At 37.4% G+C, this 288358-nt stretch overlaps 2 protein-coding genes across 3 annotated transcripts; one reads left to right on the top strand and one right to left on the bottom strand.

Moving 5' to 3' along the window:
• The first annotated feature begins 35057 nt into the window (after positions 1 to 35057).
• NRK (Nik related kinase) lies at positions 35058 to 178498 on the top strand. 2 transcript variants are annotated; one of them, XM_057537526.1, is made up of 28 exons: positions 35058 to 35362; positions 42340 to 42405; positions 97336 to 97392; positions 98715 to 98786; positions 107269 to 107394; positions 110481 to 110591; positions 112091 to 112181; positions 114822 to 114952; positions 116947 to 117001; positions 121162 to 121240; positions 122312 to 122487; positions 130022 to 130085; positions 130499 to 131666; positions 133780 to 133887; positions 146054 to 146121; positions 148252 to 148346; positions 150796 to 150893; positions 151958 to 152322; positions 153864 to 154200; positions 156855 to 157041; positions 157487 to 157642; positions 159805 to 159948; positions 161853 to 162011; positions 165589 to 165689; positions 167760 to 167909; positions 170706 to 170841; positions 173552 to 173691; positions 175411 to 178498. In XM_057537526.1, the coding sequence occupies exons 1-28, from the start codon at positions 35306 to 35308 to the stop codon at positions 175504 to 175506; spliced, it is 4593 nt and encodes a 1530-aa protein (XP_057393509.1). In that variant the 5' UTR covers positions 35058 to 35305; the 3' UTR covers positions 175507 to 178498. The 2 variants fall into 2 exon arrangements, with proteins under 2 accessions (XP_057393509.1, XP_057393510.1); XM_057537527.1 differs by having other exon boundaries at positions 152084 to 152322.
• A 44675-nt stretch (positions 178499 to 223173) lies between these two features.
• SERPINA7 (serpin family A member 7) lies at positions 223174 to 228396 on the bottom strand. The gene is made up of 5 exons (XM_007183004.2): positions 228360 to 228396; positions 226190 to 226825; positions 224848 to 225121; positions 223997 to 224144; positions 223174 to 223450 (listed from the first exon to the last, which is right to left on the bottom strand). Exons 2-5 carry the CDS (start codon positions 226806 to 226808, stop codon positions 223253 to 223255), a joined length of 1239 nt encoding a protein of 412 aa, XP_007183066.1. The 5' UTR covers positions 226809 to 226825; positions 228360 to 228396; the 3' UTR covers positions 223174 to 223252.
• Between the last annotated feature and the right edge of the window lie 59962 nt (positions 228397 to 288358).

Here is a 288358-nt window from a genome sequence, read left to right on the forward strand (position 1 = left end):
GTTGGTCTTACGGCAAAATGAGGCAGAAAACATATATAGCAGGTAGCATTCTCAGCTAAATGTCACCTTTTCAATGAGGCTTTAATTTTACTACCTTATATAAGGACAGTCCCGTTATTATTCTCCTATCCTTTTTATTATTTTCCTAGCAATTGTTAAAAGACAGGTTTTTTGTCTATTTCACACATAATAGGTACCCCATAAATATTCCTTAAATGAATGAATCCTACTTATTTCCAAGAAAGTCTAATCAGGGCCTAGAGATATGGCAGATAGTTTCCCTATTTTGCACACTGAAATAATAATCTTCCATCACTCCCCACTTACTTTTGTTTCCCTTTGGACATCTTTTCTAGGGTGACAGACACTTCTGACCCACCACCACTAGTAAGACATAGGCTATGAACTTATTTAAAGGTAGTGGAGGGAGGTTTTGTATTGAGCTATTCACATACACACTCTGCCCATCTTATGATGAAAGCCATAAGTTACACTGTAGAATTGACAATGGTTAGTGTTGGGTTCTACAGTTCTGGAACACAGCAAAAACTAAAATGCCCACATGAAAACTATACCCACAAGTTTGATCTTGTTAACCTTTTTTTCCTCACATTTATTCAGATAACAGAGCATACAAATAATAAAGCCAAGCCTACAGACACCAAGAATTAACTTTGCAATTCCCCTCGCCAGACAGTAACTCTGGCCCAAATGATGATCTTTAAGGTATAGAATAGGGAGTTCCCTGGCGGTCCAGTGGGTAGGACTCGGCACTTTCACTGCCACTGCCCCAGGTTCAATCCCTGGTCAGGGAACTATGATCCCGCAAGCTGCACGGCGCAGCCAAACAAAAAAAAAGGTATAGAATAACTTGGGGGATTCTCCATCCCATCAGTCACCAGAAGTTGTGGAAGAGGAGGCAATATCATTCTAAAGTAGTTTTCTGGCCTACCAGCAAATCCTCTGACAAATAAAAAGCCTTGAAAACGTCTCCTGTTTTTCTTCCTCCCAAAGCTTTAGAATATCTCTGACCTGCCAGCATTTTGGGGACCAGTAAATCCTTTTGAAGAGACTAAACCTTATGCTGTATCTCAACAAAGTCATCAAAGCCCATGATCTGAGTGGTGTGGGAATTTTCCAGCTAACCTGGGACGCTTAATAATTCAGTCATTTAACAAGTGAGCACCTACTATGTGACAGGCACTGTGCTAGGCACTGGTGAGCAAGACATTTGCTGTCATTGATCTCATTATCTCTTGGTATTGAGGGATAAAGTGCAAAAGAGTAATGTTTAAAGGAATGAGGAAAGAAAAAAAGGCATTTCTTGGAATGGACTGCAATGTCTAAGAGCTTTTTAGTAATGCTGTCTATGTTGAAATCACTGACAATGGTATAATCCTTCAATCACTCTTAATACTTAAAAAGTTACATATTTGTTATTTTTATCAGAGTCATTAATTGCTGTGTAGAAGATGCCCCTAAGCTGTTGGAGGATGAATATGTTATAGAACAAATGTTGGCACAGTGGGCAAACATTTAGCATGGTATGTAAAATAAAGAAGAGCCAGTTTTTAAAAAATAAAAAAATCCAATAAATACAGGATTGTTCAGTGAATGCTAGAATATTTGAATAGATCCTTAGAAGAGGATTACTTTGTACCAGATAAAATCAGTACATATATGGTACTGAATAGACAAACATCTCCAAAAAGGCTTAGATGTGGGCATGAGTGACTGACCCATATTGAGCTATTAAGAGAAAGTTAATGTCTGAAGAAGTCTTTCAATTTATGTGCTTGATAAGCTCTGCAACCTTTGAGATGCCATAGATTAGGGATCAGCAAACTATGGCCCCACAAGACAAATCTGAACCACCACCTGTTTTTGGATGACCCATGATCTAAGAATGTTTTTTACATTTTTAAATGGTTGAAAGAAAAAGGAAAACGGTATTTCATGACAAGTGAAAATTATGTGGCATTCAAATTTCAGTATTTGTAAATAAAGATTCAGTGGAACACAGCCATTCTCATTTGTTTATGTATTATCTATGGCTGCTTTCATGCAACAATGGTGGAGTGAATTAGTTGCAGAGACTGTATTGTCTGCAAAGCCAGAAATATTTACTATATGACCATTTATAGAAAAAGTTTGCTGACCTGCCATGGACCATAGTAGCTCTAAAGTTTCACAGAATTGGCTTTAAATTCTCACTCTGCCTTGAGCAAATTACTTCAGTGAGCCTCAATTGTCTTATGCAAAAGTGGAGCTATTAATGTCATCCTCATAGAACTCATATGACATGATTAATGTAAAACATTAGCACAGTGATTTTCATGATTTAAGCATTCAATAAATTGAAGGTATTATAAATAATTTTCTCTGGGTCTGAGACAAAATGCTGGGCTGTATGGGTCATGAAAGAGCCCTAGGTGGCAGTTCTGATGTTCTTACTGAGATATCTAACCAAGAAGCTCTAGGCTGCAATCTGGAAAACCAATATTTGCTATTCTTTTTCTTACCCCAAATAAAGCATCGGAACCTTCTTTTTAGGAAGTTGCTAATCTGCTAGATAATCTCCATAAAAGCATACTACTACAATGATAACTTAATTCCTCAGTGAAATGATGATTATTATGCTAGTCTGGCAAGGAGGTGTGCAAAAATACTGACTCTAAATTTTAGTTGGCACATTGGCAGTGTTAGTTGAACGTCTTCTCGTCTACCAGATAGGCCAGACACCAAAGAACGAGTTAAGAATTCTGCAGTTAGATAAAATGAAATGAATGATAGGCCTCAATGTAATAATACTTTCTGCTATATTTAAACACTTTCCCCCACCACTATCACCCCCAGCCACAAACCCATACCCCTGAAAGAAAAAAAATCAGTAGATTCAAGACCCTGTTCTGTATGTAAGGTGTTTGGAAATCACCACTCTAGCAAACAAGTAAAAAGCTGAACAGAGTGAAAAAAATCAACAACCATAAGAGAGGGGAGGACACAGGTCAAACCACTGTCCCCAAAATTGGAGAGACAGACAGGGGAATACAGAGATTTGCAGCTTATAAGAATGGCAACTCATGAGCAGAAACTGCTGTGGGAACCAATGCCTGGGTAGAAAAACCTGAACTGTAAATGAGGAATTGCTGGAGGCTCAGTGTGGACAAGTATGAGAGTTAAAACTCCAGGGGGACCCAGTCAGAGGGGCCCCAATGATATTGTGAAACTTACCTCCAGGAGTTGAATAGGTTCTCACAGTAAATACTGGAGAAAAATCCTCTTGTGCTTCCAGCAGGGGAAAAGGTAAAGGAACCATTCTGAAATATCACTACATCAGAGTACTCGGTTCTTCTTAATGCCCACCCTCATGGGAAACTTGTTAACCAGAACCTAACCTTCCAGGGTATAATCAGAGCTAAACTGACCTGGGTGAAGTGAAATATCCAACTCCAGCCCACTCTAACCATTCTATCCCAACTAAGAGGGAAGGAAAAAAAACAAGCAAGAGAAGAAAACTCACATGAAAATATTAATAGACAGAAAAAACACTGTATCTAAAAAGTCATCATAATTGACAAAATCCAACACCTGTTTGTGATAAAAACTCTCAGAAAGTAGAAATAAATGGGAATTTTTTCAGCTTGATAAAGAATAGCTACAACAAACCCCTACAGCTAACATACTTCATAATGAGAAACTAGAAGCTTTTCCACTAAGATCAGGAACAAGGCAAGGATGTCCTCTCTTACCACTCTGTTGGGCTGCAAGCCTTGTAGTCGCCCAGCCTTGAGACTGAGGAAAGAACCCAGAGACAGCAACAGAGACATCAGTGGCTTACTGGACAGGGCATTTTACACGTCCAAAACAAACGTCCTGGAGTAACTCCCCACCACAGATGGCAGACGGTAGGCAGGACCTGACAGCCACCTTCGCTACTCAGGGGAGAAGGAGGCTACCATTTACGGGGAGGAATTGATGTAAGGTTGGCTCATCAGTTACCAGGGAAATCAGCAGCTGGGGCAAGGGGCAAGTATTCAATACCTAGGCATTACTAATTAAGCCCTATAATTAGGAAGATTAGATAGTTATGTGAGAGAAGCAGGTACTGGTCGAGCACGGGGATGTACAGAGAGCAAGAGAACAGCCATCTTGAGTGGCCTGATCATACACTCAACCCCTACACACTCTGCATGACCCTTACAGTCTTGGTCTGTCCTTCTTCCACGATATCCCTAGGGTCAGGTATGTAGAAGTGCACTGCAGCCAAATACCACAAGTGCAATAAAGACGGCAACTAAAGAGTATCAAGAGTCCTGGAGGTAGGCAAACTTTGGAGCCAGGTGCTTGTTTGGTCAGTTTTTCATCGAAGTCCAGAGGAGGACAACAATGGCATCTCACTGCAGACCCAGCAATCAAACTCATTTCACAGTGAGGCCACCATTTTTGCCCAGTCCATGAAGAGATTCCCTCCACTGAGACTAGGGACGAAAGTGAGATGTTTAACAGGCACAATACAGAGAATACCATGATCATTAAACAAAATACAAGCAGTAACAGCATTCTGAGATAATACCACCCCTGCCTTTGGTCTTTGTCCTGGCCTGCAGTACCATACTACCGGTCCACCCTCAGTCTCCACAGCTGGTTAATAGAGTGGTGCCTTCTCCAGTAGGGGATCTGGATAAATTACTTTAGTAGTCTTAGGTGGGGCCGGGTAGAACACAGGTGAAATCTGTAAGTCCCTTTCTAATCATCCTATTCCCCATGGGGTGGCAAACCCAAACCACCAGGGACTTACCTGCCAGTCCTAGGGCCATTTTATAATGTGTTCCCCTGGGGGTAGATCCTGTAGCAAGGGCAAAAGTAAGTTATTGTCCTGATCAATAGCTAGCAAAGGTCCTTCGGTGGTCAACAGTTGAAATTGATGGTGTTGACTAGTTGCTTCTGGGTTAACATAGCATAGGCACTGGGATGATTGCTCCTGGGATGTTCAGTTATAGTTCATAGGGCTTGAGTTAGCCTCTGGTCCACATGTTGAGAGTGGGTTTCCAGTCTCAACTGCTGTTTAAGTAGCCCATTCATCCCTCCAGTTAGCACGGCAGCAATGGAGTCATAGGGCAGGTGGAAATACCAGTGTATGTCATTTTTATTGGCCCATTCCTGAACTGCATGGCTGGTAAAGTGGATTCCTTGGTCTCTATCGATGTCCATGGGGGTCCTCTATGTCATGCACAGCTGTTCTAGACCCCCAATAGCGTTTTTCTGCAGTGCTCAATGACTTGGGTAGGCCTTTTGTAATGTCTTCCACCTGTTGTAATGCACTGTAGGCTGCATATAGCTATTGTTCCACTACACTGTATTGTTGCTCTGCCCCCTTCCATAGCTGGGACTAGAAGCCGAAGGGTACTCTTTTATTATTTTGCCATTGCCACAGGCCCCAACCAAACCCCTCCGGGTAATTGGCCATGTCCAATTCACAAGTCTGTCCCTGAGTTAATATCCCTAAATCCTGTGTCTGTTATTGTTTATGGGTAGCGTGTTGGGAGTATGCTTGTATTTTGTAGGTAATCCAGGTCCTTGTGTTTTGTCTGTATTCACCAGCCATTCACACGCAGTCAGAGGAACTATGAGCACAGGGCTGCAACTTTTAAACTGGAAAGAGACCCTGAGGTCAACAGAATATCATCAGTATAATGGAAGAGAAAGACATCTCTCATGGTAGTCAGCTGTCACAGGGACCCACATGCTAGTGGACAGCCACCTCAGGATTTCCTCCACAACTTTCCATTCCCTGTCCTTAATTCCCAACATCTCAGTGTTCACAGGAGCTTCCTTGGCCTCCTGGCTGCCTTGTCAATTGTTAAGCTACACCCCGTGGGCCCGCAAGCCTTGTAGTTGCCCAACCTTGAGACTGAAGAAAGAGCCCAGAGACAGTGACAGAGATATCAAGGGTTTATTGCACAGGGGATCTTACATGTCTGAAACAAAGGTCCTGGAGTGACACCCCACCATGGCCAGCAGACGGCAAGCAGAACATGGTAGCCATCTTCACTACTAGGGTAAGAAGGAAGTTACCATTAATAGGAGAGAGTGATGTCAGGTTGACTCATCAATTAGCAGGGAAACCAGCAGCTGGGGCAGGGGGCAACTTCAAAGGCAGTTACTAATTAAGCCCTATAATTAAGAGGATTTGATAGTCATGTGAGAGAAGCACGGCTGGTCGAGCAAGGGGATGTACAGAGAGCAAGAGAACAGCCATCTTGAATGGCCTAACCATACACACTCCTTTTCAACATCGTCCTGGAAGTCCTAATTAATGCAATAAGACAAAAAAAGGAAATAAAAAGTATACAGATTGAGAAAGAAAAATTAAAACTGTATTTGTTTGCAGAAGACATGATTGCCTAAGTAGAAAATCTGAAAGAATCAACAGAGAAACTCCTGGAGCTAATAAACATTTATAGCTAGGATGGAGGACACAAGGTTAATATACGAAGTCAATCACTTTCCTATATACCAGCAATGAACAAGTGGAATTTGAAATTGAAAACACAATATCATTTACATTAGGACCCCCCAAAATGAAATACTGAGGTATAAATCTAAAAAAAAATGTGTAAGATCTACATGAGAAAAACTGCATAAATCTGATAAATGAAATCAAAGAACTAAATAAGTGGAGAGATGCTCCATGTTCATTGACAGGAAGAAAATACTGTCAAGATGTCAATTCTTCCCAACTTGATCTATAGATTCCATGCAATCCCAATCAAAATCCCAGCAAGTCATTTTGTGAATATTGACAAACTAACTCTAAAGTTTATATGGAGTGGCAAAAGACCCAGAATAACCAACACAACACTGAAGGAGAGAACAAAGTTGGAAGACTGACACTACCAGACTTCAAGACTTAATATAAAGCTACACTAATCAAGACAGTATGATATTAGTAAAACAACATACAAATAAATCAAGGAAACAGAACACAAAGCTAAAAAACAAAACTCACATAAATATAGTCAATGGATCTTTGACAAAGGAGCAAAGGCAATACATGGAGCAAAAATAGTATTTTCAACAAATGGTGTTAGAATAGTTGGACCTTGATATGTAAAAATAAATAAATAAAACAAAAAAGAATCTAGATACAGACCTTATACCTGTTATAAAAATTAATCAAAATAAGTCAGACCTAATTGTAAAATACCAAAACTACAAAACTCCTAGGAGATAACATAGGAGAATGCCTAGAAAAGCTTGGGTATGGAGGAACCAAGATGGCGGAATAGAAGGACGTGCTCTCACTCCCTCTGGTGAGAACACCAGAATCACAACTAGCTGCTGGACAAACATCGACAGGAAGACACTGGAACTCACCAAAAAAGATACCCCTCATCCAAAGACAAAGGAGAAGCCACAATGAGACAGTAGGAGGGGCAAAATCACAGTAAAATCAAATCCCGTAACTGCTTGGTGAGTGACTCACAGACTGGAGAACACTTATACCACAGAAGTCCACCCACTGCAGTGAAGTTTTTGAGCCCCACGTCCGGCTTCCCAACCTGGGGGTCCTGCAACAGGAGGAGGAATTCCTAGAGAATCAGACTTTGAAGCCTAGTGGGATTTGATTGCAGGACTTTGACAGGACTGGGCGAAACAGAGACTCCACTCTTGAAGGGCACACACAAAGTATCGGGACCCAGGGGAAGGAGGAGTGACCCCAGGGGAGACTGAACCAGACCTACCTGCTAGTGTTGGAGGGTCTCCTGCAGAGGCGGGGGGTGGCTGTGGCTCACCGTGGGGACAAGGACACTGGCAGCAGAAGTTCTGGGAAGTACTCCTTGGCGTGAGCCCTCCAGAGTCTGCCATTAGCCTCACCAAAGAGCCCAGGTAGGCTCCAGTGTTGGGTTGCCTCAGGCCAAACAACCAACAGGGAGGGAACCCAGCCCCACCCATCAACAGTCAAGCAAATTAAAGTTTTACTGAGTTCTGCCCACCAGAGCAACAGTCAGCTCTACCCATCACCAGTCCCTCCCATCAGGAAACTTACACAAGCCTCTTAGATAGCCTCATCCACCAGAGGGCAGACAGCAGAAGCAAGACGAATTACAATCCTGCAGCCTGTGGAAGAAAAACCACATTCACAGAAAGATACACAAGATGAAAAGGCAGAGAGCTATGTACCAGATGAAGGAACAAGATAAAACCCCAGAAAAACAACTAAATGAAGTGGAGATAAGCAACCTTCCAGAAAAAGAATTCAGAATAAAGATAGTGAAGATGATCAAGGACCTCGGAAAAAGAATGGAGGCAAAGATTGAGAAGATGCAAGAAATGTTTAACAAAGACCTAGAAGAATTAAAGAACAAACAAACAAAGATAAGCAATACAATAACTGAAATGAAAACCACACTAGAAGGAATCAATAGCAGAATAACTGAGGCAGAAGAACGGATAAGTGACCTGGAAGACACAATGGTGGAATTCACTGCTGTGGAACAGAATAAAGAAAAAAGAATAAAAAGAAATGAAGACAGCATAAGAGACCTCTGGGACAACATTAAACACAACAACATTCATATTATAGGGGTCCCAGAAGGAGAAGAGAGAGAGAAGGGACCAGAGAAAATATTTGAAGAGATTATAGTCGAAAACTTCCCTAACATGGGAAAGGAAATAGCCACCAAAGTCCAGGAAGCGCAGCAAGTCCCATACAGGATAAACCCAAGGAGAAACACGCTGAGACACATAGTACTCAAATTGACAAAAATTAAAGACAAAGAATAATTATTGAAAGCAGCAAGGGAAAAATGACAAATAACATACAAGGGAACTCCCATAAGGTTAACAGCTGATGTCTCAGCAGAAACTCTACAAGCCACAAGGGAGTGGCATGATATACTTAAAGTGATGAAAGGGAAGAACCTTCAGCCAAGATTACTCTACCCAGCAAGGATCTCATTCAGATTCGATGGAGAAATCAAAAGCTTTACAGACAAGCAAAAGCTAAGAGAATACAGCACCACCAAACCAGCTCTACAACAAATGCTAAAGGAAATTCTCTAAGTGTGAAACACAAGAGAAAAAAAGGACCTACAAAAACAAACCCAAAACAATTAAGAAAATGGTCATAGGAACATACATATCGATAATTAACTTAAACATTAATGGATTAAAGGCTCCAACGAAAAGACACAGGCTTGCTGAATGGATACAAAAACAAGACCCATATATATGCTGTCTACAAGAGACCCACTTCAGACCTAGGGACACATACAGACTGAAAGTGAGGGGATGGAAAAAGATATTCCATGCAAATGGAAATCAAAAGAAAGCTGGAGTAGCTATACTCATATCAGATAAAATAGACTTTAAAATAAAGAATGTTACAAGAGACAAGGAAGGACACTACATAATGATCAAGGGATCAATCCAAGAAGAAGATATAACAATTATAAATATATATGCACCCAACATAGGAGCACCTCACTACATAAGGCAACTGCTAACAGCTATAAAAGAGGATATCTACAGTAACACAAAAATAGTGGGGAACTTTAACACCTCAGTTACACCAATGGAAAGATCATCCAAAATGAAAATAAATAAGGAAACAGAAGCTTTAAATGACACAATAGACCAGATACATTTAGTTGATATTTATAGGACATTCCATCCAAAACCAGCAGATTACACTTTCTTCTAAAGTGCACATGGAACATTCTCCAGGATAGATCACATCTTCGGTCACAAATCAAGCCTCAGTAAATTTTAGAAAATTAAAATCATACCCAGCATCTTTTCTGAGCACAACACTATGAGATTACAAATGAATTACAGGGAGAAAAATGTAAAAAACACAAACACATGGAGGTTAAACAATATGTTACTAAATAACCAAGAGATCACTGAAGAAATCAAAGGGGAAATCAAAAAATACCTAGAGAAAAATGACAATGAAAACACGATGATCCAAAACCTATGGGATGCAGCAAAAGCAGTTCTAAGAGGGAAGTTTATAGCTATAGAAGCCTACCTCAAGAAACAGGAAAAATCTCAAGTAAACAATCTAACCTTACACCTAAAGGAACTAGAGAAAGAAGAACAAACGAAATGCAAAGTTAGCAGAAGGAAAGATATCATAAAGATCAGAGCAGAAATAAATGAAATAGAAACAAAGAAAACAATAGCAAAGATCAATAAAACTAAAAGCTGGTTCTTTGAGAAGACAAACAAAATTGATAAACCATTATCCAGACTCATCAAGAAAAAGAGTGAGAGGACTCAAATCGATAAAATTAGAAATGAAAAAGGAGAAGTTACAACAGACACGGCAGAAATACAAAGCATCCTAAGAGACTACTACAAGCAACTCTATGCCAATAAAATGGACAACCTGGAAGAAATGCACAAATCCTTAGAAAGGTATAACCTGCCAAGACTGAACCAGGAAGAAATAGAAAATATGAACAGACCAATCACAAGTAATGAAATTGAAACTGTGATTAAAAATCTTTCAACAAACAAAAGTCCAGGACCAGATGGCTTCACAGGTGAATTCTATCAAACATTTAGAGAAGAGCTAACACCCATCCTTCTCAAACTCTTCCAAAAAATTGTAGAGGAAGGAACACTCCCAAACTTATTCTATGAGGCCACCATCACCCTGATACCAAAACCAGACAAAGACAGCACAAAAAAAGAAAATTACAGACCAATATCACTGATGAATATAGATGCAAAAATCCTCAACAAAATACTAGCAAACAGAAACCAACAGCACATTAAGAGGATCATACACCATGATCAAGTGGGATTTATCCCAGGGATGCAAGGATTCTTCAATATACGCGTCAATCAATGTGATACAACATACTAACAAATTGAAGAATAAAAACCATATGATCATCTCAATAGATGCAGAAAAAGCTTGACAAAATTCAAGACCCATTTATGATAAAAACTCTCCAGAAAGTGGGCATAGAGGGAACCTACCTCAACATAATAAAGGCCATATACGAGAAACCCACAGCAAACATCATTCTCAATGGTGAAAACCTGAAAGCATTTCCTCTAAGATCAGGAAGAAGACAAGGATGTCCATTCTCACCCGTATTATTCAATATAGTTTTGGAGGTCCTAGTCATGGCAATCAGAGAAGAAAAAGAAATAAAAGGAATACAAATTGGAAAAGAAGAAGTAAAACTGTCACTGTTTGCAGATGACATGATACTATACATAGAGAATCCTAAAAATGCCACCAGAAAAATACTAGAGCTAATCAATGAATTTGGTAAAGTTGCAGGATACAAAATTAATGCCCAGAAATCTCTTGCATTCCTATACACTAATGATGAAAAATCTGAAAGAGAAATTAAGGAAACACCCCCATTTACCATTGCAACAAAAATAATAAAATACCTAGGAATAAACCTACCTAGGGAGACAAAAGACCTGTATGCAGAAAACTATAAGACACTGATGAAAGAAATTACAGATGACACAAACAGATGGAGAGATATACCATGTTCTTGGATTGGAAGAATCAATATTGTGAAAATGACTATACTACCCAAAGCAATCTACAGATTCAATGCAATCCCTATCAAATTACCAATGGCATATTTTACAGAACTAGAACAAAAAATCTTAAAATTTGTATGGAGACACAAAAGATGCTGAATAGCCAAAGCAGTCTTGAGGGAAAAAAACGGAGCTGGAGGAATCAGACTTCCTGACTTCAGACCATAATACAAAGCTACAGTAATCAAGACAATACGGTACTGGCACAAAAACAGAAACATAGATCAATGGAACAAGATAGAAAGCCCAGAGATAAACCCACGCACCTATGGCCAAGTAATCTATGACAAAGGAGGCAAAGATATACAATGGAGAAAAGACAGTCTCTTCAATAAGTGGTGCTGGGAAAACTGGACAGCTGCATATAAAAGAATGAAATCTGAACACTCCCTAACACCATACACAAAAATAAACTGAAAATGGATTCGAGACCTAAATATAAGACTGGACACTATAAAATTCTTGGAAGAAAACATAGGAAGAACATTCTTTGACATAAATCACAGCAAGATCTTTTTTGATCCACCTCCTAGAGTCATGGAAATAAAAACAAAAATAAACAAATGGGACCTAATGAAACTTCAAAGCTTTTGCACAGCAAAGGAAACCATAAACAAGATGAAAAGAAAACCCACAGAATGGGAGAAAATATTCGCAAATGAATCAACGGACAAAGGATTAATCTCCAAAATATATAAACAGCTCATGCAGCTCAATATTAAAGAAACAAACAACCCAATCCAAAAATGGGCAGAAGACCTAAATAGACATTTCTCCAAAGAAGAAATACAGATGGCCAAGAAGCATATGGAAAGCTGCTCAACATCACTAATCATTAGAGAAATGCAAATCAAAACTACAATGAGGTATCACCTCACACCCATTAGAATGGGCATCATCAGAAAATCTACAAACAACAAATGCTGGAGAGGGTGTGGAGAAGAGGGAACCCTCTTGCACTGTTGGTGGGAATGTAAATTGATACAGCCACTATGGAGAACAGTATGGAGGTTCCTTAAAAAACTAAAAATAGAATTACCATATGATTCAGCAATCCCACTATTGGGCATATACCAAGAGAAAACCATAATTGAAAAATACACATGCACCCCAATGTTCATTGCAGCACTATTTACAATAGCCAGGTCATGGAAGCAACCTAAATGCCCATCGACAGACGAATGGATAAAGAAGCTGTGGTACATGTATACAATGGAATATTACTCAGCCATGAAAAGGAATGAAATTGAGTCATTTGTAGAGACGTGGATGGACCTAGAGATTGTCATACAGAGTTAAGTAAGTCAGAAAGACAAAAACAAATATCGTATATTAACGCATGTATGTTGAACCTAGAAAAATGGTACAGATGAACCAGTTTGCAGGGCAGAAGTTGAGACACAGATGTAGAGAACAAATGTATGGACACCAAGGAGGAAAGCCACGGGGGGGTGGGGATGGTGGTGTGATGAATTGGGCGATTGGGATTGACAAGTATACACTGATGTGTATAAAATTGATGACTAATAAAAACCTGCTGTATAAAAAAATAAATAAAATAAAATTTAAAAATTAAAAAAAAACCCTTGTGTGTGCTGATGACTTTATAGATACAATACCAAAGGCACACCCTATGAAAGAAATAATTGATAGGCTGGACTTCGTTAAAATTAAGAACTTCTGCTCTGTGAAAGACAATGTCAAGAGAGTAAAACAAGGCATAGAATGGGAGAAAATATTTACAAAAGACACATCTGATAAAAGCCTGGTTATATAAATATACAAAGAACTCTTAAAACTCCACAACAAGGAATCAAATCCAATTTAAAAATTGTCCAAAAATTTTAATGGAACTCTCACCAACGAAGAGATACTGATGTCACGTAAGCTTATGAAAAGATGCTCCACATTATATGTCATCAGGGAAATGCATATTAAAACAATAATGAGATACCACCACACATTTATTAGAATAGCCAAAATACAGAACACTGGAAACACAATGCTGGCAAGGATATGGAGCAACAGAAACTCTCATTCATTACTGGAGAGAATGCAAAATGTTATAAACATTTTGGAAGATAGTTTGGTGGTTTCTTACATAACTGAACATACTCTTACCAAATAATTCAACAATCATTCTCCTTGGTATTTACCCAAGGGAATTAAAATCTTATATCCACACAAAAACTTGCCCACAGATGTTTATAGCAACTTTATTCATAATTGCTAAAATATGAAAGCAACTGAGATTTCCTTCAGTAAGTGAATGTGCAAATAAACTGTGGTACATCCAGACAATGGAACATTATGCAACACTAAAAAAATGAGATACCAAGCTGTGAAAAGACATAGAGGAAACTTAAGTGCATATTACTAAGTGAAAAAGCCAATCTCAAAAGACTATATACTGTATAATTCCAGCTATACGACTTTACCTTTACTAGAAAAGGTAAAATTTTATAGACAGCAAGATCAGTGGTTGCCAGCAGTTGGGGAGGGAGGAATAAATAGGCGGAGCACAGAGGATTTTTAGGACAGTGAAAATACTCTGTATGACACCATGATGATACATACAGGTCATTATACATTTGTCCAAATCCATAGAATGTACAACACCAAGAGTGAACCCTAATATTAAACTATCGACTTTGGTCATTATGATGTGTCAGTGTAGGTCCATCAATTGTAACAAATATCCCACTCTTATGGGAGATGTTGATAATGGGGGAGACTATGCATGTGTGGTAGCAGGGGTATCTGGAAAAACTCTGTACCTTCCCCTCAATTTTGCTGTGAACCTAAAACTGCTCAAAAAATATAAAGTCTTAATTTTAAAAAATCAAGGTCCCACAAAATAATTTAGGCACACAGAGTCGAATAGCATATACCTTTTATTTTATATGAGGTATATGTATATGCATTATATTTCCTTAAAAATCGGAATAATTATTGATATGCATGAACATTTGTAGGCTTATATTTTGTCATGAACCAAGCAGCATGGAAAAACAATTGTTATTTTAAAATACAAAGAAAACCTAGAGTCTGTCATACAGAGTGAAGTAAGTCAGAAAGAGAAAAACAAACACCGTATGCAAACACATATATCTGGAATCTAAAAAAAAAAAAAAAAAAAGTTCTGAAGAACCTAGTGGCAGGACAGGAATGGAGATGCAGACATAGAGAATGGACTTGAGGACACGGGGAGGGGGAAGGGTAAGCTGGGACGAAGTGAGAGAGTGGCATGGACATGTATACACGACCAAATGTAAAATAGATAGCTAGTGAGAAGAAGCTGCATAGCACAGGGAGATCAGCTCGGTGCTTTCTGACCACCTAGAGGGGTGGGATAGGGAGGATGGAAGCAAGACGCAAGAGGGAGGGGATATGGGGGTATATGTATATGTATAGCTGATTCACTTTGTTGTACAGCATAAACTAACAGAACATTGTAAACAATTATACTCCAATAAAGATGTTTAAATAAATTAATTAAATTAAATACAAAGAAAAAGAAAAAATATTGGAATCATCTATTGGAGCAAATGTGTAGAAATATGAGAACCCTTGTAAACTGCTGGTAAGAATGTGTTTACCACCAAACATTTGGAAAGCAATGTGACGATATTATTAAAAATTTAAAATGCACATAACCTTTGAGACAGAAATTTCAGTTCTGAAAATCTGTAATAGATAATACAAACAACAGTACATAAGGTATAACTATAAGGATATTTATTGAAGGATTATTTATAAGGGAATAAAATCTGGAAACTACTTGAAAGTCCACCAATAGGTTGAATAAATTGTGATAGATCTAACCTATGGAATACTATGTAGCTATTTAAAACAATGGGCTGAGTCTTTGCACATTGACCAGGGAGATATCCATGAAAATTGTTAAATGAAAAAAGCAGGTTTCAAGGTAATATACTTAGGAGGTCACAATTTTATTTAATATAGCTTTTGTTGGTCCAGATCAAGATGCGGTGGTAGGAAGATCGTGAGCTCATCTCCTCCCATGGATGCACCAAAACTACCACTACTTATAGAACAACTATCTCCAAGAATGACCTGAAGACAAGCAGAACAGATTTTCTACAACAAAGGATACAAACAAAAGGCCACATCAAGATAGGTAAGAGAGGCAGAGAGGTAGTCTAGTCAGAATCCACTCTCCTAGTGCAGCAACCCCCAAGCAGGAGGAATATCAAAACTACAAAGGTCTGCTCTAAGTAGCAAGGGCTCTGAGTGCTATGTCAGACTCCCCAGCCCAGAGGACTGCATTGGGAAGTTAAGTCCCCATATTGTGTGGCTTTGAAACCAGCCAGGTTTATGTCCAGAAGAGCCAGAGGGCTGTGGGAAACAGAGACTGTACTCTTGAAGGGTTCATGTACATATTCATTTACTCTAAGGCCCAATTGCAGAGGCAGCAGCTTACAGAGTCCCTGTGTCATATGAGAAAGAGATAAATTGACTAATTTCAGAGCATGTGATAGAAGGGAATCTGGTGGAACTTTCTCTGGGTATAGAAGCACCAATAGGTGCCATTTTTTAAAAAAATCTTCCACCTAGCTGGCCTGACAGTTATGGGTGCCATTTCTGTCACTCTCCACCAACCTAGCTAACACCATGACCCCACCCCACAGGCCTTTCCAAAGCAGCTCTTCCCTGCCCCACCAAGTGGGCCACCTTGGCCAGCACCAGTGCCCCTCCAAAAGTGCTCTCACTCCAGGGGGCCAGCCCCATACACCAGCATGCCAACAGCAGTCATAGCCAGTCCTCATAGTCAGCAGGGCCAGAGACAAGTCCCACCCATCAGGGTGTCCATAGCAGTCATGACCAACCCACAGAGCCAGCAATGCCGGGAGCCAGCCCCATACACCAGCATACCCACAGAAGTATCAGCCAAGCCTAACAGCCAGCCAGTCTGGGGACCATCCCTGCCCACCAGTGTACCCACAGCAACCACAGCCCAACCACAGCACACCTGGAAAAGCTGGCTTTGGTGACTGGAGAGATTGTACCACTGGGCCCCACAGGACATCTTCCATATAATGCCACTCTTTCAAGATAGGGAAACATAGTTGATATACCTAACACATAGAAACAAACACAGAGAGTTAGGTAAAATAAAGGAGACAAAGGAATACCTTCCAAACAAAAGAACAAGACAAAACCTCACTAAAGGAAAGGCAGATAAGCAGTTTACCAGGAAAAGAGTTCAAAGCAATAGTCAAAAACATGCCCACCAAACTCAGGAGAAGAATGGATGAACTCAGTGAGAACTTCAACAAAGAGATAGAAAATACAAAAAAAGAACCAAATGGATCTCAAGAATACAATAACTGAAATGAAAAATACAATAGAGGGAATCAACAGCAGATTAGAGTATGCAGAAGAATGGACCAGTGATCTGGAAGACAAGGTAGTGGAAATCACCCAATCAGAGCAGCAAAAAGAAAAAAGACTTAAAAATGAAGACAGTTTAAGGGACCTCTGGAACAAAATCAAGCATACTAACATTCACATGGTAAGGGTCCAGGAAGGAAAAGAGAGAGAGAAAACTACAGAAAACCTATCTGAAGAAATAACAGCTGAAAACTTCCCTAACCTGGTGAAGGAAACAGACATCTAAGTCCAGGAAGCACAGAGAGTCCTAAACAAGATAAACCCAAAGAGACCTACACCAAGAAAAATTATAATTAAAATGTCAAAAGTTAAATATAAAGATAGAATCTTAAAGCAGCAACAGAAAAACAACTAGTTACATATGAGGGAACCGATAGAAGACTACCAGCTGATTTTTCAGCAGAAACTTTAGAGGCCAGAAGGGACTGGGATGATATATTCAAAGTGCTGAAAGAAAAAAAAAACTTACAAACAAAAATACTCTACTCAGCAAAATTGTTCAGAAATGGGGAGATCAGGGGTTTCCCAGACAAGCAAAAGCTAAAGGAGTTCATTACAGGGACTTCTTTAAACAGAACATAACAGAAAAGAAAAGGCCATATTTAGAAACAAGAAAATCATGAAAGAAAAACTCTCACTGGTAAAGGCAAACATATAGTAAAAGTAGTGGGTCAATCACCTATAAAGCTAGTATGAATGTTAAAAGACAAAATTAGTAAAATCATCTATATCTAAAATAATTAAACAATACACAATATTAAAATATGTAAAGTATGATGTCAAAAACATAAAATGAGAAAAGGAGAGTAAAAATGTAGTGCTTTTAAAATATGCTAGAACATAAGCAACCATTAAATTAAAGTAGACTGCTATAGACATAGGTTTTTTTTTAACATCTTTATTGCAGTATAATTGCTCTACAATGGTGTGTTAGTTTCTGCTTTAAAACAAAGTGAATCAGCCATACATATACATATATCCCCATATCTCCTCCCTCTTGTGTCTCCCTCCCAACCTCCCTATCCCACCCCTCTGGTTGGACACAAAGCACTGAGCTGATCTCCCTGTGCTATGTGGCTGCTCTCCACTAGATATCGATTTTACGTTTGGTAGTGTATATATGTCCATGCCACTCACTCACTTCGTCCCAGCTTACCCTTCCCCCTCCCTGTGTCCTCAAGTCCATTCTCTACGTCTGCATCTTTATTCCTGTCCTGCCCCTAGGTTCTTCAGGACCATTTTTTTTTTAGATTCCATATATATGTGTTAGCATACAGTACTTGTTTTTCTCTTTCTGACTTACTTCACTCTGTATGACAGACTATAGGTCCATCCACCTCACTACAAATAACTCAATTTCATTTCTTATTATGGCTAATATTCCATTGTATATATGTGCCACATCTTCTTTATCAACTCATCTGTCGATGGACACTTAGGTTGCTTCCATGTCCTGGTTATTGTAAATAGTGCTGCAGTGAACATTGGGGTACATGTGTGCTTTTGAATTATGATTTTCTCAGGGTATATGCCCAGTAGTGGAATTGCTGGGTCATATGGAAGTTCTATTTTTAGTTTTTTAAGGAACCTCCATACTGTTCTCCATAGTGTCTGTATCAATTTACATTCCCACCAACAGTGCAAGAGGGTTCCCTTTACTCCACACCCTCTCCAGCATTTACAGTTTGTAGATTTTTTGATGATGGCCATTCTGACCAGTGTGAGGTGATACCTCATTGTAGTTTTGACTTGCATTTCTCTAATGATTAGTGATGTTGAGCATCCTTTCATGTGTTTGTTGGCAATCTGTATATCTTCTTTGGATAAATGTCTATTTAGGTCTTCTGCCCATTTTTGGATTGGGTTGTTTGTTTTGTTGATATTGAGCTGCATGAGCTGCTTGTAAATTTTGGAGATTAACCCTTTGTCAGTTGCTTCATATGCAAATATTTTCTCCAATTCTGAGGGTTTTCTTTTCATCTTGTTTATGGTTTCCTTTGCTGTGCAAAAGCGTTTAAGTTTCATTAGGTCCCATTTGTTTATTTTTGTTTTTATTTCCATTTCTCTAGGAGGTAGGTCAAAAAGGATCTTGCTGTGATTTATGTCATAGAGTGTTCGGCCTCTATTTTCCTTTAAGAGTTTTAAAGTGTCTGGCCTTAATTTAGGTCTTTAAGCTATTTTGAGTTTATTTTTGTGCATGGTGTTAGGGAGTGTTCTAATTTCATACTTTTACATGTTCCTGTCCAGTTTTCCCAGCACCACTTATTGAAGAGACTGTCTTTTCTCCATTGTATATCCTTGCCTCCTTTATCAAAAATAAGGTGACCATATGTGTGTCGGTTTATCTCTGGGTTTTCTATCTTGTTCCATTGATCTATATTTCTGTTTCTGTGACAGTACCATACTGTATTGATTACTGTAGCTTTGTAGTATAGTCTGAAGTCTGGGGGCCTGATTCCTCCAGCTCCGTTTTTCTTTCTCAAGGTTGCTTTGGGTATTCAGGGCATTTTCTGTTTCCATAGAAATTGTGAAATTTTTTGTTCTAGTTCTGTGAAAAATGCCAGTGGTAGTTTGATAGGGATTGTATTGAATCTGTAGATTGCTTTGGGTAGTATAGTCATTTTCACAAGGTTAATTCTTCCAATTCAAGAACATGGCATATCTCTCCATCTGTTTGTATCATCTTTAATTTCTTTCATCAGTGTTGTATAGTTTTTTGCATACAGGTCTTTTGTCTCCTTAGGTAGGTTTATTCCTAGGTGTTTTGTTCTTTTTGTTGCAATGGTAAATGGGAGTGTTTCCTTAATTTCTCTTTCAGATTTTTCATCATTAGTGTATAGGAATGCAAGAGATTTCTGTGCATTAATTCTGTATCCTGCAACTATACCAAATTCATTGATTAGCTCTAGTAGTTTTCTGGTAGCATCTTTAGGATTCTCTATGTATACTATCATGTCTTTTTCAAACAGTGACAGTTTTACTTCTTCTTTTCCAATTTGTATTCCTTTTATTTCTTTTTCTTCTCTGATTGCCATGGCTAGGACTTCCAAAACTATGTTGAATAATAATGGTGAGAGTGGACATCCTTGTCTTCTTCCTGATCTTAGAGGAAATGGTTCAGTTTTTCTCCACTGAGAACAATGTTGGCTGTGAGTTTGTCATTTATTATGTTGAGGAAAGTTCCCTCTATTCCTACTTTCTGGAGGGTTTTTATCATAAATGGGTGTTTAATTTTGTCAACAGCTTTTTCTGCATCTATTGAGATGATCATATGGTTTCTCTCCTTCAGTATGTTAATATGGTGCATCATATTGATTGATTTGCATATATTGAAAAATCCTTGCATTCCTGGGATAAACCCCACTTGATCATAGTGTATGATCCTTTTAATGTGCTGTTGGATTCTGTTTGCTAGTACTTTGTTGAGGATTTTTGCATCTATGTTCATCAGTGATGTTGGCCTGTAGTTTTCTTACTTTATGACATCTTTGTCTGGTTTTGGTATCAGGGTGATGGTGGCCTCATAGAATGAGTTTGGGAGTGTTCCTCCCTCTGCTATATTTTGGAAGAGTTTGAGAAGGACAGGTGCTAGCTCTTCTCTAAATGATTGATAGAATTCACCTGTGAAGCCATCTGGTCCTGGACTTTTGTTTATTGGAAGATTTTTAATCACAGTCTCAATTTTAGTGCTTGTGATTGGTCTGTTTATATTTTCTATTTCTTCCTGGTTCAGTCTTGGAAGGTTGTGCTTTTCTAAGAATTTTTCCATGTCTTACATAGAACCTTTTATACATGAACCTCATGGTAACCACAAATCAAAAACCTATAACAGATACACAAGAAACAAAAAGAAAGGAATACAAACAAAACACTAAAGAAAGTCATCAAATCACAGGGGGAAAATGAGAGAAGAAAGAAACAGAGAAGAACTACAAAAACAAAAAGAAATATAAAAACCACCAAGAAACAGTTAACAAGATGGCAATAAGTACATAGCTATCAATGATTACTTTAAATGTAAATGAACTAAATTTTCCAATTAAAAGACATAGGGTGGCTGAATGGATAAAAAACAAGATCCATATATATGCTGCCAACAAGTGGCTCACTTTAAGAGCTAAAGACACACACAAACTGAAAATGAGGGGATGGAGAAAGATATTCCATGCAAATGGAAACCAAAAATAGCTGGGGTAGCAATATGTATATAAGACAAAATAATCTTTAAAACAAAGACTGCAACAAGAGACAAAGCCATTATATAACGACAAAGGTATCAATCCCAAAGGAGGATATAACACTTGTAAATATCTATGCACCCAACATAGAAGCACTGAAATACATAAAGCAAATACATAAAGAGAGAAATTGACAGTGATACAATAATATTAGGGTATTTTAACACCCTACTTAAAAAAATCAGTGGATAAATCATCCAGACCAAAAAATAAAAATTAATAAGGAAACATTGGTCTTAAATTATACATTAGAGCAGATAAACTTAGTAGATATATATAACACATTCCACCCAAAAATAGAAGAATACACATTTTTTTCAAGTGTACATGGAACATTCTCCAAGATAGATCACATGTGAGGTCACAAAACGTCTCAAATTTAAAAAGATTGAAATCATATCAAGCATTTTTTTCCAACCACAGTGGTGTAAGACTAGGAATTAATTACAAGAGAAAACTGCAAAAAACACAAACACCTGGAGTCTAAACAGCATGCTACTAAATGACCAATGTGTCACTGAAGAAATCAAAGAGGAAATCAATAAATACCTATAGACAAATGAAAATGGAAACACAATGTTCCAAAAGCTATGGGACACAGCAAAAGCAGTTCTAAGAGGGAAGTTTACAGTGATACAGGCCTACCTCAGGAAAAATCTCAAATAATCTAAGTTTACATTTAAAGGAACTAGGAAAAGAAGAACAAACAAAGCCCAAAGTTAGTAGAAGGAAGGAAATGACAAAGATCATAGTGGAAATAAAATAGAGATTTTTTAAAAAAACAGCAATAGAAAAGATCAATGAAACTCATGGCTGCTTCTTTGAAAAGATAAACAAAATTGATAAAACTTTAGCTAGATTCATCAAGAGAAAAAGAGACAGGGTCCAAATAAATGAAATCAAAAATGAAAAAGGAGAAGTTCCAACATATACCACAGAAAAACCAAGTATCATAAGAGATAACTATGAACAACTATGCACCAAAAAATTAGACAACCAAGAATAAATGGATAAAGTCCTATAAACATAAAATCTTCCAAGACTGAATCAGGAAGAAGTAGAAAATATGAACAGACTGATTACTAGTAATGCAATTGAATCAGTAATAAAAAAACTCCCAACAAACAAAAGTCCAGGGCATCACAGGTGAATTCTATTAAATATTTAAAGAGTTAATACCTATCCTCAAATTATTTCAAAAAAATAAATGGGAAGAAATGTTTCCAAATTTATTTTATGAGGCTAGCATTACCCTGAAACAAAGGCCAGATAAAGCCATTACAAAGAAGAAAATTACAGGCCAATATTCCTGATGAACATAGATGCAAAAGTCCTCAACAAATTATTAACAAGCCAAATTCAACAATGCATTAAAAGGATCTTACACCATGTTCAAGTGGGATTTATTCCAGTGATACAAGGATGTTTCAATATCCGTAAATCAGCGAACATGATACACTATGTTAACAATGTATAAAAATAATATGATCATCTCAATAGATGCAGAAAAAGCATTTGACGAAATTCAACATCCATTTATGTTAAAAACTTTCAACAAAATGGGTATAGAGGGAACATCCCTCAGCATAGTAAAAGCCATATATGACCAATCCACAGCTAACATAATATTCAACAATGACAAGCTGAAAATTTTTCCTCTAAAATCAGCAACAAGTCAAGGATTCACACTTTTGCCACTTTTATTCAACATAGTATTGGAAGTCCTAGCCACAGTAATCAGACCAAAAAAGAGATATAAAGCCATCCAAATTGGAAAGGAAGAAGTAAAACTGTCACTACTTGCACACAACATGACACTATATAAGAAAACTCTAAAGACTCCACCAAAAACTGTTATATCCTATAAATAAATTGAGTAAAGTTGTAGTTACAAAGTCAATAAACAGAATCATTTGCATTTCTATACACTAATAGCAAACTATCAGAAAGAGAAAGTAAGAAAACAATCCTATTTACAATTGCATCAAAAAGAATAAAATACCTAGGAATAAATTAATCTAGGAAGTGAAAGACCTGTACTCTGGAAACTATAAGGCATTGATGAAAGAAATAGAAGATAACAAACAAATGGAAATATACACTGTGCTCATGGATTTTAAGAATTAATATTGTTAAAACGTTCATACTATGCAAAGCAATCTACAGATTCAATGCAATCACTATCAAAATCCCAATGGCATTTTTTACAGAACTGGAACAATCTTAAAATTTGTATGGAACCACAAAAACAACCCCGAATAGCCAATGCAATCTTAAGAAGAAGAACAAAGCTGGAGGTTTTATGTTCCCTGATTTCAAACTTTACTACAAAGGTATAGTGATCAAAACTGTATGGTACTGACACCAAAACAAAAACAAATACACAGATCACTGGAACAGAAAAGAGAGCCCAGAAACAAACCTATGCTTACAAGGTCAATTAATTTACGACAAAGGGGCTATGAATATACAGTGGGGAAAAGACAGTCTCTTCAATAAATGGTGCTGGGAGAACTAGACAGCTACATGCAAAAGAATGAAAGTGGATCACTTTTTTGGGGGACCACTTTTTTATTCCCTAAACAAACAAACAAACACCACCCCAAAATGGATTAAAGATGTAAATATAATACCTGAAACTATAAAACTCCTTGAATAAAGCATAGGAAATATGCTCTTTGACATCCATCTTAGCAATAAATTTTTGGATCTGTTTCCTCAGGCAAGGGGAACAAAAGCAAAACTAAACAAATGAGATTATATAAAACTAAAAAGCTTTTGCACAGCAAAGTAAACAATCAACAAAATTTAAAGGCAACCTATGGAATGGGAGGAAACATTTGCAAATAACATATCTGATAAGGTGATAATATCAAAACATATAACAAGCTCATACAACTCAATGTCAAAATAAAAAGCAGTCTGATTAAAAATGGGCAGAAGATCTATATTTTTCCAAAGAAAACATACAGATGGCTAACACATACATGAAAAGATGCTGAACATCACAAATCATCAGGGAAATGCAAACCAAAACCACCATGAGATATCACCTCACACCTGTCAGAATGGCTACTATCAAAAAGGCTAGAACTAACATGTGTTGGTGAGGATGGGGGAACCCATGTGCACTGTTGGTAGGAATGAAAATTGGTGCAACCACTATGGAAAAGAGCATGAAGGTTCCTCATAAAATTAAAAATAGAACTACCATATGATCCAGAAATTCCACTTCTGGGCATTTATCAGAAGAAAATGAAAATGCTAATTAGAATATATATATATATATACCCTTATGTTCATTCCAGCATTATTTACAATAACCAAGATGTGGAAGCAACCTAAGTGTCTATCAACAGATGAATGGATAAAGAAGATGTGATATGTGTATGTATATGTATGTATATATATACATATATATGTGTGTGTGTATATATACATAATGGAATATCATTCAGCCATAAAGAAGAATGAAATTGTGCCGTTTGCAACAACACGGATAGACTAAGGGGGTGTTATGCTAAATCAAATAAGTCAGTCAGAGAAAGAAAAATACCATATTACTTCACTTATATGTGGAATCTAAAAAACAAAACAAATTAACAAACAAAACAGAAACAGACCCATAGAAACAGAAGAAAAACTGATGGTCTTTAGAGAGGAGGAGTTTGAGGGGTTGGATGAAATAGATGAAAAGGATTAAGAAGTACAAACTTCCAGTTATAAAATAAATAAGTCACTGGGATGTAATGTACAGCATAGAGAATAGTCAATAATATTGTAATAACTTTGTGTGGTGACAGTTACTATACATTGTGGTGATCAATTCGTATTGTATATAAATGTCTAATCACTATGTCATACACCTGAAACTAAAATAATATTTCAAGTCAGCTATACTTCAATAAAAAAGTTAAAAAGAAAAAAATAATGTAAAAGAATAGCCTTTGTTATGGGTTTGTTTAGGTTTGTAAGAGAATGGAGAATTGTGTGGTAAACAGTAAATACTGTTAACTCACGGAAAGTGAGACTGCAAAGGTGAAGATGAGACTATTATGCTTTACTTTATATACTTTTATTTCATAGTTTTACTGTTATGCTTTTATTACAATAAAGTTTTATTAGTTTCATAATTTTAATGAAATATGCTTTTTCTCTGGATTTAATTTTCCCTGACTACTATGAAGTAGAGCAAGTTTTTATATATTTATTCATTACTTGTATTTCTTCTTCTGTGAATTGCCTATTCATAGCTTTTGCCCATTTTTCCATTGGGGATATTTTTTTCTCTATCAATTTTTAATAGCTCCTTGCCTATTAGTGAGATTAAGAATTTGTTGGTCATATATATTGCAAATATTTTTCCAGGTCCATTGAATTATTTTAGTTTTTATGTGTTCAAAGCTAACAGTCAGGCTTCCCTGGTGGTGCAGTGGTTGAGAATCTGCCTGCTAATGCAGGGCACATGGGTTCGAGCCCTGGTCTGGGAAGATCCCACATGCCGCGGAGCAACTAGGCCCGTGAGCCACAGCTACTGAGCCTGCGCATCTGGAGCCTGTGCTCCGCAACAAGAGAGGCTGCGATAGTGAGAGGCCCGCGCACTGCAATGAAGAGTGGCCCCCGCTCGCCGCAACTAGAGAAAGCCCTCGCACAGAAACGAAGACCCAACACAGCCAAAAATAAATAAATAAATAAATAAATAAATAAATAAATAAATAAATAAATAAATAAATAAAAAGCTAACAGTCTTTTCCTGAAGCTCTTAAAACAGTAAGTTAGATCTATATGCTTTGCTGTGTATAAAATATTAAGTGAAATAAAACAAGTTGCTGAGCGATATGTATAGTACAATCTTATCTTCTCATTTAAAAAATAGAGGAAAATATATTATGCTTGCATATTTTTATGAGAAAAGATAAAAGTATGGAAAGATGAAACCCAGACAATTAACACTGATTATCTCAATGATGTGAGATGGGAGAAGAAGCGATTATTAACTTTTTCTTTACACATCCATATATGACTTGACTTGTTACAGCAAGTATGTATGGTTATTATAAATGGAAAAATATTAAAGAATACTATCACTGTGCTTTCAGTATCCTCCTTGGATGAGAATGTATATCATGTAGGGCATGTACCACTCTCACAGATTCTTCTTGGAAGCACTATAAGAGGAATAATTGATTGGATTTGTTCCCTAAATTATGGTTGGGAGAGTAACATAGTCACACATTCCCAGAAGTAACACACTACCCCCCCCAACACACACACACATACACATACAAAAACCTGACCTTAAAGACCCTCTAACGTTTGAATACTGCAAAGAGAAAAACAGAAGAAATGGAAGTACATACTTGCAGATTGTGATTGAGAGTGCACTTTGTGTGGTAACGCCTAGGATCAGGAGGAGGCTAAAGGGAGAGGGAAGGAGGGGTGGCAATGTTTGCATTGCTTGGCACTTGCTCCACATATAAAAATAGCTAGTTATGTCTTTGAATTCTAACCAAGTGTAGCATTTGTTCTGTGACTTTATATAAAATGTAGTTTCATGGGTGTGACTTAAGGATAGTACATGTCCCTAAGTTGGAAACAGAATAGCAATGTCTTCTGAGTGAATAGCCAGAGACCACAATACATAGGGGAAAAGAACAGTAGTTGCAGTTTCTCAGAATTGGAAAGGATTTAGAGTTGCTTTAGTTCAATCTACCTTCTAATCCATGAGTTCTTTGTACAAATCCAGGGCAGATGATCCAGGGTAGTCTCCTCTTGAAATATTTCCAGTTAGAGAGAGTTCTTTCCTTCATAAAGCAGCTAATTCTTTATAGTGACAACTATTAGAATGTTCTTTATATTGCTATATGTTTTACCTTCTTGGAACATCTATCCATTGATCCTTCTTTATTATGACTTCCCATTAAAAATATGTGAAGATAGCTACTCCATCTCCCTAAGCCTTCTCCTCAAAAGGCTGTACATCACCAGTCCCTCAACATTTCCAAATGTCATAATTTCTAAATCATTCACCATTATTCACTTTCCCTAGTTTGGAGACTATTTAATTTGTTTAAATACAATATTCTGAAATAATCAGCCCTCTTCTGGTGTCTTTACCGGGGTACAATTAAGAAAATTGTCCTTGATTTGGTTATCTTACTGGTCTTTCTGGTATCACTGCAATACTAGATTAATGTTACCTTTTAAAGTTGTTTCTCCCCTTCTTGTTCTTATGGAATTGATTATTTGTTTTTCAAACCAAGATGCAAAAATTCACACTTACATCTGTAAAATGTCACCTGGTTGGTCTGGGCCAATATTTCTAGGTTCTTGCACAGTCCGATTCTCTACAGGATACCCCTGCTACTTTAATGCTCTAGTCCATGCCCAGAGGGAATGCAAAATGCCATAAGCAAAAACAACCAGAGGAACAAGACAGCCAAAAGCCAGCAGAACGGGCCTTCATTTGTGCTTATTCTTTGCTCCACTTCAGTTTGCCCCCTGCCTCCCTTTCCTAACCCCCTGCTCATTCATCATTCTAGCTTCCTGGCAGCTCCAGTCTCATCTCTAGTTTTATCTTCTCAGCTTGTCTGCTTCACTGCCTCCCAAACCTATGGCCAATTTATTGCTTGTCTTCTCTACCCTATTCTGACCTTGGGACCCTTTCCTTTGAATTAACCCTAAAGACTACCTTATGTCTCAGCCCAATCACTTCCTTAGCTCTACTTCCTTCTTGCTCGGCCTTGGAGTGGTCAACCTATATATTAATAATTGTTCACAGTTTGGGTTCATCAACAAAAGTTATATGCATGTCTTTCATGTTGTCACCTAAAACACTGATAAGTAAGTTGAAAACCAAGACAAGGACAGAAAATCTGTATCACATTCCTTTTAGAGTTTCTCTCCTTAGGATTCTATTTATTTTTCCACTAATTTTAACAAACCGTATTTCTTAAATCATAGAGAGCTGCACTGTCCAGTATAGTGGCCTCTAGCCATTGTATAATTTTAAATTATACACTGTATAAATTATGCACTGTATAAATAAATTTAAAGTTACCTCAATTAAAATTAAATAAAATTTAAAATTCAGTTCCTAAGTTGTAATAGTCACATTTCAAGTAATCAGCCACATGTTTCTAGAGGCTATCATACTTAATTAACAGTGCAGATATTGAACATTTTTACCACCACAGAAGTTCTACTGAACAGTGCTACTCCAGAATATATATTTCATTATGCTCAGCATACCCTTATATCAGTATCACAAATTCTCTTCAATTTGCTATTGATTCGTTAGTCAACTGTTTTGTTCATCTAATCATGCCCTTCTGTGCTTTTTCCATCCCACATTTGCCTATCTAGACTAAGAGGATATTATAAGATTCTTTACTGAAATAAAAATACATTGACTATAGTAGCATCCTGGTCTGCTTGGTGAGCAACTCATTTGACTAGTCATTTATTGCTTTGTAACAATTCATCCCAAAGTTAGTGGTGTAAAAATATCATCTTTTCTTATTTCTCATGTTTTCTATGGGTTAGGAATTTAGGAGTGGCTTAGTTCAGGGTCTGTCATGAAGTTGCAGTCAGATGTTACCTGTGAGTGCTATCATCTTAAGGCTTGAATGGGGCTGGGAAATTCACATCCAATGTAACTCATTACATAATTGGCAAGATGGTATTGGATGTTGTCCACAGGCCTCAGTTCTTCTCCATGTAGGTCTCACCACAGGGCTGCTTCAATGTCTTCAAACCCTGGCAAATGGCTTTCACCAGATCAAGCAATCTGAGACACCTAGGTAGAAGCTTCAATGTCTTTTATGACCTAGCTTTATAAGTCATACATTAGCACTTCATCCATATTCTATTGGCCACACAGGTCAGCCCTCATTAATTGTGGGAGGATGCCACACAAGGTCATGTCATGAATGACAAGATGCCTGGTTCACTGGGGGGTACCTTGAAGGTTGATGTCACATCATTCAAAATAAAATATGAGCTGGTTTGTCATGGTACCTTATTAATGTATCCCTGCTTGCTCCTGGGAAGTACCTCTTAGGAGCCATCTATATAATATTCTGTGAGAATTCCCTTAGAACCAACATCAAGGTTACTGGTCTATAGTCCCTGGAATCTATCTTTTTGTTCTGTTTTGAAAATTGGAATTTTGCCTGTTTTCAAATTTGCAGCACTTCTATTATATTCCGAAGATCACCACAATCACATATGCAGGGTTTTTTTTTAATTTTAAGTCTGTCATTTTTATGAGCTTAGAGATTTGCCCCTCAGCACAACAGCTGAGTACTCTCTATCAATTTTCTCTCTTCTCCAACACTATTGTGTAGTGTATCACAATATTTTTTTGTTGAAGTAATGTTCTCTCAGGACATTCTTGATTCTGTGTGTATTTGTGCGTGTATGTGTTGCTCTCTACAAGACAGAACCATGAACAAGAATCCTACTTCTTGAGATATAAATTTAAAAATAAGGGAACAAAAGAATAAGGAGAGAATGCCATGTGTGTGTGTTTTCCTAAAGTTTATTGTCATAGAGAATGGTGTACACCAAATTGTTAACAACTTGGGGGAGGGGGTTGTGGTGGTAGTATGTGATTGGATGGAGAAGGTAGAGACTGTTACCTTTTTCTGCATTCAACTTTGAGTTGTTTGACATTACAATGAGTTGATATTTTCTAATACAATAATATAAGACATTAAAAATATGCTCTCTATCATTATTACTTCCTCCCCCTGTGGCAGCGCTGTGACCTAGATTTAGGAAAGCATTGCCCATATATTTCCTTTCATCAGTCTATAGCACACTCTCATAACAATACCACTTCCATTTTCTCTTTCCTTTTAATCCTCAATCAAAAGGATATCCATCCTACTTATGTAATGCATTCCTTTCTACGTAAATGTTTAATTTCTTAAACTTCCATGCTATTTCTCTTTTCCTTCTTTTATTTTTCTCTCTTTTCAAAATACACACACTCTAGTTGTGGATTGCTAGTTGCAACTCACTTTTTTAAGTCTCAGTAATATTATGGAGATTAAACACACACACACACATACTTCAGCTTTACTATGTTCTTTATACATTATGCATTCAGGGCCAAATCCCAGTTCTGTTGGATCTGAAGCTTTTATAATTTTGGGAGCCCACTTCAAAACAGAATATAAAATTGCCAATGCAGAATTACTAGTACCACTCCCAGGCCCTTAGAAGTGCAAGTGAGTTATCTTGAAGCATAAGCTTCATTACCATCCTGGTAGATGTGTTCCTATATGTGTTTGTGCTAAGGGAGGGAGGCTGGCTAGCCTGAAGTTCCTGGGTTGGGAATTCCAGGACTAGGATGGTATGGCCTTCAAAGAGGGAAAAGAGTGAGAAAAAAGGAAGCCCCATGGCTATCTTCAGAAATTCATCTGACTTTTGGTTTTAATCTCCCTGTTTTAGGTCTCTTTATAAAACAATTGTCTTTTTTTAGAGTAGCATTCCAGTTTTCAATAGCGACAAGACCCATGTTCAGCCAGGATCAGATTTCCAGGGCCCCATTTTAGAAACAAGCATAGCTCAAATCATGCCGAGCTTAAGAGCATTCCATGACAAGTGACAGAAGCTTTGCAAACTATGGTCAGAAGGCACATTTCATGACCTTTAGCCTGAGAAACATCAGGTGGTTTTTTTTTGCTTTGTCCCCAGAAGATTGACACATAGGAAAAATCCAAAGAATCAGTGGCAAGAGTATTGGGGACTGCGGCAGAAATCCTACAGTTTCAAAGTTGTCTCCAAAAAGAAGAATGAAAACCATAAGAAGGTTCTTTAGCCCAATGGCTCCCAAAGGAGGTTCCTCCCTCAAAGAGGAATCCTGAGACTCTTAAAGATAGGCTGCCCCAGCCACTCACATGTATACTGGGAGATATTGGACCTTGAGTATTTACAATCACAAATGTGCAAAGTATCTTGTCAAGAAGATTGCTATGTAACCTAATTCTGCTATTCCCACTCAGGATCAGTAATGTAGGCGGCAAACTTGTCCTAACAGAAGTTTACAAGACACTCATTTTCATACCCAAGGTGTCAGAATGGAGGAAAAACAATAAATGGCAGACCATTTTGTGTGTTTAAATGCTTAACAGATGTGTAATAAAGCATTTTATGAGATTCATTTTTAGTGTCGATTAAGATATATATTGCCAGTTATAAATGTATAAATGAAAAAAGAAGAAAAAGCAGCCTAGAATCTTTTGAATCTGTATTTTTCATAACACACACATGCTCTTACAGTATAATTTCACCAGATTATGGCAATTAGCAATTTACATGAATAAACAAATATGCAATTCTTTGTATACAAAGATGAAAGCATCGCTGGCTGGCCAGAGGTGAGGTGCTATCAAGGGCCAAAGAGTAGAGAGATGCACACTGGCCCTCTGGAGGATCAAACCCATACCCTTGGCACCATGTCTGCAGTACTCTTACCAACTGAGCTAACTGGCTGTAACCTTGCCATTTAGCGTCTCAGGTCTGCTAAGCACGATTGCTCACAAACACAGCCTCCTTCAAGTCTCCACTGAATAAGGTTTATTTTCAGCCAAAAAACTCTCTAGAAGCAATAGGAATGGATTTTAATATTTTCTAAGCATTGAAAATTGCTGGGTTTTTCCTCTGGAAGTTTCTTAAGCTTGAAATCCATGATTTTTCCCTGTGAGGTGATCCACTTGGTAATCTCTGCGCAGGCAGGTCACAGGCTACTCTTGGGCTAGAGCTGGGTTCCATTACTTCTTATAAAGCCCTTGTTATTTCTGTTAGGAGGGCTTGCAGGCTGAAAGCGGGGAAAGGGGAACTGGATATTCAGGGGCCTAGCTAATGTCATCTGATCTCACTTACCCTGAAGCTTTTTTGAATTTGGCTCCTCTTCACACAGTCTCAAAATATGCACCGGCCCTTCAACAGTCATTGACAAGTGGGTTCTGGAGTCAGACTGCCTGAATTGGAAGCCAGGCTCCTCCAATTACTAGCTGTGAGGCTTTAGGAAAGTTACTTCATCTCTCTGTGCCTCAACTTCCTTGCCTATAAAACAGAGATAATTTAAAAGCTGGAAGAATTTTTGACAAAATTAAATGAGATAATTATATTCAAAACACTTTGTCCAGAACATATAGCAAGTACTCAATAAATTTTAGCTATTAAAAAAATAACAACAATCAAAAGTTACAAAGTGCACAGGGCCTTAAGATAACAGAATGGATTGGAGGAGAAAGGGATGGAATAAATATGGGACATAAAGTGTTGGCAAAGAAATTATTTCTGGGTAAAATACAATCTGACAAGTTCCTAGACTCTGGATTGACTAGGGTTATTTTCACGCAGTTTGAGGTCAGGAAATAAAGAGAGAAAAAAGAACACTTTGGAAGGGAGAAGGGGAAGTGATGGTTGTGGGGTGAGGGGAAAAGAAGTCCTGAAGTTGGAAAACAAGTGCCCTACTTCAGGGTTTGTCTCAGCCTCATGCTTGGGGGCCATCTATTTGCCTTCTGGTCGGCTAGCCGGGCTGACCTTCCCCAAGCTGGCCACAAAAATCCCCATAATGGCAGCTTACAAGGCAAAGTTTCCACGCTCTTCCATGACTCCTTTTTCCTTGAAAATAATAATAACTTTAAAAATGTGTAGGTTCTCTGTCAAGTTCTGATCAAACACCTAGCTTCCCCTCCCCCTACCAGGGGGGTTCCACCCGGCGATGCGGCTAATCCCCATGGAGTCAAGAAGCTGCTAGCCTCCCACGGAGCCTTGCAACTAGAGAGCCCAACGATCTAGCCTGGATTCTTTTGCCTGGTCTGGACTTGTCCCCTTAGACAGGCTAAAACACTCTCTGCCATCGGGGGCCACGGGGCATTTCCCCACACCCTACCGTCAGCAAACTGCATTGCTAAAAAAAAAAAAAAGTCTCAACACTTGTTCCCTTTAGCAAAGATTCTCTTCAGATTTCCTTTAAATGTTGTATTTCTTGACTCTCTTGATTTCTAAAAACTAGATATGTATTAAAAAGTGTAACTTTCTATTAATTAGCTCACCTGCCCAGCTGTAGTTATGAAATGTTATTTTCAGATTAATATTTAACAAGATCTAGAAGAGTTTTTCTGATCATTCAGGAATGCTTAAACTGTGTTTTAAAAAGGCAAGATTTTGTGCGGTGGAGTTGTCAAGATTTGAATTCTTGGAAAATAAAATTTGCTTGGTTTACATCATATTTGAATTAACACGAAAATTCGATCCAGAACATCCGAGCTTCTTTTTGGGGGGAGGCGGTAGTTGGTTTTCCCGCACCCGTTCACAGAGAATTTTCTTTATTTAGCGAGACCGGGTTCCTCAGACTGTGGCGATTACAGAACTCACTGAGGCTCGGAGGTTAAGGAATGTAAAGGGGTCAAACTCGGAAGTTGAAACAGACACGAAATAAAAAAAAATCCACCAATATATAAAGAAAATAATAACAAAGTTAGAAGCCTGGGTCAGAAATGGTGAGCTCCAGGTCTGTGGGAAGAATTATTCCTGTAAATCTTCCTAGTGGAGGTGGAAATTTTTTACTTAAAAAAGAAAGAAACCGGAAACAAACCCCCCACATCGCGTTCTGACTCCGGAGTGCGGGTGCGCGAATGCAGTCGATGAGCTCAAGGGAAAGTAAGCAGCCTTGGGACGTTTTCTAAAGTGTTCTTTGCAGTGCAAGAGCTTAGAATGCGGTTAATTGTACACACCGACTCCCTTTCCCATAAACTCTTCGAGAGGTGCCTTACCTCTCAAGGTTAAATCGCCTCTGTCAGATTCTTTTAAACCGTGTATCGGACCTCCTGCGCTTTGTGGGGAAACGGAGGCGAACAGCCTGGGCACCCGGAAATGTTCTGCAACAAAGGAGCGAATGAATGAAACCCGGCCCAAGAGCTGGAGACTGGGAAGGACGCAGGAACTTTCTCTGAGCTTTGCGGCGCACTGCAAACTTAGGACCCGGGGTAACCAGGGCTTCTGAGACTCAGTCTCTCTTAACTCCCAGCACCTGTGAACAGGTGCGGTTCCGACTGGGCAGCCCGGGCCTAGTACCAACCAGCCCGGGGCTAGAAGAGATGTAGACCCCCTCGAGGGGACTTCGCAGCGGCCCTGTCCACGCTGCGCTGCCCTAGGCTAGTGGCTTCGAAGACCAAGCTGTGGTAGCCCTGCGGCGCACTTGGTGTTTTCTCCCTGCCCCGCCCGCACAGGGGCTCGCCTAGGTCTGATCCCTAACCCAGTGGTAAGTCATTTCCTTATCTATCTTGATGGGTCTTTGCAATAAATGGAGCAATAAAATTAGAGGAGCAGAAAGAGAAAATAGACAACTAGAAAAGTCAGAAGTGTTTCGTGGAGAGGTGAGGGCGCGGGCTGTTTGGACTGCGGCAGAGCTGTGGGGCCCAGACTGGGAGCGGCGCGGAGCGGGACCGGTTTTCCGGGGCTGGCAGCTGCCTCGAAAAAGTTTCCTGTGGAACACTCGCCAGCGGGGGCGGGGGCGGCGGGCTCAGCGGTGGACGTGGGAGGGGGCGGGCGCCGGGGGCCGGCTCGCAAACCGTTATAGTCCTTCAGCACCTCTCTCGGCCAGTGGCCCCCTCGCCCGCCTCCCCGCCGCGGGGCTGCCCACCTGGCGACGTGACGCTGCACCAATCCCCTTCGAGCTGCTCCCGGGCCCCCTCCTTGCACCGCCCCCCTCCCCACCCTGAAAGAGGCGCACCCTGCCGGGACAGACGCTGCGCTCTCGCCCTCGGAGCACCCTTCTCACTCCTTGGTCTCCGGGACGGACGCTCAGACTCTTCTCTCGCCTTAGCCAGACTCGTTTTCCCGCCTCTCAAACTCCGGCTTCCCTCCACTCCTCGCTCTTTTCCCTCCACTTTCCCCTCCTCTTTCTCCCACGCCGCAAACCCTGGTCCCCGTTGCTTTCCCCGGCCCTTCCCCTTCCCTTCTCCTCCTTCGACTTCTGTCCGCTTTCACCTCAGACTCCCCGAGCGTGCCTAACTCAGTCGCCCGCTCCGGTTCCGCTCGAAGCCATGGCGGGACCTGGGGGTTGGAGGGACAAGGAGGTCACGGATCTGGGCCACTTGCCGGTGAGTAGAGGACGCCCGTCACCCCCGAAGTGCTCTCTTCTGCGAGTTCTGAGCATCGATGGAGGGGACAGACGTCCGAAAGCCTGGCTAGGCCAGGACTTCGATGAGACCGCGACTGCAGGAGGGGACCCCGGGAGTGGGCTTGCGGGAAAGGCGCCCCCTGGGCACCCGGGTTGCTCCAAACTCACGGAAAGGCAAAGGGCCGGGGGAAGAGGGATGGTGGGAAGAGGTGGCAGTAGGTTGGTGCGGGCTACAAACAGCGGGATCTTTTCTAAATGTGGCCCGTTTGGTCTGGCGGCGCTCGGGTACTTGTCCTAGCGGGGCCCAAGGAGAGGCCAAAGAGCGCAACGACGCGTGGCTTCCTGAAAGCACGCCTCTCTGTCACCCCGCCGCCCCGTCGTTTGCTTCTTCTTTTGCCAGAAGAGATGCCCACTCTCAGCGTGACCTTTCCTTCTAGGTGACAGCCAGAAAATTAAAGCGTTGAAGTCTCACTTTCTAATAGCACTTTCTAAAACCTTTTTACTCTGCCAGGGCACTGGTCCCGATTTAGTATTGCCGGAGCTAAAGAACTCGACGCCGCTTGGGGAAGAAGTGAATTCTGCACACCCCAATTTTTTTTAAAAAAATGTATTGCGCTCACTTGCTAACCAGATTTAGCTTTTTCTCATGGTTTTCGTTTGCGGATTCTCCTTTTCCCAAATGCCCAGCTTTCCTCCAGAGTTGTAATTGATTGGTGAGTTATTATCGCCGTCGTTATTAGTAGACTTATTATTTTAGTAGCACCGTTTATTTCATTGGCATCTGGTTTCTGGCAGATATTGGATCCCACCCAAATCCGTTTTTCAAGTTCCCTTTTTAGATTGGCATTTCACTCGCACCCTCTCTTGAATGCAAAGGGCCCCTGGACTCTCTAAAGGGAATAAGCATGCACCGTGCTGGAATGATCACCAGGCAACTGTAGTACAGGGCAGTGGCCTGCTTGCTTTGGGAAAAGCTAAATATTAACCTTGAGGTTATGGAACTATTCAAAGTAGCAGTGCCTTAATTTTATACATATTTACATTTAAATATTGTCTTCCTGATGATGGCAGACACCTGTCCCCCTCAAAAATGGGGCATTCCCCAAGCCTCACCTATATAATTTTACACTAAAACAATGTGGAGGAGGAGGTGATGCACATGGGTAACATTTTAGCAAATTGTTCTCAGCCTTTTTTTTAAAGGAGCCTCAATGTAAACGTGTTGAATTACAGATAATCAGCACTGTGGTTATTGATGCAGCTTCATAAAATAAAGTCACAGAATTTTTAAAAGTTAAATATTTTTCCACTCAGTGTATACATGAGATTTCTGGAATATGGAGGCCTCAATTGGTGGTTTCCTTTCTGAACAGCACTTTCATATTCTGACTAGATTTGCTCCCAAGTGTAAAACCAATGAATGAAATGTTACCCTCCTCCAACATTCTCTGTGTACGGTGGGGGAAAGAGAAAAAAAAAAAAAAACTAGGGCAAATATGGAAACCACACGTAGGCAAACTGAAATAAACTCTTTTTTAAATTGACTGAAGGGAGGAATGGGAAAGACCTCCTAGAAATGATAGAACAAGGAATTCCAAAAGCAAGGAGAAAAGGTTTGATTGCTGCACTGCAAAAAAAAAAAAAAAATGGGGGGAAATGGCCCAGACTAACTGACCCGGTCATGGCCCTGGACATGAGAACTTGGTGAGAGCCAAGAAGATAAGGGGAAAGGCTACAATCTTTACATTGCAGTTCACTGAAATAGTTTTCTGGGGGTTGGTGGGGGTGTGGAGGGGAGAAAGATGAGGTTAGTTTTTAATATAGGGATAGGAAGAAGACAAAATTTCAGGGCAATGATGTTTGGCCTCATTTTACAGACTTCATGAAAGTCTCGTAAAGTCCTCAACGTCTAACAATTTCTAAATTTCTATTACATAGGAGATATTTTACATCATGGAGAGCTTCACCATGTGAGCAAATTATGCATAAGTTTCCCCTCTTCCTGAACATCCATCAGGGTCTAAACCCTAAGAAATCAAGTGGAAGAAGAGCACCCCCCCTTTAGAATTTTTTTTTTTTTACATCAAATTTTTAGAGATTCAAAACATTCACTGTTGTTTTGGTCACTGAGGTATAGATTAGTGATTTTGGATTTCTTTGCATTTGACTTATTTCCTAAGTTGCTGAAGAAATAAGAGTAAATGAAAAGGTCAAGAGATATCTAAGTTATCTGTTTGGAAGTTTGCATTTTGATGCAAAGTAGAGATGATAAAGCAAGCAAAGAAACCTGCATATGGTGAGATCCCTTGTGATAATTATCCTCAATAGGATACATATGAGGTCAGAAAGTTGGCATCTGTCAACACCAAGTATACCAACTTGGCAACAGCCAGATAATGAGGGGGGATTCAGACTTTGGAGTTTCACATTGAGCACAAAAAGAATCTTGAAGAGTATAGAATGATTAAATACGAGTATAGTTTAAGATTGATATATTATGTCCGTTCTAGGGCTGGCCAGCTAAATGACCACAAGACAAGGACCTTTGAGAGAGGCCAAGCTGGATGTGCAAATTGTGATTTAAAGAAAGTAGTAGAAGGTTATTTGGCATTTTTGTTATTAGATAGATATCTTTTAAGACCTAAAATATTAAGCAATAGTGAAAGCTGGGGAAGCAGGGAGAGGGGAGAGAGAATTGTACTTTCTTTTTTGCATAACTCCCTAAAGTTAAAGACATAAAATAAAAGAGTAAACATAATAACCAGAGACTGACAGGTGGGTAAGCTACATTTTCTTTGTTAATTAATGGGTTACTGTCATTTTTCCATTTTTCCTGACTTACTATTTAATAAACATTTCCTATAGGTGACAAAACAGAAAAGAAAGTACAGAGATTCATGGTTTGTGCTTCCCTTTTGAAAAAGAGAACAGCAAAACCATATATATATATATACATATATATATATGTGTATATATATATATATAAAATCTGTGTGTGTTGCACATTGTCTGCCAGCAGCAATACCTGGGGAGATATATATATATATATGTAAGTTTTTTTCCCTACTATGCATATGTCACTCAATCCTTTGGACTGGAAACTATTTCTTCATCTCCAAATCTGGCATGTCTTTCACTATGATAGTCCCCTTTGCCTTCTGTGCCCAGTATGGTAATGACATTCCTCACAACTCTGGCCTTGGTATTTGACACTGCCGTGTGTAGTCCTAATCTATATTGGGGTCAGGATTAGACAGGCCTGGAGGACAGTAGTGGCAGAGGTGATCTGAAATAGTACATGATCCAAAAAACTATATTTGAATTACATTACGTTTATATTTAAATATAACTGCCAGCTCTCCCAGTCTTCCACCACCCAGACCAAGCCTGCTTTCCACACTCAGTCATGAGAAACTTTCACTTTCTCAAGTCCCTTAGCCCCCTATTTTGAATCAGTTTTACCTTCTAGTCCACAAGGATTGAAATATTCAGCATATCCTCCATTAGGTATTCTAGAGCATCACCTCAAAATGACATTGTACTTCAATCAGTTTTCTCAGTCTTTTTCCCCTCAACATCTAGAGCAGTGGGTTTTATGTTAATGCACCAGAACAGTGCCCAAGAATGATCTTGGATCTTGAGACCCATCCACAGAAATTCTGGTTTCATAATTCCATGGTTGGGACAAGGAATCTGTATTTTAAACAAGATTCTCCAGATGAGTCTCATGTAAGGAGAGTCTATGCAGTCCACAGTTTGAGAAACACTAGTCTAAAGGAAGAGATTGTCCTTTTTAAATTTTCTACTTGAATTGTGAAGCCCATTCCTCCAAATATCTCTGAAACTTACTCTTACACTTATTTTGTTTTATCTGCCATTTTCAGGTTCTCTCTCCATAAACTATTTTCATAAAATCACATTTTCTAATATTTAAAACAAAAGAACAGTAGCCTCTGCTATTTCTTCTAGGTACTGTGCAACCTCTTTTCTTCCTTTAGCTGTCTAACTACTGGAATGTGTTCTATGATTCTCTTTTACTGCCCTAAATCTGAAATGTATTGCTACCTATGATGACCATTTATCATTTCCACTTTGTTCTTTATTGCTGCTGTATTTGGTCCTGTAGATCAGCCTTTGCTTTTGCATCTCTTCCATGGCCAGCAAACACTGCCTTCTAGTGGTTCTTTTTCTTCCTGTTACCCCCAACCCCCTGCCTTTAATAAAATTACCCATCAAGGTTCCCATTTTCCCCCCTCTTCTTGAATTCCGAAGACAGAAACAACTCCCCAAATTCAGGATTTCAGGGGGCAGACTAGGACTTTTACATTGCAAGAGTTAATTTAGATACATAGAAAAATATAACGAAGTATAGAGTATTTGCCCAACATTTTATGGTTCAAAAATGTTTTAAAACTTAGACTTTTAGTAATATCTTTTGAAAAAAACTTTCACAAATTAAGGTTTCTTGTTAACTGACCATTCTTTTAACCAAATGGAACACCGGAACATACTGAACCACCAAATATTCTCTAAATTGATATAGCAGTCATAAATATACAAATCTTTCCTCTTCTGGTTTTCTTATCTCCGAGTAGCAGGGCAGAGGAGAGGACCAAGTAATCATAGAGACCCCCTTGGTGAGGACTTTAATTTCACAGTGACCGAAAAAAGTTGACTTCTCAATACTTCCTTCTTTGGGAGCCCAGAATAAGCTTTCTCTGACTATAATTCAGTGGAAAATCTGATACACGAAATTGAGTAATATTACCCTAGTAATTAGCATAGTTCCCTTCCTCTTTTTGCCGAGTTTGACAATCATTTAGTCTTGAAAGAGATTAGTGTGGAGATGGGAACAAAAAAATATTGCATAAAACTAATGAAAAAAATAGTCTTAGATGAATACCAAAATGAGCTGCCTTTAAGAACAGAAAAAAAGTTTTTAAAACCTTTTATTATTAAATGTGAGCATGAGGAGAATTAAGATGTTTTGGTCATTTGTGAGCAGGAAAAATTTTCCAAACAACATGAATATAGATAAAATAAGGCCTCCAAGAATTCCACCGGCATTTTATTGTCCCGTTCGTTTCCTTGGTGTCTTTTTTAAGTATGTAAATACCTGGGTTCAAATATGAGTAAGGTACTTACATTATTGAGGGCTAGAAAAAGGATTACAGAAATTAAAGACCGTGCTCAAAGATTTGGAAATAAACTTGTTCAGATAATGCAGTAATTCTCTGATATATGGTATCGGGTTTGTTTGTTTGTTTGTTTGTTTGTTTTTAGCTAAAATGCAGCCTCAACTATAACAAAGAATGGTTTACTGATAGGAATCAGCTAACATATTTGATTCTTTTGACAGATGACCAGAGACTGTTTCTCCAGAATTAATAATGTCTCATATAAATTCCTCAAAGATCTCCTTTAAAGAAATATGCTAAATTGATAAACGCTTCAATCCAAACCTTAGGAACTTCTTTGTTGGCTTTTTCCCATAAATTTTTCAATGAATTATAACAGCAATGATATGCTTGTTATCAAAGTTCACTATAACAATCTATTTTTAGTTTTCTTGAATCCTCAAAATTATCATTTAAAAAAATTTTTGTATTTTCATTGGGAGTATGTTCCCTGAACTATTTTCCTACAGTAATACTGTGCATATTGTGACATTGATTTTAATGCTAATTTTAAGAAAGTAGGCAGCTAACAATTGTCATATCAATGCATTGGAAACATCTGGATTTTAGAATGTCAGAATCTGATTTTTTCTAAAGAATTTTAGAGCTAGGAAATCACTTAACACAGCACCTTTATTTTATATATGTGAAAACTGAGTCCCAGAGAGAGTAAATAACTTACACAAAGTCATATAGTTAATTAATGGCAGAACTGGAGCTATAACTTCAGTCTCCTGACTCTGTCCAGTTGAATACTTGTTGACTGAAGTAATCCCAGAGCTGTGTCATTTTCCTATGACACTTTTGCTAGATTACACAAATATCACACCAGTTTAAAGGAATCTATAATTTCAGTTATATACATTGCATTTGCTCAATAGTTTTTCTGTTTAGCTCATATTTGTCACAGTGATAAAAATATTTTTAAACAAGGTTATACAAAGTTTGTATATATAAAATGTGCTTTCTATAAGGCATGTGAATTTCCAAGAATTTGCCAATGCTCCTATTACTTTGTGTATAAATTGGCATCTACTCATACTTCATATCTGTTTTGCTAAAATAGCAAAATAAGCTGCTAGAGTAAGAGTTTAAATAGTGATAAAATTCAAGAAACCATGTTTTGTGGTGAACAAGAAATGAATATCCATATTTTAAGGTAAGGAAACAATGTTTAAGGATAAACATGGAAGCCTTAAGAATCTGCTGATAAACATGTTATATTGTCTAGTTTTTTTTAAAAAATGATGCTCTTTTAATGCCATGATCTTATTTTGTTATTCATATTTAGAGGCAATATTCTTTCTTAAGAATTACTATTATATAAACAATCTAGACTTTGTAGCCAGTACCTACTCATCATTACATATCTACTCAATATTACCATTGCTATATGGTAAACTTTCTGCCTGTCTGGTTAGCACTCAAAAGATGGATATCAAAAGAGTATTTCAATTGCAAGTAAATTAATTTATTTCTACTTTTAATAGCCTTTCTAATTAACTTACGAATATGCCTCAACTAGACATAATTGTATGCATTTTACAGTTTTATGATAATTATACAACTACTTAATGTTCACACCATTGCTTCTTTTTTATAAATGACTACACTCAGTCCAGGGAGATTGTGACAATGCTGTTCTTTTGGTAAATAACACTTAGGTTCTTCCCATGGAAATTCTAAGGGAACAAGGCAGAATAGAAATACCACTCTAGATAATTTAATGCTTGGCTGTTTTTCCAAGAAAATTGAAAAGTTTTATCCTACATTTTTGCAGGATCCCACTGGAATATTCTCACTGGATAAAACCATTGGCCTTGGTACTTATGGCAGAATCTATTTGGTAAGTGGAGTTACATTAGGTATTCATTCTGCATTTTCTAATAACGACAGTGATTGCTAAGTTGAAACCCTACACTGCAAATCAAATAATGCCAAAATACATTTCACTTTGAGAGAACAATCAAATTAAGATAGCTCAGTGACAATTGTGAGAATTATTACAAAAAAATGGATTGGAAAGCTATAGTGAACCAACCAACAAAACATAAGATCTAAACATTATTAGCAGAAAATTAATAAATCACTAAAGGAAAAGAGAGCTAATTCAAATAATATGTACCCAAATAAAAATATCACTTGTTTGATATTAGATGTCCATACCATTCTAATTACTGACATTCAACTTTTAAGCTGAATGTTACAAAAAGTTTCCATAGCATTCTATATCATACTATGTATATGAATGTGCACATGTATATGATAGCTTCCAAAATAATCTAACAAGAAAATCTCTGCATTTGTTTAATGATATTTATTAAGCACAAAATATATGCCAGGCACTGTGATAGTCTTAAGTGGTGAACAAAACAGATAGTCCCTACTCTTCCAGGGTTTATGGTCTAGAAATATGTAAGTGATTAAATGTGTGTATTTGTGTGTGGGTGCGTGGGGGCTTGGAGGAGGCAAATATATAAGTAAGCACATGAATAACTATATAATTGCAATTGTAATATATTTCTGTAAGAAAATTCCTAGTGATGTAAAAGTAAAGGACAGGGGGGCTTAATTTAGATTGAAAGGTCAGTCTCCCTGGGGGAATCACTGTTAAAATGACATCAGGAGGACAAATATGAGATAACCAAGCAAAGGTATGGTTGTAGAGGATGATGTTGATTCATTCTAGGTAGAGCAGGGGCAGTAGTAAGGGCTGGATTGGAGATGGGGGGGTGCTTTAGTGGCCCTATCACCTTGATAAGGTGCCCTTCCCCCGCTCTCTAATATGGTGAATAGACATATTCTCAATCTTGTATAATGTTATGTACAAATGCAGGGTTCCTCTTCCCCAGGAATGTCCCTCAAAAACCAGATCACTGTCCCTAGGCTGATCCTTACTGTCGACTGACCACAGGTCCTCTACATATGGGTGTGTAGAAGTGTCTTGAAATGGGTCCAGTGGAAGGGGCTTCTTTCTAGTTCAGACAAAGGTGCCCTCTGCCTGCCAAACCTTGTAACCTTAAGGCTGCATCTGCCCAGAAGTAGCTTCTTTTTAAAATTCATCTACGCAGGTAGGGTGGGGAGATCTTTAAAAGTTGTGCAAATGTGCCTAAAGCACAGACATTGAGTAGTAGAAATAGCATTGTGGAAGGATCCTAAAAGCAGAAAGAACCTTGGTGAGTATAAGGAACAGAGAGAGTGTCAATATTCATGACAAAAGTTTTTTCAAGCCGTTTTGACCTGACCTATTAACAGAAACAATAAGCTATAGATGGAAATGTGATACAGACACAAATATATTGTTTCTGTTACTTCAATTGCATTCCAGACTAAATGATTAGTTAACATTTGTGTGATCTAAGCAAATTTTGCCACTTTGTGCATAGATACCTACATCTTATACATAGAAGTTTCTCTTCTTTATGGCACATTTATAATCTCCATGGCTCCACGTACATTTTAATTCCTGAGGGGTGTGTATTTAAGTGTGTGTGTGCATGTGTGTGTGTGTGTGTGTGTGTGTGTGTGTATACTTGGCTTGATTTGAAGGTATAGAGCTCTCTCCACCATCAGATATTAGGAATAAAAACCTCAGTTATGTAAGGCAAAAAGCAAAGGTAAGGCTAGATAACACAAAAAGATGGTTTCTCATCAGCAGTCATCAGAATTGTGATGCCATAAGAAGAAGAAAAGTCAAGAGGGTAAAAAGGTGAGTTGTGCATGATAATTCTCTTTTTTAAAAAACTAGGGCTTAGGGGACTTCCCTGGCAGTCCAGTGGTTAGGACTTCGCCTTCCAATGCAGGGGGTGTGGATTCGATCCCTGTTTGGGGAGCTAAGATCCCACATGCCTCGTGGCCAAAAACAACCAAAACAGAAAACAGAAGCAATATTGTAACAAATTCAATAAAGACTTTTAAAATGGTCCACATCAAAAAAATCTTTAAAAAAATAAATAAACTAGGGCTTATTTAGGTATAGTTTACACTTGGTAAATTCATCCTTTTAAGTGTAGAATTTTATGAGTTTGGACAAACATGTCCAGTCATGTAACTACCACCACAATCAAGATGTTTCAATATACATCTTAAATTACACAGTATACCTTCAAGTAATATTCTACCACTTCACTGTGTGGTGTCCTAGTTTGTGTACTATGCTTATGGTTGTTATACATTTTGCTCTTACGTATGATAGGAACCTACACTACTACTACTTTTTTCCCTCTACTCAATACTACTACTTTTTCTTTAGTCAGTTATCTTTTAGAGCAATTTAAAAAGAAGAAAAATTTATATTTATACTCATTTGAGCTATTTCTGGAATCTTCATTTCGTTGGGTAAATCCAAGTTTCTATCTGGGTATGATACTCTTTAAGCCTGAAGAACTTCCTCTAACATTTCTTATAGTGCAGGGCTTCTGGTAATGAAGTCTCTGCTTTTGCGTGAGAAGTCCTTATTTCTCCTTCATTTTTAAAAGATATTTACACTGGACATAGAATTTGGGGTTGACAGTTACTGTATTTTCTTTCAGCACTTTAAAGATAACACTCTATTGTCTTCTGGCTTGCATAGTTTCTGAAGTCTGCTGTCATCTTCGTTCCTCCTTCTATCTTCTGGCTGCCTTTAAGATTTTTCTCCTTATCTTTGTTTTTCAGCAGTTTAAATATGAAATGTCTAGGGGTTTTGTTTTTATTGTGTGTGTGTGTGTGTGTGTGTGTGTGTGTGTGTGTGTGTGTGTGTGTGTTTGGTGGGGTATTTACCATCCTTGGGTTTCTCTGAGCTTCTGGGATATGAGCTTTAGTTCTTCCTTGTGCTTCTCTGCTTCAAAGATTCTCGCTCAATGCTCTCCTGCCTCCCCTAGTGGTATACTGCTATCGCTTCTTTAAGTGCTTGTTAGCCTGATGGTGTGGGGCAGGGAGGAGTTCTCTGTTTTCTTGATTCAACCCCGGTCTTAGGCAGATACTGTGCTTCTAGGTCATGAGAGTGAGACTTTCTTACTTACCCTGCCCCTCTATTAGTGGTAAGACATCCTAAATGTTTTGGACCCAGGACTAATTCCTGTGCTACCCCCAGAAATAGAGGAGTGAATTATTTTTTTTTTACATTTCCCCCAGCTATATCAGGTCTTCCTCTGCAACCTGCGGGGAATAGGGTTTGATGCCCTTCCCCTAAGGCTTAGGGCTTTTATTCCATGGGGGGTGGGTAGAGAAATTGCATATGGTTTCACGCTTTTCCTACTGCAAGGGCTTCTTCTCTCCATCAGGTCAGTACCATAAATCTGTGGAGAAAAGCTTATGACTGTGTATATATTCCTCTTGTATCTGTGGCTCATGAGAGTACTGTACTCTTATGCTAGCCCATACTTGGCCTTTAGCAGTTCATTAAAACTTCAGCAGAATTCTTTTTTTTAATTTTTATTTTTTATTGAAACATAGTTGATCAACAATGTTGTGTTAGTCTCAGGTGTACAGCAAAGTGATTCAGTTATACATATACACGTAGCTATTCTTTTTAAAATTATTTTCCCATTTAGGTTACTTCAGAATATTGAACAGTGTTCCCTGTGCTATACAGTAGGTCCTTGTTGGTTATCTATTTTAAATATAGCAGTGTGTACATGTCAATCCCAAACTCCCAATCTGTCCCTCCCCTCCACACTTCCCCCACTGGTAACCATAAGTTCGTTCTCTATGTCTGTGAGTCTGTTTCTGTTTTGTGAATAAGTTCATTTGTATCATTTTCATAGATAAGTTCATTTGTATCATTTTTTTTAGATTCTGCATATAAGTGATATCATGTGATATTTGTCTTTCTCTGTCTGACTTACTTCACTTAGTATGGTAATCTCCAGGTCCAACCATGTTCAGCAGAATTCTTTATACCAGCTTCTATGTGATCCTGTCTTCCCTCTGTAGCCACAGGTGAGCCAGTGCTCATGTCCCATCTCTCCCTGCAAGTGCTTGTCTTTTTTCAGACTTCAGGCTAGCTGGTTGCCTTGAGACTTCTCTCTGGGCTCAAGAAAATTAATGATTTCATAGGTTATTCACGTTTTGATTGTTGTTAGGGTGGAGGTGGCACTCCTTCCAGCTTTCCACATGTTCATCAGGAGCCAGAAGTCCATGTCAAACTGAATCTTCATGAAGCATCTACTATATGCTAGGTCCTGTACACATTTATAATTCCTAAGACTTTTATATGTACCTATTCACATCCAGAGATAGAGGACACTTTCTACCATCAGATCTTCAAACTAGAAACCTCTGTGTTACAGAAGGTGAATGATTACAGATGCTTTATTTACATTAGACAGATTTTCCTTTGTCACTCATTGATGTGACCTCTTTTTTCTACCTCAAATTTATTTCCTTCTGTAAAAATTTTGGGATGGTGGCACTTTATATAAATACCTCCTTCATGGAAAACAACCTTGAGTATGTAGTAAATGCTTTTAAAATGTTCATACTCTTTACACCAATAATTCTGCTTCTGGAAATCTATGATAAACACAAAAATATAGAAAAAGCATAAAGATATTCATTTTAGCAGAAAGGTGGCATTTTGTGGTGAAAAGTGGACCTGCTTTGGAATGAGACAGACCTAATTCAGTGCTTACCTGGCCATTAATTAGCTATGACCTTGAGCAAGTCACTTAACCTCTGAGTATAAATTTCCTTATTATACCTACCTTGCAAGATTTTATAAAATTTAGAAACAATGCCTATAAAGCACTTGGCACATGATAGCTATCTTTAAAAGATAGCTACTGATATCATTATTACTGTTCCTATTACTTGTAGGAAGACAAATTCAGCAAAATACTAAATAGTAAAAAATAAGATGAAGTGAATTATCTTAAGTCAGTTAATATATTATTTCTCTGAAAAGCAATGTTTATGAAGATATCTAGCAGCATAGAACTATATTTATGATGTTTAGTAAAGTATTGCATATTATTTGTATACTCTATTACAGTTCTGTTAAAACTTGCACATGAAAAATGGTGAATTAAATGGTTAAAATAGTGAGATACTGGATGTACTTTTCTACTCTATATTTTTAATTGTATATTTCTAATGACTGTAATGTTATATGTTCTTTACCTAAATAATATATATGTATGTGTGTATGTATATTATATATATATATGTATATATATATATATATATATATATATACATATATAATGCTGTATAGATACCCTGTACAACAAAATGGAAGCATGATACCATTCAAAATTAATGTCGGAGTGACTCATAGAGTCCTTTGCTTTTTCAGCTCTGCCAACCACATCCCCTGCTGGTGTTTGTTTTGGTTAAAGTCTCTCCAATGTCTTCCAGCTTGTTTCCAAGGCCTCGTTCTCTGGCAGGTTTCCAGCTATCTACTGAGGTCTGTGCACGTTGAAATGAAGGCTGAGTTGCACATTCCACATTGAAACCCTTTTCCTTTACTTCTTTTTCTTCTAATTAAATGCCTGTCTTTCTACCCTCTCCCACCTCCTGCCAGTACAAACCTCACTTAAAATTGTGGGTTTTCTTTTTCTCTCTCTTTTTAGGAGAAAGTACTGCTCTTTCTTTTTTTTCCTCTAGTAGAGTTATAAAACGTAGTTTCCTCTTCACCTTTAGATGCTAGTCTCATAGCTTAAGAATTGTCATTTGAATTAGAATTTGCCCATGTGAGACCAAATAAACAAAAAGAAAATAGTTTGAAACTTGTTTTTTAATGTTACTATTAAAAAAATAAACAATTTCCCGAAGAGCGATATACACGGAGAGACCACAGTTATTTTATGAAATATTAAGAAAGAGACCAAGGCCCTTTAGGTTGGCTCAGTGGGTGGCAACCTGACTCTCCCATTAACTGACACAATACTTATAAATTGATTTTCTGGGCCTGTTTCCTCAAGTATAAAATAAATGTGTTTCGCTAGATAATCTCCAGCGTTCTTCTGGCTCTTCAACTATACACCTAGCACAGTGCCTGGAACTCAGTAAAATGTAAACTATTCTAATTCTTACTGTCACCAGCATAATAATAACTAGCTTATAGTTCTTTCACCACCTTGCAAAATAGAAGTTGATTATTGGCTATTAGGTGAAGTAGTTCCTCATTTCACCAAATAAAATGATTCTCATCATGTTTTTCCATTCTTTCCTCCACTTTACTACCTGATAGCAAGACCTAATATTTATCTCAGTAACTACTATGATGCCCAATGCAAAGGTAAAACTGTGTTACTGTTATCTAACAGCATTTTCTTATGCGGAATACTATTGGGGTAAGACAATGAACTGAATCGCCAGAGTGAACCAGTTTGCCTTGCCCTTCATGACGTCTTGACTGTACTTCTAAATTTAATCACCTATTCCCACGTTGCCATTTGCAGGTGGTGAAGGCAGAAAAAGAAGTGGGAAAAGGTTCAAGGCAACTGTTTCAAGCAAAGGAAAAATTCACCTGAAATAGGGTAAAACTTTACAGTTGGGTCTAGAGCTTAATTTTCACACGTCCCTGATGCCTAGTTGGAACTCAGTTAGTGCTGGTGGAAGGAAGGGACTGGGCCAAATATATTATTGTTCTAAAACTTAAAAACATACCCTGGAAAAAAAACAAACAAAAAACAAACAACAAAAAACATACCCTGGGCATAAGTAACCATCTGTCCTTGAGATATATTAGAGGTGTCATCTGCCCCTTGGCACTCAGCAGATTAAGTCAGATATAGAAGGTGTGTCATTACAATGATGAGCAAATTCCTGAATCTCTTGCTCTCTGGAAGTGTACTGTTGAATATGGTAATTTCTTTTTAAAACACTGTCCAATGCGTCCCTGTTAAATTTGATTTTTTTTTTTTAAATCACTGCTTGACACACTGCTTTTACTTGGAAATCTCACCAGACAGGTGAGATTTAGGTTTACTAGTTACGTTTTCTGGATTTGCTGTTAGGACAGGGAACAGGAACAGAAAGGCAGGAAAGAAACGTCCTCAAAGTTGATGACATACAATTTATGATATTTTAAATTAAGTTTCAGAAACATGGTGCTGACATTTGGATTGCCTAGCCACTAGGCCTATTGGATAGGGGTTTGAATATTTTTCCTTTTAGGCTGAAATTATACTGTTTATTTGCCTACCAAATGTCTAGCACTGTGAATGCTTTCTTTTTAGGTAGGAAAGTTTCCTCACATCCTTGCCATTTTGCAAATATAGCTCAATTAAGTCAGCCAACAAATATTGCTTAAGCACCCATAAAGTGCATAACACTGTGCATTTCATTATACATTGCAAGCCTCAGAAGCAGGAACTGAAGCTGTAGCTGAGTTGAGGCCACAGGCTTACGAGGCTGTTGTGCCTTCCTGGTGCAGTACCATAAGGCCAGATCCCTCTCTTGGTTCCTCCTTCTTCCTATGACATCACCCCCTTGTGATTATATGCCTCAAAAGTAGAGGTTGGTCTTTCTTAAGTAACCCTCTGGCTTCTCTAACATAGGAAACATCAATTTATTCATTAAATAAAAACATTGCTTTGAATGTTTAATTTTCCATAATACAATTAAAAAATATTTATTGAATGTTCACTGTGTCCCAAGCAATATGTTAAGTACTAGGTGCTAGTTAGAATTACCAGAAACCATTTCTTTGGGGGGGATGGTCATTTTTATTGATTTAGTTTTAGTAGACATAAAGAAGGAGGTTATTTTCCCTATGACTGTAGCTCTATATTGAGGAGGGAATGATGAGTAACAGAAAGGAAAGGGAGTGCTAGAGTGAGATTGGGCAAAAGGAGGGAAAAAATAGGGATGTCCTGTTTTTTTTTTTTTTTTGGATGTGGAAAGTCTAATGACCCTTCTAACTCACCCTCCAGGAACAAGTTTTTCCTCAACAAGAGAACTGAGTTTGAATATTTGCAATGGGGGTGAAAGAACCAACACGCACTAAATAAATTGAGACTCAGGGGACCAAATTAGTGGAAAGTGCTGAGGCTTAGCAGCCTTGGAGAAAATGGAATATTTCTATCTTAGCCATGACATCTCTCCAACTGTGGAATATAACCCAGTCTCTGAGTTGTAGGCTTGTCTTTTTCTTTTTGTGTTATACCAAAATTTACTTCTGCCTCCTGATAAAACTTGAGGGAGGAAGAAGCAATAGCATGATAGAAATGAAAGGTGAAAGTAAAAGTCATATGTAGAATTTGTGCTCTCTAGAGGCCACAATTAAAAATTTTCACAACTACTCATCTATTTAATAAGTTCACAGATATATATGGGGAGAAATTGAAATTCTATATTTGGTGTGTTGGGGTAATACAAAAATCATGGTCTCATGTCTTCATATACTTAATCCAGTTGATTTTACAAATGGGTTTTATGAGCAGAAAAGACAAATTTAAATGAATGGAGACAAATACATATTTCTAAACAAAAGCCAAGACTAATAAACTATAGCATGGTGGCTTTGTTCAATCAGAGAAAAGCATCCCAATTATAGATTTTTAATAAAATATAAATCTCTGTGTGTAAGAGGAAATAATACAGTTACTTAAAAATTGATGTACAATTAGGAGATTGGGATTGACATATATACACTATTGATACTATGCATAAAATTGATAATTAATGAGAACCTAGTGTATAGCACAGGGAACTCTACTCAATGCTCTGTGGTGACCTAAATGGGAAGGAAATCCAGAAAAGAGGGGATATATGTATATGTATAGCTGGTTCACTGTGCTGTACAGTAGAAACTAACACAATATTGTAAAGCAACTATACTCCAATAAAATTTTTTAAATAAATTTTTTAAAATTGATATACAAAATTGCAAAATTGATGCTTCGATTTTACACTTAAAGATGTTTTAAATATGTCAGTCCTAGGAAAATTTATGTGAAAAAGCCCATTTTAAAGAGTAGTGGGAGTACTGCTAAAAATACTAATGTGCTCTTTGTCTAATATATTGAAAATCAAGTTTTGTTTTATTTTGCATATATATGCATATATATTTATATATACTATATATGTACATTTATGTATAGGAATATACATACAAATGTATATATGTTTGTATATACATATATACACAAAATGCAAGTATATGTATATACATACTATATATTTATACTACATAGAATATTATATACGTGTGTGTGTGTGTGTGTGTGTGTATGTGTGTGTATATATATACATATGTATATATATGTATATATATATATATATATATATGACACTGTGGTCAGATTCTCAGTAAATTCGGTGAAGGTGGTTGAAATATCAAAAGTTCTTTCTTTCCTTGATCCTCTAATAGTTGACCACTAAAAATTTGTTGGCCAGGTCCTCACCACATTTCATGAAACAGACACTTTGGAAAATAGCATTTAGGCATTTCTAACTCTTGAAAATAACAATGAGCCCTAACTTGGTTTTAGGACTTTTCAACATTATACCATACTTGTGTATCTGTGTCTAAGGTAGTTTTGTGGATGATGCCAAAATAGCATTTAGAAATTAATGTGCCACTGTAGCTCTCTGGAGGTGCCAAAGCAAAAGTAGAAGTTCTTAAACTTTTATGTTGCTGGGGCTACATTAAAGGCAGGCTCTTATAAAGAGGCTATGAGTAAAATAATGCTAAAATATCAAAGAATGTCAGAATATTAAGCAGTTATTTAACCAGTACTCTTATTTTTCTCTGCTCAGCTACACTCAGTAATTTGTATTCCTCCTCTAGCAGAGCATGGAGAAAGAGAGGAACAATAAGGCATAAATTATGTGTCTTTTCAATTGGAGAAATAATAATATGGAGGTGGTTTATATGTAATTCGTGCTGGAAAAATAATAAAGCTCCTTTTAGGTATGTCATTTATAGGCAGAGTTCCTTTATGACTAGGAAAAGGAGGTTGGATTATTCAGGTTCCCCTGAGGGAAAAGAAGATTGATTATATTCTAAGCACTGCCAGTAACATTTTGTATAAATCATTAACTCTGAAGAGAAGCAAAACAAAACAAAAACACCACCATGATCAAAAAGGACACGTCTGAGAGTCCTCAGAGAAGGACAGCTTTTCCTAACTCTGAGAAAAAAATTAAAATTAAGTAAAATCATTTGGTACACAAATTGAGTGAGAAAAAAAGATGGAGAATGAAATGTTTGTCACTTTAGAGATAGTGAGCTCAGTGTCCTCAGAATTGGTAACATTAAAGAAAAAATGGGTAACATTCACTGAGTGCTTACATTGCGCCTAGTGCTTAATTTACACTGTATCATTTATATCTCATAAGAGTGTTTTGAGGTAGGTACCATTGTTATCATCTCCCCCATCTCATAAAAGAAGAAATTAAGGATCCAAAATTTGAGTTACTAAACAAAGCTATTAAGTTGCAAAGTCCGGAGTCAAACCAAAATTTGCCTGGCCACTAGGTCTGTGTTCTTAACTCTACTACATTATATTCAGATCAACAGATACAAGCCAGAGTCAAAAACCACTAAACTACATCAGCCAGTTGAAAAATATATCTGCCCAAATATAAAAATTTACAGGAAACTGGTGAGCTGAGGTCAGTGATGAAGATTATTTATGATTTGTCCCTCTGGCATATTTGTTTCCTTCATGATGGGCACTAAGGCACACTCTAGTCTGAGGGACTTAGTAGAATTCCAGAAGTGGACTGGAGCAAGCAGATGGGCTTTATAGGACACTTGAAGCTCATGACTAAATCCCTACTCAAACCCTTAGAAGCCCTAGGAAGGCAAAGAAGTGCTTGCTAATGCTTTACTCTCTTCTAGTGAGCAGGGCCAGAGGTATTTTGCCTCACTTACTGCTCCTACTGGGAGCCCTAGGGAAGAGGGAGGCAACAAATGATCATTGAAAATTAGTGTCTCTCAAAGATGAAACAGAACCTCAGGATTTCCTTTGTGGATGATTGGTTTCTGATTGGTGGGTATTTTTAAAATTAACAAATTAAAAATAATCTGTGTATTATCTAAGAGATGCATTTCTAGGGATAATTGTTTGTTTCCTGCTTAAGAGCACAACTTCTCCCACAGTCTAGGCTGGGAATAAATTACATGTAGGGGCTAAGTGGCTATAGCTTAGAAGGTTAGAGGCTGGCAGAGGAAGAGAGTTGAACAGGTAGATGGAGGCAGGTTTGGCATTGAGATGAGGAGGTGTATACCAGGTGTGCTGCTTAAGTAAAATTCTTCTTATAGTATCGCTTCAGATGGAGATGCAGGTTTTAGCAGAGCTTGAGGCTTTCCTGGTGGTTAACCTCTACAAGAATGTTGCAGGCAGCCAAGTTCCTCCCACCTTGTCACAAAATAATGTGTTGCAATGACAGTAGAAAACCAGTTCCGGAGCTTGCAGTTGATGCCTAAGAATTCATTAGTCTTTAAAACTAGTTCACAATAAATAAATATATAAATAAAACTAGTTCACAAATTTCTTCAGAGGCAGAGACCAGGACATTTTCATTTTGGCTGTACTTCCAGAGCACCTCACAAAGTGCCTTGCACGTACTAGGCACAAAGAGCATCAGGAATGTATGCCAAGCAAAAAATTCAATGTAAATGTCTTAGTATGTTTTTTATTGCCTACATTCATTTTCTCATTTTATTATCACCGTTGTCATTCTACAAGTACGTGCTATGAAAAAATTAGGTGTGTCCAGAAAAATCTATCTGAATCACGTTTATAATCTCTTTGGGACTAGCAGAATACCTTCTACATGTGGGTGCTTAGCACAATTTCTTGTGGGACTAAAAAGATGTGTACAAAAATGACCCCCTCCCAAATGACATATTTTAATAGGGGCTGTCTGCAGATGTGCCTTGATGGAAAGGATTGACTAATGACACCCTGTTAAGCCAGTGCTGGAGACAGGTTGGCCTTTAAAAATTATGCCACCTAAGTAAATTTCTACTCTGACTATTAGAAAAAGGTGGCACTGTGTAGAGATAAATATTTCCAAAGGATGGAAATATTAGCCTTACTTTTTTTTTTATTACTTTCTGCTGAATGAGTCATTTAGGAAGCTTGAAAGAGTATATTTTTTCTTGGGGTACTGTAGTTTGCTGTAGTGTCTTTGGCACAGCCAAGTGTAAGGATGGTTTCAAGAGAGCCTCATACCTTCAGGAAGATGTCTAGAACATGTGCAAATATTTCCTGACTTGGAAGATTGGCAGCCATTAGAAAGAAAAACACATAAATAAGAGCCTTCAAATGCCTTTGCTTCTCTCAGCCTTCTACCCACGCTTGCCAGTTGCGGTAATGGGTTTTTAAACTACCTTAAATTTTAGTGAGTTTCAAAAAATTAAATGCCCCAAAATGTTAAACTCTAAAAGTTTTAGTAATGTGGATTTTGCAAGGCCCTACACTGATATATATATATATATATATATATATATATATATATATATATATATATATATATGTGTGTGTGTGTGTATGTATATATCTATGTATATATATGTGTCTGTGTGTATATATATATATATACATATATATATACACCTTGGTTGTTGGGTTACATTTCTAGTCCCATATCTTGGGAAACTCCCATCAGTTAGGGACACCATACATATATGCTTGATTTATGCCTTTTCATACTTGAGCAACATATTGTACTGAGTAAGAGGTAGTTGTATCCTCCCCCAACAGTACTCAGGGCAGAACTAACAGATGGGAGTAGAAAGGTGCAAAGTAGTTTAAGAGAAGTGAAAAACAGAGTGGTGATATTTGTAGGGAGCAGAGTCTATGTTTACCCCAGCCAGCACAATGTGAAAATTGGTTTGACTGATTTCTTCACCACCACCACCATCCCCTCCAAAAATAAACTGACAGAATTAACTGACTGATTATTTGACAGAAATTACCAAAATGTTTGTTGACATCTAGTACCCATAGCCTTATTAAAATGGAAAATGGATGTTTTACATTGTGTCCAAAATGGTTTTTAGGACAGACATGGATGTTTTACATTGTGTCCAAAATGGTTTTTAGAAGGGACTTCTCAGACAGATCTTAATGCTTGGACATCAAGGGAGGGAGATTAGAGAAGCATAACGCACTGTCAACTTACCTCCCTGACGCCCTTCAGATGGGATGCTCCGGTATGAGGCCAGCACTTTTCAGATTAACCTCCCCCCATTCCCTTCACCTTTTTGGATCTGGCAGTGGCATGAGTGATAGGTGAGTTGGGTTGGGAGAGGGTTTACATAAATCAATTAGAATATGGCCAGTTAATTTATAAGGATAATTCATTTAAAGAAATAAATATCAAAGTAACTATTTACATGGCTCCATTGAAATTGAGTTGTAAAGCCTTCCTAACTCTCTACAAATCAGCAGAGTTTGTATTTTTTTTAAAAATAGGCAAATGATTGGCCTTTCTACAGTATTGGTAAATATAGTAATGTGGTATCAACTCCTTTATAAATACTTATCTCTTCTGAGTTCTGTTGGTGCTGCGAATTATCTTGCCATTTATTTGCATTTAATATATCATTATGTACTTGGTAGAGAATTGCAATGCAGTTTGAATGAGTTACAGCAACAGAGATTTAATGCCTATGGTTGTATCTCAGGTTTATATAGAAGCAAAAGTCACTTGAGCCTTTAAGGATGCAACTTGCCCTTTATTTGCATTAAAATCTGCAGAATGAAATGTGGCCCCAAGTAACTTCACTTGGCCCCAATCAAACTTTTCATTGTAAAAAAGCTATGAGGTCAGGGACTAGATACTATACATTGCTTCTTTAATATCCCCTGAAGTAGCACTGTGATGAATGAAATTTCATTGGTTAATTCTATATTTTGTGGTTTTCTTTATTCAAATCTTATATTCCAGGGCCCTGATGATCAGATGGGGGAGTGGGGGAAATGGAGAGGAAAAAATTAACATATACACACTACTATATATAAAATATGCAATCAACAAGGACCTACTCCATTGTACAGGGAGCTCTACTCGATACTCTGTAATAACCTATGTGGGGAAAAGAATCTGAAAAAGAATAGATAAATGTATATGTATAACTGATTCACTTTGCTGTACACCTGAAACTAACACAACATTGTACATCAACTATACTCCAATATAAAATAAAAATTAAAAAAAAATAGAAGGGTAAGAGAGAACTCACAATAAAGGCTGCCAGATTTTACAAATAAAAATACAGGATGCCCAGTTAAATTTTAATTTTGATAAAGAACAAATTTTTTTTTTAGTGTCAGTGTGTCCCAATAGTATATACTTATGCTAAAAAATGTTTGTTTATTTGAAATTCAAATTTAACTGGGCCTGTCCTATAGTTTATCTGCCAGCCTTATCTAGAACAGCTTTCCCCAGGTCACAGATTTGCCATCCACCAACCCTGTGTTAAGAAGTAAGAGGGAGATTATCTCACCCACCTGCTGTGGTATGGTAGAGAATGCCAGTTCATCCTACTAAGAAGCTGCCAATGTCTAGATAGGAGTGGTCTTCTGGTCCTAGAACAGCTGCTACTCCTCCCTGCTTCTTCTGGCAAATGTTTGGTGTGCTTTCAGGCTCCATAGCAAGGCTGCTTTGCTGGTAGCTGTAGGGCCCACCTAGTACAAGTGTGTAATTTTCTCTTTGCTGAGAGGCTGAGTAGAGGAAAGGAGAGTTTTCTCTTTGACATGCCAAGGAGAACATTTTGACTGCTCAGTCCCCTGGGCCGAAAAAGAGAATCAATATCACTTTTTTTTTCCTTCTCTAAAAGCGGAAGGGCACCGAGCTGATGACTTGATTAGTCACTCTCCAGTTTTATTGTACCTAATATGGACCCAAGCACCTAATGTGATTTCAGCCAATATCAGTCAGTGATGTTTGTTTGTTTGTTTTGTTTTTTGGTAAACAGTCTTCGTTATTCTGTTTCACAGGCCAGGATATCACTGGCTTCAATTTACAGAGTTGTTTCTTCATAGGAAGACCATTTGTGTTGTTTAGAGCCCCGCTGCATGTGGTTCATTTCTTTTTAAGAGTTGTGAGTTAAATCATTTTGCCTGTGATACTGGGAGTTTACCTTAAAGAAGGATACATAGGGCATGACTGATCTACAGTGCAGAATAGAGACATTGCCAGCAGAACTGTTTAAATCCAACCATCATCTCGCTCTGCTCCTAATTCCCTCAGGATGGCCCAGAGAATGTCCTCAAGGACAACTGATAATCACACAGGAAGAATGCTTCTGTAGATTTTAAGAAGATTCCAAAAGGGGCAGTGGTATACTGGAGGTCTCTACTTGTTGTGACATTGTTAGTTATGCCCTCTCTGGATTTGCTAAGAGTCCCCAGTAGAGAGAGAATAGAGCCTGAAACAATGTCACCATCTCCCAGCTTTCTCAGTGACTTCACTTATTGGACCTTCTGCCATCATCAACTCTTTCTAGTGCTTCAGGAAAAAGTAGTTCCTAAATAATAAGTGCGGAAGGCCATGCACTGTAATGTATAGATACAAAGTAAATCAGTCTTGAACCCTAGCCCAAAACAATTCGTTACCATTAATTGCTTACTATATACCAGACACTATTCTATATTCTTTATAGACATTAACTGACTTGAGCCTCATAGAAATCCCATGAGGTAGATTTTATAAATCTTATTCTCATTTTGTATATGAAACTGAGGCATGGAGAAGTTAAATAACCCGTCTAAAGTCAGGCAGTAAGTGGCCAAGCCAGGTTTGAAACCAGATCTCTCTGGCCTTCAAAGCCCTCACTTTAACTATGCTATATAAAACCACAAGAGGATTGGTAAGTACAAAAAGTAACACCTTTCTATTGATACATGATATAGTTGGATCAATGAGAACCTAGAAGGTGGTTCCACCAAGCCCCAAAGGAGTGTTTAGGATAAGGCTCCAGTGTATATAATTCTCCCAGTTTCAAGCATTATTGTTTTCTTCCACTCAGTCTCAGAGAGCCTTTCTAATGAAGACAGAGAGAATTAGAGAATTATCTTTTCAGTCAATTGACAAAGCCAAATTACATGGTATATTTTATGGGGAACATTAGAAGCTACATGAGACATTAATTAGCCATTCATGAAGTGCCTATTCTGAATAGTAAATATTTAAGAAGGATTCAATTAAATTTTCTCACTGAGAACTGGCTTTTATTTTTAAAAATAAATTTTATGTAAAATCTTTCAACAGCAAAGTGTCTGGTGCACAATATAGGTTTTGGAACCAACCAGAACAGAAATAAATTAGACATGCTATCGATATTGTGCTATACAATTTCAAGAGGAAAAACTCTTCTCTCAAAAAACTAGACAGTAGACACATACTGTTTAAAAAACTAATCCCTTTGATGAGAGCCCTGGCCAGGAAGGTTTCAGTTTAGGTTCATAGTATAGATTCTAACTAGTCAGCTAAAAATTCATGTAGGGACTTATTTTGACACAAGTTTGAAGTATGCAGCTTCCATCCTTGGATAATCAAGTCTGTCTAGTCCCCTGCCATGCCACAGTGGGAGCATGTGTTTTAGTGTCACACAGATCTGAATTTAATCCATGAGGTGAGTGACCAGGAGGTGGGTCACTTAACATCTCTAAGCAGCAGTTTCACAAAAATAATGGGGATAATAAACCCATTATTCAGTGCATCTGTTATTATCCCCAGGAGAGAACATGCAAAAAGCCTTTCATCAAGACTGAAAGCATTATAAAAATGTTATTACCACTGAGTGCAGGAATTGATGGAGGGATGCCTTTCTTTAATATAAAAGTTATTTTAATATTCGCTAGTCAGAAAGCTGAGACAAGTGAGGAAGAATCAAACTTGACTGCAAGATAGAGCTGGAAGGACTCCCTAGAGGTCAGATTTTTTACAGATGACGAAACTCAAACCCTGAGAGGAGATGTGACTTGCTTAAGGTCAAATATCTAAAGGTGTAAAGCCTCACTTTGTTTTAGAAGGACCATGTTCCAATCCCTTGTTAACTCATACTCAGTTGTTCAAGGCTTCTTAGATATTAGCTAATGCTCTAATTTCCAGACAGTCATCCCCTAAGTATGCTACTTCATCATAGGGAGCTGAGATGAAATATCTCATTTTCCCTCTCATACCAAATTATGACTAATTAAAACTGTAATAATTCAAGTTTATAGTTATAATTATTGTCTTATTATACCAGTGAAACTATAATTTTTGAAATCAGAATGATGATTCAAATGTACCTTCAGACTCTTCTGAGTGACGGCTAGGAATAAAGGATATTATTCAATTTACATTAAGGAGGCTTATTAGTATTTATCAAAAATACAAGGAGAAAAAGAAATTTCATAAATCAGGCTTCAGTTACTCCAGCCTCTGAAAAATGAATCCTCTATCTTCAACTCACATCAGCCCCACTTTACATCTCTTTGCCTTGACAAGTTCTTTTATTTTCGTTTTATATACCCCCTCATTTTTTTCTTTAGATACTGACAATTCTAAGTGTGGTAAGTGACCTTGACTGCTATAAGTCTCTTTAATTTTTTTGGACAAAATCTGGAGAAATATAAAAGTGACTTATTAGTTGACCTTCCAGAGTCACTTTGCACCATGCTTATCTCCATTTGCTTTGTATTATTATGTAAAATTTTGAGTAATTTGTCCCAGATACATTAGATGGCGATGAACACTTGAAAGCACTGAAATTAAGTGAAGTCCTGGCCTGCCTAATCTTAAAATGTCTCTCTGTATTGTTCCTTATGGCCCCGTAGCAGGTCAAATAACCACTGATAATCGATATGCAGGGGTGGGGTGAGAGGCAGTAAGGGAGAGAGAATGAATGAAAGAATATATACTCATGGATTTCAATGTTGCATTTTTTCCAGAGCAATTCATAATTTGACATGAACTGAGAAACTGTGTTTAAGCAGCATTTTGAGCAAAGGCAGTATCAGGCCTGGACTTGATGCCTTCTGATGGAGCAGAATGCCCTTACTTCTGTATTTCCATGGTTCTCAAGCAGGAGTGCATATCAAAATCCTCTGGAGGAATCATTTAAAAATGCAAATGTTCAAGACCCACAAAAAGAGATTCTGACTGGGAACCACTGCCTAGGTGAACTTGAGATTCTACGTGTAACCTAGAAATCTCAGAGAGGGTATATTACTTTTTTCATAAGTGGAAAAAATTAAGCATATGTGCTGGGAGGGCAGAGATTTGACTCAGTATGGTATGAGTTTCAGGAAAGATATCCCAGACCGAATATATATCCCAAAGACAAACCTACTGCATTCCTGAAAATTCCCATTATTAAAGAGTCATTTCTTTGGACTTCTCACCAGAAATCACCTATTTACATGCATATTATAAATTAAGTAATACATTAAACTACTAATTAACACTTTAGCACAGATGAGATTAGTTCTCACCCTAATCCCAAGGGAAATGAGGCACAAGGCAGGTAAATTATTTTTGGTGGCTATGAGAGAGGGGAGAGGGAGAGTTTTGTAACATGGGAGTTGGTCCCAAGGAAAGCAAAGCCAGATGTAGCACCTCTGTAAGAGAGAGCCTTAAGGGCGACATGGGAGGAGCCAGTGAAAGCGGGGCAGGAGATGAAGGCAAAATACACTTTGCCAGAGGTTATCCATTTGCCCTTGATGGAGGGAGCCTGTTTCTCTTACTCTCACAGGCTCAAGTCACTTTTGCTTAGAATGACCCTCCATTGACCCTGGTTCATTTAAATGCAAAGCAACAAAAGGAGAAAGGCTGGAGGGACTTAACCCTACCATTTAGGTTACACAGTATTTAACAGCTGATTGATGTGGCCTATTCAGTGAAGAGAAACACACAGACACACACACGCATGCACGCATGCACACACGCAGGCACAAACACATATTCAAAGCAACTTTAAATTTATTTGTCAATTCAGGGAAATTAATTAAACTATGTCATATCATTTTGAAATGCCATTTTCTGTTTGCTCACGTGAACCTCAGCCAGAGTTGTGCGTCCTACTACGTCCTCTGGCAGATAGGGGAACTGACTCTTAGGTGAAAGAAACCTTTCAGAAGACCTGTCAGAACCTTTCAATATGCTGAAAATGCAAGCACAGGGATCTTGGCTGAAGGCTGGTTAGAGGGGATGGGGAAAATGGTCATGTAGATTAGGCTGTTTTAAGTTAAATGAAAAATAGTGAAATATTGAAAGTTCTGGTTTGGTTAAAAAGAAGTTTGGGGACATTGGTAATCATGAATTCTACCATGACTTTTATCTTTCTTTCCAGATATCAATAAAGCCCATTTGTCCAGACGTCCTGAGCAGCATATAGTTAAGAGACTACGTTCCCTTAAAAAATGTGGTTTTAATTCATCTGCTCTTGGATTTTTTCGTTGCTCTTTGGTCAGATGACTTGAGTCTTGGACTTTTTATTATTTTTTTTCCTTTTTAGTATTTGGCCATGTAAAACAGGGATTAAAGCACATATCAAATCTAAGCAGCAGGATTTAAACCAAGCCAAGCACATGAACTCTTTTTTACTCCCCTGGCTCCCAAGTTAGCATCTATTCCCTAAAGCAGCACCAATGTTTTTAATTAAGGAAGCCAGCTGAAGTGGCATGAGTGGGGACCACTTTCTTTATGGGGAGCCCAGAAGCTGGTACTGACGTCTTGGCAGATCATACAGTAGAATTAAAATCTAGTCAATATGGACTTACTGGAAATATGCTCAACTGCCCAAAACCCATAAGACCTTAACAGCCTTGGTGGCAAAGGAAGGTGGGATATAATGACTTAAAAATCCTTTTGAATACCCTATTACACCCTTGTGAACTTCACATCTGTCAATTGAGTAATGAAATTAGTTTTTTTCCTCCTCTGGTTTACCAGGTTCTTCCTGTAAAGTTCAGTGCAGTGTCCCAGTGGTCCTTGGAATTACTCTTTAGTTTTTATTTTTATGACCTTTTGGAGCGGTTGATTCACAGATTCTACTTTCACATGTTAATACCCTTATACAGTGGTTCCCAAAGTTTGGCAACTGGACCAGCAGCATCGGTATCACTCAGGAACTTGTTAGAAGTACAAATTCTTGGTTGCCACCTCAGAACTACTAAATCAGAAACTCAAACTCTGTGGAAGGAGTGCTGGCTGTGTGGGCAGGCAGTTTGTTTTAACAGATTAAATAATTCTGATGCATGCACCAACCTGGAGAGCCACTGCCTTAGTACATTCCTTAGTTATATACCATCCTTGTAGGTGCTCCTTTGTCCCTCTATTGCACATACTCTATGTCCCCATGTCAAGCACATGCATTTATATAGGTTATCCTTCAGATTAAGTTCTTAGAGGATATAGACTTGAGGAAGGTATTTAAGACTCTCTTTCACAGTAAAAATAAACTATAAACTATGCAAGCATGTCCTTGGGCATTGATAAAAGCAAATCTCCTCACTCCTCTACTCCCACACCACAAATCCCTAAAAGTTTAGAAATACATGTAGCCCTGGTTTTGATTATAGAATTAGTTACTTTTCCTTGCTTTGCATATGTATCCTGTTAGTGAATTGGAAACTTAAGCAATTTGTTCCTTATATCTTAATACACAGTCGAGTAGCATTTTGGGGCTGTCTTCGCAAAGTTCTTTCTTGGCAAGTTAGTGGTGGCAGCTTAGTGCCATGGTTTGGAGTACTGTAACAGCATTCTGCAGTAAATTTCCCCGTGATGATGGGCTAGAATTCACTAAATGTTTCTGCAGAACTTTCAGATCTGTAAACCAGTGCAAGATTTCTCAGAAAGGACAGAAGTTGAGGATGGTAACGGAGAGAGATGTATGATCCCCTCTCCTGGTAAGATTTACAGAGTGAAATACTTTACAAATGATTTTAGAACTTTTGTTGTTTTGCCGCCAAACAGATTGGTCTATTCCCATCAACTTAGTCAATCAATTTAATAATGAAAAAGAAACATTGTCAAACCAGTTGTTTGGCTAAATTAACTCCTGATTAACTGTATGGCTGGCTATTTCATTCAAGACACAATAGCCTCAAGACACAGCCTACGTTTGATATATTCCCAGAAAGAAACTGAGGAAACACTAACATCTGCAAGCCACATGAATATAATTTTATATTTGGTTGATGGGCTTCAGATGAAACTTAATCATTTGAGTCGCAGGAAGCACCAAACCTTTTATAGTAAAGTACACTTCACCTGTGTTTCTTTTAACCTGCACCCAAGTTGACTAAACCCAGGTTCACTATGGTCTGGTACATGACATCGTTAAGTGCACATGTCAGATGATAAATGTTCTGCTCTCTCTGAGGTTGAGTTTCAGTATTTGCAAGGGAATCCTCAGTTGTACTAGCTCTCCTGGATTGCCTTCGGGAGCTGCATAGTGTATTGCAGAAAGCATGAGCTTTGGAGTCACTCAGACCTGGGTTTTAATCCTAACTCTGCCACTTTCTGTGTGACCTTAGGCAAATTCCTTAACCAGTCTGAGCCTCAGGTTTCCTCATCTGCAAAATTAATGATAATAATACTTACCTCACAAGATACAGTACCTGATACTTAAGAAGTACTCAGTAAATGTTAGTTACCACCTTTCAGGACACAGGAATCTACACTTGAGAAACTAATCTTAATTAAGAGGCATAAACACTGAGTTGTCCTAGTGACCTGAAGGGAGTATACTGTTTGTCTTCCTGACAGAATCAATCATGAACTGTGCACATGGTAATACATAAGCTGTTGAACAGAGGGAAAGAGAAGGTGAAAGGGCCTGAGGTTGGCATCTCTGTGCTTTGATTCAATAACAAGGATAAAAAAGAGTTTTGATTCAATGGAAGAAACAATATTGAATGGTAAAATGGAAGTACGGATCTCAGGGAAGAAGCAAAAACTAGAATTGGGAGAAGGGGAAATGTATCTTCATAATTCAACCAGGAGAGAATTCAGAAATAATTGTAATACAGTGCATATTGTAATAAGTACTATAAAAGGAGCTATGAATGACAGTGGGGGTTTGTGGGAGAGAAGGAGGGAAAGACATTGAAATTATTCTGATTGAGAAGATTGAAAGTGGGGGAGTTTCTGGAAGCTTTCTCCTCATGCCCTCTCACCTCCCCTAGCTGGGAGACAAGTCTGCATTTGCAGCATACATAATTGATTATCTCCTCAGGTGACTACCTCCTAAATGATGATCTTTATCTTATAAAACAAAAGAATGAAGGAAAATTATTGGCAGTAGAGACCCATAGATAGTTATGCCTCACTTTTTATTGAGACAGTAATATTTTTTTAACATCTTTATTGGAGTATGATTGCTTTACAATGGTGTGTTAGTTTCTGCTTTATAATAAAGTGAATCAGTAATATTCTTTTAAACATCTTTATTGAAGTATAATTGCTTTACAATGGTGTGTTAGTTTCTGCTTTATAACAAAGTGAATCAGTTATACATATACATATGTTCCCATATCTCTTCCCTCTTGCATCTCCCTCCCTCCCACCCTCCCCATCCCACCCCTCCAGGTGGTCACAAAGCACCGAGCTGATCTCCCTGTGCTATGCGGCTGCTTTCCACTAGCTATCTATTTTACATTTGGTAGTGTATATATGTCCATGCCACTCTCTCACTTTGTCACAGCTTACCCTTCCCCCTCCCCATATCCTCAAGTCCATTCTCTAGTAAGTCTGTGTCTTTATTCCCGTCTTGCCCCTAGGTTCTTCTGATCATTTTCTTCTTTTTTTTTTTAGATTTCATATATATGTGTTAGCATACTGTATTTGTTTTTCTCTTTCTGACTTACTTCACTCTGTATGACAGACTCTAACTCCATCCACCTCATTACAAATACCTCCATTTCATTTCTTTTTATGGCTGAGTAATATTCCATTGTATATATGTGCCACATCTTCTTTATCCATTCATCCGATGATGGACACTTAGGTTGCTTCCATGTCCTGGCTATTGTAAATAGAGCTGCAATGAACATTTTGGTACATGACTCTTTTTGAACTATGGTTTTCTCAGGGTATATACCCAGTAGTGGGATTGCTGGGTCGTATGGTAGTTCTATTCAGTAATATTTTTTAATTGTGGTCTGACTCTGACAGAAAGAAGATAACGTGAAATCGACTAAACCACTGTAGATACTATATTTTTGTGGAAGATAAAATATGTAATCAAGGTATTAACTTAGGCCTCACTTCTTTGTTCATGCCTCACTTTTAAACACCACTCTAATGTACCTAACATTAACAGAACAACAAATTTAATAAATAAACTAAGGGTCATTAGGATGAGTAGTCACTCTATAGCTATTAGTCAATCAACAGTCATTATATTGATAGTTTTCCTCTGAGCCATTTGATCCATGAAAATACTTTTCACCTAATTTTTACCATTTTTCTTCAAGTTTTATGTTTATCAACCACACTCAAAAGAAAAATTTGGGGTAGTAACTTTTTTGTTGCTTCTATTGATCTATGTCCTGTAATCATTCCTTCTTTAATTAAAAAGAAATCTTTTGGGACAGTTTGTCAAAGCTTTGAATTGATACCTTATGAAAATATATCTAATCATTTTATTTAGATACATTAATAGTTGCTTACAAAAAATTTGAAAATCAAGAAATTTATGAGAAACCTTTGCTGAGAAAATACCTAGGTATCTAACAACTCTCACTAGAATTCTTGTTCTTAAAGGAATTCCAAATTCTGGGAGTATGTTTATTTTCCACTTTTGCCACTTCATCTTCAATGGTATGTAAACAGTCTGTAATAAAGTAACACTAATGCTCCTGGGATGCCATGAGAAGTCTCATTGTAGTCCACTATGTCATAGGGTTAGTGCTTATGTACATAAGATGCTAAACATCTAGATGTTTGATTGCAGCGTCACATCAATATTGCCAATGTGCGTGATCCTTATTTAAGGCTCTTCATGGATACAATAGCAGTAGAAAACAACATCAATGTTTATTACGCTTGTAGGCAATTCCAAGTAGAAAAAAACAATATACCAAGCTAAGGATACCACCACCACAGGATCACTGACTACTTAGGGACAGAAATAGGTACCTCAGGACCACTTATAGAGATAAAAGGGCCTGGTTTTCTTACATACAATAGTATCTAAACTTAACTATCCATGTATATGAGGCTGTTTCAAATAGATGCTAAATCAAATAGGTTTGATCAGTAAGTGGGTTGTTGGGTTCAGTTAAGAAAATTATTTGACTCAACAAATAGTGAAAGGCAATGTTGTATAATCATTCAAAGCATAGGATCTGGAGTTTTGAATTTGTATCCTGGCTCTGCCACTTAAGTACCTATGTGATCTTGGGCATGTGACCTCTTAATTTTCTCATCTGCACAGTGGGTGTAATAATACTACTTACCCAATAAGGTAGTAGTGAGGATTAACTGGGCTTATATATGGTAACAGTTGTTAGAACAAAACCCGGTGCATAGAAAACCATATAAAATTTTAATTTTTATCGTTGTCATTAGTTATTTGAGTCTAATGGCTCTTTGTCCTGCAGTAATAGTGAAACAATAACCAGCATGTAGAAGAAATTGAGATTGATTTATTTCCTTTTTAAAGCAATCATTATTTTTATTGCTCTAATCTACTATTAACAAAATAGTATTGCTCTATAATCTTTGATTAGAATCACACTCCTCATAAAATATGGGCTGTCAGTTAAGAAGCAAAAGGTTGGTACAGATTTAGATTCCACATGACTCTTTTTAGCCAGTTTCCAAGCAACCGGATGTAAATAATATGTAAATTAAACCTCACCTTTTTCAGAGAAAAAGGTAATTTATAATATTAGGTAATTTATAATGTTGAGGTAATTTATAATGTTAATATACATTTGTTAAGATCAAGGTGAGAGATCAGAAACCAATTAGGAGAAGAATAAAGATAATTATACCAGTAATCTAACATCAGAAAATGAGTTAGTTGAATAATAAAGATCTGGATTTCTCGGCATCTGAGGCCAAGAAAAGGAAAAATTTTTTTAAAAAATCCTGATGGCATTTATATCAATTTGTAGAAAACTATATTTAAAAAAAAGAAAACTAATTTTTTTTACAATCCTATCTTGATTGGTTAATCCCAACCTAAGGGAGCCTTAATTTACTGGGGTTTTGTTACATAAATAACTTGTAGGACAAGGAGGAAAATAACAAAATAAGCATAAAAAGCTATTTCCAGGCATTTGCTGGCAGGCAAGCACACATTCCCCATGGTTTTACAGATCTTCTGTCTATATCAACCTTTAAGACTGTCTGCAAAATATATGAATAAGCAAAATTTCCTTTGCCATCTCCCCTTCCTCTTTTGTTCTTCCTTCCTTCCTTCCTTAACTTGGTAGAATCCCTCCCAGACTTGTCACCTGAGGAACCCTACTTGATCAAGTAAATTGGTCTGTATCTCCTGCCTTTCTCTTTTCTACATAATAAGGCAGCAAATGTACTCTGGCATTTTAGAAAGCTTTTCAGCAAAAGTGGAACCAAAAGTGTTTATGGTTACCTCACAGTTAAGCTAAACATTTAGTCAAACAGAACTTTCCATTGACTGCTAAGTTCATTACCAGCACTGTCAATAGAGTAAGAATAAATTGCCACCCAAGGGAATTTTCCAGGATAATGAAACTACTCTATATCTTGATTGTGGTGGTAGTTACATGACTGTGTTTGTCAAAACACATAGAAATATACACTAAAACAAGTAAATTTTACTAATGTAAATTTTACTTCAGTAAGCCCGGCCCCCAAAAATGTGCTCCATCTCCAAATTTTTTCTCCTTGGATTTTTGAAAGGGAGAGATTTAAAAGATATCTGGATGGATGAATGGATAGATATCCAAAATGCTATAGAGATAAAATTATGTAGTTATAGAAAAGCACTGAGACTGAAACCCCAGAGGCATAATTTCAGGCTCAGCCACATCACTGGCTACACCCCTCCTCCAAGTGACACCGCTAAGTTTACTTACACTTTCTGGAGGTTGTTTCTGCCTCTTATAAGCTTAAGGGGTTGGACTAGAACCTCATTAAGGTCATCTCATTCTCTGTTGAGGTGACCTGATTTGGGGGGAGGGTGGGAGGAGGGGGGATTTGTTTAAGTGTCAGAAAGTAAATCATCTGTCACAAAAACAGGTGGAATGGATAATGTCATGTGAAATTTGAGAAACATCTGTTAGCCTATAGCAGTGTCTGGGTCAAGATGGAGTCACCTGGGTCAAAGTGATGTATCAGATTGCCGAAATCAGAATCTAATTGACCCAAGACATTTTGGCCAGTGTAAAAAAGACTATTATCAGTTTTATAGTTTTTAGGATTATTTTCACTTTCATTAGGAATTGTTGTCGGGTTTTTTTTTTTTAAGCTATGGGGGAAGAGGGAAAGAATTAATGAACAGTTATTCTCAGTGTAAGATAATTATACTCATCTTAGAGGAGTAAAGATTGCCTCTAAGAGGAGTGGGTATTATTTTATGAACATTTTACTGTCTTGCTTTCCTGTAATTGCTTGCTCAAAAATATCTCTTTCAGTTAGAGAAATGAGGAAAACCTGTATCATTGATTGTATCAGTATTGAATGTGAAAGAATAATTCATTGAGCAATATTGAGCAATATATGCTGTAATATAACCTAATTATGTTTGGGAGACCTGACTTCCATTTCCAAGCACAAATAGACCTATTAAAATAGTAAACTTGATAAGATGATGATTTTGAAAAAGAAATAAGAGGAGCCAAGGCAAACTATGCTCTCTGGTTGAACTTGGTTGTCTTCAACCTATAAAGAGCATCTATAAATGAAACCTATGAGACAAGAATCCCCAGTGATAAATTAGAGTACTTTTATGTCAGTGACTTGTCAAACAATTATATATAGCCAGTATCAGCATTATTTTAGTTACTCATAACCCAACAAGGGTGTGGTTAAGATAAAATGTGGCTTGAACCTAGAGAACAGCAGCAACTGAGAAGTCTTCATATATCTCAGAAACACACTGGAATGTGTTTCTCAACAGAGTGCATGGAAACCAAGCTTCTATTGTAAACTACTTTTAAAAAATATACTATAGATATCCCCAGTGAAAAATAACTGCTTTATAGTGTTCATTTAACAACAACATACACAAGTAGAATTCTTTGCACTAACTTACTTGATGTTTCCATAATCATGTGTGACAGTGGGGGTAGGAGGGTACAGAAATCTTCTGGGGGGGTAAATGGGCAGTTGAGTAGCCCTTGCTACACAGAAAGCTTGGAAAGAATAATAAACCTGGTTTATGGTAATTTTTAATAGCCTAGTTGACCCTGAACTTCTTGAAGGTGAAGTCCTTAACTTAATTTGTTTTTAAAGCTCAAGCCCAGCACCTTGCATTGAATGAATTAGTTCTGTTTGGTTTCTTTTTCTTTTTTTTTTTTTTTTTTTTGGCTTACTTTGTGTCAGGCACTGTGCTACTTCTTTCATGTATGTTATTTTTTTTGACCTCCAAAACATTCCTGTGAGAAAGGTATCATCATTCCTATTTTACAGATGAGGAAACTGAGATTCAGAAAGGTCAAGTAACTTGCCTAATAGCTGGTCACATAATTATGTAATGGTAAACATCTGAAATTCAAAGACCAACATACTCTTTTTACCATACCAGAGCTTGCTTCACTGTCCAAAGAGATTAAACATATATTTCTGTGCCATTCTAATATATTAGCAATTATTATTAAGCTGTTTCTTTTGCTACATTGTTCTAAGACTAGAGGAGATTCATACTTAATGTTCCTACAGTCATTATTTAACTTATTTTCATTTTTCAATACAGCTTTATTGAGATAAAATTAACATAAATTTCACCTTTTAAAAGTGTGTAATTCAGTATTTTTTAGTATTGATATATTCACAAATTGGTGCAACCATGACTACTATCTGATTCCACAACCTTTTCATTACCCACAAAAGAAATCCTGTACCCATTAGCAATCATTCCCCATTCCCCCTTCCCCTAGCCACTGACAATCACTAATATACCATCTCAAAATATTTGCATATTCTAGAAATTTTACATAAATATAATAGAATCATACAATATGTGACCTTTTGGTGACCAGGTACTCTCACTTAGCATACTATTTTCAGGGTTCATCATGTTGTAGTGTGAATCAGTGCATCATTCTTTTTTAATGGCTGAATAATACTTCATTGTATGGATATACCACACTTTGTTTACCCACTCTTCAGTTTTGATAGAGATTTAGGTTATTTCAACTTTTTTGATTATTATGAATAATGTTGCTATGATGATTCATGTACAAGTTTTTGCATGGATGTATGTCTTCTATCCTATTGTGTATACACCTTGGGATGGAATTGCTGGATCACATAAGTATATAACTGAGGAACTACAAGACTGTTTTCCACAATGGCTGCACCATTTTACATTCTTGTTAAAAGTATATAAAATTTCTGCTTTCTTTCCATCCTTACCAACACTCTTTTTCATTAAAAAAATATATTATAGCCATCCTTGTGGATACAGTGTAGTGTCTCATTGTGGCTTTGATTTGCATTACCCTAATGACCAATGTTGTTGAGTATATTTTAATGTACTTATTGACCACTTGTGCATCTTCCTAGGGTAAATGTCTACTCAAATCCTTTGCTGATATAAGTCCCTGATCAGACACATGATTTGCAAATATTTTCTCCCATTCTTCTTTTCACTTAATTTTGATGAACTCCAATTTATCTATATTTTCTTTAGTTGTTCTAAGAAACCATTACCTGATCCAATGTCACAAAGATTTACTCCTATGTTTTTTTCTAAGAGTTTTATAGTTTTGGCTCTTATGTTTAGGTAGCTGATCCATTTCAGGTTAATTTTTGTATATGGTATGAGGGAGGGGTACAACTTAATTCTTTTGCAGGTTATTCCAACACCGTTTGTTAAAAAAATTTATTACTTCTCCACGATTGCCTTGACACTCTTGTCAACAACCATTTGAACATAAATATAGACATATAGACATAATTTAAAATAATTTAAATTATTTTCATATCAGCTCAGTGCTTTGTGACCAGCTAGAAGGGTGGGATAGGGAGGGTGGGAGGGAGGGAGATGCAAGAGGGAAGAGATATGGGGATATATGTATATGTATAACTGATTCACTTTGTTATAAAGCAGAAACTAACACACCATTGTAAAGCAATTATACTCCAATAAAAATGTTAAAAAAATTATTTTCATATATTATCAAATTTTTATGATGTCTGCCATGAATTTAATTTAGATATTTGAGCTTTGCACAAAATGAAACAGTGATAAGATACAAACTTACTTGCTCTAAAATAGTTATTGAAAGAATTTTGTCATCAAGGAAGAAAAAGTGAGTGGCTTCTAATTTTGAAAATAATTATACTTCGGTCTTTGTTACAGTAAATTATTCTCTACTGTAGTTTCACCTTAACTGTGAAATGGATTACTCAAGAACTAGTTTTGAATACAGTAATATATAAATATCATTGACTGCCTTCTATTAAATGCAAGAAGAATTTTTTACTGGTTGACCACTAAAATTACAAAGGGGAAAAGAAAAACACAGCCAGGTAATTATCCTATACAAATGAAGTATAATCATAAGACACTAAAAAATCAGAATAAAAGGAAAGTTGTCACACATCTCCAAAATGAAGAAGAAATATATTTTATAGTCTCCAAAGTGCTTTCCTTAGAACTTTCCTTTGGCTAAGAAGATTATTCATAGATTTGTTTAAAAAAATAGCAATGGAGGACAGAATATTTTGGTATTATGATATGGATCATTTGTTGTACAAAGTATACAGAGAAAAAGTTGGTTTTAAAATGCGTGTGTTTGTACTAAAGCGGCCATTGACAATATGTAAATGGTTGTAATCCAATAAAACTTTATTTATAAAAACAGGTGGTAAAATCCCTATGTTGTGTAACAGGAACTAACAGTGCTGTAGGTCAATTATACTTCAAAAACAAACTCATAGAAAAAAGAGATCAGATTTGTGGGTACCAGAGGTGGGGGTGGGAGAAGGGGAAATTGGATGAAGGTGGTCAAAAGCTACAAACTTCCAGTTGTAAGATAAGTAAGTACTAGGGATGTAATGTACAACATGATAAATATAATTAATTCTGCTGTATGTTATATATGAAAGTTGTTAAGAGAGTAAATCCTGAGAGTTCTCATCACAAGAAAAATATTTTTGCTATTTAATTTTGTATCTATGAGATAATGTTCATTAAACGTATTGTGGTAAACATTTCATGATGTATGTAGTTCAAGTCATTGTGCTGTACACCTTAAATGTATACAGTGCTATATGTCAGTTATATCTCAGTAAAACTGGAAGAAAAAATTTTAAAATATAAAATGCATGTGTTTGTAGCTTTAACTTTCCTAACTCAACGTTTATGATGGATACAATTAATGGCAGATGTTAAAACCAGGGTGGAGGGGCTTGTGCTTATTATGCTGTTGATGCATCGCAGCATCAAGAGTTGACTGAATTTGTTTCCAGTGGGCAATATATTTGGGCGAAAGATGCCCTGCATAGTACTTAGCAAATTCATACTTTAACTGTCCTTAAATCTTCTGAATGGTGAGTGACTGATTTGAGAATTAGGAATTGTATTCACCAAAAAATTAGGAACTAGCAGGGGAGTTTATATTCTATTTATCCTGCATGATAGGCCTGGGAAAAACAAAAGCAATATTGTGTAAATGATGGACAAGGAATAATAGTTAAGCTATGGGATGGTATGATATATGATTTTTATGAAACCTTAGCCCAGTCTTTTGTACTACATTGATTACATTTCCTGAAAGGCAAGAAGGAAAGCCACTATGAAAACACTAGGGATGATTCTAAGGATGCTAAAGTCGCAAAAGGTAAGAAGGCAGTTGTATTATTGAATACTACTAATATCAGAGAATAGAGAGTTTTGTTCCAACACCAAAACCTATATTTAGACTGGCCAAACTTCAAACTTTCAAGTTAGTTACACACACACACACACACACACACACACACACACACACACACAGTTTTTAAAAGTCTCTGTGAAAAGAAGGTAACCCATTCCCATGTGTTATCATTCTAATTGTCAAAGAATTCTTGCTGCCATTTAGTCAAAATCTTTCCTGCTTTATGATGAATTGGGAGATTGGGATTGACATGTATACACTGATGTGTATAAAATGGATGACTAATAAGAACCTGCTGTATAAAAAAATAAATAAAATTAAATTCAAAAAAAAAATCTTTCCTGCTTTAATTAAAGCCTATTTCCTTTTTATCACTTTCCTGTAGTCACACCATATGTATATATATGTGTGTGTGTGTGTGTGTGTGTGTGTATGTGTGTGTGTGTGTGTGTGTATGTATATATATGTATATTTGAAGACAGTCTTCCAGGTTACCATTGAACCTTCTCTCAGCTTTAAAACTTTAATACCTCTAAACTTTTCTGGAAAGATTCACTTACCATCACTTCAGTGATTTCTGTTATTCTTTGTAAAAGAATATTCTTCTCTTTAAAAAATGATAATGCTCAAATTGGCTTAAGTAGAGTCTCTTCAGGAGCATCTGCACTTTTTGTACTTTTCAAATGAAAGAGGGAACCTAACAATCTCAGAATTCTATTTAGGAGACTTTCATTTATCACCTTGACATTTCTCAAACTGTTGTTTCTCACCATGTGTGGTCATATCTGAAAACTATATAAGAAAACCTTATGCCAAAGCATCTCTCAAATGCTCTGCCTTTGGAGTCAATTTGGTCATTAATGCAGGAGAACAATGTGTTTAAACCAAACTGAGTCACTTTTTGCAAGAGGATGATCTTCTAAGTTCTTCTTTATCCATGGTCATTCAGTGTCATGCATAACAATATAAAGTTGTAATTTGAATGGAAACTTTTAAAAAAGGATTAAAAAGGTTTTTCTCTATTGTTATAAGTATATTTAGAATGTATACTGCAAGGACATGCTGAGTTTAATTTATATATCCGAAGGGGCAGAGCATAGAGTTACAAATCCCCAAAGAAAGGATCCCGCAGTTCTCGGTGCTGCTTAATTTCAAAAATCTAAATGGGACACAGACAAAAGACAGATATTTAGTCTGTAATGTGGTGTAGTACATCTCATTACCTTGTAAGTATAGGGGAGATCTTAACATATCTATAGGCCACTGCCCAGTTATATCCAGCCAATTTTGCAAATTTATTCACCCTATTGATTAGAAAAATCTCTCCCTATTGTTTGAGCTAGAAGTTTTGAAATCCTTTTAAATTAAAAGGAATAAAATATATATTAGTGGGAAAACTGAAACCATCAAATGTACCAAGTAGAGGAAGAAATCTGATCTTTATAGAAAATTGTCATTTATTTTAGCTGGTGGCAAACGTACCAAACCATCCAAAGTTTAATGAATATATACCTAATAAGTGAAACACACATATGCTCGTGCACACACATATATGGTTCTCAATACCTGAATAATCTTATTGATGTAATTTGGTAGTTAAACTTGTCAAGGTGGAAAACTAGTTTCCATTTGGCTTTCTGTGAGGCAAGAGTTGGTTAGGCCAGAGTTAATTTGAAAGAGTAAACCTAGGTCATTTAAGGTGTTTGAATTTTGCTGCGAGACTAGTAAACTTCACATATACTAAGCAGAAAGGACTTGTAAAATGAATTGCTTTGGCTGCACACTTTGCCTACTCTCAAAGAGAGTCAGTCTTTCTCATCGCCTCCCCTCCCCTCCTTCCCCTCCCCTCCTCTTTCTCCTTCTTCTCCACCTTCTCCTGCTCCTCCTGCACCTCTTTCTCTTCCTGCCTTCATCATCTTCCTCCCCACTCCCTCTTCTACCTTCCTCCTCCCTTCCCCCTCCCTCCTCCTCCTCTTCTTCTCCTTCTTCTCCTTCTCCTTCTTCTCCTTCTCCCTCTCTCTCCCTCCCCCTCCCTCTCTCTTTCCTTCCTTCCCCCCCTCCCCTTCCCTGCTTCCCCCAGTTTCCCACCTTCACCCAGTCAAAGTGGATGGGTCTACTCCATTCTTCTACACAGCTCCTCTTCAGGGTCCTCTTCAGAAATATTTTTCCCCTTCATGATTGCCCCAGATGTTTATTTTAATTTGTGAATCTCCCCTGAACTTAAATGTTGTTGCACTCCTTAACAGCTGCTGAAACATATTACAGGGGTCCATTTCAGCAAGACAATTATAAAACAACTTCACTATTTCTCTAAGCTTCTGCCTGGAGTGGTAGTTTGGGGAAGACAGGAGGAGAGATAATGGAGGATACCAGATAGCATTTTATTCCTTGGAGGGAAGGCTCAATTTTCATAGGTACAGTGTCCTCCCAGAGGAGGCCCCTGAGTTCACACCCTTTCAGGTACTGCCCCACAAAGACAAGGAATTTTCTGACTTCTCATAATTCACAGTGGAATAAAGGTACACTATATGATAAATAAGAGCAACTTCTGTATTACCTCACTGACGGTGACTCATGACCATATCACCAGCAAAGACCCTTGGAACCAGAGTATTTTGGTTTTGTGAAATCCCACTTGTGGACTTAGAGAGATAGTGGAATCTTTTTTTTAAATAATTGTCTTGCTGAATTGGAAAACCTGAAATATGTTGCAGCCTCTGTTAAGGGGTGCAACAAACATTTAAACCCACACAAGTGGTGAAGGCTGCTGAGCTACTGTTTATGTAAATATTGTAATTTGGGCCTGAAAGGAATTGGACTTTGTGTATTAATAAATAAAATTGGAATAAAAGAAAAAATCTGCCTTTGCTACCTTTCTTTGCAGGTCTCTAGCTCTATTTCCCTATCTGTTGAACACTTATTTAGGAAAAAGATATTGGTCTTACAGCCTCGTAGGCATTACTGTGGCAAGATAATCTTTTCTTCTTTTAGATTCTGCCAACACAGCCATTTGTCAGTCAATTCAGGGATAAACCAGTTCAGTCAGTTGTTTTGTTTTCAAAGTTTGGCCCAAGGGACACTCCTTAGCCTGGGAAGTACTCTAGGTGGCATAACTCTCAAAAAGTGTAAGTCAGGTGCTTAAAACAAACCAAAACAAAAAGTAAGTAATAAAAGTGGGATTTTTTCATGATAGATTTTAATTTGAGTTATGAACTCAAATGGATTTTTTTCCTGACTTAAGTGTATTTTTATTAAAAGAAGTTTATTGTATAATGATGAAATTTAAAATGTATCGGTAAAATATTAAAATATCAGAAGTAAGTGAAGCTAAATTGATAGAATTACAAGGAGAAATTGGTTTATCACCAATCACAGTGGAAGACTTTGACCCCTGTCTCAGAATTTTACAGACCAAGTTGACAAAAATAAAATTAATGAAAATATAATTAGCAAGCTTGATTTCTTAGAAATAAGTAGAATTCTGCAACCAACTATTAGGGAACAAACATTCTTTCCCAGAACATAAGAGGCATTTGGAAAATTTGGTTATATGCTTGGCTATAAAGAAAATCTTAAATATTAAAAAATCTGTATCCTAAAGAACATACTATCTGACCAAAATTCAATACAATTTAGAAAGCAACAACAAAATGGTAACAAAATTCCTCATGTATTTAGGAATCAAAAGCTTGTATATATAAATAATTCATAGAGAAATTAATATTTTAATATATACTCAAAAATACTTTTTTACTCAGATATTTATCCAATCCAGCAATAATTTTGATTAAATAGGAAAGGGCTATTTTGAACCTCCCATGGATATCAAATAATAGTAGTAAACACATAACATAATAATTCATAACACTTGTTGGTTGATTGGAAAAAAAGTGTTAAGCAAATTAATATAATAGACAATCGTAAGAAGATTATTTAATCCGTTAAGAATAACAATTTTTTTCAAGTCCTTTGGCAGCACTAGATTTTCTATCACACACTTCCTAGCAAAATGCTTTGCAAACAGGCATTCAATTAATTTTTGTTGGATTGTATGCAGTAAAAATTAATGAAAAACTATCCTTGGTATAGTCTTGATGAGTTAATTGAAAATCATTCTTACCCAGTCATTAAAGTAGATTCCCTAATGTTGTCTATTTGGCAACCTGGATAAATATACTGAAGTTATTTCAATTTAGATTTTGAAATAATTCAGAATGTCTTTTCTGAAAATTTGTCTAAATTATTGAAGCATAATCTACTTATTTAATCTTCTGAAAAGGCAAAATGACAACCAAAGCTACATCTTACAGATGCTCTTTTGACCAAGTGAGGTATGGGTGAAGTGTCTTCTCTGGACTCTGTACTCTGATCCTAAGCCAGTTGTGATATATGTTTGTTTTTGTTTTTGTTTTTTTGGAGGTTCTGGGCAATGCTATGACTATACTACCCAAAGCAATCCACAGATTCAATGTAATCCCTATCAAACTACCAATGGCATTTTTCACAGAACTAGAACAAAAAAGTTCACAATTTGTATGGAAACACAAAAGACCCCGAATAGCCAAAGCAATCTTGAGAAAGAAAAAGGGAGCTGGAAGAATCAGGCTTCCTGACTTTAGACTATACTACAAAGCTACAGTAATCAAGACAGTATGGTACCAGCACAAAAGCAGAAATGTAGATCAATGGAACAGGATAGAAAGCCCAGAGATAAACCCATGCACGTATGGTCACCTTATCTTTGATAAAGGAGGCAAGAGTATACAATGGAGAAAAGACAGCCTCTTCAATAAGTGGTGCTGGGAAAACTGATACATGTTTTTGAAAGGTCTGATGATTAGCCAAAATGAGCCTGCTAAGGTTATAGATAGGCCACCTAAACGTAGTGGCCTAATGCCAGACTAAGAATTAGGCCACAGTCCCTGACTTACACAAACCCATCCTGAAAATAAATCTCATCAAACATATTTCTATTATTTAATGTCTCAGCATTGTCAAAGAAACACTTATCTGGTTAAAATAATATTTAAACAGCACATTTGTGTCTGCATTTGAATTCACAGGGATCTTTACAGATGAAACTCTTCCTTCCATTACAAATAAAAATTAAAACAAAAAATTCAAATAGCCTATTATATCAGTTCTTTTCCTTATATCCTCTAAATATTAGCAGTTTGCTCTATTGGATTTCATCAAGAATCCACCCTGAAGCTTATAATTATAACGGTAATATGTGGCATTGCACTCAATATGAGACCATATAGAACCTATGGCCTAAGAAAATGTAGCTGTTATGTATGATTTCAGTTATACACTAGGAATTTGAAAATAGTCAAATATATAGGATCTCACTGATTTATAGGAATGCTGGTCTGGATTTGTGAAATACTTTCAATAGGAAAATCTTAAATATAATTCTGATACTTTCAAGAACCTCATAAGTTTTCATGTGCACCCTTATAAAAGTTGCCACTTTTTCTCCTTCATTTTGGTAGTTTGTGTACCTTTATTACTATCTAGAAAATTCTTTAAAAGTAGAAACTATAACTAATTTTTATAATATATTGCCTGGTGTCTAGCATATAGGTGGGATTTAATAAATATTCCTTAAATATGGAGGTTGTGTGAAGGAGTGAAAGGAGCATCAGATTGGGAAGGAAGTCTTGGGCTTAATTGTGCCTCTGCTGCTAATCTGGGGGACTAGTGGTAGAGAATACAGCAGGAAAAAATGGCAAAACTATTTGAAAGAGGAAAGGAAAAAGTCAAAATTGTGTAAAAGTCAAAGTTTATTTCTATACACCCCCATGATCCTTTAGATCTCTTTTGTTCCTTTCCTGCAAATCTGGGAGTCGTCATTGCTACACACACACAAACACACACACACACACACACACACACTGTTCCCCACTAATGCTCCTCCCACATGTGTGTGAACACACACACACACACACACACACACAGATTTTATTGAAATAATGAGGTATTTGGCATAAATATATGTTTTCAGCCTTATTATTCAGCCTTATTATTGCCTTAGTCTCTTAGTCTTCCATATTGCATTGCTAGATTTGACTTGCCTCGGTAACTTTCCTCTTTTGGTTAGCCTTATCGAAGATCTTCCTGTACTTTTATTTCCCTGTGTACTAGCACCATTCTCCTTTTATCCTGTTACAATTTTCAACTCAGCATTTTTTTGGAGGCTATATCCCGCTATCCTTTCTCCCCACCCACTTCTGTCTGCCACACAACTGTGAGAGATACACTGAGGGGTTTAACTTTGAGCCTTTTAGTTGATTTCACACTCTTCAGATTTCATTTCTGCAGACTTGATGTAAACAGCCTGTTATCGGCAAATCCAGCACTATAGTTGCCAAAATGTGTTGAAATTCCCTTTGCCTAGATAATTCCTTTGAGTTAAAAAGGCCCTCCAAAAAGCAGACAGTTCTAGTTAAAATGCACGTGTAGTTCCTTGGTGAGAAGGAAGGTCATTAGACGAGACCTTCCCAATACATCAGTAAGAGAAGGTTAGCTAATGCTTTGACTTTGAAAAGGCCAGAGCAGGATTCTGAAGGAATGGGGTAGTAGAGTAGAGTAATAAGGGAGTAAACATATAAGGCATGGAGTACTGCCCACAAAGGTCAATTCAAGGTCAGTTCAATGAGATGTATGTTTAAGTCATCTTAGGGGCTAGAATGAGGACTCCCAAACTTTTTGAGGCTGGCAGAGATGGGGAGTTAGTGGTAAATTACCAAATTAATATTGGTGGAAAATGTCCTTTAATTTCTTCACATCTATGCTTTAGAGCATTGATTAGACCCTGAAGGCTGTTGGTGTTTCTTGGCCTATCTTCTGTGGAAGCCATTTTTCTCTCTTCATCTCCTTTCTCAATTTTTTCTATGCCCTGCCTGTTCTCTCACTTCCCCCACTACTCCTTCTTTTTCCATTTTCCCTTCTCCTTGGCATTTCCCTAAGTCTTAGTGTCCATCCCTGTCAAATATAGGTGCTCCAAAGGTGCCTTTGAGAACTGCTAATCACTGCTGTAGATTATGGAGACAATTAGGTTTTTAAGTACTTTTTTTCTTTAAGGCATCAGCATCCTCTCCACCTTAGCTTCATATTGAGGGTGTTGTGTTTGTACCTCTGTAGGCAGACCTGGGAGAGTTGAGGATCCTGTTTTGATTGGGTAGATTTTGAGGCAAAGCTGCTTCTTTTGGTTGAGTCTCTTTCCTTACCCATCTGTCTTTTTCTTTCAGCTAGCTGTGCTATTTGATGGAATTGAAAACACTGCAGCTTTCATCTGTCTGAGCAGATGGAATGCATTTTGCATGAGTGTTAACTGATTCATGCATTGCATAAAGAAAGCAATCTGTGTTAAAACATTGTGACATTGCAAAGAAGCATTATCTAGTGTATGCTGACGCCTGTTTGCTTATAGAGGGTTTCATCCTTTGCCCTTGCCCATGCCCTCCCCAACTACCCCATGATCAAGCCCAGACAAACCTTAAAGAAAAAAAAGGATACTATCTATGGCAATGGAAGAAAATGGAAACTGAGAGGAAAAAATCTGAATACAAAAGTGGCTTCTAGTAGCTGAGTTCCTTCTTTATTTTTGTAGTGTATGGGCCTTCAGAGGGGGAAGATATCACTGTGGGGAAGCTTCACACATGGAGAACTAAATCATCATCTCTCACTTCATCATTATTTCACTATATATTATAGACAAAGCTGTTTGGAAGTGTTTTCAGAGCATTTGACATAGTGTGGTCTCTAGTCTCACAGAGTTCCTACACAGTTTACTCAGCATGAGCATAGTTACAGACTGACTTTAAACCTGAGTTTGTGACCGGCATCAGAGTTTTCATGATGTCACCCATTTGTAGCACAAATACTCAATGGCTTTATACTTTTGTCCCCCGTGGACACTGATGTGCTTGCCACATAGCAGTGCATTGAGAGCTTCCCTTAGTTGCCTACTAGTAGCTATTCATTTATTTCCAGCAAATGTTGTGTGTATCCTGCAGCCAAGAACATTGAACTTTATTGTCCATTTTGAGCAATTTGCTGTTTGAATGCTGTAGCACAATAGAGAGCAGCTCCATTTGCAAATGATGTTACTACATATTTTGACCTATTTTTCCTGCAGGAGTAATAACAAGGGTAATAAAACTCATTTGAAGCTGCTGTATAAGCATACATAACTGCCTCAAATTACAGGGCAGTTTCTAAGCTACATAGCCACCTAAACCATGAAGGCCCTCTTCCGACTCCTTTCACAGTTCTAATAAGCATGGCTATGACTGTCCCAGATTTCTGGATGAGGAAAAACATTATTCCGTTGGATTATGCTGATGGTTAGTAGCTTTTCAGCTACAAAATTTCTGTTTCAGTACATATTCTTTGGCTCCATTTAGCCAGGGTTTGAGTAATTTGGGGGTTTGCTAACAAAAAAAAAAAGAAGTGAGGAACTTGGAACTCTCGCCGTCTCACGTAGTTGTAGTAGATATAGCCACAAGGGGTATAAACAGCAGATCTTTCCTGAAGAAGCTTTGGGAATAGTAGCCATGGGTTAAGGGAAGCATGGATAAGAATTAGGTAATTTCACCTGACAAACCAAACTTGTACCAATTTGGCAAGAGCCTTGGTACTTCTATTATTTATATAAGATCATGCCCTCTGACTAGCACATATCATCTCCCTTGAGGATCTCTGACCAAAAAGATTTGTGAGGAACTTTGAGTGGCCTCAGAGTGGAACCACAAAGGTGATTATAGGGTCAAAAAATGAAATTCATCTATGGACAAGTAACAATCTTTGAGTTCCTGGAGTAGCCTGCTGCAGTTCAGCATTTCATTCTTTGTCAGAAAACCCAGTGTATCATAGGGCACATTGGACTCTGGCTTCTCTCCAAATCTTCGCCCACATAACTTGGCATATCTCTGCACACTCCCCCACCATCACACACACACATACATACACACCTTTGCCCATGCGTTGTCCTCCCCTATTTAGAGCTCCATATGGAGACTGACTTGATTTAGTTTAACACATATTTGCTGTGTGATGGTGATATGCCAGGCTTTGTGCTAGACTATAAAGATATACAGAGAGGAAATGTGTCCTTAGAGAGCTGCCAGTCTAATAGTGGAGATGGATAGGTAAATAGACTAATTAGGTAAAAGGAATTTATGAAGCCTCAGAAATATAAAGTACCAACCTATAATGTAAGTTTCATTTATGTTGCTGAAACAACACGAATGCAAATTAAATCTCATGATATATTTATACGGATATGACACTTCTTCATAGGGACCTAAAAGTGACAACTGTGTCATAAAAAATATAAAGTCCAGCAACAATCTGTTTGTTACTATTCTTGAAGGAAGTGTAGCTCCTGTTTCCCCCCAAATTGCAAGTTCTGCAAGTTGTAGCAACTTGATTATGGAAGACTTCTACCCTAAGGTGTCAAGGTTAAAATAGTATTTATTCATCTCCAGGCTCCATCTGCTCAAAGCCAGAAATATCTGTTCCTACTTATTCTGAATTCTCTCCAAAAGGAGAAAGTCACATCCAAAAAGAATTTTCCAACTTTGATACATTTGGTTGTATCAAGACTTTTGTGATGATGGGGTGCTCATGCAAATATCAAATCAAAGAGTCTTTTTAGTGCCCCTTGTCAGTTAAATAACTATTTCCCCTCAATCAAATTTAATGAACACAGTTGTTGTGTCCTAGCACTGTACTAGGCTTTGTGGGAGTTATAAAAATTGTGAGTCTTAATAACCTTGTCAATTATCAAATTGTGTTTTTCAAACATCTACACATCTGTGAGTTCCTTACAACATTTTAAAGCAAATCTAAAGTTAAAGTCTATGGAATTCCTTTAAGGAGCTCCCCGAACAGGCTGCATCTCTTCCTTTGGCAATCTTTAGAATAAATAAATCTTCCTGATGGATAAGCGGTGAGGTGTAGGGTGATTAACATGTTCCCTTATATGTTCCCCAACTCTACCCACTCACCACTACTACCAGTCTGTGCTAGATCCTCTCCAATCTTGGCCACACCTCCAAACCCTGACTGCTCCAAATTCTCTGTTCCTTTGGCATCGTTGAGCTTGTTGGTAGTGATGAAGACTAAAAAGGGAAGCAAAGGAAAAGACTTCCGAACAAGGACCAAACCACCATTACTTCCCATCTCCAACATTGGTTAAGGAAAGTCCCTGCTTGGAGGCAGGGTTATGGGTTTGCTAACCTTTGAAAGTTCTCTTGAGACCCATGTCTTTGTTTTTCTGCATAGACACGATGCTGACAAAAACTATCCTGTTAGCCACATTGTCTTATCCCTCCACAGCACAGCATGAAGTACTAGGTCAATGCTGTTTAGGGCTGCTCTCTTGGTGGCCTTGAAGCCTCACTTGGTTTGTTTGCTAGGAGAAAGCTGGCACACAAACAAATGACTAGAAGGACAAAACTGTGTGAATGAAAAACAAGGTTACCAAATGGACATGAGTGCAGTGAGTGCCTTGTGGCCTTTTGCCACCACAAAACCAATTGAAAAGAAAGAAAGAATGCCCTGGGGATTATGTGGTTTAGATTTGCCAACAGAAGGCAAAGTAAATAACTAGAAGGACTATGTAGGAACTGCCGAATAGTTGGCAGTCTTTCCACAACAGTTTCCTTAACTGCATTATTAAAAATAAAGTTTTTAGCCTAATCAAAATTACAAGGCCATCGAGGACTGTCTTGTGTTCTTTCTGGGGGAAAAAACGTGGTAATTAACTGCTGCAGAATGATGGATTTTTCCAACACAGCTGTCACAACTGCTATTTTAAATCATTTGTTATGGTTTAAAATGTGTAATCCCCAAGAAATTGATCATTACTGCAATTCAGTGCTGGTTTTTCATTGCCTTAACCACCCTGAGCTTTGCATTAGACCATTAACTAACAAAAGCCAGTCATAAAGTACTATACTACTAATGGCTAATTTCTCAGTGATCACTTCTGTCCTCTTTTAAACAAGATTTTATTTTTTAAAAATTTACACTGAAATTTCTGGCATGACAAAAACAGGTGCACTCTTGTATTCTCTCCTTTTCATCTCTCTTCTATTTATGGCCACTCCCACTTTTTCCTTTTCTTTTCTTCTTCAGTGGCTGTGTCTTCATAATCTGTATTACCTCATAGTCTTTGTTCATGGTGTGTCACTCACTGGTCCATCCTGCCCTTCAGAATCTGTTCAAATGCTATGCCATCTTCATGGTCCAAATGATATTCTACCTCTTCCAGGAAGCCTTCCCAGTTACTCTATTCATCATTCACTTAACTAGTATTCGTTAAAAGGGTCTTATATACTAGCCATTGTGCTAGGCACTAGAGATACCAAAATATAAGACGTATATTCCCAGATTTCAGGAACTTTTATTTTTTACCTGAGTTTATTGATGGAGTGACTAAATCCTTGATATGATTATGTGCTTGAGAACTAGACTTTATTGCCTTAATTTATTTTTCCATTGTAATTGTCTGCATGTAATTAATTTACCCATATATCTTATTTGTCATTGTCAATGTGGTTCTGTATAATAAAGGATTTGAGAAGATTGGGCCCTGCCTGGGGCAGTCACCTGTTCCCTGCTCTACTACTGTCCTTCTCCCTACTCTTCCTTCTTCTCCCTACTCTTCCTTCCATATCTACATCTATCTTCTAGATTTCCTAACAGAAATCATAATGAATAAGTGGAATAGCTATTTATCACCATCTGAATAGGCCCAAAGGCAGAAGATAAGCCAATCAAACAAAAATGGAAATCTTGAGATGCTGTGAGCCAATAGGAAGTATGATGGACTGGTTGGCCCGCTAGAAGTCAATAAGGCTAAGTTTCAAGTGACCAGGATACTGAAAATTTGTAATTTTCTTCTGTAATCATTAGGTAATCTATAGTTTGATTCTGGATTCCCAATCTACAAGTTGACCTTGCTTTATTACTTTTGATATATTCCCTCAAATTGGAAATAATCTGAAATGTGGTAATTTGACTTTCCAAAAATAAATTTGAGGAGTTTGGTGTTTAATGAAAGCTAGTATAAGTCCATTTGTAAACCAGAGAGTTCTTTTATGGCCATTACTTCATTTATTTTGTTATGTATGTAAAGATTTTCCTGTAATGTTTTTTGTTTAAAGCGGACACATATACCTTTTAACAATGTTTTATATGTAACTAGTGCCCTAAATTCAGGGACATGTCACATTATATGTTCATAGGACAGATTCACAATGCTTATATTCAGCCTGGAGCCATGGAAGAGCAACAGCACAGTAATAAACTCTGTTTTTCCTGGGGGAAGCAGATGAAATAATGCTGCTTATTTGATTATCTAAATTAATTAATTAATAAGAACACAGATCACTGTCAAATTGAAATCAACACATTGAGGAATTTATGTTCTTTCCTGGATAATTTCAAATGGTCCTGGAAAAAGAATACAAGTTTGTCCTAATTACTATATTTTCGAGTACAATCCTAGAAAATAGTACAATCATAAATTAGTAAGGGACGTTTCTTAGGACTTTATTTAAAACCTTCTTGTTTTATCATATATTTAGTCTCTTGAACCCTTTAAACTGTACTTAGACTGTATTTGGGACCAACAAGTTCATGTTGTTAACTAGTCTTTGTATTTGGTTTCATTCTGTAATTGTTTCAGGTAATACATCTTAAATACTGTAAATTTCTCCAGTAAAATTGTGACTTGGTGCATTTTGTCTCTTCACCTCTCCACCTCGCCCCCATTTTTTTTTTACTCCCTCACACTTTGAGAATGCCTTCTCAGCCACCTTTACCCATTCTAGGCACCTCCTACCTTCATTATGGCTGAGGAGCAACCTCTCCTGGAACTCCTCAGACTCTAGCCCTTTCCTTCCTCCATCAACACTTAACTGTTCATTATCATTCTTGCAGTTATTTAATCTGATCCTATAACTCATGCTAAAGTGTTAATGACAAATGATAAATCAATGTGTCTTTTTCTCAGCTAACATTTGAATAATCAGAGAGTATCATTCCTTTAATAAAATTGAGGCCATAATAGTGATTTTATACTTTGTAGTGGGTTGTAAGGTATATTGGAGGGGGAGATTTTTTGAGTAGTTGACCTTCTGTTGCCCTTAAAAATCATATCATATGAGCTTCATCTATTAATAACTAAACTTAAATAAATTAAATGAGCTTATTGACAAGACAGACAGTTGCCTGAGGTGAAAATATAGGTGATTTGGTGCCAAATGTCAATAGGCTTGAGCCTAGAGTCAGGAATGGCTACAAAAAATTGTTACTACATATCTTCTGTTACTCAAATATGAGAGGGTGAAACTCGGATCTGAGACATAAACTGGACCCCAGGCACCGGCTGAGCCTGCTAACACTACACTCTGGAGCTGAGATGGAGCCCACCAGACCCGAGCACCCAGCGCCCCACATGCCTCAGACCTGGTGCCTGGCCCTCAGATGACTGCACCTGGAGGAGGAGCCAATGACAGGATGGCCACCCCTCAGGTGTCTCTGTGACAAGACGGCCACCCAGACAGCTCCTGTGCTGGAAGCCTCATGCCAAACAACCAGCAAGACAGGAACACAGCCCCACCCATCTGCAGACAGGCTGCCTAAATTTTTACTAAGCTCACAGACCCCCCCAAAGCACACCACCTGAAGCTACCCTGCCCATCAGAGGGACAAGACTCAGTTCCACCCACCAGAGCACAGGCACCAGTCCCTCCCACCAGGAAGCCTACGCAAGCCCCTGGATCAACCTCACCCACCTGGGGGCAGACACCAGAAGCAAAAGGAACTATGACCCTGTGGCCTGCAGAAAGGAGACCACAAACACTGTAAGTTAGACAAAATGAGAAGACATAAAAATATGTTGCAGACGAAGGAGCAAGATAAAAAAACCCACAAGACCAAATAAATGAAGAGGAAATAGGCAAGCTACCTGAAAAAGAATTCACAGTAATGATAGTAAAGATGATCCAAGATCTCAGAAATAGAATGGAGGCACAGATCGAGAAGATACAAGAAATGTTTAACAAGAACCTAGAAGAACTAAAGAACAAACAAACAGTGATAAATGACACAATAACTGAAATGAAAAATACAATAGAAGGAATCAATAGCAGAATAACTGAGTCAGAAGAATGGATAAGTAAGCTGGAAGGTAGAATGGTGGAAATAATGGCTGCGGAGCAGAAAAAAGAAAAAAGAATACAAAGAATTGAGCACAGTCTCAGAGACCTCTGGGACAACATTAAATGCACCAACATTTGAATTATATGGGTCCCAGAAGAAGAGAAAGAGAAAGGGTCTGAAGAGATTATACTTGAAAACTTCCCTAACATGGGAAAGGAAATAGTCACCCAAGTCCAGGAAGTGCAGAGATTCCCATACAGGATAAATCCAAGGAGAAACATACTGAGACATATTAATCAAACTAACAAAAATTAAATACAACGAAAAACTATTAAAAGCAGCAAGGGAAAATCAACAAATAATATGCAAGGGAATCACTATAAGGTTATCAGCAGATTGTTCAGCAGAAACTCTGCAGGACAGAATGGAGTGGCAAGATATATTTAAAGTGATGAAAGGGAAAAACCCACAACGAAGATTACTCTACCCAGCAAGGATCTCATTCAAATTCGACAGAGAAATCAAAAGCATTACAGACAAGCAAAAGCTAAGAGAATTCAGCACCACCAAACCAGCTCCACAACAAATGCTAAAGGAACTTCTCTAGGTGGGAAACACAAGAGAAGAAAAAGACCTACAAAAACAAACCCAGAACAATTAAGAAAATGGTAATAGGAACATACATGTTGATAATTACCTTAAATGTAAATGGATTAAATACTCCAACCAAAAGGCACAGAGTGGCTGAATGGATACAAAAGCAAGACTCGTATATATGCTATCTACAAGAGACCCACTTCAGACCTAGGGACACATACAGACTGAAAGTGAGGGGATGGAAAAAGATATTGCATGCAAATGGAAATCAAAAGAAAGCTGAAGTAGCAATACTCATATCAGAAAAGTAGACTTTAAGATAAAGACTATTACAAAAGGCAAGGAAGGACACTACATAATGATCAAGGGATAAATCCAAGAAGAAGATATAGCAATTGTAAATATTTAAGCACCCAACATAGGAGCACCTCAATACATAAGGCAAATGCTAACAGCCATAAAAGGGGAAATCGACAGTAACACGATAATAGTGGGGGACTTTAACCCTCCACTTATGCCAATGGACAGACCATCCAGACAGAAAATTAATAAGGAAACACAAGCCTTAAGTGACACATTAGACCAGATAGACTTAATTAATATTAATAGGACATTCCATCCAGAAGCAGCAGAATACACTTTCTTCTCAAGTGAACATAGAACAGTCTCCAGGATAGATCACATCTTGCGTCACAAATCAAGCCTCAGTAAATTTAAGAAAATTGAAATCGTATCAAGCATCTTTTCTGACCACAACACTATGATATTAGAAATCAATTACAGAAAAAAAACTGTAAAAAAAACACATGGAGGCTAAACAATATACTACTAAATAACCAGTGGATCAGTGAGGAAATCAAAGAGGAAATAAAAAAATACTTAGAAACAAATGACAATAAAAACACGACAACACAAAACCTATGGGATGCAACAAAAACAGTTCTAAGAAGGAAGTTTATAGCAATACAATCCTACCTCAAGAAACAAGAAAAATCTCAAATAAACAACCTAACCTTACACCAAAAGCAATTAGAGAAAGAAAAACAAACAAAACCCAATGTTAGTAGAAGGAAAGAAATTATAAATATCAGAGCAGAAATAAATGAAATAGAAATGAAAAGAACAATAGCAAATTTCAATGAAACTAAAAGCTGGTTCTTTGAGAAGATAAACAAAATTGATAAACCATTAGCCAGACTCAACAAGAAAAAAAGAAGAGGACTCAAATCAACAAAATTAGAAATGAAAAAGAAGTTACAACTGACACTGCAAAAATACAAAGGATCATAAGAGACAACTAGAAGTAACTATATGCAAAAAAAAAATGGACAACCTGAAAGAAATGGACAAATTCTTAGAAAGGTACAACCTTCCAAGCCTGAACCAGGAAGAAATAGAAAATATGAATAGACCAATCACAAGTAATGAAATTGAAACTGTGATTAAAAATCTTCCAAGAAACAAAAGTCTGGGACCAGATGGCTTCACAGGTGAATTCTATCAAACATTTAGAGAAGAGCTAACACACATCCTTCTCAAACTCTTCCAAATATTTGCAGAGGGAGGAACACTCCTGAGCTCATTCTACAAAACCACCATCACCATGATAATGAAACCAGAAAAAGGTATCACCAAAAAAGAAAATTACAGGCCAATATCACTGATGAACATAGATGCAAAAATCCTCAACAAAATACTAGCAAACAGAATCAAACAACACATTAAAAGGAGCTTACACCATGATCAAGTGGGATTTATCCCAGGGATGCAAGGATTCTTCAATATACACAAATCAATCAATGTGATACACCATATTAACAAATTGAAGAATAAAAACCATATGATCATCTGAGTAGATGCAGAAAAAGCTTTCAACAAAATTCAACACCCATTTATGATAAAAACACTCCAGAAAGTGGGCATAGAGGGAACCTACCTCAACATAATAAAGGCCATATATGACAAACCCACAGGAAACATCATTTTCAATGGTGAAAAACTGAAAGCATTTCCTCTAAGATCAGGAACAAGACAAGGATGTCCACTCTCACCACTTTTATTCAACATAGTTTTGGAAGTCCTAGCCATGGCAATCAGAGAAGAAAAAGAAAAAAAGGAGTCCAAATTGGAAAAGAAGGAGTAAAACTGTCACTGTTTGCATCCTAAAGATCCCACCAGAAAGCTACTAGAGCTCATCAATGAATTTGGTAAAATAACAGGATATATAATTAATGCACAGAAATCTCTTGCATTCCTATATACTAACGACGAAAGATGAGAAAGAGATATTAAAGAAACAATCCCATTTACCATCGCAACAAAAAGAATAAAATACCCAGGAATAAACCTACATAAGGAGGCAAAAGACTTGTACTCAGAAAACTATAAAATACTGATGAAAGAAATCAAAGACAACACAAACAGATGGAGAGATATACCATGTTCTTGGATTGGAAGAATCAATATTATGAAAATGACTATACTACACAAAGCAATCTACAGATTCAATTCAATCCCTGTCAAATTACCAAGGGCATGTTTCACAGAATTAGAACAAAAATTTTTACAATTTTTATGGAAACCCAAAAGACCCCAAATAGCCAAAGCAATCTTGAGAAAGAAAAATGGAGCTGGAGGAATCAGGCTCCCTGACTTCAGACTATCCTACAAAGTTACAGTAATCAAGACAGTATGGTACTGGAACAAAAACAGAAATATAGATCAATGGAACAGGATAGAAAGCCCAGAGATAAACCCACACACATATGGTCACCTTATCTTTGACAAAGGAGGCATGAATATACAATGGAGAAAAGACAACCTCTTCAATAAATGGTGCTGGGAACACTGAACAGCTACACATAAAAGAATAAAATTAGAACACTCCCTAACACCATACACAAAAATAAACTCAAAATGGATTAAAGACCTAAATGTAAGGCCAGACACTATAAAACTCTTAGAGGAAAACATAGGCAGAACACTTTGACATAAATCACAGCAAGATCTTTTTGGACCCACCACCTAGAGTAATGAATATAAAAACAAAAATAAACAAATGGGACCTAATGAAACTTAAAAACTTTTGCACAGCAAAGGAAACTATAAACAAGATGAAAAGACAACCCTCAGAATTGGAGAAAATATTTGCAAACAAACCAACTCACAAGGGATTAATCTCCAAAGTATATAAATAGCTCATGCAGCTCAATATCAAAAAACAACCCAATCAAAAAATGGGTGGAAGACCTAAATAGATATTTCTCCAAAGAAGACATACAGGTGGCCAAAAAACACATGAAAATATGCTCAACATCACTAATTTTTATAGAAATGAAAATCAAAACTACAATGAAGTATCACCTGACACTGGTCAGAATGGCCACCATCAAAATATCTACAAACAATAAATGCTGGAAAGGGTGTGGAGAAAAGGGAACCCTCCTGCACTGTTGATGGGAATGTAAATTGATACAGCCACTATGGATAACAGCATGGAGGTTCCTTAAAAAACTAAAAATAGAACTACCATATGACCCAGCAATCCAACTCCTGGGCATTTACCCAGAGAAAACCATAATTCAAAAAGACACATCCACCCCAATGTTCATTGCAGCACTATTTACAATAGCCAGGACATGAAAGCAACCTAAATGTACGTCAACAGAAGAATGGAAAAAAGAAGATGTGGTACATATATACAGTGGATTATTACTCAGCCATAAAAAGGAACAAAAGTGTGCAATTTGTAGAGATGTGTATCGACCTAGAGACTGTCATATAGAGTGAAGTAAGTCAGAGAAAGAAAAAGAAATATTGTATAATATCGCTTATATATGGAATCCAGAAAAATGATACCAATGAACTTATTTGCAAAGCAGAAATAGAGACACAGACATAGAATGGATGTATGGATACTGGGGGGAAGGGGGGATGGGATGAATTGGGAGATTGGGATTGACGTATATACACTACTATGTATAAAATAGATAACTAATGAGCACCTACTGTATAGCACAGGGAACTCTATTCAATGCTGTGTGGTGACCTAAATGGGAAGGAAATCCAGAAAAGAGGGAATAAATGTATACATATAGCTGATTCACTTTGCTGTACAGCAGAAACTAACACAACAATGTAAAGCAACTATACTCCAATAAAAATTAATTTAAAAATATGAGAAGGCTTCTTTTCTTATGGTAGGAATGAGAGCTAGGAAAATATTCTTCTTGCTCTGTGATGCTTGAGAATTAAAAGGTCATTCTTTGCACACAAACTCTATTTAAGGGAGCACTGCTAATCCAGTGCAGTTAGTAGCTCCTGCATGATATTATTGGAATTACTGATGGTAGGAAAATCAGACCCAAAAAACCCACATTTATAGTTTAAGGTTTTCCTTGTGATTTTCCTGTATAATAGTCACTAAGACCAGTGGGAAATGTGAGATTATTTAACATTCAATCTAGAATTCAAAGCCAAACTCCTTTCTTAGCATTCTCTATGTGTGTTTTCAACAAATGGTGTTTAAATTTTCATAAAACATACATTGTAACTGATAAAAGGCACATTCTAGAAATTGAATTTGCTGGTGCTGATTCAACATCTCATTTGGGAGACAATCTGTTTATGACAACATGACTTCAGCTAAGATCACAAAACAGCTTCTATGTAGTCAGTGAACCACAAGATGGCACCACTGAACAAATATTGTTTATCTCAAGATGACTTCTAGGTTCTTTAGATAAATGCTCAAGAATAGTGTTATCCCTCTTCAAAAGCAACATCAATCACTTCTGATTGATAGAGTGAATAGAGTATGAAAGGGGCAAATAGTAACTTTACAGTAAAGAAACCTGGCAGACATCACTTAAACCAAGTGATCTAGGTTAACTTCACCAGTGATCAGTCATGGTTATACCATGTACTTCTGACATGATGTAATGAGAAGGGCACTTCACCTCTGTGGTGTTCTTTCCTCAAACCCATGACCTCAGTCTAATCATGAGAAAACATCAGACAAACCCAAAGTGAGGGACATTCTATAGAATACTTGACCAGTATTCCTGAAAAGTCTCAAGTTCATGAAAAATAGAAAAGTAGACTAAGGAACTGTCACAGATTGCAAGAGCCTAAGGAGATATGACAGCTAAATGGAATGCAGGTTCCCAATGCAAGTCCTACAAAAAGGACTTTAGTGTAAAAACTGAGGAAATCCTAATAAATACTATAATGCAGTTAAGAGTATTAGACCAATATTAATTTCTTAGTTTTGACAATTGTGCCATGGTCATATAAGATGTTAACATTAAAAGAAGCTGGGTGAAGGATATACAGGAACACTCTTGTACTGTCTTTGAAACTGTTCTCTAAGTCTGAAATTATTATTTAAAATAAAAATAGTTTAAAAGTCAAGATACAGAAGATAGTCTCTGAAATACTAAGTTAACAGGAAGAAGTTTTCCATTTATCTATTATCTGGATATTCTAGACTTCTATGGAAGCTTGCATAATGGTTAGGCATATTAACGCCATATATGGTTCCAAGATCTGGGGTTTAATTCCTCTATAGACACAGTGAGCATGTTTTTAAAACCCCACATTAGGATTCCTTGTCTGTCAAAATAATTTTGTGCAGTTTTCAAGTGAGAGAATAAATCCCAGACAATGAGGATGGAACCAAGTGGATTTTCTCTGTTCTATGGCAATTGGTGGCACCTTTTAAAGATATTCAGTTATCTCACTAATATGTGTCATGAGTATGATGGCCGTGTATTCCAGACTTTAAAAACTTTTGTGGTTTACTAACCATAGATCAAATAATGCAATTTATGGCTAATACCTTTGCTAACAAGCCGAATATTTGTGTTGCACAGGATAGTATTTTGGCCCACAAAAACCTCTTAGAATCAAGGAAGTAAACATTTTAACTCCTCTAAAGGGTGTGTGAGAACCAGTTTCCAACATGTTGTATTTGTGCACACAGATGTGAGTAAATTTTGACTAAAAAGTGTTTATGGGAATAATTAGAAAAACAATACTTTCTACGTCATGATATGGGCTAAATAGATAAAAATATTAATATATATTTTCTCCCAGAGTTGTAAATAAATGTGGGAATCTCCAACATATTTAAATTTCCACATGCAAGAGAATGAAATTGGACCCCTATCTTACGCTACTTACAAAAATTAACACAAAATGGGTTAAGGACTTAACTTGGAGTTGTAAAGCTCCTAAGGAGAGAACATAGGGGGAAAAATTTCTTGACGTTGATCTTGGAAAGGATTTTTTGGATATGACACCAAAAGCACAAGCAACAAAATCAAAAACTTAAGTGGGACTACATCAAACAAAAAACCTTCTGCACAGCAAAAGAAACAATCAGCAAAATGAAATGGCAATCTACAGAATGAGAGAAAATATTTGCAAATCATCTATCTGATGAGGGGTTAATATCTAGAATATTAATTACTTTTCTCTGATCAGTCAGTAACCTACAACATTTTCCTTTCCTTTAAAAATTCTAGTCTGTGGTAGCTGTCACGCTCCACCCAAAACTGCTCGCCTGATCCTAGACATTTCCTTATACCTTGATCATTAGTTTCTGAACTGTATCCCAAGTCCAGCCCTATTCCCTTGCTTAGTTTCTATCCTTCCAGACTTGTGTACTAGTTTCCTAGGTCTGCTGTAACAAATTACCACAAACTGGATGGCTTAAAAGAAAAGAAATTTATTCCCTCACAATTCTGGAGGCTAGAATTCCAAAATCAAAGTGTCTGTAGGGCCATTCTCCCTCTGAAGGCACTAGGGAGGAAGCCTTCCTTGCCTCTTCTAGCTTTGGGCGATTGCCAGCAATCCTTGGTTTTCCTTGACTTTTAGACACACTGGTCCAATCTCTGCCTCTGTCATCACATGGCATTCTCCCTGGGTATCTGTGTCTAAATTTTCCTCTTCTTATAAGGTCACTAGTTATTGGCTTTAGGGCCATCCCTGAGTATGACTTCATCTTAACTTGATTACATCTACAAAGACCCTATTTTCAGAAAAGGTCACACCCACAGGTACCAGTGGTTAGAACTTCAGCATATTTTTGGAGGACACAACTGAACACAAAACACCTTGACATGGCTCTCACACGCCTGACTCCATAAACTGAAACCAACAATCCATGCCATTCTCCATCAGTGCTACAACAATCTAACCAGTATAGCTGTTTAATGCTAGTTCTTAGGCATGAACTGCAGTTAAATCAAAGTGCTGGTGTTTCTAGAGTTACTGTATTTCCTTGAAAGTCTTCTGATCCATTTCTGACACACGGCTTCATTTACAAACAGTGGCTTGCTCAATAGGATTGAAGTAACCTTAAATGTACGGGATTAAATCCTATCAAACATATCAATGGAGAAAATGGAGTTTTGACACTCATGTAGCATGTAACATTGATAGTAATGGTAGAGAGGGATTCTTTTTCTTTTGAGCTTCTTTGATCAGTTGGCTTTATTTTGATGAGAAAACTTGTAGGAATCATCTAAAAACAGTATTCATATACTTCAAAGCATATGCTTTATAAGAGAGGTTTAACAACAAACTAACAATATATTTAAGTATCACTGTCCTGAAATCAAGGAATCTCGATCTTTTGCATAGTTACTCACTTGACAGGTTACCCAAGATATTTAAAATATTATACAGAAATACCACCCCTCATTTGATCATTCTATAAGTTAAAAAGTGTGGCTGTTTTTCACATGAGATCTGTGACTAGTGACAGTCCTTTGTTTAGCCCCTATATTAGTTTACTACAGTTGCAGTAACAAATCCACAAATTAGGTGGCTTTAAACAGAAATTTATTCTCTCATAGTTCTTAAGGCTATAAGTCTGCAGATTCATTCTCCCTCTGAAGGCTCTAGGGAAGAATACTTCCTTCCCTCTTCCTAGCTTCTAGTGGTTGCCAACAATCCTTGGCATCTCTTGACTCATAGCTGCATCACTCCACTTTCTTCCTGTCTTCATATGACCATCTTCCCTTGTGTGTGTGTGTGTGTGTGTGTGTGTGTGTGTGTGTCCAAATATCCCTCCCTTTTCTCTTATAAACATACTAGTCATTGACCATTGTAATCCAGTATGACCTCATTTAACTTGATAACAACTGCAAAGACCCTATTTTCGAGGAAGGTCACAATATGAGGTTATGGGTGAACCTGAATTCTGTGGAGACACTGTCTAACCCAGTACAGCTGAAGAATCAAATCTGCTGGAGAACTATCAGAAAAGACATTCTGTTTCAAGTTCAAGCCTTACTCATATCAATATCAGACTGATTTTTTTCTATGACTACAGCTTGAAATATTTTAAAAGGCAGCAGCCACAAAATAAGAACTGTTATTCCAAACCTCTGTGTTCATTTTTGAAAATTATAAACCTGTAACTTGTACTCACATTTTCTAAGTCCAAGTTCTTAGAACTCAGAGTGTTTTCAATAAGAAAGAATCTTTCAGAACTCCTGTTCATAAATATTTTGGGTTCATATGATTGAGGGCACACTAAATGGTTTAAAGGCCATTGAATTAATTATGTATCACTCTTATCTCTGATCATTATGGAAAACACATTTTTAGTATGTGAAGAGGGGGTCAATAGAAATATCTGTCTGCATAATACCACATAATCAGTTGGAAAAATGCTCAATAAAGCATTTCCTTTTTACCTATCTCCAGTCTGAAATTTTTACTTTTTATCTGGGTGCTTCAGTGCCATGTAAACCTAGATTAAAGATACTAAGAAAGCAATGCCTTCAAATGGCCAATCATGTCCACTACTCAAATCAAACATAAAAAACAAAACTGCATAAATTTGCTTGATTTTTTGAGTGACATGGTTGGGGTTTCTTTAAAATGTTCATAAATTAATATTTCTGTCCTCTATGTAATACCTTATAGTTAATCTCTATATAATATTTTATATTTCATAATAGGCTACAATGTTTAACCTTATTTAATTTTAATATTTTTTACTTTATTTACTTCTTGATTGCTAGATTATATAGCCAGCATTTGATGTTTATTACTATCCTGTGTTTCAGGGACTCCATGAAAAGACTGGTGCACTTACAGCTGTTAAAGTGATGAATGCTCGTAAGGTAATATTACCTCCTATCTGTATTCTGTTCCCTTAGTGGACTATGGTCTTGTGATAAACAGCTCAGAAAATATTGTATTTGTTTTTTCATCATTGTTATATATAATTATCTTAATCTGCATTTATTATATTTATAATTTAATATTATTTCTATCATTAGTATTATTATTTTTATTATTTATTACATTTACACATTAAAAACTTTTACTCACAACAAAAGTGCTATATATTTTAGTATTCTGTAAAAATGAAAAAATATCTGTACTCATGTCTATTTCTAGTTGATTATCTGTTTCCAGGGATAGTAAAAAGTAGATTTCCTCTAATGTTGTGTTAATCCTCTGTTTCATCATATTTCTTTCCCTCCCCAGCCATTCCTTTTGAGAGTTGAGGCCACTAGATTTTCAATGACAGGTAGAAGGAAAATAACTTGTCTGAGATGCACATTTTTCATGTATTTTCTCAGAGATGCGCGAGAGAGACAGTTTAATTGGCACTGTTTCTGCTAACATTCATAAAGCTGTGTCGTGGTTCATAACGTATTGTCATAGAATTTGTTAAGCCCTGATTTCTGTCCTCTTTCTTTAGCATGAGTACCTCACTTTCTCAAGATAATATTAGCATGAGCATAGCAAAGGTCAAAACCTTTTCACTTCACTACACCCTAAAGGAAACTTCTCAAATATTATATTTGAAAAATTGTACATGTTCACTGAGTTGTTATCAATGCCATAAACTGTTCTTTTCCAATTTGTGCAGGAAGTGAATTGCTGAAACTATTTAAAGAGTTGCATGCTTTTTGTTTTGCCAGTAAATGTCAAATGTTGCAAACCAACGTGAGTTTCAATGAATTTTGAGGTTTTGTGGATTTATTTTGCCCTATAAACCATGACTTCCAAATAATCAGCCTGGTGCTTTTTGAGTGAGACTCTCTAAAATACGTATTTCCTTTTTTTAACTTGAGAGACTTTGACCCACACTTAATCTACATTTTAGATACTCTAACTTGAGATAGTTAAAAATCATGTTCAGCCCATAGATAGTGTCAATTACCTTGTTTATTTTTTAGGGGAAATAGCACTTTACTAACACCAAATTGTAATATCCCATTAATGGCAGTTAAATTTGTTACTATGAATTTCGTGCCAAGTTTCTGTATATATAAGAATCTGATTTTTTATTAAAACTATTAGTGAAAATTGAGAGAGGAATAATATTATGTTACTCTTCCATTTAGTACTAGAAGAGCACAAAGCACATAAGAATAAATCATTTTCAGAGTGTACCAGTGGGTTTAATAACATTTTGTTCTTGGCTTTGCAGACCCCTTTACCTGAAATAGGGAGGCGAGTGAGAGTGAATAAATATCAAAAGTCTGTCGGGTGGAGATACAGTGTAAGTACTGAAAGTCTTCATTAGCCCCCAAGCTGTCTTTCCTTTAATATTCAAGTTAAACTAGTCCCTTTTTGTTATATCATTATCTTTAGAAGGCCACCACTAAAATGTTCTTGCCTAAAAGTGATAACATATTTATGTTTTTAACATATTCACATAGTTTCATTCATTATATGTGAACACTAGCATCTATCAGAAAGCAGGGCCTAGAAGAAATGGTTCCCTGAACAGGTAAGTGTTGACTGCAGATGAAGGACTGAGTAAATTCACAGTGCTCTATGCCCTTTAGCTGAGTAATAACAAAAGAGATGATGGGAACAAGAGTGAATTTTGCCTAAAATTGGCCTTGGCAAGGTCCTTTTTACACCTTTTACATGGTATTCCGGACTGACTGGCTTTCCCCCCATTATGATTCTAAGAAACATTGCCATCATATATGAGCACAATGATGAATACTTTTTTGTATGTGTGAGACCAGTAGCAGACAGAAAACCAACAGGCTACCCAGCCTAAGAGTGTTCAGACATCTGGCACAGTACCTGAATACATGAAGGAGTGTGAAAGTGCTTTCTACTTGAAGCTTTTTAACTGCTTTACAAAGCAGTCTCTATTACTCTGATACTTTGCTGGCTCTAGAATAAGTGCTGGCAAAGGAAATTCTTTTTCAGTAGATGTTGATGATCGATGTTAAGGATCTATCAAAATATTCTCTGGGCCTAAATGTAGAATTTTGCTCTGACAATATAATTGATATATTTTTTTCTTAATTGTCTCCCCTGCAGTTAACTATCTAGTAGTCAAATATTTTCAACCTTTTGTATCTTAATAAATATACTCTCAGGCTCATTTAAAATAACCTTTTCCATTAACAATCACATCCAGAAGAACTTTCTAGTTATACTAGGAAGGTATTGGTAAAGAGTTTCATGATTGGTTTAGTAAGTAATGGGCTCCTGTTTTGTTTACAGTGTATCTTGGCAGACAAAGCATATCCAAAAGTAACAGGTAGTACTGATTAATAACATGCTTTGGTTGATCAAGAATCTGTGAAAGGGACTTACCTGGTGGCGCAGTGGTTAAGAGTCCACCTGCCAGTGCAGGGGACACAGGTTCGATCCCTGGTCCAGGAGGATCCCACATCCTGGGATCCTTAGTTGCCCCACGAGCAACTAAGCCCGTGTGCCACAACTACTGAGCCTGCACTCTAGAGCCCTCGGGCCACAACTACTGAGCCCACATGCCATAACTACTGAAGCTCGCGTTCCTAGAGCCCGTGCTCCACAACAAAAGAAGCCACCACAATGAGAAGCCCACGTACCACAACAAAGAGTAGCCCCCACTCACCACAACTAGAGAAAGCCTGTGCACAGCAACGAAGACCCAATGCAGCCAAAAAAATAAATAAAATAATAGTAATAATAAATGATCACATTCTTTAAAAAAAAAAGAAGCTATGAAAGGTAAGATATGAAAATTATAATTGTTTCACCAATTTTGGTTTCATCAAACATTTGTGTTAATAAATTCATTTAAAGTTCATCTCCAAACCCTCTCTGATATTCTTTTATAAGGAAAAACATTTTGATTCTAGAACTGGGTGAAATTTCAAAGCAAGTTTTGGCATCCTTGAGCTGCCTCTTCTTGACAAAAAGCAGGATATTCAGGCCACTCTGGGATCAACTGGCCCTGAGCCAGGAAATGCTATAGCATCATATTACTGGGATATATGTGACAGTTTTAAATTACCCACTTGGCCTGATGGATATAATGTACTTATGTGTTTCTCACAAGCTCAACTTCCTGTTAATTGAGAATGACAAACATACTAATGCTTTCCAAACATATCTGATCTTGGTCTATTGGTTTTGGGGGAGTTTACATTTATATGGGAAACCCACTCTTAAAAGTTTTTCTAGTTGGGAACTTTGTATCCTCTGATTATATATTTTAGTAAGAAAAATAAGTGATCGGCCAGTTAGCGTCTCTAAATCACCCTGAATCCTTTGGGGTAAAGAGTTTGTGACTTGCACACACATCTCATTAAGTCAGGAGTTTATGGAAAGAGCAATAATGTGGAAGTCCAGAAACATGAGTTCAAATGCCAAGTCTACCACTAAATAGCCAAGAAGTACTTGGAAAAGTAGTCTTACCTCTCTAGGCTTCAGCTTTCTCATAGGTAAAATGGCACCAGAATATTTGACCTGCCTATAACAAGGTTAAAAGTATGGTTAAATGTAACTACAGAGCTGCCTAGAGCCCAGCCATTCTCCTCTTCCTGCCTGAGGACATGAGATTTCTTACCCAGAAAGAAAAGGAAGCTCTTTGATATCAAACTACCAAACAAGTTAAATGACTCAATCTAGCCTGTGCTTCTTTTTAACCTGTTCTTTGTGTTCTTATCCTCACACCATCATCTCATTCTTATTTATTGCACTCTTTATGAGTTCATATTTCTCTCAGCAGAACCTTGGTGCCTTGCTAGGAACTGAGAGTGCCCCTGTACATACAGAATTGCTAGTTTCTGAGATTTATTCCTATATGATTGCAGATATTGTTACAATTTCAAAGAAGGGCAACATCACAAGGGAGGCAGAAAGTTTAAGGGTCCTACATGGCAAGAATGAAAGCCAGAAGTATCAATCTTTAGCTTTGTAGAAAACAGGTTAAGGGGATTTGAAGGAAACTTATTAACCAAGCTTCCTTGGGAGGCTGGGATGAAACTGGATCCTGAACTTCCATATAATTCTCATGCTACAAGTGATTGTTTTATTCATCCATGCCTTTATTACACAATAAGTACAAATAGAGCCTGTCATTGGGGTTTCCAACTGGAGAAATACGGCTCCATCACCTCCCCCAAAGACATACAGGTGTCTAGATTTGTTTTATAGTAATTGAATGTTTATGGATAAATCCACCGGAAAATCCTAGGGAAATGCTAAAAAATGTTCTACAGATGTATTTTCCCCTACCTCCAGGTCTTCAAGTCAAGGTAATTGAGGGAAATGCTGAGGAGAACTAAAGATAGTTAGAGGTCCACCCATTAATTGCTTTTAATGCCAGTTGGCCCTGTTCTAATACATCGCCCCAAATAAGCCAAACGTATCCTTTTTCACTGGATTTAAGAACAGGAGTTTAACTGTATCTTTAATTTAACAGTCTTCACTTAATAATCAAGAGATCACTGAAGAAATCAAAGAGGAAATCAAAAAATACCTAGAAACAAATCACAATGAAAACACGAGGACCCAAAACCTATGGGATGCAGCAAAAGCAGTTCTAAGAGGGAAGTTTATAGCAATACAATCCTACCTTAAGAAACAAGAAACATCTCAAATAAACAACCTAACCTTACACCTAAAGCAATTAGAGAAAGAAGAACAAAAAATCCCCAAAGTTAGCAGAAGGAAAGAAATCATAAAGATCAGATCAGAAATAAATGAAAAAGAAATGAAGGAAACGATAGCAAAGATCAATAAAACTAAAAGCTGGTTCTTTGAGAAGATAAACAAAATTGATAAACCATTAGCCAGACTCATCAGGAAAAAAAGGGAGGACTCAAATCAATAGAAGTAGAAATGAAAAAGGAGAAGTAACAACTGACCCTGCAGAAATACAAAAGATCATGAGAGATTACTACAAGCAACTATATTCCAATAAAATGGACATCCTGGAAGAAATGGACAAATTCTTAGAAATGCACAACCTTCTGAGACTGAACCAGAGAGAAATAGAAAATATGAAGAGACCAATCACAAGCACTGAAATGGAAACTGTGATTAAAAATCTTCCAACAAACAAAAGCCCAGGACTAGATGGCTTCACAGGCGAATTCTATCAAACATTTAGAGAAGAGCTAACACATATCCTTCTCAAACTCTTCCAAAATATAGCAGAGGGAGGAACACTCCCAAACTCATTCTACGAGGCCACCATCACCCTGATACCAAAACCAGACAAAGATGTCACAAAGAAAGAAAACTACAGGCCAATATCACTGATGAACATAGATGCAAAAATCGCCAACAAAATACTAGCAAACAGAATCCAACAGCACATTAAAAGGATCATACACCATGATCAAGTGGGGTTTATCCCAGGAATGCAAGGATTCTTCAATATATGCAAATCAATCAATGTGATACACCATATTAACAAATTGAAGGAGAAAAACCATATTATCATCTCAATAGATGCAGAGAAAGCTTTCGACAAAATTCAACACCCATTTATGATAAAAACTCTCCAGAAAGTAGGCATAGAGGGAACCTACCTCAACATAATAAAGGCCATATATGACAAAGCCACAGCCAACATCGTTCTCAAAGGTGAAAAACTGAAACCATTTCCACTAAGATCAGGAACAAGACAAGGTTGCCCACTCTCACCACTATTATTCAACATAGTTTTGGAAGTTTTAGCCGCAGCAATCAGAGAAGAAAAAGAAATAAAAGGAATTCAAATCAGAAAAGAAGAAGTAAAGCTGTCACTGTTTGCAGATGACATGATACTATACATAGAGAATCCTAAAGATGCTACCAGAAAGCTACGAGAGCTAATCAAGGAATTTGGTAAGCTAGCAGGATACAAAATTAATGCACAGAAATCTCTTGCATTCCTATACACTAATGATGAAAAGTCTGAAAGTGAAATTAAGAAAACACTCTCATTTACCATTGCAACAAAAAGAATAAAATATCTAGGAATAAACCTACCTAAGGAGACAAAAGACCTGTATGCAGAAAATAATAAGACACTGATGAAAGAAATTAAAGATGATACAAACAGATGGAGAGATATACCATGTTCTTGGATTGGAAGAATCAACATTGTGAAAATGACTATACTACCTAAAGCAATCTACAGATTCAGTGCAATCCTTTTCAAACTACCAATGGCATTTTTCATAGAACTAGAACAAAAATGTTCACAATTTGTATGGAAACAAAAAAGAGCCCAAATAGCCAAAGCAATCTTGAGAAAGAAAAACGGAGCTGGAGGAATCAGGCTCCCTGAATTCAGACTATACTACAAAGCTACAGTAATCAAGACAGTATGGTACTGGCACAAAAAGAGAAATATAGATCAATGGAACAGGATAGAAAGCTCAGAGATAAACCCACGCATATATGGTCACCTTATCTTTGATAAAGGAGGCAAGCATATACAGTGGAGAAAAGACAGCCTCTTGAAAAAGTGGTGCTGGGAAAACTGGACAGCTAAATGTAAAAGAATGAAATTAGAACACTACCTAACATTATACACAAAAATAAACTCACAATGGAATAAAGACCTAAATGTAAGGCCAGACACTATCAAACTCTTACAGGAAAACATAGGCAGAACGCTCTATGACATAAATCACAGCAAGATCCTTTTTGACCCACCTCCTAGCGAAATGGAAATAAAAACAAAAATAAACAAATGGGACCTAATGAAACTTAAAAGCTTTTGCACAACAAAGGAAACCATAAACAAGACGAAAAGACAACCCTCAGAATGGGAGAAAATATTTGCAAATGAAGCAACTGACAAAGGATTAATCTCCAAAATATACAGACAGCTCATGCAGCTCAATATCAAAAAAACAAACCCAATCCAAAAATGGGCAGAAGACCTAAATAGACATTTATCCAAAGAAGATATACAGATTGCCAACAAACACATGAAAGGATGCTCAACATCATTAATCATTAGAGAAATGCAAATCAAAACTACAATGAAGTATCACCTCACACCGGTCAGAATGGCCATCATCAAACTATCTACAAACAATAAATGCTGGAGAGGGTGTGGAGAAAAGGGAACCCTCTTGCACTGTTGGTGGGAATGTAAATTGATACAGCCACTATGGAGAACAGTATGGAGGTTCCTTAAAAAACTAAAAATAGAACTCCCATATGACCCAGCAATCCCACTACTGGGCATATACCCTGAGAAAACCATAATTCAAAAAGAGTCATGTGCCACAATGTTCATTGCAGCTCTATTTACAATAGCCAGGACATGCAAGCAACCTAAGTGTCCATCGACAGATGATTGGGTAAAGAAGATGTGGCACATATATACAATGCAATATTACTCAGCCATAAAAAGAAACGAAATTGAGTTATTTGTAGTGAGGTGGATGGACCTAGAGTCTGTCATACAGAGTGAAGCAAATCAGAAAGAGAGAAGCAAATACCGTATGCTAACACATATATATAGAATCTAAAAAACAAACAAAAAAATGGTCATGAAGAACCTAGGGGCAAGACGGGAATAAAGACGCATACCTACTAGAGAATGAACTTGAAGGTACGGGGAGGGGGAAGGGTAAGCTGGCACAAAGTGAGAGAGTGGCATGGACATATATACACTACCAAATGTAAAATAGATAGCTAGTGGGAAGCAGCCGTATAGCACAGAGAGATCAGCTAGGTGCTCTGTGACTACCTAGAGGGGTGGGATAGGGAGGGTCGGAGGGAGGGAGACGCAAGAGGGAAGAGATATGGGGATATATGTATATGTATAACTGATTCACTTTGTTATGAAGCAGAAACTAATACACCATTGTAAAGCAGTTATACTCCAATAAAGATGTTAAAAATAAAAATAAAAAATGAAAGTCTTCTTTTTTTTACATACTACAAATATATTTCACTTTGTACAATAAGAGTATTCCTGAAAAGGTTATATAAATTGAACTTTTATAGATGCTGTAGGAGAGCTTTGTTTATTTACAATGAAATGAAATTTATAGCTAGTAGGAATTCAGACCACTTATCTCTCTAGATAGACAGATAGATAGATAGATAGATAGATAGATAGATAGATAGATAGATAGATAGTATTTTTTACATATTTACCACTGTAGTGATTAGGAAAATAATGAATTTAAGCATTTAAAAAGATAGGACAAATCGAACCAATACCTTTAAAATTCAGTTAATCACAAATTAATCAAGGCAGTGTGGTACAAGCATAAGGATAGATACATAGATCAGTGAAATAGAACTATTTCCATATATCTGTGGTCAACTAATTTTTGACATGGGTGAAAAGACAATTCATAGGGAAAGACTAGTCTTTTCAACAAATGATGCTGAGACAACTGGATATCCACATGTAAAAGAATGAAGTTAGTCCCCTACTTTATATGAAAATTAACTCAAAATGGATAAAAATCCTAAATGTAAGAGCTAAAACTATAAAATGTTTTGAAGAAAAATTGGAGTTCATCTTCATGACCTTGGATTTGGCAATGGATCCTTACATATGACACCAAAAGTACAATCAACAAAACAAGAAATTGATAAATTGGACTTCATCAAAATTAAAAATTTTGTTCCTCAGAAGACACTATCAAGAAAGTAAAACGAGCACCTGCAGAATGGGAGAAAATATTTGCAAATCATACACCTATAAAGTACTTATATATAGAATACATAAATAAATCTTACTTTTCAATAATAAAAAGACTATTAACCCAATTTAAAAATAGGGGCAAAGATACTCTATTAGACATGCCTCTGCCCATAAAAAGATCCTTAGCACCATCAGTCTTTAGGGAATTGCAAATCAAAACCACAATGAGACACCACTTTACACCCACTCTGATGGTTATAATAAAACAGAAAATAATAAGTGTTGGTGAGGGTATAGAGAAATGAGAACCATCATTGATCTGGGAATGTAAAATGGTGTAGCCACTGTGGAAAAGTTTGGCATTTCAACAAAATGTTAAATATAGCATTACCATTTGACCTAACAATTTCACTGCTAGGTATATACCAAAGAGAAATGAAAACATATCCACACAAAAAATTGATATGAATGCTCATAGCAGCATTATTCATAAGAGCCAAAGGGTAGAAATAACTCCTTCAGTTGATGAATGGTAGATGAAAAGGAATGAAATACTGATATGTATTACAAATGGATGAATCCTGGGGGAAAAAAGCTAGTCATAAAAGTTCACATACTGTATGATTTTCATTTATATAAGGTGTTAAGTATAGATAAATCTACAGAGATAAAAAATATATTTGTGGTTGCCTAAAGCTGGGATGTGTGTGCAGAATTTGGGGGTGATAGCTAAAGGGTATGGGGTTTCCTCTTGGGGTGATAAAAATGTTCTAAAATTGATTGTGGTGATGGTTGAATAATTTTGTAAATATACTAAAAACCATTGAATTTTACACTTTAATTGGGTGATTCCAGTTAGTGAAAACTTTATACAGTGGCCATTGCTGCTGGTCCAGGGATCACACTTTAAGAACCATTTAATTAAAAGATATTTAATTAACCTTTATTTTCTCCCAAATTCCCAGTTAACCCCAGATCTCCATTCTGACAATTCTAGTTGAGATCTTATTATAAATTGCTGTGGGATATAATGGGTTGCCATAGGATTCTCCTTCTTTGATCTACTATAGTTTAGGGTCCCGTAGTCATTGAGTGGCATAGCTTCGGCATTTTATTGTCTATTCTTATTCTACAGGATGAAGAAGAAGATCTCAGGACTGAACTCAACCTTTTGAAGAAGTACTCTTTCCACAAGAACATTGTGTCCTTCTATGGTGCATTTTTCAAACTGAGTCCCCCTGGCCAGAGACATCAACTTTGGGTGTGTATTCAGTTACCTTGATCTTATTGCATAAGACTAAGTCTCACTTGAGGGCATAAACTTTCATAAGCTGAGATGTCATTTTTGTGCACCTACAGGAAAACTTAAGCATTCAACTGATCAAAGTAGTATAGAAAAAAAAGTGCTCTGATTCCTGGATATGGGAGTGATAAAATATGGAAAAATAAATTAAGTGCCTGTCAAGGGACTCAGGGGTAGGATGGGAGAAGACTCAAATGAATACTGGAAATATCTAACTTTTTTTTTTTTTAAATAGAGTTTTGTTGCTTTTAACTTTATGTAGTTACTACATTTACTTGTAAATTAAAGGTATAGCTAAGGAGACTACCTGATGGACTTGGGAATAATGACTGGATAAATATCGATTCTAATTCACATTTGGGAAGAGCATATGAATGCAATTTAAGTGTTTGCTAAGTATATGCACTTATGTTTAAACATAATTCCTAGAAACTGTTTTCTAAATGGTTAGTTGACATCCTTTTCTTAGGCTTCATGCCTATAGTATCATGAATTACAAATCAGTGAAGATATAAATTTTAGAGGCTAAGTGAGACCCATGCTACAGTTAACAGAATTGTTGCTGCCTCCCCCTATAGGAGACGTAATCAAATCACAAGAAAATGAGCTTTGATCAAGGATATCTTTATTTAAAAAGGAATATTTAGAACATAATCTGGGGTCGGTGTACACTTGCTTGCATTTCAATTTCTAGTCCAAGTCAAGAGTAGTATTTTTTTTAAAAATAATGGCTGAGACTTTTCAGGATCTTCAAGAGTCAAAGAAAAATTCTGTTACATTTTATGTGTGAACTTTAGGAAGCAGGATAGTGGACATAGAAAGGTTTTCAACAAGGGATTGAATTGAAACAGTGGTTCTCAAACTTTAGCCTGCATCAGAATTTCATGGGGATCCTGATAAAACACATATTGCTGGGCCCCACCCACAGAGTTACTGATTCAATTGGTCTGGGGTGTGGGTCCACAAATTTGGACTTTTTAACAAGTTTACAGGTGATGTTGATGCTATTCATCTGGGTACCACACTTCGAGAACCCTCAAATTTAGAGATCTTCGATTTAACCCTATTTTCTCCCAAATGTCCAGTTAACTAAATCCTCTATTCTCTGACAATTCCAGTTCAGATTTTATTAAATATCACTGAACATTTTTCATGGCTGCTGTTTTTCTTTTTCTTTTGGGGGGGCATACAACATTTGTCTTTTAATATATTTTTACTTACAAGTTTTTTTCCTCCTGACAGTATGGCGGTCTACTTATTAGATATGTTTCTTAGTGCTCAATTTGTTCAGTCATTCAACATCTATTCATTCAAAAACCATCTACTTGCCAGGCTTTGCTAGATGCTGGGAATACCATGATAAGATGAATTGACATGACCCTGGCCCACTGGCACTTAAAGTTTATTTGCAAAGACAAATATCAATCAAATAATCACACAAATAAATGTATAATTTGTCAGAAGGGAAATAACATGCTTCTGAGTGGGCAAATAACAAAGGAATCTAAGTTAGGGAATGGGAAGCTCTTCCTTGAGAAACTTTTTCTTGCACTGAGATCTGAAGGATGAATAGGCACTGCATGCAAAAGTTATTTGTTGAGGTAAGAATTTTCATGGGACCATTCACACTTTCTTTCCCATGTTAATCAGAACACACAGGAAGTAAATGACTAAATAATTACCATTTATAAAATGTATGTGCCAGGCACTGTGCTTACAAAGCCAGGAAAATGAGAATGCCTTGCATTCCTTTCATAGTAGAGCTCTTCTGACTCTGGTAATACTAGCAAGATTTTCCAATGTTCATCTTAGTGAATGGCTTTAATTCATGTTTGTCGTGATTCAAAATGAGCCCCTTTTCTTCCATTACCACAGTGTATATGTTGTGCCTGTTTGATATAGTTGACATGCAAATTAACCTTTTGGGTTTATCTGTATTACTGGTTTTGTTAGGCTGTTTTTCTTTTCTTCTTTTTTGGGAGAGTGTACTCAGGTAAAAGACACATGATATATCAGTTGTGAACAAATATAAAATAAGGGAGTAATTTTCTGAAAAGAAAATCTTAGTATTCCAAAAGGAAATAAGGTAGACTTTTTGAATATTCATGATTTGTGGTTTATCCTTTTGCTTCCCTTCATCTATGGCAATAATTAACTTACCTACACTTTTTTTTTTTAAAGGCATGTCTTGTTCTACTGGCAAGGTAGTATTGACATGGGCACTAATGCATAAACCTGTGCTTAAAGTTTGTGAAGTTGATTATAATAGTTACATTCTCCTTCACATTGGTCAGTCCTCTAATTAGCTAATATAGGGAAGCAAATTTACTAGTTGGACACCTGATTCATTAGTGGCAAAAATAAATTTCCTGAGAAATTACATTTATTAATAAAGTAAAATCTGAATGAGACACTGTCAAAGTATTAACCTTAAAATAGATTTTCCTTAGCAATAAAGTTATTTGGAAAAAAATGCCCTACAGTAATGGAACTGACAGTTTCCCCCTTGGAGTTGTATTTTGCCAGTTTCTTGGGGAAAATATTCTAGAATTTGAAAATAAAAATAAAACAACAATAAAAAACAAATCTAGTCTTAATGTTGAAGTGTAAATTGTTTTGAGATCTTCCACATCTTGCTTCTCCACCTGCAAACTATTCCCTCAACTGTTTTTTTTGTTCTACTCCAATCATCACTCAGGCTTGCCCCTGTACAAGCTTCTTTCTAAAGGCAAGTCTCATTCAGTTCTCAATAAACTGCACGTTCTTCTTTCTCAGCATATACAAACACTACCTATCCTTCAAGGCTTAGCTCAAATCCCAGGTCCTGGTTAAAAATCCCTGGTGTGGTACCTGCCTTCTCTCCCTCCACAGATCTTTGGATGTTTTCCCAGTTCTTTTTCATTCTACCAGACAACTGAGCCAGTCTTTGCAGTGTCTTAGTGTCTAAACATTGCATATAAATACAAGCCATATGAACTAAAACTCTCCAGATATTTTCAGAGAATTACTTTCTAAACCTTGATACTCTGCTGGCTTCCCTGCAGATGGTGATGGAGTTATGTGCAGCAGGCTCAGTCACTGATGTAGTGAGAATGACCAGAAATCAGAGTTTGAAAGAAGATTGGATCGCTTATATCTGCCGAGAAATCCTCCAGGTGAGCATTCATATAGTCATTCTCCCCTGGTCTTGAAATAACCTGGTGGTAATATATACAATGTACCTTATACCTGCTCATATAGGATGATTTTAGAATTCTAAACATAACTTCTGGATCAGGATACTGAAAAAGGCTTTAGAGAAAGCAGATTTTCAGATGATGTCCTTAAACTTTAAGGTACACCAGCAGATGGCTAACCAGGTCCTTCCAAATCATGGCCTTTAATGGCTCTGTCAAAGTCAGACTGTAGTGTTCAGTGGATCAGGGATATGACAACTTGGAGTATTTATTATGTTGTTATGATTTTTAGAGTTCTTTCTTTTTAAAAAGCATAGCACTGTCATTAGAGATTAAGATAAGTTGAGAAGTCAGTGTTTTGCTCAATGGCTCCAAACCATCTACAAACTGTTTTGCAGACAGATATTCTCTCTGAATAATGGCTTACTTTTTAAACATTCCTTACTTTGAACACCAAATTGGATGAAAGTGCCAATCTTCTTGATCTACCAAACTCAAATTTTTCTTTGTGTCTTAAGTGCTTAGGGTCACCCAAGAAGGATATTAACAGAACTGAACAGCACCACTGATAAAATATTAGAATGTCTTTCTTGTCATCTTAATTGGATTCACTTGTGGTAATAGTGTAAATATTAAGAGTGCAAACTCTGGACTGAGTTTAAATTCTGGTTCATCATGTGTTAGTTGTGTGTCCTTGAGCCAATTACTTAATTTCTCCAAATCTCATTTTCCTCATCTGTAATTTGGGGCGGTATTAGCACCTTCCTTAAAGGGTTGCTATAAGGATTTAGTAATTTACTCCATGTAAAGCACTTAGCAAAGTGCTTGGCAAAGAATAAGGACCCAATAAATATTAGCTGTTTTTACTGTTACTTCTGTTATTAATCCCCAGTTCATATCTAGAGCAATCTCACTGAAGCCAGGGCATGGGTTAGCCAGGTCACGGGTTAGTTTTAGTGGTGAATGGTCTGGAGACAACATGGTAAGCCAATACAAATGGCAAATACTTTAAAATGAATTTCCATATTCCCCCAAATTCTCAGCCTACAAGGTTGACTAGAAAATATTTTGGACTAAACAAATGGTTGGATGAAGAATAGAGTAAAACAATGCGAGCTATGATATTTAAGATATCCAGGTCTTTACTCATATGGTTCGTTGGAAAAATGGAGGCTAGAAAGGACGGTAAATGGCCCAATGTATACAAACATTAATTTTTGGTGTTTTTTTTCTTTCATGGGTGTCCTGATTTATTTTCCTTTCCTTATAGCCAAAAGTAGTATTTCTGGGAACTGGTTGTAGTAATTCCAGCCTAAAGAAAGAATTTTGTCTGAAAAATGCAAATCTGGGCCATTTTTCTTACCAAAAGTTTTTCCAAAAATACTAAGAAGAGTACCAGAAAAAGAGAAAAATATATACTGATGTTGCTTTTTAATATAAATGTGTATATATATATATATATATGTATATATATGCAGGGCTTAGCTCATCTTCATGCACACCGTGTAATTCACCGGGACATCAAAGGTCAGAATGTGCTACTGACTCATAATGCTGAAGTAAAACTAGGTAAGTTTATTCTTGTAATACTTTAAGTGAGGCCCAAAATATCTTAATAGAGAAAAATCCTTTAAGATTACTGTGTTTTCTATCATGTCACTAACAATCCCCTCTACTTATTTAGGCCGTGTCTTCCCTGCCTGCAAAACAAGTCAAAATTTGAAAATTTGTTTGGGAAGGGAGGTTGGGACAAGAGAAAGATGCACTTAACTGCTTCTCTGAAATCATGTAGATAAAAACAACTTTTCAAGTATAATGGGAGTTTTACATTTTGATCATTGCTTAACCCTCTAATAGATTCAGCTATTACATTTATTTTAACAATTGAATTGAGTATTTACCATGTGCAAATTTCTGCGCCATGGACAAGGATTAAACAAAAAGACAATTCTTCCACATCACAGAGCCATATTTTCCAAAGAAAATCAAAAAACTTTTAAATGACTTAAGCACAAATTGCTTCATTGGAATTTCCCCTCAAATATTTAAAAACTGATATCAGTTAGAACTAATGCTCCAGTAATATCCAAATCAAATTGAGAATTAGAAATCAAAATACCAAAAAGTTCCTGGCTTTCTATTCCAGGGTTCAGAATGGCATAATTTATTTGAAAAACTACACATAATGTCTCACAGGCACACAGGGGACAATATATTGCACCTTTTAATGTTTAAAATAAATATTGTTGATTTGTTTTTAAATAATGCCATATGAATAATGTCAGTACTTTGTAATGGCAGATGACCTCATTGATACATACAATAGAACATAAAATCACTGGTATCAAATCCTGCATTACTTTTTAATTATATCAATTCTTGCCTACCATGTCTCTAGCATGACCTTAAGATCATTCCCATTTTTCTGCTAAATAAATATAACCAAAGTAGAGATTTTGTTCATTCACTGAGAATGCTTTTCACTGAATATTTCTGGAAGAAGCATGAGGCAATAATTGTTCTTGAAATAAGTGAAAAGTAATTTCAAGAAAATGTACTGTGTCTTTTGTGTCTACAAGCTACAAAGCTAGAAACAGAATTTTAAGACACTGTGTTAAAATTCATGAGTCATTTGGATCTCACATTCAAGTGTGCAGGGTAGATAGTATGTCACACAGCTACACTCTGTTCACATGTGGCAGCACTACCATATATCTGGGTCAAGTTGCTGGCCAGCCCTACCATTTGCAACACAGAAGAGAAATTGTAAATATGTGAAAAGCCACTGAAAAACCTGTCACAAAGTCCATGCACTAAAGATCATGTACTTGACTTTGTAGGAGAGACCTTTTAGCACTAGATTAAAATTGAATCAGGCTTATTATATACATAATCCTTATACATTTGGTTTTAGAGTTCTTAGATCTCAGCATATTTTTAAACAACATATGATAAGGAAAAGGTTGCAGAAACCAAACTCAATGACAGCCAAAGGGAGTAACAGAAAGGAAAGAGACTGGACAGTGATTCTGTTGCAATTGCAATTGATCAATAATCCTCATATTCTGGTACCTAGGTCTTTAAAGAAAAGGTGAATGATTCCACTGCTGGGGTCTCATCTCTACTTTTAACTTCAGCTTTTCTTTTTTCCCTTTTCTTCCATTCATCACTGTTTCTTCCAGTCTTTTCTCCTTTCATTTTCTTCTCTGAATGTCATATATCAGTTTATGGCCTTCATGGGTATTTCTTGGCCCTTAATGTTGGCCCTCAGGGATAGTGAGAATGCTGATCTCTGATGTAACCTATTCTCAAAAAAAATATCTAGCTAATGAGACTGTGCAACACCCAATGATGATTTTCATATATTATGGACATTTTGTTGTTATTGTTCTTCTTAGTCCTTCCTTTAACACTGCCTTAAACTCTTAACTTCTTAATTTTTCTTTTCCTTTCCTAAGTTCTTTAAACTACTTTTCAGTCAAGGTTGTTAGCCATCCTCTAGATTCCTGGAAACCATTCTAAATTAGAAAATCTACTTCATTTTTCATCCCTGTCTTATTTTTCTGGACTAAATAACCCCAGTCTACTTTAGCCTTTTTTCTGTCTGTTTCTGAGGATACCATACTAAATATTTTCATATAATATATCCCACAGATGAATAGAAGACTGACCTTTTATAGTCTAAGCTAAGATATGGATACTGCAGTAAATATTTGCATCTGATTCAGAAGATCTGTAGAAGAACTTAAACTAAATTTTAGCATAAATTCCTTTTTCTTTATCAGTGTGGTAGGGCTTTCTAATATCATAAATGAGACTTCCTAATAAAGTACTAATAAGATTTAGATTTCTTAGATGTTGCTTATAGTGCTGGTCTTCCTCCAGCTTGGTGGCAGGTCCAAACACTACATATGTTATCACTTCAGAGGTTCAGGGTGTACTGATGGAACTTTATTTTTAATATTCATGGTAAACATTCAGCCAAACCTACTGTAGATTTATAATAGCACTGCTGATTCTCTTTCCAACATAAATACCAGCAAAAGCCTATTTCCCAGTGTTCCTGGAGTAGACTTCATGGTAAAGTTTGCTGGGCTGGAATGAAAATCTGTTATCCATTGTGGCTTTTGTATTGGCTTTCCAAGTTAAAGCAATAATTTATTGACCTTTTTGTTACTGATTAATTATTTTGACAAATGAATTTTGCAGTGGATTTTGGAGTGAGTGCCCAGGTGAGCAGAACTAATGGGAGGAGAAATAGCTTCATTGGGACACCATACTGGATGGCACCTGAGGTGATTGACTGTGACGAGGACCCCAGACGCTCCTATGATTACAGAGTAAGTGTAAGGATTCAGATAGTAGGAATCAAATTTTGGAAGGGACTTTTGACTTTTTATTTTAAATTATGAAATAAAAGAATAAAAAGCAGGCAGCTCCTTTTTTATGATTCTTTTAATGTATTCTTTTTTATATCTTTATTGGAGTATAATTGCTTACAATGTTGTGTTAGTTTCTGCTGTACAACAAAGTGAATCAGCTATGTGTATACATATATCCCCATATCCCCTCTCTCTTGAGCCTCCCTCCCACCCTCCCTATCCCACCCCTCTAGGTCATCACAAAGCATCGAGCTGATTTCCCTGTAAAAAGCAGGCAGCTCCTTCTTTCACATAGACTCTAATAAGAAATGCTAGCCACTATTCCTATATGTGGTTTAATGATGTGCATAAAAATAATATTTTCTAAGAATGTAGACAAAGTAGACCATTGGGAGTTATCCATATTTGAGGAAGAATGTCTAGTTCATATTGCTTGCAACTTCTTGGTAAAAATATTATATTATGTGGCTTTATATGGAAATTTAACTTCCAGGGACAGAGTGCTTTGTAAACTTAAAAATGAATAAATGTAAAGCCAATTATTAATCCCCACAGTAACTTAGCTCCAGAGAGAAAAAAATAATAATTTGATTACTCAGAGTAATGGAGAAAATCCTTGGCATGGTTCACCTCCAAACCACAGAAAATCAGTGGAATAGACAAATTAAGTAACAATTCATGCTATTTATTAAAATTTCCACTGAAGCTGCAATTTGGACAATATACATCTATGTACACATTTCAAAAAGCTGATGTGGAAAGAAAACTCTCCATTTGCTATAGACTGGAAAAACCACACTCACTCTCCACATCATAAGTCATCCAAACAATTCATTGTGGTTTCGTTGTGTGGAACCTAGGACTCGATACTTGAAGTTGATTAATTCAAGTTTCATCTCTTTTCCCTTTCCCTTAAATGCCCCCTGCTTGATCTGCAAGCAGACCTGCTGAGAGCTTATTATAGCCCAGTACTATTAGGAGCTATGGAGACAATGGAAGCGTAATGTTCTTTAAGTGGCTTGCTGTAAAAAATAATGTTTTATAGCTGTACAATTTCTGGCAATCTAACAAGGACTTTCACCCGTTTTAATTATATATTTTTAATTTTTAGTCCCATGTAACTTAAAGAAAACTTAAACCATCACAACAACCCTTTGAAGCTAAGACATCTATAAACAGGTGTTTTAATTCAGTTAACTTGCTTAGGAGTCATTAAGCCAAACAGTGCACCTCTAGCCCTGTGCCCTTTCCACATTCTAAAAAACAAAGTACAAGAGGGAAGAGATATGGGAACATGTGTATATGTATAACTGATTCACTTTGTTTTAAAGCAGAAACTAACACACCATTGTAAAGCAATTATACTTCAATAAAGATGTTAAAAAAAAAGTACAGTTAATAGTAGTGAGGGTCATTTCCTAGAGCCTCCTAGAATATAATTTCCTAGAATTATAATAATTCTATCCTCAATATACTATATTCAAGGAACTGCTGAAAGTGCTTATATATAGTATTTCATTTAATACTTATACTAGTTCTATGACGTGTATACCATTATCATCTCTACATAGGGTGAACTTGAGGTACAAAGAGTTAAATCATTTACCTAAGATGCGACTTCTTTACAGCTAGTAGTATGTGATAGGACTTCTTTACAACAAATTCCTTCTGTTATTTCAGTTAAGGTAACAATAGCAATACATCCAAGATGAATTTTCCTTACATTGAATCCCATCCCATGTCAACTGGTTGTGTAGTGCAGTACTGGCTGGTCACAAGGTCAAATAAGATCTTCCTATAACATCAGTCTATAATGAAGCCCCATTATAGAAAACCCATAAAATGGCTGTAACGTTGACATCTCCCCTCAGCCAAAGATTGTTTTGAGATTCTAAATACTATCAGTTTCCCATTTTTAAGTGACATTTTTTTGGTCATCTTTTATTTTGCAGAGTGATGTGTGGTCCGTGGGAATCACTGCTATTGAAATGGCTGAAGGGGCTCCTCGTGAGTAAAAATATTTGTTGTTTGTTCAAAGTTAGGGAAACATGCTGTACAAATCTGCCACTTGTACTAGCTAGCTTGTACTGGCCACAAAGGTGCCACACTATGTGCCAAACTATAAATGGTGGCCTTTTCCTGATTACCAAATGCTGCAGTCAGGATGGCCAGATATGTCTATAAGAAGAGTTCGTATTTTTCTCTCTTAAGATATCTTATTTTAGGATGACTGAGTGTTGTTTCAATTTAGCCTCAATAACATTTGATCCTGATAGTCCTGACCAAACAGAATATAAAGGCATTCAGTACATATTCACTGGTGGAATATTTAGGTTCCCAAACATTTACAGTTATACACTGCTACTACTTCAGACTGCGACAGTTGAGAAAATCCCCCAGTAGTTCCTTTTAATTGAGCCAATCCTCAACAACATTGAGAAGTAAGTTTTTTGTTTTCCTTTGGAGTCAGTCTAGCTCATCATTGGTGCCTTCCTTGCTCCTATCAGCCACTTCATTGCCCCTAATTGTTCAGAAGGCTCAATTTCCTCTTGTTTCCTCCTCCTTCCCATCATTTAAATGACCTGTCAGCATGCTGTTCTCTCAGGACACTGCTTTCTGATAGGAAAGTGAAAATAGAATGTGAACTTGGGTATAAATGATTAATAACCATCTAATGTATGACCCCATAAGCAGAGCATATTTGTTGTCCTCAATACCTAAATCCAAGGATATAAATAATAAATACATTCCTAGTATTGATGAGAAGTGAGAGAAATGCCTGGAGTGTGTGTGTCAGGGGGCAGGGGTTGGAATTGCTTTGCTTCTCCCTCTCCAAGCAGATCTTGTAGGTTCCCATGTTCCTACATGCTTCATCTGCACAGTATCTACTATCTTAGCACTGTGTTTCAAGGCTAATGGGAGTAGAAATAGTGGTAACATAATTGTTAAGAATTCCTTGTGTCCCTTGGACTATCACATATCATAGAACGGGCTTGGATTAAAGCTGAGCCAGATGTGGAGATCAGGTCACTGCTGCGTCTCTGCTAGTGCCCAAAAAACTACAAAGTACCTATATTGGGTGAGTTTTAAAATGATGGAAAAATTGTTTACTCCACATATATATAATTGAGATGAGACTGGGAAGGTGCATATTATTACTCATTATCTCATGATTATTTCTCTTTATGAAACATGCTTAAATTATATTGAGCTCCTCCTCTCTTCCTCTTCCTCCTCCTCCTCTCTTGCACTCTTTAAATACACATATTGCATTTCATGAGTATTGATGTATGTATTTGGTTAGGATGAATGACTGCATCAAGTAGTATATTATTTCTAGTGTCTTTCCAAAAAGACTAGCTTTCTACATTTTGCAGATTTGTACTTTTTGATTCACCTTTTTTGGTTTCACTTTTTTATTCTAAAATATTAAATCATTGGAGAAAAGAGGGGTAATGAGCAACTCACAGAAGAAGTACAGAGAGGGAGTTTTTCACAGAATACACAAATGGCAACTTTTTGCAAAAGATAGATGAGGACCAGGAGATTCTTAACTCACAGTAGAAAATAGGACCAGCATGCCTGGACAAGTAGTCATTGGAATGGTGCAACTTTGGTCATGAACAACTTGAAATAGCCATACTGCTAAAACATTTGTCTTTCACCAGTCTCCTTTATTGCCTGGATTATTAATTTTGGATGGGAATGACTGTCATCAATTTAAATACAGAAATCCTCCAGGTTGTGATATTTATCATCTCAGAAAGGATGGCCTTCCAAAATGACAGTTATATGATAATTACCTCTGAGGTCCAAATAACAAAATCCCCTTCTGCCTTTGGTGAGTCTCTCCCAGGGAAGTAAAAAGAAAGAGAGAATTCCTTCTCACTAAAAGGGTGCTGTAGGGACTCTCAGAGGAGAGAGAATCAGGACCCTTGCACATCAGGACTTTAAGTCCTTGGCTTCTGGATAGAAATTCAAACTTGATGTGCAGACCTTTAAACCAAGGCCATAACATTGCTAGTAGTTATTCAAACACCAGAATATCATAGGTCAATTAATATTGAATATGTGTAGTTCTTAGTTTCTTTGTTTTTTATAGAAAAGTGAATCGTCGCCTGGAGAAGCAGTACTGGATTGACAGTTTACTCCAACTCTCCTTCCTTGTCAAGGATCTACACCAGCCAATTTACCTTAATCAGAACTGTATCTTTCCCTACCTTAATCAGAACTGTATCTTTCCCTATGTTAGCATTCTCCTTGGTGTTGTAGAGATTGTTTTTAATACTATCAGACATGCTTGTTTATAGCCCTACTTCTATTCCTTGTAGTGTCCTTCCCTTACACTCCAGATCAATCTTTACCTGAGTGTCTTTACCCCTGTCCCATCAGGAGACCCATTTCTTCAGTATTCAGAAGATTCCTTTGGATCTCAACGTATTGTAGGAGTTAAACCACGTTATTTAAAATAATTCAAACTACACCCAGTTTAATGTTTCTAATCTATCAAGATATGTATTTTTAAAGTAGATTTACTACTTCAAAGGAATGGGCCTCTAATGGTGAAAATTTAGGCAACATTAGGATATATGGGGTGAAGGGGACATTAACTGGAATTCCTAAAATTAGACAATATAGGAAACCTCCACAATTGCTGTTTGACATGGTTCTTGTACCCACCCTATGCTTCATTCCTTTGTGGACTTCTCCTTTCCTTTAATGACAACGTACCCAGCCTATGCCCTAACTCTTGACACTGAAGATGTTGTTAGTTAACTGAGATGCTCAGATGTTAATAAATGACAACTGCTTACTATTGTAAAAATTTACTTACGATATGTTTAAAGGACAGATTCTGGTGATTGATTGGACACAGTAAAGGAATGAAGAGAATCAAATATTATCTGGATGTTTTGAGCTGGGGGCTAATTTTGCCCTCAATTATATACCTGCACCTTCCATTAATTTATACCCATGTAATTGAAACAAAATTTTGACCTTTGAACAATTGCCTTTATATTACTCTAATGAAATTACCCTGGGGAGTTTATTTCTACTACTATGAGAGGCCAGTTTGACATTGTAGTTTCTCTGGAGATGTATTTTGGGAGAGGAAGGATGCCTCTAAAGATTCATTAATATCAAAATGTCCTCAGATGAATGGCACACTTGTAGTGTTAGATGAAATTTACACTATGGCTTTCCTTTGGGGAATTATTGCACTGCCCGTTTTCTTTAATCAAAACACAAGAGGAAATAAGTGAAGTGAGACACATATTTAAACACTTACAGAAAATCCCAGAATTCCCAAGCCAATGAGGTAATGAATTTATATACCACATATTGGAATAGGTGTTTCTTTGTATGGCTGTGTGTCTAAAGAAAGAGAATGAAAGTCTAGTAATTTGGCACAGAATTGAGGTGCCAGATAGTTAAAATCTTATAATATCAATAGCTAATATTTATTAAGTGCTTACTCTGTGCCAGACACTTTTATATGTAGGTTGCCATTTAATCCTCATAGCAACTCTTTGAAGGAATTCTTGATATATTTCCTGTTTTTAAGATGAAGAAACCAAGGCACAGAGAGGTTAAGTAATTTGACCAAGGTCACAAAGGTAGAATTAGGATTTGAACACAGGTGATCTTACTCTAGAGGGTGTGTTCTTAATAGTTACTCTATCTACCTCTTTTCCTAGAACTGTCAGCTTCCAAAACAGATTATTCTCCTCTTTTTAGACTACTAAATAATTGTTTATGTATTATTGCACATAGTTATTAGTCTGGTTGACTTTTTCAGCCTATAATTACATATTCCAATTTTACAACTGTAGATACCTGCAGTACAAAAACACAGAAGACTGCTTGTCTCCACCTGTATTGTTTACTTCTCTAGATATAAATTATCAATCACACATTTCAAAATTTTTATCTAGTGTAGTTTATTATTATTTGTCACACCTGGCAAAAGTGAAGCTTTAGGATCTTATATAATGGACTGTTTGTGTTAAAATCACCTTTCCTATAACTACATTCTTTTGTATCTATTCCTTAGTATCTATTCAACATGATATGTGAAAGAACACTGAGAATCCCCTCTGGAATAAGAAGTGTGTTCTGTAGTTACCCTTCTTACTCATTCGAAGCTTGTCTATTTTCCTTTGCAGCCCTGTGTAACCTTCAGCCTTTGGAAGCCCTATTCGTTATTTTGCGAGAATCTGCTCCCAAAGTCAAATCCAGCGGATGGTAAAGATGAATAACTTAATCTCTTAAACACATTAACCTGACATTTTTATGTAGCAAAGAATTCATTTGGTCAGCCCTGCTTCAACATCCTTATTGGACAAAATTTCCTAAAAACCAATACCTTAAGTAAGGGGGTCTAAATGACTAGTGTTCATTAAGAGCTAGCTAGCCAATCAGAAATAATACTCTCCGTAGTATATTGTGATGACATTACTGTCCTGGCATTAGTGACATATTCAGTTATTTCTTCAGTAATGGGATGGACTAATGGAAGCCATTTGAGAAGTTTCTCACTGAGCCTAGATAGGCAGTCAGTGATTGTGATATATAGCCCAGTCGTTTGACCCATTGAACTAAACATCCACAGACCTAGGAAAGAGGACTTGTTCTCTCAGCGTGCTACAGCCCAACTAAACTTGGGAATCTTTCTTCCTGAAGCTTTTTGATCTAGTACCTGAAGCTCTTGCTTGTTCTTAGTATTTATTGCTTTCCCTGGTAGAAGTGGTTACTATGATTTGATTGCAGACATTCTTCCTTGTGATTAAATTTAACCCTTCCCACAGATTCAGGCTTTCTGGTCACATCTGTTTCTATGGGCCATTTTATAAGATTAATTAGTCATGGTACTATTAACACCCTTTTCTGGATCATTACATTGGCACCTTTGTAACTTAAAGTGCATATAGTCAAGTGAAACACTCAGGCTTCAAAGTATGAATACTAGATTGGATGACCAATCTAGTCTCATGGTCTACATAAACCACATCAACCACTTAATTGCCTTCACACCACTTGACTTTTTATCATGTACATAGTTCCGAACTCATTGAAGTTTCTACTATTATTTGGGTAGAAAATGCCATTGACTCTGGCCTCTTCAGAGGTTTGAATGGCATTGCTGTGTAATGTATATTGTCAAGCTGCAGAATATTTGGCTACTGAAAAGACTATTAATAGCTAGAGACAACTCTCTTCAAAAATACAACCTTCAGAGTGGCATGTGGGTGGAGGTGGGAGGAGGTGTGGCAGGCCTGAGAATGCTCTTTTATCTCTTTGACTCATTTCTTTTAGGTCCCGCAAGTTCCATAATTTCATGGAAAAGTGCATGATAAAAAATTTCTTATTTCGTCCTACTTCTGCAAACATGCTTCATCACCCATTTGTTCGGAATATAAAAAATGAAGGACATGTTGTTGAGTCATTAAAGAAGCACCTTACTGGAATCATTAAAAAGAGACAGAAAAAAGGTAGAATATGTGAATCTTCATTTTACTGGAATATATATTCAAATGAGAGCAAAATTTATTAATTTATTTTTTTCAGGAAAAAATATTTAAGAATTAGGTTGAAAGTAAAAATTCTGAGGCCTCTGATATTTAGTTTTTCCACTAGTATGCCATATGCATTTAATTCATTATCTCTTACCTGATCATATATATATATATAAGATTATAAATTTTTGTCAGTTACAACTGGCACATGTTCATATTTACAAAGACTTTGAAGGTCTCCAGAAGAATTTTGTGATATGCCAATTTTATTTTAAGAAAACTCCTAACTGAAGAAATAAAATAAACAAAAAGATAACAAAATCTATATCTTATTGTTCTTTTTTGGCTAATATGTTAATTAACTCCAATGAGATAAATGGATTTGTAATTAACCATTTACTGACTACTAATTTTGAAGTAATATCAGTGTACCATACAAAGTTGATTTTATGTACGAATCTCCAACTTTAAGATGAAATTAAAGGAACACATTTATGCAAATAAAAGTAAGCTTCTAGATTTTAATGTCAAAAATGACAGGATGAATGTTCATCAAACCCAGAGGAAATTACTTAGGAAGTTCTAACTTTATAGGTTGTATACCATATTCCGCATTTAACGTAGGGCACCATAGGCAGGGTTGAGTGGTAATGGAATGGCAAAGGGGGAGCCTGAAAAAGATAGCAGCCATTCTCAGATTCACTCTAAGATTGATTGCAGCGAGCTCCTTCCATCTACATAAATATACATATCTTATTTTGGAGTGAGAAGCAGAAGGAATTAATTTATTTACCCATGGTGGAGAATTTATCACAAATCACAAATGGATACAGGAAGACCACACATCTAGTTGAGAATTCGCTAATTACCAGAGCTGCAAGATTTTCAAAATGTAACCTGCAGGAAAAGACACGATTATATGGAGATTACATGAAAGATGTAAATATAGTTGCCCTAAACTCTTTTTTTTTTAATGTCTTTATTGGAGTATCATTGCTTTACAATGTTCTGGTAGTTTCTTCTATATAACAAAGTGAATCAGCTATATGTATACTTATATCCCCATATCCCCTCCCTCTTGTATCTCCCTCTAACCCTCCCTATCCCACCCCTCTAGGTGGTCACAAAGCACCGAGCTGATCTCCCTGTGCTATGTGGCTACTTCCCACTAGCTATCTAATTGGCATTTGGTAGTGTATATATGTCAATGCCACTCTCTCACTTCGTCCCAGCTTACCCTTCCCCCTCCCTGTGTCCTCCAGTCCATTCTCTATGTCTGCATCTTTATTCCTGTCCTGACCCTAGGTTCTTCAGACCCTTTTTTTTTTTCTTTTTTAGATTCCATATATATGTGTTAGCATACAGTATTTGTTTTTCTCTTTCTGACTTACTTCACTCTGTATGACAGTCTCTAGGTCCCTCCACCTCACTACAAGTAACTCAATTTTGTATCTTTTTATGGCTCAGTAATATTGCATTGTATATATGTGCCACATCTTCTTTATCCATTCATCTGTCGATGGACACTTAGGTTGCTTCCATGTCCTGGCTATTGTAAATAGAGCTGCAATGAACATTGTGGTCCATGACTCCTTTTGAATTATGGTTTTCTCAGGGTATATGCCCAGTAGTGGAATTGCTGGGTCGTATAGTAGTTTTATTTTTAGATTTTTAAGGAACCTCCATACTGTTCTCCATAGTGGCTGTATCAGTTTACATTCCCACCAACAGTGCAAGAGTGTTCCTTGCTGGTTTCCTCTCCAGCATTTATTGTTTGTAGATTTGTTCATGATGGCCATTCTGATCGGTGTGAGGTGATACTTCACTGTAGTATTGATTTGCATTTCTCTAATGATTAGTGATGTTGAGCATCCTTTCATGTGTTTGTTGGCAATCTGTATATCTTCTTTGGAGAAATGAGTATTTAGGTCTTCGGCCCATTTTTGGATTGGGTTTTTTTGTTTTTTTGATATTGAGCTGCATGAGCTGTCTGTATATTTTGGAGATTAATCCTTTGTCAGTTGCTTCATTTGCAAATATATTCTCCCATTCTGAGGGTTGTCTTTTCATCTTATTTATGGTTTCCTTTGTTGTGCAAAAGCTTTTACATTTCATTAGGTCCCATTTGTTTATTTTTGTTTTTCTTTCCATTTCTCTAGGAAGTGGGGCAAAATGGATCTTGCTATGATTTACGTCATAGAGTGTTCTGTCTATGTTTTCCTCAAAGAGTTTTATAGTGTCTGGCCTTACATTTAGGTCTTTAATCCATTTTGATTTTATTTTTGTGCATGGTGTTAGGGAGTGTTCTAATTTCATTCTTTTACATGTAGCTCTCCGGTTTTCCCAGCACCACTTATTGAAGAGGCTGTCTTTTCTCCATTGTATATTCTTACCTCCTTTATCAAACATAAGGTGACCATATGTGTGTGGGTTTATCTCTGGGCTTTCTATCCTATTCCATTGATCTATATTTCTGTTTTTATGCCAGTACCATACTGTCTTGATTACTGTAACTTTGTAGTATAGTCTGAATTCAGGGAGCCTGATTCCTCCAGCTCCGTTTTTCTTTCTCAAGATTGCTTTGGCTATTTGGGCTCTTTTTTGTTTCCATACAAATTGTGAAAATTTTTGTTCTAGTTCTATGAAAAATGCCATTGGTAGTTTGAAAAGGATTGCACTGAATCTGTAGATTGCTTTAGGTAGTATAGTCATTTTCACAATGTTGATTCTTCCAATCCAAGAACATGGTATATCTCTCCATCTGTTTGTATCGTCTTTAATTTCTTTCATCAGTGTCTTATAGTTTTCTGCATACAGGTCTTTTGTCTCCTTAGGTAGGTTTATTCCTAGGTATTTTATTCTTTTTGTTGCAAAGGTAAATGGGAGTGTTTCCTTAATTTCTCTTTCAGATTTTTCATCATTAGTGTATAGGAATGCAAGAGATTTCTGTGCATTAATTCTGTATCCTGCTACTTTACCAATTCATTGATTAGCTCTAGTAGTTTTCTGGTAGAGTCTTTAGGACTCTGTATGTATAGTATCATGTCATCTGCAAACAGTAACAGCTTTACTTCTTCTTTTCCAATTTGAATTCCTTTTATTTCTTTTCTTCTCTGATTTCTGTGGCTAAAACTTCCAAAACTATGTTGAATAATAGTGGTGAGAGTGGGCAACCTTGTCTTGTTCCTGATCTTAGTGGAAACGGTTTCAGTTTTTCACCATTGAGAACAATGTTGGCTGTGGGTTTGTCATATATGACTTCATTATGTTGAGGTAAGTTCCCTCTATGACTACTTTCTGGAGGATTTTTATCCTAAATGGGTGTTGAATTTTGTCGAAATCTTTTCTGCATCTTTTGAGATATCATATGGTTTTTATCCTTCAATTTTTTAATATGGTGTTTCACATTGATTGATTTGCATATATTGAAGAATCCTTGCATCCCTGCATAAACCCTACTTGATCATGGTATATGATCCTTTTAATGTACTTTTGGATTCTGTTTGCTAGTATTTTGTTGAGGATTTTTACATCTATGTTCATCAGTGATATTGGCCTATAGTTTTCTTTCTTTGTGACATCTTTGTCTGTTTTTGGTATCAGGGTGATGGTGGCCTCATAGAATGAGTTTGAGAGTGTTCCTCCCTCTTCTATATTTTGGAAGAGTTTGAGAAAGATAGGTGTTAGCTCTTCTCTAAATGTTTGATAGAATTCGCCTGTGAAGCCATCTGGTCCTTGGCTTTTGTTTGTTGGAAGATATTTAATCACAGTTTCAATTTCAGTGCTTGTGATTGGTCTGTTTATATTTTCTATTCCTTCCTGGTTCAGTCTCAGAAGGTTGTGTTTTTCTAAGAATTTGTCCATTTCTTCCAGGTTGTCCATTTTATTGGCATATAGTTGCTTGTAGTAATCTCTCATGATCGTTTGTATTTCTGCAGTGTCAGTTGTTACTTCTCCGTTTTCATTTCTAATTCTGTTAATTTGAGTCTTCTCCCTTTTTTTCTTGATAAGTCAGGCTAGTGGTTTATCAATTTTGTTTATCTTCTCAAATAACCAGCTTTTAGTTTTATTGATCTTTGCTCTCGTTTTCTTCATGTCTTTTTCATTTACTTCTGATCTGATCTTTATGGTTTCTTTCCTTCTGCTAACTTTGGGTTGTTTTTTGTTGTTGTTGTTCTTTCTATAATTGCTTTTGGTGTAAGGTTAGGTTGTTTCTTTGAGATTTTTCTCTTTTCTTGAGGTAGATTTTTATTGCTATAAACTTCCCTGTTAGAACTGCTTTTGCTGCATCCCATAGCTTTTGGGTCACTGTGTTTTCATTGTCATCTGTTTCTAGGTATTTTTTGGTTTCCTCTTTGATATCTTCAGTGATCTCTTGGTTATTTAGCAGCATATTGTTTAGCCTCCATGTGTTTGTATTTTTTACGGTTTCTTTCCTGTAATAGATATCTAGTTTCATAACGTTGTGGTGGGAAAAGATACTTGATACAATTTCAAGTTTCTTAAATGTACCAAGGTTTCATTTGTGACCCAAGATATGATCTATCCTGGAGGATGTTCCATGAGCACTTGAGAAGAAAGTGTATTCTGTTGTTTTTGGATGGAATGTCCTATAAAATAAATTAAGTCCACCTTGTCTAATGTATCATTTAAAGCTTATGTTTCCTTATTTAGTTTCATTTTGGATGATCTGTCCATTGGTGAAAGTGGGGTGTTAATGTCCCCTACTATGATTGTGTTACTGTCGATTTCACCTTTTATGGCTGTTAGCATTTGCCTTATGCATTGAGGTGCTCCTATGTTGGGTGCATAAATATTTACAATTGTTATATCTTCTTCTTGGATTGATCCCTTGATCATTATGTAGTGTCCTTCTTTGTCTCTTGTAATAGTCTTTATTTTAAAGTCTATTTCGTCTGATATGAGAATTGATACTCCAGCTTCCTTTTGATTTCCATTTGCATGGACTATCTTTTTCCATCCCCTCATTTTCAGTCTATATGTGTCCCTAGGTCTAAAGTGGGTCTCTTGTACACAGCATATGCACAGGTCTTGTTTTTGTATCCATTCAGCCAGTCTGTGTCTTTTGGTTGGATCATTTAACCCATTTACATTTAAAGTAATTATCAATATATATGTTTCTATTAACATTTTCTTAATTGTTTTGGGTTTGTTTTTGTAGGTCTTTTCCTTCTCTTGTGTTTCCTGCCTAGAGAAGTTCCTTTAGCATTTGTTGTAAAGCTGGTTTGGTGGTTCTGAATTCTCTTAACTTTTGCTTCTCTGTAAAGGTTTTAATTTCCCATTGAATCTGAATGAGATCCTTGCTGGGTAGAGTAATCTTGGTTGTCGGTTTTTCCCTTTCATCACTTTAAATATGTCCTGCCACTCCCTTTGGGCTTGTAGAGTTTCTGCTGAAAGATCAGATGTTAACCATATGGGGATTCCCTTGTATGTTATTTGTTGCTTTTCCCTTGCTGCTATTAATTTTTTTTTTGTATTTAATTTTTGATAGTTTGATTAATATGTGTCTTGATGTGTTTTGCCTTGGATTTATCCTGTATGGGACTCTCTGTGCTGGTGGACTTGATTGACTATTTCCTTTCCCATATTAGGGAGGTTTTCAAGTATAATCTCTTCAAATATTTTCTCAGTGCCTTTTTCTCTCTCTTCTTCTTTTGGGACCCCTATAATTCGAATGTTGGTGCATTTAATGTCGTCCCAGAAGTCTCTGAGACTGTCTTCAATTCTCTTCATTCTTTTTTCTTTATCCTGCTCTGCAGTAGTTATTTCCACTATTTTATCTTCCAGGTCACTTATCCGTTCTTCTGCCTCAGTCTTTCTGCTATTGATTCCTTCTAGAGAATTTTAAATTTCATTTATTGTGTTGTTCATCATTGTTTGTTTGCTCTTTAGTTCTTCTAGGTCCTTCTTAAATGTTTCTTGTATATTCTATTTCCAAGATTTTGGATCATCTTTACTATCATATTCTGAATTGTTTTTCAGGTTGGCTGCCTATTTCCTCTTCGTTTGTTTGGTATGGTGGGTTTTTATCTTGCTCCTTCATCTGCTCTGTATTTCTCTGTCTTCTCATTTCACTTAACTTACTGTGTTTGGGGTCTCCTTTTCACAGGCTAGAGGTTCATAGTTCCCGTTGTTTTTGGTGTCTGCCCCCAGTGGGTAAGGTTGGTTCAGTGGGTTGTGTAGGCTTCCTGGTGGAGGGGACTGGTGCCTGTGTTCTGGTGGATGAGGCTTGATCTTGTCTTTCAGGTGGGCAGGGCTACGTCTGGTGGTGTGTTTGGGGATGTCTGTGAACCTATTATGATTTTAGGCAGCCTCTCTGCTAATGGGTGGGGTTGTGTTCCTGTCTTGCTAGTTGTTTGGCATGGGGCGTCCAGCACTGGGGCTTGCTGGCTGTTGGGTGGAGCTGGGTCTTAGCATTGAGATGGTGATCTCTGGGAGAGCTTTTGCTGATTGATATTACGTGGGGCCAGGAGGTCTCTGGTGGACCAGTGTCCTGAACTGAGTCCTCCCACCTCAGAGCCTCAGGCCTGACACCAGGCTGGAGCACCAAGACCCTCTCAGACACACGGAATTATCAAGATAGTGGTCCTTGGCAAGTGAAACCACAAGATAGGAGGCTCGTACTACGCCTGGTCCTGCTGAGCAATTTTCAGACTTCAGCTCATTTAGGCAACAGGGCGACTCTTGGGTGACGTGAGGCAGGACAGGTCCATGGGGCGTGTGGTGCTCAGCCGGTGCACGGCCTGAGGGGCCCAGTCGAAGCCCTCAGGGAAGGCCAACAGTGACCAGGACTCCCGCCTCCTGCAGCTGCGGCCTCTTTGGGATCTCCCTCCTGGTGTCAAGTATCTCTCACTCCTGCTTTGGCAGCTGTGCCTTTACCCTGAGCTTTTTCATGAGGCTAGCGCTCCCTGAGGCGATGCATGAAAAGTGGTGGCCGCATTCCTAAACTCTTTAATATAGGAAATTCAAAAGAAAAGTCTTTTATTTTTAAGCTTCTATATTTCAGTACTGCACAGCTGACAGGAAAGATGCCAAACATTTTCAGTGTGTCAAGTGTAAAACCCAGAATTTAGATTTTTACCTTCTCATTGAAAGGACCAAAGATAGGTGTGGGCCCAAGCCATAAAGTCCTTAAATCCAGAGTACACACCTGTAAGCCATGCTCACCAACCATCTAGTTTCTCTTGGCCCTTTCTCTTTTACCTTTCTCAATTTTTCCTCTTTAGAATTGCAGCAATCAGATTGCTAAATATTTTTTCCTATGCTGAGAGAAATTAGTCTCTATGGAATAGCTGCACCGTGCTGCAGAAGTAGGCCTAGGAACAAGGATATTGTCTCCATCACCAACTAGGCATTATGTGAAGGGTTACAGTCCTCTTGTCCTTATAAATTCACTCAGCTTCCTGAGTAGTAAAGGGTGCACATTGACTAAGGTGGATTATCTTAATCTCTGTTGTTTGTTATGCATTTTTTTCTCTTTCATAAAAAGGAATACCTCTGATCTTTGAAAGAGAAGAAGCTATTAAGGAGCAGTATACCATGAGAAGATTCAGGTGCGTTAGACAAATTACATATATAATTTGATGTTAGCAATTCATGTAAGACAGTTGATTCCATACTGTTTTATGTGACTCAGAAAACTTAATCCTTTCTGATAAAATAAAAACAGATCTGTATTTGCAAGAGATATTTGAGTGGAAATGTTGAGGAAAAGTTTTTATTACTACCCAAAGAGTCCTTAATTTCTGGTAATAGAATGATCAAGTATATTATAAGGCCATTAGTACTGAATATATTAGTAATGCAAAGACTTTCAGACATTACAGGAATGATTCAAGAAAGATTTACCGAAAATACCTTTATTGCAGAAAATGTTCATCTTTTAAAATAAAAGCATTTCCCCTGAATGACTTCACTCTACTGACAACTCTAATTGTGCAGCAGTCATTTGTATGTTTATTTCTAGGGGACCTTCTTGTACTCACGAGCTTCTGAGATTGCCTACCAGCAGTAGATGCAGACCACTTAGAGTCCTGCATGGAGAACCCTCTCAGCCAAGGTGGTTACCTGATCGAGAAGAGCCACAGGTTCAGGCCCTTCAGCATCTCCAGGGAGCAGCCAGGGTGTTCATGCCACTACAGGCTCATGACAGTGCACCTAGGCCTCTACAAGGGCAAGCCCAGGCACCTCAGCGACTACAGGGGGCAGCTCGGGTGTTCATGCCACTACAGGCTCAGGTTAAGGCTAAGGCATCTAGGCCACTACAGATGCAGATGAAGGCACCTCCACGACTACGGAGGACAGCCTGGATGCTTATGCCACTACAGACTCAGGTTAAGGCCCCTAGGCCTCTACAGGTAGAGGCCCAGGTACCCAAAGAGCAGCAGGATCAGGCCCAGCCCCAGGCCTCAGGAGAGCCACAGGATCTGGACCAGGTACCAGAGGAATTTCAAGGGCAAGATCAGGTACCTGAACAACAGCAAAGGCAGGGCCAGGTCCCTGAACAACAGCAGAGACAGAACCAGGTACCTGAACAGCAGCTGGAGCAGAACAGGGCACCCGAGCAGCCAGAGGTACAGGAACAGGCTGCTGAGCCTACACAGGCAGAGACAGAGGCAGAGAAACCTGAGTCATTACGAGTACATGCCCAGGTATTCCTGCCCCTACTGTCACAAAACCACCACGTGCTGTTGCCACTACATTTGGATACTCAGGTGCTCATTCCAGTAGAGGGGCAAAATGAAAGGTCACCTCAAGCACAGGCCTGGGCACTAGAGCCCACGCAGGCAGTTGGCTCTGTTCAAGCACTGATAGAGGGACTATCAAGAGACTTACTTCGAGCACCAAATTCACATAACTCAAAGCCGCTTGGTCTACTGCAAACCCTGATGGAAAACCTGTCATCAGACGTATTTTACTCTCAACCAGAACAAGCACGGAAGAAAAAATCAAAAGTTTCTAGTCTAAGGCAGGCATTGGCAAAAAGACTATCACCAAAGAGGTTCCGGGCAAAGTTGTCACGCAGACCTGAAGAGTATGAGCTATCAGATTTAGAAGCCCATAGGCAAAGGCGCCAACGCAGATGGGAGGATATCTTTAATCAGCATGAGGAAGAATTGAGACAAGTTGCAAATGTAAGAGTTTCTGATATTTTTCCTAAGTCAAATATGCAGAGAAAATATGCTAGTTCATACTCAACTGTTCCCTCTGTAAAAACCAAATGAAATAAATATTCCTTGTGTCCCAGAGAAGATTAACTAAATAATTTGTGCTTCAAATAAATTATCCTGAAATTTCCAGATAATTGTGACTAAATTTGAGAAGGAAAAATTTGCTTGAATGACCCAGGTAATTGCTTAATATCTCTGTAGAGATATAGCTTTAATTATTAGTTAAATTTCTACCTATTATTCCCTTAACCAATAAAGGGACATCATATGCACATTTAAAGTTACTATACTGGATCTTTAAAAATTACTTTCATAGGTCAAAATTTCAAATATAATTCATTAAAAATAAACACAAAAACAAATTTGGTTTTGTTCCTCCAACCTCTAAGTTTATTTTGCTCTTCCTTCCCATAGAATGCTGAATGTATTATTTAAGAGAATTGCACTAGCTTTTGTACATCAGGATGTTAAAGGTCAAACTGAGAAGGAAAAGCATTTTCTAAAACATTTTGTACATGGTTACCATAAGTATGACTTGTCTCACTTATGTTTCACTCATTTTACAAAATTGATGAAGTACCTGCATAGAACATGACACAAGTTACAAATTCATCTCTGCACTCTTCTGAAATGTGGGGTGCAATATGTTAATCTCTTTATCTTATTTTGGTTTAGTCAACAAAACTTCATTCTTTCAAAATTCTCTAATATAAATGGATATAATTGGGCTGGAGTTGATGGATACAATCTGGCAAATCTGATCTGATCCTGAAGGGTTTGTGGGCTTCGTAAGCAAATTATAGAGGTCAAAAAGACCAGGAGAGCAGTTGTTTCCTAATACTTCATAGCATCAATTTACATAAAAGGAATCATTGTGAGGATCCTATATTAAACCCTGGTATCAATATCCATTTACCTAATAATAATTAATGTAGTTATTACAAATGAACCTTGTCTGAACGTCTGAATAAGGGAGACTTTTGGTTTTTGTCCATTGAGTTAATTGAGCAAATACTATTTCCCTGACATGTTTAACATGAGAAAAGGTAAAAGCAACAAGAAAAGAAAGGCCCAAAGGGGGAAATGAATGTCTAGTCCCCCAAAAAACAGGAAGATAAGAAGCAAAAGAAACCAAATAGAGAAAGGGTGGCATGAGTCTAGAATGCTGATATTTGCCTGACATTAAGGCATCTAAAATGCTAATGACTATTCCAAAATGAGCCTTAGTAACAATTGGATCTAATGGGCTTTGCATTTTTTAAAAAGACTTTTATGCATTTCTGCAAGACTCATAGTATTAGTAGCATGACCCATACTTATTGGCATTCAGTGTTTTAAATATTTATGTGAGAAGCCATTCTAAAATGGAAGAAAAGGTTACTAAATAATAGTTACTAATCCCATGACCCTAGGATCTTGTATAGACATTCCTGCCTTTATGTGTAACTCTTAAAGAAAACATAAAGAAAAAGAAAATTATTGATGTTCTAGTCAAAGTCATAGGTCTTTTGAAATACCTGAAAATTTATTAGAGTTTAATGACATATGTGAGTGCTTCAACTCACTAGAAGGAAAGAAAACACATTCCCATTATTCTCTTTGAGTTGGAGAAATATCAGTTGGCTTAAATGGGAAAACAGAAACTTTCCTAAACTGCTAGGAGTCAATCAAGAAGAAATATTTGCACTGCTGTGTTGCAGATCTTCCACTGCACAGGAGGGCCAAACTTTGTAGTTATAACCGCTTATTAAATGTGACAGTTTGGGGCTATGAGTTAAGCTTTAGACCAGAGACTTTTAACCTGGGTCTAATAGGTGAGTTGCAGGTGGCCAGTGATCCCCCTGAAAATACTTGCAGAGACATGTGTCTGTCTGTATACAGTTTTCTACAGAGAATCTGTAGCATTACTCAGATTCTGAAAGGGATCCAGGACCAAAAACTATTAGAAACTACAGGCTTAAATCAATTTGAATATTTGAAAATTATTTTTTTAATTGAACATTAAGATGATGGGAATTGCTCGTATTATTTACAGTTTAACAACAAGTAAAATACTTATTTTCCTTTTTGTTTCAAGGAAAAGGAAGATGAATCATCAGATAATGATGAAGTATTTCATTCGATTCAGGCTGAAGTCCAAATAGAACCATTGCAGCCATACATTCCAAATCCTAAAGAAAATGAGGTAAGTTTCTCTATATGAGTTGCTGTGACACTAATAAGTGCCTGGAACAGTGGTTCTTAAACATTTTGGTCTCAGGATGTCTTTATACTCTTAAACATTGAAGACCCCAAAAAGCTTTTGCTTAGTTGGATTGTGTCATTCAATGTATGATGTATTAGAAATTAAACCCCCAAAATTTAAAATATTTATTACTTCATTTAAAAAGTAAGAAAACTATTAGATGTTAATATAAGAAACAAATTTTAATGAAAATAGCCATTTTCCATCTTGCTTAATGGAAAACAGCTGGATTCTCATATCTGCTTCTGCATTCAATCTGTTGCCATATGTTGTTTAGGTTGAAGTATATGAGTAAAAGCTGACATCTCACATACAGGTGGTTGGAAAAAGAGAATTTCCATAGATTTTTCAGATAATTGTCGATATTCTTTGAAATATACCACAACTAGAGAAGTGGAGTCCAAAACCATATCAGTGAAATTTTGAATATTCAGTAATATTAAAATCCACAAGTCTGTTGTGTGCTGTGAATAGATGTTTTGCTCATACACAATTTTGTATCTTTGTGCATTGGTCAGTCGGAAAATATTGGTTCACTGTGTATGTAGATCTTTCCAAATATTTACATGTTTTATTTTACAACACCAAAAAATGACATTTGTTAATATCATCAATTTCATCATAAAAATTATTGAGTGTTGATAAGCTGTCAAATGCACAGTGATAGATGAGTTTAAAATTCTAACATTCAATTGAAAGCTCAATTTTATCATTGCTAACAACTAACATCAGTTGCTTTTTCCTTGAATTGATAGGCTTACTTTGCTGATTTTAAATAAAATGCCTGCCAGATACCCAAGTTGAATAACTACAGTTTGTCTCATCAGTCATTCTTTTAAGTAAAAATATTGCCCATGAAAAATTCAGTAGTTCAGCTTGTAACACAATCACACATACTTTTTCCCTTGATCATTTCTGTTCTGAGATGTAGTTTATGACAGGGTCTGGGTCATTTAATCTGTCACTTATTTTCTTAGATTTATGGGAATAATCAAGTCAGTCCTGGTGTCCAGGTTGACTTTTGTTTTCACGAGTTTATTAATAGATATTTAGCACATGGTATTGGTGAAGACCGAGTAGCAGTTTCAATTCCTGTGTGGATAAGGTAGTGTTATTATAGACAGCATTCCTTACAGCTAGCTATCTAAAAAATTTTTGGTCACTAAGGACAGATAGGTGGATGGGTGAAGAACTCAGAAATTCTTGCCTTACTCATAGTGAGTCATGAGTCTCATTCCTGTTCTTAATTAGGACAAGGGCCCAAGATCACTATATTTCCTCTTTCAAGATGCTTCACAGTAGTCCATTATGATGTATGTCATGGACAATCATCCTTCTTATTTTTATTTTTTTAAATTTTATTTTATTTATTTATTTTTTATGCAGCAGGTTCTTACTAGTTATCTATTTTATACATATTAGTGTATATATGTCAATCCCAATTTCCGAATTCATCCCACCACCACCCCACCCCCCTTGCTTTTTCCACTTGGTGTCCATATGTTTGTTCTCTACATCTCTGTCTCTATTTCTACCTTGCAATCCGGTGCATCTGTACCATTTTAATAGATTACACATAAATGCATTAATATACGATATTTGTTTTTCTCTTTCTGACTTACTTCACTCTGTATGACAGTCTCTAGGTCCATCCACGTCTGTACAAATGATGCAGTTTCGTTCCTTTTTATGACTGAGTAGTATTCCATTGTATATATGTACCACATCTTCTTTAACCATTTGTCTGTCGATGGGCATTTAGGTTGCTTCCATGACCTGGCTATTGTAAATAGTGCTGCAATGAACATTGGGGTTCATGTGACTTATTTTTTATGTATTCTTATGTGTTTAATTCCATATCTGTACATATACACACACAGAATGGCATGACAGATTTTTTAAAACATCCTTTACATGCAGCTGTACATATTTTTTTTAACATCTTTATTGGAGTATAATTGCTTCACAATGGTGTGTTAGTTTCTGCTGTATAACAAAGTGAATCAGCTATACATAAATATATATCCACATATCCCCTCCCTCTTGCGTCTCCCTCCCACCCTCCCTATCCCACCCCTCTAGGTGGACACAAAACACCAAGCTGATCTCCATGTGCTATGCGGCTGCTTCCCACTAGCTATCTATTTTACATTTGGTAGTGTATATATGTCCATGCCACTCACTCACATCTTCCCAGCTTACCATTCCCTCTCCCCGTGTCCTCAAGTCCATTCTCTACATCTGCCTCTTACTCCTGTCCTGCCCCTAGGTTCTTCAAAACCAGTTTTTTTTTTAGATTCCATATATATGTGTTAGCATACGGTATTTATTTTTCTCTTTCTGACTTACTTCACTCTGTATGACAGTCTCTAGGTCCATCCACCTCACTACGTATAACTCAATTTCATTTCTTTTAATAGCTGTGTAATAATCCATTGTATACATATGCCACATCTTCTTTATCTATTCATCTGTCGATGGACACTTAGGTTGCTTCCATGTCCTGGCTATTGTAAATAGAGCTGCAATGAACATTGTGGTCCATGACTCTTTTTGAATTATGGTTTTCTCAGGGTATATGCCCAGTAGTGGGATGGCTGGGTCGTATGCTAGTTCTATTTTTAGTTTTTTAAGGAACATCCATACTGTTCTCCATAGTGGCTGTATCAATTTACATTCCCACCAACAGTGCAAGAGGGTTCCCTTTTCTCCACACCCTCTCCAGCATTTATTGTTTGTAGATTTTTTGATGATGGCCATTCTGACCGGTGTGAGGTGATACTTCATTGTAGTTTTGATTTGCATTTCTCTAATGATTAGTGACGCTGAGCATCCTTTCATGTGTTTGTTGGCAATCTGTATATCTTCTTTGGATAAATGTCTATTTAGGTCTTCTGCCCATTTTTGGATTGGGTTTTTTCTTTTTTTGATATTGAACTGCATGAGCTGTCTGTATATTTTGGAGATTAATCCTTTGTCAGGTGCTTCATTTGCAAATATATTCTCCCATTCTGAGGGGCGTCTTTTTGTCTTGTTTATGGTTTCCTTTGTTGTGCAAAAGCTTTTAAGTTTCATTAGGTCCCATTTGTTTATTTTAGTTTTTATTTCCATTTCTCTAGGCGAGGGGTCAAAAAAGGATCTTGCTGTGATTTATGTCATGCAGTGTTCTGCCTATGTTTTCCTCTAAGAGTTTTATAGTGTCTGGCCTTACATTTAGATCTTTAATCCATTTTGAGTTTATTTTTGTGTATAGTGTTAGGGAGTGTTCCAATTTCATTCTTTTACATGTAGCTGTCCAGTTTTCCCAGCACCACTTACAGAAGAGGCTGTCTTTTCCCCATTGTATATTCTTTCCTCCTTTATCAAAGATAAGGTGATATGTGCATGGGTTTATCTCTGGGCTTTCTATCCTGTTCCATTGATCTATATTTCTGTTTTTGTGCCAGTATCATACTGTCTTTATGACTGTAGCTTTGTAGTATATTCTGAAGTCAGGGAGCCTAATTCCTCCAGCTCCGTTTTTCTTTCTCAAGATTGCCTTGGCTATTTGGGGTCTTTTGTGTTTCCATACAAATTGTCAACTTTTTTGTTCTAGTTCTGTGAAAAATGCTATTGGTAGTTTGATAGGGATTGCATTGAATCTGTAGATTGCTTTGGGTAGTAGAGTCATTTTCACAATGTTGAATCTTCCCAATCAAGAACATGGTATATCTCTCCATCTGTTTGTGTCATCTTTAATTTCTTTCATCAGTGTCTTATAGTTTTCTGCATACAGGTCTTTTGTCTCCTTAAGTAGCTTTATTCCTAGGTATTTTATTCTTTTTGTTGCAAAGGTAAATGGGAGTGTTTCCTTAATTTCTCTTTCAGATTTTTCATCATTAGTGTATAGGAATGCAAGAGATTTCTGTGCATTAATTTTATATCCTGCTACTTCACCAAATTCACTGATTAGCTCCAGTAGTTTTCTGGTAGCATCTTTGGGATTCTCTATGTATAGTATCATGTCATCTGCAAACAGTAACAACTTTACTTCTTCTTTTCCAATTTGAATTCCTTTTATTTCTTTTCTTCTCTGATTTCTGTGGCTAAAACTTCCAAAACTATGTTGAATAATAATGGTGAGAGTGGGCAACCTTGTCTTGTTCCTGATCTTAGTGGAAATGGTTTCAGTTTTTCACCTTTGAGAATGATGTTGGCTGTGGGTTTGTCATATATGGCCTTTATTATGTTGAGGTAGGTTCCCTCTATGCCTACTTTCTGGAGAGTTTTTATCATAAATGGGTGTTGAATTTTTTTGAAAGCTTTTTCTGCATCTACTGACATGATCATATGATTTTTCTCCTTCAATTTGTTAATATGGTTTATCACATTGATTGATTTGCATATATTGAAGAATCCTTGCATTCCTGGGATAAACCCCACTTGATCATGGTGTATGATCCTTTTAATGTGCTGTTGGATTCTGTTTGCTAGTATTTTGTTAGCGATTTTTGCATCTATGTTCATCAGTGATATTGGTCTATATTTATCTTTTTTGTGACATCTTTGTGTGGTTTTGGTATCAGGGTGGTGGTGGCCTCGTAGTATGAGTTTGAGAGTGTTCCTCACTCTGCTATATTTTGGAAGAGTTTGAGAAGGATAGGTGTTAGCTCTTCTCTAAATGTTTGATAGAATTCGCCTGTGAAACCATCTGGTCCAGGGCTTTTGTTTGTTGGAAGATTTTTAATCACAGTTTCAATTTCAGTGCTTGTGGTTGGTCTGTTTATATTTTCTATTTCTTCCTGGTTCAGGCTCAGGAGGTTGTGCTTTTCTAAGAATTTGTCCATTTCTTCCAGGTTGTCCATTTTATTGGCATACAGTTGCTTATAGTAATCTCTCATGATCCTTTGTATTTCTGCAGTGTCAGTTGTTACTTCTCCTTCTTCTTTGCTAATTCTATTGATTTGAGCCTTCTCCCATTTTTCTTTATGAGTATGGCTAGTGATTTATCAATTTTGTTTATCTTCTCAAAGAACCAGCTTTTCCTTTTACTGATCTCAGCTACTGTTTCCTTCATTTCTTTTTCATTTATTTCTGATCTGATCTTTATGATTTCTTTCTTTCTGCTAACTTTGGGGGTTTTTTGTTCTTCTTTCTCTAATTGCATTAGGTGTAAGGTTAGGTTGTTTATTTGAGATGTTTCTTCTTTCTTGAGGTAGGATTGTATTGCTATCAACTTCCCTCTTAGAACTACTTTTGCTGCATCCCATAGGTTTGAGGTCGTCCTGTTTTCATTGTCATTTGTTTCTAGGTATTTTTTGATTTCCTCTTTGATATCTTCAGTGATCTCTTGGTTATTTAGTAGTGTATTGTTTAGCCTCCATGTGTTTGTATGTTTCACAGGTTTTTTCCTGTAATGGATATCTAGTCTCATAGCGTTGTCGATGGAAAAGATACTTGCTAAGATTTCAATTTTCTTAAATTTACCAAGGCTTCATTTGTGACCCAAGATATGATCTATCCTGGAGAATGTTCCATGAGCACTTGAGAAGAAAGTGTATTCTGTTGCTTTTGGATGGAATATCCTATAAATATCAATTAAGTCCATCTTGTTTAATGTATCATTTAAAGCTTGTGTTTCCTTTTATATTTTTATTTTGGATGATCTGTCCATTGGTGAAAGTGGGGTGTTAAAGTCCCCTACTATGATTGTGTTACTGTCGATTTCCCCTTTTATGGCTGTTAGCATTTGCCTTATGTATTGAGGTGCTCCTATCTTGGATGCATAAATATTTACAATTGTTATACCTTCTTCTTGGATTGATCCCTTGATCATTATGTAGTGTCCTTCTTTGTCTCTTGTCATAGTCTTTATTTTAAAGTCTATTTTGTCTGATATGAGAATTGCTACTCCAGCTTTCTTTTGATTTCCATTTGCATGGAATATCTTTTTCCATCCCCTCACTTTCAGTCTGCATGTGTCCCTAGGTCTGAAGTGGGTCTCTTGTAGACAGCATATATACAGGTCTTGTGTTTGTATCCGTTCAGCCAGTCTATGTCTTCTGTTGGAGCATTTAATCCATTTACCTTTAAGGTAGTTATCGATATTTTCTTAATTGTTTTGGGTTTGTTATTGTAGGTGTTTTCCTTTCTCTTGTGTTTCCCACTTAGAGAAGTTCCTTTAGCATTTGTTGTAAAGCTGGTTTGCTGGTGCTGAATTCTCTTAACTTTTGCTTTTCTGTAAAGGTTTTAATTTCCTGTTGATTCTGAATGAAATCCTTGCTGGGTAGAGTAATCTTGGTTGTCGGTTTTTCCCTTTCATCACTTTAAATATGTCCTGCCACTCCCTTTGGGCTTGTAGAGTTTCTGCTGAAAGATCAGATGTTAACCATATGGGGATTCCCTTGTATGTTATTTGTTGCTTTTCCCTTGCTGCTTTTAATATTTTTTCTTTGTATTTAATTTTTGATACTTTGATTAATATCTGTCTTGATGTGTTTTGCCTTGGATTTATCCTGTATGGCACTCCCTGTGCTTGTGGACTTGACTGACTATTTCCTTTCCCATATTAGGGAAGTTTTCAAGTATAATCTCTTCAAATATTTTCTCAGTGCCTTTTTCTCTCTCTTCTTCTTTTGGGACCCCTATAATTCGAATGTTGGTGCATTTAATGTTGTCCCAGAGGTCTCTGAGACTGTCCTCAATTCTTTTCATTCTTTTTTCTTTATCCTGCTCTGCAGTAGTTATTTCCACTATTTTATCTTCCAGGTCACTTATCCGTTCTTCTGCCTCAGTCTTTCTGCTATTGATTCCTTCTAGAGAATTTTAAATTTCATTTATTGTGTTGTTCATCATTGTTTGTTTGCTCTTTAGTTCTTCTAGGTCCTTCTTAAATGTTTCTTGTATATTCTATTTCCAAGATTTTGGACCATCTTTACTATCATATTCTGAATTCTTTTTCAGATTGACTGCCTATTTCCTCTTCGTTTGTTTGGTATGGTGGGTTTTTATCTTGCTCCTTCGTCTGCTGTGTATTTCTCTGTCTTCTCATTTCACTTAACTTACTGTGTTTGGGGTCTCCTTTTCACAGGCTAGAGGTTCATAGTTCCCGTTGTTTTTGGTGTCTGCCCCCAGTGGGTGAGGTTGGTTCAGTGGGTTGTGTAGGCTTCCTGGTGGAGGGGACTGGTGCCTGTGTTCTGGTGGATGAGGCTAGATCTTGTCTTTCTGGTGGGCAGTACCACATCCGGTGGTGTGTTTTGAGGTCTCTGTGAACTTATTGTGATTTTTGGCAGCCTCTCTGCTAATGGGTGGGGTTGTGTTCCTGTCTTGCTAGTTGTTTGGCATAGGGTGTCCAGCACTGTAGCTTGCTGGTCGTTGAGTGGAGCTGGGTATTCACGTTGAGCTGGAGATCTCTGAGAGAGCTCTCACCATTTGATATTACATGGCTCTGGGAGGTCTCTGTGGTCTAATGTCCTGAATTCAGCTCTCCCACCTCAGAGGCTTAGGCCTGACACCTGGCCGGAGCACCTAGACCCTGTCAGCCACATGGCTCAGAAGAAAAGGAAGGAAGAAAAAGAAAGAAAGAAAAATAAAATAAAGTTATTAAAATAAAAAATAAAATATATATTATTAAAAATAAAAAAGCAGTAAAAAAAAAGAAAGAAAGAAGAGAGCAGCCAAACCAAAAAACAAACCCACCAATGATAACAAGTGCTAAAAACTATACTAAAAAAAACCCCCAAAAACCAACAGAAAGAACCCTAGGACAAATGGTAAAAACAAAGCTATACAGACAAAATCACACATAGAAGCATACACATACACACTCACAAAGGGAGAAAAAGGAAAAAATATATATATATATATATATAAAAGGGAGAGAGCAACCCAATCAATAAACAAATCTACCAATGATAATAAGCTCTAAATACTAACGTAAGATAAACATAAAACCAGATACAAATTAGATGCAGAAAACAAACCCCACGTCTATAGTTGCTCCCAAAGTCCATCACCTCAATTTTGGGATGATTCATTCTCTATTCAGGTATTCCACAGATGCAGGGTACATTAATTTGATTGTAGAGATTTAATCCACTGCTCCTGGGGCTGCATGGAGAGATTTCCCTTTCTCTTCTTTGTTCACACAGCTCCTGGGGTTCAGCTTTGGATTTGGCCCTGCCTCTGCATGTAGGTTGCCTGAGGGCATCTGTTCTTCGCTCAGACAGGACAGCGTTAAAGGAACAGCTGATTTGGGGACTCTGGCTCACTCAGGCCAGGGGGAGGGAGGGGTACAGAATGCGGGGCGAGCCTGCGGTGGCGGAGGCTGGCATGATGTTGCAACAGCCTGAGGCGCGCCGTGTGTTCTCCTGGGGTAGTTGTCCCTGGATCACGGGACCCTGGCAGCGGCGGGCTATACAGGCTTCCAGGAGGGCAAGTGTGGATAGTGACCTGTGCTTGCACACAGTCTTCTTGGTGGCTGCAGTAGCAGCCTTAGTATTTCATGCCCGTCTCTGGGTTCTGTGCTGGTAGCCATGGCTCGTGCCCATCTCTGGAGCTTGTTTAGGTGGTACTCTGAATCCCCTCTCCTCGTGCACCCCGAAACAATGGTCTTTTGCCTATTAGGCAGTTCCAGACTTTTTCCCAGACTCCCTCCTGGCTAGCTGTGGTGCACTAGCCCCCTTCAGGCTGTGTTCATGCAGCCGACCCCTGTCCTCTCCCTGGGTTCTGACTTCCGAAGCCCGAGCCTCAGCCTCCAGCCCCCACCTGCCCCCGCACGTGAGCCGACAAGCCTCTAAGGCTGGTGAGTGCTGGTCGGCAGTGATCCTCTGTGCGGGAATCTCTCCGCTTTGCCCTCAGCACCCCTGTTGCTCTGCTCTCCTCCATAGCTCTGAAGATTCCCCCCCGCCCACCCCCCATCTCCACCAGTGAAGGGGCTTCCTAGTGTGTGGAAACTATTCCTCCTTCACAGCTCCCTCCCAGAGGTGCAGGTCCCATCCCTATTCTTTTGTCTCTGTTTTTTCTTTTTTCTTTTGCCCTACCCAGGTATGTGGGGAGTTTCTTGCCTTTGGGGAAGTCTGAGGTCTTCTGCCAGCGTTCAGTAGGTGTTCTGTAGGAGCTGTTCCTCATGTAGATGTATTTTTGATGTACTTGTGGGGAGGAAGGTGATCTCCACGTCTTAATCCTCTGCCGTCTTGAAGCTATCCGCATGTGTCTTTTGGAACTGTGGTTTTCTCTGGGTATATGCCCAGTAGAGGGATTGCTGGGTCCATCCTTCTTAAATATGTTCTTTCTGATACTAACAGTCCTCTGAAATGAATAACAGAGTACTGCTTTATAAATACTAATTACTGGCAGAAGGAAAATATGCTGGATTGTATTATTTAATTACAAGAGGCAATGTGTCCCCCTCTCTGCCTTATTAAATGATGACTTTACTCTTACTCCCAGATAAGAATTATTACTATAAGCATGATACGTTAAGCCCAAAATATAATGAGCTGTGTCTGGTTGATTTGGAATACATCATTTGCCATAACATATGCTATTCTTACTATCATTTTCTTCTCCCCATTTTTCAGAACAAATACAGTCAATTCATATTAGGCATTAGCCTTTCTTATTTTTGCCCTTTATCTCTTCTGAGTAATTTTGGCCTCTGGTAAACTAGTTTCAATAAACTTTCTGAGATCAGCTTCATGAACCAGGAGGCCTAGACTGGGTCAATATGATTCCAGTTATCTGAATCAAAAGTGGAAAAAGTCAGTCAGATGCTTATCCTGCATACTGCCAAACATCTGGTTGTATTTGGAAACATTCATTAACAAAACATGTGAACGATTGACAACATTTTTCACTTCTTATGTATCTGTCTGTTGGAGTATAAAGACAACCTTGATAAGTTACTACATAAGAGAAAAAAAAAAGTGTAGTAAGGTTATTATAGTTTCTAGAAACTATAGCGTGATTTTATCAGCATGAAAATGCTAAATTTATTTTTTATTGTAACATGTTGAATTTTCCTTTCTAAAGAATCTAATATGACTGCCTTGTTGAATGTCAGAATGATCTATTTTGGGGGGTAGCTAAAAACTATTTTGAGTAGAAACCTAGAGATATAAAATTAAATTAAGCCGACAAGGCAACACTCCATGGCCCTATATATTAATGTTGGCAGAAGGTAAATCTGCACCACTGATGGAAGCTGGCTCATTATATGTGCTCTTTCTTGAGTCTTTTGCTGTATTAGATGAATGAATAGTTAATAAAATAAAAATTAATTTATTTAGAATTGAAAAGTATTTGGAACTCTGACTATGATATTACAGTCAAGTTGTAAAGTGAAAAAATACATACTTTCTTAAAGATGAGTAAGGCCAGACACTATAAAACTCTTGGAGGAAAACATAGGCAGAACACTCTTTGACATAAATCTTAGCAAGATCTTTTTTGACCCACCTCCTAGAGTAATAAGAATAAAAACAAAGATAAACAAATGGGACATAGTTAAACTTAAAAGCTTTTGCACAACAAAGGAAACCATAAACAAGACGAAAAGACAGCCCACAGAATGAGAGAAAATATTTCTGAATGAAGCAACTGACAAAGGATTAATCTCCAAAATATACAAACAGCTCATGAAGCTCAGTATCAATAAAAACAAACAACCCAATCCAAAAATGGGCAGGAGACCTAAATAGACATTTCTCCAAAGAAGACATACAGATGGCCGACGAACACATGAAAAGATGCTCAACATCACTAATTATTAGAGAAATGCAAATCAAAACTACAATGAGGTACCACCTGACACCTGTCAGAATGTCCATCATGAAAAAATCTACAAACAGTAAATGCTGGAGAGGGTGTGGAGAAAAGGGAACTTTCATGCATTGTTGGTGGGAATGTAAATTGATACAGCCACTATGGAGAAAAGCATGGAGATTCCTTAAAAAACTAAATATAGAATTACCATATGACCCAGCAATCCCACTGCTGGGCATATACCCTGAGAAAACCGTAATTCAAAAAGACACATGCACCCCATTGTTCATTGCAGCACTATTTACAATAGCCAGGACATGGAAGCAACCTAAATGTCCATCAACAGAGGAATGGATAAAGAAGATGTGGTACATATATACAACAGAATATTACTCAGCCATAAAAAGGAGCGAAATTGGGTCATTTGTACAGACGTGGATGGACCTAGAGTCTGTCATACAGAGTGAAGTAAGTCAGAAAGAGAAAAACAAATATTGTATATTAACACACATATGTGGAATCTGAAAAAATTGGTACAGACGATCTTATTTACAAAGCAGAACTAGAGACACAGACATAGAGAACAAACATATAGACACCAAGGGCGAAAGGGGGGGTGGGATGAATTGGGAGATTGGGATTGACATATATACACTATTGATACTATGTATAAAATGACTAGTGAGAACCTACTTTGTAGCACAGGGAACTCTACTCAGTGCTCTGTGGTGACCTAAATGAGAAGGAAATCCAAAAAAGAGGGGATATATGTATACATATAGCTGATTCACTTTGCTGTACAGTATAAACTAATACAATATTGCAACTATACTCCAATAAAAATAAAGAAGGAACACTTTAGACTCTTGAGAGGTTTTTAGTGATGTGTATGTGTGTTACAACTTTTGAAAATCTAGTATTAGCTTGAAAGGGTGAGTGAGTGGGAAGTTTGAACTTGGTATGAAAAGTAATATGAAAACATAGAAAGAACATTAAATTAGCAGGTGGGAGACCTACAGTCTGATTAAAGATATCCTTTGACTTGATGTAAAGTTCTTAGAAAAGTCATTTTCCATCTCTGGGATACAGATTCCTCAATAATAAATGAGGGTGTTTGATTATATGATCTCCAGAATCTGTTATTATACTAAAATTTGAGGATATATTCAAAAATTATGGTTAAGTAGTTCTAATGTTATACTATAAGTAATAATGAAATACAATCTATTTATGAAAATCAGATTTTATAAGCTGGATTTTTAAGAAAACATCTCTTTGTGAAGAATGACATTTTCCCATGAATTAATAACTCAAAAAATGTATGATTCAGAATTCTACCAAAGTATTGCATTGTATCTTTAAGATCCAAGAGAGATCTATTTCTATTCCTTACAACCAGGATCGTGTACATCGTGTCAAGTTCTCTTCAAGGTATGTGTCTCTGATTTCTATATTCAGATTACTCTGATTTACTGTCATATGGGAAATTAAAGCTTATCTATTTGATACTAAGTTCTGTGTGAATTCAAAACTAAAATATTAATGACAACATAGTCATCAGTGATATCACCGGCCCATATTTAAAACCTTAAAACTGCAACAATCCATTAACTAGATCTTTCACCTTTGGACATACTGCAATCTCAGTGTTATTTAGTTTGATGATTAGCTGGTAACATTCACAATTTAATAACAGAAACAACAGTGAATTCTTGGACACCGTTCAATTAGTAATTTACAATAAAAAGATGTGAAGATTCATGTGTATCATGTACACTTCAATTACACGATATTTGTGATGTACTACATGATAAAACACACACACAATCGCTAACCTCAGAAGCTAATGCCACAGAATGGGCAAACCTAAAATAACCTATAGGGAAAATCAAATCTAAAACTCAATATTATAGCAATATTTTATACCAGTCACTGTAATTTTTAACTCTGTAATATTGATAATCTTCAGTAATTTTCAAAAATCATGTTTCATATTTTAGATGTATGCAATGTGTTATATTTGAATGCTAAATTTTAATTTAGATGTTCCTTGAAAATCATACCCCTTCCAACTCCAACTCATAGTGGAGAGAACTTAACCTATATTCATTCACTCAGTCATTCAGTAAATACTTATTGAGTACTTACTGTATTCAAGATTCTGAACAGTATGGTCAGATGGCATAGAGCTGATAGTATTTAGTATGTATATTCTTATCTTATTATTCTTTAAAACCCCCATGTATTTGTGTCCTTAGATTTAACTGGTGTGCAGAAATCTTGAAAAATTTTAAAGCAAGATTGGGAACTTTCTCTTACCACGCGTTCAGTGAATGAGTTGTCATGATCCTTCTGACAACAAAGGGGGAGAAATCAGTTTAGTTTTGTGTACCTGTTTTGGTATCATGGGGTATGATATAAAATCAATATAACTGATAAACATGGGGTATATAAAAATCAATATTGCTATTAAACTGGAATTGGTTGTTCTTATTACAAAAAAGGGTTTTGAATTTATGAATTGCAAATATATTTACTTTAAATATGGTTATAGGGGCTTCCCTGGTGGCGCAGTGGTTAAGAATCTGCCTGCCAATGCAGGGCACACGGGTTCGAGCCCTGGTCTGGGAAGATCCCACATGCCGCGGAGCAACTGGGCCCGTGAGCCACAGTTACTGAGCCTGCGCGTCTGGAGCCTGTGCTCCGCAACAAGAGAGGCCGCGATAGTGAGAGGCCCGCGCATCGCGATGAAGAGTGGTCCCCACTTGCCGCAACTAGAGAAAGCCCTCACGCAGAAACGAAGACCCAACACAGCCATAAATAAATAAATAAATAAATAAATAAATAAATTTATAAAAAAAAAAAAAAAAAAAAATATGGTTATATTTATGAAATCAATTTAACTGAAACTTAAGCCTTTCCTGAAATTTGGGGTCATAGAAAAGACTCTTGTCTGTTCTAGGCCTAAATCAATAACCAAAGTCCTTCCTACATAGAAATTCCAAAGCAGCTATAAAATTTAACAGCACTGGTCCAAAGAAACTTTCTAAATATTCCCTGATTTTGAATAGTGAAAACTAAAGTGTCCTATCTATTTATCCATATATCTAAGTTAGGAACAGGACATTAAAAAACACAAATTCCAAACATTTGAAATCAGGATTATAATAGTGGAATATTTAACATAAAAATAACTTAGTTTTTATCATGTTAAAATACTCACATATACTATAAATTTATGTTTCTTGCTGTTTTACCCAGGTAGTAATAATGTCTGAATATTAGCTTAAAGAAAGTTCATAGGAATTTTTAGAAATAAATATGATATGTGAAGGAAACATACTTGTATAGAGACAATTTTTTATATTTTGGAAATTGTTTCTCTCTTCTAGATAAAATAGCAGGTTTGGGGAAATTGGAAAATATTACTTAAGCTCTACTTCTTTTTAGTTTGATATATACCCATATGCTTAAAACTTTTTTTGTTGGTCTTGATGTGGAGTTGTACATTCCCTTTATGAATGTTAGGATGTGGCACATGCTTTTCTGTCTTTTCATTAGTGTTCCTCAGCGGTCTCTTTTGGAACAAGCTCAGAAGCCCATTGACATCAGACAAAGAAGTTCGCAAAATCCTCAAAATTGCCCAGCAGCATCAGGTGATTCAAAGCACAAAGTTTAAACAGTCAAAACGGAGTTAATGTTTAATAGTTTATTTTGCAAAAGTTAAGAAAGAATTTCAAGAAGGAATGAATCAATAGTGTCAGGGAGGCCAAGTAGGATTAAGACCAGGAGGCCACTGGATTTGGCAACTAGGTGATCAGTGATGACCTTTGAGAAATGGAAAGTAATTTTTCTGAAGTTTCTTCTTTCAGTTGGGTAGTAGTTAAAAATGTGTCTAGGGAGGCGGGAGAGGGGGTTCAGCTTTAGTTTCTATACCATGTGTGAAAAATCTGGGAAAGGAATTTGAGAGAGGCTTCTACAACAGGCTAAAATTTATAGGCAATCTTTAGAATATTGAAATATTAAATGGAGTAGTTGCGGGCATGTGTTTTATTTATCAGTTTGTTATTTCACCTCCCCAAAGTAAGATATATACAGTAGCTCTTAAATGTTAAAAATTAATGTAGTTACTCAAAATGAAAAATTAATCAATAAAATCATAGAAAATAACTTTACAAACTGTGATATGAATTTCAAATAAGTATTTTATTTTATGATGTACTTTTGAGAGAGTTTAAATGAATTATAGATTTGTGAAATATCAGATAAACAAAGTGAAAAGTTATGCCTTGGGTCATAAAATCTGGCACTATCTACTTTTAAGCAATTCAAGTAAGTTAAGTAAGGGGAAAATGCCTGACTGAGTCCCCAAGTCGTCTGTAAAATATAGCATATAGATTTTATTAAAATGTCAATAATTAAATGGATATATAGGTACACTGTATGAAAATCAGATAGTCGAAGACCTGAATTTTAAAATCCCATTCTTCTTCTTAGGAGACTCAGATAATGGCCTAATTATTTTAAATGGTAGTGTCCCCTTGTGCAGAAATATTATCTTGTGAGAAATAAGATAAGCCTGTGTGAAGAGAAACTTTAGGACTTTTTTCCCCAGAATCTTTCTGGTTTGACTAGGGTTAATTTTGCTAATACTGAAGAAACAACTAAAACTTTAAGGTTTATTCATGTTGTATATTTTGAAATAAGGAAACTCTGGACTAAGCCCCAAAGCATTTAGGAACAGTGGTGGGAGGGAGAAAGGGAGAGTATCTGTGTAGATAATAGCTAAAGTTCTTTTTAGCTCTAAAATTCTATTATTTTATTGTGTGTGCTACATAGATGATTTGAAGTTCCCATGAGACTGCATACTTCATGATGCAGGAAATCAGAACACCTTACTACAAATTTGCCTCAAAATCTCAGACATTCACCCAAACTTCTTACTTAGCCTAATGATACACCAAAAGACCTGAGAGAAAATAGTTTCCTACGGAAAGATATTAAATTGCAAAAGTACAACAGTGTCAGAAGATGTGAACACAAATTGTAAGATGTGTTCAGTACAAAGGCTGCAAATAAAAGAGGGATAGTACTATTTATCTTCAAATTCCAAGCACACAAAAACAATTAAAAGGGACTTGAGAGTCCCCTTAGTGAAGCTTTTTCTAAGTACACTCACCCAGATCTACTGATCTTTGAGCCTAAATATTCTCACTCTATTTTAACCACAGATGTTATTTACTATACCACAAGTCTTAATATCAAAAATCCAGACTTCTAATCCAGGCAAATTTGCATTTCAAATGGAAGTATTTACACTATAGAAATGAGCTGTGCATTGTGATACAACTAGCAAATGTGGCTATTAAAATTAAAACTAAAATGAAAATGAAGTTAGATTTTAAATTCAACCTCTCAGGCACACTGGCCATATTTCAAATGCTCAATAGCCATGTGTGGATAGTGGCTACTGTATTGGACAATGCAGATACAGAACATTTCTATTACTGCAGAAAGTTCTATTGCAGAGAGCTTCTATAGAAAGGTTCCTGGTTTTATAAAAAGGGCTAAGATTTGCCACTTTTCAGTTGTTCACTTCTCAACTGTATTGAAATACTTGAAGATATATCATTGAGTAGAAATTGGGGGATTAAGATTCAAGAGTCAACTCTCCTCTTGAAAGTTTTGTCTAATCTATCACCTTCTAATATACTGTTGGGCTCTTTTTCTACTGATTAGTATGGGAGGCCAGAAATACCACCCAGCCCTTCCTATTCTTGATACATTCTCTTTTTTTCATGGGACTATCTGTATACCAGTCTTATTGTGTACCTTGTTACACAGATAGAGAAAAATACCTAGCAAATGTACACTTAATACTGAAAACAGAAAAACCATGCAGGTCTAACAGAACAAACCGTGAGCCTGTCACTACCTGTGAAAACAGAACATAGGATCTTAGCCCCATAAGAATTTATCAAGTGATATCTCCAGAATGGAAAGAGGCTACAAGAAAAATACCAAGGGATTGAACTGGTACACTATAAAAATGAAGTCAATGGCTGTGATCACAACTGTTACTAATGTCTTTTTGGCATTCCACAGAATCTTCTTCTGAGGAAGAGAGCCCTGTGACCAGGAGGAGGTCCCAGTCATCACCACCTTATTCTACTATTGATCAGAGGTTGCTGGTTGACATCCATGTAGGTTTCCATCTTAACTCTTAACGCATTTATATCTGTTCTTTTTAATTTTCAATTTCTTTTAACTTACATATTTTCATCTTCATTCGAGGGAAAGGCTAAAGTGTTCAGTTTTTAAATTAATCTTTCAAATATATATTTCTATTGGTATGTCAGTATGCAGAATATGAAATCTAGAAATTAAATTTAATCGATGTAAAAACATTTAATGTAAAATATTTTGTGATATAAAATATAAAAACATTTAATCGATCATAAAATATTTTACTTTCACATTCTTGTGTCAGATCATATTCAGGAGAGGAGTGATAAAAAGCTATTTGTAGAAACTAATCTCAGATTAAGGAGTAAGGTTTAGATGCTCAGTTTTTGTCTAATATCATTTCGTGGATGATAAGGCAATGCATAAAGATAAAACATTTAGCGAAAAAAAAAATGCTTTCTAATTTCATAAATAAAAAAGCCTTCTAATTATTTTTGCAGTGTGCTTTCAGATCATTCTGTTTTACTTTTGTAATTACCTCTACCCTACTACACATACACCCCTTTCAGATTGCTCAGAGGTTGCTTATAGGGCACATACCATACTTAAAGGTGAATTTATATTAATTTACTTCTTAGAAGTGTTTACATTACTTTAATACAGCCTATGTTGTATAAAACTAGAGCTGGGAAATTAACATATCAATTTTAAGAGCTAATCCCAATATCAAAGCATAAAACAAAAGGAAAAAAGTGACTGTCTTCTCTAGAATGTTAAATTATCTGTTCTCTTCTCCAGCACCAAAACCAAATGTCTAGTTCTCAGCAGATAAGTAGGACTAATAAAAAAAACAAAGTGAGTAAATTTTGCCCTGTGTGATCCAGAAAGGCCATTAATGATCATAGCCTGAGGTTTGGGTTTTGGCAGCTCATCCTCACAAAAATGTTGGCTCTATATAGTGAGTGAACATCTTCATTTCAATTGAAAATACATTTTAAAATATTATCAGCCTGGAAGCTTTCCAATCTAGAAGAAAATGAAAGGCTACTAGAGACTACATTAACCTTTCTTGTGCACACAGGTTCCAGATGGATTTAAAGTAGGAAAAATATCACCCCCCGGTTACTTGACAAATGAATGGGTAGGCTATAATGCACTCTCTGAAATCTTCCGGAATGATTGGTTAACTCCTGCACCTGTCATTCAGCCACCTGAAGAGGATGGTGATTATGTTGAACTCTATGATGCTGGTGCTGATACTGATGGTGATGATGATGATTCTAATGATGCTTATGAAGATACTTATGACCATGACAATGGCTGTGATGAGTTGGATAACCAGGTTGATCAGGCTAATGATGCTGGTGAAGACCAAGACGATGACGACAATGATGAGGTTGTTGATGACAAAGGCAATAATCGTGATGATGCTCCTAGTTGGCCAAGGTTGGTTTTTCTGGATTACTTGCATTATCCATATTTTATAATTTCAAAACTATTTGCATCTTTGGTTTACTTTCAAAATTTATTACCAAGAGGGCAAATGAATTGCACTTGCATGTTGGTAAATGGTTGATTTTCAACAATAGATTTTAAATTATTTTAATGCAAAACACTTAATTTTGCATTTCTTGTAATACTATATTTTATTAGCATTCAACTATTTATTAGGTTCTTTATAACTGGAATTGTCTGGGTGTTTCTGTTAAAATTAATGCTACTGAATCATTCTACCCTGTAAGACACAATGAGTGTGAGAAATGGGCTGACAAATTAAGTAGTGTGCCTCTTAATAATTGTAAGTTGAAGCCCTGATGTTTGTGAACAAAATCTCTAAATTTGCTGAGAAAAATGAAGTGCAAATATGATACTCACTTGATAGTTTTAAGCTCCAACTTACTAACATAGCATAATCCTTGGGATTCTGAAAACTGCTGTAACTAAATTCAGTGCTCGTTCAATTTTATCTTCTTATAGAGTAGCTGCTCAAAGTGGTAATATTTAGTGAAGTAGTGTTTTTGGCATACCACCAGTATGCTATATATATATAGTTACTTGTTCCTGCTCTATAAGCAGCCAGTGTGTTCTTATTTACATGTGCTTATGGTTTGTATTTAAACTGCTCTCAAAGGTGATTCATTAATATAGTATATTTTTAGAAAAATAATTAACAGTGGGAGAATTGTTTGCTTTATAATATTGAAATCCATATTTTATTTTGTTAATTTTCAAATGTTACTGGGGATATACATGACAGAACAGACTACAATTCATTCAACATTTTTTCTTTTTTGCCAACTAAAAAACTACCAGGAATTCTGTTCTCAAATCCATTTGCTTTTAGAATTATCATAGGTACATGTGTATGTTGTCCCTTATGCAAAAGATCATTGAGACATTTTGCTAAGCTTGGTGTTCTTAACAAATAATTAAGTGACTATCTTAACTTAATGAGATCTATATTACTGAACTTCCTGGTGATAATAGTAGAACAATCAATGGAAATCTGTTGCAAAGCAGACAATACACATGTTAGAAAATAAAGGCACGTGTTTAAATTAACATAAATTACATATATTATAAGAATTATTTAAATATGTTGTGGTTGAACCAAAAATATGGGCTTGATCATTCATGTGGCTGTGAAGTTGCTAATGCATGAAGTAGTCTATGGTTTAAGAAAATAAAACATATTATTGCTACTAACCTAACACATGTTCCTAATAAAGGATGCAAGTTCTCTTCCATCTGCCATCCAAATGCAGCCAGGGAATTGACAGTGGCTATGGTGTTAATTCAATATTTAAGATTGACAGGACATAGGGACATTTTTCATATCTATATCATACCAGTAGTGTTCACATAGAACAAAAACATGCCTGGAGATAGTACATATGTGTAAGGCATCCTAATTTTGTTTCATTTGTTGACTTTCAAATATGTTTTTGTTGGGTGGTTTTCTATCATTAATCGGATCTTGTTATCAGGCCAAGCTGTGGCAGAGGTGGAAGCTACAAGCAAGCTGGTAAAGATGGAAGTGATAGAGGGGAAGGAACTTTCGGCAGCAATGGAAGCCAGAGAGCTAGTAGAAGCCACGGAGAAAGTACAGCCATTGGGGGCAGTGCAGCCATTGGAGACCATGAAGGACACAGAGCCAATACAGACAGTGGAAGAAGACGCAAAGAGGGTAATGGAAATGAGGGAGTCAGTGGAACCAATGAAGAGAGTGAAGCCCTTGAACTCAATGGAGAAGAAAATTGCTCAGAGATAGATGATCCAGTATTGGAGAGACCAGTATCCCAGGAATTTGAACATAAACCAGAGGTAATGCACCATTTGAAAAGGAGAATGAATTCTTCTCCTTGTGAATGCGTTTCTTCATGTGATATGTCATATTTCCAGCCATTACAAATATATTTTAAACTTCTATCCCAAAGCCTTAAAGATTTTTAATTATAGCTCTAGATAGATCTTTATTTCTTCTAATTTGGATGGTTCCTATTTTCTTCCAGGGACAAAAATATCTTATTTGTTTACCTTTATTACTCAGATCACATGCTTGGGATAGTGTCTCTTAACACATACATTTTTCTGGGAGGTTTTATTGTGATAAAATACACATAACATAAAATTTTATGTTTTAACCATTTTTTAAGTGTACAATTCAGTGGAATTAAGTACATTCACAATGTTTTACAACCATTACTACTATTCATTTCTGGAAATTTTTTATCATCTCAAACAAACAATTAACTCCCCATTGTCCCTCCCCCAAGTCCCTAATAACCTCTATTCTACTTTCTGTGTAGGTACCTTATATAGGCAGAATCATACAATATTTGTCCTTTTGTGTCTGTCTATTTCACTTAGCATAATATTTTCAAGATTCATCCATTTTGTAGCATGTATCAGAATTTCCTTCCTTTTTAAGGCTGAATAATATTCTGTAGTACGAATATATCACATTTTGTTTATCCATTCATATGTTGATAGACACTTGGGTCATTTTCACCTTTGGCTGTTGTGAACACTGGTGTACAAGTGTCAGTTGTTGGAGTCCCTCTTTTTAATTCTTTGAGCTATATACCTAGGAGTGGAATTGCTATCTTCTATTTTAACTTTTTGAGGAAGTGTTAACACATACAATTTAAAACAGAAGTAGTGTACTGTGTTTAGACAATTATTTTGTCATTCACAAAATATTTACAGACTTTATAGATATGTTTTAAAATACTCAAGTAGCTTCACATATGCTAGATAAATAGGAATTATCACAGAGATTTCCTGGAACACGTGGTTTTTGAACTAATTCTTGACAAATGAGGAGTACTGGATATCTAAAAACAGAGATGAGATTCCAGACAAAGGAAAAATCATGCCAATTTACTTTCCCAGCCTATTGTCCTATCATAACTAGCTTAGAAGATGCCACGCTTTTTCATGAATTAGTGACCTTGTTCAAGCACTTCCCTTTGTCTATAAGCCTTCCCCTTACCTCTTCTCTGCTTGTGAACTAGTCATCCTTCATGGTTCAACTCATATATCATCTTTGACTTCCCAAGGCAGAATTACACACCTCTTCATCTGCACTTGCAAGCATTTTGCCCATCGTTTTATTTTAGTACTTATGACTTTGTAATTTATTTATTTGTTTACTTGCTCTTCTGTCACGATAGATTGTAAACTCTTAAAAGGCAGGAACTATTTTTAATCCATCCTAGATTACTTTTTGTTACCTACTCACACAATCCCAGGGTCCAACTTAGGGCTTCGTCTATGGCAGGCATACAGTAATTATGGAAGAAATCAATGAAGGAAGGAAACAAAGAAGACAAGGAAGGAGGAAACTCCCTAGATGGTTTCCAATGGGAAAGCAACATCAGTGAGAAAGTATCTATGTCTGTCTCTCTATCTATCTATCTACCTATCTATCTATCTATCTATCTTTCCATCCATCCATCTATCCATCCATCCATCCTACCTACCTACTACCTACCTACCTAACTGCCTACCTACTTATCTTAATTAAAGACATTAAAACAGGATGTCCCAGCACAGTTTTCATAGCACCCCTGGGTATCTCCAGTTATCTTAAGAAATGTTTTTGACATTTACAGAGTGAATGGATCTTCTTTTTATTTTAATTTTAAAAGGACATGTTGCCATACAACACTTTTGTGGCAGGAAAGGTCATAAAAACAAGTCTTTGACAGGGCAGCACAACTGTCTCAATCACTGTTTAGAAACAAAGAAATGCTTATCAGCAAACAGGCTTACCAAAAACTGTTGGTATGTTTTTCCACAGGATATGGCATCCCACATAAATTCTGTCACATTTTGTGACTTTTATCCTTGAATTTCTTCTCTGTAAGTTAATGGAATCTGGCTAAATTTTCACTGAAGCATGTTCACACTCTTGAATTTGTGTTAGTTGATTTTCCATCATTAGCTTTGTCATTTGACAAAATGGAAATGAATCTACCATAGCATAGCTGAATGTAAGCTTTGGAATCAAACAGACTTTGGCTTCAAACTCTGATCCTCTTAATTATCTCTATGACCTTGAATAAATTATATAACTTCGCTAAGCTTTAGTTTCCTTGTAAGTAAAATGGAGATAATCTTACTTACTTTTTGGGTTGTTGCAAGGATTCACAACAATATGTAAATAAGATGCCTAGCAGGATATCTAATGCATAGTAAAAACTCCACAAATTTTAGGTCCGTAAATTATACAGCTAAGGAGTTCATGCTCCTTGAATTCCTACTTTGGCATCAGTTGTCTCAATATAGGTTAGTTATTTCTTTTCTGATAACATTGTTGAGTTCTACTGGTAAATGTGGATTTTATAAGGATAAAGAATTATAAGATGTTACAAATTTTGTATTCTCTTTTTCAAATAACCCCTAGGCATAGCATATTTCTCTCACTGTTAATTTCCTAATAAAGTCAAAATAAAGTTTTAATCATCTTTTAGGAGTCAGGTGGTAGAAGTGAAGCCTCAAATGCCGTTGCCTCAGGCGCTGCACCTGCAGCACCTGGTGATGAGAATGACACTATGGACATATCAGAAGTATCAACAGAATCAGGTTTTTCTGCCAGCCACTCATCTCCTTCCAATGGTTCTGAAGGGGCCGCAAATGCTGACTTTGCCAGTGCCATCTGTAAGTGTACTTAATATAATCTCCAAATGCTGCAGTCTGTTCACATATTAAATACAGTGTCTGGCCACTGGTTCATTATCAGAAAAGAATCAAATCATTCTGATACTCAGTTGACATAAATTCAGATGGATGTGTATATATTTTTAAATCTACTCTTCACTTAGTCTTTATGGCACCTAAATTTGAACTACAATTGAGAAATTGGGTCCCTCATCTGGATTGTACTTGCAATCTAATCACAGTAACTTGAAGTATATTCATATTCAGAAATGTATTCTGACCATCTTGATTTGTGTTACCTGATGGTTTAGTGTTTATAGAAATTATAGCTCCAATAAAAAAATAAAATACAATAAAGGAAAAGGAATTTTTCTAAGCTATGTCTCATTTGTGGAAACACTCAAGCACATATGGTGTAAGTTCTCTCAATATCTTCTCTTCACAGTATATGCTGGATTAGTGGAAGTACCTGAGAAATCATCTAAGCAACCCTCTGAAGTCAATGTTAACCCACTCTATGTCTCTCCTGAATGTAAAAAACCACTAATCCACATGTATGAAAAGGAATTCACTTCTGAGATCTGCTGTGGTTCTTTGTGGGGTGAGTTTGGTTTCTTAAAACTGAGTTGTTATATTTTAAAGAATATATTTTTATCCATATAGCAAACTTGTGAAAAATCATAGATGTAAACATGTGTTTGCTATTGAAAAACCATTTCCAAGTATATACATATATACACATACATATACACACACACACAGTTGTTAACTTGCTTATTTATTTATTTGCTGATTTATTTTTACTCAATGCAGCTTGCTGTTTGAATTACTCCCTATCCTTTTTATTCTGTTTTTCTTTACGGCCCGAATTAACTTGGCTAAAATATAAAATCGGACTAGGTTATGATTATTTGAAAATTCAAGCTTAGTATTTTTAATTTGGGCAGAATGCAACATATAATACCTAATGAGATATTATAAGAAATTTCTTCAGGTTCTTGTTTTTAAAATATCTTGTGGATTTGTAGAGAAAGTTCCTTGTGTAATATCTTAACTTTGATAGACTTTTTCAACCCTTTGTTCCAGAAGAATTATAACCACATTGGTAATGCTGAGACAATATTTTACCTCAAGCGGGTCTGAATCATAAATTAAACAGAATAAATGAATGCAAGGAAGGGAAAAATCCAAAATAAATGCCAACCTCCTACCTTCAGTTTCATAGACTTTGCTTAATGTATGATTGAACAGGAGACAGAATTTTAAATTAAAAATAGAGCAGTGTAGCAAACATTATAGTTATGTGGATTAAACAACTTGGGAAAAAATAAGCCATCCTCAAAGTTCTACTAATATAATGCATCAGATAACAAGAAAGCAAAGTTTACTTCATTATCATTTCAGTCAGGAAACTACCCAGAGATGAACTTAATGTCTAGTAACTCATTTTTATCATTTGTCATTTTATATTTTGAAAAATAAAAGATTATAATATGTGTCAATGTGGTAGACCGAGATCCCCAAAATGGCTGCTGCCAGTGTCTCAGTCCTCAGGGGGGTCCCAGCTGCCTCATGCCTCTCCAGGGGGATCCTCTAAGAACAACAAGTGGTTCTGACCCAGGCATCTTTCACACTACTGCATCTGCCCTGCGTCATGCCACTTGGAGCATGTGAGATTTTGTGCATGCTCTGTAAGAATGAAATTTCCTTTTCCTATAGCCCTCCAGCTCTCCTGAACATAAGCCCCACTTGATTTTCAAAGGCAGGTGTTCTAGGAACTCATCTTCCCAGTGCCAGACCCCCAGGCTGGGGAACCCAATGTGGGTTTCAGACCCCTTGCTCCTTGAGGAGAACCTCTGTGGTTATGATATCCCTTTTGTTTATGACTCATCGACCCTGGGGTGTGGGTCTTTACTAAACCACATCTCTGCCACTCCTTTCCATATTGTTATGGCTCCTTCTTTATGTCTTTAGTTGTGGAAAATCTTTTCTGCTAGTCTTCAGGTCATTCTGATAGACAGTTGCTCTGTAAATAGTTGTAATTTTTGTATGCCCATAGAAAGAGGTGTGTTCAGGGTCTTTCTACTCCACCATCTTGATCCTGACCCCCATTTGAAGTATATTCTAACTTTACTTCAATCTATTTTAGTCTTTTCATTCAGTCTATAAACAGTGCTTCTATTAGAATGAATAGAGCCAGCACACAAATAACAGAGTGTAGGAGTGTAAATACATGAAAGTAGAAACTAATTTTATAGGCATTTAGCAATATAAGTTTTTTTAATATATGTGTGAACACAGAATCACTCAATTTAAAAACAATTTACATGCAATTATTCTAAAAGCATTAAAACCATGTTACAGTTAGCAATGAGAAATCAACTGAATTGAAGACTTGATATATACTAGGCGTCTTTTATATTTAATGGTAACTTTCAAAAAGGTTGATTGATTTTTATAAAGTTTGGGACACTACTAAAAGGTGCTGAGATATACATAAAGTTCTATTTGTGTGATGGCAAACAAGACACCAGCCAGTAGAATATTGCCAGAGGGTATTATCTTCAATATTTTAATGAAAATAAATTTGTTCTGTTGGCAGAGAGTTCATTTTTACACAGAATGAAGTTAACATTAGCCTAAGATGATAAACGTCACCTTTACATAGATCAGCACACTGGAGTAGCAAAAATACTAGTATAAATTCAATTATAAAAATGTAATCTGAGCTAATATAGCACTTTTCTTTTTATATACGAACAGGAGTGAATTTGCTGTTGGGAACTCGATCAAATCTGTATCTGATGGACAGAAGCGGAAAGGCAGACATTACTAAACTTATAAAGCGAAGACCATTCCGTCAAATTCAAGTTGTAGAGCCACTCAATTTGCTGATTACCATCTCCGGTTTGTTTAAGAACTAAAATTAACTGAGTAATTATGCAGATAAATTAGGTTGCAAACTGGGCTAAAGACTTTCTCAAGTGAAAGTATTCATAGGAAAGCACTTTAAATATAAACTTTAATTGGGACACCAGGCTTTCCTACTTGTATTTTCTTACCTATTTACAATTTAAACTTCTGACTCTCCTTTGGTGTCTGGATATTTGATTGTAATGTACCTGTCCTAGGTCAGTGACAAGAAAAACCATGCCATTTGCATCCTTTCACGTCTTTTCTGAGGAGCCACCTACATCTTCACAACTCACAGCTTCACCCACCCATGCACACACGACCACACTAACCTCCACTATATACCTTTCTTGTGTTAGAAGCAACAAAGAACAAAAAGGACAATAATTGGATAAAAATGAGACTCTGTTGTCTGCCACAGCCGTATAATAAGGGCCTACAGATAGGACTAGTAACAAGAATGGATCCCCTAAGATCTCTCCATTCTTCCCACATAGTAGTTGAACTTCTTAGTTTTGGTCAGTCAGATCCTGAACCTTGACATATGAGAGAACAAGTATATGGATGTTAATAATTATTGTGATTACTAAACAGTACTTGGTATCAGGAAAGCACTAACATTAATGCTGACTTTAGGCAAAAAAATGACTGTTGAAAGATTAGGAAAGATTTTTTAAATGGTTTGACTGTAGAATAAAATTATGCTAATCACAGTAATTTTATGTGTTTATATACTTCCTGTCTGTACCTAATAACGATATTGCACATTAATTAATGATTATGTATAGTCCTAAATATGATTAACTTTGCTTTAAGTTTTGGTTAGAGAAATCCTCTACAGATATACTAAAGTGTCATGATTTTTTGGTCATTCATTTATAGTTGCTTGAGGCACACAGAAGCAACATTTAGTTTTTGAAAACATCTGGGTGGCTTACAGACTGCACATCTGGATAACAGATTTCTTTACTTTTTATCCAGCTTTCTCTAACCCAAATGTTCTCTTTTTAATTCTTAAGTTTCTCTTAAATGTGGATTATTTTTGCATCAAATAGTACTGAGAACATCAGTATAGAAAGATATCTAATAGTTTGGAGTTCAATTTTATTTTACCATTTGAGAATAGAATGGCAATAGATATAGATGCTTGAATTCTAACACTGCTCAAAAATGTTGTGTAAAAATATATTTAAGATTAATTACATAAATGAGAATCTTATTGTTGGGCCCAGAAATCTTACAGTCATAAACCCTAAAAATGAATGTAAAGTCACTATATATGAAAAGAAATGTGTAATTTTAATGGCTTGTTTTTCTGAAGGAATTGTAGGAATTTGATGGGACTTACGGTTAGAAAATTAACATTAAAGATAGATTGGGCTGAGAAAAAATAATGAAACTGTTCAGTTACTTCATAAGTATACTGGAATGAAAGAGTACAAGTACCCATCTCACTGGCCCAGAATGCCTAACAAGCAATACATAAGACACCCTTCTCATATATACACACTACCAGAGATAGCTTCTGGGTCTCTGAATCCCAGAAAGGTCATGACTTAGATAAGAAGCTAAGGTACAAATGAATGGATGGTGATTCTGTTGCCTGCACAGTGGCAGTCTTAACCTGTCCCAAAGAAGTATTTTACATTTACTTCTACATAGGTAGCTGGTAGACACTTCAGCTATCTCTTGGAAGTGAGAGACTAAGAGAGACTTTGCTATCATATTTCCAAACTCTAAAGGGAAGACTCTGATGCAGCATAGATTTTTAAAAGTGCTTTTTTACTTTAATGAAAACATTTGATTAAAAAGACAAAAATAGTTTTACCTTTTATGTTCTTCTAATATATAAAAAAAATAGACTGAATTGGAACATTGTATCTTTTCTTATCTATCAGGCCATAAGAACAGACTTCGGGTATATCATTTGACCTGGCTGAGAAACAAGATTTTGAATGATGATCCAGAAAGTAAAAGAAGACAAGAGGAAATGCTCAAGACAGAGGAAGCCTGCAAAGCTATTGATAAGTTGACAGGCTGTGAACACTTCAGTGTCTGTAAGTCGCATTTCATGTTTACTATAGCTATATAAATTTTGCTTCCCTTCGTTTGGTGAAGAACATTATTGTGAAAGGCAAAGTAGAGAAAGAAAAGAATTTGCAACTTCAAATACAAAAATGAGTGAATTTCACTGAGAAACCTTTCAGGTCTTTTATGTCACAATCATGGCTGTTATTGAGGAAAAATAGATTGACTGCAATAACTATTGGAGTTAAGTTTGGTTCACTTTCTCACCTTTCTTCCCTTCCCAGTCACTCTAATTAGTTCATATTAACTGATATTTCTTCCTGCTTCTATCTAACTTCAATTATATAAATGGTGTTGATGTATCTTCAATAACCTACAAGGAGATTTATATGACATTATCTTTCCTTGGAACAGCAATAAAATAGGATCACATAATAATTCCTTTTTTTCAAAATCAGAAAAATCCCTCTTAATACTGACCAGGAAACTTTACCATGAGTCAAAAAGAAAATTCATCAGTTGTCTGCTGGCTCTCATTCCCACTGTCGATACTCATGAGTATAATTACTAAATATTTCCTGTCTGATTACTGTGTTTTCATATCCCCTGTCTCTTCACAACCATCCACTGTGAAATGGAGTAATAAATCCAAGGTCTTAGAGTCCTGCTCTAATCTGTCAACAACTTGGAAGTAATGTTATCCAATTCTTTCTGTTTCTGAAGCAAATCCCCTCTACTCTCAGCCTTTGTTTTCTTCTTTCCTCTTTACTAATTGCCTGTGAGGCAGAACTAGTGGCATAGGTAAGAGATAGCTGGAATCACATAATATGAGTTGAGGCAGGATATTTCTGTACTGACTGACTGTTTCTGTTCTGCATGCAAAGAGCCTTTCCGAGGATAGGTTTCCATATGTGTGTACATATGTACACAAACACCAATAAAGGTAGGAATGAGCACCTAGACAACTTAGGCATCAAATAAATATACTACTTTCTTCTAGTTTTATGTATCACTAATTTCCTCCAAATCATATTACATAAATGTGGTAGCCAGAGGTGAAAGATATTCCCAGATGTTAACCCAAAAGTTTATATAGCAGAACTGCCTCTTACTAACTTATCGAGTTTTTAGTTCAATAAGAGAGAGTTTACAAAGATAGTCATCTTGCAAATCTGTGCTTTTGGTAAACAGATGGACTAGTTTAGTCTAGTTTTCCTGGCTGACCGCATTCCAACCCATCCCAGCTCTCATAACAACCAATAACATTTGTCCTACTGACAGGTGGAACAGTAGCACCTTTACATAGGAGGACAACAACATAACCATACTTGCATGGTATTTTCATAGCCTTCCAAGGTCAACAAAATAATGGACCGACATCAGTTACCGTCGTATATTAAAATTATTGGAACTATTTGCTTAACAAAGAATTCCTTTGCTTCTTGGGGATTTATTAATCATGCTTCTTTGACCTACTTCTGAACAGTTTAAAGAAAAAGAAAGCAAAGCTAGACTCAGGGAGACAGAGACACAGAATGAGAAAGAGAGAAGGAGAGAGGAGGGGAGGGGAGAGGAGAGAGAGAATTCGTATATATTAGTCTCAGATGAAGTCTGGCTAGCGAATACAGAAGCAGTGTCTCTGCCAAAGAAGCGGGGCTTTAGCGCAAATATAAATCTAGAAGTAGGACAACATATTTCATGAGAGCCAGAAGGTCTAGCCAAGAGCAAGCATATACTTTTTATATATTTTTCTCTTTTTTAGTAAAAAAAAAGCTCTATTGAAATAATTTACATATCATAAAATACACCCCATTAAAGTGTACAATTAAAGGGTTTAGGGTATGTTTATAGAGTTGTGTAACCATCACCATGATCTAATTTTCATCATTCCAAAAAGAAACCTCATGGCCATTAGCAGTCACTCCATATTTTATTCCTCTTACCTTATTCCCCTCATAGTCCTAAGTAGCTACTGATCTACTTTCTTTGCTGTGGATTTGTCTTTTCTCCACGATTTATTTAAATGGAATTATACAGTATGTGGTCTTTTGTGACAAGCTTCTGTCACTTAGCATAATGTTTTCAAGGTTCATCCATGCTGTAACCTGTTCAACATGTATCAGTATTCCTTTTTATTGCTGAATAGTATTGCATTGTATAGATATATCACCTTTTGTTTATTCAGTTTTTTATACATCCATTGTTTTATACGTTTGCACTTTTTCCACTTTTTGGCTATTAGGAATAATTCTGCTATGAACATTTTCATACATGTCTTTGTACATTGGAGTGAATATTTTCTTTTCTCTTAGAGAGTACTGCCAGAATATTTTTAAAAGTGACTGACAGAACTGTTTTACATTGCCATAAGTATGAAAGCTCCATTTTTCTCTTCATTCTTACCAACACCTGTAAATGTCAGTCTTTTGATCCTAGCCATCCAAGTGGGTGTAACATGGCATCACATTATAGTTTTGATTTGCACTTCCCTGATGAATAATGTTGTTGAGCATCTTTTCAAGTGTTTATTGACCATTTGCATATCTTCCTTGGCTTATTTATCTTTTTGTTGTAGAGTTGTAAGTATTCTTTATATATTCTGGACATTAGACCTTTATCAGATATATGATTTGCAGATATTTATTCCCGTTCCATACTTTGTTCACTTTCTTGATAGTGTCCTTTGATATATAGAAGTATTAATTTTAATGAAACCCAAATTATCTGTTTCTTTCTTTTGTCGCTTATGCTTTTGGTGTCAAATATAAGAATCTATTGCCATGAAGGTTTATTCCTATATTTACTTCTAAGAATTTCATAGTTTTAGCTCTTACATTTAGGTCTTTGATCCATTTCAAGTTAATTTTTGTATATGGATTGAGGTAAGAGGTCCAATTCATTTTTTTGTACTTGGATATTCAGTTGTCGCAGTACCATTTGATGAAGAGATTATTCTTTCCCTATTGAATAGTCCTGGCACCACTGACCATAAATGTATGGCTTTATCTGTAGACTTTCAATTCTACTCCATTGATACTCTATATGCCTGTCCTTAGGTCAGTACTACACTCTTTTGATTACTGTAGCTTGTAGTAAGTTTAGAAATTGGAAGCTGTGAGTCCTCCAACTTTGTTTTTCATTTTCAAGATTGTTTTGGCTATTTGGAGCCTCTTCCAATTCCAAGTGAATTTTAATCAGCATTTCCATTTATGCATAGGGGGCCATTGGGACTTTAATAGAGATTGCAATGAATCTGTAGATCACTTTGGATAGTATTGACCTCTTAACAATGTTAAGTCTACCCGTCCATGAACAGAGGAAGTATTTCCATTTATTTAGGTCTTCTTTAGTTTCTTTCAGCAATGTTCTGTAGTTTTCAGTGTACAATTTAGAGTGTTCTTAAAGGTTAATGCATACACTCCATAAAACTATACAGTATTTTTGTCATCTTCTTTTGGGCATCAAATTGTAACCAAATAACTTTTCTAAAATAAATGATCTATGGTCTTACATTGTTATTATGACATTTTCAACAACAAACACAAATACTTGAGTGTTCTTGTTAACTCTGTGGCATCGTTACTTCTTTGTATTTTATCATTGTAGTGCAACATGAAGAAACAACATATATTGCAATTGCTTTGAAATCATCAATTCACCTGTATGCATGGGCACCAAAGTCCTTTGATGAAAGCACTGCCATTAAAGTGAGTGGTCTCCTTTTCCTTTGGTTTTTCTTTTGAGAAATTGTAAACAGGACAGTATTTGGAATAGAGTAGCAGAAATATATACCATTCTTCTACAATTAATGTAATTTAAATATACCATGTCAATAATTATCATTTAACCCTTTTTTAGATAATTCACAGGCACCACACCAAGGGAGAGTGTGAGGGAAATCCCTGACCCCTCCCCTTAAAGGACCTCCCCACCAGCTCCTCACTCCCAATTCCTGTAGTCAACATGAAGACCTTCTCTTCTAAAGCCACAAACACAAGCTTTGGGTGCCACCCCAATGACTTGAAGCTGAGAAAGTCCCTGTTCTCTCTTAGTGGGGGGTGGAGAGCAGAGGGAAGGTAAGGAAAGGTGTGACAATGGTAAAGGGGAAAACCTCTACCATTGTAGAGGAATGGTAGAGGAATGAACCTGGAAGAGGAATGAAGGAAGAGAAAGCCTTTGCTCTAATTACCAGGGCTACAGTAGATGGGGGTGGGGAGGAAAGGATGGCTCTATATTCCTTCCAAGCTGGATCTCTAAACACATTTTTCTCTAGAACTATTATAAGGAATGGTGGTTAGGCTTATTTGGATTATGAGTACTATTTCCACCCTTATTATGGTTTAATTGAACTTCTATGGATCAGCCTCTTAAGGTAACCATTTAGTGCCCCAAACAATTAAGTTGCTGATGATTTTTAATCACATCTCATAAACTGAGGACTATTTTTATCTTCATTATCTTTTTATAATGCTCCAGAATTCAACATAAATAAGATTATTTTGTATTTATTCTATAGTAATAAGGACTGATTAAGGAACTGGCAATATTACATAGAGTCCAGTAGCCCCTAATCTGGGATATACATAAGAATCATCTGGAGCATTTGTTAAAAGTTTAGATCTCAGACCCAACTCCAGGCCAAATTAGTAGGTCTGAAGTGGAGCCTGGGAATCTATATTTTTAGCAAACATCCCAGGAGATTTTGAACTGGTTGGTCCCTGGACAAGTTTTTACAAAGCACTGATAGGGACACATCATGATAGACCCCAACAACATGTTCATGAAATACTATTGTATCTTAGGTCAGGATCTGATTACATGGTATATTTTATAGACCAAAACATCACATGTATACAATAAAGATGGGTTAATACTTATGACTGCTCCTCAATGTCTATTTGCACAATAAATATGTTCGTTTATAAATAGCACAGACTACTATATAGATAGTCTGGGTCTGTCCTGACACAAATCACATCCCTGATCTGATCTCCCTAAATTGGGCCTTGGGTCAGCTGTCAGTATTTGGATATGGGTTTGTTCTTGGGTATCTGCTGATTGGTCAGAGCTGCCTGGTATGGAGCTGGAGAGCAAAGAAGGTAAGTACCAACAGTCTGTGTAGCCTGATACACAGTTCCTGGTCCAAGTCCTCACTCTAGTTCTTGAATCCCACCTCATGACTACAGTGTGGTGAAACCTGTGATGCCCAGTCCTCTACTGTGACCTGAACTTGGCAATGAATCCTGTTTGGCTTTTTGTTTCCTTGGACTAGGAACCATAAGAGCCTAGAGTACACCAGTCTATGGTAGGTTAACATGTCTGGCCTTTCTCATTCCCTACCAAGTGTGCATTGATCAATCAGCAGACTCCGAAGGAGACTACATGTCCTATGAAGCCTATATACGAATACTGGCAAAAATACAGGCAGCTGATCCAGCAAACCGGTTTAAGAGACCAGATGAGCTCCTTCATTTGCTGAAGCTCAAGGCAAGGAATTTAAAGACAGCAAACAGAGTACAGGGCCATACAAGGCTCTTATGATTTTTGGAGATTTGGCCTTCGAAGGAAAACTCAATATTTAGAACCTGAATATAATCATTCTTATTGTAATAACAGACCTAAGAAAAGTTATAATACATAGGTCTCTAAATATATTATGTAATTTTAAAAATCATTCTGGGTTTTATAAACCTGTTAAACAAAAGGGCAGGGGAATTTTCGCCTTAGACAGAGTGTCATTTTTGGCCTTTTGGCCATATTTGGTTTTATATCTACAGGTGTTTCCAACACTTGGTCATAAGCCAGTGACAGTTGACCTGGCTATTGGTTCTGAAAAAAGACTAAAGATTTTCTTCAGCTCAGCAGATGGATATCACATCATTGATGCAGAATCTGAGGTTATGTCTGATGTGACCCTGCCAAATAACGTAAGATCCCTAGAAATTACCGTATAACACAATTTGAGTATTTCCAACTGTCAAAACTCTTAAAGGTTTAAAAATATGAGTATCAATATCTATATTAGAACTGAGACGTAAAAGGTAAGTATAAAGTGCCAGAAAGTAGTAACGGGTAAACAAAAATCACTGATGGTTTCTTAGTCCAGACAGCTAAGTCTGTTCCGCAGATAGATTTTGTCTGCAACAGTGATTTTTGTTTGTTTTTAAGTGAATATCGTTTACACTTAAAATCTGGATTTCTATTGAAAAACCAACCATCTGACAATATCAGGCCAACATTACTATCTGGCCATAATCAACTGGAACCAATTTGTGCCTGCCCACTTTTAGATGGAACATACGCTATACATTCTCTATCCATCCACCATTAGGTATTTATAATAACTGGCCCTCGTAGCCATATGAGTTTGCAACCCTTGCTTTAGTCTTCTGTACCTCATAATGCATTAACAGATTTTTTTTAAATTACACCAGTATTACAGCATTATTATGTGTATGTCCTTTCTTTATCCAGATTGTAGTACTTTAACTGTGATATATAGCAAGTTATCGTAAAGTATTCTCTTACAATATAAGTTATACTTAGAATTTCTGATCAAAGGATTCAGCATTTTAAAAGCTAATGCACATCAACTCTTAACTCTTAAGTAATCATAAATATGAAAATATGGCACAGCATCTAAAATATGGATAGTTGTAAAAATACTATACACGTCATTTGTCTAAAGAGCTTAAACATAATACCCCTCACACACATGTACCATACATAATATAATGCTCCTATATCTCAAATTTGAAGGTAGAAATGATATTTGTCCTATTGAAAATTATATTAAAAAGGAAGGGCTGAACCGACAAATCTCTGCTTCACCCTTTTTGAATTCCCCATTTTGTCAATCACTAAAGTTTTAGCAGTTTAGCATTATACAAAATTCCAGGAGAAAACTTTTATGTACTGCTAAGCCACTGTACTAATGTGATATTTTGCACAGCTTTCAGAATTATCTATATATCTCTGACAGATTACATGGAGCAATTGTCAGATCATTAGTGGAGACTTTTTTTCAAGTTTTGGTCATATTTAACAATCTAATTAGCTGATCATTCTGTTGTCACCTATGACTATATAGAAATCACTGTTTATAAGGCACAAAATACTGAACCAAGCCCAGCCAAAGCCATTTAAATGAGTTCAGGTTAATTTTAGTGTAAATATTATAGTACTTTTCACTTGGAGTGTCTTCCATCACTTCCTGCATCTTATTTTTTATGTCATGTCAGATAGCCTTTATTTTGAAGGTAGTGCCTTATTGAACACCACAGTATTGGTCCAAGTTTATACTTATTTGAAAAGTCATTTAGGAAGATTGAATTCTGTGTTCCACTTGACTACTAAGCAAGAAGAATTATTTTCTTTTGAAATGATCAGTTAATTATTATGGAAACAAGAATGAGAGAAGATGAGGTTTTTAAAAAATCATTTTCTGGCCTAATTAGGATACCTTAAGTGTATTAAAAAATAGAATTTTTAGCTAAATGCCCTAGTGTCTTGACCCATTAAAAGAGAAAGGACTCTAATATAAGGGAAGAGAGAGTGTCTTCTGAAACAGAATGTACTAAAAATAATACTTTTCCAAAAGTGCTAGATTACAAAAGCTGTAAAGCTACAGAATATCTGGTTACTTCAGGAATCATCTGAGAAGCAAGAGAATTACCTTTGAGGCTTTCTGGATTTACAACAGCCCAGATCTATTCTAAACAAATTTTTTGAGACAATCTTTTTTCTTGAATTTCTTTTTCTCTCTTCCTTCATCTCTTTTCTGATTCAACTGCTCATGAGAGTGCCCAGGGAACGCATTAAAATTGCTTTTCGCCTCTGGATCCCCATTTTAGTTTTAAGAATTGTTGTTGCTGAGACTGAGACATGGCCTCAAGCACTTGGCCTGAGTACGCTGGGTTTGGCAAGTATAGTTTCTGACATTTTTTCCTTTAACTTGCTAAATTCGAAAAATGATAGAGGAATTAATTGTTCGGTTTTTAGGGAAATATGATTAATGTGACAATATCTGTAGTTTAGGCAAGTTTTGTCACATTGTTTTATGCATCATGAAATTTAGAAATTCTTAGATATGTCTTGGTGTTTCATCTTCTGTCACCTAATACATCTCTGAAGATATTTTAAGATTATATAAATTAGATAAGAAGTTCTACATTTTTGTGAAGGGAGGATACATTTCAAGCAGTGAAGGATATTATAAAGCTGCCCCTTGTAAATATTTAAACTCAAGCTATTTTAAAGTTAATTTTCTATTTCTGATTTGAATGAATTGGTTGATAAGCAGTGATTTTGTATTTGTTACTTGGTTCACACATTCCTTACTAAAGTATTCATTAGTGTGCTGAAATGAATCTGAAATCAAACAAGTAATGTTTCTTCTATCATTATACATAATAGTTTATGAAATTTCAACGAATTTCTCTGTGTTGGAAGTATATCTCTGTTTTTTACAAAGTTTTCTCCTAAATATAAAGGAGAATATTAAACAGTGACAGATTTATGACATAGGGAAGGCTCTTTTCAAGTGTTGGATAGCATGCTGTTTAGTACTGAAATAGAAATTTCTCTCCTCCCTGCATTTTGAACCCCTTTTTGGTCTTTATTGCTCAACTAAGCTGCTTCAATGAAAGTAGTAGTGATAAAATGTTGGACATGTAAATCCTTATGAAACATAATTCCAGCCCCTGGAAATCATTATACCACAGAATATCATCATTTTACCTGATTCCTTGGGAATTGGCATGATGCTCACCTTCAATGCTGAAGCCCTTTCCATGGAAGCAAATGAACAACTCTTCAAGAAGATCCTTGAAGTGTGGAAAGACATACCATCTTCAGTAGGTATGTATAAAATTTTTCTCCTTTCAGATGATCCCAGAAAAGCTTCTATTTCCTGAAGTATCACTTTTTCTCAAGGCATATAGTGTTAATTTGGGATATGGCATACTTATTCCCTTGTAAGGTAATGTGTATGTTTGTCTTATGCTTAATGAATTCACAAGGCTACCACAAAGAGACTGATTTTGGCTGTCTTAGTTGTTCATTTTCAATAATCATGTAATTAAAATAGGAAAGTAATTCTTTTCCACAATAATCTGTAATTTTATTTTAAATCCCTTTGCTTGCAGCTTTTACACAGATGTTGAAACTGTTTCATTCCATCACATTGATTTTTAGGGTTTACCTTTATCTTAGGAGACTGCCCAATAGTCATAAGAGAAGAGCAAAATACTTCCATTTTATACAGTCAGTAGTGTTCTGTTCAGCAAGTAATATTTCTGTGAAGAATCAAATACAAACTGAATATGTGACATATTGGTTGTCACTAAGATTTCATCAAACTTCATTTACAAAAGAGATAAATATGACTGACTGGAATGCCTATTAGGTACTACTCAGATGGCAACATAAAGAAAACTGCCTTTTCATCTTTATTAGACCAGGACATTTTTTTTTCTTCCTGACCATTGCAGGACTGCTGATCTGGGCAATCTGAATAACTTGAAACTCGTGTTTCTCTGAGTCTTGGTGACTACAGAGGTGATTCTAGATAGGGAACAGAATAATGCATATGAACAGTAAAAATATTAGAGAGAGAGTAGAATGATTTGCTTGAAGATAAATGTTCCTGGAAGGAAGATAAGGTTAATGAAGCAAAGAAAGGAGAAGGAGAGGGAGAGGGAGAAGGACAAGGAGAGGGTGAGGGAGGGAGGGGGGGTGGAGAGAGGGAGAGAGAGAAGGAAGGAAGGGGAGGAAGGGAGGGAGGGAAGGAGGACAAGAGAGACAGAGAGAAAATAGTTTATCAATAAAGAAGCCAGAAGCTTCTGAAATCCCTATAAAATGGCTAAATGTGATCCACATGTGGCTTTAAAGACCAGTTTGAAAGAACTTCTTTTTAATGGACATTTTTTCCATTATGGGATGATGGCACTTTGCATTGCATCTGCAGAATCCTTTCTTTTTGCATACATAGTGTTAAGGATTATCCTGAAAACCTCCTCCAATTTCTTCAAAAGGTAAGAACTCACAGAGGGTTTAAAACCATTTTGTGACAAGACGTAAACGCTTACAATATAATTGACAGATCTGGGGCAAAAAATCCCTGAAATAATGAATCTTGTTCTAACCTTTACAGTGGTTGTGATCAATATATTAATCAGAAATTGGAATAAGGAAATTCAGTTCAAATGGGAAACAGAACCCCTATATTTATGCCATATTTATGCCACATGTAGACAATGATAGAACTCAAAGAGGTCTTAAAAAGTCATCTGGTACAGTTCTTGTCCTTAGGCAGGACAACTTCTGACCTAAAACAAAGAGCTATTTTAAGTCACTAAAATTGAAAAGCATCCCTCTATGTGTAAAATAAATTATAGCACTATAAAAACATGATATTTTGGTCTGTGTATTAAGGGTATTTTGAGAGTATATAAAGATTGCATTATAACACTAATATTAAGGAAATCAATTACTCTCTTTTTCTGTCTAAAAACAACTGCTTTGTTATTTAAAACTAACCTAGATCCAGATTTTCCCAATCTACATTCCTTTAGATATAATGAATGTTTTTACTAATAAGATCTTTGCTTTGGATTTTCAAACAAATATATAGAGACTTAGCAATCACAGCAAGTATCATTAAGCATTCCAAACTAAATCATTGGATTTCATCCCATACACAAGCTAGCTCAGTAGCTAGGTTAAGTGGCTGATTAATGTGTTTTAGAATTAAGGTAGAAATTATGTAATGCCATGTGAACTGTGTACTTGGGCTCAGCAAGTACATTGTGCATTAAATTTAGAAAATTTTGCTGTATGCAGTTGTCGGAAAAAATACTGCTCCCCATGTCAGAAAATACCTTACAGTGTCAGCTGACTATATGGCTATTTACATAACTAGGTTTTCTGCTTTAAAGCAATTGTCATAGTCTTTATTGTCACTGAGTAATATAAAACAGGGTCCAATAGTTTAAATCTTAATAAAAATTTCCTGAGCAAGAGATAAGGCTTAGCAGTATCAAATTAGCTTTAGTTCTATGTATAACATGGTAGTTAATTGAATTACATTAGAGTTGCTAAAGTCATTATTTGAGCGAGTCATTTTTTAGCAGTTTTAATTTTGAAAAGTTAGTCAGGTTTCCATGTATGTCACTTAAGCACAAGTACAAACCCTTACAGGATGTTGTACCTCAACTAGATTATAAAATAAAGAATCACTGTAGCTAGATTTGACTTTCTACAAACAGGGTAAGATTAACCCTTAGCTTTTTCTGTGGTATTGGAGAATATGAATACAAAACTTAACTGAGATCTAGTTATTCACAATGTTGAATACTTGGTCACAATGGTGATAGTACATAGCTGGTTTGAACACCACTGTTGAGCAGCATAGTGGCCAAACAACAGTCTTATAAGCAGGAAAAAAAGAATGTATTTACCCGAACTGTAATAATGTCCCTCTTAATAATCAAATGTTGACTGTGTTTATAATTTTCTATCACTGACAGAAAGATATTATGTTTTTCTGATTTTTAAATTTTTATTGTAGCTTATGAGTGTTCACAGCGAGCCACAGGATGGGGCCAAAAAGCCATTGAAGTCCGCTCTTTGCAGTCAAGGGTTCTGGAAAGTGAACTGAAGCGCAGGTCAATTAAGAAACTGAGATTTCTGTGTACCCGAGGTGACAAGGTATAGTTTACATCCCCCAGTTAAAGCAAAAATAAAGCAAGTGATGAAAATTAACTAATGAAATTTATATCCTTTTCTTTCTGGCTATAAATATATTTATGCTATATTTCCCAAATTGGCATACTCTTAATAATATAATAAATTAATAAAAATAATTTTGCAATTTGCATTAGAAACATTGATTTGGTAAATCATGAAATTTGATTTCAAAAGAAATCATTTTCAAAAATGTAAAAATTTTAATTGTGTCCAAAGCAAAGCTTAGCCTTTATTTTATTTCTTACAAATTCCATTATTATCTTTGATGCATAGTTCTTTTCATGTTCCTATTAATATGATATTTTGAAAAAGAATGCTTGAGTAAATCTTCCTTTTATAGTTTTCAATGTAATCCAATAACAGAAGAAGGAAAAAGTTACTTATGTTTGCTGAACACCTAATTATATGGTAGAGTTTGTGCTAAATACTTTAGAAGCTATCATAGTTAATCTTCACAAGTGGACATTATTATGTCCATTTCACAGGAAAGAAAAATAAAATCAAGATTTGGCAATTATTTGTGTAATGTGATCAATTTTAACCAATTCAGATAGTTTAGATGGAAAAATGAATTGCATGACATCATTACAGTCCCAACATGTTATGAGAAATAATAGCGTGAAGAAATAATTCCAATAAGACCAGGAAACATTCACATTTGGAAGAAATTGCAAAGGATTTGAATTAATATCAGAACAAACAGGGTAAAGCACTGGGCATCAAGAAAAGGTACTTTTTTGTAATATAAAGGGATATAATGGCAAGAACCAGTGATTGAGATTGGATAGATCTAGGATGCAGTCCCAGCTTTGCCACCTAACTACGTGTAAAAACCTGGAAGTTTGACTAGTCCTTCTGAACCTTAGCTTTTTCATCTCAGAAATGGGAATATTAATAACTACTTTGGGAACAATTCTGAAAATTATTAATAATATGTATATAGTAAGCATCTCACAGATTGCCTGGCACATAAAAGTGTTAAATCAAGGGTAGCTAGTGTTATTGTCATCATCATCATCATTACATCACACACCCTCCTAAGTATATCCATTGTGGGTGTTGAAAACCTTAGTCCTAACAAGGATACCTCTGTTTGCTATTTATATTATTGTACTGTCCTAATTTTCTTTATGGCACAGACCATATTTACACAACATGTTCCTCTCTAAGCTGATTGGTTTAGCTCATAATCTCAGTCTATTGATGTCAGTCTGTTCCACTGAAATAGAAGCTTGCACCAAGTAGAAAATTTCAGTGGCCACTTAAACACCAGCAACAATGTGAACATCTAAATAAGGTAATATTTTCCATATGTTAAAAGAAAAAGGAAAGCCAACTTGAATAAAAATAGATTTTAAACAAATAGCAAAGGAGAATTGTTAACCAAACCAATCAAGAAGTTTAGCAGATGAATGCCACCTACAAAAATCTAATTTTATTTAAACTATATGAAGTACAATTATAGAGTATGGTAAAATGTTATTTTTTAATTGTAATTTAGACTCCATACTAATTTAAATTCGTATTCTTTAATCTGAGGAAATCCCTTTCTGAAAAACAGTGTGGCTTAATATTTTATTGGTTGGTGCAGATACATTGAAGTTATAATTGTATCTATGAAATATCAGTGTGCAATGTATTAAATATTTACTGATGGTGTCTCTTTCTCTCTTTTTAAAGCTGTTCTTTACCTCTATCCTGCGCAATCGCCACAGCCGGGTTTACTTCATGACCCTTGGAAAACTTGAAGAGCTCCAAAGCAATTATGGTGTTTAAAAGGTTCCAATGATTTATTATAACAATTACAAACATCATAAATATGCAATTTGCATTTTAAATTTCTGAGATTAAATGAGCATTCAGTTTTACTGGTAGGGAAAATTAAATCAGATACTTTTAATGTAGCACAGAATAGTTTTAATGAGAAATGCAGCTTTATATATAAAATTAACTATAGCAAGCTCTATGTACTCCAATGGTGTACAATATCTTTTGCACAAACCTTGTAACTTTTGTTACTGTGAATTCAAACATTATTCTTTGGACAGTTTGGACAGTATCTATATTCAGATTTTACAACATGGAGTTAAGAAACCTGTAATAAGTTAGATTCCAAACAGCTTTCAAAAGAGTTGGCCCTGAATGAGGGGTTTTTTTTGGAAAAAAATAAAAATAGCAACAAACCATATGCAAATTTGCCAAGTCCTATAAAGAACCAAAGGTTAGATTATGAAATGAAAATAATAAGGACTAAGCATAAACCAGACTAAGGCTGAACAACCTGCATGCCTGGAGAAAACTACAGTGATAAAGGGGAAAAGGCCACCCATTTCCTCATTGCTCCATGACAGTTAAGCCCACAGATAGAGAACAGTTGTGTTCTTTTCACCCCATGTTAAGCTGGTTTTCTCCTGATAAGAAGAAAGGAAGAAAGCCTCGGATGCTTGATTTTCCTCAGAAAGTCCAAAGATGTGCAATAGCTGTTTTTAAAAACCACCGAATAATACACTTGCAAGCCTGAATACAGGACTGAACTCCTATACACATGTACTGTAGAATAAGTTGTATTTTTTAATACTTTAAAGTAGGCGTCAAATTCTATCCCCCAAGACAGATTGGTTGATTTATCAAAATTCTTATCTGGCCAACAGTGTGACCATCAGACAGCATTAAATATTTTCCTGATTCCAGATTAAACTATATAAAAATTTCACTCCAGTTATTAAACAAAAATTACAAAATGTAACAACAAAAAGTTTTGGCTGCTAATACTTGTGTTTTTCATGTTTCTATTTCTGTAATATCAGAAATTAATCTAAAAGTGATAAGTCCACATGTAGGGACTTAATGTAATAGGTTAAAAAAAGATTTTGAAAGAAAATACAACTTTCATCAAATACCTAGGTCTACAAATTTATAGTCGTGAAAAAATCATTCTAGTCCATCACCCCAATAAGTTATAGACGCCATAGATAGGTGGCGTTTGGTCACCTATGGTAATTGCTACCTGGTGAAAAGCATCATTTCTGCATATCCATCCTCAATACCATGGTTAGTTCTGGAGCAGTAGAGAAGCAACAGAACTACCACAAAGTATACCTCATTATAATTCCTCTAGTTCTGCTTCTAAAATCTGAAGACAGTGCTAGTGGGATAATAATTTTCAAACTACCTGGTTAACCAAAATACAAAAGCAGACTATGTGTGATTTCAAGATAGCACGTTATTTCTTGGCACCTTGGCGCCAGGAATGATGATTTGGATTTTCCTAACAACTTATATCAAGAATGTAGTAGCTCAATAATGAGAATTTAGGAGAACCTGAATCCATGAATTAAAGGTAAATGTGATTCACATTTCTGTTACTGTGACACAATAATGTGATCTTAAAACTGGCTTATCCTTGAGTGTTTACAACTCGAATGACTTTTTAAATGCAGTAGTTTAAAGAGAAAAAAAAGTTTTATGTCAAATTATTTCCTTAGAAGTAGTCTTCATTATTATAAATTTGTACACCAAAAAGGCCATGGGGAACTTTGTGCAAGTACCTCATCGCTGAGCAAATGGAGCTTGCTATGTTTGAATTTCAGAAAATTTTCTCATTTAAGTAGCGTGTAGAATCAAGTCTTTTAAGAATTCATTTTTTCTTCATATTTACTCAGTTAAGGTTCAAAAATAAGTTTTATCTTAAAATCATATTTTTAACACAGTAAGACAGTAAACTATTTTAGGAAGTCAACTCCCATTGTGCTCTGTGGCTGTTATTCTAATAAACATACACAATAGTGAACTGCATCTACAGAGGTGTCCCAAAGTAAACAAGCAAGAGACATTGCAAATGTGTAATTGAGCGTTAAATGATAAGGTGCTAATGAGGAAAGGAAGCTTGGCACATATTAAGAAAGGAGATTGAGATGTTGGATAGTCAACTTAGGAAGGACTGAAAATATTTCAAGTGGTTTGTAGGTAATGAATATTTCCAATTTAGATGTTAATCCATCTGGAATTTTTACATCCTTTGCCAGCCGAAACAAGAAAGTGAAGGGACAATTAAATTTCACAGTCAGTGCACAGTGACAGAAAAAATTATAACTACACCTCACCTTGTAGCAGCAGTACCTGGAAGCCCTGGCCCACCACAGAAGCATTGAGGGGGATTTCTGAAAAGCCAGATTCCTGAGTCCTGTGAGTTGAAGCATGAAAGTTCTGGCAAGTTGTGAGTAGCATTGGGACAGAGTACAGTGTTATTTTAGTGTACTTTAGTTCTTTCACCAAAGCCCTTGTCCAAAATAGAAGGAATTATTGAAAATGTTCAAAAGCTAGAAAATGATGTATGCAAAGGGCTGACAAGAAAAGTTCAGTGTGATTAGGTCTCTTGAAGTAAGGTAAGAGCCTCAGAGGAAACAGTAAGAAAGGATAATCATTAAGATAGTAAAATAGGCAAAGCAGAAATCACACATGTGTACATAGAAGCACACACACGCAAACCATTAGAATGCATAAATTTTAATATTTTCAGTGCTACCAGTTTCTAGATAAATTAATCACTAAGTGTTTTCTGCCAGGACATTTAATTGAGACACTATCGATAAAACTAGGAATAGTGCCACATGAATTCAATGGAATCTTTTAAGTACTCTTCAGTTCTTTTCAAAACTGTGCCTATTTAAATCGATTTATATTCAATCTGTGCTCTAACTTTAAAATTTATTGAAATAATCTTTGAGACTGCTAATTGTTTCATCAGAAAGTCTGCAATGAATCATTGTTCAACCTCTAAAAATAAAAATTTTTTAAATGTATTGATTGATGTCATTATTTGAAATACACTCGTTTAATACCTCAGAGTTAAGACTCATTCAAGGAATATTCATTTCTTTAAAGTATATAATAATGCACTGATTGGGAGGTGTTACGGGTTCTGCCTATTGTTCCATTAGGAATTCTAGCCAAGGAGGGGTATATTAACCTGACTAAAATCTTTCTGTGTACAGTGGTGGAATTAGAAAGTAAAATCTTTCTGGGTACAGTGGTGGGATTAGTTTTCCTCTAAATGTGTGGAACTTTAAAGGCACACAGACTCACAGGGTATGGGTAAAACCCGAGCAAGTTTTAATGTTGACTTCCTTCCCATCCCATCCCAGTGTCTGTCCTGAAGTCCAGTGGAGAAAAAAGAGGAGAAACTTTATCCAAAGAGTGGAGTAAAGATTTATAGTTTATTAACATTCAAGAAAGGGTTTAGTGCAGAGTGATGGTGGAAAATGGAAGATAAACATGGAAGATTGTCAAGGAAGCCAAGTTCTTCAGTTAGGGTCAGGAGAGGAATAGCACTTCTCTCAGCAGGTCACAAAAGCGTTAGAGGACTGGTCCCATGAAGATCCTATTGTCTCAGAACATTCTGGAGAGATGTTCATCAGACTTTCCTCTTAGAGCCAATTGGTGTGGTCCTAATTTGTCAAGTATGGCCAGACATTCAGGAGTTGGGTTAGCTGGACATGACATGCTTGCTCAGGCTTTTAGAGGCTAAATTCAAAATACTTCATTATGATCAAATTGACTCATTCGGCTTGATACATAGGACCCACCGACTTCAACTACTTTAAGGGACAGTGTTATGAGCCAAGGAATGAAAATATCATCACAGATTGGAATTAGAATGGGCAGGGTGATGCCCCAAGGCTGAAAGATGGCATTATCCTGGGGATCCTTTACCAAAGGATGGGATAGTGTAGGTCATGAGTAGAAATCGCTATTGGTAACTTTATCATTCTCAAAGGGAGCAGTGGCTTTACAGACTCCAACACTGCAAGTCTATTAACAATCTTTTTCCAGTATAATAACACGTTTTCCTTAATAGGTCCTTTAACCCTCACCTAAGGATAGTCAGGGTGAGTGTGCCTGCTCTTTAATAGACAGCTAATGTAATAACGGCCAACATGTTTCAAAAAACATTGTCAATATTACATTTTATATTGTTTACAACCATGTCAACTGATTAAAGAAGAATAGTTCCTAAGGGAATAAAATTGATTCTAGGGCTTCCCTGGTGGCGCAGTGGTTGAGAATCTGCCTGCCAATGCAGGGGACACGGGTTCGCGCCCTGGTCTGGGAAGATCCCACATGCCGCGGAGCGACTGGGCCCGTGAGCCACAACTGCTGAGCCTGCGCGTCTGGAGCCTGTACTCCGCAACAAGAGAGGCCGCGATGGCGAGAGGCCCGTGCACCGCGATGAAGAATGGCCCCCACTTGCCGCAACTGGAGAGAGCCCTCACACAGAAACGAAGACCCAACACAGCCATAAATTAAAAAAAAAAAAAATTGATTCTATATGGATTTATATTTTCAGCAGCTAGTGCACAGCCTACTTTGTAGAGAAATACAAAATCAGGTTCGGGATTAACTTTTTCTTACAATGTTGCCATCCCATACGTCAAAGTGCCTCATTTGGTGCTTATACAGCAAAGACCCAATAAAAACATGAGTTTAAAGGGGAAACTGAGTCTTTTTTGATTTGATTGTCCTTAGTGCTATTTAATTTACAACAGCCTGAAATGGAAACTCACAAATCCAATTGTTTCATCAAAGTACCATCTGGGTTCCAGTGACCAAAGGGTAATGACCTATTTTGGGTAACTTCAAATTACTTTACCCTACAAACCTGAAATGTAACAAAGGGTAGGTCAAAATAAAATTAAAATAGTGTCTTTTAAAGTTTTGTTTACCTTTAAAAGCAACACATAAGGGACCACTATGCCCCTTTAGTAATTACCCAAGGATCATGAGAAATGACAAAGGTTATTTAATAACATAAAAACAGCACAAAAACAAGCTATATAACTGTCTGTTTTGTACAAACATTTGGTTTGAATCTGATTCTTTTTCACAAGAATGACTCAACGTTGCAGCATCCTGAGACATATTTAAGGGTCATCAAAGTTTGTCAATATACTATTGATCCCATAATTTTAAATTATGTTCCCATAAACCAATATATCAAATTCCAGGCATCCCTTGAAGGTACTTTTTTAGCTGATGAAAGAGTGTGTCTGACTTGCAGGTAGCCATTAAAATGCATGTCAAATGGAACAATCTTTCCAAAATTCTAAAAGCAAACGTTTAACACCATGAAGTTGAGTCTCACAAGTCCAGATAGAAATGAATATAATGAAGTTCAAAGTAAATTGGACTACACAAAAATGAAAATCTTCTCTCTAAAAGGAAAATTAATATTACATGACAGGCTGGGAAAATAGGCACTTCATTTGACAATGTAGAGAGTATTTATGAATTTTATTCTACAAACCTGTATGTGCAAAAATCAATCCAAAACAAACAAAAAATGGTTATTTGAACTCCAACTCTTATCCCACCAGTCTGAGAGGAAATTTAAACTTAATCATTATTTGTTCTTTCCTTATTTATCTACTAGGGTTGTACGAAGGTCTGAGGGATCAGAAAAAATAGGGGTACCCCACCGATCTATAGTCTACACTGGTCAAGATTGTTACACTCATTGCTCACTTAGTCTCTTGTGGTGACTCTGCAACTTCTGTGTCTTGTGTAGCTATGGAAATCTTTGTCAAAGCAGGGAGCCCCGATACCTAGGTTCATATCCACGGTGGTCACAGTACCTCCCTGGGTGCTGGGTGGGCATAGGTCCCTGCTGCTTTAAGTAACCACAGTTCCTCATATCCTTTCCTATTCCTGGTGAATCTCTCTCTCTCTCTCCTCTTAAGCTCTTATACTTCTGTCCTCACCTCATCCCATATAAAATGTAATTACCTCTTTCCTTTCCCTTTATGAAAATTGTGTCAAAGAGCTTAAGCAAAAAACAAACAAAAATCCAGCATGAGATTTTGAGACAATTTTTGCCTTGAGTTCCACTGTATAACCTCTGTACCTGCCCAAGGAAAAGGACCCATCCATAAACTTGGGGAGAGTAGATTCAGTTAGAACAAATTAAACCACAATTACTTATCCTGTCACCTACATATGAAAAACTAATTCAACTTAATGTAATCAAAGAAACGAAACTTTTGAAGAGTGAAACATTATCATTGCAATGATAAGTAAGTCCAGAAATGTCTAATCACTTCTCATTACTCTCTCTACAGTCCCCTCCCTAGTACCCTGACACTTTCCTTTGTGCCCTGTTGCAGCTTCCAAACAATTGTCCCTTCTAAGTCATTGTCTCTCTTTCCTTGATAGTCTCCACTGTTGAATCTCTTGCTATCAGACCATACTATCCATTACTCATCCTTGTTGCAGTCATGTATAGACTTCCACATCATTCCTCTTCATTCCTTAAAAATTTTAACGCTGGCTTGCTGTCATTTCCTCCAACACTATTTCTAATTCTTTTTATTTTTCAGTTTATTTATTTTTGGCTATGTTGGGTCTTCGTTTCTGTGCCAGGGCTTTCTCTAGTTGTGGCAAGCAGGGGCCACTCTTCATCGTGGTGCGTGGGCCTCTCACTATCACGGCCTCTCTTGTTGAGGAGCACAGGCTCCAGACGTGCAGGCTCAGTAGTTGTGGCTCACGGGCCTAGTAGCTCCGCGGCATGTGGGATCTTCCCAGACCAGGGCTCGAACCCGTGTCCCCTACATTGGCAGGTAGATTCTCAACCACTGCACCACCAGGGAAGCCCTCTAATTCTTGATAAAGTTAATATCTACTTAGATGATTCTGTCAATATCCTTCGGCCTGTAATCCATGACTTACTATCCAATTAAACTTGACCACATTATCTCAGCCACCCACTCCCAGAGTAATACACTCTAGACTGTATCATTACCATTAATTATACTTTTACAAGCTTAGATTCAATTGTTCCAGTCTCAGACCACCACCTTCATTTTCCAACTGACTCCCTCTATCACTGGACTCCAAAAATTCTTTGACTTCATATGGACCCACAATTCAATGATCCTAACATATTTTTACTGCCCTTCACCCTCACTCAGAGAAGTTCTCAATCCCTTATTGGCTCAGCTAACATTTCGTGGTATATCAACATAATCAGTCCTATGCATGGGCCCTTAACGTCATTGCCTTTCTTTAGCTTAGCAAAATTATAAATTTCCTTGAATCAAATTCTTTGTCTCCTTCACATCCACATCAGTGCAGCTGATTGTGGCTATAAAAAACACACAGCTGGGCTTCCCTGGTGGTGCAGTTGTTGAGAATCTGCCTGCCAATGCAGGAGACACGGGTTCGAGCCCTGGTCTGGGAAGCTCCCACATGCCGCGGAGCAACTAGGCCCGTGAGCCACAAATACTGAGCCTGTGTGTCTGCAGCCTGTGCTCCACAACAAGAGAGACTGCGATAGTGAGAGGCCCACACACCGCAATGAAGAGTGGCCCCCACTTGCCCCAACTAGAGAAAGCCCTCGCACAGAAACTAAGACCCAACACAGCCAAAAATAAATAAATAAATTTTAAAAAATAAAATAAAATAAACTGCAGGTTTTTAAAAAAAGAAAACACACAATTGTGCTAACTGGTCTCATTTTGAATTCATTCCTGAAAGCCACCAGTGGGCTGGCAATGCAACTCAGTAATTTATACATTTCCCTATTCCACTCACTCTTCCCACTCACATATGGGAAGATGAAAAATTCATATTTTCTCTTCTGTCCTTAATCTTCTAAAACCTGCCTCCACTGATTCTCCTTCTCACCTAATGACCTGCGTTCTTACTTCACTGAGAAAATAAAAGCAATCAGTAGCTCCCACCATCTTATCCACCCATGTATCAAGTTGATTCTCTGCAATTCCTCTTCTACAAATCATTTTTATATTAATTCCAGTCAGATTTTCATTCCCACCATTCCACAGAAAGAGCTGATGAGCTCTTTGCAAGGTCATCAATGACCTCTACATTGTTAAGTACAGTGCCAGTTTTTCCCAGTCCTCTTTCATTTAACATATCAGCAATGTTTGGCAAAATTGATCAGTCCCTCCTCCTTGAAATAATTTCTTCTCTGGCCACTGGGATACCACTCTCTCCTGATTTGTCTCCTACATCACTTGTGCAGTTGATTGTGGCTCTACAGTCATGAACAATTCTGCTAACTGGTCTCATTTTTTCCTGTCTCCTCTTCTGATTTCTTTTCATCTCTGTGATCTCTAAACGTTGTAGCACCTCAGGGTTCAGTTCTAGTATATTATATCTCTTCTATCTACAATTTCTCCTTAGGTGATAACATCTATTCTAGTGCATTTTAATGTCATCTATACATAGACAACACCCAAATAATTACCTCCAGTCTGAACCACTCTTCAGAGCTCCAAACTCATGCAATCTACAGCTTATGTGATATATTCATTTTGGGCAGAATTCTCCAACAAAACCACTTGTGCCTGAAGATTTCTTTTTGGAGGGTAGCTGTGAAACTATGAATTACATTTTTTAATGGTTATAGGGCTATTAAGATTGTTTAATTCATCTTGGTTGAGTTTTAGTAGTGTATTGTTTTTGAGGAGTGGTCCAATTCTTTTAAGTTGCTGGATCCTTAGTGATATTCCCTGCCTCAGTCTTGGTAGTGGTGATTTATGTCTTCTATCTTTTTATTTTTGTATGTCCTGCCAGAGGCTTATCAATTTTATTGATTTTTTGAAAACCTTGTCTTTGTTTTGTTGATTTTCTATATAGTTTTCCAATTTTCACTTTCATTGATTCTTGCTCTTATTTTTGTTATTCTCTTCCTTCTGCTTTTTATAGATGTATTTTGCTCTTCTTTTTCTATTTCCTTGAGGTAGGAACTTAGATTATTGGTTTGAGACATTTCCTTGTTTACAGTGCAAGTATCTAGTGCTATAAGTAATTTAAAACCTAATTCTGTCATTGTATTATTTTTTTTCCTCTAGTTCTTTCTTCTAGTTCTCTCTTCTTGACTTCCTGTGGGCTACTTGGCCATTTCAGTTTATTTATAATGATTTTTAGTATATTGCTTTGTATAATTTTGTGGTGGTTACACTGGGTATTAAAATATACTTATTGGTTCTTTACAGTAATAATGAAATATCAGAAAGGGAATGTAAACAATCAATCACTTTTAAAATTATATCAAAAATATAAAATACTTAGGAATAAACCTTACCAAGGAGGTGAAAGACTTATATGCTGAGAACTACAAAACATTAATAAAGGAAATTGAAGATGGAAAGATATCCCATGCTCTTGGATTGGCAGAATTAATATTGTTAAAGTGGCCATACTATCCAAAGCAATCTACAGATTTAATGTGATCCCTATCAAATTACCCATTACATTTTTTACAGAGCTAGAACAAATAATCCTAAAATTTATATGGAACTATAAAAGACCCAGAATTGCCAATGCAATCCTGAGGAAAACAAAAAACAAAGCAGGACACATAACCCTTCCAGACTTCAGACAATACTACAAAGCTACAGTAATCAAAACAGCATGGCATTGGCACAAAAACAGACATACGGATCAATGCAACAGAATAGAGAGCCCAGAAATAAACCCACACACTTATGGACAATTAATCTTTGGCAAAAGAGGCAAGAATATACAATGGGGAAAAGACAGTCTCTTCAGCAGGTGGTGCTGGGAAAGTCAGACAGCCACATGTAAATCAATGAAGTTAGAACACACCCTCACACCATACACAAAAGTAAACTCAAAATGGCTTAAACACTTACATAAGACAAGGCACCATAAAACTCCTAGAAGAGAACATAGACAAAACATTGTCTGACATAAATTGTACCAATGTTTTCTTAGGTCAGTCTCCCAAGGCAATAGAAATAAAAGCAAAAATAAACAAATGGAACCTAATCAAACTTATAAGCTTTTGCACAGCAAAGGAAACCATAAACAAAATGAAAAGACATTCTACAGACTGGGAGAAAATATTTGCAAACAATGCGACTGACAAGGGCTTAATTTCCAAAATATACAAACAGGTCATACAGTTCAATAACAAAAACAAGCAAACAACCCAATCGAAAAATGGGCAGAAGACCTAACTAGACATCTCCCCAAAGAAGACATACATATAGCCAATAGGCACATGAAAACATGCTCATAATCACTAATTATTAGAGAAATGCAAATCAAAACTACAATGAGGTACCACCTCACACTGGTCAGAATGGCCATCATTAAAAAGTCTACAAATAATAAATGCTAAAGAGGGTGTGGAGAAAAGGGAACCCTCTTACACTGTTGGTGGTCATGTAAATTTGTGCAGCCACTTGGAGAACAGTATGGACCCTCCCAAAAAAATAAAGATAGAGTTACCATATGATCCAACAATTCTACTACTGGGCATATACCCAGAAAAACCAAACTTCAAAAAGATACATGCACCCCTATGTCCATAGCAGCACTATTTACAATAACCAAGGCATGGAAAAAACCTAAATGTCCATCTCCAAAGAAATGGATAAAAATGTAGTACATATATACAACGGAATATTACTCAGCCATCAAAAAGAAAGAAAGAAAGAATGCCATTTGCAGCAACATGGATGGACCTAGAGATTAGCATACTAAACAAAGTAAGTCATAAAGAGAAAGGCAAATGCCATATGATATCACTTATATATGGAATCTAAAATATGGCACAAATGAACCTATCCACAAAACAGAAACAGGCTCACAGACATAGAGAACAGACTTGTAGACTTGTGGTTGCCAAGGGGAAGGGTGGTGGGGGAAGGAAGTACTGGGAGTTTGGGATTAGCAGATGCAAACTATTATATATAAGATGGATAAACAACAAGGTCCTACTATATAGCACAAAGAACTATATTCAATATCCTGTGATAAACCATAATGGAAAAGAATATGAAAAATATATGTGTATAACCGAGTCACTTTGCTGTACAGCAGAAATTAACACAATATTGTATATCAACTATACTTCAAAAAAATTTAAATTATATATATACTTATGGGATTCATCACAGCCTAATGATATCAACATTTGACCACTTGAAGTAAAACATGAAAACCTTACTTCCATTTAGGTCCCTTTACCTTCTCCATTTTAAAATATCTTTAACTTGAGTATCAGATTGTGCTTTAGTCTTTTCAACTATCATTTTTAGATAATGGAATGTAAATATTATTATAATTTATACAACTCATGAGGAAAGGGATAGTTTATTGTATTATATTTCTGGCTCTTTCCTTTTTTCTTTCTTCTTCCTGAGTCTCCAGATTGCTTCTCGTATCATTTCCTTTCTGTTTGAAAAACACTCCTTCACCAATCTTTCAGTGTAGTTCTTCTAGAGACCAATCCTTTTAGTTTTCTTTAATCCTAGAATGAATTTATGTATTTCTACCTTTATTCCTGAAGACTATTTTCACATGATATAGAATCCAAAATTGACAGTTCTCTTTCAGCACTTGAAAAATATGTGCCAGTTCCTTTTGACCTCCATGGTGTTAGATGAAAAATCTGCTCTCATTCTAGTTGATGACCCTCTATAGGTAATACATTTTTTCTTTCTGGCTCCTTTCAAGATTTTTCCTTTGCCTTTTGTTTTCAGAAGATTATTCTGTGCCTTGGAGTGGATGTCTTTGGATTAATTACTTTTGAGTACCATCAAGGTCCCAGATGGAGAGAAGAGAAAGAGAGGGTAGTATGGAAAATAATATAAAGAAATAATGACAGAAAATGTCCAAATATGGTGAAAGACATAAGCCTGACAATTCAAGAATCTGATTAAACTCTTAGAACTGTTTTTACAGCATCCCATGTGTTTTGGTATGTTGTTTTTACATTTTAATTTCTTTAATATATTTTAAATTTCCCTTTTGATTTCTTCTTTGATTCGTTGGTTGTTCAGGACAATGTTGTTTAATTCCATATATTTGTAAATTTTCCAGTTTCTTGGTTTGGATTTCTAGTTGCATACCATTGTGGTCAGAAGTGATATTTGGTATGATTTTAGTCTTCTTAAATTTGCTAAGACTTGTTTTGTGGCCTATTATATGATGTATCCTGGAGAATGTTCCATTCATGCTTGATAATAATGTGTATTCTGCTGTTGGTAGATGGTAGAATGTCCTGTATGTGTTTGTTAGATTCATTTGTTCTAAAGTGTGGTTCAAGTCCAGTGATTCCTTGCTTATTTTCTGTCTGGATGATCTATCCATTTCTAGAAGTGGGGTATTAAAATTCCATACTATTATTTTATATTGTCTATTTCTCCCTTCAGATCTGTTAGTATTTGCTTAATATATTTAGGTGCTCTGATGTTGAGTGTGTATATATTTATAATTGTTATCTCTTCTTGTTTAGTTGACCTCTTTATCATTATATAGCGACCTTCTTTGTCTCATTATTGTTCTTGGCTTAAAGTCTATTTTACCTGATATAAGGACAACTACCCCTTTTCTTTTTTGGTTTTCACTTGCATGGAATATCTTTTCCTATTCCTTTACTTTGAGCTTAAGTGTGTCCTTAAAGCTGAAGCAATTCTCTTGTAAGCAGCATATACTTGGATCTTTTTTTTCAATCCATCCAGCCATTCTGTGCCTTTTTATTGGAGAATTCAATCTATTTATATTTAGAATAATTATTGATATATAAGGATGTACTAATATCATCTTATTAATTGATTTCTGGCTGTTTTGTAGTTCCTTTGTTCCTTGCTATCTTTCTTACTGCCTTCCTTTTTGAATTGGTGATTTTCCACTGTGGTATGCTCTGATTCCCTTCTCTTTATTTTTGTGAGTCTACTATAGAGTTTAGCTTGTGGTTACCATGAGACTTACATAAAATATCTTTTTGCTAGTATTTTGTTGAGGATTTTTGCATCTATATTCATCAGTGATATTGGTCTGTAGTTTTCTTTTTTTGTAGTGTCTTTGTCTGGTTTTGGTATCAGGGTGATGGTGGCCTCATAGAATGAGTTTGGGAGAGTTCCTTCCTCTGCAATTTTTTGGAAGAGTTTGAGAAGGATGGGTGTTAGCTCTTCTCTAAATGTTTGATAGAATTCACCTGTGTAGCCATCTGGTCCTGGACTTTTGTTTGTTGGAAGATTTTTAATCACAGTTTCAATTTCATTACTTGTGATTGGTCTGTTGATATTTTCTGTTTCTTCCTGGTTCAGTCTTGGAAGGTTATACCTTTCTAAGAATTTGTCCATTTCTTCCAGGTCGTCCATTTTATTGGCATAAAGTTGCTTGTAGTAGTCTCTTAGGATGTTTTGTATTTCTGCGGTGTCTGTTGTAACTTCTCCTTTTTCATTTCTGATTTTATTGATTTGAGTCCTCTCCCTCTTTTTCTTGATGAGTCTGGCTAATGGCTTATCAATTTTGTTTATCTTCTCAAAGAACCAACTTTTAGTTTTATTGATCTTTGCTATTGTTTTCTTTGTTTCTATTTCATTTATTTCTGCTCTGATCTTTATGATTTCTTTCCTTCTGCTAACTTTGGGTTTTGTTTGTTCTTCTTTCTCTAGTTTCTTTAGGTGTAAAGTTAGATTGTTTACTTGAGATTTTTCTTGTTTCTTTAGGTAGGCTTGTATAGCTATAAACTTCCCTCTTAGAACCGCTTTTGCTGCATCCCATAGGTTTTGGGTCGTCGTGTTTTCATTGTCATTTGTCTCTAGGTATTTTTTTATTTCCTGTTTGATTTCTTCAGTGATCTCTTGGTTATTTAGTAACGTATTGTTTAGCCTCCATGTGTTTGTCTTTTTTACGTTTTTTTCCCTGTAATTCATTTCTAATCTCATAGCGTTGTGGTCAGAAAAGATGCTTGATATGATTTCAATTTTCTTAAATTTACTGAGGCTTGATTTGTGACCCAAGATGTGATCTATCCTGGAGAATGTTCCGTGTGCACTTGAGAAGAACGTGTAATCTGCCGTTTTTGGATGGAATGTCCTATATATATCAATTAAATCTATCTGGTCTATTGTGTCATTTAAAGCTTCTGTTTCCTTATTTATTTTCATTTTGGATGATCTGTCCATTGGTGTAAGTGAAGTGTTAAAGTCCCCCACTATTATTGTGTTACTGTCGATTTCCTCTTTTATAGCTGTTAGCAGTTGCCTTATGTATTGAGGTGCTCCTATGTTGGGTGCATATATATTTATAATTGTTATATCTTCTTCTTGGATTGATCCCTGGATCATTATGTAGTGTCCTTCCTTGTCTCTTGTAACATTCTTTATTTTAAAGTCTATTTTATCTGATATGAGTATAGCTACTCCAGCTTTCTTTTGATTTCCATTTGCATGGAATATCTTTTTCCATCCCCTCACTTTCAGTCTGTATGTGTCCCTAGGTCTGAAGTGGGTCTCTTGTAGACAGCATATATATGGGTCTTGTTTTTGTATCCATTCAGCCAGTCTATGTCTTTTGGTTGGGGCATTTAATCCATTCACGTTTAAGGTAATTATCGATATGTATGTTCCTATGACCATTTTCTTAATTGTTTTGGGTTTGTTTTTGTAGGTCCTTTTCTTCTCTTGTGTTTCCCACTTAGAGAAGTTCCTTTAGCATTTGTTGTAGAGCTGGTTTGGTGGTGCTGAATTCTCTTAGCTTTTGCTTGTCTGTAAAGCTTTTGATTTCTCCATCAAATCTAAATGAGATCCTTGCTGGGTAGAGTAATCTTGGTTGTAGGTTCTTCCCTTTCATCACTTTAAGTATTTCATGCCACTCCCTTCTGGCTTGCAGAGTTTCTGCTGAGAAATCAGCTGTTAACCTTATGGGGGTTCCCTTGTATGTTATCTGTCGTTTTTCCCTTGCTGCTTTCAATAATTTTTCTTTGTCTTTAATTTTTGCCACTTTGATTACTATGTGTCTCGGCGTGTTTCTCCTTGGGTTTATTCTGTATGGGACTCTCTGCGCTTCCTGGACTTGGGTGGCTATTTCCTTTCCCATGTTAGGGAAGTTTTCGATTATAATCTCTTCAAATATTTTCTCTGGTCCTTTCTCTCTCTCTTCTCCTTCTGGGACCCCTATAATGCGAATGTTGTTGCGTTTAATGTTGTCCCAGAGGTCTCTTAGGCTGTCTTCATTTCTTTTTATTCTTTTTTCTTTAGTCTGTTCCGCAGCAGTGAATTCCACCATTCTGTCTTCCAGGTCACTTATCCGTTCTTCTGCCTCAGTTATTCTGCTATTGATTCCTTCTAGTGTAGTTTTCATTTCAGTTATTGTATTGGTCATCTCTGTTTGTTTGTTCTTTAATTCTTCTAGGTCTTTGTTAATCATTTCTTGCATCTTCTCAATCTTTGCCTCCATTCTTATTCCGAGGTCCTGGATCATCTTCACTATCATTATTCTGAATTCTTTTTCTGGAAGGTTGCCTATCTCCACTTCATTTAGTTGTTTTTCTGGGTTTTTTTCTTGTTCCTTCATCTGGTACATAGCCCTCTGCCTTTTCATCTTCTCTGTCTTTCTGTAACTGTGGTTTTTGGTCCACAGGCTGCAGGATTGTAGTTTTTCTTGCTTCTGTTGTCTGCCCTCTGGTGGTTGAGGCTATCTAAGAGGCTTGATGGGAAGCTCTGGTGGTGGGTAGAGCTGACTGTTGCTGTGGCGGTCAGAGCTCAGTAAAACCTTAATCCACTTGACTGTTGATGGGTGGGGCTGGGTTCCCTCCCTGTTGCTGTGGCGATCAGAGCCCAGTAAAACCTTAATCCACTTGACTGTTGATGGGTGGGGCTGGGTTCCCTCCCTGTTGGTTGTTTTGCCTGAGGCAACCCAACACTGGAGCCTACCCGTGCTCTTTGGTGGGGTTAATGGCAGACTCTGGGAGGGCTCACGCCAAGGAGAACTTCCCAGGACCTCTGCTGCCAGTGTCCTTGTCCCCACGGTGAAACAGAGCCACCACTCGCCTCTGCAGGAGACCCCCCAACACCAGCAGGTACGTCTGGTTCAGTCTCCCCCAGGGTCACTGCTCCTTCCCCTGGGTCCCGATGCACACATTACTTTGTGTGTGCCCTCCAAGAGTGGGGTCTCTGTTTCCCCCAGTCCTGTCACAGTCCTGCAATCAATTCCCACTAGACTTCAAAGTCTGATTCTCTAGGAATTCCTCCTCCCTTTGCCGGACCCCCAGGTTGGGAAGCCTGAGGTGGGGCTCAGAACCTTCACTCCAGTGGGTGGACTTCTGTGGTATAAGTGTTCGCCAGTCTGTGAGTCACCCACCCAGCAGTTATGGGATTTGATTTTACTCTGATTGCGCCCCTCCTACCGTCTCACTGTGGCTTCTCCTCTGTCCTTGGACGTGGGGTGTCCTCCTTGGTGAAGTCCAGGGTCTTCCTGTCAATGATTGTCCAGCAGCCAGTTGTGATTCTGGTGCTCTCGCAAGAGGGAGTGAGAGCACGTCCTTCTACTCCGCCATCTTGGTTAATCTCCCATAAAATATCTTATAGTTAAATACTCTATGTTATGCTCGTAAAAACTTAACTTCAATCACATACAAAAACTGTACCCTTTTACTTCCCCCTTTATGTTTTTAATGTCACAATTTACCACTTTTTATACTAGGTATTCATTAACAAATTATAGTGGCTATAGTTATTTTTAATACTCTTGTCCTGTAACCTTTATACTATAGTTAAGTAGTTAACACATCATCATATTACAGAATTAAAGTGGTCTTAATCTAACTGTGTATTTACCTTTACCACTGAATTTTATATTTTCACATGTTTTTGTCACTAAATAGTGGCCTTTCATTTCTTTTTGAAGAACTCCTTGCAGCATTTCTTGTAAGGAGTGTCTAGTGGGGATAAATTCCCCAAGCTTTTGTTTGTCTGGGAAAGTCTTTATTCTCTTTCATTGAAGGATAACTTTGCCAGATAGAGCGTTCTTGGTTAGCAAATTTTTTTTTTCCTTTCATCGCTTTGAATACATCATCCTACTCTCTCTTGGCCTGTAAGTGTTCTGCTGAGAAATCCACTGATAGTCTAATGAGAGTTCTTTTGTAGATTACAAACTTCTTTTCACTTGCTGCCTTTAAAATTCTTTCTTTGTCTGTCATTTTGGCAGTTCTATTATAATGTGTTTTGGAGAAGATTGTTTTGGATTGAAATAATGGTGTGACCTATTAGTTTCATGAATTTGGGTGTCTCAATCTCTCCCCAGTTTTGGGGAGTTCTCAGCCTCTATTTATTTAATAAGATTTCTGACTCCTTCTCTCTCTCTCTTTGCCTTCTGTAATTCCAATGATTTGTATATTGGTTTCTTTTATGGTCTCTGATAGATCACATAGGATTTTTTCACTCTTTTTGTTGTTCTCTGACTGGGTTATTTCAAAGTCCCTGTCCTCTATCTTGCTGATTCCACTAATTCTTTCTTATGTTTGACCTATTCTGCTGTTTATGTTCTTTACTGCAGTTTTTTTTTTCATTTTATTCATTGAATTCTTCAGCTCTGACTGTATGTTTGGTTCTTTTTTATGATTTCTCTTTGTTAAATTTCTCATTTTGATTGTGTATTGTTTTCTTGATTTCATTGAATTGTCTGTGGGATTTTTGTAGCTCACTGAGTTTCCTTAAAACAGCTATTTTGAATTCTTTATTGTATAAATCATAGATCTCCATATCTTTGTGTTTGGTTATTGGAAGGTTATTGTGATCTTTTAGTGCTGTTATGCTTCCTTGATTTTTCACGTTCCTTGGAGTTTTGTGTTGTTGTTTTCACATTTGAAATAACAGTTACCACCTCCAATCTTTACTAACTGCATTCAGGGTAGAAATACCTTTAATCAGTCCTGCTGTAAATTCTGAGAGTTTCTCAGACCTTGTATGGGTACAGCTGCTCCCTGCTTCGTGTTCCTTCTTGTGGCAGAATTCTTAAGCTTGTATGGCTTCTCTTGATCCTACAGTGCATCAGGTCAGTTGCTGATAGTCTCTCTTTTGCTTTCTTGAAGGAGATACTACAGCTCAAGTTTGTACTTTCTCCCTTGCCCACATACCCTGGCCTGCTTTCTGTGAATGTTCCCTAGTCTTCTTCCAAATCACACTCTCATGGTCACCACAGGGAGCCAGCTGCAGAGTTGGAGGAGGTGTGGATTTGGTATGCAATACACTGTGGGTGTCTGTGGGCCAGTCCAGGGGATCTGTGGTTGAGATTTTCCCTACAGCTTCTGGGTAGATTTCCTAATGGAGTCCAGAATGCTGTCAGTAGGAATCATGTCCTTTTAATACCCTCCAGGAATCTTTTATGCCACTCCCCTGATCTGTTTCTTCCTCCCAGTAGTGGAGCTCACAAGCTAATACTCTAGATGCTATGAGGGAGAAATGAGTCTCTTTGGCAGTGTCCCACACAGCTGGGAAAGCCAGGTGTTTACCCACCCACTCTCCCATTCTCCCCTGGGAGAGATCACAGGCTTATTTATTTAGCCCTAAGCTGTCCTGCCTTGGGGGAAGGGTGATGCTAGTGAAGTGAAGATTTTTCTTTTGCCCATTCCAATGTGTAGAAACTTGTAATTTTTTGGCTCCAAGGGAGTGCTGAAATGACTCTCATCCTTAGTTGTCTGCCCAAGTCAGCGTTCTCCAGTTGTTTGCAGACCATAGCTGATAGGGACTAGAACCAGTTCATTGTCTCCTGCAAATTCCAAACCAGTACCAAGGTCTGTCTGACTGCTCTCCAATGCACAGGTGGGTGAGACGCCTCCCAGGTCCTTCGGCATATGGTGCTGGATCTCAGAACTCTCAGAGAGGCGATTTTGTTCATGGATGGTTGTCAAAGTGTTGTTGTTGAAGTGGGAGGACAAATACAAAGGACGGCTTATGGTACCATGATAGCGATGCCCAGATGACTCCAACATTTGATTCATCTTACTTTTGGCATCTGTTACTTATCTTTTCTTATTCAAGTTATGGTTTCCCTGATTCTTGGTATGACAGATTTATATTTCCTCTACATTTTATTGATTATGTTAGGAGACTCGCATTTAAATCTTTTATCTAAGCAGGAAGTCACCATGCTTAGATTTAACACCAAAGTCCTGGTCTACTTTTATGATCTGTGGTTACAATGACAGTTTATTTATTTTCAGAGTCTTTGCAGTATTATTTTGGTCTGTTTGGTTTATCTGGTGCTGCTGTAGCTCCCACTAGTACCTGTTGCTGGGGTGGAAGATGTTTCCCTAGTCCTAGGTACCTGGTTCTCTGGGTAGGAGAGGGGAGTCTCAAGCCATGGGCCAAAGAGGCTTCCCTGGCAATGAGGTTGTTTTGGTATGGTTTCCTCTGTCTGTGGATGATGGAGTATATATCTCTGGCTGGTCAGTTGTTGTAGGATCTCATCTACTGGTGAACTAATGTCTCTGGGCTGGGAAGGGGAGTCTTATGCTAGTGGAGACAAAGGAGCTTTCCAGGCTGGGCTGATTATTGTGGTGGAACCCCTCTTGCTGGTGTTACCAGGCTACCCCCAGTATTTTCCAGTGTGGGATTGGAGTCTCTGGCCCAGCGGGGTGCAAGAGTGCCTCCTTTGGCCACTTATTCCTCATGAGGTTACTGATAAATTTCCTTTTGTAGTAGTGTTGGGCTTTCTTGATGTTGTCAGAGGGACTCTCATTAAATCTGGGGGAGAAATGGTCCTATTTGGGCTACCTCTTTTTACTCAGCTGAGGATTGGGAATACTTATGATAACTTGCCACTGTGTTGTTTCTCCAGTCTTGGGAGTCCCAACAACCTTGCCTTCCTATTACCACCTTTTAGAATTCTTTGGTTGCCAAATGCACTGTAAATTCAGAATTTATAGCTGTACCTGGTGGGAAGGGGCAGGGAGAAATGAGTCTGTTCCATCTTGTCCCTAAAACTTGCAGTGGCCTAAATAATGCATCCATACATCATTTTATTGTCTTTCCTTCCTCTTTTTCTCAATCTACCAACTCTCCAACTCCTGCTTTCTGAGATCATCTCTCAAATAAACTATCTGAATCCATATCCTTGTATAAAGTTCTCCTTTCAGTGCCAAACTAAGACAAACCCAATAGACTAAAATAGGCTAAAAACATGAACAATAAGGTCATCAAAAGAAATATGAATAACTTATAAACTTATTAAAATATGTTTGGCCCACTCATAATGAAAAAACAAAACAGGAATGAGAACAAAGAAAACCATTTTTTATCTGTCAGATTAGCAAAGGTTAAAGATTTTGATATTATGCCACTTTTATGTTCTATTGTTACAATCTCTTTGCAAGGCAATTTGACAATAGCATTCAGCACACACATTCCCTTTGAACCAGCAATTTTACTTGTAGAAATATATACTACAGATATACTCAGACACAGTTATATGCACAAGAATATTTGTTGCAGGATTGGTTGTAATAAAGTACTGGACTGGGGAAAAAATACTGAATTTCCATCAGCAGGTGATTGATTGGTTTAAAAAGTATAGTAAACCTATACAGCAGAAAATATGCCATTAACAAAAATGGAGCTTATCTATGTGGGCCAATATGGAAAATCAGATTCATTAAAGGGATTACACAAGGTGCAAAAATGTACATAGTATAATTAAGAATCATATTATTTATATTACCTACTATATTACATAATAACTTTTAACATTAACATACAATGTCTCTGAGAAAGGAAAAATAGTTTCTGATTAGGTAAAACATCTATTTTTCTATCCTGTTGTACTCTTAGAATTTTTACTCATGCCTGTATATTACTTTTTCAATTACAAAAAGATTAACCAAATAATGGATGCTGTGTTCCTCAATTGTAATTGAAATTAATCTTCAGTTTAATTTAGTGTATCAGTTTCAGAGAGAAAAACAATTTGTTCTATAGCTCTTGTGCATAGAAAATACACATACACACACACACAAATGCACACACACACACCAAAATGTTAAAAGTAATTATCTACATAGAGGTAGGACTATATATTATCTTATTTATTCTTCATACTTTTCTGAATTGTTTGTATTACTTTAATAATAAAGTAACAAAGTCCTCTCCCCTCAAAAAAATATTTTCATAAGCTCTGCATGGCATGTTTGGGCAGCACCATCACCCTCTTCACTGGAAAACTCCTTTATGCTATTACCAGCTATTCATTTTCCCTTTATTCCTCTACCTTGCTCTAATTGCTGCTTTTGGAGCAAAATCAGGCAGCACAAGAGAGAAAAGGAGTTCCTTCACCTGGACTTGAGCTTAGGCCTCTAATGCAATATCAAGGGGGAATATAATTTTTCCCTGAGATTAGATGAAATTACAGCTGTTTGATATTTGTATTATAGTTCTGCTGCACTTGGTTATTTTAAATAAGCGTTGTAACAAAATCAGAAAATAGGAATAGCACCTGTTTTCCTGTTAGACTTTAGGAAGAAAACTACTCTTAAACTTGCTTTTCCTGTGAACCATACTGGCCACTAAGTGGCGCTATAGGCTCAAGTATGAGAAATAAGGGACAAGTTCAATTATTTTATGAAAATAGATATAGTGATGTTTTTGGAATCTTCCAAGAAAACTGACAAACATTCAGGCCGATTTTCCTCCCAAAATTTTACTCCTTTGCTCAAAATGAGTATTCAGAAGCTGAGATGTTGAAGGACTGGATGAGTTCACTAGAAGGCCTAGGGGTGGGTTATACAGGTGACACTTGTTTCATTATTCTACTTCATACCAGATTATTAAAAACAATTGCAGTATTATAGAACGTACAACAATTTTAGTGTCATATAATTTTGTCTTTTTCTTTTAAAATTCCAGCTTCCTGCATGCCATTCCACTATGAACCTGTGATTACGGAAAGACTTAATAACTTTACACACCAGGAGACTATAAAAGAAAAATGCTTTAAGTTTATTTCGTATTTAATACAGTTTTTATTAAATGATTCTATTCTAAACTGATAACACTTAGCATTACTTTCTCAGTATCTTATTGCCTACAGTAGTGGTTCTTAACTGGGGACAAATTTGTTCCCCAGAGGTCATTTGGCAATGTCTGAAGACAATTTGCATTGTCACAAATGAGTGAGGTTGGTGCTACTAGCATGTAGTGTGTAGAGACCAGGGATGCTAAAGAGGATGTACTTTATATTTTCGCTAATTCATTTCCATTACCTTTTGTGATCCTTGATACTACAATGCAAAGAAGAAAAAAAAGTTAGAAGACAACCCTCAAAATGGGAGAAAATATTTGCAAACGAAGCAACTGACAAACGATTAATCTCCAAATTATACAAGCAGCTCAACATCAAAAAACAAACAACCCAATCTGAAAATGGGCAGAAGACCTAAATAGACATTTCTCCAAATAAGATATACAGATTGCCAACAAACACATGAAAGGATGCTCAACATCACTAATCATTAGAGAAATGCAAATCAAAACTACGATGAGGTATCACCTCATACCAGTCAGAATAGCCATCGTCAAAAATTCTACAAACAATAAACGCTGGAGAGGATGTGGAGAAAAGGGAACCTTCTTGCACTGTTGGTGGGAGTGTAAATTGATACAGCCACTATGTAGATCAGTATGGAAGTTCCTCAAGAAACTAAAAATAGAACTACCATACAACCCAGCAATCCCACTACTGGGCATATACCCTGAGAAAACCATAATTCAAAAAGAGTCATGTACCACAATGTTCGTTGCAGCACTATTTACAATAGCCAGGACATGGAAGCAACCTAAGTGTCCATCGACAGATGAATGGATAAAGAAGATGTGGCACATATATACAATGGAATATTACTCAGCCATAAAAAAAATGAAATGGAGGTATTTGTAGTGAGGTGGATGGACCTAGAGTCTGCCCTACAGAGTGAAGTAAGTCAGAAAGAGAAAAACAAATACCATATGCTAACACATATATATATATGGAATCTAAAAAAAAAATGGTTCTGAAGAACCTAGGGGCAGGGCAGGAATAAAGACGCAGACATGGAGAATGGACTTGAGGACACGGGGAGGGGGGAAGGGTAAGCTGGGACGAAGTGAGGGATTGGCAAGGACATGTATACACTACCAAATGTAAAATAGATAGCTAGTGGGAAGCAGCCACATAGAACAGGGAGATCAGCTCGGTGCTTTGTGACCACCTAGAGGGGTGGGATAGAGTGGGTGGGAGGGAGATGCAAGAGGGAGGAGATATGGGGATATATGTATATGTATAGCTGATTCACTTTGTTATAAAGCAGAAACTAACACACCACTGTAAAGCAATTATACTCCAATAAAGATGTTAAAAAAAAAGTGAGAGAGACAGAAGGGAGGGAGGGAGAGAGGGAAGGAGGGAGGGAGGGAGGAAGGAAGGAAGGAAGGAAGGAAGGGAGGAAGGAAGGAAGGGAGGAAGGAAATGAAAAAAAATAGTAAGTGAATTGCCTAAGGCCATCTGAGTTAAAAGCTCTTCTGACTTTAGGGCTCTTTCAGAAAACCACACTATCTCTTTGAAAATCAATACGCAATGCTACAACAATTTTGAAATTGTTGTTTGAATGGCTTCCACATGGATATATAGGTAAGTTTTTATGTAAATAATCATACATATATATAAATAATATGAGCTGCTATTTGTTGAACTTACTATGTGTCAAATTCTGTGCTTAAGCAAGTTATATATATTACTGATATTAAAACTGCAATAGCCCCAAAAGTTGATATATTTTCTGCTTTACAGATGACAAATTGAGGTTCAGGATGGTGAAATAAGTTGTCCAAGTTCATAGGGCTTATAAATAGAAGAATCAGGGTTTAAATCTAAGGTCTGCTGACCCAAGATCATGGGTTATTTTTCCTATTTTTAATATACTTTATTTTTAGAGAAGTTTTAAGTTTACAGCAAAATTAAATGGAATCAAGTCCATGTTTTTAACCACTATCTCATCTCATACCACCTCTCACATAAAGACTACTCCCATTACACACATGAGCAGCCGCATACACACACATATACCTATAGATGCTAACTGCACTACATATATATGTAATTGAGAAGTGTGGTAGCAGAGATTGCTCCTAATATGCATTTTTCTCAAGCCTGCTACAAACCCTGCAACTCAATCAGCCAAATAATAGTATTTTTAGTTGGAAATGTAGCTCCCTAGAATAAAGAATAAATTTCTGAGCCTCCCTACATATGACATGTGATTAAGTTCTGGCCAATGAGATGAAAGCAGAAGTGTCACATGACATCTTCCAACAACCTTCTTTATAAAAGTGCTGAAGGTTGCATGTTGCATGTTTTTCTTCATCTTTTCCTCTGTCCTGCTGCCTGGAATGTGGTTGGCGCTTTAGACCTAAGGGTAAGGGCCCCGCTCAGCAAGGTAGAAAATGAACTGGAGGAGCTTAAGTTCTCTAAGATTTCATTGGTCAGAGCTGCCATGTCACCCCTGACATATGAAACTCCAGATTTTACATGAGAGAAATACATTTCTAAAATATTTAAGCAATGGAGATTTTGAATTTTTTAGTCACTGGCCGCAGATTCTAATCCTAAACATCATAAGGATAAAGTATTTTTCAAAATGAGAATTAAAGGCCAGGAATGCAGTCAGGCCTTAGGCCCTATATCAGAGCACTGCTTTCCCAGACAGGATCACCCAGTCTTCAAATCTATGGTGTCTTCTCCCCAACAATATTGCCCCAGATACAGCTGAAGAGATACACAGTCTCAGTAAAAGAATCTTGACTCCATAAAACTAAATCTGATTTCATTTTGTCATATAAACACCCTTCTAAACACATCTGACAGATATGTGGAGGAGATTGAGTCTGTGTTGACTAGACCATAGCAGTGCCATCTTTGATCAAGGCCCTTATTAGATGCAATTCATCTCCTAGGAAAGAACTTAACCTTGAACACTAAAGGTTTATGTGCCCTGTATAGAAGTATATCTGACAAACTATATGCAGAGAGTATGACAGAAGAGACTTCAGGGCCCTGCAAATGAACCCAGTCTAGCAACATGAGTCACCCACGTAACAGAGACAGAAGTTAGAGAACAGTAAGTATCAGTACAGTATGTGGCCTTCTGATAACATTAAGGCATACTCAGTCCAAGACGATTGAACTCACCTTGACCCCACTCCCAAGAAGCACCCTTGTGTCCTAGGAGAAAAAATAGCTGTGAGCATAAAACAAAATGTGTTATAGCACAAGAGTTATTGCATATTTACTGTTAGACCTTTCTAAACCAGCACAGAGATGTGATAAAAAGGCATTTCCTTATAGTTCCAAGAAGTTTAAGTCCAAGAGATGATTATAACAAATGATTATATCAAAAGCACATTGTGATGGTGAAGATAATGACTCAGGCAAACTCTAAGTTGTAGTTTGGAGTACTGAGGTTTCATAAATGACCAGTGGCATTTGGACAGGAGATCCATGAAGCTGGACATTGGTCAAGTTTGCCCCAAATGGTAGCAGCAGTAACTAGCACTTATAGGTGGAGCGTGTCAATCAGCAATAGGAATCACCTGCATCTGTGCAGTGGCAGCAAGATAACAATGGTGAGAATGGATGAATTCAAGATATGACACATGTCAAGTTAAGAATAGCCTTAAAAGCAGTCCAGGTGGAGCTTGATTCAAAATTTACCAGCTTTTCTGGAGTATCTAGTATTTTTTTAGTATCTCTTCTAGATGCTGGTGACATAGCAGTGAACAAAAGAGACAAAATCCTTGTCTTCGTGGAACTTATTTTCTAGGAGAGTGAGACACTAAATAAGGAAAATTAATAAGTAAAGTATAGAGTATTTTAGAAGATGAAATATTACAGAAAAATAAAACATGCTGAAGGGGAGGAGTGCTGGAATTGTTGGCTGCAATTTTAAAGAGGGTGGTCAGGGTAAATCTCACTGAGTTAATATTTGAGCAAAGATTTGAAATAGGTGAGGGAACAAGTCATGTGTCTATTTCAACAAAGAGCATTACAGGGAGAGGAAATAGCAAGTACAAAGGCTCTGAGGTTGGAACATGCCTAGTATGTTCAAGGAGCAAGGAGGTTAGAGTTGCTGTAGTTGATGGAGATAACAAATAGTAGAAGAAGAATACATAAAGTTAAAGTCTAAACCACTTAAAGGACTTTGGATTTTATTCTGAGAGGATGTCCTTAGATGGTTTTATGCAGAAGAAACATGAACTGACTTAAATATTAAAAGGATTACTCTGACTTTTTGAAAATAGACTGTAGGAGAGCAAGAACTGTTTTATATTTTAGATTCCACATATAAGTAAAAACATACAGTATTTGTCTTTCTCTGTCTGACTTCACTAAGCATAATACCATCCAGGCCACCCATGTTGTCACGATGGCAAATTTTCATTCTTTTTATGGCTGAGTAATATTCCATTGTGTGTATATATATGTGTGTGTATGTGTGTGTGTGTGTGTGTGTGTGTGTGTGTGTATCTCCTTTATACATTCGTCTATTTTTTTTTAATTTTATTTATTTATTTATTTATGGCTGTGTTGGGTCTTCGTTCCTGTGCGAGGGCTTTCTCCAGCCGTGGCAAGTGGGGGCCACTCTTCATCGCGGTGCACGGGCCTCCCACTATCGCGGCCTCTCCTGCCGCGGAGCACAGGCTCCAGATGCGCAGGCTCAGCAATTGTGGCCCACGGGCCTAGCCGCTCCGTGGCATGTGGGATCTTCCCAGACCAGGGCCCGAACCCGTGTCCCCTGCACCGGCAGGCAGACTCTCAACCACTGCGCCACCAGGGAAGCCCTATACATTCGTCTATTGATGGACACTTAGGTTGCTTCTATATCTCGGCTATTGTGCATAGTGCTTCTATGAGCATTGGGGTGCATGTATCTTTTTGTATTAGAGATTTCTCCAGGTATATGCCCAGGAGTGGGATTGCTGGATTATATGGCAGTTCTATTTTTACTTTTTTTGAGGAATCGCCATACTGTTTTCCAAAGTGGCTATACCAATTTACATTCCCACCAACAGTGTACTAGGGTTCCCTTTTCTCCACATCCTTACCAACATTTATTATTTGCTGTCTTTCTGATGATAGCCATTCTGACAGGTGTGAGGTGATATCTCATTGCGGTTTTGATTTGCATTTCTCTTATGATTAGTGATGTTGAGCATCTTTTCATGTGCCTATTGGCCATCTGTATATCTTCTTTGCAAAAATGTCTATTCAGATCTTCTGCCAACTTTTAATCAGGTTGTTGTTTTTTTTTATATTGAGTTGGATGAACTCTTTATATTTTTTGGCTGTTAACCCCTTATCAGGCATATCATTTACAAATATCTTCTCTCATTCAGTAGTTTGTCTTTTTGTTTTATTGATGGCTTCCTTAGCTACACAAAAGCTTTTCAGTTTAATTAGATCTCATTTGTTTATTTTTGCTCTTGTTTCCCTTGGTGGAGGAGATAGGTCCAAAAAAATATTGCTAAGATTTATGTCAAAGAGTGTACTTTGTGCACTTTATGTTTTATTTTAGGGATTTTATGATTTCTACTCTTACATTTAGGTCTTAAATCTATTTTGAGTTTATTTTTGTACGTGGTGTGAAAAATGTTCTAATTTCATTCTTTTACATGTAGCTATCCAGTTTTCCCAGCACCACATATTGAAGAGACTATCTTCTCCATTGTATATTTTTGCCTCCTTTGTCATAGATTAATTGACCATATTGTGTGGGTTCATTTCTGGGCTCTCTATTCTGTTCCATTGATCTATGTATCTGTTTTTGTGCCAGTACCATACTGTTTTGATTACTATAGTTTTGTAGTATAGTCTGAAGTCAGGGAGCATGATACGTCCAGCTTTCTTCTTTTTTCTCAAGATTGCTTTGCCTATTTGGGATCTTTTGAGGTTCCATACAAATTTTAGGATTATTTGCTTTAGTTCTATGAAAATTTTCTTGGTTTTTTGATAGGGGTTGCATTAAATCTGTAGATTGCTTTGGGTAGTATGGACATTTTAACTATATTAATTCTTCCAATTCATGAACACGGGATATATTTCTATTTATTTTATCACCTTCAGCTTCCTCCATCAATATCTTATAGTTTTCAGAGCATGGCTCTTTTACCTCCTTGATTAAATTTATTACTAGGTATTTCATTCTTTTTTATGTTACTGTAAATGGGATTGTTCTCTTTCTGATAGTTTGGTATTAGTGTATAGAAATTCAACAGATTTCTGTATATTAATCTTGCATCTTGCAACTTCACTGAATTAATTTATTAGTTCTAATATTTTTGGTGGAGATTTTATGGGTTTCTATATATAGTATGTCATATGCAAATAGTGATAGTATTACTTCTTCCCTTCCAATTTGGATGCTTTTTATGTATTATTCTTGTCTAATTGCTGTGGCTAGTACTTCCAATACTATGTAAAATAGATATGATGAAAGTGGTCATCATTGTCTTATTCTTCATCTTAGAGGAAAGCTTTCAGCTTTTTAACATTGAGTATGATGTTAACTGTTGGTTTGTCATTTATGACTTTTATTATGTGGAGGTACATTTCCTCTATACTCACTTTGTTTCTATCATAAATTGATGTTGCCTGTTGTCAAATGCTTTTTCTGCATCTATTGAGATGATCGTGTGATTTTTACACTTCATTTTGTTAATATGTGTCACACATAGATTTGCAGATACTGATCTTGCATTTCTGCATCCCTAGAATGAATCCCACTTGATCACAGTGTATGATCCTTTGTATATATTGTTGAATTCAGTTTGCTAATATTTTGTTGAAGATATTTTGCATATATATTCATCAGGTATATTAGCCTATAATTTTGGGTTTTTGTAGTGTCTTTCTCTGGTTTCCATATCAGGGTAAAGGTGTCCCCATAGAATGAATTTGGGAGTGTTCCCTTCTGTTAATTTTTTGGAATAGTTTGAGAAGGATAGGTATTACCTCTTCTTTATATGTTTGGTAGAATCCCCCTGTGAAGCTATCTCATCCTGGACTTTTGTTTGTTGGGAATTTTTTGATTACTGATTCAATTTCAGTGTTAGTCATCAGTCTGTTCAGATTATCTATTTCTTCCTGATTCAGTTTTGGAAAATTGTATGTTTCTATGAATTTATCTATTTCTTCTAGATTGTCCAATTTGTTTGCTTATAACTGTTCATAGTATTTTCTTATGATTATTAGTATTTCTGTGATATCAGTTGTAACTTCTCCTCTTTCATTTTTTATTTTGTTTATTTGGGTCCTCTCTCTTTTTTTCTAATGAACCTGGCTAAAGGCTAATCAATTTTGTTTATCTTTTTAAAAAACCAGCTCTTGGTTTCAATGATCTTTCTATTTGGACAGGGGTCCCTATTTTATTTCCCCTCTGATCTTCATTGTTTCCTTCCTTCTGCTAACTTTGGATTTTGTTTGTTCTTCTTTTTCTAATTTCGTTAGATGGTACGTTAGGTTGTTTATTTGAGTTTTTTTTGTTTCTTGAGGTATGCCTTTATCACTATAAACTTCCCTCTTAGAACTGCTTTTGCTGAGTCAGATAGAATTTGGAAAGTTGTGTTTTTATTTTTGTCTCGAAGTATTTTCTGATTTCCTTTGATTTCTTCATTGACTTATTGGTTGTTTAGTAGCAAGTTGTTTAGTATTTACATTTATGTGTTTTTCCCATTTTTCTTCCTGTAACTGATTTCTATTTTCATATCCTTGTAGTCAGAAAAGATGCTTGGTATAATTTCTGTCCTCTTAAATTTGTTGAGACTTGTTTTGTGGCCTAGCATGTAATTTATCTTGGAGGACATTCCATGTGCATGTGAAAAGAATATGTATTCTGCTGTTTTTGGATGGAATGCCCTGTAGATATCTATTAAGTCCAACTGCTATAATGTGTGTGTAATTTAAAGCCACTGTTTCCCTACTGATTTTCTGTCTGGATGATCTGTTCATTGATGTAAGTGGGGTGTTAAAGTCCTCTACTATTATTGTATTCTTGTCAGTTTCTCATTTTATGTCTATTAATATTTGCCTTATATGTGTAAGTTCTACTATATTAGGTGCATATATGTTTACTAAAGTTATATCCTCTTGTACTGATCCCTTTATCACCATATAATGCCCTTTTTTGTCTTTCATTATAGACTTCTTTGTTTTAAATTCTACTTTGTCTCATATGAGTATTGCTACCCCAGATTTCTTTTCAGTTCCATTTGCATGGAATATCTGTTTCCATCCCTTCACTTTCAGTCTGTCTGTGGCCTTAGCTCTGAAGTGAGTCTCTTGTAAACAGCATATAGATGGTTTGTTGTTTCATCCATTCAGCCACCCTGTGTCTTTTGATGGGAGCATTTCGTCCATTGACACTTAAAGTGATTATTGACAAGTAAGTACTTATTGCCATTGTGTTATTTGTTTTCGGGTTGTTTTTGTAGTTCTTTTCTGTTCTTTTCTTCTTTTAGTCTCTTCCCTTGTGGTTTGATGATTTTTTTTAGTGTTATGTTTTGGTTTCTTTCTCTCTAGTTTCTGTTTATCTACTGTTGGGTTTTTTTGTTTTTTTTTTTTTAATAGCTACTTTATTTATTTATTTATTTATTTATTTATTTATTTATTTTTAGCTGTGTTGGGTCTTCGTTTCGTGCGAGGGCCTTCTCCAGTTGTGGCAAGCGGGGGCCACTCTTCATCGCGGTGCGGGGGCCACTCTTCATCGCGGTGCGCAGGTCTCTCACCATCACGGCCCCTCCCGCTGCGGGGCACAGGCTCCAGACGCGCAGGCTCAGCAGTTGTGGCTCACAGACCCAGCCGCTCCGCGGCACGTGGGATCCTCCCAGACCAGGGCTCGAACCCGTGTCCTCTGCATTAGCAGGCAGACTCTCAACCACTGCGCCACCAGGGAAGCCCTACTGTTGGGTTTTGATTTGTGGTTACCACGGAGTTCATATGTGTTGACCTATAACCATATCTACCTGTTTTAAACTAATAGTCATTTAAGTTCAAACACATTCTAAAAGCTCTACATTTTTTACTCCCCCCTCCATGTTTTGTGTTTTTGATGTCATATTTTACATCTTACTGTCTATCTATTAACTATTTATTGTAGTTATATTTGATTTTACAATTTTGTCTTTTAATCTTTGTACTAGCTTATTTAAGTGGCTGATCCACAGCCTTTACTATACATTTGCCTTTACCAATAGAATTTTTCCCTTCCTATAATTCTTTTTTCTTGTTGTAGCCTTATCTTTTTCACTTAAAACAGACCCTTTAACACTTCTTATAAGTTCAGTTTAGTATTGATGAACTCTTAGGTTTTTGCTTGTCTGAGAAGCTCTTTATCTCACCTTCAATTCTGAATGATAACCTTGCTAGGCAGAGTATCTAGGTTGTAAGCTTTTCCCTTTCAGCACTTTAAATATATTATGCCACTCCCCTCTGGCCTGCAAAGTTTCCACTAAAAACTCAGCAGATAGACTTATGGGGGTTCCCTTGTATGTGACTCTTGTTTGTTTTTCTCTTGCTGCCTTCAGAATTGTCTTTTTATCTTTAACTTTTGCCATCTTAATTATGATATGTCTTGTTGTGGGTCTCTTGGGTTCATCTTGTTTAGAACTCTGTATTTCCTATACCTGGATATATATGTTTCTTTCTTCAGGTTCAGGAAATTTTCAGCCATAATTCCATCAAATAAATTTTCTACCCCTTTCTCTCTCTCTTCTCCCACCAGGACCCCTATAATGTGAATGTTAATATGTTTAATGGGGCTTCCCTTGTGGCACAGTGGTTAAGAATCCACCTGCCAATGCAGGGGACACGGGTTTGAGCCCTGGTCCGGGAAGACCCCACATGCCATGGAGCAACTAAGCCCACACACTACAACTACTGAGCCTGTGCTCTAGAGCCCATGAGCCACAACTACTGAAGCCTTCATGCCTAGAGCCCATGCTACACAACAAGACAAGCCACCGCAATGAGAAGCCTGCACACCGCAATGAAGAGTAGCCCCCCCTTGCCACAACTAGAGAAAGCCCACTCACAGCAGCAAAGACCCAACACAGCCAAAAATAAATAAATAAAATTTTTAAAAATATGTTTGATGTTGTTCCAGAAGTCCCTTAAACTGTTCTCATTTTTAAAATTTGTTTTTCTTTTTACTGTTCTAATTGGGTGATTTCCATTATTCTATCTTGCAGATCACTTATGCACTCTTCTGTATCACCTAATCTGCTATTAATTCCCTCTAAAGTATTTTTCATTTCAGTTATTGTATTCTTCAGCTCTGGCTGTTTCTTTTATATATTTTTTAGTTATTTGTTAAAATTCTCACTATGTTCATCTAGTCTTTTCCTCACTTCAGTTAGCATTCTTATTACTATTGTTTTGAACTCTTTATCAGGTAATTATCTCTGTTTCATTAGGGGTTTTTTTTCAGTGATTTTTCCCCCCCGTTCTTTAATTTGAAACATGTCCCTGTGTCTTTTCATTTTGTTTAACTTTCTCTGTCTCTGTGAAATTAGGTGAAACATTTACCCATCCCAGTCTTCAAGGTGTGCCCTTGTGTGGGAGTATCTCTATGCAATCTGCTTGTGCACAGTGGCTTTGGTGGAAGAGCTGGACCTGAAATGAGCATGGGCTGCATCTTTCCCTGGGGTGTGCTGGCAGCCACCACCTTGGTGGGAGGTAGGGCTGGAGTCAGAGGGACTAGAGCCAAAGCCAGTTGCAAGTCAGGACTTTTCCTAAGCTTAGTGGCCATCACCCCCTTATCATGGGTGAGGAGCTGGAGCAGGAGCCCTCAGGGAACTGGGCTTCTCCTTGGTATAAAGGCAGTCTCCATCTTGGTCTGGGACATGACTGGGGCTTGAGGGCTTGGTGCTGGTTTCACTTTTCCCCTGGTATGCATACCTTAGTTAGAGGCTGGGTCCTGGCCAGAGGGGTGGGTACTACACCACTGAGCAGCCCCCACCCTCTCCCAAGTGTGTAGAGGAATGCATGCTCCTGCAGTGGCTGTCTCTGCCCTGGAGCTAGCTTCACTTTCTCTGGAGTGTGTACAGGGACATGCAAGCTGGTAATGGCTGCCCAGCTCTGGTCAGAGGCAGGGCCAGGTCTGAGCTGCCTCTATTCCCTTCAAGTGTGTGCATTCTCATTGGCAATGGTAGGCTCCGTCTCAGTGGGGAGCAACACCGGAGCAAGAGGGGCTGGAGCAGGAGCCTGGTGTGGGCTGGGTGTGTGCTGGAGCAGTCCTGGCAAACTGGCCAGAGCTCTAGGCAGTTTTCAATCTGCTGCCTCTGAGCTGTGACTGTGAGTGTGCAAGTCTATGCACATGCTCTTCAGGAAGAGTCTTGGCTTCTTACAGCCATTTACTAAGTCCCACTGTTTTTCAAGCAGCTAAGGGGGCTTGTGTTCCCAGTGTCAGACCCCAGGGCTGAGGTGCATCATATGTGGCTCAGACTTCATATTAATTGACCTAGCAACAGCATTTGACACAGTTGATTACACCTTCTCTTTGATAAACCTTTTTTCCTTGATTTCCAGAAATGGCATTCTTATGTTTTTTTCTCCAACCTCATTGACAGCTTCTTCTCACTGCCCTTTCTAGTTTCTCCTATTCTAGCTAACCCCTTAACACTGGCATTCCCCAGGGTTCAGTCCTTATTTCCCTTCTCTGTCTATACTCATTCCCTTGTTTATATCCAGTCTTGAGGCCTGGTGGTACAAAGTAAACAAGATATTCTCATCCATTGCAGAAATTTATAATTCTGCCCAAATCCCAAATCATTACTATAAAATTATATAAATATTATAATGAAGTATATAAAAAATACAGAAGTGTGAAAAACAGTACCTTTAAAGAAACCTGTAATTTGTTTGACTAGTTTCACGGGTTGCCATGGAAGTAAAACACCTTAGGTTCAGGACCAGATTGGGTGCCTTTGAACCCACTGATAAAGAGACTAACTAGGTGGGAAGGTTTCCCTGCTGGATGTGGAGCATACATGGTGAGAGCAGGAGAACTCACAGCTAACCATTTGGGGCTACGTGAGTCTCAAAGATGTCAAGGCAGTGCATGGAATTTCAATCCTTACAATACAGAGGTAAAAATGCTAGACATAAAAGCATCTGTCTATGGACTGTTAAGTACATTTATATTTAAGAACAGATTAAACTAGCCTATAGCAATAGAAATGGAAACTATAAATGATGTGGAGACATTGCAAAGGGACATGAGGAAACTTTCTGGATTGATGCAAATATTTTATATCTCCATTTGAGGATGGATTTTGAGGGTGTATACATTTGTCAAAACTCATTGAACGGTACACTTTCAATATAATCATTTCACTACATGTGAATTATATTAAAGATGAGTGTGTATGCACATGTGTGAGAGAGAGGGGGCAGAGAGAGAGAGAGAACAGAGAATGAGATGAGAGAAATTGTATATGTCAAGTATTAGTAAAAATTTTGTTTTACTGTGCAAGTGAGTAAAAGAATTTGGTGCCAGATAACAGGAAAGTGATATCAGGGAACTTTTATTTTATGATGGAAGAAGTAATAGGAAATTTATATGTTTATTGGAATGATCCACTAGAGAGCAAAAAATAAGAATTTATAGGAGAGTGAAGAAAGAATCTCTGGGGCTTAAGCAAAAGTGGTTAAAAGAATATGCAATCTAGTGCAAAAAAGATTGATTTTAGAGAAAAGTAAGGAAAGATCATCTTTGTACAAGCAGGAAGTTAGCGTATATGGGTGCAGATGCTGCTAAGTGGATAGAAGTAGTGATAAGAGTATGTGGAAGTTCCCCTTTGTTTCAATTTACCTCCAACGTAGGAAGCAAAGAAATCAGCTGAGATAGAAGATGGGGGAGATGGTATTAGAGGTTTGAAGAGAGAGAAGAAGCTGTGAAATAGTCACCTTTGTGGATGGGAGATTTAATGGATTTAAAACAAATAACAAGGTATCTGGCAGCATTAAAAACGTAGTTTAGGTATGTGGTCATTAATTTATTGTTGTGCAATTTTTTCTCCAGTCATGGTCAGCTTTGCAGGTGCAAGTATGAGAGAAAGGTGGATTTAATCAAGGTTCCAGTTTCCCAAGTAAGTGTGCCAAAATGAAAGAAGAGCAAGAGAGTCAAGGGCATATGCAAGAAAATAATTTTCATGATTGAGCATGAATTTGAGCTGGATAAAATACCCAGATATAGAGACTATTATTATAATAGATTTCCTTAGAAAATGGCTTCATAAGGAAGGATCTATAGTTTAGGAAAATGTGTAATTATAAAAGCATCACATGATCCTTTTTGTTTAAAAAAAGAAATGTATAAAATAAAAATTTAAATACCCAAAATCCACACCTCCACCCCCCACTACTAAGGGCCAACTACTATTAAATGTCTTGTATGTATGCCTGAACATCAAAAATGTAGTTGATTTTCAAAGCCTCTCCCTACAAATGCAGCATTGTTGGGGAGTAAAAGGGCTACATTCCCATAAAGAGGAAGATTCACGGCTGAATGAATGAATGAATAAATAAACAAATAAATAAATCCAAGCTCCCACAGAATTAGCAAATTCTGGGAACATAATTTAGGATAAGCAATAGGAAAAGATGTTCCTCTCATAGTTAAAGTCACTTTTATTAAAAGCAGAGATTTTTCTCAAGTAGTCCTGCTCTAGCACCAGGGAAAGAGACATTTGAACCCTGTCTTTAGCAAAACTTGTTGCTGCCAGATGGAAAAGGTAAAGTACTTAATGGGGAGAGTTTAAAGGTCCTCAGTGTTTTCAAAGTAAACACTAGTTAAATAATATTGACAAAGTGCTTTAGAACTCTGAGGCAGGCCAATGGGAATATTATGAACCATAGGGAATATTCAGGTCAAAAACTTAACTATATGCATGTTAGTGATGAAGACTTAATTATAGAAGACAATCGGAAAATGAGCACAGATAGAGGAAGTATTGATCGACATTGCCTAAAAAGAAATTATGTGGCAGAGGGGGCAAGACAGAATGCTTCAGCTGAAACTCCCAGGAACATATCAGGAGAAGAACCTCCCCCATAACATCGCACACACACCTAATTTATTTTAATTAATACAAAGTAAAGCTTGTTGTCTCTGATTAGTTACATCACAATGTTATAGTCAAAAGACTCCAGTCTTTTGAATAGTCACCTCTTCCTAAGAATTAGCTCAGTTTACCTTTCCCTTTCAAAGGTAAACTGAGCTAATCTTTTTAGGGTCCTTCAGTTCTGCAGCTCTATTCATTATTCCAATCAGCACAATAAAATCCCATGTCTGGGAGCTGCCCACGCAACAGGGCACTCCTCCTTATAACATGGCAATGAAGGACAAAAGGGTAGGAATATTTAATTTAAGAAAATTTAGTCAGTTACATGATAGTAAAAGCTAACATTTATTGGACACATCACACAATAACTATGATGTAGGTGCCATTTTTATCATCTCCTTTCTACAAATACTAAAGAAACTGAGGCCCAGAGAGTTTAAATAAGTTGTGGGACCAGAATTTAAACCCATGCTCTAATGATAGTACCCATGTACATCATTGGTTTATCATACTGAAATTCTTTAAATTTTTTAAAGTTAGAAAAAATAGAAAATAACTCAGGCAAACTTAAAAAGTGAATTTGCTATAATGATATTAAGAGCTCAGAGAACCAACAGGAAACTGGACAACTGGGCTAGGAATAACCAAAAGTGGTGATGTAGCCTGATTGGTCTGATGAGGATACTGACACATGGTTTGCTTAGACCTCAGACATTTTCATTCTTGTGTCCCTGTTATTAAGATCCAAAATCTAGCCACAGAGCATTAGATTATTCTAACTTAGGTCAAGATATGCCTGCCTCTTCATTAGAGGAGAGAAGTGCCATTGATTTAAGTAGATTTAATATAAAAGGCAAGGGTACTTCTTTAAAAGGAAACTGGAGTACAATAAGGACTGGGAAGGTTGATGCTGGGTTGCTAAAAAGTAATACATGTCTATTAGAATCCATGCTTAGGGCTACCCAACAACTACATCCCCTTCTTCCCAAATACCTTCTTCCAAAAATGTTCTTACCCAAAAAGATACAATTATCTTATATATAATCCAAAATAAATTCTGTCACTTTCCAACATTTCTTCAGTCACTTCACTGAGCTCCAATTCCAGGATCTATGGGTAATGCTCATACTTCCTCTAGATTTATTGTGATTATGCTTCAATATTCCTCAACTTGTGGACTAAATTTCGCCATCATAAACACAGTTTACGTACAGTTTTGGAAGAAAGGGACTATATTAATTAAAATATATACGTATAAATCCATGACCAGGAAGAAAGAACCTATTTGTAAAGACCTATTTGCAAAGCCCATATTTCTTTAGCTGGTATTGAGATCATATTTAGCATTTATGACTTCCTTCCTCCACTCACCATTTAATATACCCTTTTCTTTTTACCAGCACCTTAGCAGTTGGGCTTCATTGTTCAGTGGTATACTCAAACTTTAATTCTTGCCTGATCTGAGCCTTCGGATGCGCTGCCAGAGAAGAGTTGCATTAATTTACATTCTGGTGCCAACTTTTCAATCTAAATAACAAGTTTAGATTGCTTTCCTAGCATTATATTCATTTCATGCTCTTCAGGCATTAAGTGATTTGCCAAAGTTCCCATACCCAGTAAGTGATAGAACCAAGGTTTAAATTCAGGTTCCTCTGATTCCAAAACTCACACTTGTGGTGCTAGTCTGGCTCCTTGAATGAATAAGAAAAGACTGAGATAAGAAGCAGGAAATAAGTGGAACAACATCAGGAGTCATAGGCCCACAATCAGCAAAGGACAGGCCTGTTGGATGGGCAGTAGAGAAATGGAAAGTAGATAAGACAATTGCCACAACAGGATAGGGGAAGGGAGGTGCAGACTGAGACAAACCCTTGCAAAATCGTACCTTGCAAAGTTAATAATTTGCAAGGAAATAAAACAAATAGGTGATGGGGGGAGCAAAAATCAACTTAGACCTTGTGAGGGTGTTTCATCTCAGGTTCTGGGAAGTGTGGTATATCAAACAGAAAGAGTAACCCTTGTTTCTCCAACCTGCAGAAAGGGACCATTATATCTGAACTGTTGTACTTTCCTTCTTCCTTGCTTTATTGTTCTCCATGATACTCAACTATGTAAGACCTAGTATATTTTACTTATTTAGTTTACTGTCAGTCTTTCCACACTTGGATTGTAATCTCCATGAATATTTTTGTTTTGTTTTGTTGGAACAGATCCTGGCACATGATAGGCCCATTTTGTCTGTTGAATGAATGAATGAATGCATCAAGAAGGTTTGTGGGTCCCCCTCTGCTTCTGGGCCTTTAATTCCAAGCTCCAACTTTCCAACTAACTTCTTGGAAATGTTGAAAAATGGTGAAGCTTTCTGACTGCTTTTGCTTATTGCTTTCTATTTACCTGTGGGTGGCCTCCTGCTGTAGCAGGAAGTAACTGTACAAATACCAGTGCTACTGGCAATGCCCTTATTTCTACTATTTTTCCAGGAGACAAGTAATGTCCTAGCCAAGAGCAAAGGCTCCAGAGTGTAATGGCAGTAAGAATCCTGTCTCAACACTAAAAAAGCCATTTAAGTTTGGGAAAGTTCCTTAAGCCCCTGAGCCTTTATTCCCTCATCTATAGTGTTTCCTTAGCTATATATATCTGTATGCATCTTCCTTCTCACATCTAGAATATACTGACTCCCTCTCCAAAGAAGATAAGCCAATGTTCTAAACAGTTACTACATTCAGTTCAAAATCCAGGATCTCTGGGTGATGTGCAGTCCTCTCCATCAGGTCCACATGTAGATCCTTTTGAACTAAAAGTTAAATTATCAGTCTCTCCCATGTCCCCAATAGACAATGGTAGAATAGGGACAGAGTAAGCCGAATAAAAACTTCCATTATAAAAATGGAGGAATAAAAGATATACTGTGATGACTTGTTCATAGCAATGATGGAATCTTACTGATCAGGTCTGAAGACACTCCGCCCTGGTAGTGAGGGAGGTTTCCTGATTAGATAGTGAATCTTCTCTCTGTGAGAAACTCCCTTGTCCATTGCTATCCATAGTAATATCTCAAGTGGGTTTGGGGGATATTTCCTTCCTTGGTGGATACACAATTTTCCACACCCCTCTTCCTGATGGTACAGGTTTGGGGACCAGACTATACAGTCATAAACTCTTTTACAACAAGTTTGTGGTTTCTCTGTCAACGCAATTGCCTCAAAACTCAATAAGCTTTCAGTCTATTTGCATTCATTCAGTCCCATATGACAGTAACAATATCCAACTTTTTTCCTAGACACAATTAAGTCTACCTTATTTCTTTGCTTCCTCACTCTCTGCCAACCTCTTTTCTTAATTGAGGCCATCTAAATCTGTTGGGTTGGGTGAGAAGGAAACAGCTATAATCTGATCTTTGCTGAAAGACTGAGTATATCAGTTTAAATGAAGTCTTAATAAGCCTTTCAAAGACCTTTATCTACTTGAGTTAATTAGAACCTTTTCTATTTGAAGTTAATTTTTGTATATGGTGTGACATAACGGTCCAACTTCATTCTTTTTCATGTTGATATCCAGTTGTCACAACATCATGTGTCAAACAGACTATAATTTCTCATTGAATGGTCTTGGGACCCTTGCCAAAAATCAACTCACCATAGATGTATGGGTTTATTTCTAGAATTAAATTTTACTCCATTGATCCACATGTCTATCAATACCAGTACCACACTGCTTTGATTACTATAGGTTGGCATAGGTTTATAAATCAGTAAGTGTAATTTCTACATCTTTGTTCTTTTTCAAGATTTTTTGGCTACTCAAGGTCCCTTGTACTTCCTTATGAATTTTAGGATCAGCTTTTCCATTTCTGCAAGAAAAAGTGGTTGGAATTTTGACTAGGATTACATTTAATCTGTGGATCCATATTGGGTGAGTAATGCCAGTTTAACAATATTAAGTCTTCTAATCCATGAACCCCGGATGACTTTCCATTAATTTATGTATTTTTTAATTTCTTTCAACAATATTGTATGGTTTCAATGTGCAAGTCTTGCATTTCTTTAGTTAAATTTATTCCTAAATATTTAAATCTCTATGATGCTTTTGTAAATGAATTGTTTTCTTAATTTCCTTTAAGATTATCTATTGCTAGTATATAGATATAGACCTGATTTTTGTATGTTGCTTTATATCCTACAATATGGCTGAACTTCATTATTAGTTTCAGTAGTATCCTATGGATTCTTAAGTGTTTTCATCTACAAATAGAAATAATTTTTCCTCCTTTCCAGTCTGTAGTATATTTATTATTTTTCTTGCCTAATTTCTTTGGATATAAATGTCAGTAAAATATTGAATATAAGTGGTGATATTGGGCATCCTTGTCTTTTTCCTGATTTGGGGAGAAATGCTGCCAGTTTCTCACTATTGAGTATGGCATTGGCTTTGGGTTCTTAACAAATGTCCTTTATTATGTTGAGGAAGTTCCCTTTTATTCCTACCTGGTTGATTGTTGATATCATGAAAGTGCGTTTAATTTTTCAAACACTTTCTCTTCAATTATGGAAATGATATTGTGCTTTTTTTATTCATTCTATTAATATACTGTATTATATTGATTGAGTTTTGTATGTTGAACCACCATTGCTTTCCTGGGATAAATCTCCCATGGGCATGGTGTATAACACTTTTTATATGTTGCTGGGGGGCTTCCCTGGTGGCACAGTGGTTGAGAATCTGCCTGCCGATGCAAGGGACACGGGTTCGAGCCCTGATCTGGGAAGATCCCACATGCCGCGGAGCAACTAGGCCCGTGAGCCACAACTACTGAGCCTGCGTGTCTGGAGCTTGTGCTACGCAACAAGAGAGGCCGCGACAGTGAGAGGCCCGCGCACTGCGATGAAGAGTGGCCCCCGCTCGCTGCAACTAGAGAAAGCCCTGGCACAGAAACGAAGACCCAACACAGCCAAAAATAAATAAATAAATATATGTTGCCGGGTTCAGCCTACTAGTATTTTGTTGAGGATATTTGCATCTATATCTATAAATGATATTGGTATTTGTTGTTTTGCGTGTGTGTGTGTGAAGTCTTTGTCTGGCCTTGGTATCAAGGTAATACTGGCCTAATAGAATAAGTTAGGAAGTGTTCTTTCTTCTTCTATATTTTTGCAAGAGTTTGAGAATAATTCATTTTAATTCTTTTGTAAAAATTTGGTAGAATTTGACAGTGAAGCCATCTGGGCCTGAGCATTTTGGAATTTTCTGTATATATCTATTAGCCCATCTGCTCTAGTATTTCATTTAAGGCTGAAGTTTTTTTGTTGACTTTCTGTCTGGATGATCTATCCATTGATGTAAGTGGCATGTTAAAGTCTGTTACTATTATTGTGTTGCTGTCAATATCTCCCTTTAGGTCTGCTGATAACTGTCTTATATATTTGGTGCTCCTATGTTAGGTGTGTATATATTAATAACTTTCCAGAGTTTAGTAAAGTTGATTCTGACAGGTTTTGCCAGTTTACTATTTTTGTGGAAGAATGGGCTTTTAAGGTTTTCTATTCTACCATTTTCTCTCTAACTGAAGAGACTTAATGAGACTTTTTAAAAAATGTTATTGGAGTATAGCTGATTTAAAATGTTGTGTTAGTTTCAGGTGTACAGCAAAGTAAATCAGTTACACATATACATATATCCACTCTTTTTTAGATTCTTTTCCCATATAGGTCATTACAGAGTGTTGAGAAGAGTTTCCTGTGCTATACAGTAGGTCCTTACTAGTTATCTATTTTATATATAGTAATGTGTATATGTCAATCCCAATCTCCCAATTTATCCTTCCCCCCTTCTCCTAGTAATCATGTTTGTTTTCTACATCTGTGACTCTATTTCTGTTTTGTAAATAAGTTCATTTATACCATTTTTTTAGATTCCACTTATAAGTGATGTCATATGATATTTGTCTTTCTCTGTCTGACTTACTTCACTCAGTATGACGATCTCTAGGTCCAAGCATGTTGCTGCAAATGGCATTATTTCGTTCTTTTTTATGGCTGAGTAATATTCCATCGTATATCTGTACCACATATTCTTTATCCATTCCTCTGTTGATGGACATTTAGGTTGCTTCCATGTCCTGGCTATTGTAAATAGTAATGAGCCTTTTTTCTTGAAGACTTTTTCAGCCCGAAGTCTTTCTATTTAGAGTCCAGAAGTATACTGTTGGCATTTTAAATGCTGCAAGACCACTCCTATGGACTGAATGTGTCCCTCCAAATTTTATGTGCTGAAACCCTAATCCACAATGTGACGGTATATGGAGATAGAGCTTTTAGACTGTAATTAAGCTAAAAATGAAGCCATAAGGGTGAGGTCCTAATCTGATAACACTGGGGGCCTTACAATAAGAAGAAGAGAGAGAGATCTATCTACACACACACACACACACACACACTGAGAAAGTCTATGTCAGGATAGAGTGAGAAGGTGGTTATCTATAAGGCAGGAGGCCAATACTTGTTAGAAATAATTCCTACTGCACCTTGATCTGGGACTCCTAGCCTCTAAAACTATGATGAGATAAATTTCTGTCATGTAAGCCACCCAATTGATGACATTTTGTTATGGCAGCCCAAGCAGACTAAGACATGTTTTGTTAGTGAGAAATAGGGTGCTGCTATAGCAAATACCTAAAAATGTGGAAATGGCTTTGGAACTGGGTAATAGGTAGAGGCTGGAAGAGTTTTACAGTGAAATCTAGAAATATGGACATTAAGGTGACTTTAGTGAGGCCTCAGCTGGAAATGAGCAACACATATAATGTATATGAGATTCATTGATTGATTTTATGGAATTGGATCACATGATTGTGGAATCTGGCAAGTCCAAAATCTGCAGGGCGTGCTAACAGAGCAGAGATCCAGGGAAGAGTTGATGTTGTAGTCTTGTATCTAAAGGCAGTCCAGAGATGAAATTTTTCTTTCTGTTCCTACAACTCTGGGCTCTTTAGGGTTGCAGGTCATGATCCCCAAAAGACAAACACTTCTCCCATGAAAACCAGCAAGAGTCCCATTGTACTATAAGCTATGGATGTTGCATGGACACTTCAGGATTCTTTTGTTCAGGGAATAGCAAACAACAAGAGGAGTCACCATCTGTTGTGGCCATCCTTCCTTACAGACACAGAATGGACCCCTGCTCAAAATTTGTTTCAGACGTCAAGACTGGTAAACACACACACACACACACACACACACACACACACACGTGTTAAAGTCTTATTACTTACATAGTAAGGATTTTTCAAAAGAGCTGGTTTCTTATGCTGGTCCAAAAATGACTTCAGAGATCAGGGAAATGAAACTGGCTTGGGGTTTTATGGTGAGTAGGGTATGGAGATTCTTTTGTGCATGCCTGTGTGATTTGAACCTCCCATCAGCACCAAAGAAGGGAACACCTTAGTTTCTTATAAGCTTGCCCAGATGTGGTACACAAGGGGAATAGGGAGGGGTGAGGCTTAGAAGGTGTTAGCAATCAAGCATTAAAAAATGGATTCAGACTATTACACCATCTGAGGCAAAGGCAATTGACCCTCTCTATCAGGAGGAGGAAGAAATGTTGTTACACAGTGGGAGCAAGCTGAATATGCTTGGCACCAAAGCAATCCACATGGTGCCTTTTGATACTCCTTTGACCAGTTTTGATGGGAAATAGACATATGTAGCAACCTTGGCCAGAGAAGTGTTCAAGACTTGTCAGGGATGAGGGTCTCAGTCATGTCACAAAGTGAGGTACAGAGGCCAGCTAAGAAAAATAGGAATCTAGAACAGATAGTGGAGGACTCTGGAGGATCTGCTTCTTGGACTTATATGAAGAAGTAGATTTAAGCAGCATAAGAAATAGATTGTGTTGGACATGGAGATGTACCATACATATTCCTCTTCAGGGAAAGAACTTGTTTTTCCAGATTCTAGGTGTCCTGTCAATAGAAAGTCTTCAGCTTTAGACCTTTATAGGATAGCCTCAGCTGTAGAGAGATGTCTGGCCCATATCCAATGACTGATTGAGGTGGGTGTGTGAAGGCCCATCCATTTCATTGCATCAGTCACAAAGAAACTCCCTGTAAACATCCTGTATGATGAACTCTGTCTGCTTCCTGGAGAATATAACCGGCAACATCTCCACAAGTGCTACCAATTTCTGTATGACTTGGAATAAGGCTAGTGTTATGGACTGAATGTATTTGCTCCCCCCATTCATACATTGAAGCCCTACCCCACCCCAGTGTGGCTATATACGGACTAAGGAAGTAATTAAGGTTAAATGACGTGACCAGAGTGGGACCGTGATCTGATAAGATTAGTATCCTTATAAGAAGAGATACCTGAGAGCTCACTTGCTCTTTCCACACACATGTATGCATGGGAGGAAAAGCCATGAGAGGGCATAACACAAAGGCTTCAGCTAGGAAGAAAGATTTCAACAGAAATGGAATTTGCCATCACCTTGATCACAGACTTCTAGCCTCCAGAACAGTGACAAAATAAATTTCTTTTTTAAGCCAATCAGTTTATAGTATAGTTATGGCAGCCTGATTAGTAAATAGACTCAGCAATAAGTCTAATTCTTAAAGAAGACAGAAAATTATTTCTGGTCACCTAATCATCTGGGATAAGAATTTTAGGTCAGTGGCCACCTCTCTTCCATGTGGGTATTTAGATATCAGGTCTTTTCCATCCTGTTTTTCTGCAAAAGCAGAATTTTTAACCTGGAGTCCAAAGAAACTTCAAGGATGTCTAAGGACAAAATTCTGAGAATCTATAAATTTGTTTATGAAAAAAATTCATCTTTAATTTTGCCAGCCTCCAACCAATATTTAGCATTTTGTTCATTTATAACTGTGGGCCACAAACCACAGTAGTGACAACTGTACCTGTGATTTTGTCACAAACAAAGTTCACATAATTTCAAAGCACTTATACTTCCTATTACTTTGGAAAGAATGTATTTATTATACCAGTTATAAAATCTTATTAATTAATATGTTGTGGTGGAAGCATACATATTACTATATCAGTCATTTCAATTGTATTATTTTTATAATTATATTTCAATGTTACTGATGGCCTTTGCAATCCTAAATTTTTTTGGCATTTAATATATTCTGAAAAGAGGCACATACATTACACCACACTGCCAAAAAGCTCTTCATCTGCTTGGTGGTCAAACTAGATCATAAGTAAGTCCACAATCCAGTTCAAAGGAGATGGAAAAAGAGTGAAGGAGGTACCCAACTATTGTAATGCCCTGATCAGTAAATGTCACACCACACCTACACCTCATCATATTCCATTAATGAGAACTTAGTCTCATGGTCACACTTAGTTGTAAGGGAGGCTAGGAAATGCAGTATATCAGGGAAGCCTTGTGGCTATGATTCTATTGTAATGGAGAAAGGAAAACAGAGCTGATGAACTTCGTACAATGTATGCCACTACTCTTTTGTACCCTGTCCCCCAACAAGTTTTCTCCCTTTTGTTCTAAGAGTTTACCTATAGATTTTTCTTGGTTTTTCTGTGTAGAGAGATTTGTTTCCTCCTTTCCACTACATTTTTTATAATGTGTACTTCTTTTTCTTATCTTGCTGTATTCACTAGGATCTCCAGTATAATGTTTAATAGAAACAATGATAGAGAAAATACTCATCTTTTTCCCAATTTAGTAAAAATTCTGCTGTGAACTTTTGCTACTGAAATATTGGTATAGGTATTTTATGGTTAACATTTATGAAATTAAGGAAGTTATCTTCTAGTCCTAGTTTGCTAGAATAAGCTGAGATTTATATGGTTAATAGTGGTAGTTCTTCGTGATCTGGCTACAGGAATGACTGATTGAATGAGATTTAGTCTCTGCTTGAAAGACAGTGTCTTGGTAATTCCCGACTTCCCCCTGGAGAAACTGATATTCCTCTGAGAACAACCTCTGATCCAATTCATTTAGGGAGGTTTAGGAAGGTGCCTGTATAACATTAACTCTGGCCTCTGGATGTAGGGTCTGTGCCAGAGAACATAAATCTGCAAACCAGGAGACCCACACTACAACCTTGGCTCTGACACTAGGCTCCTGGCTGATGTTGACCAACAGGAAAAACAATTAATATTTACAAGGCTTTTTATCAGATGTCTGACTCTGTGATGAGAACATTACATATTCTGTAGCAAGGAATATTCACAAAATCCTGCTGACACGAATATTATTAGTGTTCCCATTTTACAGATGAGGAAAACAAGGTGCAAGGTTTAAGTACCTTGTCCAAGATCACAAAACAGTATAAGTAGCAGAGCCAGGATTGTATTGTAACTTCAGTGAAACCAAACTGCATGTTAGTGATGACTTTTCTGTGCTATAAATCACTTTCCCTCCCTGGGCTTCCAGTTTCTTATCCATAAAGCCAAAATGCAAACTATACCAGGAGTAAGCAAACCTCCGTGCAAATTGTCTAATAAAACACTAGAATGTTTGTGGGCTACATACTTTTCTAAACATATATACTTATTTCAATCTGGAAGCACAATATCTGCAAAAGCACTTATGCATTTGTTATTATTTCCCTATCACTGAAGAGTTTCGCCTTAGGGCTGGAATTTCAGACAGTACATCATTAACAGTCATTGTACTATTTATGTGTACTGAATTTTAATATTGGAGATTTGAATACGTATTGTCTGAGATGAAGTCTAGTTTGGTGGATGGGGGTAGAAGGGCATGAACAGACAAGGGAAAATTGCTGAAGGATCTGAGGATAGGGAGGCATCAAACTTCAGTGAAACTAACCAAGAGATTTATACTTGAGCAAGTGAGACCGAGGTACAACATTTGGAAAGGAGTCTGATTAGAATACAGAAAAGGAAGGACCATGAGATATAATATGAATGAATCACTTTCCTTCTCCACTGCCAGCTTATAGCTTATCAATAAGGAAACATTTTTAGGGGCAAGGTGGGCTTGTACAGTGAAGTTCATCTCTGTCTTTCTTGCTTTTTTGTCCCATGCTTGTTAGGTCACAAAAGCGACATCCCTAGCAGTAGCTCTCAGTCTGTGACTCAGCCCTGTAGTGAAAATATCTTTTTACAACCCACCAATGGCAGTTCTGGCAAGAACACAGAGAACAATTTTGATGGGGTGGGAGGAAGGAGGTTGAGAAGTTCATATATAATCTACTGCATTTATGTTGCTTAATATTCATTGTACTTATTATGAAAATAATGGGTTAGGAGGACCTGACATGCATTTCAACTATTCTCCAAGAGGGCAGAAGACAAGACATTTGTCAGCCCAGTAAAATTCGTTGGAGCTAACTAACTGGGAGCTAACTAACTGGGGTTCTGACAAAGAAGAATGCATTGACATGGGGCCTTCTTGTGCTTTGGGTAATGAGTCACTCATTGACTATCTGAGCATAAGAGTGGCCTCTTTCACACCCAATGCAGTTCGGCTAGGGTCCAGTCTCCACCCCTGTACAAAGGAAAGCACATCCAAGCCCACATCGATCACATCAGGCTATACTATTTATTTATTTCTCATTGCAATAAGCACATGCAATTAGCCAACAACCTCTTTCCCAACTACACTTCTGTTGGGTCCACAATTTTCCCTAGAAAGAGAATACTCCTGGTGTTTTTCTCCAATATCAACAACAGGAAGGATCTATCAAACTGGATGATAGGATGAAGAAGAGCTATTTCAGGCTGATTCAGAAATCTGACTTCAGGGACAGCTTCAGTTCCCTTTTCACCAATGTGCAGCACAGCCTTGTGGGCAGCCTGTGGAGGGGGGGGGGAGAATAAACACTGCTGATCCCCTGAAGAAACAGGAAACATCTTTGGAACAGTTTAGAAGCAGGGAAGAAGAAGGAAAGATGGGGCCACCCCTTTACTGTATTGTGTTGATGGTGCTTGAATATGAAGGACACTTGTCTAAGTGTAGTTAATGACTCTCTGGTGATTTTAGAGCTAGCTGTCAAGGAACCACCACTCTTTCCATGGCTTTCTGCCTCTAGAAGTCACTTATTAAGCTGTCCCCTGCCCCCGCCACCTCCTCAAGAACTGTATCACATCAGAGTCAATTCTGATGATTAAGTTCTTCTAACAGAATCATTTAGGACATGAAGGTCAAGGATGGAAGTAACTGTTACAATAACTTGTTTGGGGGTAATGAGAATGGCCCTGGAGTAAACCTGGCTTAGGAGAAGTCATTCTGCCTCCACAGGCTTCAGAATCATCACTGATAAAATGAGAGAGTTGAATTAACTGACTCTCAATGGCCCTTACATCTAAAGGATATTAAAGGACTCTAATTTACCAACTTACGTTGGAAAGTTTAAGACCATTGTCCTTTGTGAGTCCAGAAAAATCAGCAGTGTCAGCAAAGGCATCCTGGATGCCCATCTTCAAAAGGATGGCTCCAAGGTCATATGTGGCAGAAATGGAAAACTTTGGAACAAACAAGTCAATCCACCTGTGGAGAAAGGGGAAGGGGACATATGGCTATCAGCACACCAAGCTCATGATTCCCTCCCTCTCTGTCTCCATGTTATTGTATTGGGTGCTGCTCCTCTCCTAGGTATTGACAACCACTACTATGCAGGTCAACACGTGGCACCAAAACCTCAGAAGTTATCCTGGAAGGAATGCTCTCTGGTTCAGCCCATTTGGGACTGCAACAATGGAAGTTGGAAGATGTGACCCACTTATAATCTCTGGGGGTGTTCATGAAGGTTGGGAAGCCAGTGGCATGAATGTCAATGGGTAGTACCAGGGGGAATTTCATGGTTTTCCATCTAGCACTTCCAGCTCAGTATGAAATATCTATCAATATCCTACCCATTCCCCAAGCTCCACTTGGACTCTGGGAAGGCACCAATTTACTAGCTGGCTGACTTTGGATAGTTCATTTTATTTTTCTAGTCCTGATTTCTTCATTTGAAAAATGCCTGTAATACTATCTCCTTTGCAGGTTTGTTGATGTGCTTGGATGAAATAAAGTATGTAACATGCCCAACAAAGGGATTGGCAAAGAGTATGTCCTCACTATACTGTAGTGATCAACACACAGCTCTTAAGTGGTTCAGAGTGATTCTCCTGCCTCTGGATTTCTGCTGAATTCGGTCTCTGTGCCATTATGCCCACCCTCCACTTCTCACATCATCTAAGATGTTTACCCCTTCCGCAGTAAGCGGTTCCACTTCTTCAGTGTTTTAGATGACATGGCCCCTTCCACCCACTCAATCTGGCCCTCCTTGGGAAGGACAAAGAGTGCCAGAGCATTCTTGCTGTAGTCCATTTGCAGCACTGTGCAGTTCAGCTCTGTATCCACCAGGTGATAGTATTGTTCAATCTGGTGCATCATGGGCACTTGCACTGTTGTGGTCTTGTCCACTAAGAAACTGGAACCCTCTTCTGTCTTGGATGGATCAAAAGGATTTGCCCACTGGGCTTAAAATACAAAGAGAAGAGAGTTGTTTGTTTAAAACCAGTATTTGTGCCAATATGAACTTCTCTATCAGTCATCTAATCTAGTAATTAATACCACCACAGAGGTAGGTACCTTCTGTCAACCAGTTTTACAAATGAGTAACTGAGGATCAGGGAGAGAAAGTGACTTTACATGTTCTCCCAGGTAGCTGGTGGCAGAGCCAGGAGTCACACCCAGGGTTGTTAGACTCCATGTTCAACAGATGTTCCATCTGTGTTCAGAACCACTATACTTACACTAAACCCATCAGAGCCACAGTTTCCTCTTCCGTAAAAAGGCATAAGCACATCCAACACACAGGGTGAAATGAGACAACAGATCTGTTCTGCCGTTTTATCCGTCTACAAGTGTGTGATTTGTGGCCAAGAATCGTTCACTCCTCCACCAAACGTGGCTGACATGTGCTGTAGAACCAGCAGAAATCATTTGGGCACAGCACCTTCAGGAAAGAGTCACATGATTCTTGTTGTTACAAGCACCAGCTTTAGAATCAGACAAACCTGGGTGGGAATACCAGCTCTGAAACTTATTAACTGTGTGAACCTGGGCACTTGTGAAGATTAGATGAGACAATGTGTGTAAACCACACATGTAGCATGGTGCTTAGTATATAGTGGGTACATAATACATGATAGAGGTCTTTATGTAACATGCCCAAGAATGAACAGCAAGTGAGGGTCACTTTAAGATTTAAAACTAATTCTGTTTACCTGCCAAGTGCAAGCTTGTCTCACCTCACCAAATCCTTTGGAAACCATGATTCTGTAGCTAGATGTGAGCAAGGTGTTCATACCATTGTAACTAACCTCTCTGAAAGTTCCCTCTCCCTAGAAATTTCCTGGGCTCATCCACGAGCTGTGTGTCCCTCCTGGAAGATCCAAAACTACACACAGCTATGTCCAGTGAAGCAGGTCACTGTAGTATGAGGGACACCTACTGATGCTAGTGAGAAGACACCACGAGCTTCCCCAAGTGCCCCATTAAATTATTGGAACACTGAACTAGAAATGGACATCTTAGAACCTTACCTTTAAGGCAAATATAGTTCACCAGAACCATAATGGTGTTTGGTTTGAGGTCTTGGATGAGGCCCACAATTTTCCCTTTGGTTTTCCTCTCCACGTGACTATTGATCTCCTGCTGGGCGGCAGAAACATTGGAGAAGTCTGTAGAAAAGACTTCAGTCTCATAGAGGTTGTTGACATCATCCAAGAACTTTGCCAGTGGTTTCAGCTGCTTCCCAATGAAAAGGGCATTTCCCATCTGTAATTCCAGCTCCTTCTTTGGAAAATTCAGTGAACAGATCAGGTACTGGAAGCCCTGCTGGATCTCTGCCATTGGGGTGTCTGTAAGGTTGAACCCCAAGCTTTCCAGGATTTGAGTTTGGGTGCTGGAGCAGGCCCCAATAGAGAGCATGGCCAAAGCTGCAGAGATGCTCACAGGGGAAAAGAAGATGTTCTGATCTGGAGTCTCCATGGTGAACCTCCGGTACAGGTTGAATGCAAAGTCAGCATTGATAGATGACATCTTATAGAGAGTGGCATTTTGTTGGGGGGAAAGGCAGGAGGTTATTTTGCCTTCACAGCTGTTAGGTGGTGCACAATGAAGCCCAAGTACCAAGAGAACCAGATAGAAGAACAGTGGCATTTTGGAAGGAGGGTAATCTATAAGAGATGAGGTGAGAAAACCATTGGGGATCTTAGCTGGATGAAAACTCTGAACCAGAAACATATAATAGTCACCCATCGTGATTAGTAAAACTGTAGAAAATATTTACTGGCGTTTCTCCCCTAAAGAACTGATGGCACGTCTAGTAGGAACAGGAAATAAGTGGCCTCCTGGGGCCACAGAAATAATGGCAAGGACTGTCATTCAGATGTAATAGTGACATATGAAAACTCTGGGAATAAATCGAATTTATGGAAATTGAATTACTTTTTCTTTGAACCAGAGGCAACCTTTTGGAGAAGGAAGACTCTTTAGATAAAATTAGCACTCTCTCTGCTTACATTATTTTTTACAGATAAGAATTTAAAAATTTTTTAATTTGGTGTTTTTCTTAAGGTAAAATCTATGAGAGATGGGATGAGAGAATACTTGTACTTTTCTTTGGATAAAAGACAAAAGGAGAATAATTTTCACAAGACATGTTTAATTGGAATGGAAGGGTGGTAGTTTATGGAGCCATGTACAAGGTCATGATCTGCAATTAATGCATTCATGCAACATATGGAAGTCACAGGAACATTTCTAAACAACAGGAAGATGAAAGTATAGTTTTTGCATTTCAGATCTCTTTCACCATCAGTATCATCTAAAGAGTCATATTTAAGTTGCAAGACATCTTATCACTATTATTCTTAAACTCATTCAGGTTTTTTTAAATTATTAGAGCAGAAGCCAGAAAATATGATGTAAGATTCTCCGAGCCTGTAAGAGTACGAGGCAGCAGAGAAAGGGAGTCAGCTGTGGAATCCAGTGACAATGGACATGAGTGATAGGAAGGAAGAGATAGCCCTCCATTCTCTTCCTGAGTGATCTCATCCACTTCCAGGAACTAAACTGCCATTGCACAAAACTACATACTGTATTGCAGAGTGTACTCCTGTGTTCCTAGCCATTTGTCCAGCTGCCTACTGCATATAGCCACCAGAATGTTCCACACATACCTCAGTTTCAATTTGGAAATCTCAGTTTCCTAAAGTAAACGTATCATCTTTTTCACCCTCAAGGCTGCTCCTTCATCTTCATTCCACATCACTGTCTATTGAGGCTCCCATGCCAGAAACCTGGGAGTCATCCTAGGGGCTTCTTCATTCTCATTCCCCACATCTAATGAGTCATGATGCCTTATGAGTACTACCTTCTAAATACCTCTCAAAACTGTTCCTTTCTCTCCCTTTCTACTGTCACTGCCTCAGTTCATTTACTGAACTACTTCACCAGCTCCTAGCAGGTCACACGACCTTCAATCTCTCCCACTCCAATCCCCCTGCTTCTACCCCTCTATCAAATCTCCACATTGTCACCAAAGTCCTTTTCCTGAAAAAGTCACGGAGGCTGGTAGGAGGTCAATTATAAGATGATCACACTTAGACCTTGGCCTCTAGAGTTAAGAATTTGGAGCTCATGGTTATTTGGGATTCTGTCTTGCTGATAGAGATGCTCAAGGTTCCAAAAGAGAAAAAAAGTACTTACAGCGTATGCCCAAGAAGCCACTTGTATCTCTCAGAAAGCAAAATCTTTCCATTTTTATAACATGCCCTGTATTGCAAAAGTAGAGTGTTCTTAGTTACTCATTAACCCCAGGCATTAGCCCTGGGGTGATAGTTTCAAAGCTGGTGTACAAAACCAAGGCCAAAAAGAACAAAGTGAAAAATGATAAGGATGGAACTTTGAATGATTGCTTTGCTGCCACATCCTTCATCTATAACAAGAGAGGAAGAGGACTGTCAGAGCAGGCAGGGCCCAGGTTCATGCTAGGAAATGTATCTTTTCAGCAGGCAGGATGAGAACCAAGGGCAAAAGTGCCAAGAGGCAGCAGGGCAAAGACTATTTTCCCCATCACGGCATAACAGTGCTGGGATCAGCAGCCTTTTGAGGGAAAGATACACACAGGCAGAGGTTGGGTGAACCTCTTTAATGGGTGCTGTAGAAATTATTTATGCATTGGCTTGGAGGAGATGATGTCAAAGGTAGCTTCCAACTCTAGACTTCTGATGCTGTACACATCTACGTCTGCTCAGGGGGAAAGCAGTCCTGCCCTCTGGTCACTAAAATCACCTGTGCCATTGCCTGTGCCACAGGACCCCAAAAGAGAACACAGAAGGAGCCAAGGAGAGTGGAATCAAAGGTTTCATTGTTCGGCATTCACTATGTACTGAACTGTGTGCTGCAAAGCGCAGTGGGAGCAAAGAGCACTGGACTCAGTCAGGAGACCTGAGTTCGACCTTGCCTCTGCCAATTTCTAGGTCTAGTAGTAGTAGCAGTAGAAACTCCTGCTTCTTGAGTATTTACCATGTGCAGGGCGTGATGTGAAGCATCTAATTCCAGACACTCACTGCTTCAGGACTACGTTAAGGATGTGTGTATGTTAAGATTGGGGTGAGTGTTGAGGAAATGGGAGCTAGTTTGAGATAAGCTTAGATCACAGTCTATGGTAGGACTTGGAAACCAGGTTAAATAGTGCAAACTTTACCTTGAGGGCATTAGAAAGCCACTGGGGGATTTTGACAAAGCAGTGACTAGATAGAGGATGATTGTACTGTGACATTGTTTCTTCTCAAGCAATCATAGACAGAGCTCCTACTGTGTGGAAATGACCACACTTAACAATGGGATTTCAAAATCCTACTGCTGCTATCAGTCCTGAACCCAAAGGATCTTTCCAACTACCTGACACCCACTGCCCAAACCGAACAGGAGAGGGCACACCTCACATATAGGATGGTCATGGGTGTATTTGTCCTGCAGCAAGGCAATGGAGAGTTCAGATCTCCCAACACTGAGGTCAGTCCATACTGACTCTTGGTATACAACACACAGTCTGCTCTTTCAGTTGTAAGTATTTGCTTCAGACGAAACAGGCAGACAGTCTAGAAAGAAAACTTCCAAAGTTGTGCCCTCTGGCGGCATAGTCACACAATGGCACAGCTTATTTTCTGCTATATCTGATTCAGCTGAGCTTTGCTAGCAGGTAGCAACTGCAAGATCTGTTGCTGACAAATAAGAAGGGCAGCCCTCCACCCCCCCCACCAAGACTCCCCTGTTCTGTGCTCTGGAGTCCTGTGCTCCTGTCATGCCTTTGCTATGTAAGAACTGTGTAATTTGGGGCAAGTTGCTTAACATCCCTGAACTTAAGTTTCCTCTCTTCTAGAGTAGAATGATAACAATCCCCACATTATGTGGTTATCAGGAGTATCAAGTAAAATTTAGAGGTGGTATATATATAGCTCCTATATAGTACCTGGCACATAGCAGGGATCCAGAAACTGTTAATTCTCTTCCCCTTCGTCTACTATCTTGATTCTCTTCCCCCATTCCAAGTCTTCACAGTCCCTGTACTCCACCTCCCTCCCATTCCAGACTACTGTTCAGTTCTCCTTTCTGCAAAAACATTCTCCCTAAGATGAAATTGATGGATTGACTGTTAATGTGTAAGATCTTCTCTAAAACATATTTTTTTTAAAAAAAATCTTTATTAGAGTATAATTGCTTTACAATGGTGTGTTAGTTTCTGCTTTATAACAAAGTGAATCAGCTATACATATACATATGTCCCCATATCTCTTCCCTCTTGCATCTCCCTCCCTCCCACCCTCCCTATCCCACCCTTCTAGGTGGTCACAAAGCACCGAGCTGATCTCTCTGTGCTATGCGGCTGCTTCCCACTAGCTATCGGTTTTACGTTTGGTAGTGTATATATGTCCATGCCACTCTCTCACTTTGTCCCAGCTTACCCTTCCCCCTCCCCATATCCTCAAGTCCAGTCTCTAGTAGGTCTGCATCTTTATTCCCATCTTGCCCCTAGGTTCTTTGGACCATTTTCTTTTTTTTTTTTTTTTTAGATTCCATATATATGTGTTAGCATACGGTATTTGTTTTTCTCTTTCTGACTTACTTCACTCTGTATGACAGTCTCTAGGTCCATCCACCTCACTACAAATAACTCAGTTTCGTTCCTTTTTGTGGCTGAGTAATATTCCATTGTATATATGTGCCACATCTTCTTTATCCATTCATCTGTTGATGGACACTTAGGTTGCTTCCATGTCCTGGCTATTGTAAATAGAGCTGCAATGAACATTTTGGTACATGCCTCTTTTTGAATTATGGTTTTCTCAAGGTATATGTCCAGTAGTGGGATTGCTGGGTCGTATGGTAGTTCTTATATTTAAAATAATTATTTCGGTCCCATGTAAAGCTGCTGGAGCTAGCACATTGAATATAGAATCTTTAGGAAGTGCAGCCATATCAGTAAACTCAACCAAATCTAAAAATACGTATCTCCCTTATAATACAGAGGACCACTTAATTACTTTGTCATTTCATTTGATATTCCCCTTATAGGGTTTTCAACTGCCTTTACCCCTACTAGACTAGATAATCAATTTCAAAGTTTCATAATTTCATCAAAATTTTTTTCACAGAACTGGAACAAATAATCTTAACATTTGTACAAAGCACAAAAGACCCCGAATAGCCAAAGCAATCTTGAGAAAGAAGAACAAAGCTGGAGGTATCACACTCCATGATTTCAAACTACACTACAAAGTTATAGTAATCAAAACTGTATAACCGGGTTTCCCTGGTGGCGCAGTGGTTGAGAATCTGCCTGCCAATGAAGGGGACACAGGTTTGAGCCCTGGTCTGGGAAGATCCCACATGCCACAGAGCAACTGGGCCCGTGAGTCACAATTACTGAGCCTGCGCTCCACAACAAGAGAGGTCACAATAGTGAGAGGCCCGCGCACCGTGATGAAGAGTGGCCCACACTTGCCACAACTAGAGAAAGCCCTCGCACAGAAATGAAGACCCAACACAGCCATAAATAAATTAATTAATTAATTTTTAAAAAAACTATATGACACTGGCACAAAAACAGACACATAGATATCAATGGAACAGAATAGAATGCCCAGAAAGAAACCTATCCTTATATGATTGATTAATTTATAACAGAGGAACCAAGAATATATATACAGTGGGAAAAAGACAGTGTCTTCAATAAATAGTGTTGGGAAAACTGAACAGCCACATGCAAAAGAATGAAACTGGACCACTTTCTTATAGTATCTACACAAATAACCTCAAAGTGGTTTAAAAACATAAATGTAAGACCTGAAACCATAAAACTCCTAGAAGAAAACATAGGCAGTACACTCTTTGACATCAGTCATAGTGACATTTTTTGGATCAGTCTCCTCAGGAAAAAGAAACAAAAGCAAAAATAACTAAATGGTACTACATCAAACTAAAAAGTTTTTGCACAGTAAAGGAAACCATCAACAAAAACAAAAGGCAACCTACTGAATTGGAGAAGATATTTGCAAATAGTATATCCAGTGAGGGGTTAACATCTAAAATATATAATAAACTCACACAACTCAATATATATTAAAAAATCTGAATAAAATTGGGCAGAGAATTTGAATAGACATTTTTCCAAGGAAGACATACAGATGGCCAACAGATACATGAAAGCTGCTCAATACCCTTAATCATCAGGGAAATGCAACTCAAAACTATAATGAAATATTACCACACACCTATCAGAATATCTATTATCAAAAAGACAACAAAAAACAAAAGAATCTTAAAGAGAGTGGATATATGTATGTGCATAACTGATTCAATTTGCTGTACACCTGAAACTAACACAACGTTGTAAATCAACTATACTCCAATAAAAATTTTTAAAAAGACAACAAAAAACAAGTGTTGGTGAGGATATGGAGAAAAGGAACCTTCGTGCACTGTTGGTGAGAATGTAAATTGGTGCAGCCACTGTGGAAAACAGTATGGAGATTCCTCAAAAAACTAAAAATAGAACTACCATACAATCCAGCAATTCCACCTCTGGGTATTCATAAAAAAAAAAAGAAAAAGAAAAAACCCACTAATTTGAAAGATACATGCACACCAGTGTTCCTTGCAGCATTATTTACAATAGCCAAGATATGGAAGCAACCTAAGTATCCATCGATAGATGAATGGATAAATATGTGGTATATATGTGTGTGTATATATATATATATATATATATATATACACAATGGCATATTACTCAGCCATAAAAAAAGAATGAAATCTTGCCATTTGCAACAACATGGATGGACGCTGAGGATATTATGTTAAGTGAAATAAGTCAGAAAAGACAAATACTGTATGATCTCACCTATATGTGGAATATTTTATAAATAAATAAACAAACAAACAAACAAACAGACTCATAGATACAGAGAAAAAACTGGTGGTCACCAGAGGGGAGAGAGGTGGGGGACTGAGCAAAATAGGTGAAGGAGATTCAGAGGTACAATCTTCCAGTTATAAAATAAATGTCTCAGATATATAATATACAGCATAGGGAATATTGTCAATAATATTGCAATAACATTATTACAAGTTATTGTAACAATAATTGTCAATAATATTGCAATGACAGATGTTTGCTACACTTGTGGTTTTTAATTTGTAATGTATATAAATGTTGAATCACTATGTCATACATCTGAAACATATAATTTTGTATGTCAACTATACTTCAATTTAAAAAAAAAAGAGAGAGAGAGAGACAATGGAGGCCAAAATACAGTGTTCAAAGAAAAAAACTGTCAACTAATAATCCTATATCAAGCAAAGTGATCTTTCAAGAATGAAGGTGAAATAAACACATTCCAGACAAACAAAAGCTTAAAGAATTTGTTGCTAGCACACCTGCTGTAGAGGGAACTTTCCTCAACATAATAAAGGCCATACATGACAAACCCACAGCCAACATCGTCCTCAATGGTGAAAAACTGAAACCATTTCCACTAAGATCAGGAACAAGACAAGGTTGCCCACTCTCACCACTATTATTCAACATAGTCTTGGAAGTTTTAGCCACAGCAATCAGAGAAGAAAAAGAAATAAAAGGAATCCAAACTGGAAAAGAGGAAATAAAGCTGTCACTGTTTGCAGATGACATGATACTGTACATAGAGAATCCTAAAGATGCTACCAGAAAACTACTAGAGCTAATCAATGAACTTGGTAAAGTAGCAGGATACAAAATTAATGCACAGAAATCTCTTGCATTCCTATACACTAATGATGAAAAATCTGAAAGTGAAATTAAGAAAACACTCCCATTTACCATTGCAACAAAAAGAATAAAATACCTAGGAATAAACCTACCTAAGGAGACAAAAGACCTGTATGCAGAAAACTATAAGACACTGATGAAAGAAATTAAAGATTATACAAATAGATGGAGAGATATACCATGTTCTTGGATTGGAAGAATCAACATTGTGAAAATGACTCTACTACCCAAAGCAATCTACAGATTCAATGTACAATAAATACTAAAGGAAGTTCTTCAGGCTGACAATGGGTGACCCCAGATTGTAATTTGAATACACACACACACACACACACACACATACACACAGAGAAAGAGCAACAGTAACTATGTAATTATAAAAAGACTGTATACAAGCATATTTACTCTCCTTTCCTTTCTTAACGGATTTAAAAGGCAATTGTATTAAAAATATGTACATAATATATTGTAGAGCTTATAACATATAGAAATGTAATATATTTAGCAAAAACAGCACAATGGAGGAAGGTAGGAGCAAAGCTGTATTGGACTAAGGAAATGACTCCAGATGGTAACTTGAATTCACAGGAACAAATGAAGAGAACCAGCTATGATAAATAAGAAGGTTAATATAACAAAAGCTATAAACATGTACTTGTTCTTCTTTCAGATTCTTCAAGAAACATAAAATTATATAAAGTAATAGTTATAACAATGTATTCTTGGGTTTGTAACATTTATTAGTTAACATGTATAACAATAATACCACAAAATAGGGTAAAGTGAATACAGCTATATAAAAGTAGTATTTGTATATCTAACTGGAATTAAGTTAGTATAAATCTGAAGCTGATATTAAAAAGTTAAGATGTATATGTTGAGCCCTAGAGCATCCACTTAAAAAAAACCCACTAAAAAATATAATGAAAATGAAGAGTCTGGCTCATGGGTAAAAACTTATGTGTGATTTTCAGGCCTGACCATAGGCAATTACAAAGGCTTTAACTGGCAGACGTCACAAGAGAACATTGCTCTCCCTACACCAGATGTCTTGTTCAACCAATGCACTGAAGTCTCTGGAGGGCGTTGCTGTCAAGGAATCAGCCTCTCCTGGCTGGCCATGCTCTTACACATAGCTGCGTTCCTAGCCTGGGTGCCTCCACTTGAGGGCCTTTTTAACAGGTGCCTTGGGCAGAGGCCTTCCTCAGGTGCCTCTGCTGAAATCTCCTTGGGTGGAGGATGGAGAGGGAAGGAACCTTGAAGACACTTTTTCTCCTCTCTGAATCAGTACCCATTACACTCTTAGCTCTTCTCCCTCTCCTATTCTCCAGCTCCTCGGACCGTAAAACCACAGGAGCATTTTGTTCAGGGCTCCTTCCACAGTGAGACAATCTCCATGTCTGTGTTCATCCATCTGACCCTGTGCTGGTACTGGTCCATGGGCAAAATGGAAAAGAGTGGACTCAGCAATTTTCCCAGTTTAGCTTTTTGCTTATCTTATTGCAGTAAGTGATTTAAGTAAGGCTTGAGTGTTACTTTCACTTTGGTTTGTTGTCTTAAGCAGCTACTCTGACATCTGGCAGATCAGCTTTCTTTCCAGCTCAACTGAGCTCCTGACAAATTGGTGCAGAGAGCCAAGCGGTCAATTAACCACAATGCTATCCTGGAAAATCACAAAGCCTGAAGATCCCCCGCAGTACCTTTGGGAGGTATTAGCAGAGTCTGCAGGGCATATTAAAAGGTTGCTAGTGGATTATTTGCAAGAGTCTAAAAGTCCCATGGGGCACTTTGCCAGCCATGCGTATGCGTTTTGGGGAATGCTAGAGGGAGCCATGGGGCATTCTTAGAGGGTGTTAGCGTATTTTTATATAAAGTTTTCAGCTCTGAGGGCAATTTCTAGTCCTCCTTAGTGCTTGACTCCCTGGCAGATCTCACCCAGCTAGTCAGACAAGTGATCCAACAGAGGGGTTCAAAGAAAGCTAGGGAAGCAATATCCTAGCCACTGTTTAGGGGTCTCCAACAATGAGATGGGGGGGTGCTGTCACGCAAGCTGAGTAACTTGTACTCTATGTCCCTGGTGCCAATAAACACCCTGCTGTCAGCAAGTTGTTGAAACTTCAAGAGAGAAAAAAAGTGTAGTACCCCTCAAGATTACTTTGTCCAGCAGCCCCAAAGAGACCTTAGAAACTTAATTAGATCCCACCAGAGGTAATCTAGCTAAAGTTAATAAAGGGAGAGTGGCACAGTGTGGGGTGCATTACTACAAACTCTGTCATTCAGAGTGCCCTTCCGGCAGCCGTTGCCAGGATAACAGAATGCAAACAGCAGCAGCAACAGCAGCTACAGCCTTCTGGTTGCCATCCCCTTCCAGGGAAGCCTGGGCTCTGCTTGAACAGGCCCACCCTGCACGCCCCCAGGAGTCCTAGCCAGGAAACACCTGTCCACCCTAGTCTGTTGCTTCACCCACTCTCTGCTCCTTCTCCCTCTCCTGCTCCAGAGAAACTGTGGCCAAATCCAGGGAGGTTGCCTTGCTGGGGTCTTTATGCTGTCAGCCCCTGTGACTGATGCAGGTCCACCCCTCCCTGTGGACCTGGGAATATATCAAAAGGCCCAGAAGCTTTGTCTAGACCTCTCAGCATTTTTTTTCTTCTTCTTTAAAAGAAATATTTTTTAAATTGAGGTCTAAGTGACATATAACATTATATTAGTTTCACGTGTACAACATAATGATTCAGCATATACATTGTGAAATGATCACCACAATGTCTAGTTAACATCTGTTACCTTACATAGTTACAAAAAATTTTTTTCCTTGTGATGAAACATACTTTCTTAGCATCTTTAAGATGTGAAATAGAGTATTAACTGTAGTCACCATGCTGTACATTACATCCCCATGATTTATTTATTTTATAACTGAAGTTTATACTTTTTGATCCCCTTTACCCATTTTTCCCACTCTTCACCCACCACTGTTGGCAACCACCAATCTGTTCTCTGTATCTATGAATTTGGGTTTCTGGTTTTGTTTTATTTTAAGTTTCGTTTTTGTTTTTATGTTCCACATATAAGTGATATCATACAGTATTTGTCTTTCTCTTTTTTAATTTAATTTTTATTTTATATTGAGGTATAGTTGATTTACAATGTTGTGTTAGCTTCAGGTGTACAGCACAGTGATTCAGTTATACATATACATATATCCATTCTTTTTCAGATTATTTTCTCATATAGGTTATTACAGAATATTGAGTAGAGTCCCCTGTGTTACACGGTAGGTCCTTGTTGATGATCTGTTTTATATATACTAGTGTGTATATGTTAATCCCAAACTCCTAATTTATTGCTCTCTCCCACCTTTCCTCTTTGGTAACCATAAATTTGTTTTCTAAGTCTGTTTCTGTTTTTCAAATAAGTTCATTTGTATCATTTTTTTTAATTCCACATATAAATGATATCATATGATATTTGTCTCTCTCTGAGTTACTTCACTTATTATGATAATCTCTAGGTCCAACATGTTGCTGTAAATAGTATTATTTCATCCTTTTTTATGGCTGAGTAATATTCCATTTTATATATGTACCACATTTTCTTTATCCATTCCTCTGTCAGTGGACATTTACGTTGCTTCCATGTTTTGGCTATTGTAAATAAATAGTGCTGCAATGAACATTGGGGTGCATACATCTTTCCAAATTATGGCTTTCTCTGGATATATGCCCAGGAGTGGGATTGCTGGATCATATGGTAGTCCTATTTTTAGTTTTTTAAGGAACCTCCATACTGTTCTCCATAGTGATTGTACCAATTTACATTCCCACCAACGGTGTAAAAGGGTTCCCTTTTCTCCACACCCTCTGCAGCATTTATTGTTTGTAGACTTTTTAATGATGGTCATTCTGTTTGTCTTTTTCTATCTGACATTTTTCACTTAGCTTAATGCCCTCAAGGATCATCCATGTTGTCATAAATGGTAAGATTTCATTCTTTTCTATTGCTGAATTATAATATATATGTGTATACATATATACATATGTATATATATATGTGTGTGTGTGTATATATATATACACATATGTACGTATGTCACTTTTTTTATCCATTCATCCATCGATGGACATGTAAGCTGTTTCCATACTTTGGCTAATGTATGTTGTAAATAATGCTGCTATGAACATGGGTTCATGTATCTTTTTGAGTTAATGTTTTTGTTTTCTTCAGATAAATACCCAGAAGTAGAATTGCTAGATCACATGGTAGTTTTATTTTTAATTTTTTGAGGAAACTCCATATTCTTTTACATAGTGGCTACACGAATTTAGATTCCCAGCAACAAGTCACAAGTATTCCCTTTTCTCCACATACTCACCAACACTTATTTGTTTTCTTTTTGATAACAGACATTCTAACAAGTGTGAGGTGACATCTCATTATGATTTTGATTTTCATTTCTCTGATGATTAGTGATGTTGAGCACTTTTTCATGTACCTGTTGGCTATCTGTATGTCTTCTTCGGAAAAAATATGTATTCAGATCTTCTGCCTATTCTTAATTGCATTTTTCTTTTGCTCTTGAGTTGCAGGAGTTCTTTATATATTTTAGATATTAACCCCTTGTCAGATATATGATTCACAAATATTTTCTCTCATTCAGTAGGTTGCCTTTTCATTTTGTTAATGGTTTCCTTTGCTGTGCAGGAGCTTTTCAGTTTTATGTAGTCCCACTTGGTTTTGTTTGTTTGTTTGCTTTTGTTGCTTTTGCTTTTGATGTCAGATTCAAAAATTATCACCAAGACCTATGTGAAGTAGCTTACCATCTATGTTTCTTCTAGTTTATGGTTGCCAGTCTTAAATTTAAGTCTTTAATATGGTTTGAGTTAATTTTTGTGTATGGTGTGAGATAATGGTCCAGTTTCATTCTTTTGCATGTGACTATACAGTTTTCACAACACTATTTATTGAAGAGACTGTCTTCTCCCCATTGTATAGTCTTGGCTCCTTTGTTGTAGATTAATTGACCATTTATATGTGGGTTTATTTCTGAGTGCTCTATTCTGTTCCACTGATATTTATGTGTCTGTTTTTCTGCCAGTACCATACAGTTTTGATTTCTATAGCCTTATAATATACTTTGAAATCTGGGAGCATGATGCCTCCACCTCTCTTCTTCTTTCTCAAGATTGATTTGACTATTTGAGGTCTTTTACAGTTCCATACAAATTTTAGGATGGTTTGTTCTATTTCTATGAAAAATGCCATTGGAATTTTGATAGGGATTGCATTAAATCTGTAGATTGCTTTGGGTAGTATGAACATGTTAACAATGTTAATTTTTCTAATCCATGTGCATGGCATAGATTTTCATTTATTTGTGTCTTCTGCAATTTCTTTGATTAAGTTCTTGTAGCTTTCATTATATAGGTCTTTCACCTCTTTGGTTAAATTTATTCCTAGGTATTTTATTCTTTTTGGTGCAATTGTAAGTGGGATTGTTTTCTTAGTTTCTCTTTCTGATAGTTTGTTATTAGTGAATAGAAACACAACATATTTTTGTATATTGATTTTTTATCCTGCAAATTTACTAAATTCTTGTATTAGTTCTAGCAGTTTTTTAATGGAGTCTTTTGGTTTTTCTATATATAACATCTTATCATGTGCAAATAGTGACAGTTTTACTTCTTTCTTTCCAATTTTGATGTCTATTTCTTTTTCTTGCTTAATTGCTCTTGCTAGGACTTCCACTACTATGTTGAATAAAAGTGGTGAGAGGGGGCATCCTTGTCTTCTTTCTGCTCTTGGAGGAAAAGCTTTCAGCTCTTTACCATTGAGTATGATGTTAGCTGTGGGATTGTCATATGTGGCCCTTTACTATGTTGAGGTACATTCCCTCTATACCCGATTTGTTGAGATTTTTATCATAAATGGGTGTTTAATTTTGTCAAATGCTTTTTCTGTATTTATTGAGATGATCTTCTATTGAGAGGATCACCTATTGAGATGATGTTTATCCTTCATTTTGTTAATGTGATATACTGCATTGATTGATTTACAGATGTTGAACCATTCTTGTATCCCTGGAATAAATCCCACTTGATTATGGTGTATTATCCTTTTAATATCTTTATTGTTGATTTTGGATTGCTACTATTTTGTTGAGGATTTTTGCCTCTATGCTCATCAGAGATTTGGGCCTATAATTATCTTTACTTGTGATGTCCTTGCCTAGTTATGTCAGAGTAATGCTGACTTTGTAAAATGAGTTTGGAAGAGTTCCCTCTTCTTCTGTATTTTAGGAGTTTGAGAAGAATTGCTCTTAATTCTTTTTTTAAATGTTTGATAGAATTTATCAGTGCAGACTGGAATTCTGTTTCTTGGGAAGTTTTTGATTATTGATTCAATCCCCTTACTAGTGATATGTCCAGATTTTCTATTTCTTCATGATTCAGTCTTTGGTAGGTTGTATGTTTCTAAGAATTTATTCATTTCTTCTAGGTTGTCAGATTTGTTGATGTATAGTAAGCTCTTACGATCCTTTGTATTTCTGTAGTATCAGTTGTAACATCCCCTCTTTCTTTTCTGATTTTATTTATCTGAGTTTTTTCTCTTTTTTTCTCAGTGAGTCTAGATAAAAGTTTGTCAATTTTGTTTATTTCTCCAAAGAACCAGCTCTTAGTTTCATTGATCTTCTCTATTGTCTTTTTAGTCTCTATTTCATTTATTTCTGCTTGATTTTGGTTATTCTCCTCCCTCTACTAAGTTTGGGCTTATTTGTTCTTCTTTTTATAGTTCCTTTAGGTTTAAAGTTAGGTTGTTTATTTGACATTTTTCTTGTTTCTTGAGATAGGCATTTATTGCTATGAACTTCCCTCTTAGAACTGCTGTTGCTGCATCCCCTAAATGTCAATTCATTGTATTTCCATTTTTGTTTGTGTTGATGTATTTTTAAATTTTTTCTTTGATTTCTTCTTTTACTTGATACTTCTTATATTTTCCATCTCTTTGTGGAAGTTCACACTCTGTTCATCCATTCTTCTCCTGAGTTTGGTGAACATCTTTATTTTTACTTTACCCTTACCTTTAACTCTTTATCAGGTTTAAATTACTTATCTTCATTTCATTAAGATTTTTTTTCTGAGATTTCATCTTTTTTCATTCGGAACATATTCCTCTGTTTCTTCATTCTGCTTGACCCTCTGTGTTGGTTTGAATGCATTAGATGAACCAGGCACCTCTCCCAGCCTTGAAGTAGTGGTTTTAGGTAGGAGATGAACCTTGTCATTCAACCCTTCCATAGCTCTTGGTTATCTCTCAAACCTTTGTGATTGTCCAAGCAGCCTATTATAATTTTAATAGCTCCAAGTAGTTGAGGGTGTGCTAAGACCTGTTAACATCCCAAAGGGGAGGGTCTCATTCAGCTCCTAGATTCAGGCTGATTGAAGTCCAGACCTTCAGGCAGCAGCTTTTAAAGTATGCAAGTATACACAGTCTGGTGGGATCACAAGCGTGTGCCCTTCTAGCCACCAAATCCAGGCCATTTGCAGGTGTCCCCTGGGCAGCAGTTTCAGAAGTTGGGTCTCCAGATAAGTATATAATCTCTTTTATGGGAGATACTGGCAAGCTTTAGTAAGACAGAGGGAGAGCACAAAGATGGCATCCACTGTCCTACATTCCCTGAGAGCAGTTCCATAGGCTCCTTGGTATGAGCCAAACCTGAAGCCTGCCCCTCAGGCCAATGCTCCAGGACAAGCAAATAAGCCTCTTTCACAGAAAGACTGAGGGTGCATTTCAGTCCATTGTTTCTGCAGTGTTATCGGGGTGTTAGCTTGTGAAGAAATATCTCTCTGATTGTTACAGTCCCATGGGACCCAGGAAAACAAACTTCTCTGGCCACCAAACCCAGGCAGTCAAGGAGCATCCCCTCGGCAGCAGCCACAAAAATCAGGGCCCCAGACATGTATAAGAGTGCCCCTCTGGGAGATACTGTTGCTCCTGTGCACAGCAGAGGGAGAGTGTAAAGATAGCGCCCACCCTCTGAGGTCTGTGGAAAGGATTACAGTCATGCCTTAGATGTGTGCTTAATTAGAAGCTTGCCCCTCAGTCTGCATCTATGATGATTAGCTAATAGGCTTCTTTCATAGAGACTGAGCTCCTGGATCTGCTGTCTCTTGCTGTGCCCTTGGGATGGTAACTACTTAAGAACTATTTTTCTGTTGGTTAAAATCCTGTGGGACCCACAAGCATAAGCCCCACTGGTCACCAGAGCTAGGCCATGTAGAGGTGTCCCCTGGTGGCAGTTGCAAGAATCTGGGCACCAGGCAAGGGTATAAGCTCCTTCCTGGGAGATAACAATGAGCTGTAGTGAGGCAGAGAGAGAGTGCAAAGATTGCATCCATTGGTCCTTGTTCCCGGAAATCACTTCTTAGGGCACCAGATGTGTGTTAAACCAGAAGCCTGCCCCTGAGGCCAAAGTTCCTGGACAAGCAAATAGGACTCTTTCATATAAATATCAGGGTGTGTTTCAGTCTACTGTCTGTGCAATGCCTTGGGGGTGGTAGACTGCCAAGAACTGTCTCTTTGATTGATACAGTTCCATGGTACCCAGGAATACAATTTCTCTTGGCCTCCAGAACCAGGAAATCAAGGGGCATACCCTGGGTGGTAGCTGCAAAAATCAGGGCACCAGATTTGTGTAAAAGCTCCCCTCCCTGAGATACTGGTGCTTCAGAGCATGGCAGAGGGAGAGTGTGAAAATGGTGCCCACCAGCAGTAATGAGGCAGAAGGGGAGCATAAAGATGGTTCCCACCAGAAATAAAATAAATAAATAAAAGGATGGTACCTCCTGGCTAGAGTAAGGCAGAGGGAGAGTACAAAGATGGCGCCCAATAGTCTGCTCCCAGAGAGTATTCCAGCAGGCTCTTAGATATGTGTGTTAAATTAGATGCCTGCCCCTAAAGCCAATACTTTAATACACACAAACCTCTTTCACTTAGCCTCTGAGTGCAATTGGCTACCTCTGAGCTAGGCCCTAGGGGGTGGTGAGCCCAAGCACACAAGCCCTTTTAGAGCCACTTCTCATATTGCTACAGTCTTGTAGATCTCATGGCTGTGAGCTCAGTTGGTTTTCAAAGCTAGATGTTTTGGGGGTTCACCCCTCAGGTGCAGGTCTTAAAAGTTTGGGTGCCCAATGTGGTGTTCAAATCCTTTGCTACTCAGGGAGAAGCTCTAGGTTTTGAGTTCCATCCCAATTGTGGGTCACCATGCTAGGGGTGGGTTTTATGGGAAGATTGTGTCCCAGTCTCTTCTACCCACTTCTATGAGGTTTTTTTTTTCTTGTTTGCTTGATGTGTAGTCATTGCTCAGCCAGCCTTTAGGTTTCCTTCAGAGGAAATTGTTCCATATAGCTATAGACTCAGTGTGTCCATGTGAGAGGGTGAGTTCAGGATCTTCCTATATAGCCATCTTGAACCAGAATCTGACCTCTCAGCTTTCAAATACAAATAAGACTGGGATCAAGCCAATGTCCCTATGTTACCAGGGGACCAGAGTTCCTATGCAAAGATTAAAATTCAATAGAGAGGTGAAAAAATTAAACTCTTTGGCTTTCTAAGTATCATTTCATAGGTTACTGTGCTCCACACAACCACTGGCACCAAGATGAGAGAAAAGTAGATAATAACCTCTGATTTGGAGTCTAAATCCACAACCACTAATACCCTTACCTAAGCTTGACTATGGCAGGGTCCCTTAGAGCTCCTACAAATCTCTATTTTTACGACTGCCACAACTTAATATGTTATTGGTATTGACATATTGTCTACATACATCTCTGCTAGCTGTTGCCCTCAGGCCCTGATGAGAATTGCTACAATTAGGGCCATTTTAGTGGGACATATGGAAAACCGTAAAAACCTATGTGACTCATAGGTTATAGCTAATGGCTTGTAAATTTGATCTGGCCACTTGCAAGCCTCAGACTGGCCTATAAAACAAGGCCCCTTGTAGGGCAGAAACATTTAAATAAAAATCAGTTTTGCTCCTAATAAACTTTTTGTTACCCATACAGATGCTCACTAGAAAGCCTCTAATAATGGTGAAGGAAAACATAATCAATGAGTAGACTGTGATTGTCTGCTAAATGCTGAGACTGAAGTGTCTTCTACCCTAAAGCAGGTAGATTTGTGATACCTTGCCCCTGGGATCCACCAGAGATAGCCCATAGAAATTCAGACACAATCCTAGACTTGGTCTACACACATGCACTGCCAGTGCCATTAGAAAATACTGAAACAACACAGAAAACCTACTACACCTGCCAAACCCTGGTCAAAGCTTAAAACACTGCCCAATATTCCCCAAGCCATGGGCCAGGACATTCTTAACAGGTTAATCACATTGAGCCTCTGGTCACATCTGGAGGGGTTCACTGGATCCTAACTAGTGCAGACATTTTCTCTGGGGTTTGGCCTAGTCATTTATATGTATTTCACTGACTTGGTCACATTATCCTGGACCTACAAAACAACATTTTTTTTCCTGTTCAGGTTTCCTGAACACATTGCATCTAATAATGGCTTCAGATTTGTGATCCAAAGTACACATCAGTGGACCCAATAATGGGATATATGACACAATCTCCAAGCTTCATATCATGCCCAAGCCACAGAGGTAATTGGAAAATTTAAAGGATAATTAAAGGACAAGCTTAAGCAGCTGACAAGATGGGAAAAAATAATCCCAGCTTGGACTACATATCTCGAGTGAGTAGTCTGGGGTATCAACACAATAATTCCCCCAAAAAAGCCCTTATGCCATATGTTTGATCACACTGTCTACTTCCTTCCTTCAACTGTGTACCCTTCTTTTATAGTATTGACACTTTGGTCTCCGTAGTAGACCCTGCAAGGGCCTTCCATATCCTTTTACCTTTTTCTAAAGACCCAAATAGATGGGAAATCGAAATAACAATTAAACATTTACTGGTTTATTATAAAGGATACAACTCAGGAATAGTGAATTGGAAGAAATGCATAAGCCAAGGTATGGGGTAGTTGCATGGAGTTTCCATGCCCTCTCCAGGCATGCCACTTTCCCAGCACTTTGATGTGTTTACCAACCTAGAGGCTTCCTACATCCTGTTGTTTAGGGATTTTTAATGGGGATTTAATTATTTGGGCATGATTGATCAAATCATTTGCCATTGGTGATTGAAATCAATCTCCAACACTTCTCCCCTCCCTAGAGATTATTACATGGGGCTGAAAGTTCTAAACCTCTAATAATGGCTTGGTCTTTCTGGCAACCAACCCCAATCCTGAAGCTATCTAGGGTCCAGCCAAGAGTCACCTCATTAGCATAAACTCAGATATGGTTTAAAGGTTAAAGAGGCTTGTTATAAATAACAAAAGAAGTTTCTATCACCCCTATGACTCAGAAAATTCCAAGGGTTTTAGGAACTCTGTGTTAGGAACTGGGGGCAAAGACCAAATATATATTTCCCATTATACCACACTTGTGCAAATTGCTTGTCCCTTCAGGACTTGCTCAAGCCAAATCTTCCACTTCCCAGCTATACCACTATCATGTGTTGATGAAATGCTATTGTTCACACCCAACTTTATGGTTTAATGGGTTAAGCAACATTCAGTTCATCAATGGGCATTTCAGGTTACATGAGTGTTTGGTGGCCCACCATCAAACATTAGTTTGTTCTAGAGTTCAAGATCAAAAAATAGGCTGCTCTTAAAAGGACAGTGATGAAGGAAAATCTTCTCAGTGGCCAAGACTTCAAGCAGTGCACCAGATTGCTCATTTTCCCTGAAAGCAAACATGAACAGAATCATGCATCTACCCTAATTCATGGACGATGGTTAATGGTTGGCCTGAATGATTGGGAACATGAAAAGGACATGAATGGAAAGCAAGTGATAGGAGGTCTGGGGAAGCGGTATGTGTGTAACTCTCTGCAAATGACCATGGAGCATGAAAATATTTCTGTCCCATGCAAATCTTCAGCGAAGAGCAATATTAGCAGAGTAGAAATTTTAATAATCAGGTGGAAAAGATGATGCAATCTGTGGATGTCAATCAGCGACTTTTCCCAGATATTCCTGTCCTTGCCAGATGAGATCATGAAGAAAGTGGCTATGCCAAATGAGATAAAGTTTATGCATGGGCTCAGAAATGAGGACCTCCACTCAACAAGTTCAATGCGACCACAACAACAGCAGATACCAACACTGAGTTTCAAGTAAGGCACTATACGTCAGGGGAACTAGCAAGCTATTTGGTTTTACCTTGATTACATTGGACCACATACATTCTAGAAAGGGCATTGCTTTGTTCTCACAGGAATAGACATTGACTCTAAATGTGGCTTTGCCTTCCTTTCCCACAATGCTTTTGCCAAAACTACTATCCATGGACGTACAAACTTCCCTATCTACCATCATGATACCCTACATAGCATCACTTCTGACAAAAAAATCTCGTTCCACACCAAACTAAATGTGGCAATGGGTTGATATTCATGAAACTCACTGGTCTGACCATGTTTCCCATCACCTTGAAACAGCTGGCCTAATAGAGAGTGAAAAGGCCTTTTGAACTCAGTTACAGTGCCAGCTAGATGACAACACCTTGTAGGGTAGGACAATGTCCTTTGTGATGTGGTATATGCTCTAAATCAGCATCCAAGATGTGGTGCTGTTTCTCCCATAGCCTGGATTCACAGGTTGAGGAATCAAGGAGTGAAAATGAGTGTGGATCCTCTCATTACTCCCCTACTAATCCACTAGCACAATTCTTGCTTCCTGTCCCTATGAACTAGGCTCTCCGGATTCAAATGGATGAGTGCTTCCACTGAGGGGTACAACAATGGGTCCACTGAACTTGTAGTTGAGATTGCCACCTGGCCACCTTGGGTTACTCATGCCACTGAATGAACAGGAAAAGAGAGGGGTTAGAATACTGGTTGGGGTGGTAGATCCTGACTATCAAGAAGAAATGGCATTGTCACACAAAATGGGGGGTTGTAATGCAGGAGTTTCCCAGGGATGCCTCTTACTACTCCTGTACCTGAGCAGGACCCTGTGGGGCCTTCCCAGGACAGATTTCTCCCCATGTCCTTTGCCTGCCTCTTGTCTGTTGAAAACTTTAGCCTCCTAGGCCTTCCCTGAGTTCCAGTCAAGCAAGACAAAGTAACAATACTTTAGGCATTAAACGAAGTCAAGGACCTTTAGTTCCTCCTCAAGGTCTATAGATATTATTCTGATCCAAGTCCTTTGAGCTGTTTTGAAGATACTGAAAGCCCCCCACTAGGTGGAAGAAGTTAACTGCATGCTGCCCACAAGTACATATACCTCAGACTGGTTGGAACCAGAATGTTGATAATGTGGACTCCCAATTACCTCACCACCAACCAATCAGAAGAATGTCCACAAGCTGATCACACACCCCACAACCCCCCCACCCCAATCACTCACCCTACCTTTAGAAACCTTTCCCTGAAAGCCATAGGGAAGTTCACACTTTTTGAGCACTAGCTACCTGGACTCCTTGCTTGGTGCCTGGCAATAAACGCCACACTGTCCTTCACCACAACCTCGGGTCAGTAGATTGGCTTTATTGCATGCGGGCAAGCGGACTCAAGTTTGGTTCATTAACACTCGCATGTCCTGTGAACAAAATCAATGGAAAACTATAGCAGCGCATACAAACAGAACTGCTAATGCTCCAGACCCTCCAGAAAGGAAAAATTGGGTCATTCCACCAAGCAAGGAAACTCACCCAGCTAAGGGACTTGCTGACAGCAATGAGACTATGGAATGGGTAGTAGAAGAAGATAGGTGAAAGCCTCAGTTATGATCACCAGACCAGTTGCAAACCCCAGGGCTGTAATAGTTATGAGTATTTCTTCCTTATTTTGATATCAATATATCTGTCTTTGTATTAACCATTTTCTTCTACCTTCCTTTTCCCTTATTCCTTCCTATTTATATAACATGTGCTACTTATGGTTAATTTTTGTTTTGGTGTACAAGTTACCAGATGTCAAAGTGGTCTGAGAGGAAAAGTGAACATCACCCAAGATCCCAAGATGGATAAAGGGGATTGTGTCTTCTTTTATGAAGAGAGTTAGCATGTTCTGATTTTTACATGGGAGAGTTGCATCATGATAGGCTGAAGCATGGCTTTGCTCTTTCCTTTGGTTGAATTGTGTATGGATGCCAAGTTGACAAGGGCTGGACTGTGAAAGCACTGTTCTGTGTCAACTTGGCTAAGCCAAACTACATTTCCCAGAATTGTTTACTTTGCATGTTACAAGTTAGGGTTTGTCACCATAAAATTGTGCCTAAAATCTGGAAAGCTGAAATGAAACAGTAGCCATGTTTTATTGTTGGAAGGATAATGCAGGTCAGGTACCATGTTGTAGATCACAAAATTTCTTGTACATCTGCTGGTTCCACTTGTTGACAATGGCAGTAGCCAGGCTCACAACTCCAGCCTCCAGGATCATATTCCTCTAGCTTCTATCACTTCTGGGCCAAGTTCAAGACGGACTTTGTGGCAGGAGTTGCACTTCTCTTGCAGGTCATACATGGCAGCAAATTTTTAGGCTTGATGTTAGACAAATTCTGACATGGGGGCCAATGAAAGAAAGGAATGATACAGGTTCCATCTTGTTTGCATGTTTCAATTTTTCCCTGCATTTCCCCAGTTCATATTTATTCTTCCTTCCCAGGCATGTGTCTTGTGAGTTGAGGATCAGCACCAGATGTGAAGGTAACAGCTGAACCAAAATTGTTTTGCCAGTTCCTACAGTAACGTAAAGTCAAATCTCCATTATATTTTCCTTCCTCCAGAGAGAAAAAGTCAAGGACACTCTGAGAGGACTAGGGCACTGTGAAGGGGCAAAGCAAAAACTGTCCTACCAAGTCAGGTGTCTGATGCCTTACTTTTGGTGCCCACCTTAAGTCCTTCCTCCTACTTTCTTGAGAAAAGCCCACCCAATGTGACCCCTCCTGATTCTTTCAGCTACACAGTTAGTAGTAAATGTATTATGTGTAATGATACTTTATAGATCCAATTCACATTCAGTCTTTTCTCCAAGCCAGACTTTGAGCCTCTCATTTTGGGGGACTGTGGCACCTCTTTCTCAGTCCCTGGCAATGTTTTTGGTCAAAGGTGGAGGGAGAGTGGTGGAGATAACTTAGTCTGGTCCTTTCAGATTCCCTTAATTGGGGTCACTGACTTTCTCTGTGGCTGGCTAATTAACCTTCAGATGTCATGTTGCCCCCCAAGCTGGATAGAAAAAGCAATCTTGTTTAAATGCAGATTAGACATCAGGAAATTTTGGATGGAGACTTGACTCTGCCATTAATTTGCGTGACCTTCGACAAGCCAATTAGGTGCTCTGGGACATTGATTTTCTCTGTGTCTGGTTAGTTACTTTGCTACATTCCCTTCAAATTTAAATCAGTGTTTTTTGGCAATGACATGTTCCATTCTTGAGGTGAGACCAGAGACAAAATTAACTGCCATATGATCCAGCTATCCCTCTTCTGGGTACTTATCCAAAGAATATGAAAACACTAATTTGAAAAGATATATGTACCCCCTTGTTCATGGCAGCATTATTTACAATAGCCAAGATATGGTAACAAACTTAGTGACAATCAATAGATGAATGGATAAAGATGATGTGATATATATCTTCTTTATATATAATATATATATATTACTCAGCCATTTAAAAAATGAAATTTTGCCATTTGCAACAACATGGATTCACCTTGTGGGTATGCTAAGTGAAATTATGCTAAGTGAAATAAGTCAGACAGAGAAAGACATATATCATATGATTTCGCTCATTACTGGAATGTAAAAAACAAACAAACAAACAAACATAATAAATGAACAAACCAAAGCAATCCAAACAAACACCTAGATACAGAAAACAGAGTAGTGGTCACCAGAGGGTAACCACTGAGGAGGAGGGCAAAATGAGTAACAAAACTCAGGTCCAGCTGCTCACTGCTCAAAAGCCAATACTCAAGAGGCAAGATTGGCAGAAGGGAAAGTTTGCTTTATTCCAGAGGCTGGCAGTTGGGGGAGAAGGCAGACTCATGTTCAAAGGCCAACTCTCTCCTGACAATCAGTGGGGAATAGCTTTTAAGGGGGAGTTTCAGGGTTTATAGGCAGAGAGAGGGGGGCATGCAGAAACAGCACAGTCAGCTCTGACAATCATCCTGAAATTGGTCATGCAGTGGTCTAATCAGTGTCATCTTGATTGTTTTAAGTACAGTTAATCTTCGGTTCCAGGGTGGGTTTGTCCCATTTCCTTGAGGCCATTTCTCAGAATTATGGTAGCTTATGTCATGGCTACAGTCTGGTCATCATGTAGTTAACTTCTTCCACCTGGTGGGGGATTCAGTATCTATAAAACAGTTCAAAGGATATGGCTCAGAATATTATCTATAGCCCTTGACAAGGAACTAAAGGTCCTTGACTATGCTTAATGACTAAACTATTATTATTTAGTCTTGTTGGACCATTTTCTTTTGTTTCTGCATTTTCTCACTTTTCAGATTAAACTTATTTTTTGGCTAAAGTTTTTTTCACCAACAAAAGGCAGGCAGAGGACATGGTTGGGATGGGGGCGGGGTTGGGTCTGTTCTGGGAAGGCCCCATAGGGTCCTGCTCTGTTTCAATATAGTGATGGATGGAAAGTAAATTTTTGGTGCTGAGCATGCTGTTGTGTATTCAGAAGTAAAAATACAATGTTGCACACATGAAACTTACATAATATTATAAACTAATATTACTTCAATAAAAATCATTAAAATTTTTAATTTAAAATTTATTGAAATTTTGTTGGAGTGATGAAAGGGATTTATCAGTGTTATTTTTCTGATATATGATATTTCATAATTCATTTCCTATGTTTCTTTTTTCTAAAATATTTTTCAGTTACAAAATATTTTAATTTTCAGAATAAATACCAAAAACGTGATCTATCCATTTTTTTAAGAATTTTTTTACACTTGATTTCTTGGTTTAGTGGGTCAGAATGCAACAGAAAGCCTTAGTTTAACTCAGATCATCCTAAGAAGGCTGCCCTTTTAAAGCCTTTTACGGTTGCCTTAAATAAGTGTCCTCCTTTCTATATTTATTCTTTAGAGGACTGATGTGTTTTTGGCAGCATTTATTAAACTCCTTCCAGCTCCTGTTTCTAACATTTCTTCAACCCTTTGTTCTGACTGATTTCATTTTAACTTTATATGTTCTTTTTAAGGAGTTTTAATAACATTAGTAAATCCAAAATCTTTTCTCTCTCTCTTCTTGGAGACTTTTGCCACTGCTGAGATCTGAGCTATACAATTTTTTATGACTTTGTCCCTACTGACATGAGCTGTCCTTAGATGAAAATGGGGGGAGGGGATTACAGTTCCTGTGCTGCAAGGTGCAGCCATGTTGGAATACTATAGTTTTGCTGACAACGGTGAAATTAACAGGACTTATGAAGTCGTGTGGGCCTAAAGGGTGAACAAGGACTAAGGTTCAAAGGGAGATTCTAAGCAATCCAGAACCAAGGGGTCTTGATCACTCATTGGACCACAGGCATGTCAATCCTCACTTCTCAGCAAATGAGCTTAGAGCTCGGCGATGACAGAAGTGGTCCTTTGTTGACCCGTCAAGCTTCCGCTCCCACCACCCGCCCCTCGGATTCTTTCCCACCTTGTCCACTGCCACTGCAGGTGCAGTCTTGGTGGGCTGCACTCCGCCCTTCCTGTCACGGCACCTTCCTTCCTGTCACGGCACCCCCACAGGCACCTTCGCAGACTCTTGTCCTCTGTGTAGTCATCTTCTTTGTGCCTCCACCACCTCCCAGTGGCCCCACTGACAACAGCATCCCCTCAGTGGCAGTCAATTTGGTGGCTGCCATCTTCACCGCAGTCATCACTGCACAGGATCACAGCTTAGGTCCAGGCAGGGATTCGTGCATCCCTCCTGCCATGTTTGCCACAGAGGGGCAGGACCCAACTCAAGGTGACCAGGACAGAGCTGATGGTGGGGCAGACCGTGACCCTGGACTCGTCGAGGCCCCCGTGGTTCCCCTTGCAGAAGGGTCAGATGAATTCGTGGGGGCTGCAGCCTTTCTGGCTTCCCAGGCAGTCGCCAGAGCTCTTCTGGAGGAGGAGGGTGAGCAGGAGGCCTCCCAGCCCACAGTCGAGGAGGACAGGGATGTCCGGTCAGCAGAGCAAGAGGAGGACCTGGAGGAGGGGAAGGAGGAGGAGGAAGAGGAACAGGACTACGATGGCGAGGAGGAAGATGAGTATGAAGGGGAAGACCATAACGAGGAGGTACAGGAGGAGGGTGCAGTAGTCATTGTAGGGGTCCTTTAGTTACCCATGGCAGGGTTTCAATCCCTTTTCCGGGATCTGATCCAGTCCCATACACGCTGTATCCATTAAAATGACCACGTCTTGAATCACCCTCATGCAGGCCGCATAGTGGTCAGGAGTTGTTCCCCAGAGCCCGCGGATCCGGAAGAGGGACCCATATCTCGGGAGGGCGAGGACCTGGCAGAGGGAACCTCCCCACAAGTGCCCAAGGAACTTGTAGAGGAGGCGGCATCCCAGAAGGCAGAGGAACCGGCGGCGGAGGCCCAGTTCTGAGTGGGTGAGGTCCTGGCTGATGCCTCCGAGTCCTGGGAGACTGGGGCCTGTGGACCTGACGGGGCCGAGGCTGGCGAGGGGCAGCCCAGTCCTCAGGCCCTTGCAGCCCCTGCTGGGGCATCGGCCTGAAAGGCAGGCCACGCTCAGAGCTGGCCTCTAGCAGTTAAGCAGCCGGTCAAAGCTTTCAAAAACCTTCAGGCACAATATGCACAAGGTAAAAGCCCAATTCTATAAAGACCTTTATGATCTTGAGAAAAAGTATGCTGCCTTCTACCAACCTCTGTTTGATAAGAAAGCTGACATCATCAATGCAATACATGAGCCCATAGAAGTCGAAGTCAGTGGCAAGTAGGTGTTCAGGAAGGAGCTTGGGAGGAAATGGAAAGAGAGCCTGAAGGAAAGGGGCAAACAAATGGCATACCTCGCTTTTGGTTGACGGCTTGTAAAAATGTAAAGATTCTCAGTAGTGTGATCTGGGGAAATGATGAACTTGTACTGGAGCACCTGAAAGATGTAAAAATAAGATTTTCAGGGGTTGGGAACCCATGAGCTTCACTGTAGAATTTCTCTTTAAGTCAAATGAATACTTTTTCAACAAAGTTCTGACAAAAACATACCAAATGCGATCAGACCCAGATGATTCTGATCCTTCTTCTCCAAAGGGCCAGAAATAATCAGCAGCACAGGGTGTGAGATCTACTGGAAAGACGGGAAAGACCTCACCATGAAAACTCTCAAGCTGCAGAATTGTGAGGGCCCTGGAGGTGTCGTACCGACCAGTAGGAAGGTGCCCAGCTCTTCTTTCTTCACCTACTTCTACCCTCCTGATTCTCCGGAGGGTAGAGTTCTGGATGTCGCCACTGATTATAAGTTGGGCTATTTTTTCCGTGAAGTTCTCATCCCAAAGTCCATATTACTCTTCATGAAAGAAGCAATTAAATATCAGTATGAAAACTCTGTTGAAGAGGTCCAAGAATCTGAAGGCGAGGAGGAGAAAGAAGCTGAAAATGAAGAACCAGAAGAAGGACCTGAGAAAGATCCAAATACAGTAGAGTGCAGCCTGGAAGAATCCAGATTGAATATCATCCAACCATTCCTGCCATACACATGTCATAGTCTTAAATTTTCTGAATAAACAATAATAAATTGCTTAAAATTTTTATAAACCAGTTTTAGGGTTAATAATATACATATATACTACATCATATAGAATGCAGCTTATTCTGAATTGTACTTCTTTCACAGGCACACATTCTTTGAGCTGTAATTATAAGACTTCTATAGGTGGGAAATTTATCAGACCTGGTAACTGAGATTATTTGTTTAGAACACAGTTGCCAGAACTAGTAGCTAAAGTGACTGGAACATACATTAGATGGGACTTCATCATTCGGTGGCCAATTATATGTGGTTTCTTGTACTAACTCGGAGGCAATGCCTTTGATAATGTGACTACCTAAAAATTGTAAAAAGTTAAGAATTTCAAGTAAGACCACATTTAATGACTTATACCTAAGTATTTTCTTAGTTTTAAACTTTTGTATTGCATGTGACACTTAAAAGAAAATTAGTCATATTAAGATTTTGGTTATCATTGAATTGTTAATTTAACTTACATCTCTTCTATTCTTTTATTTCCCTCTATTTTTTCTTTCTCCTTTTACAGATATGGACACTGAGGGTCTGGGAAATTAAGAGATTATGGTTTATGGAAAGAGCACAGTCTTTTAAGGTGGAAAGACATATTTATATCCCTGAGTAGTATCCTACTTCCCCCCCCCAAAAAAAATAACAAGCATTTTTGGTGTTTGGCAAGTGGGAAATGATATTGGTGTGATCAGATGATTGAAGGCGTCAAATGATGGACAACCACCCTGATACCCAAGGGTCTGGGTTACAAGAGGAAAATTGTGTTTTCTTTTGTTGAGACAACAGATATACGTATGATTGACTATTCTTAGATTTAGAAAGTCACTGGTGTATTTTAATTGTGTTCAATTGTTCATTTATTTCTTCCTACAGTTTGAAGTCATAGAAAGACATGGATGAAGGAGAAACAGTGAATTTGTTCTTCACGGATTTGAGATTTTCTGATTTTCAGGAGTCCGTGGGAAATTTTATCAACATGGGTTTGTTCCAAAGTTCATCACCCAAAAAGTAACATCCAATGATATCTGATTTTTCTCTTTATTCAGATATATCTGACAGCATTTGTTCAAGTTGAAAATAAAACTTTGTTTAAAATGAATAATCTGAAAGATTTTTTTAGATAAATAACTCTGATTCACCTTTATCTTTCTTGCTGTTTTGGCCCACCTTACTGTCATTGAAAGAGATCAAGTTCTTTTATTGCATCCTTCAATTAATTGAAATATCAAGTTATAAACAATTTATGTAAAGAGGCATGGAGGTCTAGGTCCTACTGCATTTTATTGAAAGAACCTGATGGATGACTTAGCTTACCTCGAGACCAGATGGTGCTGGGCTGGTACTGGGCTGACATGGAGCAGCAGCATCAGTGTCATTTGGGAACTTGTTAGAAATGTAAATTCTCAGGCCCCATTCCAGACATACTGAATTGGAAATTTGAAGGTGGTCCAGCAATCAGAGTTTTACAGGTCCTTTAGGTGAATCTGAAGCACACTAAAGTTTGAAAACCACTGGCTTAGGCTTTATCTATGTGATGACCAGTCTTACTTCACTGACTTGTGACTGTTTCAAGTAAATTGAACGGGACAATAAAGGCTGAACTGGGAAAGAGACCAGAATTCTCAGGTATGGAGAGACAGAGAAAGACCAGGTACAAAGATTGGGTGGTAACAGTGAAACAAAACATGGATAAAGGAAAAATCTAGTCTCAGAAGTATACAAACATTATGATGCCTTGTATACGAAGTTTCAAAACATTCAAAACAATCGTCAGAAATTGATTATGGGTAAATACACATGTAATAAAAGGAATGCATAAGAATTATGCATGCATATGTAGCACACAAAAAGTCATGTATGAGAATTATAAACAACTTATTTAGGATAGTGCCTACATCGAGTGGAGAGAAAGTGAAGAAAATTTAATTGGGAAGGGTTACATGGTGGGCTTCAACTCTGCAAACGGCCAACAGTCCAGTGTGTGGGGTTAAGGGGATGTGCATGCTCAGAACTTTTGCCTCCCTACCTATTTGAGGCCCGAAATTTGCTCCCCATGTAGCCCTAAGTCCTAAGGCCCAAGAGGCCTGCATCGTCCTCTTCAGTGGGCCTGTGCTTCTGAGAGTTGAATTCACAGCCAAGATATATACTCCCAGGACTGAGAAGTGACCAAGAGGTAATGGCTGTAGGCAGAGAACAGAGGACAAGTTAGCTACATTATCTGCATATATGCATATGAAGCCTCTTGAGGTGAGGAATGGAGCTCAGTGAGTGTAAAGAAGAGGTAGAGGAGAGGCTGGGGTCTGGGAGGAGGACCATGGACCTAGGGTGGTGGCTCTATTCTCCCCACATCACTGGAACAGAACTTAAAGGTGTCCAAGTATAGTGGACAGACCAAAAGCTGGCCCCCAATAATCCCCACCTTCTGGTATTAACACTCTTGCAAAATTCCTTGCCCTGGAGTTTGGCAGGACTAATGACTTCCTTCTAACCAATAGAATATGGAAAGGTGAGAGAGATCCTTTGTGTGGTAATTTGTTATATAACAATAGATAATTAATACACTGGATTTAGCACAGGACAGCCCTGGAGATAGGTATCTGGATGTGTGATCTTGAGTACCACCGAACCATTCCTGACATACACTTGTACTGACAGCTTTGTTTTTTTTTGTTTTTTTTTTTGACAGCTTTGTTTTTAAATTTCCTCAATCAACTATATAAGAAAAACAACACAATACACAGACTACTCAAATGCAAACCTGACCATTCAGGTTAATGTCAAGATATTTTGTTTAACAGTCTATTAGTTGATTTAAACTTTTCACATATTTTTATATATGGCCTGTAAGCCCCCAATTAAACTCTTGCCCTAAACCTTTAAATATTTCAAATGTTACAGGTGGTCCAGTTTAAATATTTGACCTATTACCCCTTCCCCATCCTCACTCCCTGTCACACTTTGTTACCTAGGCACAGAAACAGTGCTGCTCCTTGCTTTGGAAATGGTCTCTGCAGCTGGATCCCATAGTCCATCATTCTACAAGGTTGGACCTATGGACCTAGGCCCTGGGCAAGGCTAAAGTATAATCACCAACCATCTTCTTGCTCCCCTTCACATGTCCAATCACATACACCCTTTCTCCCATTCATATCTCACTTTCTCCACACATACTGGGTGCATAAATTCTCTTACTCAAAACCACTTCTCTCCCATGCAAACAGTCGCCTTGAGGCTACAGCCATCAACTTGTTCATACACACTTGTATGGAGCCCATTTAAGATCATACAGAACAATCATTCTTAAGAACAATCCTTCTTAAGAACATTTTGCTTCCCTGACAGCCTTCCTATCTGACCTGTCAATATCCTATTTGATTTCTCTTTGTTAATCATAGATTGTGATGAGCTACAGAACAGTTTCTATTTTTGTAAGGGTAGTTTTTCACAGAGCAAAATACTAAGTAAGCTACATAAAAGCTGGAAACTTGTCAAAATGTGCCTCTGTGAATTTAGAAATTCTTAGCCTCTTCATTTAAAAAAGTTATATTGTTAGTTTTGGAAAATAAAATATTAATGCAGGAATTGTCAGAGTGAGAATAACTTTATATTGGTCCCCTCTGAGAAAAAAACAAAGGAGTGGGAGATGTAGCATGCCACAATTATCTTGGGGAAGGGTATAAACCCAAATAAACTATTTGCTATGGGCAGTTGAAGGAAATATAAGCAAACTATCACTTATAAAAGTATGAAAAGTGCTCCACACAACATCCTGATTTGCCACAGTCACTGCAAATTCCACTAGATCTGCTGGGCCATTCTGACCAAGTGAAAGAGCAGGTTGCATGGCAGCCTGTGCATATTGCAGATCTTTTTCTCATTCTGGACCCCACTCACAACTGGCAACCTTTTAGCATACTCAGGAAATGGGTAGGATTAGCACTCCCAAGTAAGATATATGATGCCTTCAAAGTCAAAAGAAGCCCACTAGTATGGACCAGGTGCAGCAACTTGTCCTTCCCCTTAAAGGAATATTTCAATGTTCTCTAGACCACTGAACCCCTAGAAAATTCACCAAGGAGGCCAGTCCCTGAATTTTTTTGTGGGGTTCATTTCCCATTCTCTGGCATACATTCATCTTACCAAGGTGTCTAGGGTTGTTGCTGCATCCTACTCATCAGGTTCAATTAGCATGATATCATCAATGTAATGGGACAGTGTAATTTCCTGTGGTATGGAGAAGTGATCAAGATCCCAAAGGATTAGTTTTTGACATAAGTCTGGAGAATTGATAGAGCCCTGAGGCAGAATGGTGAAGGTAACCTGCTGGCCCTGACAGCTAAAATCAAACTGCTTCATAGGGTCTTTATTTCCAAATACAGAGGGAAAAAAGCTTCACACCAGGTGCCAGGGGATATGTTGCTTTTCTCCAGCAAAGAAACCACATCTTGAATAGCATCTACAATTGGGTTCACCATTTGACTGCTTTTATAATAATCCACTACTATTCTTAAAAATCCATCTTTCTCCTACACAGGCCAAATAGGAATGTTGAATGGGGATATGATGAGAATGTCCACTCCCTGAATATTTGAAGTCCTTGATGGTGGTGTTAATCTCAAGTTTCCTCCAGGAATACAGTAAGTAAGTCCCCTACATACGAACCTTCAAGTCACGAACTTTCAAAGATGCGAACGTGCATTTGCATGTCCAGTCACATAAGTTAGTTCACGTGTCCGGTGTACATTGTCACGTGAGTGCATCCTCTACAGGTAGTTGTGCTTTTGTGTACTTTACTGTATAGAGTAGAGTAGTACAGTACCTTTATTTCAAGCCCAGGATGTCCGGAAGCAAGCATAAAAGCAGCAGTGATGTAGCTGGTACTACTGTACTTTTCAGGGTACTGTACTGTAAAATTAAAAATGTTTTATTTTTTGTGTTTGTTTTTTTATGTATGATTTGTATGAAAAGTATTATACACCTATTACAGTACAGTATTATATAGCTGATTGTGTTAGTCCAATACCTAGGCTAGCTTTGTTGGACTTATGAACAAATTGGACTTACAAACACGCTCTCGGAATGGAACTTGTTTGTATGCAGGGGACTTACTGTACAATATTGCTTTTGGTTTACTGTATTTGTAGACAGAGGCAGTTTTAGTGTTTTTCACTTGGCCTTCCCTGCAGTAATAGTCCATATTCTATGGAGCAGGAAACCAACATGGGGATTCTTTCAGTTTCTGAGTGTGTCTATTTCATTTATGCATTCTGTAATAAGGATAACAACAGCGTAGCAGGATATGTGTCACTCACTTGAGTCAAAACTCCACAGTGGCATTTTGAGTCTCTGGGAATTAGGATTACTTCAGAGTCAGTGTCTAGTAATCTCTGAAAAATTTTATTATTTCCCTCCTTTCTCAATGCAGTTTCCCTGATAAATGGATACAAGTTCCTTTAGGGAAGACCAAATAAGGATTTACAATATTTCTTTTGGTTGGGTAGCAGAGTCCTTTTTCAGGGGGATCTGGCCTCCCCTTTATTCACAGGGCATGGAATTTGTGAAGTGGCTCAAGTATGGGAGTTGAGCTCAAGAAGGTCTGTGACTTTTTATTATAGCGATTCAAGTCAGATTTCTATTTATTAGATATAGAGCTGTTTAGTTTATACAGATGAAGTAGAATTTAGTAGGCTGCTCATCTATTTTAGTTCTAGGGACACCACAATCTACTTGTCAACACCAAAGCTCACTGTGAGTCAGAAAATGCTCATTACTGCTTAAGCTCTGCCACCTATTATAGCAACCATACCCATCTTGTCTCTAGCAAATACATGTCCCCACTTGTCTCCTTCCAAACCAAGAACACAATGTCCCCTTTTGATGCAGGAAGCTCAATTTGATGGCAGCAGTTCCCACTCTCATCTCTGCCCTACAAAGACTATACATCACAGAGCATTCAATGATGCTGAGGCTCCCCTCTTGGATGTGTTTCTAACAGCTTTGGTAAAGAAAGAGTCTTTTGGACTTTTCTGGATGTCACAGTGGGGTGTTGAGGGTAGGTCTTAAGCGATAAATCCACTCTACCATTTCAGACTCCTTAAACCTTTAGATACCTTCATCTCCAGTGTTCTAAGGAAGTACTGACATTTTGACTTCATTTCCTATAGGATACCTTTGGGTCCGTGTTTCAGTCAACCAATTAAGCAAATTGCTAAGTTCACTCTTGCCACTGAAGTTGACGTATTAAATTCTCTCCACTTAGTGAGACCATATCAATAAATATGGCCCAATCCAACATATCTTTTTACGTCATGATCCAACAACTTTAGGGTCTATTTCCACACTTGTTCCCCAGATTTCATTAATATAAGTGGACAAAATCATATAACTCTTTTGATATGTATCACACCTTCCCATAGGCTACACTTTTTACCTCATGCTCTGGAAGCTGCTAGGACTTGAGTCGGGTTATAGATCTAAAAGCAATGGTAATTATGTGATATGATGGAGGTGTTAGCTAGCTCTATGGTGATAATCATTTTGTCATAATGCATTGTATACCTTAACTTACATAATATTATATGACAATTATATCTTAATAAAGGTAGGAAAGTAAAAATAAAGCAATGATACATGGTGTGGGTAAGTGCTGAGGAGGATCAGTAGTCCCTTGAAAGTCAGTTACCTCAGGTAAGGCCATTACAGGTTTTTCATACTAAGGAAGACTGATCTCCTCAGACACAAGTGTAAAGACTGCTACTAATAGCAAAGGCAGATTGGCAGAATTTATGGTTTCAAGGACTTCAGCTTCATGATGATCTTCCTGCATGTTCCTCTCTAAATTTTCATTGTTCAATTACTTTCCTATCAATGTTCTAACTTTAATATAAGAGAATCCATAAGTTTGGAAAATAAATTTTCATTGTACTTCAGTCCCCCACAAGATTATACTTTAGTTTTGCTTTTCAGAAATATCAGCCTTATGACTACATGAGATAACAATTGTTGTTTAGAGCAGTCATAGATGTGGTTTGCTTCCCTACCAGGAACTTGATCTGGGAATTTAAAACCCTGAACTCATCATTCTCTTTCCCAAGTTCTCTGAAACATGTAGAAGCAAACAACCAACCTCATTATAAACCTTATTTCAATAAAGTGTTTTATGGCTGCAAGTGTTTTTCAGACACTCAAAGTCTTGCCATGTATATGCATTTGCTTCAAGGCGTCTACAGGTGATAATATAAGAAATTGTATTGCTGCTGTACACCGTAAACTATACTATGCCCTTTACCAATGGAAAAAGCTATTAATGTCTTTAAATATAATCAAATCAGAGAACTAATTCAGAGAAACCATCCTTAAAGCAGTTCCTCTGGAATCACTCCTGATATCTGTTCTGGCTATTTTTATGCACAGCAAATCATCCCCAAAATAGTGGTATAATACAAAAATTTTATTATGCTATCAGATTTTTTAGGTCAGGAATTCTGAAACGGCATAGCAGAAAAGATTTATCTCTGCTCCATTATATCTTGGGCTTCAGCTGGATAGACCTGAAATCTAGGAGTCTTTCATTAGCTGGGGAATGGAATAATAGGAAGGTACATTCACTCACACATACGATGCCCAGATTGAAAGGATGCAAAAGCTAGGATTGCCAATCAGAACACATGCATGCATGTGAACTCTCTAGATGGCTTGGCTTCCTTAGAGCATATTGGCCTCAGGATAGACATATTACATGGCAGCTCAAGAATTCAAAGACAAGTGTTACAGAAGACCATATGAAAGTTGCATTGACTTTCAGGGTCTATCCTTGGAAGTCAAATAGTGTCACCTTCACCAAACCCTATTAAATGAAACATTCCCCCCAAACCTGCCCAGATGAAAGGGTTAGGGACATAGGCCCCAATTCTCAATGAGATATAGCAATGTTCTTGAGCAGCATGTGGGATGGAAGACGAGGTCATAGATATCTTTGGAAAATAAAATCTTCCACAGTCTGTTCTCTAGCAACAATTACTTATATTCTTCCAGCATGCAAATTACACTCATCTCCTTCAAGACACCCCAGGAATCTCATGCTGTTAAAGATTCTGCTCAAGACCTGGATCTCATCATCTCAATCAGGTCCCTGTGCACATAACGCTCTTTGGTTATTGTTCTTCAATTTTGCCTCTTTGAGTACCATTCTTCTCAATCTGAAAACCTGTGAATTAATGAGACAAGTAATTTCTCCTTCCCTCCCAACATAAAATTTGAGACAGGCACAGGAAAATTACTATAGACACTCCCATTCAAACGGGAAAATAAGAGGCACTTAGCCACTGAATATGGCAATTCTAAAATCCAACTAGTAATTTCCTGCAGTTCCTTGATAAAGTAGTAGTACTACTCCCTGGGATCTGTTCTCTGAGGCTCTTGGCTTTGCACTGTGTGTCTTGCTTCTGCTCTCTGAGTCATCTTTATTTTTTCCCTAAGAAGTGGCCTGTGTTTAAAATGGAGTAACCTCAGTCTTCTACACTCTCAGAGAAGTTTGGGTGCCAAAATGCCTCTTTTTATTTTGTATAACCCCTATCCTTTTTAGTTCAAACTGAGGTAGCTCCTTTAAAACCTTTGGGGGCTTCCTGCATATCAATTTATAATCTACCCCATTAAACAAAACCACACCTAGAAATTTCTTCTCTACCTTGGAATTCTGTGAGGCTCTTATAGGATACACCTTTGAAATTTTAAGAAATCCTATAATTTAATTTGAGTTATAATTTTATGATTCTTAGAAGATGTTTTGTCTATCTGAAAGTGTCTGAGAGCCACTGACTTAGATCATTCTAAGATCAGGACAAAGGCTCTTACATAAGGTTAAATGAAAGGTCATAAATAGGTGTGAGTGTATGTTCTGTTTAAGGTTGAGAATCAGTTTAGAAATATGTGAATGTCATCCTCCCAGAAGGAGTGGCCAATATAGTAGAGTAGGAAGACGTTGAGCTCACCTCCTCCCAAAGGTGCACCAACATTACAACTATTTACAGAGAAACTGTTGATGAGAATGACCCAAAAACTAGCAAAAACGATCTTCTACAACTAACAATATAAAGAAGGAACCACAATGAGATGGGTAGGATAGTCAGAGACACAGTATAGTCAATACCCACACCCCTAGTTAAGCGACCCACTTGCTGATTTTGGAGAGCCTCTTAAAGAAGTGGGAGGCAATTGGGACTTACCCTAGGGACACAGACACTGGCAGCAGCCATTTGGGGAACCTTATTCTACTATGAGGACATTTTAGAGTCCTTCCTCTATCTTATTGGCACCTGGACCCAGCCATGCCAACCAGCCAGTCAGCCTCAGTTCTGGGACCCACGAGGCCAAGCAGTTAGCCATGCAGGGACATAGCTCTACCCATCAGAAGGCCAACAGCAGCTGTAGGTCTTCCTGAGCACTCCAGCCTCCCCAAGACCCAACCCCAGAAACTTGATCCGCCCAACAGTGGGCTGGCACTGGGCCTGGGATTCCCCAGGGATCTGTAGCCAGCCACCTTAAGATGTAGCCCTGCCCACTAGTGGCCAGCAGCTCCCACATTAGGCAGGACTTGGCAACCAATGAGGTTGGGGGCTAGCCACACTTAGCAGAACACCCACAGTAGTTGGTCCCACTACAAAAGAAGGGACCATGCAGCCCACATAGGGGTCACCCCTAGAGCATATAACTCTGGTGAACAGAGGGCAGTGTGCTGCTGGGACCCATAGAACATCTCCTACATAAGTCCATTTCTCCAATATCAGGAAACATGCCTGACCTACCTCATGCATAGAAATAAAAAACAAAAAATCAGGCAAAATGAGGTGACAAAGGAAAATTTTTGGAAAAACAAAAGAACAAGATAAAACCCCAGAAGAAGAGCAATGCAAAGTGGAGATAAGCAATCTACCCAATAAAGAGTTTAAGGTAATGATCATAAAGATGCTCAATGAACTTGGGAGAAGATTGGATGAACACAGTAAGAAGTTTAACAAAGAGTTAGAAAATATAAAGGGGAAGCAAACAGAGCTGAAGAATCCAATAACTGAACTTAAAAATATACTAGAAAGAATCAACAATAGATTAGGTGATACAGAGGAATGAATCAGTGAACTGGAAGACAGAGTAGTGGAAATCACTCAAGCTGAAAAGAAAAAAGATTTTTTTAAAAATGAGGACAGTTTAAGAGACCTCTAACACAACATCAAGCATACTAATATTCACTTTACAGAAGAGAGAGAGAGAAAGGGGCAGAGAACTTATTTGAAGAAATAATAGCTGAAAATTTCCCTAACCCAGAAAAAGAAACATACATCCAGTTCTAAGAAGCATAAGGAGGACCACACCAAAACACATTGTAATTAAAATGGCAAAAATTAAAGATAAATAGAGAATATTAAAAACCAGCAAGGGAAAAGCAATTAGTTCCACACAAGGGAGCTCCCATACGACTTTTCAGCAGAAACTCTGCAGACAAGAAGGAAGTAGCATGATATTGATATATTTAAAGTGATGAAAGGAAAAACCTACAACCAAGAATACTCTATCCAGCAAGGTTATCATTCATATTTGAAGGAGAGATAAAGAGTTCTACAGACAACCAAAGGCTAAAAGAGTTTAGCACCACTAAACCAGCTTTACAAGAAATGTTAAAACGATTTCTCTAAGCAGAAAAGAAGAGACCACAACAAGAAATATGAAAATTACAAAAGGAAAAATATTGATAAAGACAAATATACAGTAAATGTAGTAGATCAACCACTTATAAAGCTAGTAGGAAAGTTAAAAGACAAAAGTAGTAAAATCATCTATGTCCACAATAAGTAGTTAAGGGATATACAAAACAGAAAGATGTAAAAAGTATGGTGTCAAAAACGTTAAATGTTGTGGGGAGGATTAAAACTTCAGGGTTGTTAGAACTTGAGATCATCAACTTAATATATATATATATATATATATATATATATATATATATATATATACCTCGTGATAACCACAAACAAGAAATCTATAATAGATTCACACACACACAAGAGAAAGGAATCCAAACATAATACTAAAGATAATCATCAAATCACAGAGAAGAGAGCAAAAGAAGAAGAAAAGAACAAAAAGGAACTACAAAACAACCCCAAAACAATTAACAAAATGGTAATAAGTACATACCTATCAATAATTACTTTAAATGTAAATGCTCTGATCAAAATACATAGAGTGGTGAATGGATATAAAAACAAGACCTATCTATATGCTGCCTGTAAGAGACTCACTTCAGATTTAAACATACACACAAACTGAAAGTGAAGGAATAGAAAAAATTATTCCATGCAAATGGAATAAAAAAGAAAGCCAGGGTAACAACACTTATATTAAACAAAATAGAATTTAAAACAAAGACTGTAACAAGAGACAAAGAAGGACATTACATACCACTACTGGGTATTTATCCAAAGAAAACAAAAACACTAATTAGAAAAGATATGTACCCCTATATCCATCTCAGCATTTTTTACAGTAGTCAAGATATGGAAGCAATCTCAGTGCCCATCAATAGATGAATGGATAAGGAAGATGTGGCATGCATATACAATGGAGTATTATACAGCCATAGAAAATGAAATCTTGCCATTTGCAACAACATGAATGGACATAGAGGTTATTATACTAAGTGAAATAAGTCAGGGAAGGACAAATAATGTATGATTTCACCTATATGCAGAATCTAAAAAACAAAACAAATGAATAAACATAACAAAACAGAAACAGAGTCATAGATACAGAGGGCAAACAGGTGGTCACCAGAGGGGAAGGGAATGAGAAGATGACAGAAATAGGTGAGGGATATTAAGACATAATAAACAAACAAACAAGAAGTATGTGAATGTCTGTGAGTGAGTGTGAAATGTGACAATGATAGTATGAAAGTATGAGAATGTGAGGGAGAGTGAAAAAATATGGATAGGTTTACTGAAAACAGCCAGAATTTTCCAAAACTGTCCATCAGGGTCATAGAATTAAACAAAACATATGCTGGGATTGTAATCATCAATTTTATCATTCTATGGATGAACATTACCCTGGTTGCTAAAACAAAGCCTGATTCCTCACATAGGATGTGGGGAAGAGTGGTGGAGAGAGTACAGCTGACTGCTATGGAGGACACAGACCTGGGTCCAATATGGGCTCCTCTGCTTCTCATCTGTGTGACTTTGGGCACATGCCTGAGAGTGACCATTTCCTCACACCCATGCTAATGGCCTAGTAGGTCATTCAAAACAGGTTTAAAATGTGGAATCACGTTTCTATTTATTCTCTCAGTATTTTATTTCTGAAGACGTCTCTCTTTTTATTTACATTTTCTCTCTGAGAGAAGTGAAAACAATCCTGTTTGGCTACATGTATAATCTTGTCCTAGATGGTTCTTCTTTTGTGGGCCCCAGAGGTATGAGATGGCTTCATCTTGTTTAGAATACCTAGGCCTGAACAGATAGGGCTTTTTCTTATTAATCTTCTTATTAATAAACAATTACAATTAAAAATAATTTTGTTATTAATCTCCCCAAATCAATCAAGGCCATACTATGTTTCTGTCTCTCTAACTGGAATATCCTGAATTTGTGTAAGAGTGTCCTTCCTTATGTACTCTGACGATGAGGATGTGAGGTCTCTGCAAAGCTACTTACTTTTTTGCCTGCTTGTTTCATCATAGGATGATAAAAAAAATTCCTTAACTCCAGGCATCTTTATACATTTGCAGGGTGTCGATTTAGCATTTCCTGAGGAATGCAATTTCCCAAATATGACAGGCTCAATTTCTCTCCCTGTGGTCACAAGGACATTAGATACTTTTTAGAGTTTGTTTCTCTTCTCTGGGAGCTTGATTTTTCTCCAATATCATTGTACATGTTTGTCCAATGATTATCTACATGTTTGGCCCTGGCATTGCCTCAATGTGGGTTATTTTCTCTGAACCTGTGGAGGTTATCTTCATTAAATTCTCTCCTCTTTATTAGAGTCCTGGTGACTGTTATAATTGGGCAAATTTCACTCTTTATATGGATCTCTTATAAGAAACTTAGATATATTATTTAAGTTCTCCTTTCTCGCCTGAGTCTTCATCTCCAGGTTCTAACTTTTTCACTTTTGCTTCATCCATTCATTCCTTCCTAGCTTTGGGAGGAATGTGTGATCATTGAGAAGTATTTAAGGCAGCGCTTGTGAATGTGCCATAGAAAGTATATGTTAATCTTGCAACCCATGTATTTATACCCATGTATACATTAGTCTCGTGACCCATCGCATTTTCATTTTTCTGTTGCCTGGGATGAAGTAATTTATGCCTGGAGGTCCGGTTATTGAATACAGTTATGCATTGAAATTATATGTTGTATACAAAGATATGATATCCGGAATCCCTAAAGACCCAATCTTTGCAGATTTTAATGTGTGTGTTTGCTTGGGGTTTGAAACTAAGGGCCTAAAGCCCCTTGGTAAGTGACTCAAACCTGAGATCTTTAGGGAAGGTCATCAGACATATCTCAGCCATGCCTCCATTCTCTCCATCTTTGGGTCTTGGGATCAATCATGGCAACCGAGTGTTGTGATTGAATTTGGGGCTTTGTGGACTTTGAGATCTTTTCCACCCTGTTTATCTACATCTGTGTGTCTACTGGAAAAGACAAACCTGTTCCTTTGTGTCCTCCATAACTCACTATTTGAAAAGATTTTTTCTTCAATGTTTTTTTTTTGAGGGTTGCTGATATTGCCTTTAATATTTTATTTACTAATTCATTAATTGGATTAGGTGGGCAATAAATGGCTGATGTCTAGATTAAGGGGGTACCACTGGGAATAAATTTGTATTTTCCAGTTTCCATAGAAACCTAACAACAATTAGAACTTTATAATGGCATTCTGCTTTCTATGATACCTGGGTTATGCCCACATATCCCGGAAGCAGAAATATTTAGCAGCATATTTACAATAGATGGAAGAATGCTTCCATCAACAACAGGCTTATTGCTTGTCTACCATTATTATGAGCTTTTCTATTTTTTGAGGGGGAGGATGTAACTCAGGATAAGTGCCATCTGATCTATCCTCTTGTGTGGGAGAAGCCAGTTGCTTCCGCTGAGAAAAGACTGACATTCCAGCTGTGCCCATATACCTCTTATTCTGTGATTTAAGATGACAGAGGCCTGCGATTGGATGGTCTTGTGACTTTTGAGTTCTAGAAAGAGAGGTTCCTAAACATATTTGAATAACCCCAATCTCTTCCCCACTTTTCATCCTGTCTCTAATTATGGTAGCTGCTTCCTGCTGTTGCTTCTTGTATGCTGTCTCAATGTTTCCTTCTCTTTTTCTGTCCCTTTCAATATTCCAATTTTTTTTCTTTTTTTTTTAATATTTATTTATTTATTTATGGCTGTGTTGGGTCTTCGTTTCTGTGCGAGGGCTTTCCCCAGTTGCGGCAAGTGGGGACCACTCTTCATCGCAGTGCGCAGGCCTCTCACTATTGCGGCCTCTCTTGTTGCGGAGCACAGGCTCCAGATGCGCAGGCTCAGTAATTGTTGCTCATGGGCCCAGCCGCTCCGCGGCATGTGGGATCTTCCCAGACCAGGGCTCGAACCCGTGTCCCCTGCATTGGCAGGCAGACTCTCAACCACTGCGCCACCAGGGAAGCCCCCCAATTTTTTAAAACAATTCATCATTCAATCTATTTAAATAACTGATGTGTGTTATTTTTTTCCTTTGCATTTGATTTTCAGTAATTTCTCCATAATGTGGTTAAGTGTGATGTCCTTTGCATTCCCTTTGGTGTTTGTGGCATTTCTTGAATGTATGTTTTGATGCCTTTAATATTTAAAAAATTCCCAGCTATGTTACTTACAATATTTCGTTCATTGATTCTGTATCCCCTCTCATTCTGCGACTGCAATTACACATCCTTTAGTCCTTTGCATCAAGGTGGTTATGTTTGTTAAGGCAGAGGACCTTAATTCAGACAGGTGATTCAAAGCTGAGATTCAATGTTTGGGAGGGCTGATTTTTATTCTTAGCCCTTCATAATTCCTTACTAAAGTCCTTGGGCATGCAAAGGGCTTTTTCTCAGTATCAGACAAAAATCCAGTTTTTGTTCTTCAAGCCCCAAGATGCTTCTGGAAGCTCTGCTCAGCTCCAAAACCTCAGCTACTACTTTAAAAATCAACAAATGTCTTATGGGAAAACACCCTGCCAAATTTTGGTCTCACCTCTTTGCTTTCTTTCTTTGGGGATTCCCTTCCCTTCCAAGTTGGATGCTTTTTATTTCATTTTCTTGTCTGATTGCTGTGTCTAGGGTTTCCAATACTATGTTAAATAGTAGTGGTGAGACTGGGCATCCTTGTTTTGTCCCTGATTTTAGAGGAAAAGCTTTCAGCTTTTCACCATTGAGTATGATGTTAGCTGTGGTTTTGTCATAAATGGCCTTTATTGTGTTGAAGTATGTTCCCTCTATATCAACTCTGATGAAAATTTTTATCTTGAATAGATGTTGAATTTTGTCAATTTGTGAATTTTCAACTTTTGTCTTGCCATTAATTTCTAGTTTCATACAATTTTAGTCAGGAAAGATACTTGACATAATTTCTACCTTCCTAAATATGTTCAGACTTGTTTTTTAGGCTAATATATGCCTATCCTAGAAAATGTTCCATGTGTGCTTGAGAAGAATGTGTATTCTGCTAATGTTGAATGGAATGTTCTGTATATGTCTGTTAGGTTCATTTGGTCTACAGTGTTCAAATCCACTGTTTCCTTATTGATTCTCTGGATGATCTATCCATTTTTGAGAGTGGAATACTAAAGACCCCAACTATTATTGTATTGCTGTTTATTTCTTATTTTACTTCTGTTAGTGTTTGCTTTATATATTTAACTGCTTTGATGTTGAGTGCATAAATATTTGCAACTGTTATATCTTCTGGATGAATTAATCCCTTTATCATTATATAATGACCTTCTTTGTATCTTGTGACCATTTTTAGCTTAAAGTCTATTTTGTCTGATGTAAGTATAGCTGCCTCCGTTTTCTTTTTGTTACTATTTATAGGCTTAGAATCTCTTTTTCCATCCCTTCACTCTCAGACTGTCTTTAAAACTAAGGTGTCTGTTTAAGGCAGCATACTATTGGATTTTTTTTTAATCCATTCAGCCATTCTATGTTTTTTGATTGGAGAATTTAATCTATTTTTATTTTAAAGTAATTATTGATAGGCAAGAACTTGTTATTCCTATTTTGATCATTGTTTTCTGACTGTCTTATAGATCCTTTTTTCCTTCCTTCCTCATTTCTCGTCTGTACGTTCTTGTATTTTGCTGAACTTCCTTAAGAGGATTATTCTGAATTCTTTGCCAGACAATTCACAGGTCTCCATTTCTTTAAGGTCAGATTCTAGAGCTTTATTAGTGGTGTCATTTTTATACTATTCTCCATGATCCTTGCATCCTTGCATTGGTATCTGCACATTTGAATGAGCAGTCTCCTCTTCTAGACTTTACAGGTTTGCTTCAGCAGGAAAAGAGCTTCACCAGTCAGCTCGACTTGGAGTACTGTACAGGTCAGCTGGTAGCATTCAAAGGCAGGCAGGGCCTGCTATCAGGGTCTCCAGTTGGGCAAGGCCACTGCTTGTACTCTGGGAGGGCAGGGTATCACTGCCTGAGCTCCATGGTTGGGTTTGTCTGTTGGCTGGGCTCCTTGTCCAAGTAGAGCTCCCTGGTTGGACAGGGCTGCCGGCTGCATTCTGCAATCAGGTGAAGCCACTAGCTAGTCTCTGCAATTACCTCCAGTTGGATTGGACCTGCAACTGTGCTCCCCAACCAAACAGATGGTGCCACTGGCTGGACTCTGCATTCATGTGGCACCACAAGCCAGGCAGCACAGTTGGATGGGGCTTCAGATGTGCTCTGAGATCAAGCAGGGGTCTGCAGGCTGTGCCCTGGAGTTGAATGGGACCACAGGCTGGATTTTGCAATTGGGTAAGCTCTTGGCTATGCTCTGCTGTTGTTCAAGGACACTAGCCAGGCTCTCTGATTGGGTGGGAACTCCAGCTGTACCCCACAGTTGGGTGGAGCTGGAGACGGTGTTCTACATTGATGCTGGGTTGATGTCCCATCTCCCTGGTCAGGTGGGCTCACAGGCCATGATTCCCCATTGGGTGGAGTCACTGGCTCAGCTTCCTGCCTGGGTGAAGCCACAGGCTGTGTTCAGTAATCAGGCAGGGCTATAGGCTTTGCTCCAATTCTGGGTGGGGTTTTAGGCTGAGCTCCATGGCTTGGTGGTACCATAGGCTGTGCTCTGAGGCTGCTCATGGTAACAGTTCGGGCAAGCTGGGTAGGGCTGCTGGCTTGGCTCCCTGTCCAGGTATGCCATCAGATGTGCTCTGCACTTTCCAGATGTCTGTGGCCACATTTCCCAGAGGGGCAGGATTTGGAGGTTATGCTCAACAACTTGGTGAGACTGCAAATTTGCTCTCCTGCCAGGCAGGCCATAAGATGTGTTCCACAGCTGCTGGCCATCTGTGGCCATGCTTTCCAGAGTGGCAGGACTGGAAGTTGTGCTTAACAGTTGGATGAGACTGCAGTGCAGATCTGCTCCCCTGCCTGAGCAGAGCCTTAGAATGGGCTCCACAGCTGGTATAATCTGTTAGCTGAGGATCCAAACCATTCAGAACTGCCAACAGAGCTCCCTGGCTACAGAGAGCTACAGGCTTGACTCTATAGTAGAGCAAAATCACTGGCTGGGATTCCTGCTCAGGCACCACTGCAAGCAGGCACATGGCCCACCAAGATTGAGTGCTGGTTGCTGTAAATCCCACCCACCTTCTCCACCTCTATCTGATCCCCAGTGGTCGAACTCCACAGATTGCCCCAGTGATCCCCATGAAGTGAGACTTGAATGGGCCTCCAAGAAGCATCCCACAATGCTGGGGAAGCTGAATGTTCATCTTTGGTTCTTTTTTTCCCACTGGAGAAACTATAAATCCAAGGGGGGCCCTGTCAGTGTGACACTGGGCTGGCCTCATGGAGGGGCAGTGTGGTCAAAGTAAAGCTGCTCTTTGGACACTTCTAATGTAGTTTCTCTTGGTCTCTGTGGTCTAGGAGTATGCTTCAGTCTCACCTCCCAGATTCTGGGATTTTCACAATGGTGTCTTGTCTATGGATATTTGCTAATTGATCTTCTTGTGAGAGGGACTGGGTCGGGAATGACCTATGTCACTCCCTCAATTCTCTTGAAGTATATGTGAGATTTATACAATGGGATACTATGCAGCAATAAAAAAAAGAAGGAATTATCAATAAATTCAATATGGGTGAATCTAACATATATGTTTATTGAAAGAGATCATACACAAAAGGATTCACGCTATATGATTCCATTTATATGATGTTCAAGAGCAGAAAAAACTAATCCATGTTGATACAGGTCAGAAAAACTGTTGGCTTACGAAGTCTGGTTACTGATTAGAAAAGGACACAAGAAAACTTTCTTTTTTAAAAAATAATTAATTAATTAATTAATTAATTTTTTTTTTTTGGCTGTGTTGGGTCTTCATTGCTGCACGCGGGCTTCCTCTAGTTGCAGCAAGCAGGGGCTACTCTTTGTTGTAGTGCGTGGGTCACTTCTCATTGTGGTCACTTCTCTTGTTGTGGAGCATGGGCTCTAGGGTGTGCAGGCTTCAGTAGTTGTGGCGTGTGGGCTTCAGTAGCTGTGGCGCACGAGCTTAGTTGCTCTGCGGCATGTGGGATCTTCCCGGACCTGGGCTCGAACCCATGTCCCCTGCATTGACAGGCAAATTCTTAACTGCTGCACCACTAGGGAAACCCAAGAAAACTTTCTACAATGGGAAAAGTGCTCTGTATCTTGAACTGTGTAGTGATTATAGGGGTGTTTATATACATAAAATGACATTGAGTTGTACAATTAATATTTGTTTATTTTAATTTGTGAAAAGTATGTCTCAACTAAAAAAGTGAAAAACAATGGGAAAAAAGTTGGAAAACTAAAATTTCTGATTTTAAAATCAATACATTTCATGTATGTAAATGGGTCGACCATTCGATACACATATCTCAATTTTTTCTCTTTAAACAAGTTTAAAGATTAGAACCAAAGATAGTATATAAATACATCTATTGTAGTGAAATAAAAACTATTATAATAGTGATAGCTGTGAAAAGTACTTTAAAAATTTTAAAGATATTTACTCCAAAATCATTGTAGCAAGGTATAATACCACCAACAGTGTATCTTTTTTCTACATACTTTAAGTCAGGGTAATAGTTTATTTTTAATGTTAGCAAAAGTGATAAGCATACATTGATTTTTATATCATTTTTGCACATGCATATTTAGAGATTTAATGAGGATGATCATCCTCCTCTATCCCTACAACTAAAAAACCTAAGAAATAACATAGCAAACAAGCAAAGAAAACTCTGAAAGTTAGAAAGGAGGAGACAGATTGGCTAGGGAGTTGGGATTTAAAGAACACAGCAAGTTAGCTACTTTGGTTTCCTTATTGCCTCCTGTATATCCCAGACAGTGCATTGCAGAATCCTCCAACTCAAAAACACCAACAGGCACAGACAAAGTAAATAAATAAAAGTTCCAGTGAAAGTCTATTCCCCCTGGCCAGATCCTGGATAAGAGTGGCTTAACAACAGAAAAACTTTTTGACAATACCCACCCTACTCCAGTGAAACACAAATGATAAAACCACACTCCTCTCCCAGTTTCAGTGGGGTGAACAGAAAGTGGGTTATCCATCCTATATACCCACCCCATGGAATTAGCTGCACTCTAATTTCCCTACCTGGTAGTGTCAGTGGGGCTGGCCAGGAAGCTAATTCATGCCCCACCCGGAAGAAGCAAGCAGCACTGTGATTCTTCAACCAGGTGATGGAGGGGCTAGCAGGCAGCTGATATGGAGAAAAGGAAACCCTCGTGCACTGTTGGTGGGATCGTAATTGGTACAAACACTATGGAAAACAGTACAGTATGGAGGTTCCTAAAAAATTAAAAATAGAACTACCATATGATCCAGCAATTCCACTTTGGGGACATATCTGAAGGAAACAAAAACATATCTGCACCCCCATTTTCATAGCAGCAATATTTACAACAGCCAAGACATGGGAACAACCTAAAAATCCATCAATGGATGAATGAATAAAGAAGTGTGGTATATATACACACACAATGGGATATTACTCAGCCATATTTTAAAAAAAAGAAGGAAATTCTACTGTTTGCAACAACATGAATGGACCTTGAGGACATTATGCTAAGTCAGACACAGAAAGACAATCACTGTATTATTTCACTTATACGTGGAATTAAAAACAAAATCAAAATCAAACTCATAGAAAAAAGAGACCAGATTTGTGGTTACCAGAGGTGGGAGTGTGTAGGTGTAGGGGATTTGGATGAAGATTGTCAAAAGACACAAACTTGCACTTATAAAATAAATAAGTCCTGAGAATGAAATGTACAACATGATGACTATAGTTAACACTGGTGTGTGTTATATAAGAAAGTAATAAACATAGTAGAGTTCTCATCACAAGGAAAAGCACATTTTTTCTATCTATATAAGATGATGGATGTTACCTAAACTTACTATGATAATCATTTCATGATGTATACAAATAAATCATACCTTAAACTTATACCTTAAACTACATTAACTACCTTAAACTCTGGACCTGCCGAAGAGGCAAGAGACTTTTTCTTCGCTCTTTGTTTCCTGGTGCATGAGGAGAGGGGATTCAGAGCACTGCTTAAAGGAGCTCCAGAGACGGGCACGAGCCACGGCTATCAGCATGGACCCCAGAGATGGGCATGAGACGCTAAGGCTGCTGCTGCAGCCACCAAGAAGCCTGTGTGCGAGCACAGGTCACTATCCACACTGCCCCTCCCGGGAGCCTGTGCAGCCCACCACTGCCACGGTCCCGTGATCCAGGGACAACTTCCCGGGGAGAACGCACGGCGTGTATCAGGCTGGTGCAACTTCACGCTGGCCTCTGCCGCCCCAAGCTCGCCCCGCACTCTGTACCCCTCCCTCCCCACGGCCTGAGTGAGCCAGAGCCCCCGAATCAGCTGCTCCTTTAACCCCGTCCTGTCTGAGCGAAGAGCAGACGCCCTCAGGTGACCTACATGCAGAGGCGGGTCCAGATCCAAAGCTGAACCCCGGGAGCTGTGCGAACAAAGAAGAGAAAGGGAAATTTCTCCCAGCAGCCTCAGAAGCAGCAGATTAAAGCTCCACAATCAACTTGATGTACCCTGCATCTGTGGAATACCTGAATAGACAACGAATCATCCCATATTGAGGAGGTGGATGTTGGGAGCAAGATATATTATTTTTTCCCCTTTTCCTCTTTTTGAGAGTGTGTATGTGTATGCTTCTGTGTGAGATTTTGTCTGTATAGCTTTGCTTTCACCATTTGTCCTAGGGTTCTGTCCATCTGTTTTGATTTTTTTTTTTACTTAAAAAAATTGTTTTTCTTAATAATTATTTTTTATTTTTTATTTTAATAACTTTATTTTATTTTATTTTATTTTATCCTCTTTCTTTCTTTCTTTCTATTTTTTCTCCCTTTTATTCTGAGCCATGTGGATGAAAGGCTCTTGGTGCTCCAGACAAGCATCAGGGCTGTGCCTCTGAGGTGGGAGAACCAACTTCAGGACACTGGTCCACAACAGACCTCCCAGCTCCACGTAATACCAAATGATGGAAATCTCCCAGAGATCTCCATCTCAACACCAAGACCCAGCTTCACTCAACAACCAGCAAGCTACAGTGCTGGACACCCTATGCCAAACAACTGGCAAGACAGGAACACAGCCCCATCCATTAGCAGAGAGGCTGCCTAAAATCATAATAAGGCCACAAACACCCCCAAAACACACCACTGGACGTGGACCTGCCAACCAGAAATACAATATCCAGCCTCATCGACCAGAACACAGGCACTAGTCCCCTCCACCAGGAAGCCTACACAACCCACTGAACCAAAGTAGCCACTGGGGACAGACACCAAAAACAATGGAAACTACGAACCTGCAGCCTGCAAAAAGGAGACCTCAAACACAGTAAGCTAAGCAAAATGAGAAGTCAGAGAAATCAACAGCAGATGAAGGAGCAAGGCAAAAACCCACCAGACCTAACAAATGAAGAGGAAATAGGCAGTCTACCTGAAAAAGAATTCAGAGTAATGATAGTAAAGATGAAACAAAATCTTGGAAATAGAATAGACAAAATGCAAGAAACATTTAACAAGGACCTAGAAGAACTAAAGAGGAAACAAGCAACGATGAACAACACAATAAATGAAATTAAAAATACTCTACAAGGGATCAATAGCAGAATAACTGAGGCAGAAGAACGCATAAGTGACCTGGAAGATAAAATAGTGGAAATAACTACTGCAGAGCAGAATAAAGAAAAAAGAATGGGCTTCCCTGGTGGCACAGTGGTTGAGAATCTGCCTGCCAATGCAGGAGACACGGGTTCGAGCCCTGGTCTGGGAAGATCCCACATGCCGCGGAGCAACTAGGCCCGTGAGCCACAACTACTGAGCCTGCACGTCTGGAGCTTGTGCTCCGCAACAAGAGAGGCCATGATAGTGAGAGGCCCCCGCTTGCCGCAACTAGAGAAAGCCCTCGGACAGAAACGAAGACCCAACACAGCCAAAAATAAATAAATAAATAAATAAATAAATAAATAAATTTTTAAAAAGAAAAAGAATGAAAAGAACTGAGGACAGTCTCAGAGACCTCTGGGACAACATTAAACGCACCAACATTCAAATTATAGGGGTCCCAGAAGAAGAAGAGAAAAAGAAAGGAACTGAGAAAATATTTGAAGAGATTATAGTTGAAAACTTCCCTAATATGGGAAAGGAAATAGTTAATCAAGTCCTGGAAGCACAGAGAGTCCCATACAATATAAATCCAAGGAGAAACACGCCAAGACACATATTAATCAAACTATCAAAAATGAAATATAAAGAAAACATATTAAAAGCAGCAAGGGAAAAACAACAAATAACACACAAGGGAATCCCCATAAGGTTAACAACTGATCTTTCAGCAGAAACTCTGCAAGCCAGAAGGGAGTGGCAGGACATATTTAAAGTCATGAAGGAGAAAAACCTACAACCAAGATTACTCTACCCAGCAAGGATCTCATTCAGATTTGAAGGAGAAATTAAAACCTTTACAGACAAGCAAGAGCTGAGAGAGTTCAGCACCACCAAACCAGCTTTACAACAAATGCTAAAGGAACTTCTCTAGGCAAGAAACACAAGAGAAGGAAAACACCTACAATAACAAACCCAAAACATTTAAGAAAATGGGAATAGGAACATACATATCGATAATTGCCTTAAATGTAAATGGATTAAATGCTCCCACCAAAAGACACAGACTGGCTGAATGGATACAAAAACAAGACATGTATATATGCTGTCTACAAGAGACCCACTTCATACCTAGGGACACATACAGACTGACAGTGAGGGGATGGAAAAAGATATTCCATGCAAATGGAAATCAAAAGAAAGCTGGAGTAGCAATTCTCATATCAGAAAAAATAGACTTTAAAATAAAGACTATTACAAGAGACAAAGAAGGACACTACATAATGATCAAGGGATCAATCCAAGAAGAAGATATAACAATTGTAAATATTTATGCACCCAACAGAGGAGCACCTCAATACATAAGGCAAATACTAACAGCCGTAAAAGGGGAAATCGACAATAACACAATCATAGTAGGGGACTTTAACACCCCACTTTCACCAATGGACAGATCATCCAAAATGAAAATAAATAAGGAAACACAAGCTTTAAATGATACATTAAATAAGATGGACTTAATTGATATTTATAGGACATTCCACCACAAAACAACAGAATACACATTTTTCTCAAGTTCTCACAGAACATTCTCCAGGATAGACCATATCTTGGGTCACAACTCAAGCCATGGTAAATTTAAGAAAATTGAAATCATATCAAGTATCTTTTCCAACCACAATGCTATGAGACTAGATATCAATTACAGGAAAAGATCTGTAAAAAATACAAACACATGGAGGCTAAACAATACACTACTTAATAACCAAGTGATCGCTGAAGAAATCAAAGGGGAAATCAAAAAACACGTAGAAACAAATGACAATGGAGACACGACTACCCAAAACCTATGGGATGCAGCAAAAGCAGTTCTAAGAGGGAAGTTTATAGCAATACAATCCTACCTTAAGAAATAGGAAACATCTCAAATAAAAAACGTAACCTTGCACCTAAAGCAATTAGAGAAAGAAGAACAAAAAAAACCCCAAAGTTAGCAGAAGGAAAGAAATCATAAAGATCAGAGCAGAAATAAATGAAAAAGAAATGAAGGAAGTGATAGCAAAGATCAATAAAACTAAAAGCTGGTTCTTTGAGAAGAGAAACAAAATTGATAAACCATTAGCCAGACTCATCAAGAAAAAATGGGAGAAGACTCAAATCAATAGAATTAGAAATGAAAAAGGAGAAGTAACAACTGACACTGCAGAAATACAAACGATAATGAGAGATTACTACAAGCAACTCTATGCCAATAAAATGCACAACCTGGAAGAAATGGAAAAATTCTTAGAAATGTACAACCTGCCGAGGCTGAACCAGGATGAAATAGAAAATATGAACTGACTAATCACAAGCACTGAAATTGAAACTGTGATTAAAAATCTTCCAACAAACAAAAGCCCAGGACTAGATGGCTTCAGAGGTGAACTCTACCAAACATGTAGGGAAGAGCTAACACCTATCCTTCTCAAACTCTTCCAAAATATAGCAGAGTGAGGAACACTCCCAAACTCCTTCTACGAGGCCACCATCACCCTGATACCAAAACCAGACGAAGATGTCACAAAGAAAGAAAGCTACAGGCCAATATCACTGATGAACATAGATGCAAAAATCCTCAACAAAATGCTAGCAAACAGAATCCAACAGCACATTAAAAGGATCATACACCATGATCAAGTGGGGTTTATTCCAGGAATGCAAGCATTCTTCAATATACGCAAATCAATCAACGTGATACACCATATTAACAAATTGAAGGAGAAAAACCATATGATCATCTCAATACATGCAGAGAAAGCTTTCAACAAAATTCAACACCCATTTATGATAAAAGCCCTGCAGAAAGTAGGCATAGAGGGAACTTCCCTCAACATAATAAAGACCATATATGACAAACCCACAGCCAACATCGTCCTCACTGGTGAAAAACTGAAACCATTTCCACTAAGATCAGGAACAAGACAAGGTTGCCCACTCTCACCACTATTATTCAACATAGTCTTGGAAGTTTTAGCCACAGCAATCAGAGAAGAAAAAGAAATAAAAGGAATCCAAATCGGAAAAGATGAAGTAAAGCTGTCACTGTTTGCAGATGACATGATACTATACATAGAGAATCCTAAAGATGCTACCAGAAAACTCCTAGAGCTAATCAATGAATTTGGTAAAGTAGCAGGATACAAAATGAATGCACAGAAATCTCTTGCATTCCTATACACTAATGATGAAAAATCTGAAAGTGAAATTAAGAAAACACTCCTATTTACCATTGCAACAAAAAGAATAAAATATCTAGGAATAAACCTATCTAAGGAGACAAAAGACCTTTATGCAGAAAATTATAAGACACTGATGAAAGAAATTAAAGATGATACAAATAGATGGAGAGATATACCATGTTCTTGGATTGGAAGAATCAACATTGTGAAAACGACTCTACTACCCAAAGCAATCTACAGATTCAATGTAATGCCTATCAAATAATCACTGGCATTTTTCACAGAACTAGAACAAAAAATTTCACAATTTGTATGGAAACGCAATAGACCCCGAATAGCCAAAGCAATCTTGAGAAAGAAAAATGGAGCTGGAGGAATCAGGCTCCCTGAATTCAGACTATACTACAAAGCTACAGTAATCAAGACAGTATGGTACTGGCACAAAAACAGAAATATAGATCAATGGAACAGGATAGAACCCCAGAGATAAACCCACGCACATATGGTCACCTTATATTTGATAAAGGAGGCAAGGATATACAGTGGAGAAAAGACAGCCTCTTCAATAAGTGGTGCTGGGAAAACTGGACAGGTACATGTAAAAGTATGAAATTAGAACACTCCCTAACACCATACACAAAAATAAACTCAAAATGGATTAAAGGCCTAAATGTAAGGCCAGACACTATCAAACTCTTAGTTGAAAACATAGGCAAAACACTCTATGACATAAATCACAACAAGATCCTTTTTGACCCAGCTCCTAGAGAAATGGAAATAAAAACACTAATAAACAAATGGGACCTAATGAAACTTAAAAGCTTTTGCACAGCAAAGGAAACCATAAACAAGACGAAAAGACAACCCTCAGAATGGGAGAAGATATTTGCAAATGAAGCACCTGACAAAGGATTAATCTCCAAAATTTACAAGCAGCTCATGCAGCTCAATAACAAAAAAACAAACAACCCAATCCACAAATGGGCAGAAGATCTAAATAGACATTTCTCCAAAGAAGATATACAGATGGCCTACAGACACATGAAAGAATGCTCAACATCATTAATCATTAGAGAAATGCAAATCAAAACTACAATGAGATATCATCTCACACCGTTCAGAATGGCCATCATCAAAAAAACCTAGAAACAGTAAATGCTGGAGAGGGTGTGGATAAAAGGCAACACTCTTGCACTCTTGGTGGGAATGTACATTGATACAGCCACTATGGAGAACAGTATGGAGGTTCCTTAATAAACTAAAAATAGAACTCCCATATGACCCAGCAATACCACTACTGGGCATATACCCTGAGAAAACCATAATTCAAAAAGAGTCATGTACCAAAATATTCATTGCAGCTCTATTTACAATAGCCAGGACATGGAAGCAACCTAAGTGTCCATCATCGGATGAATGGATTAAGAAGATGTGGCACATATATACAATGGAATATTACTCAGCCATAAAAAGAAACAAAATTGAGTTATTTGTAGTGAGGTGGATGGAGTTATAGTCTGTCAAACAGAGTGAAGTAAGTCAGAAAGAGAAAAACAAATACAGTATGCTAACACATATATATGGAATCTAAGGGGGAAAAAAAAGTTCATGAAGATCCTAGGGGCAGTATGGGAATAAAGACGCAGAGCTACTAGAGAATGGACTTGAGGATATGGGGAGGGGGAATGGTAAGCTGTGACAAAGTGAGAGAGTGGCAAGTGAGAGAGTGGCATGAGAGAGTGTATACATATATACACTACCAAACGTAAAATAGATAGCTAGTGGGAAGCAACCGCATAGCACAGGGAGATCAGCTCGGTGCTTTGTGACCACCTAGAGAGGTGGGATAGGGAGGGTGAGAGGGAGGGAGATGCAAGAGGGAAGAGATATGGGGACATATGTATATGTATAACTGATTCACTTTGTTATAAAGTAGAAACTAACACACCATTGTAAAGCAATTATACTCCAATAAAGATGTTTAAAAAAAAAACAAATGGAACCAAAAAAAAAAAAGGATAACCAACAAGGACCTACTGTATAGCACAGGGAGCTCTGCTCAATATTCTGTAACAATCTAATTGGGAAAAGAATTTTAAAAAGAATAGATGCATGTATATGTATAACCGAATCATTTTGTTGTACACCTGAAACTAACACAACATTGTTAATCAACTATACTCCAATATAAAATAAAAAGTTAAAAAATAAAAAAAAATTTAAAAATTAAAAAAAGATAAACATATAGAACAGTGGGATAGAAGAGAGAGTCCAGGAGCAGATTACACATACCTGGACAACTGATACTTTACAAAGGTGCCAAGGCAATTCTGTGGAGAAAGGTTAGTATTTTCTACAAATGAGGCTGGAGCAATTGAATATCACATTTTTAAAAAAATGAACTGGATCTAAAACTCACACTAGGTACAAAAATTGACTTAAAATAGATCATAGAACTAAACTTGAAACCTAAAACTATAAAAAATTTAAAGGAAAACATAGAAGAAAACTTTTGTGACCTTCAGTTAGACAAAGATTACTTAGATATGACATCAAAGTACAATCCATATGAGAAAAAATTGACAAATCAGACTTCATCAAAAATTTTAAATTATGGTCTTTGAAAGACATTACTCTAAGAGAGCAAAAAGACAAGTCAGACTGTGAGAAAATATTTGAAAAGAAGATATCTCACAAAGGACTTCCATCCAGAATATATAAAGAGCTCTGAAAAACAAACAATCCAATTAGAAAAGAAAAACAGGCAAAGATTTGAATCAACACTTCACCAAGGAAGGTTTACAAATGGCAAATAAGCATATGAAGGATGCTGAATATCATTAGTAGTTAAGGAAGAATAAATCAAAACCACTGAACATGTAATAGAGTGGCTGAAAAAACGTGTATACCAAATGTTGCTGAAGATGTGAAGGACTGAACTCTCATACACTTCAGATGGGATAGTAAAATGGTACAATCACTTTGGAAAACAGTTTGACAGTTTCCTAAAATGTTAAAATACACCTACCATATAATCTAGCCATTTCACTCCTAAGTATCTACCAAAAAGAAAAAACTAGCATGTGTCCATACAGACTTGTGCAGGAATAGCAGCTTTATTTTTAATAGCCAAAAACTGGAAACAATCCAAATACCTATTAATAGATGAAAAAATAAACAAATTGTTGTACATCCATTCAATGGAATACTAATCAGCAATAAAAATAACAGTAATAAAAAGGAATAAACTGTTGATACATACAACAAGGATAAATCTCAAAATAATTATTCTGAGTAAAAGACATAAAAAAGATTGCTACTGTATAAGTGCATGTACATAAAATTCTAGAATAAAGCAAACAAACAAGTTTATAGTGACAGAAAGCAGCTCAGTGGCTGACTGGGGACTGAGTGGGAAAGGGGCAGAACAAAGCAGTGCAGGGAAATTTGGGGGGTTGATAGATATATTAATTATATTGATTGTAGTGATAATTTCATTGGTGCATACATACATCAAAACATTAATTATAAAAATTTATATATGTGCAGTTTATTATATGTCAGTTATACCTCAATAAAGTTGTATAATGAAAAGCAGGTTATGAAACAGTAAGTAAGAGGATCTATACACTAGATACTACAATATGTAATTGCTGAAAAGAATGAGTTGGTATATGTAGTAATATGGAAACATATCATGTTACGTTTAAAAAAAAAGTAAAATGCAGAATTGCATGTATTCCATGGCCTCATTTTTAAAGTAATAGAATACATGCGTGTGCATAATATGTAAAAAATCTGGAAATATATGGCAGTAATTAACAGAGTATATCTGGGTAGGCAGGCAGGAGGTGGGGGTGGTAGAGATACAGGACCATATCAACTTCTATATTATACAATTCTGTACTGTTCACATTTTCTTTAAAAACATGCATTATATTTGTTATCAGAAAAATGATACAACATTTTTAAAACATAGGGACTATCTTGTTAAAATTATCTTTTAAATGATGAAAAAATATTTTTGGTATGAAAGTGTTCAAGTATTTTGTCGAATACAATAATCCTAATTTCAAATAGCATTCACAGGCATATGTGTGAAAATTTATGAAAGATAAAACTACAGACATTAACAGTGAGTACCTCTGGTGTGTTATGCTAGACAGTATATATATATATACCTTCTTGTATTTCTGTATTTTTGTATTTTCTATAAGCATGTGTAATTATTTTACAGAAAAATACTGGCAATAGACACTATATTCCTACTGTACCTATTGTACCTTTCCCATCCTTCCATATTATGGGTGATAAAAACCCATTGACTACTTTCCCCAGATCCCATTTCCAGTTTGGTGTCTATTAGGTTCTGTCAGTGGGAGGCACTATCAGGAGATTAGAAAGTGGGAGAAAGAGAGAAGCCATTTTTCTTTTTTGTTCTTTTCTTTCTTTCCTTCTTTTCTTTTTCTTTTCTTCTCTTCATTTTTCTTCTCTTTCTTCTCTTTCCTTCCCTTCCCTTTATTCTCTTCACTTTTCTTCTCTTTCTTTTCTTTCCTTCCCTTCCCTTTCTTCCCCTTCCCCTATCTTTCCTTGATTCCTCCTCAGGCAGAAAGGGCCCAGTTGTGCAGGTAAGTCACAGATGCTCTGGCAGCCTAGGCAGCAGTGTGCTCCAGGCTCTGGCTCTAACTGTAGCAGTGGGAGTTCCAGAAGCCTTGTTGACATAGCACTTGTCTGCTCTGATCCCCATAGCTTCAGGGCACTCATGTGCTTTGGCTCTGATGATGAAAGTAGCAGGTGACTTCAAGCATGCAGATTTCTGTAACATCAGTGTTGCTCTCTCTCACACACGTGAATACAGACACACATACTTACACCTTAAAATAAAATAACAATGAGAATATGCTGGTCTTGGGGTATTATGATAGTACTCTTATAGTTCTTTTCTTTCAAGTAGATTCCATGCATGAGGCCTCCTCTGTATGATCCCCATTTTTTTCTCTTCATTCTCATATCTCTACTGCATTCTCATTGACAAGATTCCTTCTTTGACATAAGACATTCCTTTGCTGATTCTTCTTCTCTGCCCTGTCCTTAATCCAGTATGTTCAAATATTGCCCATTCAAAACAAGTTTTCAAGCCCCCTTGGAGTTTTAGGAGGAAAAGACAAGGGCCCCAAAGGTGAGGACAATTAGTAATCCTAAAACAAAAGAGTCTGATTAAAACCACTGCTTCAGAAGAGAATCAGGAATTAAACACAGACCAATGCCCCAAGGATTTTTTCAGAGCATAGAGAATCCATGCTAGATTTCTCATCCATATTCACCTACATTAATGGACCATGTGTACCTTCAGATACTTTGTGGTTCATTTGGGCTTCTTTTTTCCTTACTCCTATTCTTGCTATGCCTTCTTTAACCTCTTGATACACACCTACATAGGTTAGTACTAAACACTTTTAAACATTATTACTTTGTTTATATGGCTTCATATACCATGTTGTTAGTCTTCCATACTTAAACTTCTTTTTCACAAGTTTCCTGGAAATTCTCAGATATTTTCATTTCAATTGAACTACAGTATTCTTTTGATTACTTCTATCAACTCTAGAGATAGTTATTAAGATTTCTCTAATTTTATACTTATGCACTCAAAAAACTGAGGTATATAGACATTAAATAATTTACATAAGATCACATGACTAATAAGTGGCAATATGGGGAATAAATTCATATCTATCAGATTGCCTGTCATATTGAGAATATCAAATATATAACAATCCTGGCATGCACTTCCCTGACAATTTATACAGACTAAACAGTGGACCTTGTGAACAACTATCTATCTATCTATCTACCTATCTATCATTTCTCACTAGAAAATGAGGATAACCTCTATTCAAAGTAAATACAGGAATAATTCTGGTCCAGCCTAATCCTTCTTTTATGGGCCCCCTAGAGAGTAAGATGGCTCCTTCTTGCTTTAGAATTCTCAAGAAAGACCAGAAAGGGACCTGCTTTATGGTGTTAATCCCAAGAAGAGTTGTGTCACACTGCAACTGTAACCTGTAATCTCAGAGTGTGGCAAGAGCTGGTGTTATTTTTTTAATTACCTGTGTACTGTGATAATGTAGTTGTCAATTCTTCATCACCCTTACTTAATTTTTTTTTAATTTACTGTAATATCACCCTAAGTGGTCTAACTCATAGTATCATTAGCCATTGGCAGTGTCTAAGTTTTAGTATTGACTCAGGAACACAAAATCTCCAAATGGAGCAAACTCAAATTTGTATTCCTAGAGGTCATAGGTCAGAGGATTCTCTGTGGGACTTCATTTCTCTGCACTGGAAGCACTTTTTCCCTCACTGCCATATTCACACACATTTCACCAGAGATTTCTCAGCCCCCTTTGGCGATGGCAGTGACTCACTGATTAGCTTGCCTTTCTCTGTGTGTGAGCGCTCAACTCCAGTAAATTCTTTTCTCCTGCTCTTGCACTTAAGATGAGCTGACATTTAGCCCGTATGTGTGCTTATGATCATGCTGTTTGCTCATAGCCAGTCTTGTATATTGGTCAAGGCCAATGACTTAGGGATTGTTAACATGCTTTGTATATCATCTGAGAAAAAATCTGCTTTAGATAAATTTATCTCTAACGTGTCAAAATTTATTAACTCACTAATAAGGGAAGCAGCAAGATAACAAAAACATTTAGAAGAGAATGTGCCAGTTCTGAAAGGACATTGAAATGGAATGGTTACAAAATTGGAGACTATGAATACTTACATAAATACAAGTAGTTTTTTATAGTAATTCAAGTTTCCTTTCACAAAGTCTTAAACACATAATGTCCTTGCCAGTTGTTACAAAGCAAGCTTGTAGCAATATGGTACATGCTGACTATCAGTCAGAAGATAAAAAAAAACAGAGCATTTATGCAGCAAATGTTCTGAATGTATCTGCCTAAGATTGGGATTAAGTTTTCATCCTCCAGCAATAGTGAGTAATAGGGACATCTATCAGGAAAGCATGAAACAAATTCAACAGAGATTGGAAACAGCATACCAAAAAATAAGTTAGTGCCAGTGGGTTTTTTTTCAAGCTGAAATGAAGATACAGAATATAAAGTTGCCCATTTCTTAATTTGGGGATAATTGTTTTTTCTTTGACTATCACTACTTTTGGTTTCCTCCTCCAAAAAGCAATACTCATTCTCATTTTAACTTACTGTTAGATTAATCATTTTTTACAATTTTTGAATTTAGCAAAAATTGAACACAGGTTTACTTTATACACTATTATTACAATCATGATCATCAGTAAGATTTGTACTTACATTGATATTATTGTTTTAATTCAAATTCAACATCTAGGAAGAATTTCCATATAATTCCAAAGTAAATCAATCTTAATGGTAACAAATTACTTTTTCTATGAATCTGGGCTTTTAGAGTGTATTCTTTTTCTATATAACCTGGTATATTTACATAAGTGCATCAAGAATGTTACTGAAACTGAGTCCCCCTAAAGCTGAGTTTATGATTAACGTCTCTATCCAAAACTTTATTTCCTTTCTTCTCCAGAGCCTGTTCCCCTCAAGATTGAGGAGTATCAAAGAAAAGGGGGTATTGAAACCATATACAAGCCCCAGTGTCCCTGTCTTCTGAAGCAAAAGACTTTGGCTTCAGTCTCCCAGGCCTCCCCTGAGTCTGGAAAGGCTGGCTCAAGAGTTAATGATTAGGAAATGTGAAGATGTAGAAACAAAGAATAGCTTTTTGGTTGGGAAACTGGTAACAATTTAGACTATAAATCCACCACATAGCAGAATCACTGAACTCCCAGTTCCCTGAAAGATATAGATACAGGCCTGACACACATTCCTACGTTGTTTTTACAGGAAGCAGACCCCCACCAGATGAAAACTGCTGACCACAAGCACATAGACCCCAGACAGGTTGAAAACAGAAGATTGGTGATGCTTGAAACTTAACCTTTATGCCAACCAATCTGAGAATTATTTTTTTTTCATGTAATGTCTGAAACATTTATATTAACATATTTCCATACAAATAACCCAATGAAAGTTTAGTATTAGTTGTTTTGTTTGTTTTTTTATACTGCAGGTTCTTATTAGGCATCAGTTTTATACACATCAGTGTATACATGTCAATCTCAATCGCCCAATTCAGCACACCACCATCCCCACCTCACCGCAGTTTTCCCCCCTTGGTGTCCATATGTCCATTCTCTACATCTGTGTCTCAACTTCTGCCCTGCAAACTGGCTCATCTGTACCATTTTTCTAGGTTCCACATACATGCATTAATATACGATATTTGTTTTTCTCTTTCTGACTTACTTCACTCTGTATGACAGTCTCTAGATCCATCCACGTCTCAACAAATGACTCAATTTCGTTCCTTTTTATGGCTGAGTAATATTCCATTGTATATATGTACCACTACTTCTTTATCCATTCGTCTGTTGATGGGCATTTAGGTTGCTTCCATGACCTGGCTATTGTAAATAGTGCTGCAATGAACATTCGGGTGCATGTGTCTTTTTGAATTATGGTTTTCTCTGGGTATATGCCCAGTAGTGGGATTGCTGGGTCATATGGTAATTCTATTTTTAGTTTTTTAAGGAACCTCCATATTGTTCTCCATAGTGGCTGTATCAATTTACATTCCCACCAACAGTGAAAGAGGGTTCCCTTTTATCCACACCCTCTCCAGCATTTGTTGTTTGTAGATTTTCTGATGATGTCGATTCTAACAGGAGTGAGGTGATACCTCATTGTAGTTTTGATTTGCATTTCTCTAATAATTAGTGATGTTGAGCATCTTTTCATGTGCTTCGTGGCCGTCTGTATGTCTTCTTTGGAGAAATGTCTATTTAGGTCTTCTGCCCATTTTTGGAT

This window comes from Balaenoptera acutorostrata, chromosome X, assembly GCF_949987535.1.
Source record: "Balaenoptera acutorostrata chromosome X, mBalAcu1.1, whole genome shotgun sequence".
NCBI lineage: Eukaryota > Metazoa > Chordata > Mammalia > Artiodactyla > Balaenopteridae > Balaenoptera > Balaenoptera acutorostrata.

What these genes read in the sequence shown, in the direction of transcription:
- SERPINA7 (XM_007183004.2), bottom strand. Translation starts at nt 226,808, where the DNA reads ATGCCACTGTTCTTCTATCTGGTTCTCTTGGTACTTGGGCTTCATTGT. An exon ending in GAACTATATTTGCCTTAAAG is followed by an intron (nt 225,122 to 226,189) that starts GTAAGGTTCTAA and finishes TTGTATTTTAAG; the next exon opens with CCCAGTGGGCAAATCCTTTT. An exon ending in ATGGTCTTAAACTTTCCAAC is followed by an intron (nt 223,451 to 223,996) that starts GTAAGTTGGTAA and finishes CCCCCTCCACAG; the next exon opens with GCTGCCCACAAGGCTGTGCT.
- NRK (XM_057537526.1), top strand. Translation starts at nt 35,306, where the DNA reads ATGGCGGGACCTGGGGGTTGGAGGGACAAGGAGGTCACGGATCTGGGC. An exon ending in CTGTGAACACTTCAGTGTCT is followed by an intron (nt 162,012 to 165,588) that starts GTAAGTCGCATT and finishes TTATCATTGTAG; the next exon opens with TGCAACATGAAGAAACAACA. An exon ending in AGACATACCATCTTCAGTAG is followed by an intron (nt 170,842 to 173,551) that starts GTATGTATAAAA and finishes TTTTTATTGTAG; the next exon opens with CTTATGAGTGTTCACAGCGA.